Raw genomic sequence first — 288,358 nt, 5'->3', positions numbered from 1 at the left:
ATTGTCTCAGCGATAGCTTTTTATTGCTGTCGCAGGTAGACAGACTGATAGGGCAGCAGACTAGGCTGCTAGTACTACACTGAGAGATCATCGGGTATATTGAGTATACCGTATTTTGCATTTTGTATTGTAATGTATGTTCACTGTATGTATATAGTGTTCTTAGTTTTGAGCAGTTGTAAATTAAAATTGTATATTGAAGTTGTAAAATAAATTGTAAATTATTTTGGTTTGTAAATATTGTGTTATATTTTTTTTATCTCAGCCTTTGAAAACACTGAAAAATTATTGTGGATTTGAGTTGACAAATGTTGAGAAACATATTGTGTTGATTAAATGTTGGAGTTTGAGATTGAGAAATATATTTGAAGTGCTTTTTACAGGTTTTTTAAGAACTGTTTTATTCAAAATATAGATGACACTCTGTCAAAATTTTTACAGAAATTACTAATAATTCAAATGTGTTAGCTATTTCACTTCAATTCAAAAAAATTTTAAGCACCTGTAAATAGTGCTCACCACTGTAAAAAGAAGTAAGAAAAGTTTTAAAATCCCTTGTAGTGTATTTAATGGGTTATCAATAGACGAAGTTGATAATTCATTAGGTATACTAAGGGATCATGTTATGCCTTACAGAGGGGTAGGGTGTGACAAAACTTGTTCAAAGCAAACTCATTCAAATAAACTCATTCTAAACAATTTACAAGTTTAAAAACAAAGAAAAGGTTAGTTGTGCACAAATCTTCAATAATTCTCTTTCCTTGTTACCTACTTCTCCTTGTCTGTTCCAACTTCTTTTTCTACTGAAAATACACAAATAGAATACCTCAATACTAATCTCAATTGCTGGCAAGAACTCATTACATGAATGTCTAATACATCTCAAGTTAGCTTTGCAATTTTAGAAAGTTTTGGTTTTCTAGCAGCTTAGTATATTAAAATTTGAACCCAATTTCTACCTAGTTTCAATCATAATTTGGTGAGGTGTTCTTCACAAAAATTGTTCCTCTAGGTCTCATCTTTATTTCCCTTTTGAATCACCTCATTTGGAGTTGTGTAGACAAAGTTATATTCAAATGAATTTTACTGTTCACATGGGGCTGATTGTGACAGCTTTGGTGACTTAACTTTGGCTAATAATTTGATCGAGTTATGTTCATAATTTGGCTCTAAGTTCTTCATATGAAATGCTTTACTATGTTTTAAGTTTTTATCGGTTTAAGAATCACCTAAATCAGAGCTTTCTAAAGAGAGTTATGGCTATTGAAAGTTTACTGTTTATGTTACTATTTATTGCTCTGGCAGATTTATCAACTCAACTTTGCTCAGCAATTTGGTTGGGTTAAGTTCATAATTAGGCTTCAAGTTCTTCATACAAAATGTTCTACTATGTTCTAAGTTTTTATTGGTTTAAGAATCACCTAAATCAGAGTTTTCTAGAGAGAGTTATAGCCTTGCAAAATTTATTGTTTATATGATCAATTTGTAGATTTCTAGATTTTCTATAGATTTGGTGACTCAAATTTGCTTAGCAGTTTGATTGGGTCAAGTCTATAATTTGGCCTTAAGTTCTTCATACGAAATGTTCTACTATGTTTTAAGTTTCTATCGGTTTAAGAATTACCTAAATTGGAGTTTTCTAGAGAGAATTATAGCCTTGAAAAGTTTACTATTTACGTGCCTAATTCTGCAAGTTCTAGAATTTTATCTCTAAGTTCAAGCCAAGTTTTAGGCAATTTCTAGGCAGTTTCTAGGTTGGGTCTCTTCATAAAAATTCTAGCCCTATGTCTTAAGTTTCATTTCCAATTGATTTCATACCAATTAGAGTTGTGTAGCTCAATTTATGGGCTATCAAACACACTATGCTCAGTGTACAAAATTCTGCCCTAGGTTCAAATTTTCATTTCTTCAACTACTCCCACTAACCAACCTCATTTCATATTTAATTCACCCCAAATGATTATAATTTAGCATTGACACATCCATAGCACCTATAGCACAAAAACCCCAATTTTCCCATGAACCCTAATCTTCCATATTTCAATTTATGCAAATCTCATGCAATTTCTTTACCCCAATCAAGCACACTACTTTAACTTAGCTTGATTTCATCATCATTTTCATTAAAATACATCAAACTCTAATTTTATCCAAATTGGCCAAAGCCCTAGTTTAGGTTCCATGCATGTTTTTTTTCAATTTCTCATGAAATTTCATCATAAGTTCACTTCATTCAAAGTTTATACAACTAATCTAACATGAAAAGAAACTTACCTCAAGTGACCCCTTCTAATCTTCAATTTCTTCTAATTCTTTTATTCTCTTAGCTTTTAATCTGTCAATCCAAGATAAAGTTGATGTTTTTCTACCAATTAGATAGAAAACCCATGGAGAAAAAGTGGGGAAAATCAAGGGTTGAGAGGGGTTATAAGTGGAAGAAGGAAGAAAGAAGAAAGAAAAGAGAGGGAGAGGGAAAATGGGTGGCGGAATGGAAGAAGGAAAAGAAGAAAACTTGTCTTCTTTTATACTTATTTATTCCTTTTTAATTAATTAATTAAGTTTAATTGTCAAAAGCCCATAAGTCATAAATTTTAATTTTGTCATAATGAAAATAAAAATTTAAGTTTTCATTTCTTAAATTTCCCCTTACATATTGTTACTTGAATTTTTCCTCAAAAATTTATTCATAATTTAATTTATTATTTTCATTTACTTAAATTGACATTTTAGTAAAAAATGAACTCTTAAAGTGAATTGACAAAAATGCCCCTCATCGGGTCATAATCCTTTTTTTTTTAATACCCGTTAAATCCTTAGGTCTTTGGTTCACTTGAATTTTTATTGTGTCTATCTCAATAAATTTTCATTTTGTTTTTTTATCCTTAAGGTGTCTTTGAATAGTACTAGTCACAGACTAAAAATGGTACTATTCATAACTCGGTGGTTCGGGGTGTTACAATTCTGATATGAATGAGATTATGATTCTTGAAATTATGAGATTTGATATGACATTATTTAAACAGGTTACTGATTTTTAAACAAGTCAAATATTAATAAAATAGGAGAAACTTTGTCAGTTTCTTCATTTAAAATTTGTGTTTTAAAATATAATGGAATTAAAATTAATAATGAATAAATCAAGATAAGATAAGGTGCTCCGTCATAGAATGTAGCATTCCTTGCTCGGCTACATCGTAGATCAGGTAAGGGGCGTTACAATGCTAGAGGCTTTGCAATCTTATTGTAAACTAAAAACAAAATATTAATTTAATTAATTAATTAAACCATTTAATTAATTAATCAAATTAACTAAGCTTTGATCATGTTATTCTTATTGTGTGTGACTTTTTAGGTTCATTATTAATTGGCAATGAGAATAATATTTACTATTTAATATTATTGGAACTATTTTATACTTAGAGTGAAATTTCCTTATCACTCTTGGTTCTCATAAGTCATGAATGACACCCACCATAGTGTATCATGACTGCCCAACTAGTGATGAATTAATTTTTACTTAACTCATGAACCTTGATCATACATTCCATGCACTAAAATCTCTTCATTATAAAATCCTAATTCTAGCTAGGGTCATGGTTTATGTCAAACCCTAGTTGCTTAGAATCATATGTCCTCATCTTAATTCTAATTTATGATTAATAAGACTCTTCAATCAAAAACTCTTTTTTGAATAAGCCTATCTGTCCTAGCTAAAAAATTTATTCATCAAGAACAATTAAAATAGACATAGGATTTTATCTCTATTTACTTAGGGCAACGGATTCCATTTTAACTAAATAGCTATTTCCATATATAACTAGTTGGAGTCAACACACGTTCGTATACTCATACCTAGTACAAATATGCAAACGGTATCAAAGTCAAACCACCAATATGCAAGATAACCGTGCTATCTCAGGTCAAGAGATTATATGCTCTATTATGATCTAGATGATTATGTATTGGCAAGAGTAAACTCCATGTACACATCATCTTTATGTCATTGGTTCAACCTACTTATCTCATAAGTGCCCACCATATCTGTTATATGGTATGAGACTCACTATTTCATCTTATTAATATCTCATACTAATTCATGGAAACAAACATAGGTGATATTCTATATAGATATAGTATACCCAATGAGATATTTTTGACTGTGAACCAAAATTTATAACACTTGTACTCAATTGTTCCGTTACTTATATTCTTAACTCCTTAAGAATGGAACATCTAACAAGCTATTAAATGATATTTTTTAATTAAATTTAAACAATTTAAATTAAAAAAAAGGATATATGCCATTAAAGAGGAATTAATATTTATAAGATACAAATTACAAGTTATGCTCTAGGGCATACTACTAATAATCTCCCAATTGCACTTGAGCCAATTACAATAAAATCTAAGACCCATCTTCTCAAGATGTCAATCTAACTGGTTTTTTGTCATGACTTTGGTAAGTGGATCACCTGGATAATCAACTAAAGCTATTTTCTTCATGGCTACATTGCCTCTCCCAACTATCTCTCTAATAATATGATAGTGCCTTTCATGTCACACCCTACTCCTCCTGTAACACCCTCCCTATACCAACTCCGTACATTCTACTGTTCCGGTGACCGGTGTCGGTCCGAACAGCTAGAACGTCCGGAAAAATATTTAAACTAAAGTCGGGAATCATAATTAACTCAAATATTAATAAGAAAAATTTAGTAAAAATTTTTGAAATAAAATACAACCAAGTTAAACGAGCCGGTGCCCTAGTGATGGGTAACCAGAGGGAAGTTACGGTTCTCGCAACGAGGAGCCCTAGACCCGGGGGAAAAATTATAAAATAATTTTTGGGACTCCAGATAAGGGTTATTGAGGTTCCCATGGCATTAGAATTCCAAGAAAATACCTAGAAAAATTTTTCAATCGGTACAGACAATTTTGACCCGTTAAGCCAAACGGAGGGCATTTTGGTCATTTCGCCTTCAGAGGTGATTTTTGGCCGACTTGTCCAGTTGAGTAAATAATTAATATGACATAAAATATGAATAAACATTACTAGAAATTAAATTGAAATTGAGTAGTAATGAAAAGAAAAGAAAAATCAAAGAAAAGCTTATTTATGACATCATTGTGATGTCATTTAAAACTCACCAACCAATCACAAGCTAATAAACTTTCTTAAATACTTAAAAGAGACAAAATGAAGACCAAAATAATTAAATTGCAGCTGCCTTCTTCTTCTCCAATTTCAGCCGAAATCTCTCTCTCTCTCAACCTCCATTAAACCTCACTTCCCAAGCTCCCTTTCTCCTTTGTTTCCACCACTAAACCCTAAACCCCTTCATTAAAACTTAATCACACCTCTTGGGGAAGTGTTTGGCAGCCTAGAAAGTGAAGGAAAGTGAAGTTTTAAGTGGGGAAAAATCTGCCCTATTCAAGGTTAGTGCATATATATACTTAAATATCCTTTATTCCATGTTAAAGCCTTAAAGTGAGCAAGAATTTGTAACTTAAATGAATGAAATTTATGTTTATGCATGCCTTGAATTTCGGCAGCCCTAATGAGGGAACAATAATGGAGTGTCTTGATGATTTTAATGGACTTAGAATGAATTGGAGATTATGTTTAAGCTATATATCTACATAGATAATGATTTAGTGTGCTTAACCAAGGTGCATGGGTAAATTGGAATGGAAACTAGGGTTTTGAGGGTGAAAAATTGACTTGGCTTAGGAAATTGTTAGAGCACATTTTAATGGTCAATTAGTAACCATTTTATGTAAGTTGACCATCAAATGGACTGAAAAATAGGATTGCAAAGTGAAGTTGCAGGCTGCCCTAGGACAGCAGCAGAAGGACTGAAAATTCAGTCCACTTGCACTGCCATAACTTTGGCTGTGTTGGTCCAATTGGTGTTTGGCCAATTGGACATGAAACTAGGCTTATAATGGCACATTTTTTCTGAAGAAACCATGCCCAAAAGACCAAAGCAAGAGGACCAAAACTTGGCCCCAATCCGGACACTCTGCAACAGCCCCTGCAGAATTGACCAAATGAACAGTAACTGTTCATTTGGCCATAACTCACTGTAGATTTGGTCAATTGACCTGAAATTTTTAAAGCAACAAGTTAAGACATAGAAAAACAACTTTCATGAAGGAACCTACCCCAAATTATGGCCATAACCTAACCCAAATGGAAGTGGCAGTCACTGTTCATGTTACTGTAGATATAGTAATTTCTGCAGATTGGCAATCCGGCCAGCTGTGGTTTTTGAGCTATATCTGGAGCTACAAAACTCCAAATGGAGTGATTCAAAAAAGGAAATTCAACTAGACAAAATAAGGAACAACTTTCATGTTTGTCATTTCCTCAAATTTCCACTGTAACAGCTCCTAATAGAACAGTGAAGTTATGGTACAAAATCTGAAAAATCTGCTCCTTTGGTTTAATGCTTAGAAATGGTATTAACGCTCAATGCCAACAAGTTTTAAATACAAAATGTGGTATGTTGGGAGTGCCAAAGTCAATGTACATATTTTCTATCCAAAAGTCAACATTTTTGTTGACCAATGAGGTGAATAGTAACACCAAAACACGAAATTCACAAATTGAAGAATTTAAAAGTTTCAAATGCCCTAGTATACCTAACAAGATTGGTTTGGATAGTTTGGCATGCCAATAGGGTTCAGTTAGCAGTACTGCACATGGCGATATGCCATTCTATGATTTCATGGCTTTTAGCCATTCTGACTTTGTATTGAGACTTGGCCTTGTGCCTGATATTATTCTGACTTGTTGTTATTATTTGCACACCCGGAGATGCATATGTGACCGATGGTGTGACGGCCCGAGGTACTAGGTACCCAGTGCCAGTTTACCCTTTATCCAGTCCAGTCGTCTAGTGTAGGTTACTTGGGGCAACCAAATGAATAAAAGTGAATAAAGTTAATGAAATAATGAATATACCAACACCAAACAAAGTAAGCATACACATTCTATACACATTTATTTTCTTGCTATTTTCTTTTATTATATTATTGCACCACTAAGCATTATTGCTTGGCGCGTTGCTTTTGCCACGCGTAGGTACTGGACATCCCGATCGTGAGCCCAATAAACCACAGACTGGGTGAGTCCATCCTGCAGTTTTGCATAATGTCCTTGTCACCTCAACTTCTGCAGTGCATTGGTAGGACACTAGGTGTCATTTTGGCATTCTGTAAATAAATTTTGATTTTCATATATGTAATTAAACTTGTGTAATGTATATTGATGTTCATGTAAATTATGAAAATTGTATTTGTAAATGGAAAAGTAAATGCTTATTTGTGATATATATGTGAGCATCACATGTGATGGATGACTGAGAATTGAAATTGAAATGTTGAGATTTTGGATATTGGAGTTTGAGATGATGGAATACAAATATTGGAAGTGTTTTTAACAGGTTCTGAAGAACTGTTTTCTCCATTTTTAGCCGGTGCTCCGCCAGATTTTTTTTAAAATCTTCGGAACCTCAAATAAATAATACTTTTGATAAATGGCTAAAATAAATTATATTTCATAAATTATATTCACAAGCATGGTATCAATTAATTAAGGTATATTAGAATGTGCCGGTACACCGTGTGGCATTACTTACTCGTATCTGTACGCAGGTAAGGGTGTCACATTTGGTGGTATCGAGCACGCAGTTTAGGCGTTCAGGCCTAGATTGAGTCCATACCATGCATTGCATTTGTAAGAGTCGAGGTGACACTAACGCAGATCTGTTTATCTTTCTTATTTTGAATAGGATATGGATCCTTCATCTCAGAGAGCCGTTGAGGAGGAAGTGGAGAGTCATGCTCCACTGCGGCGGTGAGGCCCAGGGGCATGAGAGAATGCGCTCGCCCGGCTCAAGCGAGCACTGCTCGGCCTCCACAGTCATGTTCCAACAAATGGTCGACTTCTTGGACAAATGGCGGGGTAATGCCCGGCCACCACCGCCACCACCACCACCACAGCTCCACGGTAAATCACACCTGGAAAGGCTAAGGAAGTTTGGAGCTGTGGACTTCTATGGCAAGAGAGAAGATGACTCTGTTGTAGCCGAGAATTGGTTGAACAGAACAGGCAGAGTACTAAAACAACTCCACTGCACTCCAAAGCAAAACCTGGAAGCTGCCATCTCTTTACTGCAAGATGATGCATATGAGTGGTGGGACACCGTGTCCAGTGAAGTGCAGATATAAGCTGTAACTTGGGACTTCTTTCTTTCAGAATTTAAGAAGAAATATGTGGGTACTATATATCTGGAAGAGAGAAGAAGAGAGTTTATTAACCTGAGGCAGAGACAGCTGTCAGTGGCCGAATATGAAAAGGAGTTTGTTCGATTAAGCCGTTATGGAAGGGAGATAGTCCCTAATGAAGCTGAAAGGTGCAAGAGATTTGAAGAGGGACTAAATGACAACATTAAGATCCAGCTCACTGCCTTGGGAATCACAAAATTTACCAAGTTAGTGGAAGCTACAATAAAGGTGGAAAAAGTAAGAATCAGTGAGCAGACTAGAAGAGAGAGACAGCAGAAGAGGGGACCGGGTCAGTCTAGTTCAGCCCCTGCATTTGGGAAGAAGTTCAAGGGTCCTCCTGCACAGAGTTCGGGTCAACCACAGGGTCAGGATCAGTCTCAGGGGCCCAGGCCATAGTTCACCCCTAGGAGAGGTCAGTCCACACCATCAGTAGACAGCTCTCCAGGGATGGGGTTCAGGGGACCAGCCCCAGCATCTTCTGCATGTCCGCATTGCCTGAAATGGCACAAGGGGGAATGTTGGAGAGTAACTGGTGCCTACTTTAGGTATGGGTCAATAGAGCATCAGTTGAAGAACTGTCCACGCAGAACTACTACAGCTGCTCCAACACAAGCAGATAGACCTGCTCCTGCACCACCAAGGGGTAGAAGGTCTGGTAAATCCGAAGCTGTGGGACCATCTCAGAGGCCTGCATCTGAGCCAGCAGAGAGGCCAGATAACAGACCACCTGCCAGAAATTATGCCTTGAGAGCTCAGGAGGAGCAAGATGCCCCGGACGTCATCAGGGGTATGTTCTCCCTCTACACTACACCTGTGCATGCATTGGTGGATCCAGGATCCACTCATTCCTACATTTGCATCAACCTACCTGTAGAAAGGGGGATATTGGTAGGGGAGAGTGACCAAGACATTCTGGTCACTAATCCATTGGGCCACAGTGTGGTAGTGAACAAAGTATACAAGGGTTGCCCGTTGAGGATTCAGGGGTATGAATTCTTGGCAGACCTGATTGAGTTGCCTTTCCATGAGTTTGACGTGATTTTGGGAATGGACTGGTTGTCACGTCATCAGGCAATAGTTGATTGCAAATTGAAGAGAATTTCTCTAAAAACTTCAGAGGGTAATGAGATCACAGTTGTGGGGGAAAGGAAAGATTTCTTGTCCAATATCATCTCAGCCACAGTTGCAAGAAGAATGATGAGAAAATTCTATGAAGCCTACCTAGCACATGTGGTGGATACTAGGCAGGCTAAGCCAAACCTGAGTGATATACCCACAGTGAGAGACTTCCCAGAGGTATTTCCTGAAGAGTTGCCTGGTTTGCCACCAGAAAGGAAAGTGGAATTTGCTATTGAGACAACTGCACAAAGACCCATTTCCATTGCTCCTTATAGGATGGCACCCACTGAATTGAGGGAGTTGAAAACTCAGTTGCAAGAGTTGCTTGATAAGGGGTTCATACGCCCCAGTGTGTCACCATGGGGAGCTCCAGTGCTGTTTGTGAAAAAGAAGGATGGGACTTTGAGACTATGCATCGATTACCGGCAGTTGAATAAAGTGACTGTGAAGAACAAATATCCGTTGCCTAGAATTGATGATCTGTTTGATCAGTTGAAGGGAGCAGGAGTGATTTCCAAGATTGATCTCAGATCAAGATATCATCAGTTGAGGGTGAAGGATGCAGATGTGCCAAAGACTGCATTCAGGACCCGATATGGGCATTATGAGTTCCTAGTGATGCCCTTTCGCTTAACAAATGCACCAGCGGCATTCATGGACCTTATGAACCGTATCTTCCATCCACACTTAGATCGGTTCGTAGTGGTCTTTATTGATGATATTTTGGTGTATTCCAAGACTAGGGAAGAACATGATGAGCATTTGAGGATTGTTCTGCAAACCCTGAGAGAAAAGAAGTTGTATGCTAAGTTGTCCAAGTGTGACTTTTGGCTGAATGAGATTGCATTCCTTGGACACATAGTGTCAGCTGATGGGATTAGGGTGGATCCCAAGAAAATAGAAGCAGTGATGGAATGGAAGCCTCCCAGGAATACAACCGAGGTCGAGCTTCTTGGGGCTAGCTGGGTATTATAGGAGATTTGTGAAGGGATTTTCCCTAATAGCTGCTCCAATGACCAAGTTGTTACACAAGAATGTCCGATTTGACAGGAATGACAAGTGTCAGACCAGTTTTGAGAAGTTAAAGGCTATGTTGACAGAGGCACCAGTGTTAACACAGCCAGTTCAGGAAAGGACTTCGTGGTCTACAGTGATGCCTCTCATAATGGGTTAGGGTGTGTATTAATGTAAGAGGGGAAGGTGGTCGCCTATGCTTCCAGGCAGCTAAGGCCACATGAACAGAATTACCCTACCCATGATTTAGAGCTTGCAGCAATTATCTTCGCACTGAAGATATGGAGGCATTACTTGTATGGTGAAAAGTGCTATATTTACACAGACCACAAAAGCTTGAAATACTTGCCAACCCAGAAGGAGCTCAACCTTAGACAGAGGCGATGGATTGAATTCTTGAAGGACTATGATTGTGTAATTGACTACCATCCTGGGAAGGCAAATGTAGTTGCTGATGCTTTGAGCAGAAAGTCCATCACAGCTTTGAGATCATTGAATGCCCGTCTCACTTTGATTCGAGATGGAGCTATTTTGGCTGAGTTGCAAGTGAGGCCAAACTCACACTACAGATTTTAGATGGGCGTAAGGTAGATGAGAAGCTAATGGCTATTATGAGCAAAATCCCGGAGGGAAAAGCGGTGACTATGAGGTGAAAGCAGATGGGTGTCTGCACTATAAAGGAAGACTGTGTACGGATAATGGGGAATTGAAAGCCGTATTCTAAAAGAGGCACACACCGGTGTATATGCTATGCACCTGTGAAGTACAAAGATGTATCATGATCCAAGCTTCAGATTGGTGGCCTGATATGAAGAGGGACATAGTGACTATGTGACTAAATGCTTGACATGTCGGCAAGTCAAGGCGAACATCAAGTTCCATCAGTTTGCTACACCATACGCATACCGAATGGAAATGGGATCGGGTCACCATGGATTTTGTAAGTGGTCCGCTCTCACCGGAAGAAACATGATGCAAGATGGGTGATAGTTGATAGATTGACAAAGTCAAGACACTTTCTCGCTAGTTAGACCGACTACTCACCGGAGAAGTTAGCGATTGTATATCGCTGAGATAGTTAGATCGCATGGAATTCCACTTTCCATCATATCCGATCGAGACCCAAGGTTTACATCAAGATTTTGGAAGAAGTTGCATGAGTCCTTGGGTACACAACTCCATTTCAAAGATGACTTTCCATCCTCGCACGGATGGGCAATCGTAAAGAGTAATCCAGTAAACAATTGAAACCAATGAAATTGATACAAATATTGAATAGAAATGATAACAATAACATGAAATATATGTCGTGTCCTTGAGGATATCTTGACGAGTTGTGTCATTGAGTTTGAGGAAGTTGGGATAGATACCTCCCATCGCGAGTTTGCATACAACAATAGCTACCAAGCTAGCATTCAAATGGCCCCATATGAAGTAATCGTATGGGAGAAAATGTAGAACTCCAGCAGGCCGGATGAATTGGGCGAAGACAAACCGGTAGGGCTGCACTGTGAAACAAACCGAGGAGAAGGTAAAATCAATCAAAGCCAACTTAAAGGTTTCCTCGCATGCATGTAAATCTTATGCCGACCTGAAGAGAAAAGAAATAGAATATGTGGTTGGCGACAAAGTGTTCCTCAAGGTGTCACCATGGAAGAAAGTGTTGAGGTTTGGAAGAAAAGGTAAGTTGAGCCCTAGGTTCATTGGCCCATATGAAGTCATTGAACGTGTGGGTCCAGTGGCCTATAGGCTAGCTTTACCACCGTAGTGGACAAGATCCACAATGTGTTCCACGTGTCCATGCTCAGAAGATACCGCTCAGATCCTTCACATGTCATCTCCAGAGAAGAAATTGAAATACAACAGGATTTGACATATGAAGAAGAACCTCTACAGATCTTGGCTCGGGAAGTGAAAGAGTTGAGAAACAAGCAAATTCCATTGGTGAAAGTGCTTTGGAGGCACCACAACACCGAGGAGGCAACTTGGGAAAGTGAAGAGATGATGAGGCAACAGCCTCAACTGATTGCATCAGGTAAATTTCGAGGAAGAAATTTACATTAGAGGGGAAGAGTAGTAACACCCTCCCTGTACCAACTCCGTACATTCTCTACTGCTCCTGATCGGTGTCGGTCCGGACAGCTAGAACGTCCGGAAAAATATTTAAACTAAAGTCGGGAATCATGATTAACTCAAATATTAATAAGAAAAATTTAGTAAAAATTTTTGAAATAAAATACAACCAAGTTAAACGAGCCGGTGCCCTAGCGATGGGTAACCAGAGGGAAGTTGCGGTTCTCGCAACGAGGAGCCCTAGACCCGGGGGAAAAATTATAAAATAATTTTTGGGACTCCAGAGAAAGGTTATTGAGGTTCCCATGGCATTAGAATGCCAAGAAAATACCTAGAAAAATTTTTCAATCGGTACAGACAATTTTGACCCGTTAAGCCAAACGGAGGGCATTTTGGTCATTTCGCCTTCAGAGGTGATTTTTGGCCGACTTGTCCAGTTGAGTAAATAATTAATATGACATAAAATATGACATAAAATATGAATAAACATTACTAGAAATTAAATTGAAATTGAGTAGTGATGAAAAGAAAAGAAAAATCAAAGAAAAGCTTATTTATGACATCATTGTGATGTTATTTAAAACTCACCAACCAATCACAAGCTAATAAACTTTCTTAAATACTTAAAAAGACAAAATGAAGACCAAAATAATTAAATTGCAGCTGCCTTCTTCTTCTCCAATTCCAGCCGAAATCTCTCTCTCTCCAACCTCCATTAAACCTCACTTCCCAAGCTCCCTTTCTCCTTTGTTTCCACCACTAAACCCTAAACCCCTTCATTAAAACTTAATCACACCTCTTGGGGAAGTGTTTGGCAGCCTAGAAAGTGAAGGAAAGTGAAGTTTTAAGTGGGGAAAAATCTGCCCTATTCAAGGTTAGTGCATATATATACTTAAATCTCCTTTATTCCATGTTAAAGCCTTAAAGTGAGCAAGAATTTGTAACTTAAATGAATGAAATTTATGTTTATGCATGCCTTGAATTTCGGCAGCCCTAATGAGGGAACAATAATGGAGTGTCTTGATGATTTTAATGGACTTAGAATGAATTGGAGATTATGTTTAAGCTATATATCTACATAGATAATGATTTAGTGTGCTTAACCAAGGTGCATGGGTAAATTGGAATGGAAACTAGGGTTTTGAGGGTGAAAAATTGACTTGGCTTAGGAAATTGTTAGATCACATTTTAATGGTCAATTAGTGACCATTTTAGGTAAGTTGACCATCAAATGGACCGAAAAATAGGATTGCAAAGTGAAGTTGCAGGCTGCCCTAGGACAGCAGCAGAAGGACTGAAAATTCAGTCCACTTGCACTGCCATAACTTTGGCTGTGTTGGTCCAATTGGTGTTTGGCCAATTGGACATGAAACTAGGCTTATAATGGCACATTTTTGCTGAAGAAACCATGCCCAAAAGACCAAAGAAAGAGGACCAAAATCTGGCCCCAATCCGGACACTCTGCAACAGCCCCTGCAGAATTGACCAAATGAACAGTAACTGTTCATTTGGCCATAACTCACTGTAGATTTGGTCAATTGACCTGAAATATTTACAGTAACAAGCTAAGACATAGAAAAACAACTTTCATGAAGGAACCTACCCCAAATTATGGCCAGAACCTAACCCAAATGGCAGTGGCAGTCACTGTTCATGTTACTGTAGATATGGTAATTTCTGCAGATTGGCAATCCGGCCAGCTGTAGTTTTTGAGCCATATCTGGAGCTACAAAACTCCAAATGGAGTAATTCAAAAAAGGAAATTCAACTAGACAAAATAAGGAACAACTTTCATGTTTGTCATTTCCTCAAATTTCCACTGTAATAGCTCCTAATGGAACAGTGAAGTTATGGTACAAAATCTGAAAAATCTGCTCCTTTGGTTTAATGCTTAGAAATGGTATTAACGCTCAATGCCAACAAGTTTTAAATACAAAATGTGGTATGTTGGGAGTGCCAAAGTCAATGTACATATTTTCTATCCAAAAGTCAACATTTTTGTTGACCAATGAGGTGAATGGTAACACCAAAACACGAAATTCACAAATTGAAGAATTTAAAAGTTTCAAATGCCCTAGTATACCTAACAAGATTGGTTTGGATAGTTTGGCATGCCAATAGGGTTCAGTTAGCAGTACTGCACATGGCGATATGCCATTCTGTGATTTCATGGCTTTTAGCCATTCTGACTTTTTATTGAGACTTGGCCTTGTGCCTGATATTATTTACAGCTTGTTAGCTGTTCTGTTGCACACCGGGAGATGCATATGTGATCGATGGTGTGACGGCTCGAGGTACTAGGTACCCAGTGCCAGTTTACCCGTTATCCAGTCCAGTCGTCTAGTGTAGGTTACTTGGGGCAACCAAATGAATAAAAGTGAATAAAGTTAATGAAATAATGAATATACCAACACCAAACAAAGTAAGCATACACATTCTATACACATTTATTTTCTTGCTATTTTCTTTTATTATATTATTGCACCACTAAGCATTATTGCTTAGTTCGTTGCTTTTGCCATGCGTAGGTACTGGAGATCCCGATCGTGAGCCCAGTAGACCATAGACTGGGTGAGTCCATCCTGCAGTTCTGCACAATGTCCTTGTCACCTCAACTTCTGTAGTGCATTGGTAGGACACTAGGTGTCATTTTGGCATTCTGTAAATAAATTTTGATTTTCATATATGTAATTAAACTTGTGTAATGTATATTGATGTTCATGTAAATTATGAAAATTGTATTTGTAAATGGAAAAGTAAATGTTTATTTATGATATATATGTGAGCATCACATGTGATGGATGACTGAGAATTGAAATTGAAATGTTGAGATTTTGGATATTGGAGTTTGAGATGATGGAATACAAATATTGGAAGTGTTTTTAACAGGTTCCGAAGAACTGTTTTCTCCATTTTTAGCCGGTACTCCATCGGATTTTCTTTAAAATCTTCAGAACCTCAAATAAATAATACTTTTGATAAATGGCTAAAATAAATTATATTTCATAAATTATATTCACAAGCATGGTATCAATTAATTAAGGTATATTAGAATGTGCTGGTACACCGTGTGGCATTACTTACTCTGGTATACTGTACACGGGTAAGGGGTGTCACACCTCCGTAAGATGTAACATGATCCCATAGTACACCTAATAAATTACCGTACTTCGCCTACCAATAACACATTAGATATACTACAAGGGATTTTAAAATAATTTTCGTGAAATTTAAATCATCGCTTAAAATCTGATGTTATAAAAATTTTTTCAAAATTTCGGCAAGGTGCCGGCTGTGTTTTAAGAAAACAGTTCTTCAAACCTGAAAAGGAAAACACTCTCAATATATTTTCTCAAATACAACTCCAATAACTTCATTTCAACTCACAATTCAAATCTCAATAATCAAATTAATTCATTTTCAAACCAATCTCATCATAAAGAATATTTCATTGATTACAAGACTCAACATTTATATCACGATAATTTACATTTAATTACATACCAAAATATTTTACAAGAGTTTTATACAACTGCTGAAATAATTTACATACATATTATCACATACATACATCAAAACCTATGTACATGGGTATACCTATGATATACCTGAAGCTGATCTGAATGTGTCTTCAAAAAAGCTTACTCAACTACTTTATGCTCTTTTCACCTGCGACAGCATACAAAGCTATAGTTGAGTGGTGAACTCAGTGGTGCACAACTATAAATTAAAACATAGTACAATATACATTGACAAAATTTACAGTAAATAATATGAAAATCTGAATACTCATCAAATTTCAAAACTTAAAATATTCATTGTCAATAATATAAATCATTTGTATGAAATGAATTTGATCATGAAATTCAATTTATCAAATCACAATCAAACATTTAAGGTAATTCCAACAAAATCAATTATACATAAATCATAATTGAAATCACAGTTCTTCACTATTCAAAAACCATTCTTTATCTTGAAAACCATTATTTATCTCAAAAATCATTCTTTATCTCAAAAGCCATTCTTTATCTCAAAAATCATTCTTTTTCTCACTAACTATGCAAAACTAATCCGAAAGGGCCATCTTCGGGGTGATTCTAACTCCCTATGGTCGGGGAGGTCAAATCAGATTCTAACTACCTATAGTCGGGGAGGTCGAATTATCGTGCACAGTACACATCACAATAATGAATCTTCTGAAAGGGCCACAACATAAAAAACTTAAATCTAACCTCTAATAAGAGGAGAATCTAAGCCTGTGCACGTACCATGATAATCAAAACACAACTAACTCCATTGTCTTCTCAACAAATGAGAGAGATGGGTAATAACCTAGTCAAGCATCTATAGTGAGATATAAAACAATATCACAATCCTTTTAATGAGCATAAATCACAATATAATTCAATTCAAAGCCAATCCCAATATCCAATAATTTTTATGCTCATCACAATTTAAATCATACATTTGCATTTTGCCATGCAAATTGCCCATCACAATTCAAAACATGTTCTATCACAATTTTTCAAAACATAATTTATTCAATTCATAACAATACTTAATACTTGTGGAAATACCATTTCACAAAGCTAAATTCATACATACTATAACAATTTCAATAATCATTGAATTAAATCCAAAGCTTGTTAAACATAATACGTAAGAAAAATATGTCATTTAATCATATAAAATATTCAAAACAAAATCAGTTAAAAACTAGTTGTGCACAAACCTGATTTGAGTCGCTCCTAGGCCTTGACTCAATGTTCTTTATGCTTCTCAATATCCTTATCAACTGAAACACACAAATTAAAGTGTTTCAGTACTCAATGAATTTGTTTCCAACCATAAAATCTAATATCTAAATTTTCTTGGTACTATTCCCTTCAATTCATTTCATTAGTCATGTCGTAAGGTGTTTTGCGATCACCTGGACGAACACTCACCAAAGTGGGAAAGAGTGAGGAGTCGCCACTTTAATTTTGAGGGAAATTAAAGAAAACCATTTGCACAAAAAAGGGTAAATTAAAAGAAACCACTTTGAAACAGAGATTCTAGGTTCGGCGTCCATATATGGGCAGGGCAGGTGTTAGGCACCCCACCTCGTCCCTCTATGAGGGTAAACAGATTTAACATTATGCTCTTTACAAATTAAAATCGGAACTTAGGGGGGTTAGAATGATGGTGTTAATCCCTTTGATAAAAGGGAATATTTAATTTTTCACTATTTCGGGTTACCCATACACATAAGTACATGGGATGACCCTTAGTGAATTGATATTGCGTAGTGGTTTTAGTTTAGGGGATCACTTTGCGTATTGTATTATTTTAGTTTGAATTCGAGGGAACCTGGGTAAAAGCCTCTCCCGATCTCTAGGAATAATTTGCTTAAAGTTTGAGTGGGGAATCTCGGATAAGAACTCTCCTCCGATCTCTTTAAGCGTTTATTAGAATTTTGATTGAGAATCGGATAAGAACTCTCCTCCGACCTCTTAAATATTTATGAAAATTTTTTATTGAGAACAGGATAAGAACTCTCCTCCGATCTCTTTTAATATTTATGAAAAATTTTGATTGAGAATCGGATAAGAACTCTTCTCCGATCTCTTTTGATATTTATGAAAAATTTTGATTGAGAATCGGATAAGAACTCTCCTCCGATCTCTTTTGATATTTATGAAAAATTTCGATTGAGAATCGGATAAGAACTCTCCTTCGATCTCTTTTAATATTTATGAAAAATTTTGATTGAGAATCGGATAAGAACTCTCCTCCGATCTCTTTTTCATTTAAATGAGGAGCGGGTAAGCACTCTCCCCCGACCTTTTGAGATTTAATTGCGATCGTATGTCATAAAGACCTTAGACTAAGGGTTCTGACATCCGAAAAAGCTGAGAGCCCGAACAAGGCTTCTCTTAATCCATTGGTACCTTCTAACTAGGTAGGGGATACAAATAAAAATTTATTTACCGATCTCCTATGTGATTGCCTTACCAATACCTTTAGGCAGGCAATATCCGATCCCTTCCGCTTACTAGTCTGGGATCCGATCTTACTTCGATCCCTCACTATACCAAGTTATCTCCTGAGCTAGTCTAGTGGTTCGACTCCATAATTTCTTCTGATTTATTATCCAAACTTTTATTATTTTAAAGAAATTCTCGTGTTAAAATACAGCTACCAACATTTTATCAAACTACCTATGCGCTACTCGGGATCAGAACACCTACGTTTGAAGGTAATAAAGGCTAAAAAAAAAGTAAATAACATGAATGGATGAACAAAAGGTAAACTCAGGATAATAACCACCTTCGTGGGGTCTTTAACATAACATAAACTTGACGAAAATTACAAGCATGAATATATATAAAAAAAAAAAGAGCACTTGGTAAAACAATGGTCTAAACACTCACCTGTGAGGAGTTGAATCTATTGAACTAACTATGGAGTCACAAAATAGTTGAGCTGCGTGCTAATAGTCTGGGGACTAATGCTTGCCTTAAAATAAAGAGTACCAAGTTAAAATGCAGTCGAGCCGAAATGACAATAACCGGGTTTGAATGAGATTGAGCTTGGAAAATAAGAGTGGATATAAAGATGGTGAAAACAGAACTGAAACTAAGAGAGGGTATCACGGGGTAATAAACAAACTAAAAATAAAGAGTTTCAGTGTCCAACACTCCTTGAAAGAAAATACTTTAGAAAACTGGTTTCTGAAGTTTTCTATTTTGAAAGATTAAAAATAGCAGAGTAGCAAAACTGAATCAATTTTCAGAACCTTTCCACTATAATCACCACCCTTTTTGTTCTTCCTCCCCTTTTGATAGTTTTCATGCAGGTATTTATAGGGATCGGGGGCTCTCGATGAAGGGTCAGGATTTCCTTTGAGGGAGATGGAAGGTTTGATTTTAAAGGACACGATCTGACGCCTGAAAATTGAAGAGAATCAAAATGGACGGTCGAGATCTTATTCAGAATATTGGTCCTTTCTCTTTTCTAATCCAACGGCTCAAAATCTTCTTGTCAAGGGAGATCCGAGGGCTGGGAAAAAAAGGCGTCGGTCTTGTCGTCTTCTCTTTGATCCAATGGCTCCGGACTTGTCCTTGCAAGTAAGATCAATGATGGAGATCGAGATGTACAGGACTGTCATGACACATTCTGGCAAACTGTCAGTAATGTGGGCGATTCTGCAAATGAGGCGTGCGGTGGAGATTTGATCTCTTCTGCAACGCTTTAACTACCTCAGCTCTAATTATGATGACAGTTATTGGAAGTTGTCTTATTCTTTCTTTGCTTTCCGATCTCCCATCCCTTCCGATCTTCCTAATACGATCTTATTCTGATCTCTCATGCCGAGCCCCTCTCTCGATCTCTCCCATTCCAGAATCTTCTCTTCTGTCCGAGCTGGTTCAGTCAAAGTATTTATTCCTTTGGTTACCGAGGCATCCGCTAGCAATATGTAACACCCCTAAGTTCGGTAGTGCATTCTACTATTTCGGTGACCAGTGTTGTCCGGACAGTTAGGATGCCTAGAACTACACTTCAATATGAGTGAGGAGACATAAAATAATGAAATACAAGAAAAGAAAATACAAGAAAAACAAAGGAAAAATAATAGTAAAGAAATGCAATCAAGTTAAGCGAGCCGAGAACTCTAGCGATGGGTGACCGCACCAGGAAGTCACGGCGTGGACCGTTGACTAGCCCTGGATTGCGGGGAACCCTGAAAAATATTTTTAGGACTTAAAGAGACATTAATTGAAGTATAAATATCATTAGAAATATCAAAGAAAAATTAATTAATTAGTACAAAGAAAAGTGAGAAATCGAAAAACGGACAAAACCCAGTGTTATCGAAAAATCGAGAATACAACCCGAACAGGGGCATTGTGGTCATTTGACATCCCGAGTTATCTTTTGACCTAAATGTCCATTAAAAATACATGATATTATATTTGTAAAATTTCATGAAAAATTAAATTAGTGGTACCTAATTCAATTAGCAAAAATTAGGGACTTAATGTGGGAATATGGAAAGTTTAACATTATTTATTATTAACCTATTTTAGTGGAGCACTAAGTAAATTATTATATACCATATAATACCCTAAGTGGATAGAAATGTCCACTAACATTCTGCAATTCATCTTCTCCATTTGAAAAATTCATTTGGAAGAATAAAAGCTCTCAAACCTCTCCCATGGCCACACCATGCATGGAGCTCAAGTTCTCCATGATCAAGCCTTGATTTCTTGCAAGTGTCTTCATGAAAAATGATCCTCACACCATGGGCAATAGATAGGCAGCAAGAAATGAAAGTTTTTGTGGAGTTTTGAAGAATTCCCAAAGTGTTAAGTTTGAGTTTTTGATTATTGTTTAATTAAAGTTTGTAAGGATGTTATGGGTGTTTGATTTATGGAGAAATTTTTGAGGTTTGATGTTAAATGGAGAAGTATACTTTTGGCAGCCATGGAAACACTTTGAAGACAGTTTATTTTTGCTTGTAAATGGTGAATTAAATGATTGATTAAATGTATATTGTGTAGGAAATTGTTTGGGTGATGTATACTTAGTATATGTAAATGTCAAATGAAATTTAAAGCTTGAAAATTAATGGAATGTAAATGTACCATTGTGGCAGTTTGTTAGCTCTTGAAGAATGCTGGAATTCATGCTTGGTTTATGGAATAATGATGTTAATTTGTGATAAGGTTATGGCAGTTTGAGTGCATGTATGATGGTGTGAAGTTGAACATGTAAATGAGCATGAATTGGTGATTGAATTGTTGTAAATTGAGTTGGACAAATTCTGCACTTGTTGGTGCACATTGAATGTAATTGTAAGCTGCCAAAATGACCTATAATATGTTGTAAATTATCTTTAGGTTGTGGTACAACCAGAATTGGTTTGAATGTTGAGTTTGGTAAGTGTTAAAAGTGATCCTTGATGTGTATGCAAAAAATACAATAAGGCAGTTTGTATTTTAGGCCTATAACTTTAAGTGTGTGGCTCCAATTGGCATGAGACCAATTGGGGGTGAAACTAGGCACAAAATGTGCCAACTTTCATGAAGGAAGCTGGCCAAAATTCTGCTTGCAAGGTAGCTTGAAAAATGACCAAATCCGGATTAAGTGCAAATAAGGCCTGAAAATTGACCAATTCGGCAGCAGTTAGTGTTTAGGCCATAAATCACTCAAAACAGGTCCAATTGACCTGAAATTTTGACCATGAATAGTTAAGACCCATATCTACAAGTCTTATAAAGACACAAAAGCCCAAAAATGATCATAAGCAAGTCAAACAGCTTGCACAAGTTCGGGTCCAAAAACTGGTCGAACCAAAATTGACCTAAAATGACCTAAAGTGACCAATTTTGATGCAATTTGACCAGCAATAGTAAAATGACCATAACTTAGTCTACAAAACTCAGAATGACCTGAAATTTTGCCCCGCATGCAATAAGACATAGATCTACAAGTTTGTAGTTTTGACCAAAACCCGAAAACCGAGGGAACTAGGTCGTCCGGCTAGGTCAAACTAGTATCCCGGAATCCAACAAATTGCAAGAAAATGCAAGATACATGGAAATGAATTTGGTAACATGTGCCAACCCTAAAAGACTATCGAATGTGACATATTAGTAACAGTAAAACCTAATTTACCTAGAATGTATCGAGGGTCGACATATTAGGTTGACTAAGCAAATAATAGAATTCAGTGAATTAATTATCAAGCATTATCGTTAGAGACAGTTTAAATAAATACTGAAACACTTCAAATTGTGTTTCTTAGTTAGCAAAGACTCAGGGAAGGGAAGGAAACACTGAGTCAGAGCCAAGAGACAGTTATCAGAGGTTTGTCAAGAACAGTTATTTCTTTTGAATTTTTCAATTGAAATAAATTATGACTATTTGTATATTATTATTTTTAATTATGGAAATGTGTTTGAATGGATACTTATTGCTTGTAAAGCATTGTAAATGGTTTGAAACTGTGGAAAAAATTATTTAGTGTGATTTGTGAAAATTGAAGTTACTTATGAATTGTGTTGCCATTTTGTGAATGAAATTATGACTTTCGAAATTTATTGGATTCTCACGAATCATTTGAATAAAATGTTTGGAATTGATTTTGTGTTCACACTTAGCATGACAGTATCATATCATTCCTTCTCTATTTATGGAGTTGTGATCGTTTATTTTCCTTCTCCATTTATGGAGTCGTGATCGTTTATTTTTCTCCCTCTCTGGCTTACCAGTTGAGGTGATCGGATGAGTACTCATTATATAGCTAGCTCCCTTCCTCATTGATTTCGATTAATGGGGTTGTGATTGCTTTGTCGTGGTGTACAATGCGGCATTGATCGGAAATTTTGTGTCATGGCTTAAGTTGTGAATGAATTGGCAGCACTGTATTCTTAAATTATTCGACTAAATTGTGTTATTATGCGATTTGATAATTTGTGAAATGGAGTTTAAATTCTTATTGACATTCACTGTCTTTTGAATTTAACCATGTTTTGACTATTGAGATTTATTGTGATATTGTGAAATGGAGTTTAAATCCTTATTGACATTCACTGTCTTATGAATTTAACTATATTTTGATTACTGAGATTTAATGTGATATTGTGTTAAATTCTTTATGACATTCATTGTCTTTAATTTAACTATGGTTTTACGTATCCATCATTTATATGATTTATGAATTGTGATTTAAAGTTGTATTTGGTTAATGTTGTGCACCACTGAGACATTGTCTCAGCGATAGCTTTCCATTGCTGTCACAGGTAGACAGATTGACAGGGCAGCAGACTAGGCTGCTAGTGCATTCAGCAAGAGATCATCGAGTATATTGAGTATACCACATTTTGCATTTTGTATTGTAATGTATGTTCACTGTATGTATATATTGTTCTTTGTTTTGAGCAGTTGTAAATTAAAATTGTACATTGAAGTTGTAAAATAAATTATGAGTTATTTTGACTTGTAAAATTTGTACTGTATTTCTTTTATCTCAGCTTTTGAAAAATTATTATGGATTTGAGTTGAGAAATATGTTGTGTTGAGAAATATGTTGGAGTTGAGATTTGGAAATATATTGAAGTGCTTTTTACAGGTTTTTTGAAGAACTGTTTTATCCAAAATACAGATGGCACTCTGCCAAAATTTTTATAGATATTCCAAATAATTTAAATGTGTTAGTTCTATCAATTCAGTTCAAAAAGGTTTTTAACACCTGTAAATAGTGTTCACCACTGTAAAAGAAGTAAGAAAAGTTTTAAAATCCCTTGTAGTGTATTTAATGAGTTATCAGTAGACGAAGTTGGTAATTCATTAGGTATACTACAGGATCATGTTATGCCTTACAGAGGGGTAGGGTGTGACACAATAAATGCTCAGACCTTCTCTATATATATACCTTCAACGGGACATCCTTTTTGCATTTCATTTTCTCCTCTTTCTGCTTCTCGCTTTTCCTGTTCTAATCGCTCCGGCAACAATCCCGGCCATGGCAGCTGCTTTTGATCTTTTTTCGACTGTTCACTTTGTTTATCGACTGAAAATTTATGACCCCGGTGATAAAAAAATCATGATGGCTACCTCTGAGGACAGTGAGAGAACCGGACTAATTTACCGATCCAGAACGAGAATATCGATCGCGTTCATCTCGAGTCGGTCGATCGATATAATCGACAAACCGATTTCGGGCGAGAAGACTGCTAATTTCCCTCTTATCATTGGTGACTGCACTTCAAAGTTCACTTGGCTCCTCACCACATTGGGTGTCCTGACAGCGGCTCGGTTCCAAGCGATAACATTGACGATGACCTCTCCTATCCTCACGAGAGTCATAGTTACCCCATCTGAGCTGTACATCTATCCGATGTCTATGGCTAGTTTCCTGATCAAATATATCTTTTGATTCAGCCACAAGACTAGGCTTTGACATAGGTCTTTATTAGGTAGGATGTCATTTTTAGCATCTTGCGAGCGATTCCAAAATTCTCTCATTTTTTTAAGTTCTTCTGACACCGATCACACTTCAGTAAGGGTTTTGATCTTTCTTTTAGTTAAATTTTCTCTTTTCTTTGAAAATGAGCGGTGCCGAGGGTCAGAGAGCGACAAGCCCCCCTTCTGTTTATGTCTCGTGGTCGTCAGATGAGGTTGAGGTGATCGGACCAAGCTGGCGATCTGAACCTCCTACCACCTCCGTTTCAGCCTCTGGTCAAGCGGCACCCTCAAGACGAACACATTCCTCAGGGAGAGAGAGCCTCCCCGTGGATGAGCTGCCGTCCATCCTTCAAGAAACTGATCTGGAGACAATTAGCCAAGAATACAATCTTCGGATCGACTCATACGAGCTTATCAAATGCCATGGCAATCTCTGAGCTGATCATTTCTTCGAAGAAATTGATATGATCATGATATACAAAGAGCAATTAAAAGTCGGGCTGTGGTTTCCTCTTGATGACTTCTTCAAGGACGTTCTGAAATTCCACCAAGTATGTATAGCCCAAGTACTTTCGAACTCATGGCAGATCCTGGTAGCCTTCAGAGGCCTCTGTCGAGCTAAGGGACTTAGTCCTACAGCGAAGGTATTCGCCGAGCTACATAGGTTAACTCGTCGAAAGGACAACGAGTACTGGTTCTTTCAGGCGAAACCGCATTGTGGGCTCTTTACTGATCTGCCCTCCTCACTGAGGAATTGGAAGAATCGCTTTTTTATTCTGAGGAGAAAGATCCCGAATAGTTTTAAGGGTTTCGCACGTAGCTGGTTGCATCTAGGTGAAGGAACGGAAGCGTGAAAAACACAAGTTTATACCATTGAATTCAAAAATTTTCACCTAGGGTCACATGCATCATGCAAGATTTATTTTTATCTATTTGATTTCAATGATAAACAACATATTAAAACTCTTTTAATATGTTTTTGGATCTGTATTTGCCATTTAAGATTTTAAAATTAATCAGATTAATTTTAGAACCCTATATTAAATCAAGAACGATTACACTAACCTCTTGATGCACTGCAGCGTGTCTGCGCCTTTGAGATTCGTCTTCAGGACACCAGATGTTGTCCCTCTAGCTTGTCCACACCAAGAACACCTATGGCAGCCCTTGAACAGCTTCTAAAGGCTTTTCTATTAATTAGAAATTCAAGTTCTGCCTTTTAAGAGATTAGAGATGTAAACAGGACACTAGAAACAATTTCTAGTGTTCTTAATTCAAGAGATTGATGGCTAATCTCTTTGAATTGATAAGAGATGAAGAAGAAGAGATAAAAACCCTCAAAATGGCATGACAAAGGAGTGTGGCTGCTGGTTATATTTTATTTTCTCATAACAACACTTAAATAGCTAGGTTAACACATTAAACCCTTGCCACATGTCACCCTTTGATTAGCTCTAGGTTTAAGTGACCCAATCACATTGTGCCAAGTGTCAAACCTATATTTAATCTTGATTTTAATCATCTTACCTGATTAAAAAAAAAAAACATTTGGCAAGCTTATGTGTTATGCCATGTGTCACCATCTCATGGTGCCACGTGTCACACTGCAAAATGACCAAAATGCCCCTGTGTCTTAATTTTGAGTTCTTAACCCAAAATAATTATTTTCTTCTTCTAATTAATTTATATCAAATATAAATTAATTAATTAATCTCTATTAATTAATTTCTCATTAATTAAATTCATATTTAAACACTTTAAATATAAATTTAACTTATATTATACATCCAATAATCTAGATTTGGTTTCAAGTCATGCTAGGACTTTGCAATTTAATTGCAAACCAAACCTATTTAATTAATCAATTAAACTCTTTAATTAATTAATTAAATCATATTTAAATAGGTGATTACTTGTGTATGTGTGTGACTTACTAGGCTCATCACTAATTGGCAATGAGACATGATATCAACTCTTAATATCATTAGAACTCTTTCTTACCATAAATGATTTCTCTAAATCATTTTATGAACCTCATAGACCATGGTTAACACCTAGCATAGCATGCCATGGCCACCCAATTAGTAATAAGGTTTATCTTAAATGAACCTATAATCATATGTTACCATGCACTAAAATCTCTCACATAAAAATCCCAACTCAAGCTGGAGTCATGGTTTATGTCAAACTCCATTTGCTATGAATATTATATTCTCTTTTAATTCCAGTTCTTGATTAAAAAGATTTTCTCATCAGAAACTCTTTTCTGAATAAATCTATTTGTCCTGGCCAGGAACTTGAAACATTAAGAATAATTAAATGAACATAGGATTTTATCTCTATTTAATTAGAGGAACAGATTCCATCTTGATCAACACCTACCTCCATATATAACTAGTAGGAGCCAACACATGCCCATATACCCATACACAGTACAAGTATGAAAGCAGTATCAAACTCAAACTACCTATATACAAGATAACTGTATATCTCGTGTCTAAAGATTATATGCACTGATATGATTTATGACAAAACATTGACAAGAGTAAACTCCATGTGCTTGTCATAAGTGTCACTGGTTCGGCCTACTTATCATTTATAAGTGCCTATCATGTTTGTTATATGGCATGAGACTCACCATTCCATCTTATTTATATCTCATATAAATAACTTGGGAAGAAACATGAATACAATCTTTCTGGATAAGTCATGTCCTTATTATGAAGTATCCTCGATTGTGAACCTATTTATGATACTTTGTGCTAGAAATATTGTCACTCATATTCTTAACAACTTAAGAATAATATTTCTAACAAAATATCAATGGACCTTTTCTATTACACATAAATATATTATATAAATAGAAAAGTGGAAATGCCTTTTATTAATAAAAATATGTACAAGATACATACTAAATGATATGCTCTAGGGCATACTACTAACAATCTCCCACTAGCACTAGAGCCATTCATTACAATATCTTAGACCTATCTTCTCAAGATGTCGGTCTAACTGATTCTGTGACATAGGCTTAGTGAATGGATCAGCTGGATTTTCAGCTGATGCTATTTTTCTGCATGGCTATATCGCCTTTGCCCAACTATATATCTGATAATGTGGTAGTGCCTTTCTATGTGTTTGGATTTTGGGTGAGACCTTAGTTCCTTAGCCTGTATGACTACTCCATTGTTGTCACAGTGTAATGGAACTGCTGACTCAATGGAAGGAACTACTGTAAGTTCTGTCACGAACTTCTTTATCCAAATAGCTTCCTTTGCGATCTCGATGCAGAATATACTCACTTCAGTAGTGGAATCTGCAAATGTGCTCGCTTGGAACTCTTCCAACCGATCGCACCTCCATTACAAATGAACACATATCCAGAGGTAGACTTTCTATCATCGATATCCGATTGGAAATCGAATCGGATAACCATCCAATTGCAAGTCTCCACCTCCATAAATCAAGAATAAATCCTTAGTTCTTCTCAAGTACTTAAGAATATTCTTGTGACTATCCGATGTTCCAAACCTGGATTGGATTGATACCTGCTAGTCAAACTAACAGCATATGCGATATCCGGCCTAGTCCATAACATTGCATACATTAAACTTCCAATAGCCGAAGCAAATGGAATCCTGGCCATTTTATCTCTTTCTTCAGGTGTCTTTGGAGACATCTCTTTAGAAAGATGGATACCATGTCTCACTGGTAACAATCCTCTCTTGGAATCAAGCATGTTAAACCTCTTTAACACCTTTTCCAAGTATAGACTTTGGGATAAACCAATTATTCTTTTCGCTCTATCTCTATAGATGCGAATCCCAAGAATATAGGTTGCCTCCCCTAAGTCTTTCATGGAGAATGTATTTGACAACCATACCTTTATAGTTGTCAACATACCTGTGTCATTACCCATCAATAGTATGTCATTCACATATAAGACAAGGAAAGTGATAGCACTGTCACTAACCTTCTTATATACACATGGCTCATCCTCATTTTTTATAAAACCAAAGGATTTAATGGCTTCATCAAAACGGATGTTCCAACTCCTCGAAGCTTGTTTCAACCCATAAATGGATCGCTTTAGCTTGCATACCTTGGAACCATCTTAGGATTCAAATCCCCTAGGTTGTTCCATGAAAATGTTTTCTTCAATGTATCAATTGAGAAAAGCTGTTTTGACATCCATCTGCCAAATCTCATAATCATAGTACGCAGCTATTGCTAATAAAATCCTAATTGATTTAAGCATGGCAACAGGTGAGAAAGTCTCCTCATAGTCGATTCCTTGCCTTTGGCGAAACCCTTTCGCTACTAGCCTTGCCTTATAGGTCTCTACCTTTCCATCAGAACCAATTTTCTTCTTGAAAACCCATTTGTTCCCTATAGGTACAATACCTTCAGGTGGGTCAACAAGATCCCAAACTTGATTCTTATACATGGAATCAATCTCGGATTTCATAGCATCAATCCATTTTGAAGAGTCTATATCTGATATAGCTTCTTCATAGGTAAGTGGATCATCTCTATGATCCACTTCTTCATGAGTAGACAACTCTTGTTCTTCTTCTTGAAGAAAACCATATCTCACTGGTGGGTGAGATACCCTGGTTGTTCTACGAGGAATAGCTGTAGATGTTTCATCAACGGGTATTGGTTGACTAGATGGATCTATATCCATCTGATCTGTTGGTTGGTCAGAATTCTCCAATTCTAACTCTATTTGTCTTCCTTTGCCTCCTTCTTGAACAAACTGTTGTTCAAGAAATGTGGCATCTCTACTTATCACAACCTTTGTGAAGTAGGCAAATAAAATAATATCCAAAACTATCTTTTGGATATCCAACAAATCGACCTTTTTCTGATCTGGTCTCCAATTTATCAGTGTTCAGCTTTTTGATATAAGCTGGACAACCCCAAATCTTAACATGCTTAAGACTTGGTTTTCTTCCATCTCATAAGGTGTGGAAGAAACTGATTTTGATGGAATCCTATTCAGAATATACAAAGCTGATTCTAATGCAAATCCCCAAAAGGAGATTGGCATATCAGTATAGCTCATCATACTACGTACCATATCCAATAGGGTACGATTTCTCCTTTCAGATACACCATTCAGTTGTGGTGTTCCTGGAGGAGTCAGCTGAGAAACAATGCCATGCTCTCTCAAGTATTCATCAAATTCAGTACTCAAATATTCACCTCCACGATCTGATCGAAGAGCTTTAATACTCTTTCCTGTTTGATTTTCTACTTCAGATTTAAATTCTTTGAACTTTTCAAAAGATTCATGTTTGTATTTCATCAAATACAAATACCCAAACCTTGATTTATCATCAGTAAAGGTAATAAAATAATGAAAGCCCCCTATAGCCATTTCTTTAAATGGACCACATACATCACTATGTATTAGCTCCAAAATATTTTCAGCTCTTAGCCCCTGTCCAACAAAGGGTGATCTAGTCATTTTGCCCTGAAGGCAAGATTCACAAGTTGGAGTAGGCTCAGAGTCCAATAAGGATAGAATCCCCATTTTCTCCAATTTTGTAATCCTATCTTCTGCAACATGACATAACCTTAAGTGCCAAATATATTTTGAACTTGAGTTGGTTTTCACCACGGCATTGCATTCATTTAGATTGTTATACTCTGGCCAGTGGAAACACTTTCTTACTGGCAATGGAAACACTTTCCTATTGGCAATGGAAACACTTTCCTTTTCCTTCATCAGCTTTAGTCTTCCTTTTCTATTTAGCTATTTTCTTAGAAGGACCAGGAATCTGAGGTTTCTTTCTCTTATTGCCCTTCTTCTTGTTGGACTTTCCAGTAGAAGAAGATGCAACCAAAGCTACCTCTTTTCCTTTATTGCCTGGCATATTCTTTTGGGCAATAACCAGCATGTTGAGTAAACCAGCTAAGGTGCATTCCTATCTAGTCATATGGAAATTTGTCACAAAATTCCCAAAAGACTCAGGAAGGGACTGAAGGATCAAATCCGTCTGTAGTTGGAAATCCATGTTAAAGTCAAGATGTTCCAACTGCTCAATCATCCGAATCATCTTGTGGACATGATCCCCAACATTCTGTCCCTCAGACTTCCTCATACGGAATAGCTGTCTAGATATCTCATACCTAGCATTCCTGCTGTGCTCACCATACAACTCTTGTAGGTGAAGGAGGATCTCACTCTCACTCTGCACTTTCTCATGTTGCTTCTGTAACTCATTACTCATGGAAGCAAGCATGTAACACTTAGCTCTCATATCATGCTCCTTCCACTTGTCCAAAGTTTCATGTTCCTCTTGTGTGGCCTCTGGAGGTAAGGGGCCAGGAACATTTGAATCTAGAACATATCCTATATGTTCAAGGTTCAGGACAAGTTTCAAATTTCTTAGCCAAACAGACAGATTAGGTCCTGTCAACCTATTGTGATCAAGTATGCTTGCAAGGATATTGGATGGTGGTGGTTATTTTGTGCTCATTTTTATCAGAAAATTAACTGCAGAAAATAACCAGATTAATTAGTAAATGTATCATGTAATTAACCAAAATGATTATGGTCTTTTAATCAAATTGGTCCTCCCACTAACTTAGCGAATCCTACACTTCCAAAGTAGAAAACGGAAATCCTAGTTGGATGGATTTCTAGTGGGTGATTGAATTCTTATAATTCTATTGATCATCCTCAGGTACATCCATTATTGGAATTACAATAAACTATAAGTGAGCAACTCTTTGCCCATCACATCTCATGTGAGATTCAATCCTTTACCTAGCCCCTAATGCTCAAAATCTCAGGTACATCCATTATTGACTTATCTTGCATTAGTTAAGTTGATCCCATTGAGCCAATAATTATGCAAATAATTTTAATGTCCTCAGGTACATCCAATATTGGCCACTAAACCATTTACATATTTACAACATCTCATGCTTAACAATTATTCTTAAGAAAATCTCTTAAATAAATTGTATCTTATGCAACTATTTAAAATTTCTTAAAATAATTGCCCCAATGGAGGGCCTATGTTATAATTACTTTAATTATAGCATTTCCAACTTAATCATTTGTTTGGAAGATTTTATGGTCATTCTATTTACTATTAAGGTCTCACTTTGCACATTATCCATTTAGCATGCATATATCATATAATTGCATACATTCCCATACATCTCATGCATTCATGGATAAGCAGTAAATATGGTATGATCATGGACTTTCTAAGGGATTCAATTCTGAGCCACCAAGAATTGAATCAGGGCATTCCTAGGTGCATTTCATTCATTCATTTTACAAGAGTTGCTGAAGGAGTACATAATCAACACTTGATCTTGAATTCCTCCCACTGGTCCCACCAATGCTCTTGACCTCCTTGAACTTCTTGCAATCCAATATTACATAGTAATCCTTGGCATACCAAGGCGAATTTACAAGAACTTAAATAAATGAAATTATAACCCAAAAATTATTACAAACTTAATAATACATGCCCAAAATAAATTAAAATAAATTAATTAATTTACAATCCCAAAGAAACATAAAAGAAATAAATCCAATCACATTGGTCTTTTATAGTCCATGATCATCCATCATGCATATCACTATTTAACAATTAAATAAAACATACATACTTAAATTAAATTGAATATCTCATATTCAACTTAAAAATTCAGATTTGAATATGATTTAAATAAATTTAAAAATTCAGATTTGAATCTCATTCAAACAAATTTAAAAATTCAGATTTGAATCACATTCAAACAACTTTAAAAATTCATATTTGAATCACATTCAAACAATTTTTAAAAAATCAGATTTGAATCACATTCAAATATTTTTTTAAAAAATCATATCTGAATTTTATTCAATCAATTTTAAAAAATCAGATTTAAATATGATTCAAACAACTTTAAAAATTCAGATTTGAATCACATTCAAACAACTTTTAAAATTCAGATTTGAATCACATTCAAACAATTTTTAAAATTCTGATTTGAATCATAATTTAATTGTGTGATAAAAACTACTAATTAAACACTTTAATTAGTCAAAGAATAGGCCTTAGATCATACAACAATTGCAGAATTAAAAGCCAAACCTTAAACCACCCATGGAAGCCAAACCATGCGCACCATTGATGGTATTTTTTCAAGTATGCCGCCAACTTGCTTTGCAACCAGCAATGAACTTTTGATCTCATGATCAAACACACAATTAAATCATATAATCAACAATCTAAATGGCAAATATAGTGGCTCTGATACCAATTGAAGGAACGAAAGCGTGAAAAACACAAGTTTATATCATTGAATTCAAAAATTTTCACCTAGGGTCACATGCATCATGCAAGATTTATTTTTATCTATTTGATTTCAATGATAAACAACATATTAAAACTCTTTTAATATGTTTTTGGATCTGTATTTGCCATTTAAGATTTTAAAATTAATCAGATTAATTTTAGAACCCTATATTAAATCAAGAACGATTACACTAACCTCTTGATGCAATCGCAATGGTTCGCGCTTTGAGATTCGTCTTCAGGACACCAGATGTTGTCCCTCTAGCTTGTCCACACCAAGAACACCTATGGCAGCCCTTGAACAGCTTCTAAAGGCTTTTCTATTAATTAGAAATTCAAGTTCTGCCTTTTAAGAGATTAGAGATGTAAACAGGACACTAGAAACAATTTCTAGTGTTCTTAATTCAAGAGATTGATGGCTAATCTCTTTGAATTGATAAGAGATGAAGAAGAAGAGATCAAAACCCTCAAAGTGGCGTGACAAAGGAGTGTGGCTGCTGGTTATATTTTATTTTCTCATAACAACACTTAAATAGCTAGGTTAACACATTAAACCCTTGCCACATGTCACCCTTTGATTAGCTCTAGGTTTAAGTGACCCAATCACATTGTGCCAAGTGTCAAACCTATATTTAATCTTGATTTTAATCATCTTACATGATTAAAAAAAAAAAACATTTGGCAAGCTTATGTGTTATGCCACGTGTCACCATCTCATGGTGCCACGTGTCACACTGCAAAATGACCAAAATGCCCCTGTGTCTTAATTTTGAGTTCTTAACCCAAAATAATTATTTTCTTCTTCTAATTAATTTATATCAAATATAAATTAATTAATTAATCTCTATTAATTAATTTCTCATTAATTAAATTCATATTTAAACACTTTAAATATAAATTTAACTTATATTATACATCCAATAATCTAGATTTGGTTTCAAGTAATGCTAAGGACTTTGCAATTTAATTGCAAACCAAACCTATTTAATTAATCAATTAAACTCTTTAATTAATTAATTAAATCATATTTAAATAGATGATTACTTGTGTATGTGTGTGACTTACTAGGCTCATCACTAATTGGCAATGAGACATGATATCAACTCTTAATATCATTAGAACTCTTTCTTACCATAAATGATTTCTCTAAATCATTTTATGAACCTCATAGATCATGGTTAACACCTACCATAGCATGCCATGGCCACCCAATTAGTAATAAGGTTTATCTTAAATGAACCTATAATCATATGTTACCATGCACTAGAATCTCTCTGTTACAAAATCCCAACTCAAGCTGGAGTCATGGTTTATGTCAAACTCCATTTGCTATGAATATTATGTTCTCTTTTAATTCCAGTTCTTGATTAAAAGATTTTCTCATCAAACTCTTTTACGAATAAATCTATCTGTCTGGCAGAACTTGAAACATCAAGAACAATTAAATGAACATAGGATTTTATCTCTATTTACTTAGAGGAACAGATTCCATCTTGATCAACACCTACCTCCATATATAACTAGTAGGAGCCAACACATGCCCATATACCCATACACAGTACAAGTATGAAAGCAGTATCAAACTCAAACTACCTATATACAAGATAACTGTGCTATCTCATTTCTAAAGATTATATGCACTGATATGATTTATGACAAAACATTAACAAGAGTAAACTCCATGTGCTTGTCATAAGTGTCACTGGTTCGGCCTACTTATCATTTATAAGTGCCTATCATGTTTGTTATATGGCATGAGACTCACCATTCCATCTTATTTATATCTCATATAAATAACTTGGGAAGAAACATGAATACAATCTTTCTGGATAAGTCATGTCCTTATTATGAAGTATCCTCGATTGTGAACCTATTTATGATACTTTGTGCTAGAAATATTGTCACTCATATTCTTAACAACTTAAGAATAATATTTCTAACAAAATATTAATGGACCTTTTCTATTACACATAAATATATTATATAAATAGAAAAGTGGAAATGCCTTTTATTAATAAAAATATGTACAAGATACATACTAAATGATATGCTCTAGGGCATACTACTAACACTAGGCTCATCACTCCCGAAGCACATTGCCCTGAGTAGGGAAGAGGGCGCATTGGTAATGGAGCTAAAGGATCAGGCGGCCAATCAGAAGTTTTCCTGTTTAGATGCGGTGATGGCCGAGTTGCATCATTGGATGATGCGGCTGGCTACCGGCAAAGAGCGCGGGCTTCAGCTCTCTAACCTCGGCCCTGGTATTTTCTACATCTCTGATCTCTGGGCCTTAGCGAACTCACTGACTTTTTCTTTGTGCAGGTATGGCGAGCGGCAAGGCTTTCAAAGAGAGCCGCAAGAAGAAAAGAGAGGTCTCTACGAAAGTGCACGCCGAAGCCTCACAGACGCTAAGGCGCGATCCAGGGGAGATGCAGGGAGGCTTGTCCTGACCTTCGGGACCATCGATCCCTGAAGTAGAAGTGGTTCAGTCTCCTCCTCGACAAGAAGAGCCGCCACCACCTCCACCAGTTGCTTCGAGTGCAGAAGGGGGTCCTTCCTAACCCACTTCGAGGACCCTCTCCCATGGCGCTCAGGTTCTGATTCACTCTCTGGAGAAGAACTAATCTGTTCAGGGGAATCCGGGTTTAGCAAAGGTTCTGGGAGCTTCCATATGCCTCCAGGAGGATCGGGACAAGCTGACCCTGGGCAACATTGATGATATCCTGACCCAGACGATGAGCTTGAGCGTGGAGAGCTTAGTGAACCAGCACATCATCAGGGAAAAGGCTCATCATTTGAGGCAGGAGATCCAGAAGGTGTGTCAGGAAGCAGCTTCCTCCCGAGCCCAACTTTCATCCGCCTGGGAATATATAGCTAAAATTGAGGGGCAGATGAAATTCTATGAGGGTAAATTGGCCGAGCTCAAGAAGCGTTATCCCGAGGAGGACTTTTCTTGGATGGTGGACCTGGCTCCCCAAGACGAAGAGGTGAGCGAGGAGGAAGCTGAGGGAGATAGAGAGGGTGAGCAAAATGTAGAACAAGCTGGGGGTGATCCTCCAGCCGAATGACTTGTATTTTATTTTGAAATGAAATGAAATTGTCTCTTTTGTTCAATGACTAGATGTGATCGGAAAGTATCTAACTTGTATAAGCACCTGACTGTCTGAACTAATTAGAACATCAAACTTAAAAGTGATTATTAATCTAAGTATAAGAGGTCGGAAAAACATTATAAGCATGAGATCGGCTGAGAACAAACACCGCACGGGACTTAAGATTATTAAAATTGGAAACCTGATTTGAACACTTAAGATCGGAAGCAACATCAAGCTGAATTAAAGCCTTAATTTTATTAAACAATTATCCACAACGGAGATCAGACCGGATTGAAACCTTAACTTCATTTAACAATTATCCACCATATTTATAAAATGGAGATCGGAAATGTGATCGACTAGTTAGGTGACTCGATAATTGGTTTGAGAGATCGGTAATGAATTAAGCGACCTGGAGACTTGGTGTTGGTTTGGTCTTTTTGAAGAGAGATCGGTAATGAAGTGAGCATCCTAGAGACTTGGTGCTGGGGATTGATTTCAAAGTCTGTTGATTTCAGAGATCGACCAAAATATAGTGTCGACAGCTGCCCCTCTTTATATAATTTCTATTTAAGGGAAAAATTTTTCCATGTAGGAATTATGTAAAGATTCAGACCCATATTTTGGGTGATTGGGTATTAAAACTTTGGAACTCAAAATTAAGTTTAGGAAACTAAAACTAACTTAGGTCAAAAACCCAGAGGTTCGTAATAGGAATTTAAATGCTGAAAAATTAAAATCAACTTAGATTAAGGAACTAGAGGTTGATAACATAAATCAACTTAGATCAAGGAACCAGAGGTTGATGACAGAAATTTAAATGCTGGAAATTAAAATCAACTTAGATCAAGGAACCAGAGGTTGATGATAGAAATTTAAATGCGAGAAATTAAAATCAACTTAGATCAAGGAACCAGAGGTTGATGACAGAAATTTAAAAGTGGGAAATTAAAATCAACGTAGATCAAGGAACCAGAGGTTGATGACAGAAATTTAAATGTGGAAAATTAAAAATCAACTTAGATCAAGGAATTAGAGGTGGATGACAGAAATTTAAATGCGGGAAATTAAAAATCAACTTAAATCAACTTAGATCAAGGAACCAGAGGTTGATGATAGAAATTTAAATGCGGGAAATTAAAAAATCAACTTAGATCAAGGAACCAGAGGTTGATAACAGAAATTTAAATGCTGGAAATTAAAATCAACTTACAAAGCAAGCCTAACCTGACACGAGAAGTTCTTTCGCGACGAAGTGTACTTAACAGGATCCTGAAGATGAACGATTAATGGAAGACTAGTTGCAAGGCTTAACCCATCATTTTCCATTCACTTCCCAGGACTTCTTTTTATGTTCTTGACTTTCTTATTTGCGAAAAGCGCCCTTGCGGGTTTTCACTTTCCCTTTTGGCCATCTGACTAGAAGCGCCCTTCTAGGTTTCCACCTCTAGTTTTTTTTTTTTTTTTTCTGCCATTCCCTGCAAATCTCACAGCAAAGTACATAAGGTTATCAATATCCAAATCCTAAACTTATGACAAAATTCTAATAGATTAATAGCACATAAAATAAAGAGGAAGAAAAAGACAATGTTAGAGCATGAGTATTTGGGAAAGATAAAGCAAAAAGATAAATTAATACACAAATGTGCAAAGAAGATAGATCAAAGTGAAAGGAGGACTTTATTATGATTTAAGGGATAAATGTACAGTTTCAAAGAAAAAGGGTACAAGGATAGATCTCACAGATTCCTTGTAGTTGACTCTGAAGTCTCTTAACTGCCATTATTTCAAGTATTCTATTGATGAAGATTCATGCCGTGATGGTTCATTTCTGTTCCTGGTCCCTTGTTGCCTCCCTTATTTCTCCATTTTCTGGTCCTAAGGACGCCCTTTCTGGTTTTCGCCCTTAGATTTGATTTTTCTTTCCTTTTCTTTTTCAGGGTTCCTTTTTGGGTTTTCACCCTTCACTCATTTTACAGAAAGCGCCCTTTCGGGTTTTCGCCTTCTTTCCCACATTTTGTTAGGGTGTCCTTTTGGATTTTCACCTTTTTTTTTTTTTAGGCATAATACTTTTTGACAGTGTCGGCATTCATGGGTCTTGGAAATTCTTCACCATCCATGTGGGTCAAGATTAAGGCCTCACCAGAAAATGCCTTTTTAACCACATAGGGTCCTTCATAGGTTGGCGACCATTTGCCCCGAACATCATTTTGATTTGGGAGCAACTTTTTTAGGACGAGATCTCCTGGTTGAAATTCGCATGGGCAGACGCTTTTATTAAATGCCCTAGCCATTCTTCTTTGGTACAACTGCCCATGACATGCTGCCGCTAACCTTTTCTCATCTAGCAAATTCAATTGGTCCAACCTTGACTGGATCCATTCTGACTCATCAATCCCTGATTCCTTCAGAATCCTTAGGGAAGGGATTTCTACTTTGATAGGTAGAACAACTTCCATCCCATATACCAGTGAGTATGGAGTTGCCCCAGTTGATGTTCTCACAGAGGTCCGGTATGCATGAAGGGCGTAGGGAAGCATATCATGCCAGTCTCTATAGGTGACCATCATTTTCTGGATTATTCTCTTGAGATTTTTGTTTGTAGCTTCTACCGCTCCATTCATCTGGGGACGGTATGGTGAGGAATTGAGATGTCGAATCTTGTATTGATCACATAATCTCTGGATCTTTGGACCATTCAAATTCTTGGCGTTATCAGTGACGATTTCGCTGGGGAGGCTGTGTCGACAGATAATATTTTTTCTGAGGAATTTGAGAAATGTATTCTATGTGATGTGAGCATATGATGTCGCTTCGACCCATTTAGAAAAATAGTCAATAGCTACCAGGATAAATCTATGCCCATTGGATGCCTTGGGTTTGATGAGACCAATCACGTCGATTTCCCACATTGCGAAAGGCCATAGCGGGATGAGGCAACAGTTGATGAGGCGGGACATTTATCGGATCTGCATAGATTTGACATTTATGACACTTTCGAAAGTACTCAATGCAATCCTTCTCCATAGTAGTCTAGAAGTATCCTCGTCTCATGATTTGCTTAGCCATCATATGCCCATTAGCATGAGTTGCACAATTCCCCTCATGAGTCTCGAAAAGGATCCTCCTTGCTTCTTTTGCGTCTACGCATCTCAACAATTCACCATTGGAGCTCCTTTTGTATAGAATTTCGCCACTGGGGAAGTATCCCAAAGCTAGTCTCTGGATCATCCTCCTTTCGTTTCTACTTGCCCCAGGGGGGAATTCTCTGGTTTTGATATAGACCTGGATGTCATGATACCAAGGTTTACCATCAGCTTCTTCCTCGATCATGAAGCAGTATGCCGGCTTACTCCTTGCTTTGATTCGCAATACCTGAGTCGCCTGCCCTTCTTCCATTTGAGCCATTACAGCCAGGGTGGCTAAGGCATCTGCAAATTGATTCTTGTCTTGACTGAGGTGAGTGAAAGAGATTTCTTCAAATTTCTTAATCAACTCCAATAGGTACTTCTGATATGGGATTAATTTCGGATCCTTAGTTTGCCATTCTCCCTTGACTTGATAGATGATCAGGGCTGAATCACCATATACGTCCAACTTCCTGACTTTCATCTCGATGGCACCTTGTAAACCCATTACACAGGCTTCGTATTCCGCGACATTGTTGGTGCATTCAAACCTTAATTTGATAGCTATCGGGAAGTGTTTCCCGTCAGGGGATACCAGCACTGCTCCAATTCCATTACCAGACAAATTAACAGCTTCGTCAAAATACATTTCCCATACATCAGTTGGTTCTTTTTCCTCACCGTCGACTTCATCAACATGCTCATCGGGGAACTCGAAATCCAAGGCTTCATAATCTTGGATAGGGTTCTCTACTAGAAGATCGGTGATTACGCTGCCTTTCACTACTTTCCGGGTCATATAGACAATGTCATATTCAGAGAGTATGACCTGCCATTTCGCTATCCTTCCCGGCACAAATGGGCTTTTGAATACGTACTTGATAGGATCCATCCTGGAGATGAGCCATGTCTTATGATTTAACATATAGTGTTTAAGTCGATTTGCCACCCAAGCTAACGCTCAACAAGTCTTCTTTAGGAAAGAGTACCTTGACTCGCAATCATTGAACTTCTTGCTCAGGTAATAAATAGCCCTCTCTCTTTGACCGGTATCATCATGTTGCCCCAAAACACATCCCATTGAATTCTGTTGGACAGCCATGTATAGAATCAATGGTCTTCCTGCCACCGGAGGAACCAGTATCGGCGGATTTGACAGGTACTGCTTAATTTTCTCGAAAGCCTCTTGACAAACTAAATCCCATTGAGTAGTGTTATTCTTTCGGAGTAGTCTAAAGATAGGCTCAGCTTTAGCAGTGAGGTTGGAAATAAATCTCGAGATGTAGTTCAGCTTCCCCAGGAAACTACGCACCTCCCTTTCTATTTTTGGAGATGGCATCTCTTGAATGGCTCAAACTTTGTCTGGATCTACTTCTATTCCCTTCTCACTCACTATAAATCCCAACAACTTCCTAGATCTAGCTCCGAACACGCATTTGGCAGGGTTCAACTTCAGCTTATACTTTCTGAGCCTTTCGAACACTTTCCTTAGCACCTGTACATGGCTTTCTCCTTCTATGGATTTGATTATCATATCATCCACGTACACCTCCACTTCTTTATGCATCATATCGTGGAATAATGTGACCATAGCGCGTTGGTAGGTAGCGCCTGCATTCTTTAAGCCAAATGGCATGAGCCGATAACAGAATTGCCCCCACTGAGTGATAAAAGCAGTTTTCTCCTTATCTTGTTCATCCATGGGGATTTGATTGTACCCGGATGCCGCATCTATACAGGAACATCTACCCAATCCTGCAGCATTGTCTACTAGCATGTCTATGTGTGGGAGAGGGAAATCATCTTTCAAGCTTGCTTTATTGAGATCCCGATAATCAACGCACACTCTGACTCTCCCGTCCTTCTTAATTACCGGGACAACGTTAGCTATCCATTGAGGATATTTGACTACTTCCAGAAACCCAGCATCATACTGCTTTTTGACTTCATCCCTAACTTTGAGTAGCGTGCCAGGGTTCATTCTTCTTAGTTTCTGCTTTACTGGGATCATCCCGGGAATTAAGGGAATTTTGTGCGTCACAATCTGGGGGTCTAAGCCAGTCATATCATCATAGCTCCATGAAAATACATCCAAGAATTCTTTGAGCAAACTGACCATATCTTCTAATTCTCCACTCCCCACAACCTTAAGTTCCCTTTTTATTTCTTCCGTGCCTAGATTATGGTGTACGTTTTGTCCCCACAAGGCACTAGGGAAGGTTAATCTCTCTCATCCCTTTCTTCTGCGAGTTCCTCCTCAGAATCGCTTGAAGTAATGGCAGTTATGGGGATTTCAAAATTAACCAGAGGAATTTCTGAGTCTATTGAATTATTAGATGTTAATTGATGGATAGTCCTGAAGATACGAAAGTGGAATATATTATGAAAATGGCAAAAGAAATAAGGAAAAGAGAATTGAATGTACAATGCGTTATTAATCCATTAATATTTGCATCATAAGAAAAGGGTCCATTTATAATATTACACTTGTCACCATGGACGAAATGATCAAGTGTAGATAACTAAAAGTACTTTACTCGAAATTGAGTATAGGGATGTCCTCTGCTGTCCAGTTGTCTAGTTCTTGCCCTTCAGCTATTGGCTAGATCAGGGCTTCATGCAAGGAGTCGAGATGGATGACATCAATGGATGGTTCATCGGGTGATTCTTCAGCTTCCACTGGATTTTCAATGACCAGATTGGTGAAGACCTTCGTGATTTTTGGGAGTACCTTCATTTTCCCGATTTTCTGATCAAATCTCTGATCCCAAAGCATACTTCTCATCCAGAATCATCCATCCATGAGGGAGTCTTCCTCATAACCCAAATAACAACGGCCAACTTTTTGGATAGCTGGTATAGGTTCGATAATCCCCTATAATGTAGTGCCTAACCCTTTGCCTATCTCATATCCGTTCTTCAGCATCACCTTCGCTACCATAGCCGTAGCCCCTTCATTTTTTGAGGTGGTTTCTTGTAATTCAAGAGCCTGCAAAGAGCTTTCCAAAGATTCATCAGCTGCTTCCACATAAGGAAGTGATTGCGGCTTGGTGACCAGCATGGCCTCCTCCCCCTTTACAGTGATGATCCTGCTGTCCATGATGTACTTAATTTTCTGATATAGGGTTAAAGGTACGGCATTTTCTGAATGGATCCAAGGCCTCCCTAGCAACATAGTGTATGCAGGTTCAATGTTCATCACTTGGAACGTGACATTGAAAGTGCATGCGCCGATTCGGAGTGGCAAGTCAATGTCTCCCAGTACCTCTCTCCTTGTGCCGTCAAAAGCTCTTACCACCATAGCACTTTGACGTATGTTTGACCGGTCGACTGGTAGCCTAGCCAAGGTGGCATTAGGCAAGACGTTGAGCGCAGATCCATTGTCAATGAGGACCTTAGCAACTATGCAACCTTTACATTTTACTGTCACATGTAGAGCTTTAGTGTGCTTTAAGCCTACAGGGTCTATCTCTTCTTCTGAAAAAGTGACAAAACTGGATGCCTAAATTTGTTCCACTATCTTCTCGAATTACCCTGGTGTGATATCGGGGTTAATGAAGGCCTGACCCAGAATCTTCTGCAAAGCTTGGCGATGCACTTCTTAGCTCAAAATCAGTGACAGCAGTGAAATTTGAGCAGGTGTCTTCCTTAACTGCTCAACAACGTCATACTCACTTTGCTTCATTATTTGAAACAAAAGCTCCTCCTCTTCTTTTGGTTCCATAGGTTCTTTTTTCTCTACGTCTTCAACCTCCTCTTCCGTATTCTCTCGTGGCTCTCCCATTTTTACTTTCCCTCTCTTCTTTTCCTTCTCTTCACTCCCGTAACATCTCCCACTTCGGGTTATAAACTCAACCTCTTGCACAAGTGGGGAGGATTTTGTGGTAGTGACAGGCTGGGGTTTTGATTGGGGAGTAGCATTACCAGAAGGTCTGGCATAAGTCATTTTGAAGTGTTCACGAGGAGCGAAGCATGGTTTAGGAGGTGCTAAGGGTGAGGCAAGGCTAGGAGCTGGTGTACTGCTCGATGCTCCTTGAGTGAAGACTTAAAAATCATAGTTCCAGGGCATAGCACAAGTGTTTGTGACTGGGAGCTGGGGTGGGGTTCGGATGATTATTACTGGTGGTGATGATGCTGGTGCAGAGAAGGTGATTCTGTGATTAGAGGTGGAGGCATTTTGGCCAAACCGGGCTGTATTTACTCCGCCCTCCATTTTCGACCTTGCTTGGCATCTTAAGACTTTAAGGGACAGTAAGTTCTGGACCTCTTATTTGAACTCCCCATAATTTTGCAGCTCATGGTTTGCTGCTCCTCTGTGATAGGGGCATCCCGCATTATTTTCAGGCTTTGGTGTTTGATGGTAGAGGTAACCTTGCCTCACTGCCATGGTAAAAATCTCCTCAAAGTGAGGAATCAGTTGATCTACCTTCAAGGTTGACCCTTCTTCTCCTGAGTCTATGATATTCACGCCATTGCTCGTACGTGATTGGGCAATGGGTTTGAGGTGACATTGGGAAGGGAGCCATTCCCTTCGATTTTTAACCACCCATTTCTGATTAGAGCGTGCACCCTTCCCCTAAGTGCCCCGCAATTATTGGTTGAGTGCCCTTGTGCCCCTCCATGATACTCTCATCGGGCACTGGCATCATACCACCTGGGATATGGTGGCTGAATTGGGTTAAGGGGGATCGGCACTATCTGATTTATACCGACAAGGTATCGGTATATTTCACTGAGTGGGAGGGGAAGGGATGGATAAGGATTTCTCTATGGTCTTGGGTTATTTTGGGGAGGCTTTGTTTGAGTAAGTTGAGGAGGTGGTCTAGGCTGGTAAGTTATTGGTGGTGGATACTGTGGGCATGGATGAGGACAATTTGGGAAAGGGGGTGGAATGTTGGCAATCATTGGGCCATGAGGGGGAGGATATTGCCAGTAATTATTCTGGGGAAATGGGGAGTGGTTGTTCTGTTGGGTGATGGAATGCACATCACCCTCTTTCTTTTTGCCAAAACTGGTAGTCTTCTTTGCAAGATTCTCAATCATTTCCTACAACTGTCCTAACCTGAGGTTAGCTTCGATTCTCTCACCAGCTTGGATGATGTCCGAGAAGCTGTTGGAGGTATTTTCAATCATTAGATTGAAATAAGGAGCCTTCAACATTTCAATGAACAAGGAGCAAAGCTCATTGTCAGTCACTGGATGTCACACCCTACCCCTCTGTAAGGCATAACATGATCCCGTAGTATACCTAATGAATTACCAACTTCGTCTACTGATAACTCATTAAATACACTACAAGGGATTTTAAAACTTTTCTTACTTCTTTTTATAATGGTGAGCACTATTTACAGGTGTTAAAAAAAAAATTTGAACTGAAGTAAAACAACTAACACATTTTAAGAATTAATAATTTCTGTAAAAATTTTGGCGGAGTACCATCTGTATTTTGAACAAAACAGTTCTTCAGAAAACCTGTAAAAAGCACTTCAAATAGATTTCTTAATCTCGACTCCAATAGTTAAACAACACAATATATTTCTCAAGTCAAATCCACAATAATTTTTCAAAGAATGAGATAAAAGAAATATAATTCAAATTTTACAAGTCAAAATAACTCATAATTTATTTTACAACTTCAATGTACAATTTTATTTTACAACTGCTCAAAACCAAGAACACTATATACATACAGTGAACATACATTACAATATAAAATGCAGAATATGGTATACTCAATATACCCGATGATCTCTCAGTGTAGTACTAGCAGCCTAGTCTGCTCACATCGATCTGTCTACCTGCGACAGTAATGAAAAGCTATCGCTGAGTAAAATTTACTCAGTGGTGCACAATAACAATTTGAAATGAGATATATAAATCTTTTATCGACAGTTCACAAATCAAATGATTCACAATTCCATTTCACAATTTACAAAATTCATATAACACAAATTTGATCAAATAACTGAGTAACACAGTTTTGCAAATCAATAACACAATTTGGGCCATGACACAATTTTTACACACATGCCGTGTTGTACACCACGACAAGACACACTCACCCCAATAATCGAAATCAATGAGGGAGGAAGTTAGCTATGTAATGAGCACTCATCCACACTCACCTCAGACTGGGAAGTCAAAGAGGGAGGAACATAATTACACTCACCCCAGACTGATAAGTCAAAGAGGGAGGAATATATCACACTCACCCCATAAATGGAGGAGGAATATAGTAACAGTGTTATGCTAAGTGTGAATCAAAACAATTTCAAATCACAATATTTCATACAAACCATAAATCACATTTTATCTCAAAATTTCCATTTGCAAAGTTGGCAATACAATAAGTTCCAGATAATATTCCCAAAACCAAAGCAATAAAAAATTATTCATAACTCATTTCTCCAAATAAATTTGCTAGTAAAAACAGTGAATATAAAAGTATTGTGCACGGACACAATTTAAAACTATAATGTTCAATTAAATTTTTAAGTAGAAAATGAGAAGTCAAAATTATTGTGCACAAACACAATTTAAAACAATAATGTACAAATAATCATAATTTATTTCAATTAAAAAATTCAAAAGAAATAAATATTGTGCACAAACCTTTGATATATGCCTCTTGGCTCTGACTCAGTGTTTCCTTCCCTTTCCCTGAGTCGTTGCTAACTAAGAAACACAATTTGAAGTGTTTCAGTACTCATTTAAGCAGTCTCTAAGAATAAAGTTTAATAATTAATTTATCGAATTTTATTATTTCCTTAGTCAACCTAATATGTTGACCCTTGATGCATTCTAGGTAAATTAGGTTTTAATGTTACTAATATGTCACATTCGATAGTCTCTTAGGGATTTCTATGTATCTTGCATTTTCTTGCAATTTGCTGGATTCCGGGATACTAGTTTGACCTAGCCGGACGACCTAGTTCCCTCGGTTTTCGGTCAAAACTACAAACTTGTATATCTATATCTTATTGCACGCGGGGCAAAATTTCAGGTCATTCTGAGTTATATAGACCAAGTTATGGTCATTTTACTATTGCTGGTCAAATTGCATCAAAATTGGTCACTTTAGGTCATTTTAGGTCAATTTTGGTTCGGCCAGTTTTTGGGCCCGAACTTATGCAAGCTGTTTGACTTGCTTATGGTCATTTCTGGGCTTTAGTGTCTTCATAAGACTTGTAGATATGGGTCTTAACTATTCATGTTCAAAATTTCAGGTCAATTGGACCTGTTTTGAGTGAGTTATGGCCTAAAAACTAACTGCTGCTCAAATGGTAAATTTTCAGGCCTTATTTGCACTTAATCCGGATTTGGTCATTTTTCAAGCTACCTTGCAAGCAGAATTTTGGCAAGCTTCCTTCATGAAAGTTGGCACATTTTGTGCCTAGTTTCACCTCCAATTGGTCTCATACCAATTGGAGCCACACACTTAATATTCTAGGCCCAAAACACAAACTGCCTTATTGCATTTCCTTCATACACATCAAGGATCACTTTTAACACTTACCAAACTTAACATTCAAGCCAATTATGGATGTACCATGACCTAAACATAATTCACAACATATTATTGGTCATTTTGGCAGCTTACAATCACATTCAACATACACCATAAAGTGCAGAATTTGTCAAACTCATTTACAACAACTTAATCACCTAACTATAATACATAACTTCTCCGCTATCCTAACATACAACTTCACCACTAACTTACATACACATTTGGCAAATTTTAGGACCATAATTCATCAAACATCTTCATGAATTCCAGCATCCTTCAAGGAGTTAACAAGTTGCCGCATTGTAAAGTCTCCATAATTGTTTTCAAGCTCAATTCTCCATTTGGTTCAACATCACATATACATGAAGTTAACTTACCAAAACTTTAACTCACATTAGTCCATCATTAATTCTTCACAATACATATAATAATATTTTATTTAGTGTACAATTTCATGGTTGTCCATTTAATCATTTATGCATAGAATTCAAACTTAATATAATTTCCAATTCAAGTGCACAACTTTAACATACACTAACAATTAACCTACTAAACTTCTATTCACTTTAATCAATATCAATACCCATAAATTTCATGTGAAAATAATTCAAATTCTTTAATTACCATGGCTGCCTAAACTAGTACATAATAACAATTCACCAAAACCTCAAAATTTCTTCATCAATTCATTCAACTCAAGCTTCCCACAAACTTTACATAAGAACTAAATCAATTTAAACACTTACCTATTGTTGGGACTTGTTAAATCTTCACTAAACTCTCTTGATTTTGGTATCTACTTCTTCCTTGTGAGGTGGGGATCAAAATTAATGAAGACAAGTAAACAAAGTTTAGCTTGAAAATGGGTATAATGAGCCATGCATTTAGGCGGCCATGGGAGGGTTCTCAAGCTTTTGATTTCGGCATGGTGAGTGAATTGTAGAAGATGAAGATGTTAGTGGAGATACACCTGCCCAATTAATGGTTATTCAATCCCATAGTGCTCCACTCATGCTAGGATAATAATTTAATAAGTTTTAAGTGATAATTACTCCATTTACACTCCATTTTTGCTATTTACATTAGGTACCACTAAATTAATTTTTCATTATATTTTCCAAGTGTAACATTATTTATTTTTAATGGAAATTTTGGTTAAAAGACAACTCGGGGTGCCAAATGACCACAATGCCCCTGTTCGGGTTGCATTCCCGATTTTTCGGTAACACCGGTTTTGTCCGTTTTTCGATTTCTCACTTTTATTTGTACTAATTAATTAATTTTTCTTTGATATTTCTAATGGTATTTATACTTCAATAGGTGTTTATTTAAGTCATAAAAATATTTTCCAGGGTTCCCCGCAGTCCAGGGCTAATCAACGGTCCACACCGTGACTTCCCGGTGCGGTCACCCATCGCTAGGGTTCTCGGCTCGCTTCACTTGGTTACATTTCTTTGCTATTATTTTTCCTTTGTTTTTCTTGTATTTTCTTTTCTTTTATTTCATTATTTTATGTCTTCTCACTCATATCGAAGTGTAGTTCTAGGCATCCTAGCTGTCCGGACAACACTGGTCACCGGAACAGTAGAACGCACTACCGAACTTAGGGTGTTACACTGGAGGATATACTTCTGCCGCTTTCTCTCTCCACCTCTGGGCATATTCTTTGAAACTTTCCCTGTCTCTCTGCACCAGGTTTTGGAGGTCTCTCCTTGTGGGGGCAACATCGCAGTTGAACTTATATTGTTTCAGGAAAGCGTCAGCCAAATTTTTCTAAGAGCGCAATTTGCTCTTGTCCAACTGAATACACCATCTCAGGGCTGCCCTGGAGAGACTCTCGTGGAAGAAGTGGACTAGGAGTCGATCGTCCTCTATCAGGGCAGACATTTTGGCAATATAAGTGGCCAGGTGAATGCGAGGGTCTGAATTCCCGGTGTATTTGTCGAAGTCCGGGACTTTGAACTTGGGTGGCACCATAACATCCGGTACTAGTCTCAGTGACGATACATCTACTGAACCATACATATTTAATCCCTCTACTGCTCTTAATCTCTCTTCTAGAGCAGATAACTTCTCATTTTCTCTTGTCTTATTTTCCCCTCCTACTATATGAAATACTCCCCCAGTTGGAAAATGAGGGGCAGAATGAACCGGAGGGATCAAGATTTAAGGGTATGGTTCGGCATTTAGGACAGCCGGGTAATAGGAGAAGGGTGGGTCATTATTTAGGGGAGCTAGATTAACAGTGATTGTTGGATCCAGGATAGGTGGCTAAAAGGTGAAAGTGGTTGAAGCATGATGAGAATCAACCGTTGTAGGAGGTGGGGGAGGTAATGGTAAGTTGGGATCTGATGCAGGCTTATTTTGGGACATCTCTCTCATTAGCCTCATGAGCTCTGAGACCTGGTCTTTCAACTTGGATACTTGTCCTTGTAGGTTCTGGACTTGTTCCTGGTCTTCCATTAGCCTTCTTATTCATGACCTTGTTAAGTACACTCGTCTGGGTTGAACTATGTGTCTGGTCAGGCTTGCTTTGCTTGAAGCAATGTTGATTTTCTGTAAAGAGTAAAAAAAAGTCTTTTAGTGAATTTTGAATTTTGTTAAAAATATAAAGGGTCCTGGTTTGGATAAAGGATACGGTGGCATCTGAGAGCCGGGAATGAAATCTGCAGAAGAATAATTGCATCAATTTTATCATGGCATCATTCGATAGTCTGACGGTGAATGACTGGATTGAATGCGTATCTATGATACTTGTCCATATGGCGCATCCAACTTTTTGCATAACCCTAGCGAGGGTGGTTCCTACGGGAGTCATACTATTCATTCACAATTTTGCTAAATAATGGCCCAAAGTTATTTCATTAATCGAATAGTTCATACATAGCACTCTTTACATTGGCCTGGGCTCAAGGAGACTCTTTATAATGTAATGACACTTTTTGAGATACTCATAAAGCCTTTCTTCTTATCTGGCGGGGTTGAATGTCTTCAGGGCATACTCAGATTCCAGCAAGAGTTCTTGTTTCCCTTGTGCTATCTTTCTCTTCAGCTGGTCAACATTTTCTCTTAACTCTTGATAGAGAATAGCTTGTCTTTCTTTTTCCTTTCTTTCCTTAGCACATTCTTTTAAAATATCATTGATAAGCCGTGCTTGCTCCTTTAGTTTAAGCTTCGTCTTTTTCCCCTCTTGTTTGTATTCTTCCATGAGTATCTCTTGGTATTCTACTTTCTCTTGGAGCCTGCTATTCCGGACTTCTGCCTTTCTCATTGTAGCTTGGAGAGAGCTCTTTTCCCTTTCCCATCGTGTTTCTTGCTCTTCAAACCCTATCTTTTCGATCATTGCCTCTTTCCTGAGCCTTCTTACTTTTCTTTTGAGGATCTGCCGTTGGTCCTCTAACTGTTTTATTCGTTCTTATAATTGCGAATTTTTGGTATTTTCCTTTTGTAGAGAGTCGGCCAAACGAGCGCTAGCTTCTTTTGAAAGGATGTTTTGACGGGGGCCACTGCCTTCGGGTTTGGTTGAATCGGCAGTTAGGTGACCTTGATCCCTGCTGGCTCTCCATTTAAGATAGTCGCCCGTGGTGCTCAGACCTTTAGACGACCTTTCCGTCATAGTGATATTTTCCCAGGATTTGCGAGCTATTTTCAATTCTTCTTCATTATCGAGCTCATGATAGTAGTGACCCTGATGGTATTCTTCAATACTGATTGCGGGCTGGGTTGAATCGAACTGCCTCATCACCAATGCTGGGACGTAACTTGTGTACCCAGTCACTCCGATTAGAGAAACTGATTGATTACCCCCTGTGCTAAACAAAAAAGGTTAACCTGATGTCCACAATTTCTTCCAACAGTAATCATGGCTGTTGAAGCTCAGAATCCGTTCTTGCCACTGCATCTCGTCCTTTGGGCTGATTACTAATTTGGTCATTTTCTCAATAAGAGGCTGGTCAAGATACTAAGTTAAGCCCTTTGTCTCCATAGGACACATGTGACTGATGATCCAGAGGTGCAACAATTGAGAATAGCACTTAAGGGATCCCTTGCCTTGTTGTCTGTAGTAAGTAAGAGTCAATAAAGTCTCTGCAAGGATTGCCGGTATTGGGTTAATCTTCTGTTTTTCTACAGCCCAAAACATTTCCATTACACTGCAGGTTATAATTTCTGAAGGCCCAGGGAACAAGATCAGGCCATAGATCCCCAAAGCTAGCGCCAATGAAGCTTGCTCCATTATTTATCCAGGATGTATTGATCCAACCACTTCTTGAGGTAAGTCCAATACCATCCATGTGTGTTTCCTTTGACAGTTTCTCTTGCTTTTGCTTCTTCCGGGGAATCCCCAACATATGTGCGAACCGTTTCCATGTCTGCCTATGTTCGAGGTGTAGGTAGATCCGATTCTGCACCACATAGGGAATTTCTAGCAGTGCCTGATATTCTTCCATAGTGGGGGTTGTATCAATGTCATTGAAGGAGAATACTCCATACTTGGGGTTCCAAACTGACAGCATGGCTTTTAATGCCGAAACTTGGACTTTGACTCGTATTAGGGTCGCAATCCTCTCTTATTTTTCCTCAAACTTTGCCTTGATGTGATCGGGAAGCGATCTCCAACTACTAGATAGACCCTCGAGACCGGTCATTCTAACCTCAACCTTGCTTAGGTCCAATGGAGGTAGCGGGCTAGTATCTGCCTTGGTGACATCACTTTGCGGGGGCACTGAACTATGAGGCGGTCTGGACCATGGTTTAGCATTTTGTTCTTGTTTAAGAACTTATTCCGCCGACTGACTCGAGGATGCCATGTTAAAAATGATGCTTATTCTTTTACAGACCCTAACTCAGTGATGTCTGTGGAGGAAACTTGTTAGCAGGATAAATTCGGGTAATTTTGAATTATACTATTGGGGGGGAACACTTTACACATTTGTCAAGGTAGGAAAATGTGTAGATCCTCCTAACAGTATGACCCAAGATTACCCACAAAAATAAGAACATAAGAAAGCATAAATAGGGTAGGGTAAGGGCAAGTATGTCCCTTTTATCCTAAAATAGGGAGAGTCCTGATACCGGATAGGTGCTACCTAATTGGATAGTTCTATCTTATGAGGTAATTTGCTACGGCTTCTAGCTATTGTGATAGTTTAGCCCAAGGTCTAATTTTCTAAAAGCCACAGATTCCCAGACTGCCCCTACTGCAAACAGTAGAGCCCATTCTATCCCCATGATACTAACAGGAGAGTTCCACGAGTATCACACTAAATAAAATGAGTTTCAATCTGAGCAAAAGCCTTCACGGATACTAACGGGGTAAAACCCATAGGTACCACTACATGACTCCCTCCTATTTCTTAAAAGGGTAAGAAAACCCGGGTATAGGGCTGGAGTGTGTGAGGACATTGTGTGAGTATTCAGTGTGTGAAGGGACACCTTTACCTCTTCCCATTATGGGGGAATTTTTCCTTTTTCCTTTTTTAGACAAAGAGTGCTGTGGGGATAAGACAATCAAGACAAGCAAAACGGTTAGCAAAAATAACAATAATTAACATATGGAATTTTGTAAACTAAGCCCACCTAACTACGGTTTGATCGTAAAATTAAATATGCTTTTGGACCTCTGGACCGGGGTTTAAAAAAAAAAAAAACCCAGTGGAGTTGCCAAGCTATCGCAAGGTGTTTTGCGGTCACCTAGACGAACACTCACTGAAGTGGGAAAGAGTGAGGAGTCGCCACTTTAATTTTGAGGGAAATTAAAGAAAACCATTTGCATAAAAAAGGGTAAATTAAAAGAAACCACTTCGAAACAGAGATTCTAGGTTTGGGGTCCATATACGGGTGGGGCAGGTGTTAGGCACCCTGCCTCGTCCCTCTATGAGGGTAAACAGATTTAACATTATGCTCTTTACAAATTAAAATCGGAAGTTAGGGGGGTTAGAATGATGGTGTTAATCCCTTTGATAAAAGGGAATATTTAATTTTTCACTATTTCGGGTTACCCATATACATGAGTACATGGGACGACCCTTAGTGAATTGATATTGCGTAGTGGTTTTAGTTTAGGGGATCACTTTGCGTATTGTGTTATTTTAGTTTGAATTCGAGGGAACCTGGGTAAAAGCCTCTCCTGATCTCTAGGAATAATTTGCTTTAAGTTTGAGTGGGGAATCTCGGATAAGAACTCTCCTCCGATCTTCGCATACTTATTAAAATTTGATTTGAGAATCGGATAAGAACTCTCCTCCGACCTCTTAAATATTTATGTAAATTTTTGATTGAGAACTGGATAAGAACTCTCCTCCGATCTCTTTTAATATTTATGAAAAATTTTGATTGAGAATCGGATAAGAACTCTCCTCCGATCTCTTTGATATTTATGAAAAATTTTGATTGAGAATCGAATAAGAACTCTCCTCCGATCTCTTTTGATATTTATGAAAAATTTCGATTGAGAATCGGATAAGAACTCTCCTCCGATCTCTTTTGATATTTATGAAAAATTTCGATTGAGAATCGGATAAGAACTCTCCTCCGATCTCTTTTGATATTTATGAAAAATTTCGATTGAGAATCGGATAAGAACTCTCCTCCGATCTCTTTTGATATTTATGAAAAATTTCGATTGAGAATCGGATAAGAACTCTCCTCCGATCTCTTTTGATATTTATGAAAAATTTCGATTGAGAATCGGATAAGAACTCTCCTCCGATCTCTTTTGATATTTATGAAAAATTTCGATTGAGAATCGGATAAGAACTCTCCTCCGATCTCTTTTAATATTTATGAAAAATTTTGATTGAGAATCGGATAAGAACTCTCCTCTGATCTCTTTTTCGTTTAAATGAGGATCGGGTAAGAACTCTCCCCCAACCTTTTGAGATTTAATTGCGATCGTATGTCATAAAGACCTTAGACTAAGGGTTCTGACATCCGAAGACGCTGAGAGCCTGAACAAGGCTTCTCTTAATCCATTGGTACCTTCTAACTAGGTAGGGGATACAAATAAAATTTTTTTTACTGATCTCCTATGTGATTGCCTTACCAATACCTTTAGACAGGCAATATCCGATCTCTTCCGCTTACTTGTCTGGGATCCGATCTTACTTCGATCCCCCACTATACCAAGTTCTCTCCTGAGCTAGTCTAGTGGTTCGCCTCCATAATTTCTTCTGATTTATTATCCAAACTTTTATTATTTTAAAGAAAATCTTATGTTAAAATACAGCTACCAATATTTTATCAAACTACCTATGCGTTACTCGGGATCAGAACACCTACGTTTGAAGGTAATAAAGGCTAAAAAAAAAGTAAATAACATGAACGGATGAACAAAAGGTAAACTCAAGATAATAACCACCTTCGTGGGGTCTTTAACATAACATAAACTTGACGAAAATTACGACCATGAATGTATAAAAAAAAAAATGAGCACTTGGTAAAACAACGGTCTAAACACTCACCTGTAAGGAGTTGAATCTATTGAACTAACTATGGAGCCACAAATATAGCAGAGCTGCGTGCTAATAGTCTGGGGACTAATGCTTGCCTTGAAATAAAGAGTACCAAGTTAAAATACAGTCGAGCCGAAATGACAATAACCGGGTTTGAATGAGATTGAGCTTGGAAAATAAGAGTGGATATAAAGATGGTGAAAACAGAACTGAAACTAAGAGAGGGTATCGCGGAGTAATAAACAAACTTAAAATAAAGAGTTTCTGTAACACCCTCCCAGTAGCAACTCCGTACATTCTACTGTTTCGGTGATCAGTGTCGGTCCGGACAGCTAGAACATCCCGAAAAATATTTAAACTAAAGTCAGGAACCATAATTAACTCAAATATTAATAAGAAAAATTTAGTAAAAATTTTAGAAATAAAATACAATTAAGTCAAATGAGCCGGTGCCCAAGCGATGGGTAACCCAGAGGGAAGTTGCGGTTCTCGCAACTAGGAGCCCTAGACCCGGGGGAAAAATTATAAAATAATTTTTGGGACTCCAGAGAAGGGTCATTGAGGTTCCTATGGCATTAGAATGCCAAGAAAATATTTAGAAAAATTTTTCAATCGGTACAGACAATTTTGACCCGTTAAGCCAAACGGAGGGCATTTTGGTCATTTCGCCTTCAGAGGTGATTTTTGGCCGACTTGTCCAGTTAAATAAATAATTATTATGATCTAAAATATGAATAAATATTGCTAAAAATTAAATTGAAAATGAGTAGAGAAAAGAAGAAAAGAAAATGAAAGAAATACCTAAATATGACATCACATGATGTCATTTGGAAGGCTTCCACCAATCACAACTCAACAAGCCAAATTAAAAAGAGATAAAATGACAAAAAACATGAAAAAAATTTCTGCATTCCTCATCTTCTTCAGCCGTTTCTCTCTTTCCTCTCCCTTCACCATTGTTATTCCAAACTTCTCACTAGAAATTCTCTTGAAAAATCACCATAAAACCTTTAGTCTTCTTCACAAAAACTTGATTTTACCTCTTGGGAAAGTGTTTGGCTGCCAAGAAAATTAAAGAAAGTGAAGGAAATTGAAGGGAAAATTCTGCCCTCCTAAGGTTAGTGCCCAATTTATTCTCTCTCACTCAATTCATGTTTAAGAACATGATTTAAGTTGAAATTGTAAGTTTAATGTATAAATTGAACTTTGAGAACTTGGAGACTTAAACAAAAATTAGGGTTTGCTCATAAAATGGTATATGAACATTCTACTGGTCAATTAGTGACCATTTTAGGTAAGTTGGCCATAATTTGGAGTGAACTATAGCATTACAAACTGATTTGATGTGGCTGCCTAGTGAGAGCAGTAGGGTGGCTGTGATTCTAGCCCACTTAGATAGCCATAACTTTGGCTGTGTAGGTCCAATTGGTGTTTGGCCAATTGGACATGAAACTTGACTTATAATGGCACAATTTTTCTGAAGAAACCATGTCCAAAAGACCAAAGCAAGTGGACCAAAAATTGGCCCCAATCCGGATACCCTGCAATTAAATTATGCAGAATGACCAAATGAATAGTAATTCATTTGGCCATAACTCACTGTAGAATGGTCCATTTGACCTGAAATTTTTACAGCAACAAGATAAGATATAGACAAACGACTCTCATGAAGAAACCTATCCCAAATTATGACCAGAACCTATCCAACAAGGCACTCACAGTCACTATTCATTGTACTATAGATTTGGTAAATTCAGCAGTTTTCCAATCCGGCCAGCTGTGGTTTTTGGACCATATGTGGAGCTAAAAAACTCCAAATGGAGTGATTCAAAAATATAAATTCAACTAGAAAAAATAAGGAACAACTTTCATGTTTACCATTTCGTCAAATTCCCACTGCAACAGTGCTTAATGGAACAGTAAAGTTAGGGTTCAAAAACTGCAAATTCTGGTCTCTTGGATTTAAGCTTAGAAATGGATTTGGTGATTAATTCCAACAAATTTTAAATGCAAAATGTGGTACATTGGGAGTGTTAAAACCAATACACCTATTTTCTATCCAAAAGTCAACATTTTTGTTGACTAATGAAGTGAATAGTGACACCAAAATTTGAAATTCACAAATTGAAGAATTTTAAAGTATCAAATGCCCTAGTATACCTAACAAGATTGGTTTGGATAGTTTGGCATGCCAATAGGGTTCGATTAGCGATCGCATATGGCAATATGCCATTCTCAGTGATTTTATGGCTTTTAGCCATTTTGATATTGTGTTGGGACTTGGCCTTGTGCCTATTGTTATTCTGACTTGTTAGTCGCTACGATGCACACCGGAGATACATATGTGACCGATGGTGTGACGGCCCAAGTACTTGATACCCGATGCGGTTTACCGTTTATCCATCGATCGTCCAAGATAGGTTACTTGGGCAACTAAATAAATGAAAATGGACAAAGTTAAAGAAATAAATAAATATAACAAATACAAAACAAATAAGACATATACATTCAATACATATTTATTTTCTGTTATTTTCTTTTATTTTATTATTGCACCACTAAGCATCATTGCTTAGCACATTGCTTTTGCCACGCGTAGGTTCTGGAGATACTGATCGTGAGCCCAGTAGACCGCAGACTGGGTGAGTCCATCCTGCAGCTCTGCATAGTGTCCGTGTCACCTCACCACCTACAGTGCATTGGTAGGACACTAGGCTTCATTTTGGTATTTTGCAATTGATTTTTATTTTCTTTTGTGTAAATGAAACTTATGTAATGTATTTTGATTTTCATGTAAATAATGAAAATTGTGTTTGTGAATGGAAAAGAGAATGTTTATCTGTGATTATACATGATATCACATTGGATGAATGATTGAGAAATGAAATTGAAAAATGTTGAGATTTTGATATTGGAGTTTGAGAGTGATGAGATATGAATATTGGAAGTGTTTTTCACAGGTTCCGAAGAACTGTTTTCTCCATTTTTAGCCGGTACTCCGCCGGATTTTCTTTAAAATTTTCAGAACCTCAAATAAATAATAATTTCGATAAATGGCTTAAATAAATTATATTTCATAAACTATATTCACAACTATGATGAAAATTAATTAAGATAAAATAAAGTGTTCCGGTACACCGTGTGACATAACTTACTCGGATATACTGTAGACGGGTAAGGGGTGTCACAGTTTCACTGTCCAACACTCATTGAAAGAAAATACTTTAGAAAACTGGTTTATGAAGTTTTTCTATTTTGAAAGATTAAAAATAGCAGAGTAGCAAAACTGAATCAATTTTCAGAGCCTTTCCACTATAATCACCACCCTTTTTGTTCTTCCTCCCCTTTTAATAGTTTTCATGCAGGTATTTATAAGGATCGGGGGCTCTCGATGAAGGGTCAGGGTTTCCTTTAAGGGAGATGGAAGGTTTGGATTTTAAAGGACACGATCTGACGCCTGAAAATTAAAGAGAATCAAAATGGACGATCGAGATCTTATTCAGAATATTGGTCCTTTCTCTTTTCTAATCCAACGGCTCAAAATCTTCTTGTCAAGGGAGATCCGAGGGCTGGGAAAAAAAGGTGCCGGTCTTGTCGTCTTCTCTTTGATCCAATGGCTCTGGACTTGTCCTTGCAAGTAAGATCAACGATGGAGATCGAGATGTACAGGACTGTCATGACACGTTTTGGCAACCTGTCATTAATGTGGGCGATTTTGCAAATGAGGCGTGCAGTGGAGATTTGATCTCGTCTGCAACGCTTTAACTACCTCGGCTCTGATTATGATGACAGTTATTGGAAGTTATCTTATTCTCTCTTTGTTTTCCGATCTCCCATCCCTTCCGATCTTCCTAATATGATCTTTTTCCGATCTCTCCCATTCCAGAATCTTCTCTTCTATCCGAGTTGGTTCAGTCAAAGCATTTATTTCTTCAGTTACCGAGGCATCCGCTTTATTTTCTGCTAGCAATAAATGCTCAGACCTTCTCTATATATATACCTTCAACGGGACATCCTTTTTGCATTTCATTTTCTCCTCTTTCTGCTTCTCGCTTTTCCTGTTCTAACCGCTCTGGCAACAATCCCGGCCATGGCAGTTGCTTTTGATCTTTTTTTGACTGTTCACTTTGTTTATTGACTAAAAATTTATGACCCCGGTGATCAGAGAATCATGATGGCTACCTCTGATGACAGTGAGAGAATCGGACTAATTTACCGATCCAGATCGAGAATATCAATTGTGTTCATCTCGAGTCGGTCGACCGATATAATAGGTGAACCGATTTCGGGCGAGAAGACTGCTAATTTCTCTCTTATCATTGGTGACTGCCCTTTGAAGTTCACTTGGCTCTTCACGACATCGAGTGTCTCGACAGCGGCTCGGTTCTGAGCGATAACATTGACGATGACCTCTCCTATCCTCACGAGAGTCATAGTCACCCTATCTGAGCTGTACATCTATCCGATGTCGATGGCTAGTTTCCTGATCAAATATGTCTTTTGATTCAGCCATGAGACTAGGCTTTGACATAGGTCTTTATTAGGTGGGATGTACCGCCGATCTCTAGAGATCACCCAAATGATGTAATCTGACCTTTAATGTAATCCGATCTCTAGAGATCGCCCACATGATGTAATCTGATTTTTAATGTAATCCGATATCTAGAGATCGCCCACATGATGTAATCTGACCTTTTGGAAATGAAATTTTATTTTGACAATCATCATTTTATTATTATTGCTTTGATTACTTTCTGATCTCTAAATGTGTTTATCCGATCCGATTCCTAACTGAATAGCCCTTAGCCGATCTATGATTCTGAACATCTACCTTAATTCGCCGATCTTTAACTAGCCGATCTCCCCTTATTTATTTATGGAGTTTCTGGAATGTTCTTGCGACGTGTCAGAAAAACTGGCGAATCCCGCTAACCGATGCGCCGCTTGGGATACTGTGAGCATTAAATGCTCAGACGGGTATAAATAGGGGATGGATCAGCCAATTGCTCCCTTATGTCATTTTCAGCATCTCGCGAGCGATTCCAAAATTCTCTCATTTTTTTAAGTTCTTTCGACACCGATCACACTCCGATAAGGGTTTTGATCTTTCTTTTAGATAAATTTTCTCTTTTCTTTGAAAATGAGCGGCGCCGAGGGTCAGAGAGCAACGAGCCCCCCTTCCATTCATGTCTCATGGTCATCAGATAAGGTTGATATGGTCAGACCAAGCGGGCGATCTGAACCTCCTACCACCTCCGTTTCAACCCATGGTCAAGCGACACCCTCAAGACAAATGCATTCCTCAGGGAGAGAGAGCCTCCCCGTGGATGAGCTGCCGTCCATCCTTCAAGAAACCGATCTGCAGACAATTAGCCAATAATACAATCTTTGGACCGACTCATACGAGCTTATCAAATGCCATGGCGATCTCCGAGCCGATCATATCTTTGAAGAAATTGATATGATCATGATATATGAAGAGCAATTAAAAGCCGGGCTGTGGTTTTCTCTTGATGACTTCTTTAAGGACGTTTTGAAATTCCGCCAAGTATGTATAGCCCAAGTACATCCAAACTCATGGCGGATCCTGGTAGCCTTCAGAGGCCTCTGCCGAGCTAAGGGACTTAGTCTTACAGCGAAGGTATTCGCCGAGCTACATAGGTTAACTCGTCGAAAGGACAACGAGTACTGGTTCTTTCAGGCGAAACCGCATTGTGGGCTCTTTACCGATCTGCCTTCCTCGCTGAAGAATTGGAAGAATCACTTTTTTATTCTGAGGAGCAAGATCCTGAATGGTTTTGAGGGTTTCCCACGTAGCTAGTTGCATCTAGGCCCATCACTCCCAAAGCACATCGCCCTGAGTAGGGAAGAGGGCACAATGGTAATGGAGCTAAAGGATCAGGCGGCCAATCAGAAGTTTTCCTGTTTAGATGTGGTGATGGCCGAGCTGCATCATTGGATGATGTGGCTGGTTATCGGTGAAGAGCGTGAGCTTCAGCTCTCTGACCTCGGCCCTGGTATTTTCTACATCTCTGATCTCTGGGCCTTAGCGAACTCACTGACTTTTTCTTTGTGCAGGTATTGCGAGCAGCGAGGCTTCCAAAGAGAGTCGGAAGCAGAAGAGAGAGGTTTCTAGGAAAGTGCGGGAGATGAAGCGTGCCGAGGCCTCACAGACGCTAAGGCGCAATCCAGGGGAGATGCAGGGAGGCTCGTCCAGACCTTTGGGACCGCCGATCCCTGAAGTAGAAGTGGTTCGGTCTCCTCCTCGACAAGAAGAGCCACCACCACCTCCACCAGTTGCTTCGAGTGCGGAAGGGGGTCCTTCCCAACCCACTTCAAGGACCCTCTCCCGCGGTGCTTAGGTTCTGATTCACTCCCTGGAGAAGAACCGATCTGTTCGGGGGAATCCGGGTTTAGCAAAGGTTCTGGGAGCTTCCATATGCCTCCAGGAGGATCAGGACAGGCTGATTCTGGGCAACATTGATGATATCCTAACCCAGACGATGAGCTTGAGTGTGGAGAGCTTAGTGAACCAGCACATCATCAGGGAAAAGGCTCATCATTTGAGGCAGGAGATCCAGAAGGTGGGTTAGGAAGCATCTTTCGCCTAAGCCCAACTTTCATCTGCCCGGGAATATATAGCTGAAATTAAGGGGCGGATGAAATTTTATGAGGATAAATTGGCAGAGCAGGCTCATGTTCTTGAAGAAGCTCGGATGCTCCGAGCTGCTGATGTCGCTCGCCTCACTGAAGAACTTAGAACGAAAGAAGAAGAGGCAGTGACGAGGGAGGCCGGTGCTTATGTGAACGCCCACGGGGACCTTTTGGCTGAGCTCAAGAAGCGTTATCCCGAGGAGGACTTTTCTTGGATGGTGGACCTGGCTCCCCAAGACGAAGAGGAGAGCGAGGAGGAAGCTGAGGGAGATAGAGAGGGTGAGCGAAATGTAGAACAAGCTGGGGGTGATCCTCCAGCTGAATGACTTGTATTTTATTTTGAAATGAAATGAAATTCTCTCTTTTGTTCAATGACTGGATATGATCAGAAACTATCTAACTTGTACAAGCACCTGACTGTCTGAACCAATTAAAACATCAAACTTAAAAGTGATTATTAATCTAAGTATAAGAGGTCGGAAAAACATTGTAAACATGAGATCGGCTGAGAACAAACACCGCACGGTACTTAAGATTATTAAAATTTGAAACCTGATTTGAACACTTAAGATAGGAAGCAACATCAAGCCGGATTAAAACAAATTTTATTAAACAATTATCCACAATGGAGATCGGACCGGATTGAAACCTTAACTTCATTTAACGATTATCCACTATATTTATAAAATGGAGGTCGGAAATGTGATCGGCTAGCGAGGTGACTCGATAATTGGTTTGAGAGATCGGCAATGAATTAAGCAACCTAGAGACTTGGTGTTGGTTTGGTCTCTTTGAAGAGAGATCGGTAATGAAGTGAGCGTCCTGGAGACTTGGTGCTGGGGATCGATTTCAAAGTCTGTTGATTTCGGGGATCGGCCAAAATATGGTGTCGACAAGTCAACTTACAATGTTGACCCTTGATGCACTCTAAGTGAGTCAATTCCAATGTTACCAATATTTCACATTTTATAGCCCTTTAGTGTTGGTATATGTTACCAATTTCATTTTCAAGTGTATTGTATTTTATTGCAATTTATCAAATTTCGGTATACTATTTTGACCTAGCCTAACGACCTAGTTCCCTTGGTTTTCAGGTTTCGGTCTAAACTACAAACTTGTAGGTCTATGATTTATTGCACGAGGGGCAAAATTTTAGATCATTATGAGTTATGTAGGCCAAGATATGGTCAATTTACCAATGCTAGACAAAATGCACTAAAATGGTAGGCTTAGGTCATTTTTATGTCACTATTGGTTCGGCCAGTTTTAGTACTTGAACTTGTGCAATCTATTTGGCTTAGTTCTGGCCATTTCTGGGCTTTGGTGTCTTCATAAGAATTGTAGATCTATGTCTAAAATATTCATGGTAAAAATTTTAGGTCAATTGGACCTGTTTTGTGTAAGTTATTGTTAAAACACTAACTGCTGCCTAAATGATCAATTTTCAGGCTTTCAAGTTACTAATCCGGATTTGGTCATTTTTCAAGTCATCTTTTAGACAGAATTTAGGTAAGTTTCCTTCATGAAAGTTGGCAAATTTTGTGCCTAGTTTCACCTCCAATTGATCTCATACCAATTAGAGTCACACACTTAAAGTTCTAAGCTAAAATATGCACTGCCCTGCTACATATTCTTCATCACATACCAATTACACATTCTATACTTACCAAGCTAACCCTTTCATGCCAATTCTGGTTTGTACCATACCATTAACATACTTAACAACACATTTTGGTCATTTTGGACAGCTTATAACCATTCTCAATATACACATTATAACTCAGAATTTTCCACATACTTAACAACACATTTTGGTCATTTTGGACAGCTTGTAACCATTCTCAACATACACATTATAACTCAGAATTTTCTAAAGTCCATTTACACAATTTAACCACATGAACATACCCCATTTACATATCCAATTCCAATCTATTATACACATATACATGCTGCCACCATAAACAACATAATTCAATAAACCAAACCATGAAACAACACATTTCAACTACACTTTAAAAGTTGCCAAATTACACATCTCTTTCAAATAGCTTCCAAGCTTCCAAAACAAAGTGCACTATCACACATACACTTAGTATACATTATCTAAATTATTTCTATACACATAAACACTTACATCAACATCTTAAACAACCATTTACAAGTGAAAACAAGCTAAATATACTGAATTCCCATGGCTGCCGAAATGGTGTATCACCATTAAATTATCAAACTTATAAGCTTCTTCCACAAAACAACTCACTACAACATCCACTCAAAGTTTAATGAAACAAGAATTGAAAATACACACTTACCACTTTTAAAGCTTGACCAAAACTTCACTAAACTTCTTAAAATTGCTATCTAACTCTTTCTTGTGATGTGGGGAGCAAAGTTAGTGAAGCAAGCTTTGGGTTTTAAGTTGAAAATGGTGGAGTTTGGGGAAGTTACATGAAATGGCATGGATGGAAAGCTTGAGAGAATCATTCGGCTATGTTGAAAATGAAGGTTGAAGATGATGGTTAGTGCTACCTTCCATGTCCACTAACATTTAAATAATCCAGTTAGTGCTCCACTTACCTTAATTAACATTTAAATAACCCTAAGTTTCCTAATTTGCAATTAACACCCAAATTTCTCACTATTTACATTATGTCAAGTTTCTCATTTTCATGGCATTTTTAAAATTTAATACTACTTATTTTTAATGGAAATTTAGGTCAAAAGGCAACTTGGGTTGTCAATTGACCACAATGCCCCTATTCGGGTTGCATTCCCCGATTTTTCAGTAACACCGAGTTTTGTCGTTTTCTCGATTTCTCATTTTTCTTTGTACTAATTAATTAATTTTTCTTTGATATTTCTAATGAAATTTATACTTTAATAAGTCTTTAATTATGTCTCGAAACTAAATTTTGAGGGTTCCCTACAGTCCTGGGGTCGGCTATTGCCTGCACCGTAACTTTCCCGTGCAGTCATCCATCGCTGCGGTGCTGGCTTGTTTAACTTAGTTTCATTTCATTGCTATTATTTTTCCTTTGTTTTTCTTGTATTTTCTTTTCTTATATTTCATTATTTTATATCTCCTCACTAACATTTAAATGTAATTCTAGGCATCCTAGCTGTTCGGACAGACATTAGTCTCCAGAACAGTAGAACGCACTACCGAACATAGGGGTATTACATTTCATGTGTTTGGATTTCTAGTGAGACCTGGATTTCTTTGTTTGAGCAATAGCACCATTATTGTCACAGTAGAGAGGAACTGGAGACATAATCAAAGGAACCACTTTAAGTTCTGTAATGAACTTCTTTATCTAAACGACTTCTTTTGCAGCATCAGATGTAGCAATATACTCGACCTCTGTAGTGGAATCTGTAGTCGTTGTCTGCTTGGAACTTTTCTAACTGACTACACCTCCATTATAAATAAACAAAAAACCTAGGATAAACTTTCTATCATCCACATTTGATTAGAAATTAGAGTCTGTAAATCCATCAAGTTGTAAATCACTTTCTCCATAAATTAAGATTAAATCCTTAGTTCTTCTTAAGTACTTAAGGATACTCTTAACTGTAGTCTAGTGTCTTAAACTTGGATTGGATTGAAATTTGCTTGTCAAACTAACAGCATAAGTGATATCTGACGTTGTAAACAACATAGTATACATTAGACTTTTAATTGCTAAAGCATATGGAATTCTTACCATCTTTTCTCTTTCCTCAGGTGTCTTTGGAGATGTTTCTTTGGAGAGATGGATACCGTGCCTTATAGGCAACAATCCTTTCTTGGAATCAAGCATGTTGAACCTTTTTAACACATTTTCTAAGTATAGACTTTGAGATAAACCTCTCATTCTTTTCGATCTATCTTTATAGATTTGAATTCCTAGAATATAGGTTGTTTCTCCTAAATCTTTCATGAAAAAAGTACTAGATAACTAGATTTTTACAGTTGTTAGCATACCAACATTATTTCCTATTAACAATATGTCATTTACATACAAGACTAGAAATGTCACACCTTACACTTCCATAAGACATGACATAATCTCATAATATGCCTGATGAATTACCACACTCCGTCTACCGATAATCCATTAAACATACTACAAGGGATTTTAAAATGAATTCAAATTCATGTTCCAATTTAAAATTTTCAATAAAAAGGTTATTAGTGGTTTTAAGATTAAGATAATACCATTAAATTTATTTAAGAGAAGAAATAAGAAATTTTAGAAGTTTAAGAAATTTGGTGGAAAACTGGCGCGGTGACGGCTAAAAACATGATTAACCAAAAATTTAAAACCTGTAAAAAATCTATACAACATATATAATTCAAAATCACTCATCAAATTAATAATTTCTCAAATCAACATTCAAGTAAGGGCTTTTCTTCATTCAATACTAAAAGAATAAAATTTTTCCATTTACAATACAAAAAAACATTTCTTATCAAATTTACAATCATTAGAGGTTACAAAAAAATAATATTACAATATCTTTGTACAACTGCTCAAATGATTCTTACATACATATAATTATCATTACATCAAAAATAAACATCAAAAAGGGTATAACTAAGATATACTCAAGTGCCAAAATAACACAGTTTCAACTGCTCTCACTCTATCATCTTTTCCTCTCCCTTACCTGTGACACATAAAAACAGCTATTGCTAAGTATTTCACTCAATGGTGCACAACTTAATAATTTATAAGATCATCATAAACCATGAAATCATTTCACAACAAAATATTTCCTTATTCACAATTCCATGAAACACAAATAATATCAAAATCTTTAACAAGACATTTCTCAAATCAAAAGAACTAATGTTATTCACTCAAAAGAACATTTTGTTGTGTAATGATTTCATAATATATTTCCTTATTTCATAACATATTTCCTTATTTACATTACTATTCACTCAAATTCTTGACTTTTTCATACATAATATTTACACAAATATTTGATACATATTTATACCACATTTTGGGTTCTAAGTTTGTTGGCATTGATTGCCAATTGAAATTTTAAGCCTCCTAAAAGTATTTTAAAAAATTTAGTTTTTGTGTCCTAAGTTTACTGTTTCATTGGTCTAAGCCACAGTCAGAATTTGGCAAACTTTTCTTCATCAAAGTTGTTCCTTTATGTGTCTTCTTTAATTTCCTTTTTGAATCACTCCATTTGGAGTTTTGTAGCTTAAGTTATGGACAATTTACCATAACTAGTCGGATTGGTCCTTACCCAGATTTTCTGGGCAAATTTGGTTCTGCTAGATTTGGTGTCTTAACTTGGACTAGCAATTTGAATTGGTTAGATTCAGAATTTGACTTTGTATTCTTCATGAAAGTTGTTCTAAATTGTCTAGTCTTTCCATTGATATAAAATTCAGGTCATTTAGATATTTCTACACTGAGTTATGGACTGTTCATTTGGTCAATTGTCCAGGGCAGTATGTGTGTTACCTGGATTAGGTCAATTTTTAGGGCAACTTAGGTGGGATTTCTGGACATGGTTTCTCCAAAAAAAATGTGGCTTAAGGTCTTAAATTTTATCTCCAATTGGCCTCATACCAATTGGAGCTGTCTAGCTCTACTTATGTTCATTTAAACAAACTAGACTCACAGGACCAGAATTCCCTGCACAAAAATAACACTTCTAATACCACCTTCCCACACTACTACCATCCACAAATCACATTCCATACACTTCAACTAGTCCATAATTGGTCTCAACGTCAACAATTTATTAACATATCATTAAATTCCTAATTTTTATATCAAACCCTAGCTCCAATTCAAGATTTACACAACACATATCACATTAGACACACTAATCAATTCCTAATTGATGTTTACACATCAAATACCATTTCTAAACCATTTAAATCCATCAAAACCCTCAAACTATCGCACTTATAAGGCTGGCCAAAATTCCATGAAACCTAAGCATGCATATTTACTTCATTTTTCATCAATTTCTAACCTAACTTAACTTGAATTCATGCTTAAAAGGGAATAAAGGCAAGAAATATGACACTAACCTCTTTGTGAGCAATTCACAACTTCCAAAACTTCTTGATTTCCAATTCTTTTTGTTTTCCAAGTCTTGCTCTAGTGGTAAGAGTCAATTTTAGTGAAGACAAGATGAGGTTTTATGGTGGTTTTAGGTGGAAATCAAGCTTGGAAAAAGTATTTCAATGGAGGATGACAAGAGAGGCTCTCGGTTGGCTGAAGATAAGGGAGGAAGACAATAGATTTTTATTCAATTTTATCCTCTTTTAATTGTTTTAATGTGTGCTTGTTGAGTTCTAATTAGCTAACCACTTTTTATTGCATCATCATGATGTAATAATTGAGTTTTTAATTTCATTTTATTTTGTCTTTCTTTCTTTTCTCTTTTGCATATTTTTAATAAATTTTTCTTCAATATTTATTCACATTTTATGTTATATAATATATTTACTTAGTTGGACAAGTTGGTCAAAAATTGTCTCTAAAGATGAAATGACCAAAATGCCCTCTGTTTGGCTTAAGGAGCCAAAACTGTCTGTACCGATCTTAAAAATTCTCCTAACCTTTTCTTGGAATTCTAATGCTACCTAGGGCACCATAACTCTTCTTTGGCATCCTAGAAATTATTTCACAGGGTTTCCCTATAGGTATAGAGTCGGCAACTATCTTTACAGTCGCTTCCCATTGGGTCACCCATCGCCGGGGCACCAGCTCATTTGATTTTGTTGTATTTCATTTCTACAATTTTTCCTTAATTTTTCTTACACTTATTTGAATTATTTATGAATCCTCACTCTAGTTTACATATAATTCCAATCATTCTAGCTGTCTAGACAGACATTGGTCACCGAAACAGTAGAATGCATGGACTAGCTAAAGTGAGGGTGTTACAATTCTTCCCCTCTAACAAAAATTTTGTCCTCGAAATTTACCTAATGTAGTCGAAGATCTGCATTAGTGTCACCTCAACTCATATGAATGCAATGCATGTTATGCACACTATCTTATTCTATCTATCGATGCCTAGGAACACCTAAACCGTGCTTTGATACCAATAAATGTGACACCCCTTACCTGTCTACAATGTAGCCGAGCAAGGCATGTCACATGATAAGTGCATAATTTATTAATTTTACTTCCATCACATTTAATGTTTCTAGGGTATCTTTATGCCTAATTCAGTTGATTAAAGTATAATTATCTATTAGGCATATGTTTAGAGAGTTATTGAAATAATAGTGTTAAATGGAGAAATTTTCAGCATTTGCATTAATTTGACTCTTGCTGTATTTTTCAGGGTTTTGGTGAAGTGCCAGAACATAGAAGTGTGGAAGGAAACTTGGAAAGGTCGATGGATTGAGAAGCATTGTTGATACAAAATACACGGGTCGTGTAAGCACAACCACAGACCCATGTAACATTCTGCCAGAAGAAATCCAGAGAATTGAGGAAGAGACAAAGTACACGGGCTATGTAACTTGACCCGTGTAAATTCTAAAGACCCGTGTAACTTTCTGTGCCAATGCAAGACATACCCATTTAGCTCCGGTAAGTTACACGGCCCTAGGCCATGTAGTGATACATGGGCCGTGTATCCGTCGATAATCAGTTTCATGATTTTGGTCCAGTTGCAGTTTTTGACAAAGACTCTAAAAACCTAACCCTAGACCATTTATTATAAATAAAATAGGCAGCAGCCGACACAAAACCATTCAGTAGCCTCTTGAAGAGAGAATCAGACTTTCATTCTCCATTCACATTCTAGATTTCTTTAATTTTCTGTAAGCCATGAACATGAGTGGCTAAGTTTTTAATTCAGTTCTAGGGATTTAAGTTCTTATGTGTGATTTGTAAGACCAGGTTCTTAATTTAATTTATTTCTTTTTAAATATATATTGTTTTCTGATTTAATTATTTTTGATCTATTGAATGATTTGCTAAAAAGGCCTATTAGTTAATTGTTTGATTTGATAAATTGCTAGTTCATCTTCATAATCTGTAATTGTTGTGTAAGATTGAATATGAGTAGTAATTAGGTTTTATTGATTACGATCCCAGTTTTCGATAATAACCTAAGGAAACAATATGGTGAATTAAAAGATTTATGCTTTATAAATTATTGTTCAATTTAACTACTTCCTATTCTTAAAGCAGTTATTAATTTGATGATGATTTCTTAATACCAATCCAGGTAATAATTAGAGTCAATAAGATTGCTGGGCTTGAATTGATGAGTATAGAGAAGTTAGGGGTTTACCTCGCTGTTTGGTAACTCTACGTTAAGTAATTCAATAAGAGATGATTGTATTTCTTTTGTCTATGATCGAATCAATGCATTGGAATGCGAATTACCTTGGACTGAAGTTTGTTTAATTTGAGAGTTTATTACTTAATTTTAGATCTTAATTTTTGATTTCTTCTTTGGATTGCGAATCACCCCTCCCCCCCCCCAACAACCATTGTTTCTTTTTTTTTTCCATTACAGAAGTGCACGGAATTTTAGTAATTCAGTCTCTAGGGTTCGACTTGGATTTACCACTTGATGCAGAAAATATTTTATAGCTGGTAATTTCAGTTAATGTAACACCCTCCAGGTAGCAACTCCGTACATTCTACTGTTCCGGTGACCGGTGTCGGTCCGGACAGCTAGAACGTCCGAAAAAATATTTAAACTAAAGTCAGGAACCATAATTAACTCAAATATTAATAAGAAAAATTTAGGAAAAATTTTAGAAATAAAGTACAACCAAGTTAAACGAGCCGGTGCCCAAGCGATGGGTAACCAGAGGGAAGTTGCGGTTCTCGCAACGAGGAGCCCTAGACCTGGGGAAAAATTCATAAAATAATTTTTGGGACTCCAGAGAAGGGTCATTGAGGTTCATATGGCATTAGAATGCCAAGAAAATATTTAGAAAAAATTTTCAATCGGTACAGACAATTTTGACCCGTTAAGCCAAACGGAGGGCATTTTGGTCATTTCGCCTTCAGAGACGATTTTTGGCCGACTTGTCCAGTTGAGTAAATAATTATTATGACATAAAATATGAATTAATTTTGATGAAAAATTAATTTGAAGTTAGTAGAAAAGAAAAGAAAATAAAATAAAGAAAATTAAAGATAATGACATCACATGATGTCACTCACTTACTCCCAACCAATCACAAGTTAACAAGCATTCTTAAAACACTTAAAAGAGTCAAAAATAGACCAAAAATTTCTGGTCTCCTTCTTCATCTTCAACCAGCCGAAAATCCATTGCTCTTCCTCCATAGCTTTTATTTTTTTTATACCTTCCAATCTTTGATTTCTTACCCTAAAACCCTTAGGTCTCTTCATTAAAACTTGTCCACTCATCTTCGGAAAGTGATTGGCAGCCTAGAAAAGGAAAGAAAGTGAAGAATTTGAGCTCTTGAAAAGCTCTCAAGTGAGGTTAGTGCTTATTTATATAAATATTTCTTTTATTTCATGTTAGGAACTTGAAATTGTTATGAAATGGTAGATTAAATGAACTAAACTCATGTACATGTACTCTATGAATTTCGGTTGCCCTAAGGAAGGAATAGGATTGAGTGTTTTTGATGGACTTGGAGTGAACTAGAAATCATGTTTAAAGTATATAAACATAAGGATATTGATTTAGTTAGTTAACTAGGGTAGTTTGTACAAAACCATGAATTTGAGCTAGGGTTTGGGAGTGAAAATTTGACTTTGCTTATGAAATTATTAAAGAACATTCTAATGGTCTATTAGTGACCATTTGAGGTAAGTTGACCATAATTAGGAGTGAACTATTGCATGGCAAAGTGAAATGGGCAGGCTGCCTAGTGACAGCAGCAGGGAGGCTGTGAGTCCAGCCTGTTTGGACTACCATATCTTTGGCTGTGTAGGTTCAATTGGTTTTTGGAAAATTGGACATGAAATTAGACTTATAATGGCACATTTTTTCTGAAGAAACCATGCCCAAAAGACCAAAGCAAGTTGACCAAAAGTTGGCCCCAATCCGGATACCCTGCAACAGCACCTGCAGAAATAAATAGTAACTGTTCATTTGACCATAACTCACTGTAGAAATGGTCAATTGACCTGAAATTTTTACAGCAACAAGATAAGACATAGAAAAACAACTTTCATGAAGAAACCTACCCCAAAATATGACCAGAACCTATTCAACAAGGCAGTGGCAGTCACTGTTCATGGTACTATAGATTTGGTAAATTCTGCAGTTCTCTAATCCGGCCAGCTGTGGTTTTTGGACCATATCTGGAGCTAAAAAACTCCAAATGGAGTAATTCAAAAAACGAAATTCAACTAGACAAAATAAGGAACAACTTTCATGTTTACCATTTCCTCAAATTCTTAATTTAACAGTCCCTAATGGAACAGTGAAGTTAGGGCACAAAATCTGAAATTTCTGCCCCCTTAGTGCTAAGCTTGGAAATGGATTTGGAGATTAATTCCAACAAATTTTGAATGCAAAATGTGGTATCTTTGAGAACTTAGGTTCAGTAAATTTATTATGTATGAAAAAGTCAACATTTTGGTTGACTAGTAAGGTGAATAGTAATCAAAATAATTAGCAAATTAAGATGAAGACCTAGAACCAATTCTAAGCTTAAATGCTTAGAATGGTATGACAAATGTGGACTATACATCTTAGTCAAAATTGTTAAAAGGAAATTAAGAGCATAAATTTGAAGTCCATGAAATTTTCATGGATTACTGGAAACATGAAAAATAAGTCATCTAATTGATGTAAATAGATAGTTAGGGCTTATATGCCCATTACAAATGGAATTCATAAAATATTAGTAACTCAACTTGAAATATAAAAATTTGTAATTACATAAGTAGATTTTTGAATGTATAAATGAGAAAGGAATGTATGAATCATAATTGAAATTTATCATGAAATAATGAAGTCATAAAACACAACATATTAATATTTAATGATATTATGTGCCCTTGTATTGCCTAGACATGTGTGTCAGATTGGATTGTTTGGCATGCCAATAAGGTATTGTTTTAGCAGTACTGCGAAAGGCTTTATGCCTGTATTCATGGCTTTATGCCTGCATTCATGGCTTTATGCCAACATTCATGGCTTTTATGCCTGATTATGTGTTATCATGGCTTTTTAGCCATACTGACTGCATACGTGGTTGACGTTCTGCGTCCCATGGTATGACGGCCCGAGGCATCATGCGGTGTCGGTGCCAACGACCGCTATCCAGATTTAGTCACCGTCAGAGGTTACTTGGGCAGTGTAATTTATTGAACTAAATTAAGACTATTAGTAATTAAAAATATTAGAAATCAAATAAATGAGTTAATAAGACTTTAAAAGAATTAGTTACAATTATGAAATGATCCAAACCACATAAAAATTGTTAAGTAAAATGACAAAAGAGTTGCAAAAATAGGTATAACTTAACTAAATATTTTAAATGTACCTTCTCTTGCCATATGAATATAAATTGAGTATTTTTATTAATTCTGTATATCGTACGTTATTACTGTGAATTTCGGAATTAAACGCTTCCAAAGCGAAACAAATGAGAACAAAAGATAATTAATGTTAGACACATTGTATTAAATTAAATTGATTCTTAAATATTCAAATTATGCTTCGTTCTTTCTTTATTTGTATATTTTATTTTCTTGTTCTATTATTGCACCACTAAGCAGCAATGCTTAGCGCAATGGATTTGTTTCCTTGCGCAGGTACTTTGACTAAGATTTTTGGAGTCCAGACCTGTAGAAGTGCCTGAAGTATTCAAGGTTGTCACCTCCTCAGTAATGCATGTAGATAGGGCCCATATAGATCATATTTTGTATTTAGTATAAAATGCTAGATATTGTATTATAATGTAGATTATGAGCAGGTAATTAATAGAAATGTAATGTAATTTAATAAATTAGCTTTTTCATATGTAATTAATTTATACATCATGTAAATTATGAAATTATGTAAATTAAAGAAATTTGAAAATTTTACTTATGTGATTTGAGCATGAATGAGATTGTATGGATTTGAAGACAGATTTGAAATATATAAATAATGCATGGAAATGAATATGAAATTGAGATATATGAATGAGATGGTTATGAAAATAATTGATGAGATTTTTTTTTGTAAAATATTATTGAAATTTTCAAACAGGTAAATAGTAAAATACGTCAACTGGTAATAAAATAGGGGAAACTCCGCTGGTTTCTCCGTCGAAAAATAATTAATATTAAAATATAATGAGATCAAATTATGAAAGGAATAAAGTAAGATAAGATAGGGTGCTCCGGCACCGAATGTAACACACTTTGCTCGGCTATATTGTAGTCGGGTGAGGGGTGTTACATTTATTGGTATCAGAGCGCGGTTTAGGCGTTCCTAGGCATAGATAGATAGAATAAGATTGTGTGCATAACATGCATTGCATTTATATGAGTTGAGGTGACACTAAAGCAGATCTGTTTTCTTGGTTATTTTAGGTTAAGGTATGGACTCAGAATCGCAGAGGGCAGTAGAAGAAGAAGTAATAAGTCGTATCCCGACTGGGAGTGATATTGGAAATCAGGGAGATCCTGCTCCACCAGTGCAAGATGTGCCTGTATAACCCCAACAGGTCTTGTTTGAGCAGATGACTGAATTCTTCGGACAGATGACTGGGGTTATTCCACCACTGCTTCAGCGGAAATCACCTCTAGGAAAAATTAGGAAATATGGAGCTGTACATTTCAATGGTAGAAAGGAAGACGATTCTGTAGCGGCTGAGTATTGGGTAGAAAGGATTGAAAGAGTCTTGCAGCAGCTCCATTGCACACCAGAACAGAGTTTGGAGTGTGCAGTTTCATTGTTACAAGAAGCTGCATATCGATGGTGGGATGTCGTAACCAAGTGTTAGTAGTATGCCCTAGAGCATATCATTTTGTATGTATCTTGTACATAATTTTATTAATAAAAGGCATTTCCACTTTTCCGTTTACATAATATATTTATGTGTAATAGAAAAGGTCCATTGATATTTTGTTAGAAATATTATTCTTAAGTTGTTAAGAATATGAGTGACAATATTTCTAGTACAAAGTATCATAAATAGGTTCACAATCGAGGATACTTCATAATAAGGACATGACTTATCCAGAAAGATTGTATTCATATTTGTTCCCAAGTTATTTATATGAGATATAAATAAGATGGAATGGTGAGTCTCATGCCATATAACAAATATGATCGGCACTTATAAATGATAAGTAGGCCGAACCAGTGACACTTATGACAAGCACATGGAGTTTACTCTTGTCAATGTTTTGTCATAAATCATATCAGTGCATATAATCTTTAGACCTGAGATAGCACAGTTATCTTATATATAGGTAGTTTGAGTTTGATACTGCTTTCATACTTGTACTATGTATGGGTATATGGGCATCTGTTGGCTCCTACTAGTTATATATGGAGGTAGGTGTTGATCAAGATGGAATCTGTTCCTCTAAGTAAATAGAGATAAAATCCTATGTTCATTTAATTGTTCTTGATGTTTTAAGTTCCTGGCCAGGACAGATAGATTTATTCAGAATAGAGTTTCTGATGAGAAAAATCTTTTAATCAAGAACTGGAATTAAAAGAGAACATAATATTCATAGTAAATGGAGTTTGACATAAACCATGACTCCAGCTTGAGTTGGGATTTTGTAACAGAGAGATTCTAGTGCATGGTAACATATGATTATAGGTTCATTTAAGGTAAATCTTATTACTAATTGGGTGGCCATGGCATGCTATGCTAGGTGTTAACCATGGTCTATGAGGTTCATAAAATGATTTAGAGAAATCATTTATGGTAAGAAAGAGTTCTGATGATATTAAGAGTTGATATCATGTCTCATTGCCAATTAGTGATGAGCCTAGTAAGTCACATACATACACAAGTTATCACCTATTTAAATATGATTTAATTAATTAATTAAAGAGTTTAATTGATTAGTTAAATAGATTTGGTTTGCAATTAAATTGCAAAGTCCCTAGCATGACTTGAAACCAAATCTAGATTATTGGATGTGTAGTATAAATTAAATTTATATTTAAAGTGTTTAAATATGAATTTAATTGATGAGAAATTAATTAATAGAGATTAATTAATTAATTTATATTTGATATAAATTAATTAGAAGAAGAAAATAATTATTTTGGGTTAAGATCTCAAAATTAAGACACGAGGGCATTTTGGTCATTTCACGATTGTGACACGTGGCACCATGAGATGGTGACACATGGCATAACACATAAGCTTGCCAAATGTTTTTTAATCATGTAAGATGATTAAAATCAAGATTAAATATAGGTTTGACACTTGGCACAATGTGATTGGGTCACTTAAACCTAGAGCTAATCAAAAGGTGACATGTGGCTAGGGTTTAATGTGTTAACCTAGCTATTTAAGTGTGGTTATGAAAAGAAAACATAACCAGCAGCCTCTCCTCTCATATGTCACGCCACTTTGAGCCTCTCCAGCTATTTCTCTTCATCTCTCATCAATTCAAAGAGATTAGCCATCAATCTCTTGAATTAAGAACACTAGAAATTGTTTCTAGTGTCCTGTTTACATCTCTAATCTCTTAAAAGGCAGAACTTGAATTTCTAATTAATAGAAAAGGCTTTAGATGCTGTTCAAGGGCTGCCATAGGTGTTCTTGGTGTGGACAAGCTAGAGGGATAACATCTGGTGTCCTGAAGACGAATCTCAAAGGCGCAGACACGCTGCAGCACATCAAGAGGTTAGTGTAATCGTTCTTGATTTAATCTAGGGTTCTAAAATTAATCTGATTAATTTTAAAATCTTAAATGGCAAATACAGATCCAAAAACATATTAAAATAGTTTTAATATGTTGTTTATCATTGAAATCAAATAGATAAAAATAAATCTTGCATGGTGCATGTGACCCTAGGTGAAAATTTTTGAATTCAATGGTATAATCTTGTGTTTTTCACGCTTCCGTTCTTTCAATTGGTATCAGAGCCACTATATTTGCCATTTAGATTGTTGATTATATAATTTAATTGTGTGTTTGATCATGAGATCAAGAGATTCATTGCTGGTTGGATCATGAGATGTGGCGTCACACATGGTGAAGCCACCAATGGTGGTGGCAACAATGGTTCCATGGGTGGTTCAAGGTTTGGCTTTTAATTCTGTAATTGTTGTATGATCTAAGGCCTATTCTTTGACTAATTAAAGTGTTTAATTAGTAGTTTTAATCACACAATTAAATTATGATTCAAATCAGAATTTTAAAAAATTGTTTGAATGTGATTCAAATCTGAATTTTAAAAGTTGTTTGAATGTGATTCAAATCTGAATTTTTAAAGTTGTTTGAATCATATTTAAATCTGATTTTTTAAAATTGATTCAATAAAATTCAGATCTGATTTTTTTAAAAAATATTTGAATGTGATTCAAATCTGATTTTTTAAAAAATGTTTGAATGTGATTCAAATATGAATTTTTGAAGTTGTTTGAATGTGATTCAAATCTGAATTTTTAAATTTGTTTGAATGAGATTCAAATCTGAATTTTTAAATTTATTTGAATCATATTCAAATCTGGATTTTTAAGTTGAATATGAGATATTCAATTTAATTTAAGTATGTATGTTTTATTTAATTGTTAAATAGTGATATGCATGATGGATGATCATGGACTATAAAAGACCAATGTGATTGGATTTATTTCTTTTATGTTTCTTTGGGATTGTAAATTAATTAATTTATTTTAATTTATTTTGGGCATGTATTATTAAGTTTATAATATTTTTGGGTTGTAATTTCATTTATTTAAGTTCTTGTAAATTCGCCTTGGTATGCCAAGGATTACTATGTAATATTGGATTGCAAGAAGTTCAAGGAGGTCAAGAGCATTGGTGGGACCAGTGGGAGGAATTCAATATCAAGTGTTGATTATGTACTCCTTCAGCAACTCTTGTAAAATGAATGAATGAAATGCACCTAGGAATGCCCAGATTCAATTCTTGGTGGCTCAGAATTGAATCCCTTAGAAAGTCCATGATCATACCATATTTACTGCTTATCCATGAATGCATGAGATGTATGGGAATGTATGCAATTATATGATATATGCATGCTAAATGGATAATGTGCAAAGTGAGACCTTAATAGTAATTAGGATAGCTATAAAATCTTCCAAACAAATGATTAAGTTGGAAATGCTATAATTAAAGTAATTATAACATAAGCCCTCCATTGGGGCAATTATTTTAAGAAATTTTAAATAGTTGCATGAGATGCAATTAATTTAAGAGATTTTCTTAAGAATAATTATTAAGCATGAGATGTTGTAAATATGTAAATGGTTTGGTGGCCAATATTGGATGTACCTGAGGACATTAAAATTATTTGCATAATTACTGGCTCAATGGGATCAACTTAACTAATGCAAGATAAGTCAATAATGGATGTACCTGAGATTTTGAGCATTAGGGGCTAGGTAAAGGATTGAACCTCACATGAGATGTGATGGGCAAGGAGTTGCTCACTTATAGTTTATTGTAATTCCAATAATGGATGTACCTGAGGATGATCAATAGAATTATAAGAATTCAATGACCCACTAGAAATCCATCCAACTAGGATTTCCGTTTTCTACTTTGGAAGTGTAGGATTCGCTAAGTTAGTGGGAGGACCAATTTGATTAAAAGACCATAATCATTTTGGTTAATTACATGATACATTTACTAATTAATCTGGTTATTTTCTGCGATTAATTTTACGATAAAAATGAGCACAAAACAACCACCACCATCCAATATCCTTGCAAGCATACTTGATCACAACAGTTGACAGGGCCTAATCATGCGATTGGCTAAGAAATTTGAAACTTGTCCTAAACCTTGAATATATAGTATATGTTCTAGATTCAAAAGTTACTGGTCCATTACCTCCATAGGCCACAAAAGAGGAACATGAAACTTTGGACAAGTGGAAGGAGCATGATATGAGAGCTAAGTGTTACATGCTTGCTTCTATGAGTAATGAGTTACAGAAGCAACATGAGAACATGCAGAGTGCGAGTGAGATTCTCCTTCACCTACAAGAGTTGTATGGTGAGCACAGCAGGAATGCTAGGTATGAGATATCTAGACAGTTATTCCGTATGAGGATGTCTGAGGGACAGAATGTTAGGGATCATGTCCACAAGATGATTCGGCTGATTGAGCAATTGGAACATCTTGACTTCAACATGGATTTCCAACTACAAACGGATTTGATCCTTCAGTCCCTTCCTGAGTCTTTTGGGAATTTTGTGACAAATTTCCATATGACTAAACAGGAATGCACCTTAGCTGAATTACTCAACATGCTGGTTATTGCCCAAAAGAATATACCAGGCAATAAAGGAAAAGAGGTAGCTTTGGTTGCATCTTCTTCTGCTGGAAAGTCCAACAAGAAGAAGGGCAATAAGAAAAAGAAATCTCAGATTCCTGGTCCTTCCAAGAAAATAGCTAAACAGAAAAGGAAAACTAAAGCTGATGGAGGCAAAGGAAAGTGTTTCCACTGCCAACAGGAAAGTGTTTCCATTGCCAATAGGAAAGTGTTTCCACTGGCCTGAGTATAGCAATCTAATTGAATACAATGCCATGGTGAAAACCAACTCAAGTTCAAAATATATTTGGCACTTAAGGTTATGTCATGTTGCAGAAGATAGGATTGCAAAATTGGAGAAAATGGGGATTCTATCCTCATTGGGCTCTGAGCCTACTCCAACTTGTAAATCTTGCCTTCAAGGCAAAATGACTAGATCACCCTTTGTTGGACAAGGGCTAAGAGCTGAAAATATTTTGGAGCTAATACATAGTGATGTATGTGGTCCATTTAAAGAAATGGCTAGAAGGGGCTTTCATTATTTTATTACCTTTACTGATGATAAATCAAGATTTGGGTATTTGTATTTGATGAAATACAAACATGAATCCTTTGAAAAGTTCAAAGAATTTAAATCTGAAGTAGAAAATCAAGCAGGAAAGAGTATTAAAGCTCTTCGATCAGATCATGGAGGTGAATATTTGAGTACTGAATTTGATGAATACTTGAGAGAGCATGGCATTGTTTCTCAGCTGACTCCTCCAGGAACGCCACAGCTGAATGGTGTATCTGAAAGGAGAAATCGTACCCTATTGGATATGGTACGTAGTATGATGAGCTATACTGATATGCCAATCTCCTTTTAGGGATTTGCATTAGAATCAGCTTTATATATTCTGAATAGGATTCCATCAAAATCAGTTTCTTCCACAACTTATGAGATATGGCATGGAAGAAAACCAAGTCTTAAGCATGTTAAGATTTGGGGTTGTCCAGCTTATATCAAAAGTCAACACCGATAAATTGGAGACCGGATCGAGTAAAGAGGTCGATTTGTTGGATATCCAAAAGATAGTTTTGGATATTATTTTTATTTGCCTACTTCACAAAAGGTTGTGATAAGTAGAGATGCCACATTTCTTGAACAACAGTTTGTTCAAGAAGGAGGCAAAGGAAGGCAAATAGAGTTAGAATTGGAGAATTCTGACCAACCAGCATCGGATGGATATAGATCCATCTAGTCAACCTATACCCATTGATGAAACATCTACAGCTGTTCCTCGTAGAACAACCAGGGTATCTCACCCACCAGTGAGATATGGTTTCTTCAGAAAGAAGAACAAGAGTTGTCTACTCATGAAGAAGTAGATCATGGAGATGATCCACTTACCTATGAAGAAGCTATATCAGATATAGACTCTTCAAAATGGATTGATGCTATGAAATCTGAGATTGATTCCATGTATAAGAATCAAGTTTGGGATCTTGTTGACCCACCTGAAGGTATTGTACCTATAGGGAACAAATGGGTTTTCAAGAAGAAAATTGGTTCTAATGGAAAGGTAGAGACCTATAAGGCAAGGCTAGTAGCGAAAGGGTTTCGCCAAAGGCAAGGAATAGACTATGAGGAGACTTTCTCGCCTGTTGCCATGCTTAAATCAATTTGGATTTTATTAGCAATAGCTGCATACTATGATTATGAGATTTGGCAGATGGATGTCAAAACAGCTTTTCTCAATGGATACATTGAAGAAAACATTTTCATGGAACAACCTAAGGGATTTGAATCCCAAGATGGTTCCAAGGTATGCAAGCTAAAGCGATCCATTTATGGGTTGAAACAAGCTTCGAGGAGTTGGAACATCCGTTTTGATGAAGCCATTAAATCTTCGAGGAGTTGTCACGCCACTTTGAGCCTCTCCAGCTATTTCTCTTCATCTCTCATCAATTCAAAGAGATTAGCCATCAATCTCTTGAATTAAGAATACTAGAAATTGTATCTAATGTCCTGTTTACATCTCTAATCTCTTAAAAGGCAGAACTTGAATTTCTAATTAATAGAAAAGGCTTTAGATGCTGTTCAAGGGCTGCAATAGGTGTTCTTGGTGTGGACAAGCTAGAGGGACAACATCTGGTGTCCTGAAGACGAATCTCAAAGGCGCAAACAAGCTGCAGCACATCAAGAGGTTAGTGTAATCATTCTTGATTTAATCTAGGGTTCTAAAATTAATCTGATTAATTTTAAAATCTTAAATGGCAAATACAGATCCAAAAATATATTAAAAGAGTTTTAATATGTTGTTTATCATTGAAATCAAATAGATAAAAATAAATCTTGCATGGTGCATGTGACCCTAGGTGAAAATTTTTGAATTCAATGGTATAAACTTGTGTTTTTCACGCTTCCGTTCTTTCAATTGGTATCAGAGCCACTATATTTGCCATTTAGATTGATGTTTATATGATTTAATTGTGTGTTTGATCATGAGATCAAAAGTTTATTGCTGGTTGCAAAGTCAAGGTGGCGGCACACATGGTGAAGCCACCATTGGTGGCGGCATCAATGGTTCCTTGGGTGGTTCAAGGTTTGGCTTTTAATTCTGCAATTGTTGTATGATCTAAGGCCTATTCTTTGACTAATTAAAGTGTTTAATTAGTTGTTTTAATCACACAATTAAATTATGATTCAAATCAGAATTTTAAAAATTGTTTGAATGTGATTCAAATCTGAATTTTAAAAGTTGTTTGAATGTGATTCAAATATGAATTTTTAAAGTTGTTTGAATCATATTTAAATCTGATTTTTTAAAATTGATTCAATAAAATTCAGATCTGATTTTTTAAAAAATATTTGAATGTGATTCAAATCTGATTTTTTAAAAAATGTTTGAATGTGATTCAAATCTGAATTTTTGAAGTTGTTTGAATGTGATTCAAATATGAATTTTTAAATTTGTTTGAATGAGATTCAAATCTGAATTTTTAAATTTATTTGAATCATATTCAAATCTGGATTTTTAAGTTGAATATGAGATATTCAATTTAATTTAAGTATGTATATTTTATTTAATTGTTAAATAGTGATATGCATGATGGATGATCATGGACTATAAAAGACCAATGTGATTGGATTTATTTCTTTTATGTTTCTTTGGGATTGTAAATTAATTAATTTATTTTAATTTATTTTGGGCATGTATTATTAAGTTTGTAATAATATTTTGGGTTGTAATTTCATTTATTTAAGTTCTTGTAAATTCACCTTGGTATGCCAAGGATTACTATGTAATATTGGATTGCAAGAAGTTCAAGGAGGTCAAGAGCATTGGTGGGACCAGTGGGAGGAATTCAATATCAAGTGTTGATTATGTACTCCTTCAGCAACTCTTATAAAATGAATGAATGAAATGCACCTAGGAATGCCCTGATTCAATTCGTGGTGGCTCAGAATTGAATCCCTTAGAAAGTCCATGATCATACCATATTTACTGCTTATCCATGAATGCATGAGATGTATGGGAATGTATGCAATTATATGATATATGCATGCTAAATGGATAATGTGCAAAGTGAGACCTTAATAGTAATTAGGATGGCTATAAAATCTTCCAAACAAATGATTAAGTTGGAAATGGTATAATTAAAGTAATTATAACATAAGCCCTCCATTGGGGCAATTATTTTAAGAAATTTTAAATAGTTGCATGAGATGCAATTAATTTAAGAGATTTTCTTAAGAATAATTGTTAAGCATGAAATGTTGTAAATATGTAAATGGTTTGGTGGCCAATATTGGATGTACCTGAGGACATTAAAATTATTTGCATAATTACTGGCTCAATGGGATCAACTTAACTAATGCAAGATAAGTCAATATTGGATGTACCTGAGATTTTGAGCATTAGGGGCTGGTAAAGGATTGAACCTCACATGAGATGTGATGGGCAAGGAGTTGCTCACTTATAGTTTATTGTAATTCCAATAATGGATGTACCTGAGGATGATCAATAGAATTATAAGAATTCAATCACCCACTAGAAATCCATCCAACTAGGATTTCCGTTTTCTACTTTGGAAGTGTAGGATTCGCTAAGTTAGTGGGAGGACCAATTTGATTAAAAGACCATAATCATTTTGGTTAATTACATGATACATTTACTAATTAATCTGGTTATTTTCTGCAGTTAATTTTCTGATAAAATTGAGCACAAAACAACCACCACCATCCAATATCCTTGCAAGCATACTTGATCACAACAGGTTGACAGGACATAATCTTTCTGATTGGATAAGTAATTTGAATCTTGTCCTGAACCTTGAACATATAGGTTATGTTCTAGATTCAAATGTTCTGGTCCCTTACCTCCGGAGGCCACACAAGAGGAACATGAAAATTTGGACAAGAGTAAGGAGCATGATATTAGAGATAAGTATTTCATGCTTTCTTCAATGAGTAATGAGTTACAGAAGCAACATGAGAACATGCAGAGTGCGAGTGAGATCCTCCTTCACCTACAAGAGTTGTATGGTGAGCACAACAGGAATGCTAGGTATGAGATATCTAAACAGTTATTCCGTATGAGGATGTCTGAGGGAAAGAATGTTGGGGATCATGTCCACAAGATGATTCGGCTGATTGAGCAGTTGGAACATCTTGACTTCAACATGGATTTCCAACTACTAACGGATTTGATCCTTCAGTCCCTTCCTGAGTCTTTTGGGAATTTTGTGACAAATTTCCATATGACTAAACAGGAATGCATCTTAGCTGGTTTACTCAACATGCTGGTTATTGCCCAAAAGAATATGCCAGGCAATAAAGGAAAAGAGGTAGCTTTGGTTGCATCTTCTTCTGCTGGAAAGTCCAACAAGAAGAAGGGCAATAGGAAAAAGAAACCTCAGATTCCTGGTCCTTCCAAGAAAATAGCTAAACAGAAAAGGAAGACTAAAGCTGATGAAGGCAAAGGAAAGTGTTTCCACTGCCAACAGGAAAGTGTTTCCATTGCCAACAAGAAAGTGTTTCCATTGCCAGTAAAAAAGTGTTTCCACTGGCCAGAGTAAAGCAATCTAAATGAATGCAATGCCATGGTGAAAACCAACTCAAGTTCAAAATATATTTGGCACTTAAGGTTATGTCATGTTGCAGAAGATAGGATTACAAAATTGGAGAAAATGGGAATTTTATCCTCATTGGGCTCTGAGCCTACTCCAACTTGTGAATCTTGCCTTCAAGGCAAAATGACTAGATCACCCTTTGTTGGACAAGGGCTAAGAGCTGAAAATATTTTGGAGCTAATACATAGTGATGTATGTGGTCCATTTAAAGAAATGGCTAGAGGGGGCTTTCATTATTTTATTACCTTTACTGATGATAAATCAAGGTTTGGGTATTTGTATTTGATGAAATACAAACATGAATCCTTTGAAAAGTTTAAGGAATTTAAATCTGAAGTAGAAAATCAAACAGGAAAAAGTATTAAAGCTCTTCGATCAGATCGTGGAGGTGAATATTTGAGTACTGAATTTGATGAATACTTGAGAGAGCATGGTATTGTTTCTCAGCTGACTCCTCCAGGAACGCCACAGCTGAATGGTGTATCTGAAAGGAGAAATCGTACCCTATTGGATATGGTACATAGTATGATGAGCTATACTGATATGCCAATCTCCTTTTGGGGATTTGCATTAGAATCAGCTTTATATATTCTGAATAGGATTCCATTAAAATCAGTTTCTTCCACACCTTATGAGATATGGCATGGAAGAAAACCAAGTCTTAGGCATGTTAAGATTTGGGGTTGTCCAGCTTATATCAAAAAGCTGAACACTGATAAATTGGAGACCAGATCAGAAAAAGGTCGATTTGTTGGATATCCAAAAGATAGTTTTGGATATTATTTTTATTTGCCTACTTCACAAAAGGTTGTGATAAGTAGAGATGCCACATTTCTTGAACAACAGTTTGTTTAAGAAGGAGGCAAAGGAAGGCAAATAGAGTTAGAATTGGAGAATTCTGACCAACCAACAGATCAGATGGATATAGTGATGAAACATCTACAGCTGTTCCTCGTAGAACAACCAGGGTATCTCACCCACCAGTGAGATATGGTTTTCTTCATGAAGAATAACAAGAGTTGTCTACTCATGAAGAAGTAGATCATGGAGATGATCCACTTACTTATGAAGAAGCTATATCAGATATAGACTCTTCAAAATGGATTGATGCTATGAAATCCGAGATTGATTCCATGTATAAGAATCAAGTTTGGGATCTTGTTGACCCACCTGAAGGTATTGTACCTATAGGGAACAAATGGGTTTTCAAGAAGAAAATTGGTTCTGATGGAAAGGTAGAGACCTATAAGGCAAGGCTAGTAGCGAAAGGGTTTCGCCAAAGGCAAGGAATAGACTATGAGGAGACTTTCTACTTTGTTGCCATGCTTAAATCAATTAGGATTTTATTAGCAATAGCGCATACTATGATTATGAGATTTGGCGGATGGATGTCAAAGCGACTTTTCTCAATGGATACATTGAAGAAAACATTTTCATGGAACAACCTAAGGGATTTGAATCCCAAGATGGTTCCAAGGTATGCAAGCTAAAGCGATCCATTTATGGGTTGAAACAAGCTTCGAGGAGTTGGAACATCCGTTTTGATGAAGCCATTAAATCTTTTGGTTTTATCAAAAATGAGGATGAGCCATGTGAATATAAGAAGGTTAGTGAGTGCTATCACTTTCCTTGTCTTATATGTGGATAACATAACTGTTGATGGGTAATGATACGGTATGTTGATGACTATAAAGGTATGGTTGTCAAATACATTCTCCATGAAAGACTTAGGGAGGCAACCTATATTCTTGGGATTCACATCTATAGAGATAGAGCGAAAGAATAATTGGTTTATCCCAAAGTCTATACTTGGAAAAGGTTTTAAAGAGGTTTAACATGCTTGATTCCAAGAGAGGATTGTTACCTGTGAGACATGGTATACACCTTTCTAAAGTGATGTCTCCAAAGACACCTGAAGAAAGAGATAAGATGGCAGGATTCCATATGCTTCGGCTATTGGAAGTTTAATGTATGCAATGTTGTGTACTAGGCGGATATCGCATATCTTTGTTAGTTTGACTAGCGGTATCAATCCAATCCGAGTTTGGAACATCGATAGTCACAAGAATATCCTTAAGTACTTGAGAAGAACTAAGGATTTATTCTTGATATATGGAGGTGGAGACTTGCAATTGGATGGTTATACTGATTACGATTTCCAATCAGATATCGATGATAGAAAGTCTACCTCTGGGTATATGTTCATTTGTAATGGAGGTGCAGTCAGTTGGAAGAGTTCCAAACAGCACGCATTGCAGATTCCACTACTGGGCCGAGTATATTGTTGCATCGATGTCGCAAAGGAAGTCGCTTGGATAAAGAAGTTCGTGATGTAACTTACAGAGTTCCTTCCATTGAGTCGCCAGTTCCATTACATCGTGACAACAATGGAGCGATCATTACAGCTAAGGAACTAAGGTCTCACCAAAATCCAAACACATAGAAAGGCACTACTACATTATCGGAGATATAGTTGGGCAAGGCGATATAGCCAGCAGAAATAACATCACCAAAAATCCGGTGATCCATTCACTAAGCCTTTGTCACAAGTTCGCTTAGACCGGCATCTTGAGAAGATGGGTCTAAGGTATTGTAATGAATGGCTCTAGTGCTAGTGGGAGATTGTTAGTAGTATGCCCTAGAGCATATCATTTAGTATGTATCTTGTACATAATTTTATTAATAAAAGGCATTTCCACTTTTCCGTTTACATAATATATTTATGTGTAATAGAAAAGGTCCATTGATATTTTGTTAGAAATATTATTCTTAAGTTGTTAAGAATATGAGTGACAATATTTCTAGCACAAAGTATCATAAATAGGTTCACAATCGAGGATACTTCATAATAAGGACATGACTTATCCGTAAAGATTGTATTCATGTTTGTTCCCAAGTTATTTATATGAGATATAAATAAGATGGAATGGTGAGTCTCATGCCATATAACAAACTTGATAGGCACTTATAAATGATAAGTAGGTCAACAGTGACACTTATGACAAGCACATGGAGTTTACTCTTGTCAATGTTTTGTCATAAATCATATCTGCATATAATCTTTAGACCTGAGATAGCACAGATTATCTTGTATATAGGTAGTTTGAGTTTGATAACGCTTTCATACTTGTACTATGTATGGGTATATGGGCATCTGTTGGCTCTGCTAGTTATATATGGAGGTAGGTGTTGATCAAGATGGAATCTGCCTCTAAGTAAATAGAGATAAAATCCTATGTTCATTTAATTGTTCTTGATGTTTCAAGTTCTGGCCAGACAGATAGATTTATTCGTAAAAGAGTTTCGATGAGAAAAATCTTTTAATCAAGAACTGGAATTAAAAGAGAACATAATATTCATAGCAAATGGAGTTTGACATAAACCATGACTCGGCTTGAGTTGGGATTTTGTAACAGAGAGATTCTAGTGCATGGTAACATATGATTATAGGTTCATTTAAGGTAAATCTTATTACTAATTGGGTGGCCATGGCATGCTATGCTAGGTGTTAACCATGGTCTATGAGGTTCATAAAATGATTTAGAGAAATCATTTACGGTAAGAAAGAGTTCTGATGATAATAAGAGTTGATATCATGTCTCATTGCCAATTAGTGATGAGCCTAGTAAGTCACACACATACACAAGTTATCACCTATTTAAATATGATTTAATTAATTAATTAAAGAGTTTAATTGATTAATTAAATAGATTTGGTTTGCAATTAAATTGCAAAGTCCCTAGCATGACTTGAAACCAAATCTAGATTATTGGATGTGTAGTATACATTAAATTTATATTTAAAGTGTTTAAATATGAATTTAATTGATGAGAAATTAATTAATAGAGATTAATTAATTAATTTATATTTGATATAAATTAATTAGAAGAAGAAAATAATTATTTTGGGTTAAGAACTCAAAATTAAGACACAGGGGCATTTTGGTCATTTTGCAGTGTGACACGTGGCACCATGAGATGGTGACACATGGCATAACACATAAGCTTGCCAAATATTTTTAATCATGTAAGATGATTAAAGTCAAGATTAAATATAGGTTTGACACTTGGCACAATGTGATTGGGTCACTTAAACCTAGAGCTAATCAAAAGGTGACATCTGGCTAGGGTTTAATGTGTTAACCTAGCTATTTAAGTGTGGTTATGAAAAGAAAAATAACCAACAGCCTCTCCTCTCATATGTCACGCCACTTTGAGCCTCTCCAGCTATTTCTCTTCATCTCTCATCAATTCAAAGAGATTAGCCATCAATCTCTTGAATTAAGAACACTATAAATTGTTTCTAGTGTCCTGTTTACATTTTTAATCTCTTAAAAGGCAGAACTTGAATTTCTAATTGATAGAAAAAGCTTTAAAAGCTATTCAAGGGCTGTAATAGGTGTTCTTGGTGTGGACAAGCTAGAGGGACAACATCTGGTGTCCTGAAGACGAATCTCAAAGGCGCAGACACGCTGCAGCACATCAAGAGGTTAGTGTAATCGTTCTTGATTTAATCTAGGGTTCTAAAATTAATCTGATTAATTTTAAAATCTTAAATGGCAAATACAGATCCAAAAACATATTAAAAGAGTTTTAATATGTTGTTTATCATTGAAATCAAATAGATAAAAATAAATCTTGCATGGTGCATGTGACCCTAGGTGAAAATTTTTGAATTCAATGGTATAATCTTGTGTTTTTCACGCTTCCGTTCTTTCACTAAATTAAGACTATTAGTAATTAAAAATATTAGAAATCAAATAAATGAGTTAATAAGACTTTAAAAGAATTAGTTACAATTATGAAATGATCCAAACCGCATAAAAATTGTTAAGTAAAATGACAAAAGAGTTGCAAAAATAGGTATAACTTAACTAAATATTTTAAATGTACCTTCTCTTGCCATATGAATATAAATTGGGTATTTTTATTAATTATGTATATCGTACGTTATTACTGTGAATTTCGGAATTAAACGCTTCCAAAGCGAAACAAATGAGAACAAAAGATAATTAATATTAGACACATTGTATTAAATTAAATTGATTCTTAAATATTCAAATTATGCTTCGTTCTTTCTTTATTTGTATATTTTATTTTTTTGTTCTATTATTACACCACTAAGCAGCAATGCTTAGCGCGATGGATTTGTTTCCTCGCGCAGGTACTTTGACTAAGATTTTTGGAGTCCAGATCTGCAGAAGTGCCTGAAGTATTCAAGGTTGTCACCTCCTCAGTAATGCATATAGATAGGGCCCATATAGATCATATTTTGTATTTAGTATAAAATGCTAGATATTGTATTATAATGTAGATTATGAGCAGGTAATTAATAGAAATGTAATGTAATTTAATAAATTAGCTTTTTCATATGTAATTAATTTATACATCATGTAAATTATGAAATTATGTAAATTAAAGAAATTTGAAAATTTTACTTATGTGATTTGAGCATGAATGAGATTGTATGGATTCGAAGACAGATTTGAAATATATAGATAATGCATGGAAATGAATATGAAATTGAGATATATGAATGAGATGGTTATGAAAATAATTGATGAGATTTTATTTGTAAAATATTATTGAAATTTTCAAACAGGTAAATAATAAAATACGTCAACTGGTAATAAAATAGGGGAAACTCCGCTGGTTTCTCCGTCGAAAAATAATTAATATTAAAATATAATGAGATCAAATTATGAAAGGAATAAAGTAAGATAAGATAGGGTGCTCCGGCACCGAATGTAGCACACGTTGCTCGGCTATACTGTAGTCGGGTGAGGGGTGTTACAGTTAATTTAATTTTTGGTGGATTCGACACCCATCAATAAGCGAACAGAAGCTAGTTTAGCAATAGGTGAAAAAGTGTCAGAGTAGTCAGTCCCATAAATCTAAGCATATCCTTTAGCTACAAGGCGAGCCTTGAGATGAACCACAGTACCGTCGAGGTTCATTTTCACTGTAAAGACCCATTTATATCCAATAGCTTTCTTATCTAGAGGCAGATGCATCAATTCCCATGTACCATTAGTATCTAAAGCCACCATTTCCTCTTCCATTGTGGCAAGCTAGCTAGAATGGGACAATGCCTCAACAACTGTTTTAGGAATGGAAATAGTGTCTAGAGAACTAACAAAACAATGAGATGAAGGAGATAATTGATCATAACATACAAAGGAAGAGATAGGATAAGTACATTGACACTTACCTTTATGAAGAGCAATGGGAAGATCTAAGTAAAATTGAGAGACAGTGGATGAAACTGGATCTTCTGACGAAGAAGCTGGTGGAGGATCTGAGTCAAGAATCTCCAATCTCCTAGAATAAACATGAAAAATAGGTGGGCGATAAAGTCGAGCAGGTGCTGGTGCAGGAGGATTCTGAGGACTTGGCTGAGGACTTGACACTGGATGGACAGAATAGACTAAGACATCATCTTCCTCCCCCTGACTCTCCTAACTAGGAGAGGGAGGAAAGAATGGAGTAGATTCAAAAAAGGTAACATCAACAGACATAATATAACAATTAAGGGTTCGAGAAAAACATTTGTACCCTTTTTAAAGTCGAGAATAGCCAAGGAAGAGACACTTTGTAACACCCCTATTTGTATAGCCTAGTATATTTCGCTGTTCCGGTGACCGGAGTCGGTCCGAAAAATTATGGGGATTAGAACCACACATAAGGCAACTAGATAAGCCATAAACACAAATAATTAGTCATTGTCAATTAGTTAAGTATAAATAAGAAAAATAGAACATAAGAAGTAAAACGAGCCGAGAGTCACAGCGTTGGGTGACTTTCTCGGGAAGGATTGTGAAGTCGATTTAAACTCAAATTTCGAACCATAAAATGTGATGCCGCAGTCCTTAAGACCATTACAAACACAGTGGAAAAGAGAAAATCACGAAAAAGAACTATTAAGCCATTCAAATAATTAGGTCAGAAAGCCGGAAGAAATATTGGTTTATTTGCAAATCGGGTCGAACCGGCGAGGGACAATTTGGTCAATTGACCCCGAGAGCTGACTCCTGACCTAACTGTCAAATAAAATCAGAGAAAAGAAAATTTCAGAGTCGGGAATTAAATTAAAGAACTAATAGAAAAAAAAAATGAAAAAGTGAAGGGAGATGACATCATGCATGACATCATGCATGATGCCATAAAGATTATAATTAATAAATTTAATTAAATTGATTTATGGTCTTCTTAAGACATAAAAGAAAAGAAAAAAAAAAAGATAAAAGTCTTCTTCTTCCCTAAGTTGCCGTCTCCCATCTCTCTCTCCCCCTCCTTTTCTAAACTCCATTAAAGCTTGCACTCAAGCTTTTGAATCCACTAATTAAACCCTAATTTCCCTAAATTATCAACTTAAACCTCATCCTTGCATCTTGAAGAGTGTAGAGGAGCAAGAAATAGAAAGCAAATTGGAGGAAAGGGGAGTTAGAAATTGCTACCTAAAGGTTAGTAATAAACTCTAAATTATTTCTTTAAATTTCATGCATAAATGCTTAAAGTAATTTAGAAACTAAAGAAATCAAAAGAAAACATTTGTGGAGGACCAAACCTAAATTTCGGTCAACTAGGGTTTGATATAGGTGTCACACCTTACCCCTCTGTAAGGCATAACATGATCCCATAGAATACCTAATGAACTACCGCACTTCACCTACCGATAACTCATTAAGTACCCTACAAGGGATTTTAAAACAATTTTCTTACTTTTGTTAAGTGGTGAGCATTTTCTAACAGGTATTTAAAACATTTAATTAAAATTAAAACTAGTTAATATTTTTGGTCCATTTTATTTCTCTGCAAATTTTATAAAAATTTTGCCAGAGTTCTATCTGTATTTTGAGAAAACAGTTCTTCAAATACCTGAAAAAATGGCACTTCCAATAATTTTTCAACCACTGCTTCAAAATCATACTCAATCTCAACCAATTTCTCAACACATTTATCAACTTTAAAATTTCAGATCCATTATCCAATAATCGTCAAAATACTAGCAATCCATTTCATTCAAATTAAATGAAATAGTTCCATTCATAATTCCTTAAGGACAAAACAATTTATATACATCCATACAAAATTTACATTAAGAGAAATTCAACTAAAATTCATTAGAAACTTTACTCAAGCTTTGTACAAGCTGCTCAAGACCAAATTTACATGTCCATACATTTATGTGCAATACATACATCAAAAGAAATATTTACAGTCAGGGCATAAATTATACCCGATAACTTCAAGCTGATAGATCCTCACACCTCAGCAGCTCAGTCTGCTGCTCCTCTAGTCTCTATATCTGCGACAGCAATAAAAGCTATCGCTGAGTACTAGGACTCAGTGGTGCACAACATACTAAAATAATCTTTATGCAGAACTTAAAACACACTTATTCAAAAATTTGACTGAACATGAGAATTAAATACAAATCATGCATTATGAGATTTTAATCCCATACAATTTCATTTTGAAGTATCAAATCACATTTCATAAAACCCACAGTTAGATCATGCCATTCGAAACAAATAGAATCTCAATAGCCAGAGGCTAAAGAGAAATCACATCACAAGGCTAGCTAGCTCAAATATATGGATATCCATTCACATCCTCTTCTGCTGGCACACCTCAACACTTCTCCAGAGAAGGAATCAAAATTCGAAACTAATTACCCCCACTAATCATGCTAGTGAGGTGTTCAAATATATGGTCATGACACTGTGGTTTCAAAACTTATCTTAACAATTTACTAAACATTGTCATTTCAAATATACACAATAACTTTCAACAATTTAAATCAAAACATCATAAATAATGTCACAAATAAACTTTCACAATTCAAAGCAAAAGTAAAATACATATTTCATTCACTTTATCAATGAATTTTAAAGCATAATGATGTTGTGCACAAACCTCAAGCGAGTCGCCTCTTAGCCTTAACTCGGTTCCTCGGGTTCTTTCCCGGTATTCTTTTTAACTGAAATACACAATTTACAGTGTTTCAGTACCATAGCTTAAATCCAAAAATAAATTTAACTTCACTTTTACCTGGCTCTAATATGCTAAACTCGACGTTCTTGAAATTTTGTTTTTCGGGGTTACTATTCACTACACTATTCAAGTCAAATTGTTGACTTTCTAAGGCTTAATAGGTATGGGAATTCCAACTTCACTCACATACCACATTTTGGTCACTAAATTTGTTGGTTTTGGTTGTTTATTCCAATTCTAAGTCTTTTAGGTAAATTTGATAATTTTCAGTTTTGGTTGTTCTTGAAATTTTACCAGTGGACAGATGAGATATAGACCTAAAACTTTCATGGAGAACATAAACCCAAATTATGCAATTAACCAAGTCATTTGGCCACCCAAAATTGGTGACCTAAAACTGCCAAAACCAAAATTTGCCTAGAAAATCTAGGTTAAGTCCAATCCGGCAGCCATGGTTCAAATGGCTATAACTTGAGCTACAAAACTCTAATTGGAGTGATTCAAAAAGGAGAATAAACTTAAGACAATAGGAAACATTTTCTATGAAGGAAGTTGATAATGTGTTGAAATTGATTGAGATGATTGTGAATTTGAAGAAGTTGTTGAGAAAAATTATTGGAAGTGCTTTTTTTTTTTTCCAGGTATTTGAAGAACTATTTTCTCAAAATATAGACGGAACTCTACCAAAATTTTTATAAAATTTGCAGAAAAATAAAATGAGCCAAAAATTTTAACTAGTTTCCAACTTTACTTAAATGTTTTAATATCTATTTAGAAATGCTCACCACTTATAGAAAGTAAGAAAAATGTTTTAAAATCCCTTGTAGGGTACTTAATGAGTTATCGGTAGGTGAAGTGTGGTAGTTCATTAGGTATTCTACGGGATTATGTTATGCCTTACAGAGGGGTAAGGTGTGACATGTTTTAGTGGTATCAAAGCAAAATTTTTGAAGTATGTTTTAACTTGTGAATTTGTGTCTTTCCTTGTAAAGTACAATTGCTCAATGTCCATATTTGTTACATACAGTGCATTACATCATAAAAATGAACTAATGGAGGGAATCTCCATGTGTTATTTCTTCAGGAGATATCCTACTCCATACTGAAATGGAAGAAGGAGATCACTCAGTCGAGCAATCTGTTGAAGCTGAGGCACAAGGGGACGCCTCAGCTCTACAAAATGTCAGTGGATCAGTAGCACCAGCCCCGTAAATGCCGTAGTTTCCTACACAATTTGCACAGCAGATGGCGATAATGTTTCAATAAATGGCTGAGGGTATGCCTGCTCAAGCTCTACCCCAGACACCTGTGGCACAACCACTGCCTCCAGCCAGACAGTATGATGAGTTATTAAAGTATGGAGCTACTGAATTCAAGGGTACAGTGGACCCTTTAGAGGCAGAGCAATGGCTTGAAAGGATGGATAGAGTATTTAAGAAGCTGCACTGCCAAGATGAACTGAAGTTTGAATATTCTGTGTCGCTACTGCAAGGAGATGCGTATGATTGGTGGAAGACCATCTCCCACAGCTTAGCTGAATCACCAGTACTGACCTGGGATGACTTCATCAGAGAATTCAAACAGAAATACATCCTAGATGCATATGTTGATCATAAATTGCAAGAATTTTTGAGTTTGAAACAAGGGAACCGATCAGTGGCAGAGTATGAGAGGGAGTTCTCCCACTTAAGTCATTATGCTGGGAGTTTGCTTTCTACCAGCAAGGCAAGATGTAAGAGATTTGAGACTGGTTTGAAGCCCAGTTTGAGAATGCAAGTAGTGGGATTCAGACACAGCAATTTTTCAGAACTCATGTCTCAAGCACTTAAGTTGGAGAGAATTGAATCAGAAGCAACCCCAATAAAAGAAAAATCAGAGAAAGCTGAGAAATCAAAAAAAGACAAAGGGGAAAAATCAGTTGAATAGAGTTCTAGTGGTACCTCTGGAAAGAAGAAGAAATTTAGTGGACCCAGCAGGGGTCGAGGTGGAAGGTTTGGAAGAGGCAGATTTTCTAGACAGAGACCCCCTAGGTCTAGTCAGCAGTCAAGTAGGGGTTCATATCCTGCTCGGCCCTATGAGACTTATGGCAAGATTCATGGGGGAGAGTGTTATTGGGCCACTGGAGCCTGCTTTAACTGTGGAGGCAAGGGCCATCTTGGTAAAGACTGCACTAGTGCTTCTAAATATGGTCGAGCTCCTACTACTGCCGAAGGATCTATTCAGAGCCCTGCTCCCAAAGGTTCACAATTGGTTGGCAGAGGAAGTGGCAGAGGTAGAGGCACTGCTTCTAGCAGTCAGGGCACTATTGGTCAGTCAGCACAAGCAAGTGCGTCAGCCAGAGTTTACACGATGAGACAGCGAGAAGAGGCTGAGACTTCTGATGTTGTAGCTAGTACATTTTCTATCTCTGATCAAGAAGTATTTATGTTGTTTGATCCAGGTTCAACCCATTCATATGTTAGTGCTAGCATAGTCAGTTCACTTGCTGTTCCATGTGTCCAAATGGGTTTTGAAGTGCAAGTAACTAGTCCGTTAGGACAAGAGGTCCGGGTCAACATAATTTATAGAGACTATCCTTTAGTGATCCAAGGACATGTTTTTCTATCAGATTTGATTGAAATGCCCTTCAGAGAGTATGATATTATCTTGGGTATGGATTGGTTAGACAGGCATCATGCCATGATTGACTGTAGATTGAAGACAATCACTTTTGGTCTCCCTTTGTATGGTGATGTGGTAATACATGGGGAGAGGCATTTACTGCCATCAAACATTATTTCGGCTACACTATCTAGAAGAATGATCAAAAAGGGGTGTGAAGCATACTTGGCACATGTGATAGACACCCAAGTGGGGAGTACAGCACTAAGGGACATCCCCACTGTATGTGACTTTCCGGATGTGTTTCCTAATGAATTGTCAGGATTACCTCCAGAAAGAGAGGTGCAATTTGAGATTGATGTTATGCCTGGTGTGGACCCAATCTCTATAACGCCATATAGAATGGCACCTGCAGAATTGAAAGAGTTGAAAGTGCAGTTGCAAGAGCTGCTTGACAAGGGCTTTATCCCCCCTAATGTGTCACCTTGGGGAGCGCCGGTGTTGTTTGTAAAGAAGAAAGATGGCACTCTCCACTTATGTATTGATTATCGGCAGTTGAATAAGGTGACAATAAAGAATAAATATCCATTACCCCGGATTGATGACTTGTTTGATCAGTTGAGGGGTGCAGCTGTGTTCTCCAAAATTGACCTGAGATCAGGTTATTATCAGCTGAAAGTGCAAGAGCAGAGTATTCCTAAAACTGCCTTCAGAACCCACTATGGCCATTATGAGTTCTTGGTTATGCCATTCAGGTTTACTAATGCTCCGGCTGCTTTTATAGATCTGATGAACACTATCTTCGGACCATACCTCGACCAGTTTGTTGTGGTATTCATAGATGATATATTGGTCTATTCGAGGAATGCAGAAGAGCATGATAGACATCTGTGGATTGTACTGCAAACTTTAAGGGAGAAACAACTATATGCCAAATTGTCGAAATGTGAATTTTGGCTGAAAGAAATATCTTTCTTGGGACATGTAGTATCAGAAGAGGGCATTAAGGTAGATCCAAGTAAGATTGAAGTTGTCCTTAATTGGAGGCCACCCAGAAATATCATGGAGATTAACAGTTTCCTGAGTTTAGCTTGATACTACGGTAGATTTGTGAAGGGATTCTCCATGTTGGCATCTCCATTGACCAAGCTGCCTAGAAAAGATGTGAAATTTCAGTGGACGGATAAATGCCAGCAGAGTTTTGATGAATTGAAGAATTGTTTGACTGAAGCTCCGATCCTGACTTTACCTACTCTAAGTAAAGAATACACAATTTATAATGATGCTTCTCATAATGGGTTAGGCTGTGTATTGATGCAAGATCAAAATGTCATTGCCTGTGCATCATGCCAGCTGAAACCGCATGAGAGGAATTATCCAACACATGACTTAGAGCTTGCAGTATCGTGTTTGCTCTTAAGATCTGGAAACACTATTTATATGGGGAAAAGTGTTGCATCTACACAGATCATAAGAGTTTGAAGTATTTGGGCACTCAGAAAGAGTTGAATTTGAGATAGAGGAGATGGTAAGAGTTGATAAAAGACTATGATTGTCTGATAGACTATCAACCAAGGAAAGCTAATGTTGTGGCTGACGCCTTAAGTCGCAAGACTATGGCAAGTCTACGGGTTACTCCTTTGTGTATGGTACATGAGTTAAGATTATTACATGCCAGCTTAGAGATTAATGATGATGGGCAGACAGCAGTTGCATGTACAGCCAGTGTTGATTGATCAGATCAGAATGGCTGCTCAGAATGATGAAAAGTATCAGAAGCTGTTGGAAGAAGTCAAACAAGGCAAGAAACCAGAATTCTCTATAAGAGATGATGGTCTACTGCTACACCAGGGCAGAATGTGTGTTACTAATGATGTTGATTTGAGACAGATCATTTTGAAGGAAGCACATGAGTCTCCTTTTTCCATGCACCCTGGTGGCACAAAAATGTATAGAGGGCTAAAGGAGCATTACTGGTGGATGGGTATGAAAGAGATGTGGTAGAGTTTGTTTCTAAATGCCTAACTTGTCAGCAAGTGAAGGCAGAGCATCAAGTACCCACTGGGTTGTTACATCCACTACCAGTACCAGAATGGAAATGGGAGAGAATAACGATGGATTTTGTGATGGGACTTCCGAGGACATAGAAGAGTCATGATGCAGTATGGGTCATTGTTGATAGATTGACCAAGTCTACTCATTTTCTGCCAGTTCGGATGGACTACAGTTTAGAAAGTTTGCCCAAGTTGTATATTGATGAGATTGTGAGACTGCATGGAGTGCCAGTATCCATCGTATTAGACAGAGATCCTAGGTTCACTTCTAGATTCTGGGGTAGTCTTCAGAGAGCCCTAGGAACTAGATTGAACTTCAGTACTGCATTCCACCCACAGACAGATGGCCAATCTGAGAGGGTAATTCAGATCTTGGAGGACATGCTACGGGCTTGTGTGATTGAGTTTGAGGGCAATTGGGACACACACTTGCCTTTGATTGAGTTTGCTTACAACAATAGCTACCAATCAAGCATTGAGATGCCTCCATATGAAGCTTTGAATGGCAAAAAATGTAGAACCCCGTTGTGTTAGGATGATGTGGGTGAAAGAAAGATGATTGAACTCGAAATTGTTCAGCAAACTGAGGAGAAGATCAGGGTAATCAGAGATCGACTTAAGACTGCATCAGACCGTTAGAAGTCCTACATTGATCTAAAGAGGAGGGATATTGAATATGTAGTGGGTGAGAAAGTATTCCTCAAGATTTCCCCTTGGAAGAGAATTATGAGATTCGGCAGAAAGTGGAAACTAAGTCCTCGTTTCATTGGGCCATATGAGGTTCTAGAAAGAGTGGGTCCTTTGGCATATCGTTTAGCACTACCTCCAGAGTTGGAGAAGATACATAATGTCTTCCATGTGTCTATGTTGAAGAGGTATCAATCAAGCACATCTCATGTACTACCAGTAGAGGAAATTGAAGTGAATCCAGACCTCACATATGAAGAAGAACCCATAGAGATTCTAGCTTATGAAGTGAAGCAGCTATAGAACAAGCAGATACCGTTGGTAAAAGTACTGTGGAACCATCATTCGGGCCAAGAAGCTACTTGGGAACGAGAGGAGTGAAGGAACGGAAGCGTGAAAAACACAAGTTTATACCATTGAATTCAAAAATTTTCACCTAGGGTCACATGCATCATGCAAGATTTATTTTTATCTATTTGATTTCAATGATAAACAACATATTAAAACTCTTTTAATATGTTTTTGAATCTGTATTTGCCATTTAAGATTTTAAAATTAATCAGATTAATTTTAGAACCCTAAATGAAATCAAGAACGATTACACTAACCTCTTGATGCACTGCAGCGTGTCTGCGCCTTTGAGATTCATCTTCAGGACACCAGATGTTGTCCCTCTAGCTTGTCCACACCAAGAACACCTATGGCAGCCCTTGAACAGCTTCTAAAGCCTTTTCTATTAATTAGAAATTCAAGTTCTGCCTTTTAAGAGATTAGAGATGTAAACAGGACACTAGAAACAATTCCTAGTGTTCTTAATTCAAGAGATTGATGGCTAATCTCTTTGAATTGATAAGAGATGAAGAAGAAGAGATAAAAACCCTCAAAGTGGCGTGGCAAAGGAGTGTGGCTGCTGGTTATGTTTTATTTTCTCATAACAACACTTAAATAGCTAGGTTAACACATTAAACCCTTGCCACATGTCACCCTTTGATTAGCTCTAGGTTTAAGTGACCCAATCACATTGTGCCAAGTGTCAAACCTATATTTAATCTTGATTTTAATCATCTTACATGATTAAAAAAACATTTGGCAAGCTTATGTGTTATGCCATGTGTCACCATCTCATGGTGCCATGTGTCACACTGCAAAATGACCAAAATGCCCCTGTGTTTTAATTTTGAGTTCTTAACCCAAAATAATTATTTTCTTCTTCTAATTAATTTATATCAAATATAAATTAATTAATTAATCTCTATTAATTAATTTTTCATTAATTAAATTCATATTTAAACACTTTAAATATAAATTTAACTTATATTATACATCCAATAATCTAGATTTGGTTTCAAGTCATGATAGGGACTTTGCAATCTAATTGCAAATCAAACCTATTTAATTAATCAATTTAAACTCTTTAATTAATTAATTAAATCATATTTAATTAGGTGATAACTTGTGTATGTGTGTGACTTACTAGGCTCATCACTAATTGGCAATGAGACATGATATCAACTCTTAATATCATCAGAACTCTTTCTTACCATAAATGATTTCTCTAAATAATTTTACGAACCTCATAGACCATGGTTAACACCTAGCATAGCATGCCATAGCCACCCAATTAGTAATAAGGTTTACCTTAAATGAACCTATAATCATATGTTACCATGCACTAGAATCTCTCTGTTACAAAATCCCAACTCAAGATGGAGTCATGGTTTATGTCAAACTCCATTTGCTATGAATATTATGTTCTCTTTTAATTCCAGTTCTTGATTAAAAAGATTTTCTCATCAGAAACTCTTTTCTGAATAAATCTATCTGTCCTGGCCAGGAACTTGAAACATCAAGAACAATTAAATGAACATAGGATTTTATCTCTATTTACTTTGAGGAACAGATTCCATCTTGATCAACACCTACCTCCATATATAACTAGTAGGAGCCAACACATGCCCATATACCCATACACAGTACAAGTATGAAAGCAGTATCAAACTCAAACTACCTATAACTGTGCTATCTCAGGTCTAAAGATTATATGCACTGATATGATTTATGACAAAACATTGACAAGAATAAACTCCATGTGCTTGTCATAAGTGTCACTGGTTCGGCCTACTTATCATTTATAAGTGCCTATCATGTTTGTTATATGGCATGAGACTCACCATTCCATCTTATTTATATCTCATATAAATAACTTGGGAACAAACATGAATATAATCTTTCTGGATAAGTCATGTCCTTATTATGAAGTATCCTCGATTGTGAACCTATTTATGATACTTCGTGCTAGAAATATTGTCACTCATATTCTTAACAACTTAAGAATAATATTTTTAACAAAATATCAATGGACCTTTTCTATTACACATAAATATATTATGTAAACGGAAAAGTGGAAATGCCTTTTATTAATAAAAATATATACAAGATACATACTAAATGATATGCTCTAGGGCATACTACTAACAATCTCCCACTAGCACTAGAGCCATTCATTACAATATCTTAGACCTATCTTCTCAAGATGTCGGTCTAACTGAGTCTGTGACATAGGCTTAGTGAATGGATCAGCTGGATTTTTTCAGCTGATGTTATTTTTTCTGCATGACTATATCGCCTTGCCCAACTATATCTCTGATAATGTGGCAATGCCTTTCTATGTATTTGGATTTTGGGTGAGACCTTAGTTCCTTAGCCTGTATGACTGCTCCATTGTTGTCACAGTGTAGTGGAACTGCTGAATCAACGGAAGGAATTACTGTAAGTTCTGTCACGAACTTCTTTATCCAAATAGCTTCCTTTACAGCATCTGATGCAGCAATATACTCAGCCTCTGTAGTGGAATCTGCAGTCGTGCTCTGTTTGGAAGTCTTCCAACTTACTGCACCTCCATTACAAATGAACACATATCCAGAGGTAGACTTTCTATCATCGATATCTGATTGGAAATCAGAATCAGTATAACCATCCAATTGCAAGTCTCCATCTCCATAAATCAAGAATAAATCCTTAGTTCTTCTTAAGTACTTAAGGATATTCTTGACAGCTATCCAGTGTTCCAAACCTGGATTGGATTGATACCTGCTAGCCAAACTAACAGCATATGCGATATCCGGCCTAGTACACAACATTAAACTTCCAATAGCCGAAGCATATGGAATCCTGGCCATCTTATCTCTTTCTTCAGGTGTCTTTGGAGACATCTCTTTAGAAAGATGGATACCATGTCTCACTGGTAACAATCCTCTCTTGGAATCAAGCATGTTAAACCTCTTTAACACCTTTTCCAAGTATAGACTTTGGGATAAACCAATTATTCTTTTCGCTCTATCTCTATAGATGCGAATCCCAAGAATATAGGTTGCCTCCCCTAAGTCTTTCATGGAGAATGTATTTGACAACCATACCTTTATAGTCGTCAACATACTGTGTCATTACCCATCAACGAGATGTCATCCACATATAAGACAAGGAAAGTGATAGCACTATCACTAACCTTCTTATATACACATGGCTCATCCTCATTTTTATATAACCAAAGGATTTAATGGCTTCATCAAAGCAGAATGTTCCAACTCCTCGAAGCTTGTTTCAACCCATAAATGGATCGCTTTAGCTTGCATACCTTGGAACCATCTTGGGATTCAAATCCCTTAGGTTGTTTCATGAAAATGTTTTCTTCAATGTATCCATTGAGAAAAGGCTTTGACATCCATCCGCCAAATCTCATAATCATAGTACACACTATTGCTAATAAAATCCTAATTGATTTAAGAATGGCAACAGTCGAGAAAGTCTCCTCATAGACGAATCGTAGCATTTGTCGAAAACCTTAAGCTACTAGCCTTGCCTTATAGGACTCTACCTTTCCATCATAACCAATTTTCTTCTTAAAAACCCATTTGTTCCCTATAGGTATAATACCTTCAGGTGGGTCAACAAGATCCCAAACTTGATTCTTATACATGGAATCAATCTCGGATTTCATAGCATCAATCCATTTTGAAGAGTCTATATCTGATATAGCTTCTTCATAGGTAAGTGGATCATCTCCATGATCTACTTCTTCATGAGTAGACAACTCTTGTTCTTCTTCATGAAGAAAACCATATCTCACTGGTGGGTGAGATACCCTGGTTGTTCTACGAGGAACATCTGTAGATGTTTCATCAACGGGTATTGGTTGACTAGATGGATCTATATCCATTTGATCAGTTGGTTGGTCAGAATTCTCCAATTCTAACTCTATTTGCCTTCCTTTGCCTCCTTCTTGAACAAACTGTTGTTCAAGAAATGTGGCATCTCTACTTATCACAACCTTTTGTGAAGTAGGCAAATAAAAATAATATCCAAAACTATCTTTTGGATATCCAACAAATCGACCTTTTTCTGATCTGGTCTCCAATTTATCAGTGTTCAGCTTTTTGATATAAGCTGGACAACCCCAAATCTTAACATGCTTAAGACTTGGTTTTCTTCCATGCCATATCTCATAAGGTGTGGAAGAAAGCGATTTTGATGGAATCCTATTCAGAATATACAAAGTGATTCTAATGCAAATCCCCAAAGGAGATTGGCATATCGGTATAGCTCATCATACTACGTACCATATCCAATAAGTACGATTTCTCCTTTCAAATACACCATTCACCGTGGCGTTCTGGAGGAGTCGGTGAGAAACAATGCCATGCTCTCTCAAGTATTCATCAAATTCAGTACTCAAATATTCACCTCCACGATCTGATCGAAGAGCTTTAATATTCTTTCCTGTTTGATTTTCTACTTCAGATTTAAATTCTTTGAACTTTTCAAAAGATTCATGTTTGTATTTCATCAAATACAAATACCCAAACCTTGATTTATCATCAGTAAAGGTAATAAAATAATGAAAACCCCCTCTAGCCATTTCTTTAAATGGACCACATACATCACTATGTATTAGCTCCAAAATATTTTCAGCTCTTAGCCCCTGTCCAACAAAGGGTGATCTAGTCATTTTGCCCTGAAGGCAAGATTCACAAGTTGGAGTAGGCTTAGAGCCCAATGAGGATAGAATCCCCATTTTCTCCATTTTTGCAATCCTATCTTCTGCAACATGACATAACCTTAAGTGCCAAATATATTTTGAACTTGAGTTGGTTTTCACCATGGCATTGCATTCTTTTAGATTACTTGCATTCAATTTGTGTTTGTCATTATTATCCAAATAATAAAGACCATCATTCATATAACCCGAACCAATATATTTATTTCTAAAATAAATATTGCAAACATCATCAGTGAACTGAAATTCATAGCCATTTCTAGTCAAACTAGATATAGAAATGTTGTTCTTAAAAGCATCAGGTACATATAAAATATTATCCAAACACAAAACATGCCCAAACATGTAAAAAGATTTAGATCCTATGGCTAAAGCTTCAACAGTTGAGCCATTGCCAATCCGGACTCTAACATCTTGAGAACGCAAGCTACTACTATTTGCTAGTTCCTGCATATCATTAGAAATGTGAAGCGGCACGATATCTAAAACCCAAGCTGTAGATGAACTATGAGTATCATCAGAATAACAAGATATGGACATACCTTCCGAAGGTGTATCCTTCTTGTCCTTCAGAGAAGCAAGATACTCTGGGCAGTTCCTTTTCCAGTGCCCATCCTTTTGGCAGTGGAAACACTTTCCTTTGCCACCATCAGCTTTAGTCTTCCTTTTCTGTTTAGCTATTTTCTTGGAAGGACCAGGAATCTGAGGTTTCTTTTCCTTATTGCCCTTCTTCTTGTTGGACTTTCCAGCAGAAGAAGATGCAACCAAAGCTACCTCTTTTCCTTTATTGCCTGGCATATTCTTTTGGGCAATAACCAGCATGTTGAGTAAACCAGCTAAGGTGCATTCCTGTTTAGTCATATGGAAATTTGTCACAAAATTCCCAAAAGACTCAGGAAGGGACTGAAGGATCAAATCCGTCTGTAGTTGGAAATCCATGTTAAAGTCAAGATGTTCCAACTGCTCAATCATCCGAATTATCTTGTGGACATGATCCCCAACATTCTGTCCCTCAGACATCCTCATACGAAATAGCTGTCTAGATATCTCATACCTAGCATTCCTGCTGTGCTCACCATACAACTATCTCACTCGCACTCTGCATGTTCTCATGTTGCTTCTGTAACTCATTACTCATGGAAGCAAGCATGTAACACTTAGCTCTCATATCATGCTCCTTCCACTTGTCCAAAGTATCATGTTCCTCTTGTGTGGCCTCTGGAGGTAAGGGACCAGGAACATTTGAATCTAAAACATATCCTATATGTTCAAGGTTCAGGACAAGTTTTAAATTTCTTAGCCAATCAGACAGATTAGGTCCAGTCAACCTATTGTGATCAAGTATGCTTGCAAGGATATTGGATGGTAGTGGTTGTTCTATGCTCATTATTATCAGAAAATTAACTGCAGAAAATAACCAGACTAATTAGTAAATGTATCATGTAATTAACCAAAATGATTATGGTCTTTTAATCAAATTGGTCCTCCCACTAACTTAGCGGATCCTACACTTCCAAAGTAGAAAACGGAAATCCTAGTTGGATGGATTTCTAGTGGGTGATTGAATTCTTATAATTTTATTGATCATCCTCAGGTACATCCATTATTGGAATTACAATAAACTATAAGTGAGCAACTCCTTGCCCATCACATCTCATGTGAGGTTCAATCCTTTACCTAGCCCCAAATGGTCAAAATCTCAGGTACATCCATTATTGACTTATCTTGCATTAGTTAAGTTGATCCCATTGAGCCAGTAATTATGCAAATAATTTCAATGTCCTCAGGTACATCCAATATTGGCCACCAAACCATTTACATATTTACAACATCTCATGCTTAACAATTATTCTTAAGAAAATCTCTTAAATTAATTGCATCTCATGCAACTATTTAAAATTTCTTAAAATAATTGCCCCAATGGAGGGCCTATGTTATAATTACTTTAATTATAGCATTTCCAACTTAATCATTTGTTTGGAAGATTTTATGGTCATTCTAATTACTATTAAGGTCTCACTTTGCACATTATCCATTTAGCATGCATACATCATATAATTGCATACATTCCCATACATCTCATGCATTCATGGATAAGCAGTAAATATGGTATGATCATGGACTTTCTAAGGGATTCAATTCTGAGCCACCAAGAATTGAATCAGGGCATTCCTAGGTGCATTTCATTCATTCATTTTACAAGAGTTGCTGAAGGAGTACATAATCAACACTTGATCTTGAATTCCTCCCACTGGTCCCACCAATGCTCTTGACCTCCTTGAACTTCTTGCAATCCAATATTACATAGTAATCCTTGGCATACCAAGGCGAATTTAAAAGAACTTAAATAAATGAAATTACAACCCAAAAATTATTACAAACTTAATAATACATGCCCAAAATAAATTAAAATAAATTAATTAATTTACAATCCCAAAGAAATATAAAAGAAATAAATCCAATCACATTGGTCTTTTATAGTCCATGATCATCCATCATGCATATCACTATTTAACAATTAAATAAAACATACATACTTGAATTAAATTGAATATCTCATATTCAACTTAAAAATCCAGATTTGAATATGATTCAAATAAATTTAAAAATTCAGATTTGAATCTCATTCAAACAAATTTAAAAATTCATATTTGAATCACATTCAAACAACTTCAAAAATTCATATTTGAATCACATTCAAACATTTTTTAAAAAATCAGATTTGAATCACATTCAAACATTTTTTAAAAAATCAGATCTGAATTTTATTCAATCAATTTTAAAAAATCAGATTTAAATATGATTCAAACAACTTTAAAAATTTAGATTTGAATCACATTCAAACAACTTTTAAAATTCAGATTTGAATCACATCCAAACAATTTTTAAAATTCTGATTTGAATCATAATTTAATTATGTGATTAAAAATCCTAATTAAACCTTTTAATTAGTCATATGATGAACCTTTCATCATGCAACAATTGCAGAATTTAATAACAACCATGCGCACCATGATCTTCCAAAGCCATGCGCACCATGTTGGAGTTCATCAAGCATGGCTCCACACCTCTTGATCCAACCAGCAATGGATCAATCATCTCATGATGAAATCACACAATTAAATCATATAATCAACAATCTAAATGGCAAATATAGGGGCTCTGATACCAATTGAAGGAACGGAAGCGTGAAAAACACAAGTTTATACCATTGAATTCAAAAATTTTCACCTAGGGTCACATGCATCATGCAAGATTTATTTTTATCTATTTGATTTCAATGATAAACAACATATTAAAACTCTTTTAATATGTTTTTGGATCTGTATTTGCCATTTAAGATTTTAAAATTAATCAGATAAATTTTAGAACCCTAGATGAAATCAAGAACGATTACACTAACCTCTTGATGCACTGCAGCGTGTCTGTGCCTTTGAGATTCGTCTTCAGGACACCAGATGTTGTCCCTCTAGCTTGTCCACACCAAGAACACCTATGGCAGCCCTTGAACAGCTTCTAAAGCCTTTTCTATTAATTAGAAATTCAAGTTCTGCCTTTTAAGAGATTAGAGATGTAAACAGGACACTAGAAACAATTCCTAGTGTTCTTAATTCAAGAGATTGATGGCTAATCTCTTTGAATTGATAAGAGATGAAGAAGAAGAGATAAAAACCCTCAAAGTGGCGTGACAAAGGAGTGTGGCTGCTGGTTATGTTTTATTTTCTCATAACAACACTTAAATAGCTAGGTTAACACATTAAACCCTTGCCACATGTCACCCTTTGATTAGCTCTAGGTTTAAGTGACCCAATCACATTGTGCCAAGTGACAAACCTATATTTAATCTTGATTTTAATCATCTTACATGATTAAAAAAACATTTGGCAAGCTTATGTGTTATGCCATGTGTCACCATCTCATGGTGCCACGTGTCACACTGTAAAATGACCAAAATGCCCCTGTGTCTTAATTTTGAGTTCTTAACCCAAAATAATTATTTTCTTCTTCTAATTAATTTATATCAAATATAAATTAATTAATTAATCTCTATTAATTAATTTCTCATTAATTAAATTCATATTTAAACACTTTAAATATAAATTTAACTTATATTATACATCCAATAATCTAGATTTGGTTTCAAGTCATGCTAGGGATTTTGCAATCTAATTGCAAACCAAACCTATTTAATTAATCAATTTAAACTCTTTAGTTAATTAATTAAATCATATTTAATTAGGTGATAACTTGTGTATGTGTTTGACTTACTAGGCTCATCACTAATTGGCAATGAGACATGATATCAACTCTTAATATCATCAGAACTCTTTCTTTCCATAAATGATTTCTCTAAATCATTTTAAGAACCTCATAGACCATGGTTAACACCTAGCATAGCATGCCATAGCCACCCAATTAGTAATAAGGTTTACCTTAAATGAACCTATAATCATATGTTACCATGCACTAGAATCTCTCTGTTACAAAATCCCAAGTCAAGCTGGAGTCATGGTTTATGTGAAACTCCATTTGCTATGAATATTATGTTCTCTTTTAATTCCAGTTCTTGATTAAAAAGATTTTCTCATCAGAAACTCTTTACTGAATAAATCTATCTGTCCTGGCCGGGAATTTGAAACATCAAGAACAATTAAATGAACATAGGATTTTATCTCTATTTACTTAGAGGAACAGATTCCATCTTGATCAACACCTACCTCCATATATAACTAGTAGGAGCCAACACATGCCCATATACCCATACACAGTACAAGTATGAAAGCAGTATCAAACTCAAACTACCTATATACAAGATAACTGTGCTATCTTAGGTCTAAAGATTATATGCACTGATATGATTTATGACAAAACATTGACAAGAATAAACTCCATGTGCTTGTCATAAGTGTCACTGGTTCGGCCTACTTATCATTTATAAGTGCCTATCATGTTTGTTATATGGCATGAGACTCACCATTCCATCTTATTTAAATCTCATATAAATAAATTGGGAACAAACATGAATACAATCTTTCTGGATAAGTCATGTCCTTATTATGAAGTATCCTCAATTGTGAACCTATTTATGATACTTCGTGCTAGAAATATTGTCACTCATATTCTTAACAACTTAAGAATAATATTTCTAACAAAATATCAATGGACCTTTTCTATTACACATAAATATATTATGTAAACGGAAAAGTGGAAATGCCTTTTATTAATAAAAATATGTACAAGATACATACTAAATGATATGCTCTAGGACATACTACTAACAAGGAGGACATGAAGAGACAGCACCCACAGCTGTTCAGAGATTGATACCAGGTAAAATTTCGAGACAAAATTTATTTTATGGAGGGGAGAATTATGACACCCCTATTTGTATAGCCTGGTATATTTCGTAGTTCCGATGACCGGAGTCGGTTCGGAAAATTAAGGGGATTAGAACCACACTTAAGACAACTAGATAAGCCATAAATACAAATAATTAATAATTGTCAATTAGTTAAGTATAAATAAGAAAAACAGAACATAAGAAGTTAAACGAGTTGAGAGTCACAGCGATGGGTGACCTTCTCGGGAAGGATTGCGAAGTCGATTTAAACTCAAATTTCGAGCTGTAAAATGTGACACTGCAGTCCTTAAGACCATTACAAACATAGTGGAAAAGAGAAAATCATGAAAAAGAACTATTAAGCCAGTCAAAAAATTAGGTCAGGGAACCGGAAGAAATATTGGTTTATTTACAAATCGGGTCAAACCGACGAGGGGCAATTTGGTCAATTGACCCCGAGAGCTGACTCCTGACCTAATTGTCGAATAAAATTGGAGAAAAGAAAAATTTCGGAGTCGGGAATTAAATTAAAGAACTAATAAAAACAAAATGAAAATGAAAAAGTGAAGGGAGATGACATCATGTATCACATCATGCATGATGCCATAAAGATTATAATTAATAGATTTAATTAAATTGATTTATGGTCTTCCTAAGACATAAAGAAAAAAAAAGATAAAAGTCTTCTTCTTCCCTAAGTTGCCGTCTCCCATCTCTCTCTCCCTCTCCATTTCTAAACTCCATTAAAGCTTGCACTCAAGCTTTTGAATCCACTAATTAAACCCTAATTTCCCTAAATTATCAACTTAAACCTCATCCTTGCATCTTAAAGAGTGTAGAGGAGCAAGAAATAGGAAGCAAATTGGAGGAAAGGGGAGTTAGAAATGTAACACCCCTATGTTCAGTAGTGCGTTCTACAGTTCTAATGACCAGTGTCTACCCGGACAACTAGAATGCCTAGAACTACACTTAGATATAGATGAGGAGATATAAAATAATGAAATACAAGAAAAGAAAATACAAGAAAAACAAAGAAACAATAATAGCAATGAAATGTAACAAAGTTAAATGAGCCAAGAACCCTAGCAGTGGGTGACCGCACCGGTAAGTTGCGGCGTGGACCGTTGACTAGCCCTGGACCGTGGGGAACCCTGGAAAACATTTTTAAGACTTAAATAAATGTCTATTGAAGTATAAATACCATTAGAAGTATCAAAGAAAAAATTAATTAATTAGTATAAAGAAAAGTGAGAAATCGAAAAAACGACAAAACTCGGTGTTACAGAAAAATCAGGAATGCAACCTGAACAGGGGCACTGTGGTCATTTGACACCCTAAGTTGTCTTTTGACCTAAATTTCCATTAAAAATACATGATATTACACTTGGAAAATGTCATGAAAAATTAAATTGGTGGTACATAGTTTAAATAGCAAAAATTGGGAGCTTAATGTGAGAAATTGGGAATTTAAGATTTAACTAATATTAAATCTCATTTAGTGCTCCACTCACCTCACCTAAGTGGACCACTACACCTTCATTTGGGCAGAAACTCATCTTCTTCAACCCTCCAAAAAAACCAGCCGAAAGTTGTCTTGAGAAATCCTCCATGGCCGAAGTTGAAGAAGCTTCATGCATGCATGATCCAAGCCATTTTTCCACTAGCTCCCTTCACTAAAATTATTCTACACCACTTGGGCAATAGATAGGCAGCAAGAAGATCAAGTTTAGTCAAGGTTTTGAAGATTTTCCAAAGTGGTAAGTAGGTATTTTTGATGCTTGCTTCATTAAAGTTTGTGTGGATGTTATGGGTAGTTGAATTGTGGAAAGATTTTTAGAGTTTGATATTTTAAGGGAGATGTATATTTTTGGCAGCCATGGAAACTCTATAAGAACAGTTTATCCTTGTATGTAAATGGTAGATTAAAGTGTTGATGAAGTGTTTATATGTGTAGGAATAAATTGGGTGATGTATACTAAGTATATGTGAATGTACACTTGATTTTGGAAGCTTGGAAGTTAACTCAAAGAGAGGTACAATTCGGCAAACTTGAAGTGTATATCAAGATATGTTATTTTATGGGTTGGTTTATAAAATTATATTATTGAATTATGGTACTTATTATGGCAGTATGTACATATGTATGAAGGTGTGAGTTTGGACATGTAAATGAGCTAGGTTATGTGATTAAATTGTTTGTAATTTGAACTTGGAAAATTATGTACTATAATGTGCATATTGAGTATGGTTACAAGCTGCCAAAATGACCAAAAAAGTGTTGTGAAATGTGTTAATGGTAAGGTACAAAACAGAAATGACATGTAAGAGTTAACTTGGTAGGCATAGGATGTGTATTTGATGAGTGATGAACAATGAATAGCAGGGCAGTGTGTATTTTGGCTTAGAACCTTAAGTGTGTGGCTCCAATTGGTATGAGACCAATTGGAGGTGAAACTAGGCACAAAAAGTGCCAACTTTCATGAAGGAAGCTTAGCAAAATTCTGCCTAAAAGGTGACTTGAAAAATGACCAAATCCGGATTAGTGCATTTAAGGCCTGAAAATTGACCATTTGGGCAACAGTTAGTGTTTTGTTCATAACTCACTCAAAACAGGTCCAATCAACCTGAAATTTTCACCATGAATAGTTGAGACATATATCTACAAGTCTTATGAAGACACCAAAGCTCAAAAATGACCATAAGCAAGTCAAATAGCTTGCATAAGTTCGGATCCAAAAACTGGCCAAACCAAAAGTGACCTAAAAGTGTCCTAAAGTGACCATTTTGATACATTTTGACCAGCAATAGTTAAATGACCATAACTTGGTCTACATAATTCAGAATGACCTGAAATTTTTCCCCACATGCAATAAGATATAGTCCTACAAGTTTGTAGTTTAGACCGAAACCCAAAAACCGAGGAAACTAGGTCATCCGGCTAGGTCAAATTAGTATACCGGAATCCGATAAATTACAATAAAATGCAATATACATGGAAATGAATTTAGTAACATGTACCAATACTAAAACATTGCAAATGTGACATATTGGTAGCATTAAAACCTAATTCACCTAAAATGCATTGAGGGTCAACATCATAGGTTGACGAAGGAAATAATAGAATTCAATAAATTAAGTATTAAGCCTTATTGTTAGAGACGGTCTAAATGAGTACTGAAACACTTCAAATTGTGTGTTTCAGTTAGCAAAGACTCAAGGAAGGGGAAGGAAACACTGAGTCAGAGCTAAGAGACAGTTATCAGAGGTTTGTGCATAATAGTTATTTCTTTTGAATTTTTCAATTGAAATAAATTATGATTATTTGTATGTTATTGTTTTAAATTGTGTTTGTGCACAATATTTATTTCTTTTAAAATTTTCAATTGAAATAAATTATGATTATTTGTATGTTATTGTTTTAAATTGTGTTTGTGCACAATAATTTTGATTTCTTATTTTCTACTTAAAAATTTAATTGAACATTATAGTTTTAAATTGTGGCCGTGCACAATACTTTTATAATCCCTGCTTTTACTAGCAAATTTATTTGGAGAAATGAGTTATGAATAATTTTTTATTGTTTTGGTTTTGGAAATCTTATTTGGAAATTATTGTGTTGCCTACTTTACAAATGGAAATTTTGAGATAAAATGTGATTTGGGAATTGTATGAAATATTGTGATTTGGAATTGTTTTGATTCACAATTGGCATGATAATGTTATTATATTCCTCCCTCTTTGACTTGTCAGTCTGGGGTGAGTGTGATTATGTTCCTCCCTCTTTGACTTGCCAGCCTGAGGTGAGTGTGGATGAGTACTCATTATTTAGCTAGCTTCCTCCCTTATTGATTTCGATTATTAGGGTGAGTGTGTCTTGTCCTGGTGTACAACACCGGCATGTGCGGAAAAATTGTATCATGGCCTAAATTGTATTATTAATTGGCAACACTGTATTATTCAATTATTTGATCAAATTGTGTTATTTATTGGCAAAACTGTATTATTCAGTTATTTGATGAAATTGTGTTATTGATTGGCAAAACTGTATTATTCAGCTATTTGATCAAATTGTGTTATTGATGGGCAAAACTGTGTTATTCAGTTATTTGATCAAATTGTGTTATTGATTGGCAAAACTATGTTACTCAGTTATTTGATCAAATTTGTATTATATGAACTTTGCAAATTGTGAATTATTTGATTTGTGAATTTTCAATAAAAGATTTATATATCACATTTCAAATTGTTATTGTGCACCACTGAGTAAATTTTACTCAGCGATAGCTTTTCATTGCTGTCGCAGGAAGATAGACTGACAGGGCAGCAGACTAGGCTGCTAATGCTATATTGAGAGTTCATCGGGTATATTGAGTATACCATATTTTGCATTTTGTATTGTAATGTATGTTTACTGTATGTATATAGTGTTCTTGGTTTTGAGCAGTTGTAAATTTAAAATTGTACATTAAAGTTGTAAAATAAGTTGTAAATTATTTTGGCTTGTAAAATTTGTGATATATTTCTTTTATCTCAGCCTTTGAAAATACTGAAAAAAAAAATTATTATTGTGGATTTGAGTTGAGAAACATATTAAGTTGATTAAATGTTGGAGTTGAGATTGAGAAATATATTTAAAGTGCTTTTTACAGGTTTTTGAAGAACTGTTTTATTCCAAAATACAGATGGTACTCTACCAAAATTTTTACAGAAATAACCAATAGTCCAAATGTGTTAGCTGTTTCACTTCAGTTCAAAAAAAGAAAAAAAATTTTAACGCATGTAAATAGCACTCACCATTGTAAAAAGAAGTAAGAAAAGTTTTAAAATCTCTTGTAGTGTATTTAATGGGTTATCAGTAGATGAAGTTGGTAATTCATTAGGTATACTACGGGATCATGTTATGCCTTACAGAGGGGTAGGGTGTGACATGTTTTAGTGGTATCAGAGCAAAGTTTTTAAATTCTATTTTCACCTGTAATTTGAATATTCTTTCTTCATAGTACAACTGCTCAATATCATTGTTTGATACATACAGTACATTACATTATAAATATGCACTAACAGGAGGAAATCTCCTTGTGTTATTTGTTCAGGAGGTCTAAGATCCTCAAATTGACTATGGAAGAGGGGGATCGTTCAGTCGATCAATCGATAGAGGCTGAGGTACAAGTTAAGGCCCCAGTACCATAAAATGTCAAAGGCCCAACTGTACCAGTTTTACAGGTACAAATTACTACACAAATGGGCCAGGAAATGGCCACTTTCTTTCAACAAATGGCTAATGATCTGTCAGCCCAAGCCTAAGTACAAACCCAACCCCCATAAGAGCAGTATGAAATAGAGAAGAGGGAGAAACCTATGTGTCAGAGCTCGAGCAGTAATTTCGGGAAGAGAAAAGAATTTGAGTAGCCCCGAGCTCAGGGATATAACAGAGGTGGATCATCAAGGCAGAGACCACCAAGGTCCAGTCATCGAACAACTAGAAGTTACTACTGTTAGTAGTATGCCCTAGAACATATCATTTAGTATGTATCTTGTACATATTTTTATTAATAAAAGGCATTTCCACTTTTCCGTTTACATAATATATTTATGTGTAATAGAAAAGGTCCATTGATATTTTGTTAGAAATATTATTCTTAAGTTGTTAAGAATATGAGTGACAATATTTCTAGCACAAAGTATCATAAATAGGTTCACAATCGAGGATACTTCATAATAAGGACATGACTTATCCAGAAAGATTGTATTCATGTTTGTTCCCAAGTTATTTATATGAGATATAAATAAGATGGAATGGTGAGTCTCGTGCCATATAACAAACATGATAGGCACTTATAAATGATAAGTAGGCCGAACCAGTGACGCTTATGACAAGCACATGGAGTTTACTCTTGTCAATGTTTTGTCATAAATCATATCAGTGCATATAATCTTTAGACCTGAGATAGCACAGTTATCTTGTATATAGGTAGTTTGAGTTTGACACTGCTTTCATACTTGTACTGTGTATGGGTATATGGGCATGTGTTGGCTCCTATTAGTTATATATGGAGGTAGGTGTTGATCAAGATGGAATCTGTTCCTCTAAGTAAATAGAGATAAAATCCTATGTTCATTTAATTGTTCTTGATGTTTCAAGTTCCTGGCCAGGACAGATAGATTTATTCAGAAAAGAGTTTCTGTTGAGAAAATCTTTTTAATCAAGAACTGGAATTAAAAGAGAACATAATATTCATAGCACATGGAGTTTGACATAAACCATGACTCCAGCTTGAGTTGGGATTTTGTAACAGAGAGATTCTAGTGCATGGTAACATATGATTATAGGTTCATTTAAGGTAAACCTTATTACTAATTGGGTGGCCATGGCATGCTATGCTAGGTGTTAACCATGGTCTATGAGGTTCATAAAATGATTTAGAGAAATCATTTATGGTAAGAAAGAGTTCTGATGATATTAAGAGTTGATATCATGTCTCATTGCCAATTAGTGATGAGCCTAGTAAGTCACACACATACACAAGTTATCACCTAATTAAATATGATTTAATTAATTAATTAAAGAGTTTAAATTGATTAATTAAATAGGTTTGGTTTACAATTAGATTGCAAAGTCCCTAGCATGACTTGAAACCAAATCTAGATTATTGGATGTATAATATAAGTTAAATTTATATTTAAAGTGTTTAAATATGAATTTAATTAATGAGAAATTAATTAATAGAGATTAATTAATTAATTTATATTTGATATAAATTAATTAGAAGAAGAAAATAATTATTTTGGGTTAAGAACTCAAGATTAAGACACAGGGGCATTTTGGTCATTTTGCACTATGACACGTGGCACCATGAGATGGTGACACATGGCATAACACATAAGCTTGCCAAATGTTTTTTTAATGATGTAAGATGATTAAAATCAAGATTAAATATAGGTTTGACACTTGGCACAATGTGGTTGGGTCACTTAAACCTAGAGCTAATCAAAGGGTGACATGTGGCAAGGGTTTAATGTGTTAACCTAGCTATTTAAGTGTTGTTATGAGAATATAAAACACAACCAGCAGCCACACTCCTTTGTCACGCCACTTTGAGGGTTTTTATCTCTTCTTCTTCATCTCTTATCAATTCAAAGAGATTAGCCATCAATCTCTTGAATTAAGAACACTAGAAATTGTTTCTAGTGTCCTGTTTACATCTCTAATCTCTTAAAAGGCAGAACTTAAATTTCTAATTAATAGAAAAGGCTTTAGAAGCTGTTCAAGGGCTGCCATAGGTGTTCTTGGTGTGGACAAGCTAGAGGGACAACATCTGGTGTCCTGAAGACGAATCTCAAAGGCGCAAACACGCTACAGTGCATCAAGAGGTTAGTGTAATCGTTCTTGATTTAATCTAGGGTTCTAAAATTAATCTGATTAATTTTAAAATCTTAAATGGCAAATATAGATCCAAAAACATATTAAAAGAGTTTTAATATGTTGTTTATCATTGAAATCAAATAGATAAAAATAAATCTTGCATGATGCATGTGACCCTAGGTGAAAATTTTTGAATTCAATGGTATAAACTTGTATTTTTCACGCTTCCGTTCCTTCAATTGGTATCAGAGCCACTATATTTGCCATTTAGATTGTTGATTATATGATTTAATTGTGTGTTTGATCATGAGATCAAAAGTTCATTGCTAGTTGAAAAGCAAGTTGGCGGCATACTTGAAAAAACACCATCAATGGTGCGCATGGTTTGGCTTCCGTGGGTGGTTTAAGGTTTGGCTTTTAATTCTGCAATTGTTGTATGATCTAAGGTCTATTCTTTGACTAATTAAAGTGTTTAATTAGTAGTTTTTATCACACAATTAAATTATGATTCAAATCAGAATTTTAAAAATTGTTTGAATGTGATTCAAATCTGAATTTTAAAAGTTGTTTGAATGTGATTCAAATCTGAATTTTTAAAGTTGTTTGAATCATATTTAAATATGATTTTTAAAATTGATTGAATAAAATTCAGATCTGATTTTTTAAAAAATGTTTGAATGTGATTCAAATCTGATTTTTTAAAAAATGTTTGAATGTGATTCAAATATGAATTTTTGAAGTTGTTTGAATGTGATTCAAATCTGAATTTTTAAATTTATTTGAATCATATTCAAATCTGGATATTTAAGTTGAATATGAGATATTCAATTTAATTTAAGTATGTATGTTTTATTTAATTGTTAAATAGTGATATGCATGATGGATGATCATGGACTATAAAAGACCAATATGATTGGATTTATTTCTTTTTTGTTTCTTTGGGATTGTAAATTAATTAATTTATTTTAATTTATTTTGGGCATGTATTATTAAGTTTGTAATAATTTTTGGGTTGTAATTTCATTTATTTAAGTTCTTGTAAATTCGCCTTGGTATGCCAAGGATTACTATGTAATATTGGATTGCAAGAAGTTCAAGGAGGTCAAGAGCATTGGTGGGACCAGTGGGAGGAATTCAAGATCAAGTGTTGATTATGTACTCCTTCAGCAACTCTTGTAAAATGAATGAATGAAATGCACCTAGGAATGCCCTGATTCAATTCTTGGTGGCTCAAAATTGAATCCCTTAGAAAGTCCATGATCATACCATATTTACTGCTTATCCATGAATACATGAGATGTATGGGAATGTATGCAATTATATGATATAGGCATGCTAAATGGATAATGTGCAAAGTGAGACCTTAATAGTAAATAGAATGACCATAAAATCTTCCAAACAAATGATTAAGTTGGAAATGCTATAATTAAAGTAATTATAACATAGGCCCTCCATTGGGGCAATTATTTTAAGAAATTTTAAATAGTTGCATAAGATGCAATTTATTTAAGAGATTTTCTTAAGAATAATTGTTAAGCATGAGATGTTGTAAATATGTAAATGGTTTAGTGGCCAATATTGGATGTACCTGAGGACATTAAAATTATTTGCATAATTACTGGCTCAATGGGATCAACTTAACTAATGCAAGATAAGTCAATAATGGATGTACCTGAGATTTTGAGCATTAGGGGCTAGGTAAAAGATTGAACCTCACATGAGATGTGATGGGCAAAGAGTTGCTCACTTATAATTTATTGTAATTCCAATAATGGATGTACCTGAGGATGATCAATAGAATTATAAGAATTCAATCACCCACTAGAAATCCATCCAACTAGGATTTCCGTTTTCTACTTTGGAAGTGTAGGATTCGCTAAGTTAGTGGGAGGACCAATTTGATTAAAAGACCATAATCATTTTGGTTAATTACATGATACATTTACTAATTAATCTGGTTATTTTCTGCAATTAATTTTTACGATAAAAATGAGCACAAAACAACCACCACCATCCAATATCCTTGCAAGCATACTTGATCACAATAGGTTGACAGACCTAATCATGCGATTGGCTAAGAAATTTGAAACTTGTCCTGAACCTTGAACATATAGGATATGTTCTAGATTCAAATGTTCCTGGTCCCTTGCCTCCAGAGGCCACACAAGAGGAACATGAAACTTTGGACAAGTGGAAGGAGCATGATATGAGAGCTAAGTGTTACATGCTTGCTTCCATGAGTAATGAGTTACAGAAGCAACATGAGAACATGCAGAGTGCGAGTGAGATCCTCCTTCACCTACAAGAGTTGTATGGTGAGCACAGCAGGAATGCTAGGTATGAGATATCTAGACAGCTATTCCGTATGAGGATGTCTGAGGGACAGAATGTTGGGCATCATGTCCACAAGATGATTCGGATGATTGAGCAGTTGGAACATCTTGACTTCAACATGGATTTCCAACTACAGACGGATTTGATCCTTCAGTCCCTTCTTGAGTCTTTTGGGAATTTTGTGACAAATTTCCATATGACTCAACAGGAATGCACCTTAGCTGGTTTACTCAACATGCTGATTATTGCCCAAAAGAATATGCCGGGCAATAAAGGAAAAGAGGTTGCTTTGATTGCATCTTCTTCTGCTGGAAAGTCCAATAAGAGGAAGGGCAATAAGAAAAAGAAACCTCAGATTCCTGGTCCTTCTAAGAAAATAGCTAAACAGAAAAGGAAGACTAAAGCTGATAAAGGCAAAGGAAAGTGTCTCCACTGCCAACAGGAAAGTGTTTCCATTACCAACAGAAAGTGTTTCCATTGCCGAAGAAAGTGTTTCCAGCGGCGAGTATAGCAATCTAAATGAATGCAATGCCATGGTGAAAACCAACTCAAGTTCAAAATATATTTGGCACTTAAGGTTATGTCATGTTGCGTAAGATAGGATTGCAAAGCTGAGAAAATGGGGATTTTATCCTCATTGGGCTCTGAGCCTACTCCAACTTGTGACTCTTGCCTTGAGGCAAAATGACTAGATCACCCTTTGTTGGACAAGGGCTAAGAGCTGTCAAAATATTTTGGAGCTAATACATAGTGATGTATGTGGTCCATTTAAAGAAATGGCTAGAGGGCTTTCATTATTTTATTACCTTTCTTGATGATAAATCAAGGTTTGGGTATTTGTATTTGATGAAATACAAACATGAATTTTTGAAAAATTTAAAGAATTTAAATCAAGTAGAAAATCAAACCGAAAGAGTATTAAAGCTCTTGATCGGATCATGGAGGTGAATATTTGAGTCTTGAATTTGATGAATACTTGAGAGAGCATGGCATTGTTTCTCGGTGACTCCTCCGAGAACGCATACAGCTAAATGGTGTATCTGAAAGGAGAAATCATGCTCTATTGGATATGGTACGTAGTATGATGAGCTATACTGATATGCCAATCTCCTTTTGGGGATTTGCATTAGAATCAGCTTTGTATATTCTGAATAAGATTCCATCAAAATCAGTTTCTTCCACACCTTATGAGATATGGCATGGAAGAAAACCAAGTCTTAAGCATGTTAAGAGTTGGGGTTGTCCAAACTTATATCAAAAAGTCAACAACGATAAATTGGAGACCAGATCAGAAAAAGGTTGATTTGTTGGATATCCAAAAGATAGTTTTGGATATTATTTTTATTTGCCTACTTCACAAAAGGTTGTGATAAGTAGAGATGCCACATTTCTTGAACAACAGTTTGTTCAAGAAGGAGGCAAAGGAAGGCAAATAGAGTTAGAATTGGAGAATTCTAACCAACCAACAGATCAGATGGATATAGATCCATCTAGTCAACCAATACCCGTTGATGAAACATTTACAGCTGTTCCTCATAGAACAACCAGGGTATCTCACCCACCAGTGAGATATGATTTTCTTCATGAAGAAGAACAAGAGTTGTCTACTCATGAAGAAATAGATCATGGAGATGATCCACTTACCTATGAAGAAGCTATATCAGATATAGACTCTTCAAAATGGATTGATGCTATGAAATCCGAGATTGATTCCATGTATAAGAATCAAGTTTGGGATCTTGTTGACCCACCTGAAGGTATTATACCTATAGGGAACAAATGGGTTTTCAAGAAGAAAATTGGTTCTGATGGAAAGGTAGAGACCTATAAGGCAAGGCTAGTAGCGAAAGGGTTTCGCCAAAGGCAAGGAATCGACTATGAGGAGACTTTCTGCTTTGTTGCCATGCTTAAATCAATTAGGATTTTATTAGCAATAGGCGCATACTATGATTATGAGATTTGGCGGATGGATGTCAAAAGCGACTTTTCTCAATGGATACATTGAAGAAAACATTTTCATGGAACAACCTAAGGGATTTGAATCCCAAGATGGTTCCAAGGTATGCAAGCTAAAGCGATCCATTTATGGGTTGAAACAAGCTTCGAGGAGTTGGAACATTCGTTTTGATGAAGCCATTAAATCCTTTGGTTTTATAAAAAATGAGGATGAGCCATGTGTATATAAGAAGGTTAGTGACAGTGCTATCACTTTCCTTGTCTTATATGTGGATGACATACAGTTGATGGGTAATGACACAGGTATGTTGACGACTATAAAGGTATGGTTGTCAAATACATTCTCCATGAAAGACTTAGGGGAGGCAACCTATATTCTTGGGATTCGCATCAATAGAGATAGAGCGAAAAGAATAATTGGTTTATCCCAAAGTCTATACTTGGAAAAGGTGTTAAAGAGGTTTAACATGCTTGATTCCAAGAGAGGATTGTTACCAGTGTAACACCCCTAAGTTCGGTAGAGCGTTCTGCTGTTCCGGTGACCAGTGTTGTCCGGACAGCTAGGATGCCTAGAACTACACTTCAATATGAGTGAGGAGACATAAAATAATGAAATACAAGAAAAGAAAATACAAGAAAAACAAAGGAAAAATAATAGCAAAGAAATGTGATCAAGTTAAGTGAGCCGGGAAACCTAGCGATGGGTGACCTCACCGGGAAGTCACGGCGTGGACCGTTGACTAGCTACAGTGCGGGAACCCTGGAAAACATTTTAGGACTTAAATAGAACCTTGTTGAAGAATAAATCTCATTAGAAAGATCAAAGAAAAATTAAATAATTAGTACAAAGAAAAGTGAGAAATCGAAAAACAGACAAAACCCGGTATTACCGAAAAATCGGGAACGTAACCCGAACAGGGGCATTATGGTCATTTGACACCCCGAATTGTCTTTTGACCTAAATGTCCATTAAAAATAAATAATATTACACTTAGAAAATAAAATGAAAAATTAAATTATTGGTACCTAATACAAATAGCCAAAAATGGAGTGAAAAATGTGTAAATAACACATTTAAGCTTATTATATTGTTAAATGGGTGAGTGGTCCACTAATGAATAAATTAAACATGTAATGGGGCAGGTTTAAGTCAAAAATGCCATCTGAATTCTTCATCTTCTCCAACTCTCCCAACATTGCCGAATTGAGAAAAGGATAAGTCCACCATTAACGTTTCCTTAAAGCTTCATCTAACCCTTCCATTTCACCTTCAATTACTTAGGTCCCTTCATGAAACTTTGTCTACTCATAACAAGGAAGAGTTTGATACTAAATTTGAGAAGTTTAAGCAAGGTTTAACAAGCTCCAAGCATAAGGTAAGTTCATAATTTTGAAGATAGCTTTGTTAAGTTTTGTGTGCATGTTATGGGTGTTGGTTTTGTGAAGGAAAATTTTGAGTTTGAAGAGTTATTGTTGTTTTCATTTTGGACAGCCATGGAGTCACGTTTTTGATGAGATAATTGTGCATATAATTGATGAGAAATGGTGTGGATCATGATGATTTAATAACCTAGTGAATTCCTTCATGTATATATGGTGATTTATGCACTTGGATGGGAATTGGTAAATTGTAGGGCACTTTGATGTTGAAGGACAATTTTCGACAGCTTGGGAACACTTGAGTAAATGTATGTATTCATGGAAGTGTAGGCAGAATATTGACCTAGAAGGATTGATGGATATGTATGGAGATTGATATTGTAAAGTGTATGTAAGATTTGTAATGGTTAGGTGTGTATGTAATGGTACTTAGAACTTGTAAATGTGAATTATATTTGGTGTGTTGAGGGTAATTGTAATCTGCCCAAAGTAATGTTAGTGTAAAGTAGAATATGCTTTTGATAATGTACCAAAACAGATTGGTAGAGAAGTAAACAAATTGCAAAGTAAATGTGTGTAATTGATGTGTGTTAAGCAAAGTAACCAAGGGCAGTGTACATTTTAGCCAATAAGTTTAAATGTGTAACCTCAATTGGTATGAGACCAATTGGAGGTGGAACTAGGCACAAAATGTGCCAACTTTCATTGAGAGAACATACCAAAATTCTGCTTGCAAGGTGATGTGAAAAAATGACCAATTCGGATTAGGTACACTTGAGACCTAAAAACTGACCATTCGGGCAGCAGTGAGTGTTTAGGCCATAACTCACTCAAAACAGGTCCAATTGACCTGAAATTTTAACCATGAATAGTTAAGACCCATACCTACAAGTCTTATGAAGACACCAAAACCCAGAAATGACCAGAAGCAAGTCAAAAAGCTTGCACAAGTTCGGGTCCAAAAACTGGCCGAACCAGAGTTGACCAAATTGACCTAAAATTGACCTAAATTGATACCATTTGACCAGCAATAGTGTAATGACCATAACTTGGTCTACTTAACTCGGATTGACCTAAAATTTTGCCCCGCGTGCAATAAGACCTAGATCTACAAGTTTGTAGTTTCGACTGAGACCCGAAAACCGAGGGAACTAGATCGTCCGGCTAGGTCAAAGCAGTGTCCCGGAATCCAGCAATTTGCATTAAAATGCACTAAACAAGAAAATGACTTTGGTAAAACGTACCAAACCTAAAACCCTATCGAATGTGACATATTAACGACACTAAAACCTAATTTACCTAAAACGCAACGAGGGTCGGTATATTAGGTGATTAAGTGAATAATTGAGTTCAGTGCATTATTTACCAAAAACCATCGATAGAGACAGTTTAATTTAGTACTGAAACACTTCAAATTGTGTTTCTCAGTTAACAAGGACTCAGCAAAAGGGAAGGAAACACTGAGTCCAGACCAGGGGGACAGTCATCAGAGGTTTGTGCACAACGGCTATTTCTTTTGAATTTTTCAATTGAAATAAATTATGACTATTTGTATATTATTGTTTTAAATTGTGGAAATGTGTTTGGTGAACACTTATTGATTGAAAAACATTGTGAATGGTTTGAAACTGTGAAAAATTGTTTGAATGATATTGATGGATACTTATTGATTGAAAAGCATCAGAAATGGTTTTGTGGAAATTGAAGTGAATTACGAATTGTGTTGCCATTTTGTGAATGAAATTATAACTTTGGAAATTTATTGGATTCTTACGGATCATTTGAATAAAATGTTTGGAATTGTTTTGACTCACAATTGGCATGACACGGATATTATGTTCCTCCTCCATTAATGGGGTGAGTGTGATTATTCCTCCCTCTTTGACTTATCAGTCTGGGGTGAGTATGATTATGTTCCTCCCTCTTTGACTTCCCAGTCTGAGGTGAGTATGGATGAGTACTCATTAGATAGCTAGCTTCCTCCCTCATTGATTTCGATTATTGGGGTGAGTATGTCTTGTCGTGGTGTACAACACGGCATATATGAAAAATTTTGTGTCATGACCTAAATTGTGTCTTTGATTGGCAACATTGTATTGTTCAATTATTTGATCGAATGGTGTTATTGATTTGCAAAACGATATTATTTAGTTATTTGATTGAATTGTGTTATTGATTTGCAAAACGATATTATTCAGTTATTTGATCGAATTGTGTTATTGATTTGCAAAAAAAAGTATTATTTAGTTATTTGATCAAATTGTGCATGAATTGGCAATACGGTATTCTTAAACTATTTGACTAAATTGTATTATTATGAATTTTGATAATTTGTGAATTGGAGTTTAAATTCCTTATGACATTCATTGTCTTGAATTTAGCTATGGTTTTAAGTATCCACTATTGATATGATTTATGAATTGTGAATTAAAATTGTATTTGGTTAATGTTGTGCACCACTGAGACATTGTCTCAGCGATAGCTTTTTATTGCCGCCGCAGTAGAGACAGACAGGCGCAGACTAGGCTGCTAATACATCCAGTGGTATAATGAGTATACCAATATTTTGCATTTTGTACTGTAATGTATGACACTGTATGTACATTTTGTTTTTGGTTTTGAGCAGTTGTAAATTCAAATTGTACCTTGAAGTTGTAAATTAATTATGAGTTACTTGACTTGTAAAAATTGTATTATATTTCCTTATCTCAGACTTTGAAAAATTTCTATGGAATTGAGTTGATAAATTGTTGTGTTGAGAAATGTATTGGAGTTGAGATTTGGAAAATTATTGAAGTGCTTTTTACAGGTTTTCTGAAGAACTGTTTTGTCCAAAATACAGATGGCACTTTGCCAAAATTTTTACAGGAATTCCAAATAAACCAAATGAGTTAGTTGTTTCACTTCAGTTCACAAAAGTTTTTAATACCTGTAAATAGTGCTCACCACTGTAAAAGAAGTAAGAAAAGTTTTTAAAATCCCTTGTAGTGTATTTAATGGGTTATCAGTAGACGGAGTTGGTAATTCATTAGGTATACTACGGGATCATGTTATGCCTTACAGAGGGGTAGGGTGTGACATATTTTAGTGGTATCAGAGCAAAGTTTTTTAAATTCTGTTTTCACTTTTTACTTGAATATTCTTTCTTCACAGTACAACTGCTCAATATCATTGTTTGATACGTACAGTACATTACATTATAAATATGCACTAACGGGAGGAAATCTCCTTGTATTATTGTACAGGAGGTCTAAAATCCTCGAATTGACTATGGAAGAGGGTGATCGTTCAGTCGATCAATCGATAGAGGCTGAGGTGCAAGGGGATGCCCCATGCCTACATAATGTCAGTGGTTCAGTAGCACCAGCCCCTGCAGTACCGCAGTTCTCTGCTCAGTTCGCTCAGCAGACGGCTGCAATGTTCCAACAAATGGATGGTAATGTGCCTACTCAAGCCCCAATACAGACTCCAGTGGTACAACCACAGTCTTCTGCTAGACAATATGACAAATTGATGAAGTATGGGGCTACAGAGTTTAAGGGGACAGTAGATCCTCTAGAAGCTGAACAATGGTTAGAGAAGATGGATAGGGTATTCAAGAAGCTGCATTGTACAGAAGAGCTCAGATTTGAGTACTCAGTATCCTTACTACACGGAGATGCTTATGATGGTGGAAAACCATTCCCACGATGCAGTAGAACTGCAGTGCTAACATGGAATGACTTCCTCGGGAATTCAGTAAATATGTCCACGATGCTTATGTAGACCGTGTCGCAAGAGTTCCTAAGTCTGAAACAGGGGGGCCGATCAGTGGCTGAGTATGAAAGAGAATTTTTTCGCCTAAGCCATTATGCAGTAAGTCTACTTTCTACCAGTAGGGAGAGATGTAAGAGGTTTGAAACCGGCTTGAAGCCTAGTATCAGATTACAAGTGGTCGGATTCAAACATAACAACTTCTCTGAACTTATTTCTCAAGCACTAGAATTAGAAAGAATTGAATCTGAAGCGGCTCTTGAGAAAAAGAAATCAGAAAAGGCAGAAAAAGAGGGAAAGTCAGCAGAACAGAGTTCTAGTGGTCCTAATGGAAAGAGGAAAAACTTTGGGGGATACGACAGAGATAGTAAGAAGTCCGATAGAGATAGATCTTTTGGACAGAAACCACCTCGATCCGATCAACAAACTCAACAGAAACCCAGAAATGCGCTGTCAGATCAACTTTGTGAAACTTGTGGTAAACCACATAGTGGGGTATGCTATAGAGCTGTAGGAACATGTTTTAACTGTGGAGAGACTGGCCATTTTGCTAGGGATTGTGTAAATCCAGGTCGTTCTGGATCATTTACTACACCAAAGGGATCAACCCAAGTTTCTACCCCAAAGAGTTCACCATCAGTTAGTAGAGGCAAAGGTAGAGGTAGGGGTAGTAGACCTAGAAGTCAGACTACTGTGAATCAGCCAAAACAGGGTGATGCTCCAGCTGGAGTATACGCTGTACAACAGAGAGAAGAGGCTTAGACTTTTGACATTATTGCTGGTACCTTCTCAATTAGCAACTAAGATATATATATGTATTGTTTGACCTGGAGTTTGCATACTTTTATGTTAGTGTTAAAACTACATGTTTTATTGTTATTCCTTTACAGGGGAATAAATTTTGATGCATTAGTGATTAGTCCTTAAGATAAGGATTGTGATAATAAGTGAAATTAGTTTTGAAAGAGTTTATCGGCGAAAAGTATTTTCTAACACACCATAAATTATAAAGCTAATTAGTGAGCCTACTTAATGTAAGGCAAGAGGACGTAAAAGTAAGATGCAGTAATGGAATTGCTCTAGATGAGGGCAAGGAGGTTACTGTTAGAAATTGCTAATGGATATTGTAATCAAAATAAGATTCGAATATCAGTGAATTCGAAATGGATAAAAGATAGGAAAGTTTGATCTATTGGGATGTATCGTAGTAACTATGCAATGTTCTTGATGTTTATAATCGTAAGTCGCAGACACAAGACTAACTTGAGATTATTGTGTAGAGCTACGTACTACCCGATAGTACATCTAGATGAGAATAGTTGCCAACGGCATCTGTTTTGGTATAGTTATGCCAGGACAGAATTTAATTGTTAGAAATAAGTTTGAAAATCCTACTTAGGGATCTAAAACTTAAAAGTTAGAATATCGAAAGGTTATAGTTCAGTACAAAAAGAAGTAAGTTATAGAATATTGACAGATAAAAAGAGTTATGAAAGTAGAGATTTGAACAGTTGATTCATGTATAACAAAGAAATATTACGAATGTGAGGAAGACTATGGACTAGAATGGTCAGAGGACTAATGACTGATGAATGATTCTAACATGACCTCAAGGGTCATTCAAGAAGGAAAGTGAACCGAAATATTAGACAACACAATAGTAAGAGGAGATTAGTATTATACAAACAAATTAAACGTTGTATTAGATTGTTAAAAGTCTTATACAAATTTGAGGAAAAGAAGATTATACGATCATATAGAAAGGAGAAAATAAACGTATGACTATTGTAAGATAGCTATTGGGTAAAATTTCGAGACGAAATTTATTTAAGGGGGGGAGAATTTTAACACCCCTAAGTTCGGTAGAGCGTTCTGCTGTTCCGGTGACCAGTGTTGTCCGGACAGCTAGGATGCCTAGAACTACACTTCAATATGAGTGAGGAGACATAAAATAATGAAATACAAGAAAAGAAAATACAAGAAAAACAAAGGAAAAATAATAGCAAAGAAATGTGATCAAGTTAAGTGAGCCGGGAAACCTAGCGATGGTGATCAGAGGGAAGTCACGGCGTGGACCGTTGACTAGCTCTCGATCATGGGAACCCTTGAAAACATTTTTAGGACTTAAATAGAACCTTGTTGAAGAATAAATCTCATTAGAAAGATCAAAGAAAAATTAAATAATTAGTACAAAGAAAAGTGAGAAATCGAAAAACAGAAAACCCAGATACAGAAAAATCGAACGTAATCTAACAGGGTCATTATGGTCATTTGACACCCCGAATTGTCTTTTGACCTAAATGTCCATTAAAAATAAATAATATTACACTTAGAAAATAAAATGAAAAATTAAATTATTGGTACCTAATACAAATAGCCAAAAATGGAGTGAAAAATGTGTAAATAACACATTTAAGCTTATTATATTGTTAAATGGGTGAGTGGTCCACTAATGAATAAATTAAACATGTAATGGGGCAGTTTTAAGTCAAAATGCCATCTGAATTCTTCATCTTCTCCAACTCTCCCAACATTGCCGAATTGAGAGAAGGATAAGTCCACCATTAACGTTTCCTTAAAGCTTCATCTAACCCTTCCATTTCACCTTCAATTACTTAGGTCCCTTCATGAAACTTTGTCTACTCATAACAAGGAAGAGTTTGATACTAAATTTGAGAAGTTTAAGCAAGGTTTAACAAGCTCCAAGCATAAGGTAAGTTCATAATTTTGAAGATAGCTTTGTTAAGTTTTGTGTGCATGTTATGGGTGTTGGTTTTGTGAAGGAAAATTTTGAGTTTGAAGAGTTATTGTTGTTTTCATTTTGGACAGCCATGGAGTCACGTTTTTGATGAGATAATTGTGCATATAATTGATGAGAAATGGTGTGGATCATGATGATTTAATAACCTAGTGAATTCCTTCATGTATATATGGTGATTTATGCACTTGGATGGGAATTGGTAAATTGTAGGGCACTTTGATGTTGAAGGACAATTTTCGACAGCTTGGGAACACTTGAGTAAATGTATGTATTCATGGAAGTGTAGGCAGAATATTGACCTAGAAGGATTGATGGATATGTATGGAGATTGATATTGTAAAGTGTATGTAAGATTTGTAATGGTTAGGTGTGTATGTAATGGTACTTAGAACTTGTAAATGTGAATTATATTTGGTGTGTTGAGGGTAATTGTAATCTGCCCAAAGTAATGTTAGTGTAAAGTAGAATATGCTTTTGATAATGTACCAAAACAGATTGGTAGAGAAGTAAACAAATTGCAAAGTAAATGTGTGTAATTGATGTGTGTTAAGCAAAGTAACCAAGGGCAGTGTACATTTTAGCCAATAAGTTTAAATGTGTAACCTCAATTGGTATGAGACCAATTGGAGGTGGAACTAGGCACAAAATGTGCCAACTTTCATTGAGAGAACATACCAAAATTCTGCTTGCAAGGTGATGTGAAAAAATGACCAATTCGGATTAGGTACACTTGAGACCTAAAAACTGACCATTCGGGCAGCAGTGAGTGTTTAGGCCATAACTCACTCAAAACAGGTCCAATTGACCTGAAATTTTAACCATGAATAGTTAAGACCCATACCTACAAGTCTTATGAAGACACCAAAACCCAGAAATGACCAGAAGCAAGTCAAAAAGCTTGCACAAGTTCGGGTCCAAAAACTGGCCGAACCAGAGTTGACCAAATTGACCTAAAATTGACCTAAATTGATATCATTTGACCAGCAATAGTGTAATGACCATAACTTGGTCTACTTAACTCGGATTGACCTAAAATTTTGCCCCGCGTGCAATAAGACCTAGATCTACAAGTTTGTAGTTTCGACTGAGACCCGAAAACCGAGGGAACTAGATCGTCCGGCTAGGTCAAAGCAGTGTCCCGGAATCCAGCAATTTGCATTAAAATGCACTAAACAAGAAAATGACTTTGGTAAAACGTACCAAACCTAAAACCCTATCGAATGTGACATATTAACGACACTAAAACCTAATTTACCTAAAACGCAACGAGGGTCGGTATATTAGGTGATTAAGTGAATAATTGAGTTCAGTGCATTATTTACCAAAACCATCGATAGAGACGATTTAATTTAGTAATCAAACACTTCAAATTGTGTTTCTCGCTAACAAGGACTCAAAGAAAAGGGAAGGAAACACTGAGTCCAGACCAGGGGGACAGTCATCAGAGGTTTGTGCACAACGGCTATTTCTTTTGAATTTTTCAATTGAAATAAATTATGACTATTTGTATATTATTGTTTTAAATTGTGGAAATGTGTTTGGTGAACACTTATTGATTGAAAAACATTGTGAATGGTTTGAAACTGTGAAAAATTGTTTGAATGATATTGATGGATACTTATTGATTGAAAAGCACTGTAAATGGTTTTTGTGGAAATTGAAGTGAATTACGAATTGTGTTGCCATTTTGTGAATGAAATTATAACTTTGGAAATTTATTGGATTCTTACGGATCATTTGAATAAAATGTTTGGAATTGTTTTGACTCACAATTGGCATGACACGGATATTATGTTCCTCCTCCATTAATGGGGTGAGTGTGATTATTCCTCCCTCTTTGACTTATCGACCAGGGTGAGTATGATTATGTTCCTCCTCTTTGACTTCCCACCGAGGTGAGTATGGATGAGTACTCATTAGATAGCTAGCTTCCTCCCTCATTGATTTCGATTATTGGGGTGAGTATGTCTTGTCGTGGTGTACAACACGGCATATATGGAAAATTTTGTGTCATGACCTAAATTGTGTCATTGATTGGCAACATTGTATTGTTCAATTATTTGATCGAATGGTGTTATTGATTTGCAAAACGATATTATTTAGTTATTTGATTGAATTGTGTTATTGATTTGCAAAACGATATTATTCAGTTATTTGATCGAATTGTGTTATTGATTTGCAAAAAAAAGTATTATTCAGTTATTTGATCAAATTGTGCATGAATTGGCAATACGGTATTCTTAAACTATTTGACTAAATTGTATTATTATGAATTTTGATAATTTGTGAATTGGAGTTTAAATTCCTTATGACATTCATTGTCTTGAATTTAGCTATGGTTTTAAGTATCCACTATTGATATGATTTATGAATTGTGAATTAAAATTGTATTTGGTTAATGTTGTGCACCACTGAGACATTGTCTCAGCGATAGCTTTTTATTGCTGTCGCAGGTAGAGAGACAGACAGGGCAGCAGACTAGGCTGCTAATACATCCAAAGGAGGGATTACCAGTATAATGAGTATACCAATATTTTGCATTTTGTATCAGTAATGTATGACATCGTATGTACATTTTGTTTTTGGTTTTGAGCAGTTGTAAATTCAAATTGTACCTTGAAGTTGTAAATTAATTATGAGTTACTTGACTTGTAAAAATTGTATTATATTTCCTTATCTCAGACTTTGAAAAATTTCTATGGAATTGAGTTGATAAATTGTTGTGTTGAGAAATGTATTGGAGTTGAGATTTGGAAAATTATTGAAGTGCTTTTTACAGGTTTTCTGAAGAACTGTTTTGTCCAAAATACAGATGGCACTTTGCCAAAATTTTTACAGGAATTCCAAATAAACCAAATAAGTTAGTTGTTTCACTTCAGTTCACAAAAGTTTTTAATACCTGTAAATAGTGCTCACCACTGTAAAAGAAGTAAGAAAAGTTTTTAAAATCCCTTGTAGTGTATCTAATGGGTTATCAGTAGACGGAGTTGGTAATTCATTAGGTATACTACGTGATCATGTTATGCCTTACAGAGGGGTAGGGTGTGACAACCAGTGAGACATGGTATCCATCTTTCTAAAGAGATGTCTCCAAAGACACCTGAAGAAAGAGATAAGATGGCCAGGATTCCATATGCTTCGGCTATTGGAAGTTTAATGTATGCAATGTTGTGTACTAGGTCGGATATCGCATATGCTGTTAGTTTGACTAGCAGGTATCAATCCAATCCAGGTTTGGAACACTGGATAGCTGTCAAGAATATCCTTAAGTACTTGAGAAGAACTAAGGATTTATTCTTGATTTATGGAGGTGGAGACTTACAATTGGATGGTTATACTGATTCTGATTTCCAATCAGATATCGATGATAGAAAGTCTACCTCTGGATATGTGTTCATTTGTAATAGAGGTGCAGTCAGTTGGAAGAGTTCCAAACAGAGCACGAATGCAGATTTCACTACAGAGGCTGAGTATATTGCTGCTTCAGATGCTGCAAAGGAAGCTGTTTGGATAAAGAAGTTCATGACAGAACTTACAGTAGTTCCTTCCATTGAGTCAGCAGTTCCACTACACTGTGACAATAATGGAGCAGTCATACAGGCTAAGGAACCAAGGTCTCACCAGAAATCCAAACACATTGAAAGGCGCTACCATATTATCAGAGAAATAGTTGGGCAAGGCGATATAGCCATGCAGAAAAAATAACATCAGCTGAAAAATCCAGCTGATCCATTCACTAAGCCTATGTCACAGACTCAGTTAGACCGACATCTTGAGAAGATAGGTCTAAGATATTGTAATGAATGGCTCTAGTGCTAGTGGGAGATTGTTAGTAGTATGCCCTAGAGCACATCATTTAGTATGTATCTTGTACATATTTTTATTAATAAAAGGCATTTCCACTTTTCCGTTTACATAATATATTTATGTGTAATAGAAAAGGTCCATTGATATTTTGTTAGAAATATTATTCTTAAGTTGTTAAGAATATGAGTGACAATATTTCTAGCACAAAGTATCATAAATAGGTTCACAATCGAGGATACTTCATAATAAGGACATGACTTATCCAGAAAGATTGTATTCATGTTCCCAAGTTATTTATATGAGATATAAATAAGATGGAATGGTGAGTCTCATGCCATATAACAAACATGATAGGCACTTATAAATGATAAGTAGGCCGAACCAGTGACATTTATGACAAGCATATGGAGTTTACTCTTGTCAATGTTTTGTCATAAATCATATCAGTGCATATAATCTTTAGACCTGAGATAGCACAGTTATCTTGTATATAGGTAGTTTGAGTTTGATACTGCTTTCATACTTGTACTGTGTATGGGTATATGGGCATGTGTTGGCTCCTACTAGTTATATATGGAGGTAGGTGTTGATCAAGATGGAATCTATTCCTCTAAGTAAATAGAGATAAAATCCTATGTTCATTTAATTGTTCTTGATGTTTCAAGTTTCTGGCCAGGACAGATAGATTTATTCAGAAAAGAGTTTCTGATGAGAAAATCTTTTTAATCAAGAACTGGAATTAAAAGAGAACATAATATTTATAGCAAATGGAGTTTGACATAAATCATGACTCCAGCTTGAGTTGGGATTTTGTAACAGAGAGATTCTAGTGCATGGTAACATATGATTATAGGTTCATTTAAGGTAAACCTTATTACTAATTGGGTGGCCATGGCATGCTATGCTAGTTGTTAACCATGGTCTATGAGGTTCATAAAATGATTTAGAGAAATCATTTATGGTAAGAAAGAGTTCCGATGATAATTAAGAGTTGATATCATGTCTCATTGCCAATTAGTGATGAGCCTAGTAAGTCACACACATACACAAGTTATCACCTAATTAAATATGATTTAATTAATTAATTAAAGAGTTTAAATTGATTAATTAAATAGGTTTGGTTTGCAATTAGATTGCAAAGTCCCTAGCATTACTTGAAACCAAATCTAGATTATTGGATGTATAATATAAGTTAAATTTATATTTAAAGTGTTTAAATATGAATTTAATTAATGAGAAATTAATTAATAGAGATTAATTAATTAATTTATATTTGATATAAATTAATTAGAAGAAGAAAATAATTATTTTGGGTTAAGAACTCAAAATTAAGACACAGGGGCATTTTGGTCATTTTGCAATGTGACACGTGGCACCATGAGATGGTGACACATGGCATAACACATAAGCTTTCCAAATGTTTTTTTAATGATGTAAGATGATTAAAATCAAGATTAAATATAGGTTTGACACTTGGCACAATGTGATTGGGTCACTTAAACCTAGAGCTAATCAAAGGGTGACATGTGGCAAGGGTTTAATGTGTTAACCTAGCTATTTAAGTGTTGTTATGAGAAAATAAAACACAACCAGCAGCCACACTCCTTTGTCATGCCACTTTGAGGGTTTTTATCTCTTCCTCTTCATCTCTTATCAATTCAAAGAGATTAGCCATCAATCTCTTGAATTAAGAACACTAGAAATTGTTTCTAGTGTCCTGTTTACATCTCTAATCTCTTAAAAGGCAGAACTTGAATTTCTAATTAATAGAAAAGGCTTTAGAAGCTGTTCAAGGGCTGCCATAGGTGTTCCTGGTGTGGACAAGCTAGAGGGACAACATCTGGTGTCCTGAAGACGAATCTCAAAGGCGCAGACACGCTGCAGTGCATCAAGAGGTTAGTGTAATCGTTCTTGATTTAATCTAGGGTTCTAAAATTAATCTGATTAATTTTAAAATCTTAAATGGCAAATATAGATCCAAAAACATATTAAAAGAGTTTTAATATGTTGTTTATCATTGAAATCAAATAGATAAAAATAAATCTTGCATGATGCATGTGACCCTAGGTGAAAATTTTTGAATTCAATGGTATAAACTTGTGTTTTTCACGCTTCCGTTCCTTCACCTACCCTCCCCACCAATGTGAAACTTGTGGTAAAAATCATGGTGGGTTTGCTACGAGGCCATAGGAGCTTGTTATAACTGTGGAGGCATAAGACACTTTGCCAAGGACTGCACCAGTGCCCGTAGAATTGGGCCACCTCCTACTACTGCTGGAAGATCAGTTCAGAATCCTATCACTAGAGGTTCACAACCGCACAGCAGAGGTAGAGGCAGGGGTTGAGGTAACCCAGTAGGGGTAGAGGTAACCCAGCAGGCAGTTAAGGCACAGTGAATCAATCAGAGCAAGGTAGTGCTCCAGTCAAAGTCTATGCAATAAGACAGAGAGAAGAGGCCGAGACATCTGATGTTGTGGCTGGTACCTTCTCAACTTTTAATCAAGATGTATTTGTGTTGTTTGATTTGGGTTCCACCTATTCTTATGTGAGTGCTAGCATCATTGATTGCATTGCTATTCCATATATAAAAATGGACTTTGAGGTGCTAGTAACAAGTCCGTTAGGACAAGAGGTCAGGGTTAATAGAATGTATAGGGATTGTCCTTTGGTGATCCAAAGACATACTTTTCTGTCTGATCTCATTGAAATGCCCTTTAGAGATTATGATATCATCTTGGGCATGGATTGGTTAGCCAGGCATCACGCCATGATTGATCAGAGATCAAGATCACTTTTGGTCTCCTCGATGCTGATGTGGTAATACATGGGGAGAGGCAGCTATTGCCATCAAACATCATTTCGGCTGCACTAGCCAGAAAAATTATCAGAAAGGGGTGTGAAGCATACTTGGCACATGTGGTAGACACCCAAGTGGGGAGTCCAGCATTGAGGGACATCCCTACAGTATATGACTTTCCAGATGTGTTTCCTGATGAATTGCCAGGATTACCTCCAGAAAGAGAGGTGCAGTTTGAAATTAATGTTATGCCTGGTGTGGATCCAATCTCCATAACACCATACAGAATGGCACCAGCAGAGTTGAAGGAGTTGAAGGTACAGTTGCAAGAACTACTTGAAAAGGGCTTCATCTGCCCTAGTGTGTCATCATGGGGAGCGCCAGTATTGTTTGTTAAGAAGAAGGATGGCACTCTTTGTTTATGTATTGTTTGACCTGGAGTCTGCATACTTTTATGTTAGTGTTAGAACTATATGTTCTGTTGTTATTCCTTTACAGGGGAATAAATTTTGATGCATTAGTGATTAGTCCTTTAAGATAAGGATTGTGATACTAAGTGAAATTAGTTTTGAAAGAGTTTATCGGCGAAAAGTATTTTCTAACACACCATAAATTATAAAGCTAAATGGCAAGCCTACTTAATGTAAAAGTAAGTTACAATAATAGAATTGCTCTAGATGAGGGCAAGGATGTTACATTTAGTAATTGTTAATGGATATTGTAATCAGAATAAGATTCGAATATCAGTAAATTAGAAAAGGATAAAATATCAGAAAATTTGATCTATTGGGATGTATCGTAGTAACTATGCAATGTTCTTGATATTTATACTGTAAGCTACAGATTACAGTACTGACTTGAGATTATTGTGTAGAGCTACGTACTACTCAATAGTACACCAAGATGAGAATAGTTGCCAACGGCATCTGTTTTGGTATAGTTATGCCAGGACAAAATTTAATTGTTAGAAATAAGTTTAAAAATCCTACTTAGTGATTTAAAACTCAAAAGTTAGAAAATCGAAAGATTATAGTTTAGTACAAAAGGAAGTAAGTTATAGAATATTAATAGATAAAAAGAGTTGTGGAAGTAGAAATTTGAACAGTTAGTTCAAATATAACAAAGAAATGTTACGAATGTGAGGAAGACTATTGACTAGAATGGTCAAAGGACCAATGACTAGATAAATCATTCTAACATGACCTTAAGGGTCATTCAAGAAGGAACATGAACCAAAATATTAGACAGCACAATAGTAAGAGAAGATTGGTGTTATACAAACAAATTAAATGTTGTATTAGATTATTAAAAGTCTTATACAAATTCGAGGGAAAGAAGATTATACGATCATATAGAAAGGAGAAAATAAACGTATGACTATTATAAGATGGCTATTGGGTAAAATTTCATGGACAAAATTTATTTTAAGGTGGGGAGAATTATAACACCCCTATGTTCGGTAGTGCGTTCTACTATTCCGGTGACCAGTGTCTGCCCGGACAGCTAGAATGCCTAAAACTACACTTAGATATAGATGAGGAGACATAAAATAATGAAATACAAGAAAAGAAAATATGAGAAAAATAAAGAAAAAATAATAGCAATGAAATGCTACCAAGTTAAACGAGCCGAGAACCCTGGCGATGGGTGACCGCACCAGGAAGTTGCGGCGTGGATCGTTGACTAGCCCTAGACAACGGGGAACCCTGAAAAATATTTTTAGAACTTCAATAAATGTCTATTGAAGTATAAATACCATTAGAAATATTAAAGAATAATTAATTAATTAGTACAAAGAAAAGTAAGAAATTGAGAAAACGATAAAACTCAGTGTTACCAAAAAATCAGGTATGCAACCCAAATAGGGGCGTTGTGGTCATTTGACACCTCGAGTTGTCTTTTTACCTAAATTTCAATTAAAAAAGCAAGATATTACACTTGAAAAATGTCATGAAAAATTAAATTGGTGGTACATAGTATAAATAGCAAAAATTGAGAGCTTAATGTGAGAAATTGGGAATTTAAGATTTAACTAATATTAAATCTCATTTATTGCTCCACTCACCTCTCCTTAGTGGACCACTACACCTTCATTTGGGTAGAAACTCATCTTCTTCAACCTTCCAAAAAAACCAGCCGAAAGTTGTCTTGAGAAATCTTCCATGGCCGAAGTTGAAGAAACTTCATGCAAGCATGATCCAAGCCATTTTTCCACTAGCTCCCTTCACTAAAATTATTCTACACCACTTGGGCAGTAGATAGGCAGCAAGAAGATCAAGTTTAGTCAAGGTTTTGAAGAGTTTCCAAAGTGGTAAGTAGGTATTTTTTATGCTTACTTCATTAAAGTTTGTGTGGATGTTATTGGTAGTTGAATTGTGGAAAGATTTTTGGAGTTTGATGTTTTAAGGGAGATGTATATTTTTTGCAGCCATGGAAACTCCATAAGAACAGTTTATCCTTGTATGCAAATGGTTGATTAAAGTGTTGATGAAGTGTTTATATGTGTAGGAATAAATTGGGTGATGTATACTAAGTATATGTGAATGTACATTTGATTTTGGAAGCTTGGAAGTTAACTCAAAGAGAGGTACAATTCGGCAGACTTGAAGTGTATATCAGGATATGTTATTTTATGGGTTGGTTTATAAAATTATATTGTTGAATTATGGTTCTTGTTATGGCAGCATGTACATATATATGAAGGTGTGAGTTTGGACATGTAAATGAGCTAGGTTATGTGATTAAATTGTTTGTAATTTGAACTTGGAAAATTCTGTACTATAATGTGCATATTGAGTGTGGTTACAAGCTGCCAAAATGACCAAAAAAGTGTTGTGAAATGTGTTAATGGTAAGGTACAAAACAGAAATGACATGTAAGAGTTAACTTGGCAGGCATAGGATGTGTATTTGATGAGTGATGAACAATCAATAGCAGGGCAGTGTGTGTTTTGGCTTAGAACCTTAAGTGTGTGGCTCCAATTTGTATGAGACCAGTTGGAGGTGAAACTAGGCACAAAAAGTGCCAACTTTCATGGAGGAAGCTTACCAAAATTCTGCCTAAAAGGTGACTTGAAAAATGACTAAATCCGGATTAGTGCATTTAAGGCTTGAAAATTGACTATTTGAGCAGTAGTTAGTATTTTTTGCCATAACTCACTCAAAACAGGTCCAATTGAACTGAAATTTTCACAATGAATAGTTGAGGCATATATCTACAAGTCTTATGAAGATAGCAAAGCCCATAAATGACCATAAGCAAGTCAAATAGCTTGCACAAATTCGGGTCCGAAAACTGGCCGAACCAAAAGTGACCTAAAAGTGACCTAAAGTGACCATTTTGATACATTTTGACCAGCAATAGTAAAATGACCATAACTTAGTGTATATAACTCAGAATGATCTTAAATTTTGCCCCGATGCAATAAGATATAGACCTACAAGTTTGTAGCTTTGACAGAAACCCAAAAACTTAGGGAACTAGGTCATCCGGCCAGGTCAAATTAGTATACCGGAATTCGACAAATTGCAATAAAATGCAATATACATGGAAATAAATTTGGTAACATGTACCAATACTAAAAGGCTACAAATGTGACATATTGGTAACATTAAAATCTAATTCACCTAGAATGCGTCAAGGGTCAACATCTTAGGTTGACTAAGGAAATAATAGAATTCAATGAATTAAGTATTAAGCCTTATTGTTAGAGACAGTTTAAATGAGTACTGAAACACTTCAAATTGTGTGTTTCAGTTAGCAAAGACTCAGGGAAGGGGAAGTAAACACTGAGTCAAAGCCAAGAGACAGTTATCAGAGGTTTATGCACAATAGTTATTTCTTTTGAATTTTTCAATTGAAATAAATTATGATTATTTGTATGTTATTATTTTAAATTGTATTTGTGCACAATAGTTATTTCTTTTGCATTTTTCAATTGAAATAAATTATAATTATTTGTATGTTATTGTTTTAAATTGTGTTTGTGTACAATAATTTTTATTTCTTATTTTCTATTTAAAAATTTAATTGAACATTATAGTTTTAAATTGTGTCCATGCACAATACTTTTATATTCGCTACTTTTACTAGCAAATTTATTTGGAGAAATGAGTTATGAATAATTTTTTATTGTTTTGGTTTTGGAAATCTTATTTGGAAATTATTGTGTTGCGTACTTTGCAAATGGAAATTTTGAGATAAAATGTGATTTGGGAATTGTATGAAATATTGTGATTTGGAATTGTTTTGATTCACAATTGGCATGGCACGTGTTATTTGTTCAGGAGATATCCTACTCTAGACTGAAATGGAAGAAGGGGATCACTCAATCGAGCAATCTGTTGAAGCTGAGGCACAAGGGGAAGCCCTAGCTCTACAAAATGTCAGTGGATCAGCAGCACCAGCCTCACAAATGCCGCAGTTTCCTGCACAATTTGCACAGCAGATGGCAGCAATGTTTCAACAAATGGCTGGGGGTATGCCTGCTCAAGCTCTACCCCAGACACCTGTGGCACAACCACTGCCTCCAGCTAGACAGTATGATAAGTTATTGAAGTATGAAGCTACTGAATTCAAGGGTACAGTGGACCCTTTAGAGGCAGAGCAATGGCTTGAAAGGATGGATAGAGTATTTAAGAAGCTGCACTACCAAGATGACTGAAGTTTGAATATTCTATGTCGCTACTACAAGGAGATGCGTATGATTGGTGGAAGACCATCTCCCATAGCTTAGCTGAGCCACCAGTACTGACCTGGGATGACTTCATCAGAGAATTTAGACAGAAATACATCCCAGATGCATATGTTGATCAGAAATTGCAAGAATTTTTGAGTTTGAAACAAGGGAACCGATCAGTGGCAGAGTATGAGAGGGAGTTCTCCCGCTTAAGTCATTATGCTAGGAGGCTCCTTTGTACCAGCAAGGCAAGATGCAAGAGATTTGAGACTGGTTTGAAGCTCAGTTTGAGAATGCAAGTAGTGGGATTCAAACACAGCAATTTTTTAGAACTCATATCTCAAGCACTTGAGTTGGAGAGAATTAAATCAAAAGCAACCCCAGTAAAAGAAAAATCAGAGAAAGTTGAGAAATCAGAAAAAGAAAAAGGGGAAAAATCAGTTGAACAGAGTTCTGGTGGTACCTCTGGAAAGAAGAAGAAATTTAGTGGGCCCAGCAGGGGTCGAGGTGGAAGGTTTGAAAGAGGCAGATTTTCTAAACAGAGACCCCCTAGGACTGGTCAGCAGTCGAGCAGGGGTTCATATCCTACCCGCCCCTATGAGACTTGTGGCAAGATTCATGAGGGAGAGTGCTATTGGGCCACTAGAGCCTGCTTTAACTACGGAGGCAAGGGCCATCTTGCTAAAGACTGCACTAGTTCTTCTAAATATTGTCCAGCTCCTACTACTGCCGAAGGATCTATTCAGAGTCCTGCTCCCAGAGGTTCATAATCAGTTGGTAGAGGAAGAGACAGAGGTAGAGGCACTGCTTCTGACAGTCAGGGCACTGTTGGTCAGTCAGCACAAAGAAGTGCGTTAGCCAGAGTTTACACGATGAGACAGCGAAAAGAGGCTGAGACTTCTGATATTTTAGCTGGTACATTTTCTATCTCTGCTCAAGAAGTATTTGTGTTGTTTGATCCGGGTTCAACCCATTCATATGTTTGGCCTAGCATAGTCAGTTCACTTGCTGTTCCATGTGTCCAAATGGGTTTTGAAGTTTTAGTAACTAGTCCGTTAGGACAAGAGGTCCAGGTCAATAGAATTTATAGAGACTGTCCTTTGGTGATCCAAGGACATGTTTTTCTGTCAGATTTGATTCAAATGCCCTTCAGAGAGTATGATATTATCTTGGGCATGGATTGGTTAGCCAGGCATCACGCCATGATTGACTGTAGATTGAAGACAGTCACTTTTGCTCTCCCTTTGTACGGTGATGTGGTAATACATGGGGAGAGGCATTTACTACCATCAAACATTATTTTGGCTGCACTAGCCAGAAGAATGATCAGAAAGGGGTGTAAGGCATGCTTGCCACATGTGATAGACACCCAAGTGGGGAGTCCAGCATTAAGGGACATCCCTACTGTATGCGACTTTCCGGATGTGTTTCTTGATGAATTGCCAGGATTACCTCCAGAAAGAGAGGTGCAATTTGAGATTGATGTTATGCCTGGTGTGGACCCAATCTCCATAATGCCATATAGAATGACACCGACAGAATTGAAAGAGTTGAAAGTGTAGTTGCAAGAGCTGCTTGACAAGGGCTTTATCCGCCCTAGAGTGTCACCTTGGGGAGCGCCGGTGTTGTTTGTAAAGAAGAAAGATGGCACTCTCCGCTTATGTATTGATTATCAGCACTTGAATAAGGTGACAATAAAGAATAGATATCCATTGCCTTGCATTGATGACTTGTTTGATCAGTTGAGGGGTGCAGCTGTGTTCTCCAAAATTGACCTGAGGTCAGGTTATTATTAGCTGAAAGTGCAAGAGCAGAGTATTCCTAAAACTGCCTTCAGAACCCGCTATGGCCATTATGAGTTCTTGGTTATGCCATTCGGGTTGACTAATGCTTCGGCTACTTTTATGGATTTGATGAACACTATCTTCAGACCACACCTCGACCAGTTTGTTGTGGTATTCATAGATGATATATTGGTCTATTTGAGGAATGCAGAAGAGCATGATAGACATCTGCGGATTGTACTACAAACTTTGAGAGAGAAACAGCTATATGCCATATTGTCAAAATGTGAATTTTGGCTGAAAAAAATATCTTTCTTGGGACATGTAGTATCAGAAGAGGGCATTAAGGTAGATCCAAGTAAGATTGAAGCTGTCCTTAATTGGAGGCCACCCAGAAATATCACAAAGATTCGCAGTTTTCTGGGTTTAGCTGGATACTACCGTAGATTTTTGAAGGGATTCTCCATGTTGGCATCTCCATTGACCAAGCTGCTTAGAAAAGATGTGAAATTTTAGTGGACGGATAAATGCCAGCAAAGTTTTGATGAATTGAATAAATGTTTGACTGAAGCTCCAGACCTAACTTTACCTACTCCGGGTAAAGAATACACAGTTTATAGTGATGCTTCTCACAATGGGTTAGGCTGTGTATTGATGCAAGATCGAAATGTCATTCCCTATGCATCACGCCAGCTAAAATCGCATGAGAGGAATTATCCAACACATGACTTGGAGCTTGCAGCTATCGTGTTTGCTCTTAAGATCTGGAGACACTATTTTTATGGGGAAAAGTGTTACATCTACACAGATCATAAGAGTTTAAAGTATTTGGGCACTCAGAAAGAGTTGAATTTGAGACAGAGGAGATGGTTAGAGTTGATAAAAGACTATGATTGTCTAACAGACTATCAGCCAAGGAAAGCTAATGTTGTGGCTGACGCCTTAAGTCGCAAGACTATGGCAAGTCTACGGGTTACTCCTTTATCTATGGTACATGATAGACTATCAGCCAGGGAAAGCTAATGTTGTGGCTGACGCCTTAAGTCGCAAGACTATGGCAAGTCTACGGGTTACTCCTTTGTTTATGGTACATAAGTTAAGATCATTACACGCTAGCTTAGAGATTAATGATGATGGGCAGACAGTAGTTTCATGGCATGTACAGCCAGTGTTGATTGATCAGATCAGAATGGCTGCTCAGAATCATGAAAAGTATCAGAAGCTGTTGGAAGAAGTCAGACAAGGCAAGAAACCAGAATTCTCTATAAGAGATGATGGTCTACTGCTGCACCAGGGCAGAATGTGTGTTCCTAACGATGTTGATTTGAGACAGATCATTTTGAAGGAAGCACATGAGCCTTCTTTTGCCATGCACCCTGGTGGCACAAAAATGTATAGAGGGCTAAAAGAGCATTACTGGTGGATGGGTATGAAAAGAGATGTGGCAGAGTTTGTTTCTAAATGCCTAACTTGTCAGCAAGTGAAGGCAGAGCATCAAGTACCCGCTAGGTTGTTACATCCACTACCAGTTCCAAAATGGAAATGGGAGAGAATAACGATGGATTTTGTGATGGGACTTTCGAGGACACAGAAGAGTCATGATGCAGTATGGGTCATTGTTGATAGATTGACCAAGTCTACTCATTTTCTGCCAGTTCGGATGGACTACAGTTTAGAAAGATTGGCCAAGTTGTACATTGATGAGATTGTGAGACTGCATGGAGTGCTAGTATCCATCGTATCAGATAGAGATCCTAGGTTCACTTCTAGATTCTGGGGTAGTCTTCAGAGAGCCCTAGGAACTAGATTGAACTTCAGTACTACATTCCACCCACAGACAGATGGCCAATCTGAAAGGGTAATTCAGATCTTGGAGGACATGCTACGAGCTTGTGTGATTGAGTTTGAGGGCAGTTAGGACACACACTTGCCTTTGATTGAGTTTGCTTACAACAATAGCTACCAATCAAGCATCAGCAAACTAAGGAAAAGATCAGGGTAATCAGAGATTGACTTAAGACTGCATCAGACCGTCAGAAGTCCTACATTGATCTAAAGAGAAGGGATATTGAATAAGCAGTGGGTGAGAAAGTATTCCTCAAGGTTTCCCCTTGGAAGAGAATTATGAGATTCGGCAGAAAGGGGAAACTGAGTCCTCGTTTCGTTGGGCCATATGAGGTTCTAGAAAGAGTGGGTCCTTTGGCATATCGTTTGGCACTACCTCTAGAGTTAGAGAAGATACATAATGTCTTCCATGTGTCTATGTTGAGGAGGTATCGATCAGACCCATCTCATGTACTACCAGTAGAGGAAATTGAAGTGAATCCAGATCTCAAATATGAAGAAGAACCCATAGAGATTCTAGCTTATGAGGTGAAGCAGCTACGGAACAAGCAGATACCATTGGAAAAAGTGTTGTGGAACCATCATTAGAGCCAAGAAGCTACTTAGGAACGAGAGGAGGACATGAGGAGACAGCACCCACAGCTGTTCAGAGATTGATACCAGGTAAAATTTCGAGACGAAATTTATTTTAAGGGGGAGAGAATTATAACAACCCTATTTGTATAGCCTGGTATATTTCGCTGTTCCGGTGACCAGAGTCGGTTCGAAAAATTAAGAGGATTAGAACCACACTTAAGACAACTAGATAAGCCATAAACACAAATAATTAGTAATTGTCAATTAGTTAAGTATAAATAAGAAAAACAGAACATAAGAAGTTAAACGAGCCGAGAGTCACAGTGATGGGTGACCTTCTCAGGAAGGATTGCGAAGTCGATTTAAACTCAAATTTTGAATCGTAAAATGTGACGCCGCGGTCCTTAAGACCATTACAAACACAGTGGAAAAGAGAAAATCACGAAAAAGAACTGTTAAGCCAGTCAAATAATTAGGTCAAGGAGCTGGAAGAAATATTGGATTATTTACAAACCGGGTCGAACCGGCGAGGGGCAATTTGGTCAATTGACCCCGAGAGCTGACTCCTGACCTAACTATCAAATAAAATCGGAGAAAAGAAAATTTTGGAGTCGGGAATTAAATTAAAGAACTAATAGAAAAATAAAAAAAAATGAAAAAGTGAAGGGAGATGACACCATGCATGATGCCATAAAGATTATAATTAATAAATTTAATTAAATTGATTTATAGTCTTCCTAAGACATAAAAAAAAAGAAAAGAAAAGAAAAAAAAAGATAAAATTCTTCTTCTTCCCTAAGTTGCCATCTCCCATCTCTCTCCCTCTCCATTTCTAAACTCTATTAAAGCTTGCACCCAAGCTTTTGAATCCACTAATTAAACCCTAATTTCCCTAAATTATCAACTTAAACCTCATCCTTGCATCTTGAAGAGTGTAGAGGAGCAAGAAATAGAAAGCAAATTGGATGAAAGGGGAGTTAGAAATGTAACACCCCTATGTTCGATAGTGCGTTCTACTGTTCTGGTCACCAGTGTCTGCCCGGACAGCTAGAATGCCTAGAACTACACTTAGATATAGATGAGGAGGCATAAAATAATGAAATACAAGAAAAGAAAATACAAGAAAAACAAAGAAAAAATAATAGCAATGAAATGTAACAAAGTTAAACGAGCCGAGAACCCTAGCGATGGGTGACCGCACCGGGAAGTTACGGCGTTGACCATTGACTAGCCCTGGACCGCAGGGAATCCTGAAAAATATTTTAGGACTTAAATAAATGTCTATTGATGTATAAATACCATTAGAAATATAAAAAAGAAAATTTAATTAATTAGTACAAAGAAAAGTGAGAAATCGAAAAAATGACAAAACTCGGTGTTACCGAAAAATCGAGAATGCAACCCAAACAGGGGCATTGTGGTCATTTGACACCCTGAGTTGTCTTTTGACCTAAATGACCATTAAAAAAAATGATATTACACTTGGAAAATATCGTGAAAAATTAAATTGGTGGTACATAATTTAAATAGTAAAAATTGGGAGCTTAATGTGAGAAATTGGGAATTTAAGATTTAGCTAATATTAAATCTCATTTAGTGCTCCACTCACCTCACCTAAGTGGACCACTACACCTTCATTTGGGTAGAAACTCATCTTCTTCAACCCTCCAAAAAAACCAGCCGAAAGTTGTCTTGAGAAATCCTCCATGGCCGAAGTTGAAGAAGCTTCATGCAAGTATGATCCAAGCCATTTTTCTACTAGCTTCCTTCACTAAAATTATTCTACACCACTTGGCCAATAGATAGGCAGCAAGAAGATCAAGTTTAGTCAAGGTTTTGAAGAGTTTCCAAAGTGGTAAGTAGGTATTTTTGATGCTTGCTTCATTAAGGTTTGTGTGGATATTATAGGTAGTTGAATTGTGGAAAGATTTTTGGAGTTTGATGTTTTAAGGGAGATGTATATTTTCGGCAGCCATGGAAACTCCATAAGAACAGTTTATCCTTGTACGTAAATAGTAGATTAAAGTATTGATGAAGTGTTTATATGTGTAGGAATAAATTAGGTGATGTATACTAAGTATATGTGAATGTAAACTTGATTTTGGAAGCTTGGAAGTTAACTCAAAGAGGTGTACAATTCGGCAAACTTGAAGTGTATATCAAGATATGTTATTTTGTGGGTTGGTTTATGAAATTATATTGTTGAATTATGATACTTGTTATAACAGAATGTACATATGTATGAAGGTGTGAGTTTGGACATGTAAATGAGCTAGGTTATGTGATTAAATTTTTTGTAATTTGAACTTGGAAAATTTTGTACTATAATATGCATATTGTAACACCCTCCCGGTAGCAACTCCATACATTCTACTGTTCCGGTGACCGGTGTCAGTCCGGACAGCTAGAACGTCCGGAAAAATATTTAAATTAAAGTCAGGAACCATAATTAACTCAAATATTAATAAGAAAAATTTAGAAAAAAATTTTAGAAATAAAATACAACCAAGTTAAACGAGCCGGTGCCCTAGCGATGGGTAACCCAGAGGGAAGTTGCAGTTCTCGCAACTAGGAGCCCTAGACCCGAGAGAAAATTTATAAAATAATTTTTGGGACTCCAGAGAAGGGTCATTGAGGTCCCTATGGCATTAGAATGCCAAGAAAATATTTAGAAAAATTTTTCAATCAGTACAGACAATTTTGACCCGTTAAGCCAAACGGAGGGCATTTTGGTCATCTCGCCTTCAGAGGTGATTTTTGGCTGACTTGTCCAGTTGAGTAAATAATTATTATAACATAAAATATGAATAAACATTACTAAAAATTAAATTGAAAATGAGTAGAGATGAAAAGAAAAGAAAAATCAAAATAAAGCAAATTATGACATCTTTATGATGTCATTTAAAAGCCCCCTCCAATCACAATTAAACAAACACTCAACTAACTAATAAAAGAGATAATTGAGACCAAAAAAATTAAAAAGCAACAGCAGCCATCCTCTTCCTCCCTAATCAGCCGAAATCCAAGCTTGCCCAAACCTCCATTAACACCTTCAAAAAAACTTCATTTCTCTCTTTGTTTCACTACTAAACCCTAAACACCTTTCATTAAAATTTGTCCATACCTCTTGGGGAAGTGTTTGGCAGCCAAGAAAAGGAAAGAAAGTGAAGTTAAGCTTGGGAAAATTCTGCCCTACAAGAGGTTAGTGCACATATGTATCTAAAACTCATTAATTCCATGTTAGAGACTTAAAATAGGTAAGAATTTGTAACTTAAATGAATGAAATTTATGTTTATGTTTACCATGAATTTCGGCAGCCCTAAGGAAGGGATAAGAGTGATTGTTTTGATGGATTTAAAGTGGACTAAAGATCATGATTAAAGAATATATACATGTGGATAATGAGTTAGTGAGTCAAACTAAGGTACCTTATGTAAATTCTTAAAGGAAATTAGGGTTTAGGAAGTGAAAATTTGACTTGGCTTATGAAGTGATTAGTGAACATTCTAATGGTCAATTAGTGACCATTTGAGGCAAGTTAATCATAATTTGAAGTGAACTAAAGTGTTACAAACCCAATTGGTAGGCTGCCTAGTGACAGCAGCAATGAGGCTGTGAGTCCAGCCTGTTTGGACTGCCATATCTTTGGCTGTGTAGGTCCAATTAGTGTTTGACCAATTGAACATGAAACTAAGCTTATAATGGCACAATTTTGCTGAAGAAACCATGTCCAAAAGACCAAAGCAAGTGGACCAAAAATTGGCCCCAATCCGGATACCCTGCAACCAGAATCTGCAGAATGACACTGTTCATTTGGCCATAACTCACTGTAAAAATGGTCAATTGGCCTGAAATTTTTACAGCAACAAGTTAAGACATATAAAAACAACTTTCATGAAGAAACCTACCCCATAATATGGCCAGAACCCATCCAACAAGGCAGTGGAAGTCACTGTTCACTGCACTGTAGATATGGTCAATTCTGCAGTTTTGCCATCCGGCCAGCTGTGGTTTTTGGACCATATCTGGAGCTACAAAACTCCAAATGGAGTGATACAAAAAAGGAAATTAAACTAGACAAAATAAGGAACAATTTTCATGTTTACCATTTCCTCAAATTCCCACTGCAACAGTGCCTAATGGAACAGTAAAATTGGGTTACAAAAACTGAAAATTTTGCTTCCCTTGGTTTAAGCTTAGAAATGGTATTAATGCTTAATGCCAACAAGTTTTCAATGCAAAATGTGGTATGTTGGGAGTGTCAAAACCAATGTACCTATTTTCTATCCAAAATTCAACATTTTTGTTGACCAATGAGGTGAATAGTGACACCAAAACTTGAAATTCAAAAATTAAAGAATTTAAAAGTATCAAATGCCCTAGTATACCTAACAAGATTGGTTTGGATAGTTTGGCATGCCAATAGGGTTCAGTTAGTAGTACTGCACATGGCATTATGCCATTCTGTGATTTTATGGCTTTTAGCCATTTTGATATTGTGTTGAGACTTGGCCTTGTGCCTAATATTATTTACAGCTTGTTAGCTATTCTGTTGCACACCGGGAGATGCATATGCGACCGATGGTGTGACGGCCCGAGGTACTAGATACCCAGTGCTAGTTTACCCATTTATCCAGTCCAGTCGTTCATTATAGGTTACTTGGGCAACTAAATGAATGAAAATGGACAAAGTTAAAGAAATAAATGAATAAAACAGATACAAAACAAATAAGACATATACATTAAATACATATTTATTTTCTGCTATTTTCTTTTATTTTATTACTGCACCACTAAGCATCATTGCTTAGCGTGTTGCTTTTGCCACGCGTAGGTTCTGGAGATACTGATCGTGAGCCCAGTAGACCGCAGACTGGGTGAGTCCATCCTACAGCTCTGCACAGTGTCTGTGTCACCTCACCTTCCACAGTGCATTGGTAGGACACTAGGCTTCATTTTGGTATTTTGTAACCAATTTTTATTTTCCTTTGTGTAAATGAAACTTATGTAATGTATTTTGATGTTCATGTAAATAATAAAGATTTGTGGTTATGTATGGAAAAATCTGAGTATTTATTCATTGCTTATATATGAGTACCCTGAGAAATGATTGATTGAGAAATGTTGATGAAAAATATTGAGTTTGTGATGACATTGGAGTTTGAGAATGATTGAATACGATTATTGGAAGTGTTTTTCACAGGTTCCGAAGAGCTGTTTTCTCTATTTATAGCCGGTACTCTGCCAGATTTTCTTTAAAATTTTCGGAACCTCAAATAAATTATAATTTCAATAAATGACTTAAATGAATTATATTTCACAAGTTATATTCAAAACTATGATAAAAATTAATTAAGATAAAATAGATTGTTCCGGTACACCGTGTGACATATCTTACTCAGATACACTGTAGACGGGTAAGGGGTGTCACATTTAGTGGTATCAGAGCACGGTTTAGGCGTTTCTGGGCCTAGATTGAGTCCATACCATGCATTGTATTTGTAAGAGTCGAGGTGACACTAATGCAAATCTGTTTGTCTTTCTTATTTTGAATAGGATATGGACCCTACATCTCAGAGGGCAGTCGAGGAGGAAGTGGAGAGTCATGCTCCACCTGCAGCAGCTGAGACTGGGGGTTTGGGAGAACCTGCTCCGCCAGCTCAAGCAGAGCCTGCTCAGCCTCCACAAGCCATGTTCCAACAAATGGCCGAATTCTTCAGACAAATGGCTGGGGTAATGCCAGCAGCAGCAGCACCACCACCACCTCCACAACCAAAATCACACCTGGAAAAATTGAGAAAGTATGGAGCAGTGGACTCCTTTGGCAAGAGAGAAGATGATTTTGTTGCAGCCGAGAATTGGTTGAACAGAACAGGCAGAGTTTTAAAACAACTCCACTGCACTCCAGAGCAAAACTTGGAATCTGCTGTATCTCTGCTGCAAGACGATGCATATGAATGGTGGGATACTGTGTCCAATGAAGTACAGCCAAAAATAGTAACTTGGGACTTCTTTCTCTCCGAATTCAAGAAGAAATATGTGGGTAGTGTATACCTGGAAGAGAGAAGAAGAGAGTTCATTAACCTGAGGCAGAGGCAATGGTCAGTGGTCGAGTATGAGAAGGAATTCGTAAGATTGAGCCGCTATGGAAGGGAGATAGTCCCTAATGAGGCTGAAAGGTGTAAGAGATTTGAAGAGGGACTAAATGACAACATAAAGATCCAGATCACCGCCTTGGGGATCACTGACTTCACCAAGTTAGTGGAAGCTGCATTAAAAGTGGAGAAAGTAAGAATCAGTGAGCAAACTAAAAGGGAAAGATAGCAGAAGAGGGGCCCAGGTCAGTCTAGTTCAGCTCCTGCATCTGGGAAGAGGTTCAAGGGTCCATCTGCACAGAGTTCAAGTCAGCCACACGGTCAGGGTCAGTCTCAGGGGCCCAGGCCACAGTTTACCCCTAGGAGAGTTCAGTCCACACTATCAGTGGGCAGCTCTCTAGGGATGGGGTTCAGGGGACCAGCCCCAGCATCTTCTGCATGTCCACACTGTTTGAAATGGCATAAGGGGGAGTGTTGGAGAGTGATTGGTGCCTGCTTAAGGTGTGGGTCAACAGAGCACCAGTTGAAGAAGCGTCACCTTGAGAACTACTACAGCTGCTCCAACACAAGCAGACAGACCTACTCCTGCACCACAAAGGGGTAGGAAATCTGGCAAATCTGAGGCAGTAGGACCATCACAGAGGCCTGCATCTGAGCCACCAGAGAGGCCAGATAACAGACCACCTGCCAGAGCTTATGCCTTGAGAGCTCAGGAGGAGCAAGATGCCCTGGACATCATCAGGGGTACGTTTTCCCTCTAAAATACATCTATGCATGCATTGGTGGATCCAGGATCCACTCATTCATACATCTGCATCAACTTACCCGTAGAAAGGGGGATACTAGTAGGGGAGAGTGACCAAGACATTCTGGTCACTAATGTCACACCCTACCCCTCTGTAAGGCATAACATGATCCCGTAGTATACCTAATGAATTACCAACTCCGTCTACTGATAACCCATTAAATACACTACAAGGGATTTTAAAAACTTTTATTAGTTCTTTTACAGTGGTGGGCATTATTTACAGGTGTTAAAAACCTTTTTGAACTAAAGTGATAGAACTAACACATTTGAATTATTTGGAATTTCTATAAAAATTTTGGCAGAGTGCCATCTATATTTTGGATAAAACAGTTCTTCAGAAAAACCTATAAAAGCACTTCAATATATATTTCCAAATCTCAACTCCAACATGTTTCTCAACACAACATATTTCTCAACTCAAATCCATAGTAATTTTTCAAAGACTGAGATACAAGAAATATAATACAAATTTTTTTTACAAGTCAAAATAACTCATAATTTATTTTACAACTTTAATGTACAATTTTATTTTACAACTGCTCAAAACTAAGAACAATATATACATACAGTGAACATACATTCTGAAGATAAAATGCAAAATGTGGTATACTCAATATACCCGATGATCTCTCAATGTAGTACTAGCAGCCTAGTCTGCTGCCCTGTCAGTCTGTCTACCTGCGACAGCAATGAAAAGCTATCGCTGAGTAAAATTTACTCAGTGGTGCACAATAACAATTTGAAATGCGATATATAAATCTTTTATTGACAGTTCACAAATCAAATGATTCACAATTCCATTTCACAATTTCCAAAATTCACCTAACACAAATTTGATCAAGTAATTGAATAATACCGTTTTGCAAATCAATAACACAATTCGATCAAATAACTGAATAATACAATGTTGCCAATCGATAACATAATTTAGGCCATGACACAATTTTTCCACACATGCCGTGTTGTACACCACGACAAGACACACTCACCCCAATAATCGAAATCAATGAGGGAGGAAGCTAGCTGAATAATGAGTACTCATCCACACTCACCTCAGACTGGCAAGTCAAAAAGGGAGGAACATTATCACACTCACCCCAGACTGATAAGTCAAAGAGGGAGGAATATATCACACTCACCCCATAAATGGAGGAGGAACATAGTAACAGTGTCATGCCAAGTGTGAATCAAAACAATTTCAAATCATAATATTTCATACAAACCATAAATCACATTTTATCTCAAAATTTCTATTTGCAAAGTTGGCAACACAATAATTTCCAAATAATATTCCCAAAACCAAAGCAATAAAAAATTATTCATAACTCATTTCTCCAAATAAATTTGCTAGTAAAAGCAGTGAATATCAAAATTATTGTGCACAAACACAATTTAAAACAATAACATATAAATAATCGTAATTTATTTCAATTGAAAAATTCAAAAGAAATACTTATTGTACACAAACATAATTTAAAACAATAATGTACAATAGTCATAATTAATTTTAATTGAAAAATTCAAAAGATATAGCCGTTGTGCACAAACCTCTGATAACTGTCTCTTGGCTCTGACTCAGTGTTTCCTTCCCCTTCCTGACTCTTTGCTAACTGAGAAACACAATTTGAAGTGTTTCAGTACTCATTTAAAATGTCTCTAACGATAATGCTTGATAATTAATTCACTGAATTCATTTATTCGCTTAGTCAACCTACTATGTCGACCCTTGGTACATTCTAGGTAATTTAGGTTTTAATTTCATTAATATGTCACATTCGATAGTCTTTTAGGGTTGGTACATGTTACCAAATTCATTTCCGTGTATACTGCATTTTCTTGCGATTTGCTGGATTCCGGGGTACTAGTTTGACCTAGCCGGACAACCTAGTTCCCTCAATTTTTGGGTTTCGGTCAAAACTACAAACTTGTAGATCTATGTCTTATTGCACGCAGGGCAAAATTTCAGATCATTCTGAGTTATGTAGACCAAGTTATGGTTATTTTACTATTGCTGGTCAAATTGCACCAAAATTGGTCATTTTAGGTCACTTTAGGTCATTTTAGGTTCGGCCGGTTTTTGGACCCGAACTTGTGCAAGCGGTTTGACTTTCTTATAGTCATTTCTGGGCTTTGGTGTCTTCACAAGACTTGTATATATGGGTCTTAACTATTCATGGTTAAAATTTCAGGTCAATTGGACCTGTTTTGAGTGAGTTATAGCCTAAACACTAACTGCTGCCCAAATGGTCAGTTTTCAGGCCTCAATTGCACTTAATCCGGATTTGGTCATTTTTCAAGCTACCTTGCAAGCAGAATTTTGGCAAGCTTCCTTCATGAAAGTTGGCAAATTTTGTGCCTAGTTTCACCTCCAATTGGTCTCATACCAATTGGAGCCACACACTAAAAGTTATAGGCCTAAAATGCATACTGCCCTATTGCACTTTCTTTATTACTCATCAAAGCTCACTTTTAGCATTTACCAATTCACACATTCTTACCCAATCTGGTTTGTACCATAACCTAAACATATTTTACCACATATTGTTGATCATTTTGGCAGCTTACAATCACATTCAACATACACCATAAAGTACAGAATTTACCAAGTCCAAGTTACACACAATTTAACTACATAACAAGCTCATTTACATGCCTAAACTCATATACAATCTGCCATAGCAAGAACCATAATTCAACCATGTAATTTCATAAACCAACCCATGAAATAACATTTTTCTGGTTCACAATGCAAGCTGCCAATTCATACATCACACTCCATTAATTTCCAAGCTTCAAATTTCAAATACACATCCACATATACTAAGTATACATCATCCAAATAATTTTCTACACACCTATACATTTAATCAATCTTTTAATCTACCATTTAGAAGCAAGAATAAGCTGTTCTCAAAGTGTTTCCATGGCTTCCAAAAATACAGCTCTCCCTTTAAATATCAAACCTCAAAATTCTTTCCACAATTCAAGTACCCATAACATCCACACAAACTTTAATGAAGCAAGCATAAAAAATACATACTTACCACTTTTGAAATTCTTCAAAACCTCACCAAAACTTAAATTTCTTGCTGCCTATCTACTGCCTAAGTTGTATAAAACAACTTTAGTGAAGGACTCTTGAAGAAACTAGGGCTTGATCATGGAGGTTGGAGCTTCATGCATGAATGGCCATGGAGTTTTCTTTGGGATGCATTCGGCTGGTTCATTTGCTGGAGGTTGAAGATGATGTTCAGCTGTCCAAAGTGTCTTTTATAGGTGGTCCAAGCTGCCTTAGTGGAGCACTTAATTTATTTTAATGTTTAATTATTCAAACTTTCTCAATTTTCATTTTTATGCCCCAAACTTCCATCATTTATACTATGTACCACAATTTCAATTTTCATGACATTTTACAAATATAATATCATGTATTTTTAATGGACATTTAGGTCAAAAGATAACTCGGGGTGTCAAATGACCACAATACCCCTGTTCGGGTTGCATTCCCAATTTTTCGGTAACACCGGGTTTTGTCCGTTTTTCGATTTCTCACTTTTGTTTGTACTAATTAATTAATTTTTCTTTGAAATTTCTAATGGTATTTGTACTTCAATAGGTGTCTATTTAAGTCCTAAAAATATTTTCCATGGTTCCCCGTGGTCTAGGGCTAGTCAACGGTCCACGCCGTGACTTCCCGGTGCGGTCACCAATCGCTAGGGTTCTCGGCTCGCTTAACTTAGTTGCATTTCTTTAATATTATTTTTCCTTTATTTTTCTTGTATTTTCTTTTCTTGTATTTCATTATTTAATGTCTCCTCACTCATATCGAAGTGTAGTTCTAGGCATTCTAGCTGTCCGGACAACACTGGTCACCGGAACAGTAGAACGCACTACCGAACTTAGGGGTGTTACAATTCTCCCCCCCTTAAAATAAATTTCGTCCACGAAATTTTACCCAATAGGCATCTTACAATAGTCATACGTTTATTTTCTCCTTTCTATACGATCGTATAATCTTCTTTTCCTCAAAGTTGTATAAGACTTTTAACAATCTAATACAACATTTAATTTATTTGTATAACACCATTCTCCTCTTACTATTGTGCTACCTAATATTTCAGTTCATGTTCTTTCTTGAATGACCCTTGAGGTCATGTTAGAATCATTCATCTAGTCATTGGTCCTCTGACCATTCTAGTCCATAGTCTTCCTCACATTCGTAACATTTCTTTGTTATATCTGAACCAACTATTCGAATTTTTACATCTATAACTCTTTTTATCTTTCAATATTCTATAACTTACTTCCTTTTGTACTGAGCTATAACCTTTCGATAATCTAACTTTTGAGTTTTAGATCCCTAAGTAGGATTTTCAAACTTATTTCTAACAATTAAATACTGTCATGGTATAACTATACCAAAACAGATGCCGTTGGCAACTATTCTTATCTAGGTGTACTATCGGGTAGTACGTAGCTCTACACAATAATCTCAAGTTAGTACTGTAATCTGCAGCTTACATTATAAACATCAAGAACATTGCATAGTTACTATGATACATCCCAATAGATCAAAATTTTCTATCTTTTATCCTTTCTGAATTCACTAATATCCCGAACTTATTATGATTACAATATCCATTAATAATTACTAACAGTGACATCCTTGCCCTCATCTAGAGCAATTCCATTACTACATCTTACTTTTACGTCCTCTTGCCTTACATTAAGTAGGCTCGCCAATTAGCTTTATAATTTATGGTGTGTTAGAAAATACTTTTCGCCAATAAACTCTTTCAAAACTAATTTCACTTATTATCACAATCCTTATTTTAAAGGGCTAATCACTAATGCATCAAAAATTATTCCCCTGTAAAGGAATAACAATAGAATATATAGTTCTAACACTAACATAAAAGTATACAAACTCCAGGTCAAACAATACATATATATATCTTAGTTATTATTTGAGAAATTACCAGCAATGATATCAAAAGTCTAAGTCTCTTCTCTCTACCGTATAGCGTATACTCTAGCTGGAGCATCACCCTGTTCTGGCTGATTCACAGTACTCTGACTTCTAGGTGTACTACCCCTACCTTTACCTCTGCCTTTACTAACTGATGGTGAACTCTTTGGGGTGGAAACTTGGGTTGATCCCTTTGGTGTAGTAAATGATCCAGAACGACCTGGATTTACACAATCCCTAGCAAAATGACCAGTCTCTCCACAGTTAAAACATGCTCCTATGGCTCTATAACATACCCCACTATGTGGTTTACCACAAGTTTCACAAAGTCGATCTGACAGCGCATTCCTGGGTTTCTGTTGAGTTTATTGATCGGATCGAGGTGGTTTCTGTCCAAAAGATCTATCTCTACCGGACTTCTTACTATCTCTGTTGTATCCCCCAAAGTTTTTCCTCTTTCCAGTAAGACCACTAGAACTCTGTTCTACTGACTTTCCCTCTTTTTCTGTCTTCTCTGATTTCTTTTTCTCAGGAGCAGCTTCAGATTCAATTCTTTCTAATTCTAGTGCTTGAGAAATAAGTTCAGAGAAGCTGTTATGTTTGAATCCGACCACTTGTAATCTGATACTAGGCTTCAAGCCAGTTTCAAACCTCTTACATCTCTCCCTACTGGTAGAAAGTAGACTTACTGCATAATGGCTCAGGCGGCAAAATTCCCTTTCATATTCAGCCACCGATCTACTCCCCTATTTCAGACTTAGGAATTCTTGCAGTTTTTGATCTACATAAGCATCAGGGACATATTTTTGTCTGAATTCCCCGAGAAAGTCACTCCAGGTTAGCACTGCAGGTTCTACCAGACTGTGGGGAATGGTTTTCCACCAGTCATAAGCATCCCCCTGTAGCAAAGATACTGAGTATTCAAATCTGAGCTCCTCTGTGCAGTGCAGTTTCTTGAATACCCTATCCATCCTTTCTAACCACTGTTCTGCCTCTAGAGGATCTACTATCCCCTTGGACTCTATAGCCCCATATTTCATCAATTTGTCATACTGCCTTGCAGAAGACCGTGGTTGTACCACTGGTGTCTGTATTGGGGCTTGAGTAGGCACATTACCAGCCATTTATTGGAACATTGCAGCCATCTCTTTGAGGCGAAGCGAGCTGCAGATGCTGCGAGCTGGTCTTCTTTGAACCACTGACATTATGTAGGGCTGGGGCATCCCCTTGCACCTCAGCCTCTATAGATTGATCAACTGAACGATCACCCTCTTCCATAGTCAATGCGAGGATCTTGGACCTCCTGAACAATTAATACAAGGAGATTTCCTCCCGTTAGTGCATATTTATAATGTAATGTACTGTATGTATCAAACAATGATATTGAGCAGTTGTACTATGAAGAAAGAATATTCAAATAACATGTGAAAATAGAATTTAAAAACTTTGCTCTGATACCACTAAAACATGTCACACCCTACCCCTCTGTAAGGCATAACATGATCCCGTAGTACACCTAATGAATTACCAACTCCGTCTACTGATAACCCATTAAATACACTACAAGGGATTTTAAAAACTTTTATTACTTCTTTTACAGTGGTGGGCACTATTTACAGGTGTTAAAAACCTTTTTGAACTGAAGTGATAGAACTAACACATTTGAATTATTTGGAATTTCTATAAAAATTTTGGCAGAGTGCCATCTATATTTTGGATAAAACAGTTCTTCAGAAAAACCTGTAAAAAGCACTTCAATATATATTTCCAAATCTCAACTCCAACATGTTTCTCAACACAACATATTTCTCAACTCAAATCCATAGTAATTTTTCAAAGACTGAGATACAAGAAATATAATACAAATTTTTTTTACAAGTTAAAATAACTCATAATTTATTTTACAACTTTAATGTACAATTTTATTTTACAACTGCTCAAAACTAAGAACAATATATACATACAGTGAACATACATTACAGTATAAAATGCAAAATGTGGTATACTCAATATACCCGATGATCTCTCAATGTAGTACTAGCAGCCTAGTCTGCTGCCCTGTCAGTCTGTCTACCTGCGACAGCAATGAAAAGCTATCGCTGAGTAAAATTTACTCAGTGGTGCACAATAACAATTTGAAATGCGATATATAAATCTTTTATTGACAGTTCACAAATCAAATGATTCACAATTCCTTTTCACAATTTCCAAAATTCACCTAACACAAATTTGATCAAGTAATTGAATAATACAGTTTTGCAAATCAATAACACAATTCGATCAAATAACTGAATAATACAATGTTGCCAATCGATAACATAATTTAGGCCATGACACAATTTTTCCACACATGCCGTGTTGTACACCACGACAAGACACACTCACCCCAATAATCGAAATCATTGAGGGAAGAAGCTAGCTGAATAATGAGTACTCATCCACACTCACCTCAGACTGGCAAGTCAAAGAGGGAGGAACATAATCACACTCACCCCAGACTGATAAGTCAAAGAGGGAGGAATATATCACACTCACCCCATAAATGGAGGAGGAACATAATGTGATGTCATGCCAAGTGTGAATCAAAACAATTTCAAATCATAATATTTCATACAAACCATAAATCACATTTTATCTCAAAATTTCTATTTGCAAAGTTGGCAACACAATAATTTCCAAATAATATTCCCAAAACCAAAGAAATAAAAAATTATTCATAACTCATTTCTCCAAATAAATTTGCTAGTAAAAGCAGTGAATATCAATATTGTGCACAAACACAATTTAAAACAACAACATATAAATAATCGTAATTTATTTCAATTGAAAAATTCAAAAGAAATACTTATTGTGCACAAACATAATTTAAAACAATAATGTACAATAGTCATAATTCATTTCAATTGAAAAATTCAAAAGAAATAGCCGTTGTGCACAAACCTCTGATAACTGTCTCTTGGCTCTGACTCAGTATTTCCTTCCCCTCCCTGAGTCTTTGCTAACTGAGAAACACAATTTGAAGTGTTTCAGTACTCATTTAAACTGTCTCTAACGATAATGCTTGATAATTAATTCACTGAATTCATTTATTCGCTTAGTCAACCTGCTATGTCGACCCTTGGTACATTCTAGGTAATTTAGGTTTTAATGTCATTAATATGTCACATTCGATAGTCTTTTAGGGTTGGTACATGTTACCAAATTCATTTCCGTGTATACTGCATTTTCTTGCGATTTGCTGGATTCCGGGATACTAGTTTGACCTAGCCGGATGACCTAGTTCCCTCGATTTTTGGGTTTCGGTCAAAACTACAAACTTGTAGATATATGTCTTATTGCACGCGGGGAAAAATTTCAGGTCATTCCGAGTTATGTAGACCAAGTTATGGTCATTTTACTATTGCTGGTCAAATTGCACCAAAATTGGTCATTTTAGGTCACTTTAGGTCATTTTAGGTTCGGCCAGTTTTTGGACCCGAACTTGTGCAAGCTGTTTGACTTTCTTATGGTCATTTCTGGGCTTTGGTGTCTTCACAAGACTTGTAGATATGGGTCTTAACTATTCATGGTTAAAAGTTCAGGTCAATTGGACCTGTTTTGAGTGAGTTATGGCCTAAACACTAACTGCTGCCCAAATGGTCAGTTTTCAGGCCTCAATTGCACTTAATCCAGATTTGGTCATTTTTCAAGCCACCTTGCAAGCAGAATTTTGGCAAGCTTCCTTCATGAAAGTTGGCACATTTTGTGCCTAGTTTCACCTCCAATTGGTCTCATACCAATTGGAGCCACACACTTAAAGTTATAGGCCTAAAATGCATACTGCCCTATTGCACTTTCTTTATTACTCATCAAAGCTCACTTTTAGCATTTACCAATTCACACATTCTTACCCAATCTGGTTTGTACCATAACCTAAACATATTTTACCACATATTGTTGATCATTTTGGTAGCTTACAATCACATTCAACATACGCCATAAAGTACAGAATTTACCAAGTCCAAGTTACACACAATTTAACTACATAACAAGCTCATTTACATGCCTAAACTCATATACAATCTGCCATAGCAAGCACCATAATTCAACCATGTAATTTCATAAACCAACCCATGAAATAACATTTTTCTGGTTCACAATGCAAGCTGCCAATTCATACATCACACTCCATTAATTTCCAAGCTTCAAATTTCAAATACACATCCACATATACTAAGTATACATCATCCAAATAATTTTCTACACACCTATACATTTAATCAATCTTTTAATCTACCATTTAGAAGCAAGAATAAGCTGTTCTCAAAGTGTTTCCATGGCTTCCAAAAATACAGCTCTCCCTTTAAATATCAAACCTCAAAATTCTTTCCACAATTCAAGTACCCATAACATCCACACAAACTTTAATGAAGCAAGCATAAAAAATACATACTTACCACTTTTGAAATTCTTCAAAACCTCACCAAAACTTAAATTTCTTGCTGCCTATCTACTGCCTAAGTTGTATAAAACAACTTTAGTGAAGGACTCTTGAAGAAACTAGGGCTTGATCATGGAGGATTGGAGCTTCATGCATGAATGGCCATGGAGTTTTCTTTGGGATGCATTCGGGTGGTTCATTTGCTGGAGGTTGAAGATGATGTTCAGCTGTCCAAAGTGTCTTTTATAGGTGGTCCAAGCTGCCTTAGTGGAGCACTTAATTTATTTTAATGTTTAATTATTCAAACTTTCTCAATTTTCATTTTTATGCCCCAAACTTCCATCATTTATACTATGTACCACAATTTTAATTTTCATGACATTTTACAAATATAATATCATGTATTTTTAATGGAAATTTAGGTCAAAAGACAACTCGGGGTGTCAAATGACCACAATGCCCCTGTTCGGGTTGTCCATTTTTCGGTAACACCGGATTTTGTCCGTTTTTCGATTTCTCACTTTTGTTTGTACTAATTAATTAATTTTTCTTTGATATTTCTAATGGTATTTGTACTTCAATAGGTTTCTATTTAATTCCTAAAAATATTTTCCATAGTTCCCCGCGGTCTAGGGCTAGTCAACGGTCTACGCCATGACTTCCCGGTGCGTTCATCCATCGCTAGGGTTCTCGGCTCGCTTAACTTAGTTGCATTTTTTAATATTATTTTTCTTTTATTTTTCTTGTATTTTCTTTTCTTGTATTTCATTATTTAATGTCTCCTCACTCATATCGAAGTGTAGTTCTAGGCATTCTAGCTGTCCGGACAACACTGGTCATTGGAACAGTAGAACGCACTACCGAACTTAGGGGTATTACAACTAATCCATTGGGCCACAGTGTAGTGGTGAACAAAGTATACAAGGGCTGCCCGTTAAGGATTCAGGGGTATGAATTCTTCGCAGACCTGATTGAGTTGCCTTTCCACGAGTTTGACGTGATTTTGGGAATGGACTGGTTGTCACATCATCAGGCAATAGTTGATTGCAAATTGAAGAGAATTTCTTTGAAAACCCCTGGGGATGATGAGATCACAATTGTGGGGGAAAGGACAGATTTCTTGTCCAATGTCATCTCAGCCACAGTTGCAAGAAGAATGATGAGAAAAGGCTGTGAAGCCTACCTAGCACATATGGTGGATACTAGGCAGGCTAAGCCAAACCTGAGTGATATACCCACAGTAAGAGACTTCCCATAAGTATTTCCTGAAGAATTGCCTGGTTTGCCACCAGAAAGGGAAGTCGAATTTGCTATTGAGACACTGCCGGGTACAACACCCATTTCTATTGCTCCTTATAGGATGGCACCCACTGAATTGAGGGAGTTGAAAACTCAGTTGCAAGAGGTTCTTGATAAGGGGTTCATACGCCCCAGTCTGTCACCGTGGGGAGCTCTAGTGCTGTTTGTAAAGAAAAAGGATGGGACTTTGAGGCTATGCATTGATTACCGACAGTTGAATAAAGTGACTATGAAGAACAAATATCCATTGCCTAGAATTGATGATCTGTTTGATCAGTTGAAGGGAGCAGGAGTATTTTCTAAGATTGATCTCAGATCAGGGTATCATCAGTTAAGGGTGAAGGATGTAGATGTGCCCAAGACTGCATTCAGAACCCGATATGGGCATTATGAGTTTCTGGTGATGCCCTTTGTCCTAACAAATGCACCAGCGGCATTCATGGACCTTATGAACCGTATCTTCCATCCACACTTAGATCGGTTCGTAGTGGTCTTTATTGATGATATTTTGGTGTATTCTAAGACCAGGGAAGAACATGATGAGCATTTGAGGATTGTTCTGCAAACCCTGAGAGAAAAGAAGCTGTATGCTAAGTTGTCCAAGTGTGACTTTTGGTTGAATGAGATTGCATTCCTTGTACACATAGTGTCAGCTAATGGGATTAGGGTGGATCCTAAGAAAATAGAAGCAGTGATGGAATGGAAGCCTCCCAGAAATACAACTGAGGTCAGAAGCTTCTTGGGGCTAGCTGGGTATTACAGAAGATTTGTGAAGGGATTTTCCTTAATAGCTGCTCCAATGACCAAGTTGTTACACAAGAATGTCGATTTGTTGGAATAACAAGTGTCGCACCAGTTTGAGAAGTTGAAGGCTATGTTGTGAGGCACCAGTGTTAACTGACCGGTTTGAGAAAGGACTTTGTGGTCTACAATGATGCCTCTCATAATGGGTTAGGGTGTGTATTGATGCAAGAGGAAGGTGGTCGCTTATGCTTCCAGCGGCTAAGACCACATGAGCAATTACCCTACCCATGATCTAGAGCTTGCGATAATTATCTTATGCCCGAAGATATGGAGGCATTACTTGTATGGTGAAAAGTGCTACATTTACACAGACCATAAAAGTCTAAAATATTTGCCAACCCAGAAGGAGCTCAACCTTAGACAGAGACGATGGATTGAGTTCCTGAAGGACTATGATTGTGAAATTGACTACCATCCTGGGAAGGCAAATGTAGTTGCTGATGCTTTGAGCAGAAAGTCCATCACAGCTTTGAGATCATTGAATGCCCGTCTATCTTTGGTTCGACATGGAGTTATTTTGGCTGAGTTACAAGTGAGGGCAAACCTGTTACAGCAGATTTTAGATGGGCAGAAGGTAGATGAGAAGCTAATGGCTATTATGAGCAAAATCTCAGAAGGAAAAGCAACTGACTATGGGGTGAAAGCAGATGGGTGTCTGTATTACAAAGGAAGACTGTGTGTACCAGATGATGGGGAATTGAAGGCCAGTATTCTAAAAAAGGCACACACCAGTGTATATGCTATGCACCCAGGAAGTACAAAGATGTATCATGATCTGAAGCTTCAGTATTGGTGGCCTGGTATGAAGAAGGACATAGCTGACTATGTGACTAAATGCTTGACATGTCAACAAGTCAAAGCTGTGATGGATTGAGTTCCTGAAGGACTATGATTGTGAAATTGACTACCATCCTGGGAAGGCAAATGTAGTTGCTGATGCTTTGAGCAGAAAGTCCATCACAGCTTTGAGATCATTGAATGCCCGTCTATCTTTGGTTCGACATGGAGCTATTTTGGCTGAGTTGCAAGTGAGGCCAAACCTGTTACAGCAAATTTTAGATGGGCAGAAGGAAGATGAGAAGCTAATGGCTATTATGAGCAAAATCTCAGAAGGAAAAGCAACTGACTATGGGGTGAAAGCAGATGGGTGTCTGTATTACAAAGGAAGACTGTGTGTACCAGATGATGGGGAATTGAAGGCCAGTATTCTAAAAAATGCACACACCAGTGTATATGCTATGCACCCAGGAAGTACAAAGATGTATCATGATCTGAAGCTTCAGTATTGGTGGCCTGGTATGAAGAAGGACATAGCTGACTATGTGACTAAATGCTTGACATGTCAACAAGTCAAGGCAGAACATCAAGTTCCATCAGGATTGCTACAACCTATACGCATACCTGAATGGAAATGGGATCGGGTCACCATGGATTTTGTAAGTGGTTTACCTCTCACCCAGAAGAAACATGATGCAGTATGGGTGATAGTTGATAGATTGACAAAGTCAGCACACTTTCTGCCAGTTAGGACTGACTACTCACTGGAGAAGTTAGCAGAATTGTATATCAGTGAGATAGTTAGACTGCATGGAATTCCACTTTCCATCATATCTGATCGAGACCCAAGGTTTACATCGAGATTTTGGAAGAAGTTGCATGAGTCCTTGGGTACACAACTCCACTTCAGCACAGCTTTCCATCCTCAGACGGATGGGCAATCAGAAAGAGTAATCCAGGTAAATAATTGAATCAATTGAATTAATACAACTATTGAATTAAAATGATAATAATAACATGAAATATATGTCAGGTCCTTGAGGATATGCTGAGGAGTTGTGTCATTGAATTTGAGGGAAGTTGGGATAAATACCTCCCACTGGCAGAATTTGCATACAACAATAGCTACCAAGCTAGCATCCAAATGGCCCAATATGAAGCATTATATGGGAGGAAATGTAGAACTCCAGTGTGCTGGACTGAATTGGGCGAAGACAAACTGGTGGGCCAGACCTGGTGAAATAGGCTGAGGAGAAAGTAAAACTAATCAAAGCCAATCTGAAGGTTGCCTCAGATAGACAGAAATCTTATGCCGACCTGAAGAGAAAAGAAATAGAATATGTGGTTGGCAACAAAGTGTTCCTCAAGGTGTCACGTGGAAGAAGGTATTGAGGTTTGGAAGAAAAGGTAAGTTGATGTTAGTAGTATGCCCTAGAGCATATCATTTAGTATGTATCTTGTACATATTTTATTAATAAATGGCATTTCCACTTTTCCGTTTACATAATATATTTATGTGTAATAGAAAAGGTCCATTGATATTTTGTTAGAAATATTATTCTTAAGTTGTTAAGAATATGAGTGACAATATTTCTAGCACAAAGTATCATAAATAGGTTCACAATCGAGGATACTTCATAATAAGGACATGACTTATCCAGAAAGATTGTATTCATGTTTGTTCCCAAGTTATTTATATGAGATATAAATAAGATAGAATGGTGAGTCTCATGCCATATAACAAACATGATAGGCACTTATAAATGATAAGTAGGCCGAACCAGTGACACTTATGACAAGCACATGGAGTTTACTCTTGTCATTGTTTTGTCATAAATCATATTAGTGCATATAATCTTTAGACCTGAGATAGCACAGTTATCTTGTATATAGGTAGTTTGAGTTTGATACTGCTTTCATACTTATACTATGTATGGGTATATGGGCATGTGTTGGCTCCTGCTAGTTATATATGGAGGTAGGTGTTGATCAAGATGGAATCTGTTCCTCTAAGTAAATAGAGTTAAAATCCTATGTTCATTTAATTGTTCTTGATGTTTCAAGTTCCTGGCCAGGACAGATAGATTTATTCAGAAAAGAGTTTCTGATGAGAAAAATCCTTTTAATCAAGAACTGGAATTAAAAGAGAACATAATATTCATAGCAAATGGAGTTTGACATAAACCATGACTCGGCTTGAGTTGGGATTTTATGTGAGAGAGATTCTAGTGCATGGTAACATATGATTATAGGTTCATTTAAGGTAAATCTTATTACTAATTGGGTGGCCATGGCATGCTATGCTAGGTGTTAACCATGGTCTATGAGGTTCATAAAATGATTTAGAGAAATCATTTATGGTAAGAAAGAGTTCTGATGATATTAAGAGTTGATATCATGTCTCATTGCCAATTAGTGATGAGCCTAGTAAGTCACACACATACACAAGTTATCACCTATTTAAATATGATTTAATTAATTAATTAAAGAGTTTAATTGATTAATTAAATAGATTTGGTTTGCAATTAGATTGCAAAGTCCCTAGCATGACTTGAAACCAAATCTAGATTATTGGATGTGTAGTATAAATTAAATTTATATTTAAAGTGTTTAAATATGAATTTAATTGATGAGAAATTAATTAATAGAGATTAATTAATTAATTTATATTTGATATAAATTAATTAGAAGAAGAAAATAATTATTTTGGGTTAAGAACTCAAAATTAAGAAACAGGGGCATTTTGGTAATTACACAGTGTGACAACGTGGCACCATGAGATGGTGACACATGGCATAACACATAAGCTTGCCAAATGTTTTTAAATCATGTAAGATGATTAAAATCAAGATTAAATATAGGTTTGACACTTGGCACAATGTGATTGGGTCACTTAAACCTAGAGCTAATCAAAAGGTGACATGTGGCTAGGGTTTAATGTGTTAACCTAGCTATTTAAGTGTGGTTATGAAAAGAAAACATAACCAGCAGCCTCTCCTCTCATATGTCACGCCACTTTGAGCCTCTCCAGCCATTTCTCTTCATCTCTCATCAATTCAAAGAGATTAGCCATCAATCTCTTGAATTAAGAACGCTAGAAATTGTTTCTAGTGTCCTGTTTACATCTTTAATCTCTTAAAAGGCAGAACTTGATTTTCTAATTAATAGAAAAGGCTTTAGAAGCTGTTCAAGGGCTGCCATAGGTGTTCTTGGTGTGGACAAGCTAGAGGGACAACATTTGGTGTCCTGAAGACGAATCTCAAAGGCGCAGAACATTGCGGTGCATCAAGAGGTTAGTGTAATCGTTCTTGATTTAATCTAGGGTTCTAAAATTAATCTGATTAATTTTAAAATCTTAAATGGCAAATACAGATCCAAAAACATATTAAAAGAGTTTTAATATGTTGTTTATCATTGAAATCAAATAGATAAAAATAAATCTTGCATGGTGCATGTGACCCTAGGTGAAAATTTTTGAATTCAATGGTATAATCTTGTGTTTTTCACGCTTCCGTTCCTTCAATTGGTATCAGAGCCACTATATTTGCCATTTAGATTGTTGATTATATAATTTAATTGTGTGTTTGATCATGAGATCAAGAGATTCATTGCTGGTTGGATCAAGAGGTGTGGCGTCACACATAGTGAAGCCACCATTGGTGGCGGCAACAATGGTTCCTTGGGTGGTTCAAGGTTTGGCTTTTAATTCTGCAATTGTTGTATGATCTAAGGCCTATTCTTTGACTAATTAAAGTGTTTAATTAGTTGTTTTAATCACACAATTAAATTATGATTCAAATCAGAATTTTAAAAATTGTTTGAATGTGATTCAAATCTGAATTTTAAAAGTTGTTTGAATGTGATTCAAATCTGAATTTTTAAAGTTGTTTGAATCATATTTAAATCTAATTTTTTAAAATTGATTCAATAAAATTCAGATCTGATTTTTTAAAAAATATTTGAATGTGATTCAAATCTGATTTTTTAAAAAATGTTTGAATGTGATTCAAATCTGAATTTTTGAAGTTGTTTGAATGTGATTCAAATCTGAATTTTTAAATTTGTTTGAATGAGATTCAAATCTGAATTTTTAAATTTATTTGAATCATATTCAAATCTGGATTTTTAAGTTGAATATGAGATATTCAATTTAATTTAAGTATGTATGTTTTATTTAATTGTTAAATAGTGATATGCATGATGGATGATCATGGACTATAAAAGACCAATGTGATTGGATTTATTTCTTTTATGTTTCTTTGGGATTGTAAATTAATTAATTTATTTTAATTTATTTTGGGCATGTATTATTAAGTTTGTAATAATTTTTGGGTTGTAATTTCATTTATTTAAGTTCTTGTAAATTCGCCTTGGTATGCCAAGGATTACTATGTAATATTGGATTGCAAGAAGTTCAAGGAGGTCAAGAGCATTGGTGGGACCAGTGGGAGGAATTCAATATCAAGTGTTGATTATGTAGTCCTTCAGCAACTCTTGTAAAATGAATGAATGAAATGCACCTAGGAATGCCCGATTCAATTCTTGGTGGCTCGAATTGAATCCCTTAGAAAGTCCATGATCATACCATATTTATCGCTTATCCATGAATGCATGAGATGTATGGGAATGTATGCAATTATATGATATATGCATGCTAAATGGATAATGTGCAAAGTGAGACCTTAATAGTAAATAGAATGACCATAAAATCTTCCAAACAAATGATTAAGTTAGAAATGCTATAATTAAAGTAATTATAACATAGGCCCTCCATTGGGGCAATTATTTTAAGAAATTTTAAATAGTTGCATAAGATGCAATTTATTTAAGAGATTTTCTTAAGAATAATTGTTAAGCATGAGATGTTGTAAATATGTAAATGGTTTAGTGGCCAATATTGGATGTACCTGAGGACATTAAAATTATTTGCATAATTACTGGCTCAATGGGATCAACTTAACTAATGCAAGATAAGTCAATAATGGATGTACCTGAGATTTTGAGCATTAGGGGCTAGGTAAAGGATTGAACCTCACATGAGATGTGATGGGCAAAGAGTTGCTCACTTATAGTTTATTGTAATTCCAATAATGGATGTACCTGAGGATGATCAATAGAATTATAAGAATTCAATCACCCACTAGAAATCCATCCAACTAGGATTTCCATTTTCTACTTTGGAAGTGTAGGATTCGCTAAGTTAGTGGGAGGACCAATTTGATTAAAAGACCATAATCATTTTGGTTAATTACATGATACATTTACTAATTAATCTGGTTATTTTCTGCGATTAATTTTCTGATAAAAATGAGCACAAAACAACCACCACCATCCAATATCCTTGCAAGCATACTTGATCACAATAGGTTGACAGGACATAATCTGTCTGATTGGCTAAGAAATTTGAAACTTGTCCTGAACCTTGAACATATAGGATATGTTCTAGATTCAAATGTTCTGGTCCCTTACCTCCGGAGGCCACACAAGAGGAACATGAAACTTTGGACAAGTGGAAGGAGCATGATATAAGAGCTAAGTGTTACATGCTTGCTTCTATGAGTAATGAGTTCTGAAGCAACATGAGAACATGCAGAGTCGAGTGAGATCCTCCTTCACCTACAAGAGTTGTATGGTGAGCACAGCGAGAATGCTAGGTATGAGATATCTAGACAAGCTATTCCGTATGAGGATGTCGAGGGACAGAATGTTGGGGATCATGTCCACAAGATGATTCGGTGATTGAGCGGTTGGAACATCTTGACTTCAACATGGATTTCCAACTACAAACGGATTTGATCCTTGATCCCTTCACGAGTCTTTTGGGAATTTTGTGACAAATTTCCATATGACTAAACAGAATGCACCTTAGCTGAATTACTCAACATGCTGGTTATTGCCCAAAAGAATATGCCGTGCAATAAAGGAAAAGAGGTAGCTTTGGTTGCATCTTCTTCACTGGAAAGTCCAACAAGAAGAAGGGCAATAAGAAAAAGAAACCTCGATTCTGGTCCTTCAAGAAAATAGCTAAGCAGAAAAGGAAGACTAAAGGCGATAAAGGCAAAGGAAAGTGTTTCCACTTAGCAGAAAGTGTTTCCATTACCAACAGAAAGTGTTTCCATTGCCGAAGAAAGTGTTTCCACCGGCGAGTATAGCAATCTAAATGACTGTAATGCAATGTTGAAAACAAACTCAAGTTCAATATATATGTGGGAATTTAGGTTAGGTCATGTTGCATAAGTTATGATTGCAAAAACTGGAGAAAATGGGGATTCTATCCTCATTGGGCTCTGAGCCTACTCCAATTTATGAATCTTGCCTTCAGGGCAAAATGACTAGATCACCCTTTGTTGGACAGGGGCTAAGAGCTGAAAATATTTTGGAGCTAATACATAGTGATGTATGTGGTCCATTTAAAGAAATGGCTAGAGGGGGTTTTTATTATTTTATTACCTTTACTGATGATAGATCAAGGTTTGTGTATTTGTATTTGATGAAATACAAACATGAATCTTTGAAAAGTTCAAAGAATTTAAATCAAGTAGAAAATCAAGCAGAAAGAATATTAAAGCTCTTCGATCAGTTGTGGAGGTGAATATTTGAGTCTTGAATTTGATGAATACTTGAGAGGGCATGGCATTGTTTCTCGGTGACTCCTCCAGAACGCCATACGGTGAATGGTGTATCTGAAAGGAGAAATCGTACCCTATTGGATATGGTACGTAGTATGATGAGCTATACTGATATGCCAATCTCCTTTTGGGGATTTGCATTAGAATCAGCTTTGTATATTCTGAATAGGATTCCATCAAAATCAGTTTCTTCCACACCTTATGAGATATGGCATAGAAGAAAACCAAGTCTTAAGGATGTTAAGATTTGGGGTTGTCCAGCTTATATCAAAAAGCGAACAACGATAAATTGGAGACCGGATCGAGAAAAGGGTCGATTTGTTGGATATCCAAAAGATAGTTTTGGATATTATTTTTATTTGCCTACTTCACAAAAGGTTGTGATAAGTAGAGATGCCACATTTCTTGAACAACAGTTTGTTCAAGAAGGAGGCAAAGGAAGGCAAATAGAGTTAGAATTGGAGAATTCTGACCAACCAACAGATCAGATGGATATAGATCCATCTAGTCAACCTATACCCATTGATGAAACATCTACAGCTGTTCCTCATAGAACAACCAGGGTATCTCACCCACTAGTGAGATATGGTTTTCTTCATGAAGAAGAACAAGAGTTGTCTACTCATGAAGAAGTAGATCATGGAGATGATCCACTTACCTATGAAGAAGCTATATCAGATATAGACTCTTCAAAATGGATTGATGCTATGAAATCAGATTGATTCCATGTATAAAAATCAAGTTTGGGATCTTGTTGATCCACACAAGGTATTGTACCTATAGGGAACAAATGGGTTTTCAAGAAGAAAATTGGTTACGATGGAAAGGTAGAGACCTATAAGGCAAGGCTAGTAGCGAAAGGGTTTCGCCAAAGGCAAGGAATAGACTATGAGGAGACTTTCTACTTTGTTGCCAAGCTTAAATCAATTAGGATTTTATTAGCAATAGCTGCATACTATGATTATGAGATTTGGCAGATGGATGTCAAAACAGCTTTTCTCAATGGATACATTGAAGAAAACATTTTCATGGAACAACCTAGGGGATTTGAATCCCAAGATGGTTCCAAGGTATGCAAGCTAAAGCGATCCATTTATGGGTTGAAACAAGCTTCGAGGAGTTGGAACATCTGTTTTGATGAAGCCATTAAATCCTTTGGTTTTATCAAAAATGAGGATGAGCCATGTGTATATAAGAAGGTTAGTGACAGAGCTATCACTTTCCTTGTCTTATATGTGGATGACATACTGTTGATAGGTAATGACACAGGTATGTTGACGACTATAAAGGTATGGTTGTCAAATACATTCTCCATGAAAGACTTAGGGGAGGCAACCTATATTCTTGGGATTCGCATCTATAGAGATAGAGCGAAAAGAATAATTGGTTTATCCAAAAGTCTATACTTGGAAAAGGTGTTAAAGATGTTTAACATGCTTGATTCCAAGAGAGGATTGTTACCAGTGAGACATGGTATCCATCTTTCTAAAGAGATGTCTCTAAAGACACCTGAAGAAAGAGATAAGATGGCCAGGATTCCATATGCTTTGGCTATTGGAAGTTTAATGTATGCAATGTTGTGTACTAAGCCGGATATCGCATATGCTGTTAGTTTGACTAGCAGGTATCAATCCAATCCAGGTTTGGAACACTGGATAACTGTCAAGAATATTCTTAAGTACTTAAGAAGAACTAAGGATTTATTCTTGATTTATGGAGGTGGAGACTTGCAATTGGATGGTTATACTGATTCTGATTTCCAATCAGATATCGATGATAGAAAGTCTACCTCTGGATATGTGTTCATTTGTAATGGAGGTGCAGTCAGTTGGAAGAGTTCCAAGCGAGCACATTGCAGATTCCACTCGAGGTGAGTATATTCTTTGCATCGAATCTTTGCAAAAGAAAGTTTTGGATAAAGAAGTTTGTGTGAGAACTTACGAGAGTTCCTTCCATTGAGTCAGCGGTTCCACTACTGCTGTGACAATAATGGAGCGATCATCTGAGCTAAGGAACTAAGGTCTCACCCAAAATCCAAACACATAGAAAGGCACTACCACATTATCAGAGATATAGTTGGGCAAGGCGATATAGCCATGCAGAAAATAGCATCAGCTGAAAATCCAGCTGATCCATTCACTAAGCTTATGTCACAGACTCAGTTAGACCGACATCTTGAGAAGATAGGTCTAAGATATTGTAATGAATGGCTCTAGTGCTAGTGGGAGATTGTTAGTAGTATGCCCTAGAGCATATCATTTAGTATGTATCTTGTACATATTTTATTAATAAATGGCATTTCCACTTTTCCGTTTACATAATATATTTATGTGTAATAGAAAAGGTCCATTGATATTTTGTTAGAAATATTATTCTTAAGTTGTTAAGAATATGAGTGACAATATTTCCAGCACAAAGTATCATAAATAGGTTCACAATCGAGGATACTTCATAATAAGGACATGACTTATCCAGAAAGATTGTATTCATGTTTGTTCCCAAGTTATTTATATGAGATATAAATAAGATGGAATGGTGAGTCTCATGCCATATAACAAACATGATAGGCACTTATAAATGATAAGTAGGCCGAACCAGTGACACTTATGACAAGCACATGGAGTTTACTCTTGTCAATGTTTTGTCATAAATCATATCAGTGCATATAATGTTTAGACGTGAGATAGCACTGTTATGTTGTATATAGGTAGTTTGATTTTGATACTGCTTTCATACTTGTACTATGTATGGGTATATGGGCATGTGTTGGCTCCTGCTAGTTATATATGGAGGTAGGTGTTGATCAAGATGGAATCTGTTCCTCTAATTAAATAGAGTTAAAATCCTATGTTCATTTAATTGTTCTTGATGTTTCAAGTTCCTGGCCAGGACAGATAGATTTATTCAGAAAAGAGTTTCTGATGAGAAAAATCTTTTTAATCAATAACTGTAATTAAAAGAGAACATAATATTCATAGCAAATGGAGTTTGACATAAACCATGACTCCAGCTTGAGTTGGGATTTTGTAACAGAGAGATTCTAGTGCATGGTAACATATGATTATAGGTTCATTTAAGTTAAATCTTATTACTAATTGGGTGGCCATGGCATGCTATGCTAGGTGTTAACCATGGTCTATGAGGTTCATAAAATGATTTAGAGAAATCATTTATGGTAAGAAAGAGTTCTGATGATATTAAGAGTTGATATCATGTCTCATTGCCAATTAGTGATGAGCCTAGTAAGTCACACACATACACAAGTTATCACCTATTTAAATATGATTTAATTAATTAATTAAAGAGTTTAATTGATTAATTAAATAGATTTGGTTTGCAATTAGATTGCAAAGTCCCTAGCATGACTTGAAACCAAATCTAGATTATTGGATGTGTAGTATAAATTAAATTTATATTTAAAGTGTTTAAATATGAATTTAATTGATGAGAAATTAATTAATAGAGATTAATTAATTAATTTATATTTGATATAAATTAATTAGAAGAAGAAAATAATTATTTTGGGTTAAGAACTCAAAATTAAGAAACAGGGGCATTTTGGTCATTTCACAGTGTGACACGTGGCACCATGAGATGGTGACACATGGCATAACACATAAGCTTGCCAAATGTTTTTTAAATCATGTAAGATGATTAAAATCAAGATTAAATATAGGTTTGACACTTGGCACAATGTGATTGGGTCACTTAAACCTAGAGCTAATCAAAAGGTGACATGTGGCTAGGGTTTAATGTGTTAACCTAGCTATTTAAGTGTGGTTATGAAAAGAAAACATAACCAGCAGCCTCTCCTCTCATATGTCACGCCACTTTGAGCCTCTCCAGCCATTTCTCTTCATCTCTCATCAATTCAAAGAGATTAGCCATCAATCTCTTGAATTAAGAACGCTAGAAATTGTTTCTAGTGTCCTGTTTACATCTTTAATCTCTTAAAAGGCAGAACTTGATTTTCTAATTAATAGAAAAGGCTTTAGAAGCTGTTCAAGGGCTGCCATAGGTGTTCTTGGTGTGGACAAGCTAGAGGGACAACATTTGGTGTCCTGAAGACGAATCTCAAAGGCGCAGACACGCTGCAGTGCATCAAGAGGTTAGTGTAATCGTTCTTGATTTAATCTAGGGTTCTAAAATTAATCTGATTAATTTTAAAATCTTAAATGGCAAATACAGATCCAAAAACATATTAAAAGAGTTTTAATATGTTGTTTATCATTGAAATCAAATAGATAAAAATAAATCTTGCATGGTGCATGTGACCCTAGGTGAAAATTTTTGAATTCAATGGTATAATCTTGTGTTTTTCACGCTTCCGTTCCTTCAGTTGAGCCCTAGGTTCATTGGCCCATATGAAGTCATTGAACGTGTGGGTCCAGTGGCCTATAGGCTAGCTTTACCACTAGAGCTGGACAAGATCCACAATGTGTTCCACGTGTCCATGCTTAGAAGATACCGCTCAGATCCTTCACATGTCATATCCAGGGAAGAAATTGAAATACAACCGGATTTGACATATGAAGAAGAACCTCTACGAATCCTGGCTTGGGAAGTAAAAGAATTGAGGAACAAGCAGATTCCACTGGTGAAAGTGCTTTGGAGGCACCACAACACTGAGGAGGCAACTTGGGAAAGTGAAGAGACGATGAGGCAACAGTTCCCTCAACTGTTTGCATCAGGTAAATTTCAAGGACGAAATTTAAATTAGAGGGGAAGAGTTGTAACACCCTCCCGGTAGCAACTCCGTACATTCTACTGTTTCGGTGACCGGTGTCGGTCCAGACAGCTAGAACGTTCGGAAAAATATTTAAACTAAAGTCAGGAACCATAATTAACTCAAATATTAATAAGAAAAATTTAGAAAAAAAATTTAGAAATAAAATACAACCAAGTTAAACGAGCCGGTGCCCTAGCGATGGGTAACCCAGAGGGAAGTTGCGGTTTTCGCAACTAGGAGCCCTAGACTCGAGAGAAAATTCATAAAATAATTTTTGGGACTCCAGAGAAGGGCCATTGAGGTCCCTATGGCATTAGAATGCCAAGAAAATATTTAGAAAAATTTTTCAATCGGTCAGACAATTTTGACCCGTTAAGCCAAACGGAGGGCATTTTAGTCATTTCGCCTTCAGAGGTGATTTTTGGCCGACTTGTCCAGTTGAGTAAATAATTATTATAACATAAAATATGAATAAACATTACTAAAAATTAAATTGAAAATGAGTAGAGATGAAAAGAAAAGAAAAATCAAAATAAAGCAAATTATGACATCTTTATGATGTCATTTAAAAGCCCCCTCCAATCACAATTAAACAAACACTCAACTAACTAGTAAAAGAGATAATTGAGACCAAAAAAATTAAAAAGCAACAGCAGCCATCCTCTTCCTCCCTAACCAGCCGAAATCCAAGCTTGCCCAAACCTCCATTAACACCTTCAAAAAAACTTCATTTCTCTCTTTGTTTCACTACTAAACCCTAAACACCTTTCATTAAAATTTGTCCATACCTCTTGGGGAAGTGTTTGGCAGCCAAGAAAAGGAAAGAAAGTGAAGTTAAGCTTGGGAAAATTCTGCCCTACAAGAGGTTAGTGCACATATGTATCTAAAACTCATTAATTCCATGTTAGAGACTTAAAATAGGTAAGAATTTGTAACTTAAATGAATGAAATTTATGTTTATGTTTACCATAAATTTCGGCAGCCCTAAGGAAGGGATAAGAGTGATTGTTTTGATGGATTTAAAGTGGACTAAAGATCATGATTAAAGAATATATACATGTGGATAATGAGTTAGTGAGTCAAACTAAGGTACCTTGTGTAAATTCTTAAAGGAAATTAGGGTTTAGGAAGTGAAAATTTGACTTGGCTTATGAAGTGATTAGTGAACATTCTAATGGTCAATTAGTGACCATTTGAGGCAAGTTAATCATAATTTGAAGTGAACTAAAGTGTTACAAACCCAATTGGTAGGCTGCCTAGTGACAGCAGCAATGAGGCTGTGAGTCCAGCCTGTTTGGATTGCCATATCTTTGGCTGTGTAGGTCCAATTACTGTTTGACCAATTGAACATGAAACTAGGCTTATAATGACACAATTTTTCTGAAGAAACCATGTCCAAAAGACCAAAGCAAGTGGACCAAAAATTGGCCCCAATCCGGATACCCTGCAACCAGAATCTGCAGAATGACCAAATGAACAGTAACTGTTCATTTGGCCATAACTCATTGTAAAAATGGTCAATTGACCTGAAATTTTTACAGCAACAAGTTAAGACATAGAAAAACAAATTTCATGAAGAAACCTACCCCATAATATGTCCAGAACCCATCCAACAAGGCAGTGGCAGTCACTGTTCACTGTACTGTAGATATGGTCAATTCTGCAGTTTTGCCATCCGGCCAACTGTGGTTTTTGGACCATATCTGGAGCTACAAAACTCCAAATGGAGTGATACAAAAAAGGAAATTCAACTAGACAAAATAAGGAACAATTTTCATGTTTACCATTTCCTCAAATTCCCACTGCAACAGTGCCTAATGAAACAGTAAAGTTGGGTTACAAAAACTAAAAATTTTGCTTCCCTTGGTTTAAGCTTAGAAATGGTATTAATGCTTAATGCCAACAAGTTTTCAATGCAAAATGTGATATGTTGGGAGTGTCAAAACCAATGCACCTATTTTCTATCCAAAAGTCAACATTTTTATTGACTAAGGAGGTGAATAGTGACACCAAAACTTGAAATTCAAAAATTGAAGAATTTAAAAGTATCAAATGCCCTAGTATACCTAACAAGATTGGTTTGGATAGTTTGGCATGCCAATAGGGTTCAGTTAGCAGTACTGCACATGGCATTATGCCATTCTGTGATTTTATGGCTTTTAGCCATTTTGATATTGTGTTGAGACTTGGCCTCGTGCCTAATATTATTCTGACTTGTTAGCCGCATTGCACACCGGGAGATGCATATGCGACCGATGGTGTGACGGCCCGAGGCACTAGATACCCAGTGCCAGTTTACCCGTTTATCCAGTCCAGTCGTTCAGTATAGGTTACTTGGGCAACCAAATGAATGAAAATGGACAAAGTTAAAGAAATAAACGAATATAACAGATACAAAACAAATAAGACATATACATTAACTACATATTTATTTTCTGCTATTTTCTTTTATTTTATTATTGCACCACTAAGCATCATTGCTTAGCACGTTGCTTTTGCCACGCGTAGGTTCTGGAGATACTGATCGTGAGCCCGAGAGACCAGATGGGTGAGTCCATCCTGCACTCTGCCGCGATGTCCGTGTCACCTCACCTTCCACAGTGCATTGGTAGGACACTAGGCTTCATTTTGGTATTTTGTAACCAATTTTTATTTTCCTTTGTGTAAATGAAACTTATGTAATGTATTTTGATGTTCATGTAAATAATAAAGATTTGTGGTTATGTATGGAAAAATCTGAGTATTTATTCATTGCTTATATATGAGTACCCTGAGAAATGATTGATTGAGAAATGTTGATGAAAAATATTGAGTTTATGATGACATTGGAGTTTGAGAATGATTGAATACGATTATTGGAAGTGTTTTTCACAGGTTCCGAAGAGCTGTTTTCTCCATTTATAGCCGGTACTCTGCCGGATTTTCTTTAAAATTTTCGAAACCTCAAATAAATTATAATTTCAATAAATGACTTAAATGAATTATATTTCACAAGTTATATTCAAAACTATGATAAAAATTAATTAAGATAAAATAGATTGTTTCGGTACGCCGTGTGACATATCTTACTCGGATACACTGTAGACGGGTAAGGGGTGTCACACAAATTGAGTGTGGTTACAAGCTGCCAAAATGACCGAAAAAGTATTGTGAAATGTGTTAATGGTCAGGTACAAAACAGAAATGACATGTAAGAGTTAACTTGGTAGGCATTGGATGTGTATTTGATGAGTGATGAATAATGAATAGCAGGACAGTGTCTGTTTTGGCTTAGAACCGTAAGTGTGTGGCTCCAATTGGTATGAGACCAATTTGAGGTGAAACTAGGCACAAAAAGTGCCAACTTTCATGAAGGAAGCTCACCAAAATTCTGCCTAAAAGGTGACTTGAAAAATGACCAAATCCGGATTAGTGCATTTAAGGACTGAAAATTGACCATTTGGGCAGCAGTTAGTTTTTTGGCCATAACTCACTCAAAACAGGTCCAATTGACCTGAAATTTTCACCATGAATAGTTGAGACATATATCTACAAGTCTTATGCAGACACCAAAGCCCAAAAATGACCATAAGCAAGTCAAATAGCTTGCACAAGTTCGGGTCCAAAAACTGGCCGAACCAAAAGTGACCTAAAAGTGACCTAAAGTGACCATTTTGATACATTTTGACCAGTAATAATAAAATGACCATAACTTGGTCTACATAACTCAGAATGACTTGAAATTTTGCCCCGCGTGCAATAAGATATAGACCTACAAGTTTGTAGTTTTGACCGAAACTCGAAAACCGAGGTAACTAGGTCATCCGACTAGGTCAAATTAGTATACCAGAATCTGACAAATTGCAATAAAATACAATATACATGGAAATGAATTTGGTAACATGTACCAATACTAAAAGGCTAAAAATGTGACATATTGGTAACATTAAAACCTAATTCACCTAGAATGCATCGAGGGTCAATATCTTAGGTTGACTAAGGAAATAATAGAATTCAATGAATTAAGTATTAAGCCTTATTGTTAGAGACAGTTTAAATGAGTACTGAAACACTTCAAATTGTGTGTTTCAGTTAGCAAAGACTCAGGGAAGGGGAAGGAAACACTAAGTCAGAGCCAAGAGACAGTTATCAGAGGTTTGTGCACAATAATTATTTCTTTTGAATTTTTCAATTGAAATAAATTATGATTATTTGTATGTTATTGTTTTAAATTGTGTTTGTGTACAGTAGTTATTTCTTTTAAATTTTTCAATTGAAATAAATTATGATTATTTGTATGTTATTGTTTTAAATTGTGTTTGTGCACAATAATTTTGATTTCTTATTTTCTACTTAAAAATTTAATTGAACATTGCAGTTTTAAATTGTGTCCGTGCACAATACTTTTATATTCACTGCTTTTACTAGCAAATTTATTTGGAGAAATGAGTTATGAATAATTTTTGATTGTTTTGGTTTTGGGAATCTTATTTGGAAATTATTGTGTTGCCTACTTTGCAAATGGGAATTTTGAGATAAAATGTGATTTGGAAATTGTATGAAATATTGTGATTTGGAATTGTTTTGATTCACAATTGGCATGACACTGTTATTATATTCCTCCCTCTTTGACTTATCAGTCTGGGGTGAGTGTGATTATGTTCCTCCCTCTTTGACTTGCCAGTCTGAGGTGAGTGTGGATGAGTACTCATTATTTAGTTGGCTTCCTCCCTCATTAATTTCGATTATTGGGGTGAGTGTGTCTTGTCGTGGGGTACAACACGGCATATGTGGAAAAATTGTGTTATGGCCTAAATTGTGTTATTGATTGGCAACACTGTATTATTCAATTATTTGATCAAATTGTGTTATTGATTAGCAAAACTGTATTATTCAGTTATTTGATCAAATTGTGTTATTGATTGGCAAAACTGTATTATTTAGTTATTTGATCAAATTGTGTTATTGAGGTGCAAAACTGTGTTATTCAGTTATTTGATCAAATTGTATTATTGATTGACAAAACTGTGTTGCTCAGTTATTTGATCAAATTTGTGTTATATGAACTTTGCAAATTGTGAATTATTTTGACTTGTGAATTTTCAAGAAAAGATTTATATATCGCATTTCAAATTGTTATTATGCATGCCCAGAGTAAATTTTACTCGTGATAGCTTTCATTCTTTGTCGCGGAAGAAGACAGAGCGTGACTACGCTGCTAATGCTATATTTAGAGTTCATTGAGTATATTGAGTATACCATATTTGCATTTTTTATTGTAATGTATGTTTACTGTATGTATATAGTATTCTTGGTTTTGAGCAGTTGTAAATTTAAAATTGTACATTGAAGTTGTAAAATAAGTTGTAAATTATTTTTGCTTGTAAAATTTGTGATATATTTCTTTCATCTCAGCCTTTGAAAATCCTAAAAAAAAAAATTATTACTGTGGATTTGAGTTGAGAAACATGTTGAGTTGATTAAATGTTGGAGTTGAGATTGAGCAATATATTTAAAGTGCTTTTTATAGGTTTTTGAAGAACTGTTTTATTCCGAAACACAGATGGCACTCTGCCAAAATTTTTACAGAAATAACCAATAATCCAAATGTGTTAGCTGTTTCACTTCAGTTCAAAAAAATAAAAAAATTTTTAACACCTGTAAATAGTGCTCACCACTGTAAAAAGAAGTAAGAAAAGTTTTAAAATCCCTTGTAGTGTATTTAATAGGTTATCAGTAGACGAAGTTGGTAATTCATTACGTATACTACGGGATCATGTTATGCCTGACAGAGGGGTAGGGTGTGACATGTTTTAGTGGTATCAGAGCAAAGTTTTTAAATTTTGTTTTTACCTGTAATTTGAATATTCTTTCTTCATAGTACAACTGCTCAATATCATTATTTGATACATACAGTATATTACATTATAAATATACACTAACAGGAGGAAATCTCCTTGTGTTATTTATTTAGGAGGTCTAAGATCCTCGAATTGACTATGGAAGAGGGTGATTGTTCAGTCAATCAATCGATAGAGGTTGATGTACAAGTTGAGGTCCCAGTTCCACAAAATGCCGAAGGCCCAACTGTACCAGTTTTGCCGGTACAAATTACTGCACAAATGGCCACTTTCTTTCAACAAATGGCTGATAATCTGTCAGCCCAAGCCCAAGTACAAACCCAACCCCCATAAGAGCAGTGTGAAATAGAGAAGAGGGAGAAACCTATGGGTTAGAGCTCGAGCAGTAATTTGGGGAAGAGAAAAGAATTTAAGGAGCCCCGAGCTTAGGGATATAATAGAGGTGGATCATTAAGGTAGAGACCACCAAGGTCCAGTTGTCAAACAACTAGAAGTTCCTACCCTCCCCGCCAATGTGAAACTTGCGGTAAAAATCATAGTGGGGTATGCTACATGGCTATAAGAGCCTGTTATAACTGTGGAGGCATAGGACACTTTGCCAAGGTCTGCACCAGTGCCCGTAGAATTAGGCCACCTCCTACTATTGCTGAAAGGTCAGTTTAGAATCCTGTCACTAGAGGTTCACAACCACCCAGTGTTAGTAGTATGCCCTAGAGCATATCATTTAGTATGTATCTTGTATATATTTTTATTAATAAAAGGCATTTCCACTTTTCCATTTACATAATATATTTATGTGTAATAGAAAACGTCCATTGATATTTTGTTAGAAATATTATTCTTAAGTTGTTAAGAATATGAGTGACAATATTTCTAGCACAAAGTATCATAAATAGGTTCACAATCAAGGATACTTCATAATAAGGACATGACTTATCCAGAAAGATTGTATTCTTGTTTGTTCCCAAGTTATTTATATGAGATATAAATAAGATGGAATGGTGAGTCTCATGCCATATGACAAACATGATAGGCACTTATAAATGATAAGTAGGCCGAACCAGTGACACTTATGACAAGCACATGGAGTTTACTCTTGTCAATGTTTTGTCATAAATCATATCGATGCATATAATCTTTAGACACTGAGATAGCAGTTATCTTGTATATAGGTAGTTTGAGTTTGATCTTTGCTTTCTTACTTGTAATGTGTATGGGTATATGGGCATGTGTTGGCTCCTACTAGTTATATATGGAGGTAGGTGTTGATCAAGATGGAATCTGTTCCTCTAAGTAAATAGAGATAAAATCCTATGTTCATTTAATTGTTCTTGATGTTTCAAGTTCCTGGCCAGGACAGATAGATTTATTAAGAAAAGAGTTTCTGATGAGAAAATCTTTTTAATCAAGAACTGGAATTAAAAGAGAACATAAAATTCATAGCAAATGGAGTTTGACATAAACCATGACTCCAGCTTGAGTTGGGATTTTGTAACAGAGAGATTCTAGTGCATGGTAACATATGATTATAGGTTCATTTAAGGTAAACCTTATTACTAATTAGGTGGCCATGGCATGCTATGCTAGGTGTTAACCATAGTCTATGAGGTTCATAAAATGATTTAGAGAAATCATTTATGGTAAGAAAGAGTTCTGATGATATTAAGAGTTTATATCATGTCTCATTGCCAATTAGTGATGAGCCTAGTAAGTCACACACATACACAAGTTATCACCTATTTAAATATGATTTAATTAATTAATTAATTAAAGAGTTTAATTGATTAATTAAATAGGTTTGGTTTGCGATTAAATTGCAAAGTCCCTAGCATGACTTGAAACCAAATCTAGATTATTGGATGTGTAGTATAAATTAAATTTATATTTAAAGTGTTTAAATATGAATTTAATTAATGAGAAATTAATTAATAGAGATTAATTAATTAATTTATATTTGATATAAATTAATTAGAAGAAGAAAAATAATTATTTTGGGTTGAGAACTCAAAATTAAGAAACAGGGGCATTTTGGTCATTTTGCAGTGTGACACGTGGCACCATGAGATGGTGACACATGGGATTACACATAAGCTTGCCAAATGTTTTTTTTTAATCATGTAAGATGATTAAAATCAAGATTAAATATAGGTTTGACACTTGGCACAATGTGATTGGGTCACTTAAACCTAGAGCTAATCAAATGGTGACATGTGGCAAGGGTTTAATGTGTTAACCTAGCTATTTAAGTGTTGTTATGAGAAAATAAAACACAACCAGCAGCCACACTCCTTTGTCACGCCACTTTGAGGGTTTTCATCTCTTCTTCTTCATCTCTTATCAATTTAAAGAGATTAGCCATCAATCTCTTAAATTAAGAACACTAGAAATTGTTTCTAGTGTCCTGTTTACATCTTTAATCTCTTAAAAGGCAGAACTTGATTTTCTAATTAATAGAAAAAGCTTTAGAAGCTATTCAAGGGCTGCCATAGGTGTTCTTGGTGTGGAAAAGCTAGAGGGACAACATCTGGTGTCCTGAAGACAAATCTCAAAGGCGGACATTTGCGATTGCATCAAGAGTTTAGTGTAATCGTTCTTGATTTAATCTAGGGTTCTAAAATTAATCTGATTAATTTTAAAATCTTAAATGGCAAATACAGATCCAAAAACATATTAAAAGAGTTTTAATATGTTGTTTATCATTGAAATCAAATATATAAAAATAAATCTTGCATGATGCATGTGACCCTATATTAAAATTTTTGAATTCAATGGTATAAACTTGTGTTTTTCACGCTTCCGTTCCTTCAATTGGTATCAGAGCCACTATATTTGCCATTTAGATTGATGTTTATATGATTTAATTGTGTGTTTGATCATGAGATCAAGAGTTTATTGCTGGTTGCAAAGTCAAAGTGGCAGCACAAATGATGAACACCATGGTGCGCATGGTTGATGCATCACAATGGTGTGCAAAGGTAAATGGATGGTGAATGTGCAATTGTTGTATGATTTAAGATCCATTTTATGTCTAATTAAATTTTTTAATTAGAATTTTTATCACACAATTAAATTATGATTCAAATTAGAATTTTAAAAATTGTTTGAATGTGATTCAAATCTGAATTTTAAAAGTTGTTTGAATGTGATTCAAATCTGAATTTTTAAAGTTGTTTGAATCATATTTAAATCTGATTTTTTAAAATTGATTGAATAAAATTCAGATCTGATTTTTAAAAAAATATTTGAATGTGATTCAAATCTGATTTTTTAAAAAATGTTTGAATGATATTCAAATCTGAATTTTTGAAGTTGTTTGAATGTGATTCAAATCTGAATTTTTAAATTTGTTTGAATGAGATTCAAATCTGAATTTTTAAATTTATTTGAATCATATTCAAATCTGGATTTTTAAGTTGAATATGAGATATTCAATTTAATTTAAGTATGTATGTTTTATTTAATTGTTAAATAGTGATATGCATGATGGATGATCATGGACTATAAGAAACCAATGTGATTGGATTTATTTCTTTTATGTTTCTTTGGGATTGTAAATTAATTAATTTATTTTAATTTATTTTGGGCATGTATTATTAAGTTTGTAATAATTTTTGGGTTGTAATTTCATTTATTTAAGTTCTTGTAAATTCGCCTTGGTATGCCAAGGATTACTATGTAATATTGGATTGCAAGAAGTTCAAGGAGGTCAAGAGCATTGGTGGGACCAGTGGGAGGAATTCAAGATCAAGTGTTGATTATGTACTCCTTCAGCAACTCTTGTAAAATGAATGAATGAAATGCACCTAGGAATGCCCTGATTCAATTCTTGGTGGCTCAGAATTGAATCCCTTAGAAAGTCCATGATCATACCATATTTACTGCTTATCCATGAATGCATGAGATGTATGGGAATGTATGCAATTATATGATATATGCATGCTAAATGGATAATGTGCAAAGTGAGACCTTAATAGTAAATAGAATGACCATAAAATCTTCCAAACAAATGATTAAGTTGGAAATGCTATAATTAAAGTAATTATAACATAGGCCCTCCATTGGGGCAATTATTTTAAGAAATTTTAAATAGTTGCATAAGATGCAATTTATTTAAGAGATTTTCTTAAGAATAATTGTTAAGCATGAGATGTTGTAAATATGTAAATGGTTTAGTGGCCAATATTGGATGTACCTGAGGACATTAAAATTATTTGCATAATTACTGGCTCAATGGGATCAACTTAACTAATGCAAGATAAGTCAATAATGGATGTACCTGAGATTTTGAGCATTAGGGGCTAGGTAAAGGATTGAACCTCACATGAGATGTGATGGGCAAGGAGTTGCTCACTTATAGTTTATTGTAATTCCAATAATGGATGTACCTGAGGATGATCAATATAATTATAAGAATTCAATCACCCACTAGAAATCCATCCAACTAGGATTTCCGTTTTCTACTTTGGAAGTGTAGGATTCGCTAAGTTAGTGGGAGGACCAATTTGATTAAAAGACCATAATCATTTTGGTTAATTACATGATACATTTACTAATTAATCTGGTTATTTTCTGCAATTAATTTTCTAATAAAAATGAGCACAAAACAACCACCACCATCCAATATCCTTGCAAGGATACTTGATCACAATAGGTTGACAGGACCTAATCTGTCTGATTGGCTAAGAAATTTCAAAGTTGTCCTGAACCTTGAACATATAGGATATGTTCTAGATTCAAATGTCCCTGGTCCCTTACCTCCAGAGGCCACACAAGAGGAACATAAAACTTTGGACAAGTGGAAGGAGCATGATATGAGAGCGAAGTGTTACATGCTTGCTTCCATGAGTAATGAGTTACAGAAGCAACATGAGAACATGCAGAGTGCGAGTGAGATCCTCCTTCACCTACAAGAGTTGTATGGTGAGCACAGCAGGAATGCTAGGTATGAGATATCTAGACAGCTATTCCGTATGAGGATGTCTGAGGAACAGAATGTTGGGGATCATGTCCACAAGATGATTCGGCTGATTGAGCAGTTGGAACATCTTGACTTCAGCATGGATTTCCAACTACAGCCGGATTTGATCCTTCAGTCCCTTCCTGAGTCTTTTGGGAATTTTGTAACAAATTTCCATATGACTAAACAGGAATGCACCTTAGCTGGTTTACTCAACATGCTGGTTATTGCCCAAAAGAATATGCCAGGCAATAAAGGAAAAGAGGTAGCTTTGGTTGCATCTTCTTTTGCTGGAAAGTCCAATAAGAAGAAGGGCAATAAGAAAAAGAAACCTCAGATTCCTGGTCCTTCAAAGAAAATAGCTAAACAGAAAGGGAAGACCAAAGCTGACAAAGGCAAAGAAAAGTGTTTCACTGCCAACAGGAAAGTGTTTCCATTGCCAGTAAGAAAGTGTTTCCAGCGGCGAGTATAGCAATCTAAAAGAATGCAATGCCATGGTGAAAACCAACTCAAGTTCAAAATATATTTGGCACTTAAGGTTATGTCATGTTGTAGAAGATAGGATTGCAAAACTGGAGAAAATGGGGATTCTATCCTCATTGGGCTCTGAGCCTGCTCCAACTTGTGAATCTTGCCTTCAGGGCAAAATGACTAGATCACCTTTTGTTGGACAAGGGCTAAGAGCTGAAAATATTTTGGAGCTAATACATAGTGATGTATGTGGTCCATTTAAAGAAATGGCTAGAGGGGGTTTTCATTATTTTATTACCTTTACTGATGATAAATCAAGGTTTGGGTATTTGTATTTGATGAAATACAAACATGAATCTTTTGAAAAGTTCAAAGAATTTAAATCAAGTAGAAAATCAAACAGAAAGAATATTAAAGCTCTTGATCGGATCGTGGAGGTGAATATTTGAGTCTTGAATTTGATGAATACTTGAGAGAGCATGGCATTGTTTCTCGGTGACTCCTCCAGAACGCCATACGGTGAATGGTGTATCTAAAGGAGAAATCGTACCCTATTGGATATGGTACGTTGTATGATGAGCTATCTTGATATGCCAATCTCCTTTTGGGGATTTGCATTAGAATCGACTTTGTATATTCTGAATAGGATTCCATCAAAATCGTTTCTTCCACACCTTATGAGATATGGCATGGAAGAAAACCAAGTCTTAAGCATGTTAAGATTTGGGGTTGTCCACTTATATCAAAAAGGTGAACAACGATAAATTGGAGACCGGATCGAGAAAAGGTCGATTTGTTGGATATCCAAAAGATAGTTTTGGATATTATTTTTATTTGCCTACTTCACAAAAGGTTGTGATAAGTAGAGATGCCACATTTCTTGAACAACAGTTTGTTCAAGAAGGAGGCAAAGGAAGGCAAATAGAGTTAGAATTGGAGAATTCTGACCAACCAACAGATCAGATGGATATAGATCCATCTAGTCAACCAATACCCGTTGATGAAACATCTACAGCTGTTCCTCGTAGAACAACCAGGGTATCTCACCCACCAGTGAGATATGGTTTTTTTCATGAAGAAGAACAAGAGTTGTCTACACATGAAGAAGTAGATCATGGAGATGATCCACTTACCTATGAAGAAGCTATATCAGATATAGACTCTTCAGAATGGATTGAAGCTATGAAATCCGAGATTCATTCCATGTATAAGAATCAAGTTTGGGATCTTGTTGACCCACCTGAAGGTATTATACCTATAGGGAACAAATGGGTTTTCAAGAAGAAAATTGGTTCTGATGGAAAGGTAGAGACCTATAAGGCAAGGCTAGTAGCGAAAGGGTTTCGCCAAAGGCAAGGAATCGACTATGAGGAGACTTTTTCGCCTGTTGCCATACTTAAATCAATTAGGATTTTATTAGCAATAGCTGCGTACTATGATTATGAGATTTGTGGATGGATGTCAAAGCGACTTTTCTCAATGGATACATTGAAGAAAACATTTTCATGGAACAACCTAAGGGATTTGAATCCCAAGATGGTTCCAAGGTATGCAAGCTAAAGCGATCCATTTATGGGTTGAAACAAGCTTCGAGGAGTTGGAACATCCGTTTTGATGAAGCCATTAAATCCTTTGGTTTTATCAAAAATGAGGATGAGCCATGTGTATATAAGAAGGTTAGTGACGGTGCTATCACTTTCCTTGTCTTATATGTGGATGACATACTTTTGATGGGTAATGACATAGGTATGTTGACAACTATAAAGGTATGGTTGTCAAATACATTCTCCATGAAAGACTTAGGGGAGGCAACCTATATTCTTGGGATTCGCATCTATAGAGATAAAGCGAAAAGAATAATTGGTTTATCCCAAAGTCTATACTTGGAAAAGGTGTTAAAGAGATTTAACATGCTTAATTCCAAGAGAGGATTGTTACCAGTGAGACATGGTATCCATCTTTCTAAAGAGATGTCTCCAAAGACACCTGAAGAAAGAGATAAGATGGCCAGGATTCCATATGCTTTGGCTATTGGAAGTATAATGTATGCAATGTTGTGTACAAGGCCGGATATCGCATATGCTGTTAGTTTGACTAGCAGGTATCAATCCAATCCAGGTTTAGAACACTGGATAGCTGTCAAGAATATCCTTAAGTACTTGAGAAGAACTAAGGATTTATTCTTGATTTATGGAGGTGGAGACTTGCAATTGGATGGTTATCGATTACGATTTCCAATCGGATATTGATGATAGAAAGTCTACCTCTAGATATGTGTTCATTTGTAATGGAGGTGCGATCGGTTGGAAGAGTTCCAAGCAGAGCACATTGCAGATTCCACTATAGAGGTGAGTATATTCTTTGCATCGAGATCTTTGCAAAGGAAGTCTGTTTGGATAAAGAAGTTCGTGAGAACTAACATGAGTTCCTTCCATTGAGTCAGCGGTTCCACTACCTTTGTGACAACAATGGAGCGATCATCTGAGCTAAGGAACTAAGGTCTCACACAAAATCCAAACACATAGAAAGGCACTACCACATTATCAGACATATAGTTGGGCAAAGGCGATATAGTCATGCAGAAAAATAACATCAGCTGAAAAAATTCAGCTGATCCATGCACTAAGCCTTTGTCACAAGCTCAGTTAGACTGACATCTTGAGAAGATGGGTCTAAGGTATTGTAATGAATGGCTCTAGTGCTAGTGGGAGATTGTTAGTAGTATGCCCTAGAGCATATCATTTAATATGTATCTTGTATATATTTTTATTAATAAAAGGCATTTCCACTTTTCCGTTTACATAATATATTTATGTGTAATAGAAAAGGTCCATTGATATTTTGTTAGAAATATTATTCTTAAGTTGTTAAGAATATGAGTGACAATATTTCTAGCACAAAGTATCATAAATAGGTTCACAATCGAGGATACTTCATAATAAGGACATGACTTATCCAGAAAGATTGTATTCTTATTTGTTCCCAAGTTATTTATATGAGATATAAATAAGATGGAATGGTGAGTCTCATGCCATATGACAAACATGATAGGCACTTATAAATGATAAGTAGGCCGAACCAGTGACACTTATGACAAGCACATGGAGTTTACTCTTGTCAATGTTTTGTCATAAATCATATCGATGCATATAATCTTTAGACACGAGATAGCACGATTATCTTGTATATAGGTAGTTTGAGTTTGATCTGCTTTCATACTTGTCTTGTGTATGGGTATATGGGCATGTGTTGGCTCTACTAGTTATATATGGAGGTAGGTGTTGATCAAGATGGAATCTGTTCCTCTAAGTAAATAGAGATAAAATCCTATGTTCATTTAATTGTTCTTGATGTTTCAAGTTCTGGCCAGACAGATAGATTTATTCGAAAAGAGTTTACGATGAGAAAATCTTTTTAATCAAGAACTGGAATTAAAAGAGAACATAAAATTCATAGCAAATGGAGTTTGACATAAACCATGACTCGGCTTGAGTTGGGATTTTGTATGAGAGAGATTCTAGTGCATGGTAACATATGATTATAGGTTCATTTAAGGTAAACCTTATTACTAATTGGGTGGCCATGGCATGCTATGCTAGGTGTTAACCATGGTCTATGAGGTTCATAAAATGATTTAGAGAAATCATTTATGGTAAGAAAGAGTTCTGATGATATTAAGAGTTGATATCATGTCTCATTACCAATTAGTGAAGAGCCTAGTAAGTCACACACATACACAAGTTATCACCTATTTAAATATGATTTAATTAATTAATTAAAGAGTTTAATTGATTAATTAAATAGGTTTGGTTTGCAATTAAATTGCAAAGTCCCTAGCATGACTTGAAACCAAATCTAGATTATTGGATCTGTAGTATAAATTAAATTTATATTTAAAGTGTTTAAATATGAATTTAATTAATGAGAAATTAATTAATAGAGATTAATTAATTAATTTATATTTGATATAAATTAATTAGAAGAAGAAAAATAATTATTTTGGGTTGAGAACTCAAAATTAAGACACAGGGGCATTTTGGTCATTTTGCAGTGTGACACGTGGCACCATGAGATGGTGACACATGGGATTACACATAAGCTTGCCAAATGTTTTTTTTAATCATGTAAGATGATTAAAATCAAGATTAAATATAGGTTTGACACTTGGCCCAATGTGATTGGGTCACTTAAACCTAGAGCTAATCAAAGGGTGACATGTGGCAAGGGTTTAATGTGTTAACCTAGCTATTTAAGTGTTGTTATGAGAAAATAAAACACAACCAGCAGCCACACTCCTTTGTCACGCCACTTTGAGGGTTTTCATCTCTTCTTCTTCATCTCTTATCAATTCAAAGAGATTAGCCATCAATCTCTTGAATTAAGAACACTAGAAATTGTTTCTAGTGTCCTGTTTACATCTTTAATCTCTTAAAAGGTAGAACTTGATTTTCTAATTAATAGAAAAAGCTTTAGAAGCTATTCAAGGGCTGCCATAGGTGTTCTTGGAGTGGAAAAGCTAGAGGGACAACATCTGGTGTCCTGAAGACAAATCTCAAAGGCGCAGACACGCTGCAGTGCATCAAGAGGTTAGTGTAATCGTTCTTGATTTAATCTAGGGTTCTAAAATTAATCTGATTAAATTTATAATCTTAAATGGCAAATACAGATCCAAAAACATATTAAAAGAGTTTTAATATGTTGTTTATCATTGAAATCAAATATATAAAAATAAATCTTGCATGATGCATGTGACCCTAGGCGAAAATTTTTGAATTCAATGGTATAAACTTGTGTTTTTCACGCTTCCGTTCCTTCACCCAATAGAGGTAGAGGCAGGGGTAGAGGTAACCCAGCAGGCAGCCAAGGCACAGTGAATCAATTAGAGCAAGGTAGTGCTCTAGTCAGAGTCTATACAATGAGACAGAGAGAAGAGGCTGAGACATCTGATGTTGTGGCTGGTACCTTCTCAACTTTTAATCAAGATGTATTTGTGTTATTTGATCCGGGTTCTACCCATTCTTATATGAGTGCTAGTATTATTGATTGCATTGCTATTCCATGTATAAAAATGGACTTTGAGGTGCTAGTAACAAGTCCGTTAGGACAAGAGGTTAGGGTTAATAGAATGTATAGGGATTGTCCTTTGGTGATCCGAGGACATACTTTTCTGTCTGATCTCATTGAAATGCCCTTCAGAGATTATGATATCATCTTGGGCATGGATTGGTTAGCCAGGCATCACGCCATGATTGACTGTAGACTAAAGACAGTCACTTTTGGTCTCCTCGATGCTGATGATGTGGTAATACATGGGGAGGCAGCTATTGCCATCAAACATCATTTTCGCTACACTAGCGGAAAAATGATCGAAAGAAGTGCAAGCATACTTGGCACATGTGGTAGACACCCAAGTGGGGAGTCCAGCATTGAGGGACATCCCTATAGTATATGACTTTCCAAATGTGTTTCCTGATGAATTGCCAGGATTACCTCCAGAAAGAGAGGTGCAGTTTGAAATTAATGTTATGCCTGGTGTGGATCCAATCTCCATAACACCATACAGAATAGCACCAGCAGAGTTGAAGGAGTTGAAGGTACAGTTGCAAGAACTACTTGAAAAGGGCTTCATCCGCCCTAGTGTGTCACCATGGGGAGTGCCAATATTATTTGTTAAGAAGAAGGATGTCACTCTTCGTTTATGTATTGTTTGACCTGGAGTCTGCATACTTTTATGTTAGTGTTAGAACTATATGTTTTGTTGTTATTCCTTTATAGTGGAATAAATTTTGATCCATTAGTGATTAGTCCTTTAAGATAAGGATTGTGATAATAAGTGAAATTAGTTTTGAAAGAGTTTATCGGCGAAAAGTATTTTCTAACACACCATAAATTATAAAGCTAAATGGCAAGCCTGCTTAATGTAAGGCAAGAGGACGTAAAAGTAAGTTACAAAAATAGAATTGCTCTAGATGAGGGCAAGGATATTACTTTTAGTAATTGTTAATGGATATTGTAATCAGAATAAGATTCGAATATCAGTAAATTTGAAAAGGATAAAATATCGAAAAATTTGATTTATTGGGATGTATCGTAGTAACTATGCAATGTTCTTGATGTTTATACTGTAAGCTGCAGATTGCAGTACTGACTTGAGATTATTGTGTAGAGCTACGTACTACTCGATAGTACACCAAGATGAGAATAGTTGCTAACGACATCTGTTTTGGTATAGTTATGCCAGGACAGAATTTAATTGTTAGAAATAAGTTTGAAAATCCTACTTAGGGATTTAAAACTCAAAAGTTAGAAAATCAAAAGGTTATAGTTTAGTACAAAAGAAAGTAAGTTATAGAATATTAATAGATAAAAAGAGTTGTGGAAGTAGAAATTTGAACAGTTGGTTCAGATATAACAAAGAAATATTATGAATGTGAGGAAGACTATTCACTAGAATGGTCAGAGGACCAATAACTAGATAAATCATTCTAACATGACCTTAAGGGTCATTCAAGAAGGAACATGAACTAAAATATTAGACAGCACAATAGTAAGAGAAGATTGGTGTTATATAAACAAATTAAATATTGTATTAGATTATTAAAAGTCTTATATAAATTCGAGGGAAAGAAGATTATACGATCTATAGAAAGGAGAAAATAAACGTATGACTATTGGGTAAAATTTCGTGGAAGAAATTTATTTTAAGGGGGGGAGAATTGTAACACCCCTATGTTCGGTAGTGCATTCTACTGTTCCGATGACCAGTGTCTGCCCAAACAGCTAGAATGCCTAGAACTACACTTAGATATAGATGAGGAGATATAAAATAATGAAATACAAGAAAAGAAAATACAATAAAAACAAAGGAAAAATAATAGCAATGAAATGTAACCAAGTTAAAGGAGCCGAGAACCCTAGCGATGGGTGACCGAACTAGGAAGTTGCGGCGTGGACCGTTGACTAGCCCTGGACCGCGGAGAACCCTGGAAAATATTTTTAGGACTTAAATAAATGTCTATTGAAGTATAAATACCATTAGAAATATCAATAAAAATTAATTAATTAGTACAAAGAAAAGTGAGAAATCGAGAAAACAACAAAACTCGGTGTTACCGAAAAATCGGGAATGCAATCCGAACAGGGGTATTGTGGTCATTTGACATCCCGAGTTGTCTTTTAATCTAAATGTCCATTAAAAATACATGATATTACACTTGGAAAATGTCATGAAAAATTAAATTGGTGGTACATAGTTTAAATAGCAAAAATTGGGAGCTTAATGTGAAAAATTGGGAATTTAAGATTTAACTAATATTAAATCTCATTTAGTGCTCCACTCACCTCACCTAAGTGGACCACTACACCTTCATTTGGGCAGAAACTCATCTTCTTCAACCCTCCAAAGAAACTAGCCGAAAGTTGTCTTGAGAAATCCTCCATGGCCGAAGTTGAAGAAGTTTCATGCAAGCATGATCCAAGCCATTTTTCCACTAGCTCCCTTCACTAAAATTATTCTACACCACTTGGGCAGTAGATAGGCAGCAAGAACATCAAGTTTAGTTAAGGTTTTGAAGAGTTTCCAAAGTGATAAGTAGGTATTTTTGATGCTTGCTGCATTAAGGTTTGTGTGGATGTTATGGGTAGTTGAATTGTGGAAAGATTTTTGGAGTTTGATGTTTTAAGGGAGATGTATATTTTTGGCAGCCATGGAAACTCCATAAGAACAGTTTATCCTCATATGTAAATGGTAGATTAAAGTGTTGATGAAGTGTTTATATGTGTAGGAATAAATTGGGTGATGTATACTAAGTATATGTGAATGTACACTTGATTTTGGAAGCTTGGAAGTTAACTAAAAGAGAGGTACAATTCAACAAACTTGAAGTGCATATCAAGATATGTTATTTTGTGGGTTGGTTTATGAAATTATATTTTTGAATTATGGTACTTGTTATGGCAGCATGTACATATGTATGAAGGTGTGAGTTTGGACATGTAAATGAGCTAGGTTATGTGATTAAATTGCTTGTAATTTGAACTTGGAAAATTCTGTACTATAATGTGCATATTGAGTGTGGTTACAAGCTACCAAAATGACCAAAAAAGTGTTGTGAAATGTGCTAATGATATGGTACAAAACAGAAATGACGTGTAAGAGTTAACTTGGTAGGCATAGGATGTGTATTTGATGAGTGATGAACAATGAATAGCAGGGCAGTGTGTGTTTTAACTTAGAACCTTAAGTATGTGGCTCCAATTGGTATGAGACAAATTGGAGGTGAAACTAGGCACAAAAAGTGCCAACTTTCATGAAGAAACCTGACCAAAATTCTGCCTAAAAGGTGACTTGAAAAATGACCAAATCCGGATTAGTGGATTTAAGGCCTGAAAATTGACCATTTGGTCAGCAGTTAGTGTTTTGGCCATAACTCACTCAAAACAGGTGCAATTGACCAGAAATTTTCACCATGAATAGTTGAGACATATATCTACAAGTCTTATGCAGACACCAAAGCCCAGAAATGACCATAAGCAAGTCAAATAGCTTGCACAAATTCGGGTCCAAAAATTGGCAGAACCAAAAGTGACCTAAAAGTGACCTAAAGTGACCATTTTGATACATTTTGACCAGCAATAGTAAAATGACCATAACTTGGTCTACATAACTCAGAATGACCTAAAATTTTGACCCGCGTGCAATAAGATATAGACCTACAAGTTTGTAGTTTTGACCAAAACCCGAAAACCGAGGGAACTAGGTCATCCGGCTAGGTCAAATTAGTATACCGGAATCTGACAAATTGCAATAAAATGCAATATACATGGAAATGAATTTGGTAACATGTACCAATACTAAAAGGCTACAAATGTGACATTTTGGTAACATTAAAACCTAATTCACCTAGAATGCATCTAGGGTCAATATCTTAGGTTGACTAAGGAAATAATAGAATTCAATGAATTAAGTATTAAGCCTTATTATTAGAGACGGTTTAAATGAGTGCTGAAACACTTCAAATTGTGTGTTTCAGTTAGCAAAGACTCAAGGAAGGGGAAGGAAACACTGAGTCAGAGCCAAGACATAGTTATCAGAGGTTTGTCCACAATAGTTATTTCTTTTGAATTTTTCAATTGAAATAAGTTATGATTATTTGTATGTTATTTTTTTAAATTGTGTTTTTGCACAATAGTTATTTCTTTTGAATTTTTCAATTGAAATAAATTATGATTATTTGTATGTTATTGTTTTAAATTGTGTTTGTGCACAATAATTTTGATTTCTTATTTTCCACTTAAAAATTTAATTGAACATTATAGTTTTAAACTGTGTCCGTGCTCAGTACTTTTATATTCACTGCTTTTACTAGCAAATTTATTTGGAGAAATGAGTTTTGAATAATTTTTTATTGTTTTGGTTTTGGGAATCTTATTTGGAAATTATTGTGTTGCCAACTTTGCAAATGGAAATTTTGAGATAAAATGTGATTTGGGAATTGTATGAAATATTGTGATTTGGAATTGTTTTGATTCACAATTGGCATCACACTGTTATTATATTCCTCCCTCTTTGATTTATCAGTCTGGGGTGAGTGTTATTATGTTCCTCCCTCTTTGACTTGCCAGTCTAAGGTGAGTGTAGATGAGTACTCATTATTTAGCTAGCTTCCTCCCTCATTGATTTCGATTATTGGGGTGAGTGTGTCTTGTCGTGGTGTACAACACGGCATGTGCAGAAAAATTGTGTCATGACCTAAATTGTGTTATTGATTGGCAACACTATATTATTCAATTATTTGATCAAATTGTGTTATTGATTAGCAAAACTATATTATTCAGTTATTTGATCAAACTGTGTTATTGATCGGCAAAACTGTATTATTCAGTTATTTGATCAAATTGTGTTATCGATGTGCAAAACTGTGTTATTCAGTTATTTGATCAAATTGTGTTATTGATTGGCAAAACTGTGTTACTTAGTTATTTGATCAAATTTGTGTTATATGAACTTTGCAAATTGTGAATTATTTGATTTGTGAATTTTCAATAAAAGATTTATATATCGCATTTCAAATTGTTATTGTGCGCCACTGAGTAAATTTTACTCAGCGATAGCTTTTCATTGCTATCGCAGGTAGACAGACTGACAGAGCAACAGACTAGGCTGCTCATGCTATATTGAGATTTCATCGGGTATATTGAGTATACCATATTTTATATTTTGTATTGTAATGTATGTTTACTGTATGTATATAGTATTCTTGATTTTGAGCAGTTGTAAATTTAAAATTGTACATTGAAGTTGTAAAATAAGTTGTAAATTATTTTGGCTTGTAAAATTTGTGATATATTTCTTTTATCTCAGCCTTTGAAAATACTAAACAAAAAAATTATTACTGTGGATTTGAGTTGAGAAACATATTGAGCTGATTAAATGTTAGAGTTGAGATTGAGAAATATATTTGAAGTGCTTTTTACAGGTTTTTGAAGAACTGTATTATTTCAAAATACAGATGGCACTCTGCCAAAATTTTTACAGAAATAACCAATAATCCAAATGTGTTAGCTGTTTCACTTCAGTTCAAAAAAAGAAAAAAAAAATTAACACCTGTAAATAGCGCTCACCACTGTAAAAAGAAGTAAGAAAAGTTTTAAAATCCCTTGTAGTGTATTTAATGGGTTATCAGTAGACGAAGTTGGTAATTCATTATGTATACTATGGAATCATATTATGCCTTACAGAGGGGTAGGGTGTGACAAGAAATTGCTACCCAGAGGTTAGTAATAAACTCTAAATTATTTCTTTAAATTTCATGCATATATGCTTAAAGTAACTTAGAAACTAAAAAAAATCAAAAGAAGACATTTGTGGAGGACCAAAACAAAATTTCGGTCAACTAGGGTTTGATATAGGTATGCATGAACTTGGTGAATTTAAAGGTGTATTTGAGCTTATTGGTGTTGCATGATTATGATTAAATGTCTTGAATTAGTTAAATGCAATGAATTAGTGTGGTTAGGCTTTGGACACTTAGGGTTTAGAGAAAAAAATGAGAGAAATTGGTAAATGATGTCTTTGACCTAGTTTGAAGTGAGAAATGGTCATTTGTGACCAAATGAAGTGTGTTGGAAGTGTTTGAATTGAGTTTAGATCCGGATTCAATGTAGTCATGCTGCTGGCAACAGGACCAAGGTCCCTTTGAGGGACCAAAACTGAAAATTTACAAGTCCAATTGGTATGAGACCAATTGGGAATGAAAATAGACACTAAATAACACAATTTTCATTTAGGAACCATGCCCAAAAAGTGACCAAAACCTAGTGAATAAATTGACCAAATTCGGAAAATCTCAGTCTGCCCTGTACAAATTGACCAAATGAACAGTATTGGCCATAACTTGAGCTAGATAGGTCTAAATGACCTGAAATTTTACCAGCGGACAGATGAGATATAGACCTAAAACTTTCATGATGAACATAAACCCAAATTATGCCATTAACCAAGTTATTTGGCCACCCAAAATTGGTGACCTAAAACTGCCAGAACCAAAATTTGCCCAGAAAATCTAGGTTAAGTCCAATCCGGCTGCCATGGTTCAAATGGCTATAACTTGAGCTACAAAACTCCAATTGGAGTGATTCAAAAAGGAGAATAAACTTAAGACATTTTCTATGAAGGAAGTTGATAATGTGTTGAAATTGATTGAGATGATTGTGAATTTAAAGAAGTTGTTGAGAAAAATTATTGGAAGTGTTTTTTTTTTTTTTTCAGGTATTTAAAGAACTATTTTCTCAAAATACAGACGGAACTTTGCAAAAATTTTTATAAAATTTGTGCAAAAATAAAATGGGCCAAAAATTTTAACTAGTTTCCAACTTTACTAAAATTTTTTAATATCTATTTAGAAATGCTTACCACTTATAGAAAGTAAGAAAATTGTTTTAAAATCCCTTGTAGGGTACTTAATGAGTTATCGGTAGGTGAAGTGCGGTAGTTCATTAGGTATTCTATGGGATCATGTTATGCCTTACAGAGGGGTAAGGTGTGACATGTTTTAGTGGTATCAGAGCAAAATTTTTGAAGTATGTTTTAACTTGTGAATTTGTGTCTTTCCTTGTTAAGTACAACTGGTCAATGTCCATATTTGTTACATACAGTGCATTACATCATAAATATGAACTAATGGAGGGAATCTCCATGTGTTATTTGTTCAGGAGATATCCTACTCCATACTGAAATGGAAGAAAGCTGAGGCACAAGGGGAAGCCCCACAAATGCCTCAGTTTCCTACACAATTTGCACAGCAGATGGGGACAATGTTTCAACAAATGGATGTGGGTATACCTGCTCAAGCTATACCCTAGACACCTGTGGCATAGCCACTGCCTCTAGCCAGACAGTATGATAAGTTATTAAAGTATGGAGCTACTGAATTCGAGGGTACAGTGGACCCCTTAGAGGCAGAGCAATGGCTTGAAAGGATGGATAGAGTATTTAAGAAGCTGCACTGCCAAGATGAACTGAAGTTTGAATATTCTGTGTCGCTACTACAAGGGGATGCATATGATTGGTGGAAGACCATCTCCCATAGCTTAGCTGAACCACCAGTACAGACCTGGGATGACTTCAACAGAGAATTCAGACAGAAATACATCCCATATGCATATGTTGATCATAAATTGCAAGAATTTTTTATTTTGAAACAAGGGAACCGATCAGTGGCAGAGTATGAGAGGGAGTTCTCCCGCTTAAGTCATTATGCTGGGAGTCTCCTTTCTTCCAGCAAGGCAAGATGTAAGAGATTTGAGACTGGTTTGAAGCCCAGTTTGAGAATGCAAGTAGTGGGATTCAGACACAGCAATTTTTCAGAACTCATGTCTCAACCACTTGAGTTGGAGAGAATTGAATCAGAAGCAACCCCAGTAAAAGAAAAATCAAAGAAAGCTGAGAAATCAGAAAAAGACAAAGGGGAAAAATCAGTTGAACAGAGTTCTAGTGGTACCTCTGGAAAGAAGAAGAAATTTAGTGGACCCAGCAGAGGTCGAGGTGGAAGGTTTGGAAGAGATAGATTTTCTGGACAGAGACCCCCTAGGTCTGGTCAACAGTCGAGCAGGGGTTCATATCCTGCCCGCCCCTGTGAGACTTGTGGCAAGATTCATGAGGGAGAGTGCTATTGGGCCACTGGAGCCTGCTTTAACTGTGGAGGCAAGGGCCATCTTGCTAAAGACTGCACTAGTGCTTCTAGATATGGTCCAGCTCCTACTACTGCCGAAGGATCTATTCAGCGTCCTCCCCCCAGAGGTTCACAATCAGTTGGCAGAGGAAGAGGTAGAGGTAGAGGCACTGCTTCTGGCAGTCAGGGCATTATTGGTTAGTCAGCACAAAGAAGTGCGTCAGCTAGAGTTTACACAATGAGACAACGAGAAGAAGCTGAGACTTCTGATATTGTAGCTAGTACATTTTCTATCTCTGATCAAGAAGTATTTGTGTTGTTTGATTCGAGTTCAACCCATTCATATGTTAGTGCTAGCATAGTCAGTTCACTTGCTGCTCCATGTGTCCAAATAGGTTTTGAAGTGCTAGTAACTAATCCGTTATGACAAGAGGTCTGGGTCAATAGAATTTATAGAGACTATCCTTTGGTGATCCAAGGACATGTTTTTCTGTCAGATTTGATTGAAATGCCCTTCAGAGAGTGATATTATCTTGGGCATGGATTGGTTAGCCAGGCATCACGCCATGATTGACTGTAGATTGAAGATAGTCACTTTTGGTCTCCCTTTTACGTTGATGTGGTAATACATAGGGAGAGGCATTTATTGCCATCAAACATTATTTCGGCTGCACTAGCCAGAAGAATGATCAGAAAAGGGTGTGAAGCATACTTGGCACATGTGATAGGCACTCAAGTGGGGAGTCTAGCACTAAGGGACATCCCTACTGTATGTGACTTTTCGGATGTGTTTCCTGATGAATTGCCAGGATTACCTCCAGAAAGAGAGGTGCAGTTTGAGATTGATGTTATGCCTGGTGTGGACCCAATCTCCATAACGCCATATAGAATGGCACCTACAGAATTGAAAGAGCTGAAAGTGCAGTTGTAAGAGCTGCTTGACAAGGGCTTTATCCGCCCTAGTGTGTCACCTTGGGGAGCGCCGGTGTTGTTTGTAAAGAAGAAAAATGGCACACTCCGCTTATGTATTGATTATCGGCAGTTGAATAAGGTGACAATAAAGAATAGATATTCATTGCCCACATTGATGACTTGTTTGATCAGTTGAGGGGTGCAGCTGTGTTTTCCAAAATTGACCTAAGATCAGGTTATTATCAGTTAAAAGTGCAAGAGCAGAGTATTCCTAAAACTGCCTTTAGAACTCGCTATGGCCATTATGACTTCTTGGTTATGCCATTCGGGTTGACTAATGCTCCTGCTGCTTTTATGGATCTGATGAACACTATCTTCAGAACACACCTCGACCAGTTTGTTGTGGTATTCATAGATGATATATTGGTCTATTCGAGGAACGCAGAAGAGCATGATAGACATTCGTGGATTGTACTGCAAACTTTGAGGGAGAAACAGCTATATGCCAAATTGTCGAAATGTGAATTTTGGCTGAAAGAAATATCTTTCTTGGGACATGTAATATCAGAAGAGGGCATTAAGGTAGATCTAAGTAAGATTGAAGCTATCCTTAATTGGAGTCCACCCAGAAATATCACAGAGATTCACAGTTTTCTGGGTTTAGCTGGATACTACTGTAGATTTGTGAAGGGATTCTCCATGTTGGCATCTCCATTGACCAAGCTGCTTAGAAAAGATGTGAAATTTCAGTGGACGGATAAATGCCAGCAGAGTTTTGATGAATTGAAGAAATATTTAACTGAAGCTCCAGTCCTGACTTTACCTACTCCGGGTAAAGAATACACAGTTTATAGTGATGCTTCTCACAATGGGTTAGGCTGTGTATTGATGCAAGATCGAAATGTCATTGCCTATGCATCACGCCAGCTGAAAACCACATGAGAGGAATTATCCAACACATAACTTGGAGCTTGGAGCTTGTAGCTATCGTGTTTGCTCTTAAGATCTGGAGACACTATTTGTATGGGGAAAAGTGTTACATCTACACAGATCATAAGAGTTTGAAGTATTTGGGCACTCAGAAAGAGTTGAATTTGAGACAAAGGAGATGGTTAGAGTTGATAAAAGACTATGATTGTCTGATAAACTATCAGCCAGGGAAAGCTAAAGTTGTGGCTGACGCCTTAAGTCACAAGACTATGGCAAGTCTATGGGTTACTCCTTTGTCTATGGTACATGAGTTAAGATCATTACATGCCAGCTTAGAGATTAATGATGATGGGAAGACAGCAGTTGCATGGCATGTACAGTCAGTGTTGATTGATCAAATCATAATGGCTGCTCAGAATGATGAAAAGTATCAGAAGCTGTTGAAAGAAGTCAGACAAGGCAAGAAACCAGATTTCTCTATAAGAGATGATGGTCTACTACTACACTAGGGCAGAATGTGTGTTCCTAATGATGTTGATTTGAGATAGATCATTTTGAAGGAAGCACATGAGTCGCCTTTTGCCATGCACCCTGGTGGCACAAAAATGTATAGAGGGCTAAAGGAGCATTATCGGTGGATGGGTATGAAAAGAGATGTGATAGAGTTTTTTCTAAATGCCTAACTTATCAGCAAGTGAAGGTAGAGCGTCAAGTACCTGCTGGGTTGTTACATCACTACCAGTTCCAGAATGGAAATAGGAGAGAATAACGATGGATTTTGTGATGGGACTTCTGAGGACACAGAAGAGTCATGATGCAGTATGGGTCATTATTGATAGATTGACCAAGTCTGCTCATTTTCTGCCAGTTCAGATGGACTACAGTTTAGAAAGATTGGCCAAGTTGTACGTTGATGAGATTGTGAGACTGCATGGAGTGCCAGTATCCATCGTATCAGACAGAGATCCTAGGTTCACTTTTAGATTCTGGGGTAATCTTCAGAGAGCCCTAGGAACTAGATTGAACTTCAGTACTGCATTCCATCCACAGATAGATAGCCAATCTAATAGGGTAATTCAAATCTTGGAGGACATGCTACGGGCTTGTGTGATTGAGTTTGAGGGCAGTTGGGACACACACTTGCCTTTGATTGAGTTTGCTTACAACAATAGCTACCAATCAAGCATTGGGATGCCTCCATATGAAGCTTTGTATGGCAGAAAATGTAGAACCCCGTTGTGTTGGGATGACATGGGTGAAAGAAAGATGATTGGACCCGAAATTGTTCAGCAAACTAAGGAGAAGATCAGGGTAATCAGATATCGACTTAAGATTACATTAGACCGTCAGAAGTCCTACATTGATATGAAGAGAAGGGATATTGAATATGCAGTGGGTGAGAAAGTATTCCTCAAGGTTTCCTCTTGGAAGAGAATTATGAGATTCGGCAGAAAGGAGAAACTGAGTCCTCGTTTCATTGGGCCATATGTGAAAAGAATGGGTCCTTTGGCATAATCTTTGGCGCTAACTCAAGAGTTGGAGAAGATTCATAATGTCTTCCATGTGTCTATATTGACGAGGTATCGATCAGACCCATCTCATGTACTACCAGTAGAGGAAATTGAAGTGAATCCATACCTCACATATGAAGAAGAACCCATAGAGATTCTGGTTTATGAAGTGAAGTAGCTACAGAACAAGCAGATACCATTGGTAAAAGTGTTGTGGAACCATCATTCGGTCCAAGAAGCTACATGGGAACGAGAGGAGGACATGAGGAGACAGCACCCACAGCTGTTCAGAGATTTATACCAGGTAAAATTTCGAGATGAAATTTATTTTAAGGGGGAGAAAATTGTAACACCCCTATTTGTATAGCCTGGTATATTTCACTGTTCCGGTGACCGGAGTCGGTCCAGAAAATTTAGGGGATTAGAACCACACTTAAGACAACTAGATAAGCTATAAACACAAATAATTAGTAATTGTCAATTAGTTAACTATAAATAAGAAAAACAAAACATAAGAAGTTAAACGAGTCTAGAGTCACAGCGATGAGTGACATTCTCGGGAAGGATTGCGAAGTTGATTTAAACTAAAATTTCGAACTGTAAAATGTGACACCGTGGTCCTTAAGACCATTACAAACATAGTGGAAAAGAGAAAATCATGAAAAAGAAATGTTAAGCTAGTCAAATAATTAGGTCAGGGAGCCAAAAGAAATATTGGATTATTTGCAAACCGGGTCGAATCGGCGAGGGGCAATTTGGTCAATTGACCCCAAGAACTGACTTCTGACCTAACTGTCAAATAAAATTGGAGAAAAAAAAATTTCGTAGTCGGGAATTAAATTAAAGAACTAATAGAAAAATAAAATAAAATAAAAAGAAAATAAAAAAGTGAAGGGAGATGACATCATGCATGACATCATGCATGACATCATGCATGATGCCATAAAGATTATAATTAATAAATTTAATTAAATTGATTTATGGTCTTCCTAAGACATAAAAAAAAGAAAAGAAAAGAAAAAAAAAAAAAGATAAAAGTCTTCTTCTTCCCTAAGTTGTCGTCTCCCATCTCTCTCTCCCTCTCCATTTCTAAACTCCATTAAAGCTTGCACTCAAGCTTTTGAATCCACTAATTAAACCCTAATTTCCCTAAATTATCAACTTAAACCTCATCCTTGCATCTTGAAGAGTGTAGAGGAGCAAGAAATAGAAAGCAAATTGGAGGAAAGGGGAGTTAGAAATTGCTACCCAAAGGTTAGTAATAAACTCTAAATTATTTCTTTAAATTTCATGCATATATGCTTAAAGTAACTTAGAAACTAAAGAAATCAAAAGAAAACATTTGTGGAGGACCAAACCTAAATTTTGTCAACTAGGGTTTGATATAGGTATGCATGAACATGGTGAATTTAAAGGTGTATGTGAGCTTATTGGTGTTGCATGATTATGATTAAATGTCTTGAATTAGTTAAATGCAATGAATTAGTGTGGTTAGGCTTTGGACACTTAGGGTTTAGATGCAAAAATGTGAGAAATTGGTAAATGATGTCTTTGACCTAGTTTGAAGTGAGAAATGGTCATTTGTGATCAAATGAAGTGTGTTGGAAGTGTTTGAATTGAGTTTAGATTCGGATTCAATGTGGTCATGCTGCTTGCCCAAAAAGTGACCAAAACCTAGTGAATAAATTGACCAAATCTGGAAAATCTCAGTTTGCCCTGTACAAACTGACTAAATGAACAGTGTTTGTTCATTTGGCCATAACTTGAGCTAGATAGGTCTAAATGACCTGAAATTTTACTACTGGACATATGAGATATAGACCTAAAACTTTCATGAACATAAACCCAAATTATGCTATTAACCCAGTCATTTGGCCACCCAAAGTTAGTGACTTAAAACTGCCAGAACCAAAATTTGCCCAGAAAATCTGGGTTAAGTCCAATCCGGCAGCCATGGTTCAAATGGCTATAACTTGAGCTACAAAATTCCAATTGGAGTGATTCAAAAAGGAGAATAAACTTAAGATAATAGAGAACATTTTCTATGAAGGATGTTGATAATGTGTTGAAATTGATTAAGATGATTGTGAATTTGAAGAAGTTGTTGAGAAAAATTATTGGAAGTGCTTTTTTTTTTTCAGGTATTTGAAGAACTGTTTTTTCAAAATACAGACAGAACTCTGCCAAAATTTTTATAAAATTTGTGCAAAAATAAAATGGGCCAAAAATTTTAACTAGTTTCCAACTTTACTTAAATGTTTTAATATCTATTTAGAAATGCTCACCACTTATAGAAAGTAAGAAAATTTTTTTAAAATCCCTTGTAGGATACTTAATGAGTTATCGGTAGGTGAAGTGCGGTAGTTCATTAGGTATTCTGCGGGATCATGTTATGCCTTACAGAGGGGTAAGATGTGACACACTTAAGAGACTTGGGATCCAGTTTAGTAACCTGTGGACGAACATCTCTCACAAAACAAGTACTACCAAATATACGAGGTTCAATAGATTTAGAAGGAAACAAAATGGTATATCGAATGTCACCATTAAGCACAGATGATGGCATACAATTAATTAGGAAACAAGCTGTAGAAACTACATCATCCCAAAATTGTTTGGAGACCTTCATTTGAAAAAGGAGTGCCCATGCTACCTCAAGAAGATGTCTATTTTTTCTTTCAGCAACCCCATTCTGGGATGGAGTATCAACACAAGATGTTTGATGAAGAATACCCTTTTGTGACATATAAGCTTAAAAATTGCTAGAAATATATTCCTTAGCATTATCACTTCTCAATATACGCATAGAAGTATTAAATTGAGTTTGAATCTCAACACAAAAGGCACAAAAAATGGAAAATAATTTTGAATGATTCTTCATTAAAAATAACAAAGTAACACGGGAATAATCATCAATAAATATAATAAAATACTTGAAACCAGTTTTAGAAGTAATAGAACAAGGACCCCAAATATCATAAAGAACAAACTCAAAAGGGGACGAAGCCCGTTTATTGACTCTAGGTGTAGAAGGTAAACGATGGTGCTTAGCAAATGGACATGATTTACACTCTAAGACGGACAAAGACTGAAATTAAGGATATAATTTGTTACACCCTACCCCTCTGTAAGGCATAACATGATCCCGTAGTATACTTAATGAATTACCAACTTTGTCTATTGATAACCCATTAAATACACTACAAGGGATTTTAAACCTTTTCTTTCTTCTTTTATAGTGGTGAGCCCTATTTACAGGTGTTAAAAATTTTTTTTTAACTGAAATGAAACTAGATAACACATTTGAAGTATTAATAATTTCTGTAAAAATTTTGGTAGAGTGCCATTTGTATTTTGAATAAAACAGTTCTTCAAAAACCTGTAAAAAGCACTTCCAATATTTTGTTCAATCACCAAACTCCAATATCTAATCAACACAACAAGTTTCTCAACATTTGTCAACTCAAATCCACAATAATTTTCCTGTGTTTTCAAAAGCTGAGATAAAAGAAATATATCACAATATTTTTATAAGGCAAAACAATTTACAATTTTAGTTTACAACTTTTAATGTACAATTTTAATTTACAACTGCTCAAAACTAAGAACAATATATACATACAGTGAACATACATTATAATACAAAATGCAAAATATGGTATACTCAATATACCCGATAAATTCTCAATGTAGCACTAGCAGCCTAGTCTGCTGCCCTGTCAGTCTGTCTACCTGCGATAGCAATAAAAAGCTATTGCTGAGTAAAATTTACTCAGTGGTGCACAATAACAATTTAAAATGTGGTATGTAAAACTTTTATTGACAATTTACAATCTAAACAATTCACAATTTTTCAAAGCTCATATAACACAAATTTGATCAAACAATTGAATAACACAGTGTTGCCAATTAATAATACAATTTGATCAAATAACTAAGTAACACAGTTTTGCCAATCAATAACACAATTTGATCAAATAACTGAGTAACATAGTTTTGCCAATCAATAACACAATTTAGGCCATGACACAAATTTTTTCGAACATGCCGTGTTTACATCACGACAAGGCACACTCACCCCAATAATCGAAAACAATGAGGGAGGAAGCTAGCTAGATAATGAGTACTCGTCCACACTCACCTCAGACTGGCAAGTCAAAGAGGGAGGAATATAATCACACCCACCCCATAAATGGAGGAGGAACATAGTAATATTGTCATGCTAAGTGTGAATCAAAACAATTCCAAATCATAATATTTAAATACTTCATACAAACCACAAATCATATTTTATCTCAAATTTTCCATTTGCAAAGTAGGCAACATAATAATTTCTAAATAATATTCCCAAAGCCAAAATAATAAAAAATTATTCATAACTCATTTCTCTAAATAAATTTTATGGTAAAAGCAGTGAATATAAAATGTATCATGCATAGACCTCTGATAAATGCCTCTTGGCCCTGACTCAGTGTTCCTTATGTTTCTCAATATTCTTTTCAACTGAAGCACACAATTTAAAGTGTTTCAGTACTCAATGAATTTGTTTCTAACAATAAAATCCAATATTTAAATTTTCTTGGTACTTTTCCCTTCAATTCATTTCATTAGTCAACCTATAATGTTGACCCTTTATGCACTCTAAGTGAGTTAATTCTAATGTTACCAATATGTTACATTTTATAGCCCTTTAGTGTTGGTATATGTTACCAATTTTATTTCCAAGTGTATTGCATTTTATTGCAATTTATCGGATTTCGGTGTACTATTTTGACCTAGCCGAACGACCTAGTTCCCTCAGTTTTCGAGTTTCAGTCCAAACTAAAAACATGTAGGTCTATGTCTTATTTCACGCGGGGCAAAATTTCAGGTCATTCTGAGCTATGTAGGCCAAGATATTGTCAATTTACCAATGCTGGATAGAATGCACTAAAATGGTAGGCTTAGGTCACTTTTGGTTCGACCAGTTTTGGTACCTGAAATTTTGCAAGCTATTTGGCTTGGTTTTGGCCATTTTTGGGCTTTGGTGTCTTCATAAGAATTGTAGATCTATAATTGAACTATTCATGGTAAAACTTTCAGGTCAATTGGACCTGTTTTGAGTAAGTTATGGTCAAAACACTAACTACTGCTCAAATGGTCAATTTTCAGGCTCTTAAGTCACTAATATGGATTTGGTCATTTTTCAAGTCACCTTCTAGGCAGAATTTAGGAAACATTTCTACATGAAAGTTGGCCTATTTGGTGTCTAGTTTCACCTTCCATTGGCCTTATACCAATTGGGTTCACAGTTTGGCACTTATGACCTAATTTAGCTATTGCCATCAATACACAACCTGCACAAAACAATTACACTTCCAATTTGATATTCCTTCTCCTCCTCATTACTTCAATATTCAATCAATGGCACTTCCATATATATATTATACACAATTCCAGTAAGCATATTGGGCAGAAAACTCAAGTGCTCAATGCACACAATTCACCATTCAAGCTCAACATTCACTTCCACCAAAATTCAACATATCTCAATATCAATATTACATATACACTTCAATATACTCATACTTCAATATCACTTACACATGCTGCCCATAATTTAACACTATCATATTTCATTAATAAACTTCATATTCACACACAAATTCATGATATTATAGGTTGCAAAATATGGCAGTTTGCCAAAGCATCAAAGTCCATTTTCAAACCCTTAATTCAAGCATTAACATGCACATACTTGAACAACCTACTTCAACTTCCATTTGAGTAAATCCACCTTAAATCCTATCAAATACATATAAGAATAAGTCACTAACCATGCATTTTCATGGATGTCAAAACTAAGGTTCACCAATATTCATCATTTCCTTAATTTTTCTTAGCAATTCAACTTATCCAAAGCTCAACACAAGGATTTATGAAGGAAAATGGAAAGATTAAGCACTAACCTCAACTTGAGCTTGACAAATCCTTAAAATTTCCTCTCCTTTTTGCTGCCTATAGGTTGCCCATGGTGTAAAGATCATTTTTTATGAAGGAAGCTTGAAGAAATAATGGCTTGATCATGGAGAACTTGAGCTCATGCATGAAACGGCCATGGTAAATTTAGGAGGATTTCATTTTGCCCATGGATGAAAGCTTGAAGAAAATGAGATGATTTAGTGGAACAATCTGTCCCAATTACTTATATAGGTGGCTCAAGATGAGAGTTAGTGGAACACTTAGGAATAATTTAATGGTTATTTATTTAAAGTTTTCAATTTTTGCAATTTGGCCACCACACTTTCACTATTTACATAACGTATCTCATTTTAAGTTTTCATGATATTTTAAAAGTGTTATATCATTTATTTTTAATGGAAATTTAGGTTAAAAGGCAACTAGGGATGTCAAATGACTACAATGCCCCTATTTGGGTTGCATTCTCGATTTTTCAGTAATACCGAGTTTTGTCGTTTCCTCGATTTCTCGTTTTTCTTTGTGCTAATTAATTAATTTTTATTTGATATTTCTAATGAAATTTATACTTCAATAGATATTTATTTAAGTCTTAAAAATATTTTCCAGGGTTCCCCGTGGTCCAAGGCTAGTCAACGGTCTATGCTGCAACTTCCCGGTGCGGTCACCCATCGCTAAGGTTTTTGACTCGTTTAACTTGGTTACATTTCATTGCTATTATTTTTCCTTTATTTTTCTTGTATTTTCCTTTCTTGTATTTTATTATTTTATGTCTCCTCACTAACTTTTAAATGTAGCTCTAGGCATCCTAGCTATCCGGACAGACACTAGTCACCGGAACAGTAGAACGCACTACCGAACATAGGGGTGTTACAGTTCTCCCCCCCTAAAATAAATTTCGTCCGTGAAATTTTACCCAATAGCCGTCTTACAATATTCACACGTTTATTTTCTCCTTTCTATATGATCGTATAATCTTCTTTTCTTTGAATTTATATAAGACTTTTAACAATCTAATATAACATTTAATTTATTTGTATAACACCAATCTTCTGTTACTATTGTTCTGTCTAATATTTTGGTTCATGTTTCCTTATTGAATGACCCTTGAGGTCATGTTAGAATTATTTATCTAGTCATTAGTCCTGTGACCATTCTAGTTAATAATCTTACTCACATTCATAACATTTCTTTGTTATATCTGAACCAACTGTTCAAATTTTTACATCCACTACTCTTCTTATCGATTAATATTCTAAAATCTACTTCCTTTTGTACTAAACTATAACCTTTCAATATTCTAACTTTTGAGTTTTAAATCCCTAAGTAGGATTTCCAAACTCATTTAAAATAATAAAATTCTGTCATAGCATAACTATACCAAAACAGATGCCGTTGGCAACTATTCTCATCTTGGTGTACTATCGAGTAGTACGTAGCTCTACACAATAATCTCGAGTCAGTACTGTAATCTGTAGCTTGCAGTATAAACATCAAGAACATTGCATAGTTACTACGATACATCCCAATAGATCAAATTTTCCTATATTTTATCCTTTTCGAATTTACTGATATTCGAATCTTATTCTGATTACAATATACATTAACAATTACTAACAATAATATCTTTGCCCTCATCTAGAGCAATTCTATTACTGTAACTTACTTTTATGTCCTCTTGCCTTACATTAAGTAGGCTTGCCATTTAGCTTTATAATTTATGGTTTTTTTTAGAAAATACTTTTCGCTGATAAACTCTTCCAAAATTAATTTCACTTATTATCACATTCCTTATCTTAAAGGACTAATCACTAATGCATCAAAATTTATTCCCATGTAAAGGAATAACAACAGAACATATAGTTCTAACACTAACATACAACTAAGTAGTGCTGGGATCAAACAATAATTTTTTTTTTTTATTAAGAACTTACCAGTAGCTACATTTGAAGTTTCTATTCTTTCTTCTTGGTGTATAGTGGATGCTCTAACTAATGAGCTACTATGTTATGGTTGTGAGGAGTACCAACTCTATTTCTATCTCGACCTCTACTGACTGTCTGTGAACTTTGAAGAGCAGATCGAGGTGCTCTAGTACAATCTCTAACAAAGTGTCCATGTTCACCAAAATTGTAGCAGATTCTAATGGCCTTATAACAATTACCTCCATGTAGCTTACCACAAACATGGTAGATACGGGCAAAATAGGCACTTCTGGTTGTTCGATGACTAGATCTTAGTGTTCTTTGCCCTGATGATCCGCCTTTGTCATATCCCTGAGCTCGGGGTTCCTCAAATTCTTCTCTTCCCCAAATTACTGTTCGAGCTCTGACCCATAGGTTTGTCCCTCTTCTCTGTTTCACACTGCTCTTGTGGGGGTTGGGTTTGTACTTGATCTTGAGCTGACAGAGTATCAGCTATTTCTTTAAAGAAAATGGCCATTTGCTGGGCCATTTGTGTAGTAATTTGTACTGGTAAAACTGGTATAGTCAGGCCTTCGACACTTTGTGGAGCTGGGGCCTCAACTTGTACTTTTGCTATCATAGACTGTTCTATTGTCTCATTTTTCCCTTCCATATCTTTTCACAGGATTTTCTATTTCCTATACAACCAAGACAAGGAGATTTCCTCCTGTTATTGCATATTTATAATGTAATGTACTGTATGTATCAAACAATGACATTGAGCAGTTGTACTATGAAGAAAGAATATTCAAATTACAAGTCAAAACAGATTTTTAAAAACTTGCTCTGATATCACTTAAACATGTCTCACCCTACCCCTCCGTAAGGCATAACATGATCTCGTAGTATACTTAATGAATTACCAACTTCGTCTACTGATAACCCATTAAATACACTACAAAGGATTTTAAACCTTTTGTTACTTCTTTTTACAGTGGTGAGCACTATTTACAAGTGTTAAAATTGTTTTTTTAACTGAACTGAAACCAGATAACGCATTTGAAGTATTAATAATTTCTGTAAAAATTTTGGTAGAGTGCCATCTGTATTTTGAATAAAACAGTTCTTCAAAAACCTGTAAAAAGCACTTCCAATATTTTGTTCAATTCCCAAACTCCAATATTTAATCAACACAACAAGTTTCTCAACATTTGTCAACTCAAATCCACAATAATTTTCCTGTGTTTTCAAAAGCTGAGATAAAAGAAATATATCACAATATTTTTACAAGTCAAAACAATTTAGAATTTTAGTTTACAACTTTAATATACAATTTTAATGTATAATTTTAATTTACAATTTTAATTTACAATTGCTCAAAATCAAGAACAATATATACATACAGTGAACATACATTACAATACAAAATGCAAAATACGGTATACTCAATATACTCGATGAATTCTCAATGTAGCACTAGCAGCCTAGTCTGCTGCCCTGTCAGTCTGTTTACCTGCGACAGCAATAAAAAGCTATCGCTTAGTAAAATTTACTCAGTTGTGCACAATAACAATTTAAAATGCAATATACAAACTTTTATTAACAATTTACAATCCAAACAATTCACAATTTTTCAAAGCTCATATAAGACAAATTTGATTAAACAATTGAATAACACAGTGTTGCTAATCAATAACACAATTTGATCAAATAACTGAGTAACATAGTTTTGCCAATCAATAACACAATTTGATCAAATAACTGAGTAACACAGTTTTGCTAATCAATAACACAATTTGATCAAATAACTGAGTAACACAGTTTTGCCAATCAATAACACAATTTAGGTCATGACTGTAACACCCCTATGTTCAGTAGTGCGTTCTGCTGTTCCGGTGACCAGTGTTGTCCGAACAGGTAGGATGCCTAGAACTACACTTAGATATGGATGAGGAGACATAAAATAATGAAATACAAGAAAAGAAAATATAAGAAAAATGAAGGAAAAATAATAGCAATGAAATGTAGCCAAGTTAAGCAAGCCGAAAACCATAGCGATGGGTGACCACACTGGGAAGTTGCGGTGTGGACCGTTGACTAGCCCTGGACCGCGGAGAACCCTGGAAAATATTTTTAAGACTTAAATAAACATCTATTGAAGTATAAATATCATTAGAAATATAAAAGAAAAATTAATTAATTAGTACAAAGAAAAACGAGATATCGAGAAAACGATAAAACTCGGTGTTACCGAAAAATCAGGAATACAACCCAAATAGGGGCATTTTGGTAAATTGACACCCCGAGTTTTCTTTTGACCTAAATTTCTATTAAAAATAAATGATATTAAACTTTGAAAATATCATAAAAAAATTAAATTGTGGTACCTAATATAATTAGTGAAAGTGTGGTGGCCAAATTACAAATTTTGGAAACCTTGTATAATTAAACATTTGATTATTGTTTAGTGCTCCACTAAGGCAGATTTGGGACACCTAGTTAAGCTAAATGGGATAGCAAAAACTCATCTTCAACCTTGAATCACCACATTGCCGAATTATATTCTCTCTCAAAGGAAAACTCCATGGATGTCCCAACCAAGCTTTCTCTCTCCATGATCCAAGCTTCCCTTTGTTAAAGTTCCTTCACTAAAGTTATTCTACACACCTTGGGCAGCATACTTGGAGCAAGAAAGATAAGTTTTGGTGAGGTTTTGAAGAACTTCAAAAGTGGGAAGCAAGTGTTTTCAATTCTTGTTTCATTAAAAGTGTAACCAAGGTTGTGGGTAGTAGATTTATGAAAGAATTTTTAAAGTTTGATGTTTTAATGGAGATGTACATTTTGGCAGCCATGGAAATTCAGTATATGTAGCTTCTTTTTACTTGTTTATGGTTGTTTAAGATGTTGTTATTGATGGCAGCATGGATATGCGTATAATGGTTTAGAATTGGCTATGTAAATGGGGTATGTTCATGTGGTTAAATGATGTAAATGGACCTCGGAAAATTATGTATTATAGTTGCATATTGAGAATGGTTACAAGCTATCCAAAATGACCAAAAATGTGTTGTTAAAGGTGTTAATGGTAAGGTACAAACTAGAATTGGCATGAAGAAAGTAATTTGATAAGTGTTGAATATGTAATTGGTAAGTGATGAGAAGTGTGTAGTAGGGCAGTGCATGTTTTGGCTTAGAACCTTAAGTGTGTGACTCCAATTGGTATGAGACCAATTGCAGGTAAAACTAGGTACAAAATGTGCCAACTTTCATGAAGGAAGCTTACCAAAATTCTGCCTAGAAGGTGACTTGAAAAATGACCAAATCCGGATTAGTGACTTGAAAGCCTGAAAATTGACCATTTGGGCAGCAGTTAGTGTTTTAGCCATAACTCATTCAAAAAAGGTCCAATTCGCCTAAAATTTTTACCATGAATATTTTAGACATATATCTACAATTCTTATAAAGACACCAACACCCAGAAATGACTATAAGCAAGTCAAATAGCTTGCACAAGTTCGGGTATAAAAACTGGCCGAACCAAAAGTGACCTAAAAATGACCTAAGCCTACCATTTTAGTGCATTCTGTCCAGCATTGCTAATTGACTCTATCTTGGTCTACACAACTCAGAATGACCTGAAATGTTGCCTCGCGTGCAATAAGACATAGACCTACAAGTTTGTAGTTTGGACCAAAACTCGAAAACCGAGGGAACTAGGTCGTCCGGCTAGGTTAAAATAGTACATCGAAATCCAGTAAATTGCAATAAAATGCAATACACTTGAAAATGAATTTGGTAACATATACCAATACTAAAGGGCTATAAAATGTGACATATTGGTAACATTGAAATTGACTCACTTAGAGTGCATCAAGGGTCAACATTATAAGTTGACTAATGAAATGAATTGAAGGGAACAGTACCAAGAAAATTTAGATATTGGATTTTATGGTTGAAAACAAATTCATTGAGTACTGAAACACTTTAAATTGTGTATTTCAGTTGATAAGGATATTGAGAAGCATAAAGAACATTGAGTCAAGGCCTAGAGCGACTCAAATGAGGTTTGTGCACAACTAGTTTTTAACTGATTTTGTTCTGAATATTTCATATGATTAAATGACATATTTTTCTTATGTGTTATGTTTAACAAGCATTCGATTTAATTCAATGATTATTGAAATTATTATAGTATGTATGAATTTGGCTTTGTGAAATGGTATTTCCACAAGTATTAAGCATTGTTGTGGATTGAATAAATTATGTTTTGGAAAATTGTGATAGAACATGTTTTGAATTGTGATGGGCAATTTGTATGGAAAAATGCAAATTTATGATTTGAATTGTGATGAGCATAAAAATTATTGGATATTGGAATTGACTTTGAATCGAATTGTATTGTGATTTATGCTCACTAAAAGGATTGTGATATTATTTTATGTCTCACTATAGATGCTTGACTAGGTTATTACCCATCTCTCTTATTTGTTGAGAAGACAATGAAGTTAGTTGTGCTTTGATTACCATGGTATGTGCACAGACTTAGATTCTCCTCTTATTAGAGGTTAGATCTAAGTTTTATGTTATGGCCCTTTCGAAAGATTCATTATTGTGATGTGTACTGTGCATGATGATTCGACCTCCCCGACCACAGGGAGTTAAAATCACCCCGAAGATGGCCCTTTCGGATTAGTCTTACACAGTTAGTGAGATAAAGAATGGTTTTTTGAGGTAAAGAATAGTTTTTGAGATAAAGAATGGCTTTTGAGATAAAGAATGGCTTTTGAGATAAAAAAATGGTTTTTGAGATAAAGAATGATTTTTGAATAGTAAAGAATTGTGATTTCAATTATGATTTATGTATAATTGATTTTGTTGGAATTACCTTAAATGGTTAGTTATGATTTGATAAATTGAATTTCGTGATCAAAATCATTTTATACAAATGATTTATATTATTGGCAATGAATATTTTGAGTTTTGAAATTTGATGAGTATCCAGATTTCCAAATTATTTGCTGTAATTTTTGTTAAGGTATATTGTACTATGTTTTAAATTATAGTTGTGCACCACTGAGTTCACCACTCAGCGATAGCTTTATATGCTATCGCAGGTGAAAAGAGCATAGAGCAATTGAGTAAGCTTCTTTGAAGAGACATTCAGATCAGTTTTAGGTATTCCCATGTACACAGGTTTTGATGTATGCATGTTATAATATGTTGGTAAATTATTTGAGCAGTTGTATAAAAACTCTTGTAAAATATTTTGGTATGTAATTAAATGCAAATCAAAGTAATATAAATTTAAGATTTCATTTACCTGTATAGTTTTGTAATATTAATTTTTGAGTTTTATAATTAATGAAATGTTCTTTATGACGAGATTGGTTTGAAAATGAATTGATTTGATTATTGAGATTTGAATTGTGAGTTGAAATGAAGTTATTGGGAGTATTTTCCTTTTCAGGTTTGAAGAACTATTTTCTCAAAACACAGCCGGCACTTTACCGAAATTTTGAAAAAATTTTATAACACCAGATTTTAATCGATGATTTAAATTTCACGAAAATTGTTTTAAAATCCCTTGTAGTATATCTAATGGGTTATCGGTAGGCGAAGTACGATAATTCATTAGGTGTACTATGAAATCATGTTACATCTTACGAGGGAGTAGGGTATGACAATGACACAAATTTTTCCGAACATGCCATGTGTACATCACGACAAGGCACACTCACCCCAATAATCGAAATCAATGAGGGAGGAAGCTAGCTAGATAATGAGTACTCATCCACACTCACCTCAGACTGGCAAGTCAAAGAGGGAGGAATATAATCACACTCACCCCATAAATGGAGGAGGAACATAGTAATATTATCATGCCAAGGGAGAATCAAAATAATTCCAAATCACAATATTTAAGTACTTCATACAAACCACAAATTATATTTTATCTCAAAATTTCCATTTGCAAAGTAGGCAACACAATAATTTTCAAATAATATTCCCAAAGCCAAAACAATAAAAAATTATTCATAACTCATTTCTCCAAATAAATTTTCTAGTAAAAGCAGTGAATATAAAAAGTACTGTGCACAGACCTCTGATAAATGCCTCTTGGCCGTGACTCAGTGTTCCTTATGCTTCTCAATATTCTTTTCAACTGAAACATACAATTTAAAGTGTTTCAGTACTCAATGAATTTGTTTCTAACAATAAAATCTAATATTTAAATTTTCTTGGTACTATTCCCTTCAATTCATTTCATTAGTCAACTATAATGTTGACCCTTGATGCACTCTAAGGGAGTCAATTATAATGTTACCAATATGTTACATTTTATAGCCCTTCAGTGTTGGTATATGTTACCAATTTCATTTCCAAGTGTATTACATTTTATTGCAATTTACCGGATTTCGGTGTACTATCTTGACCTAGTCGGATGACCTAGTTCCCTCAGTTTTTGTGCTTCAGTCCAAACTATAAACTTGTAGGTCTATGTCTTATTGCATGCGGGGCAAAATTTTAGGTCATTCTGAGTTGTGTAGACCAAGATATGGTCAATTTACCAATGCTGGACAGAATGCACTAAAATGGTAGGCTTAGGTCACTTTTGGTTCGGCCAGTTTTGGTACCTTAACTTGTGCAAGCTATTTGTCTTGGTTCTGGCCATTTTTGGGCTTTGATATCTTCATAAGAATTGTAGATATATGTCTAAACTATTCATGACAAAAATTTCAGGTCAATTGGACCTGTTTTGAGTAAGTTATGGTCAAAATACTAACTGCTGCTCAAATGGTCAATTTTCAGGCTTTCAAGTCACTAATCCAGATTTGGTCATTTTTTAAGTCACCTTCTAGGCAAAATTTAGGTAATATTTCTACATGAAAGTTGGGCTATTTGGTGTCTAGTTTCACCCCTCACTGGCCTTATACCAATTGGGTTCACAGTTTGACACTTATGACCTAATTTATCTACTGCCATCAATACACAACCTGCACAAAACACTTACACTTCCAATTTGATATTCCTTCTCCTCCTCATTACTTCAATATTCAATCAATGGCACTTCCATATATATATATTGTACACAATTCCAGCAAGCATATTGGGCAGAAAACTCAAGTGTTCAATGCACATAATTCACCATTCAAGCTCAACATTCACTTCCACCAAAATTCAACATATCTCAATATCAATATTACACATACACTTCAATATACTCATACTTCAATATCACTTACATATTCTGCTCACAATTTAACACTATCATATTTCATTAACAAACATCATATTCACACACACATTCATGATATTATAGGCTACCAAACATGGCAGTTTGCCAAAGCATCAAAGTCCATTTTCAAACCCTTAATTCAAGCATTAACATGCACATACTTGAACATTAACCTCCTTCAACTTCCATTTGAGTTAATCCACCTTAAATCCCATCAAATACATATAAGAATAAGTCACTAACCATACATTTACATGGCTTCCAAAACTAAGGTTCACCAATACTCATCATTTCCTTAATTTTTCTTAGCAATTCAACTGACCCAAAGCTAAACAAAAGGATCAATGAAGGAAAATGAAAAGATTAAGCATTAACCTCAATTTGAGCTTAACAAATCCTTGAAATTTCCTCTCCTTTTTGCTGCCTATAGGTTGCCCATGGTGTAAGGATCATTTTTCATGAAGGAAGCTTGAAGAAATAATGGCTTGATCATGGAGAACTTGAGCTCATGCATGAAACGCCCATGGTGAATTTGGGAGGATTTCATTTTGGCCATGGATGAAAGCTTGAACAAAATGATATGGTTTAGTGGAACAATCTATCCCAATTACTTATATAGGTGGCTCAAGATGAGAGTTAGTGGAGCACTTAGGAATAATTTAATGGTTATTTATTTAAAGTTTTCAATTTTTGCAATTTGGCCACCACACTTTCACTATTTACATAATGTGTCTCATTTTAATTTTTCATGATATTTTCAAAGTGTAATATCATTTATTTTTAATGGAAATTTAATTTAAAAGGCAACTCGAGATGTCAAATGACCACAATGCCCCTATTCGGGTTGCATTCCTAATTTTTCGGTAATACCGAGTTTTGTCGTTTTCTCGATTTCTCGTTTTTCTTTGTACTAATTAATTAATTTTTCTTTGATATTTCTAATGAAATTTATACTTCGATAGATGTTTATTTAAGTCTTAAAAATATTTTCTAGGATTCCCCACGGTCCAAGGCTAGTCAACGGTCCACGCCGCAACTTCTCGGTGCGGGTAACCATCCCTAAGGTTTTTGACTTGTTTAACTTGGTTACATTTCATTGCTATTTTTTTTTTCTTTATTTTTCTTGTATTTTCCTTTCTTGTATTTCATTATTTTATGTCTTCTCACTAACTTTTAAATGTAGTTCTAGGCATCCTAGCTGTCCGGACAGACACTGGTCACCGGAAGAGTAGAACGCACTACCGAACATAGGGGTGTTACATAGTTTCTTCAAGGTAGCCAAGGAGGGATGGCCCAAACGGCAATGAATTTCGAGCGGAGTTAAGATGCTGGAGCAAGTAAGAGATCTCAGTACATATTTATTCAGGATGTAAAGACCATTGGACTCATATCCTCTACCAATAATCTGATTCGTCGTAAGATCCTGAAATAAACAATAATCAGAAAAAAAGGAAACCGAACAATGTAAGGCATGAGTAAGTTTACTAACTGAAAGCAAATTAAATGAAAATTTAGGTAGACATAAAACAGATGATAAAGAAATAGATAATGTTGAGTTTGCAGTACCAGAATGTCACACCCTACCCCTCTGTAAGGCATAACATGATCCCGTAGTATACCTAATGAATTACCAACTTCGCCTACTGATAACCCATTAAATACACTACAAGGGATTTTCAAAAACTTTTCTTACTTCTTTTACAGTGGTGAGCACTATTTACAGGTGTTAAAAACCTTTTTGAACTGAGGTGAATTAACTAACACATTTAGACTATTAGTAATTTCTGTAAAAAAATTTTGGCAGAGTGCCCTCCGTAATTTGGATAAAACAGTTCTTCAAAAACATGTAAAAAGCACTTCAATATTTTTCTCAATCTCAAACTCTAGCACAATTCAACACAAATCCACAATAATTTTTCAAAGACTGAGATACAAGAAATATAATACAATTTTTACAAGTCCAAATAACTCATAATTTATTTTACAACTTTAATTTACAATTTTAATTTACAACTGCTCAAAACCAAGAACACTATATACATACAGTGAACATACATTACAATATAAAATGCAGAATATGGTATACTCAATATACCCGATGATTTCTCACTGAATGTACAAGCAGCCTAGTCTGCTGCCCTGTCAGTCTGTCTACCTGCGACAGCAATGAAAAGCTATCGCTGAGTAAAATTTACTCAGTGGTGCACAATAACAATTTGAAATGCAATATATAAATCTTTTATTGACAGTTCACAAATCAAATGATTCACAATTCCATTTCACAATTTACAAAATTCACCTAACACAAATTTGATCAAGTAACTGAATAATACCGTTTTGCAAATCAATAACACAATTCGAGATATGATCAAGTTTGATCAAGAAAAGAAAATACAAGAAAAACAAAAGAAAAATAATAGCAAAGAAATGTGATCAAGTTAAGCGAGCCGGGAAACCTAACGATGGGTGACCGCACCGGGAAGTCACGGCGTGGACCGTTGACTAGCTCCAATTTGCGGGGAACCCTGGAAAACATTTTTAGGACTTAAATAGACCCTTATAGAAGAATAAATATCATTAGAAAGATCAAAGAAAAATTAAATAATTAGTACAAAGAAAAGTGAGAAATCGAAAAACAGACAAAATCCGGTGTTACCGAAAAATCGGGAATGCAACCCGAACAGGGGCATTATGGTCATTTGACATCCCGAATTGTCTTTTGACCTAAATGTCCATTAAAAATAAATAGTATTACACTTAGAAAATAAAATGAAAAATTAATTTGGTGGTACCTAAAGTAAATAGTGAGAATTAAGGGTTTAATGTGGGATTAAGTGAAAGTTTAACATATTATATGATTAAGTGAGTAAGTGGACCACTAAGGGAATAAAATACACATATATTGGGGCAGGTGTAAGTCCACTAACCAGCTGAAACTTCATCTTCCCCAAGTTCTCCCAACATTGCCGAATTGAAGAAAATGGAAACCACCATGGCCGTTTTTCATGCAAGCTCATCTAACCACTCATTTCACTTCTAATCACTTAGGTTCCTTCATGAAAAATTGTCTACACATCACAAGGAAGAGTTTGATACCAAATTTAAGAAGTTTAATCAAGGTTTAACAAGTTCCAACTATAAGGTAAGTTAGCATTTTTGAAGATAGCTTTGTTAAACTTTGTGTGCATGTTATGGGTGTTGGATTTATGAAGAAAATTTTTAAGTTTGAAGAGTTATTGAGATGTTCATTTTGGACAGCCATGGAGTCATGTAATTGATGAAATAATTGTGCATATATTTGATGAGAAATGATGCTAGTTATGGTGATTTAATATCCTAATAAATTACTTCATATGTATATAGTGATTTTTGCACTTGGATGGAAATGGATGAATTGTGGGATACTTTGGTGTTGAGGAAATTTTCGGCAGCCTTGAGATTCTTGGATAAATGTATATGTTCATGAAGGTATTGGCATAATATTGACCTTGAGAATTGATGGATATGTGTAAAGATTTATTGTGTAAAGTGTATGTAAAAACTAGTAATGTTTATGTGTATGTGTAATTGTATTTGGACTTTGGAAATTAGAATTATATTTTGTGTGTTGAGGATAATTGTAATCTACCCAAAGTGATGTTAATGTAAAGTGGAATATATTTTTGGTAATGTACCAAAACAGATCTGGTAGGGAAGTAAACATATTTGCAAGGTAAGTGTGTGATTAATGTGTGTTTAAGCAAGGTAACTAAGGGCAGTGTACATTTTAGCCAATAAGTTTAAATGTGTAACCTCAATTGGTATGAGACCAATTGGAGGTGGAACTAGGCACAAAATGTGCCAACTTTCATTGAGAAAGCATACCAAAATTCTGCTTGCAAGGTGACCTAAGAAAATGACCAATTCGGATTAGGTATAATTAGGACCTGAAAAATGACCAATTGGGCAGCAGTGAGTGTTTAGGCCATAACTCACTCAAAACAGGTCCAATTGACCTGAAATTTTACCCATGAATAGCTAAGACCCATACCTACAAGTCGTATGAAGACATCAAAGCCCAGAAATGACCATAAGCAAGTCAAACAACTTGCACAAGTTCGGGTCCAAAAACTGGCCGAACCAAAGTTGACCAAATTGACCTAAAATTGACCTAATTTGATACCATTTGACCAGCAATAGTATAATGACCATAACTTGGTCTACTTAACTTGGATTGACCTAAAATTTTTCCCCGCGTTCCATAAGACATAGATCTACAAGTTTGTAGTTTTGACCGAAACCCGAAAACTGAGGGAACTAGGTCGTCCGGCTAGGTCAAACTAGTATCCCGGAATCCAGCAAGTTGCATTAAAATGCACTAAACAAGGAAATGAGTTTGGTAAAACGTACTAACCCTAAAACCCTATCGAATGTGACATATTAATGACACTACAACCTAATTTACCTAAAACGCATCGAGGGTCGATATATTAGGTGATTAAGCAAATAAAGGTATTCAGTGAATAATTGAGTTCAGTGAATTACTTATCGAACATTATCGTTAGAGACAGTTTAATTTAGTACTGAAACACTTCAAATTGTGTTTCTCAGTTACCAAAGACTCAGGAAAAGGGAAGGAAACACTGAGTCCAGACCAGGAGATAATTATCAGAGGTTTGTGCACAACTAGTTTTCAACTGATTTTACTCTGAATAAGATTTCATATGATTAATTGTATGTTATTGATTTAAATTGTGCTTGTGCACAACAGTTATATCTTTTGAATTTTTCAATTAAAATAAATTATGACTATTTGTATATTATTGTTTTCAATTATGGAAATGGGTTTGAAAGGATACTTATTGCTTGAAAAGCATTGTAAATGGTTTAAAACTGTGGAAAAATTGATTTAATGTGATTTGTGAAAATTTGAAGTTAATTATGAATTGTGTTGCCATTTTGTGAATGAATTTATGACTTTAGAAATTTATTGGATTCTCAAGAATCATTTGAATAAAATGTTTGGAATTGATTTTGTGTTCACACTTAGCATGACAGCATCATATCATTCCTTCTCCATTTATGGGGTTGTGATCGTTTATTTTCCTTCTCCATTTATAGAGTTGTGATCGTTTATTTTTCTCCCTCTCTGGTTTACCAGTTGAGGTGATCGGATGAGTACTCATTATATAGCTAGCTCACTTCCTCATTGATTTCGATTAGTGGGGTTGTGATTGCTTTGTCGTGGTGTACAACGCGGCATTGATCGGAAATTTGTGTCATGGCTTAAGTTGTGAATGAATTGGCAACACTGTATTCTTAACTTATTCGACTAAATTGTGTTGTTATGCGATTTGATAATTTGTGAAATGGAGTTTAAATTCTTATTGACATTCACTGTCTTCTGAATTTAACTATGTTTTGATTATTGAGATTTATTGTGATATTGTGTTAAATTCCTTATGACAGTATTGTCTTGAATTTAACTATGGTTTTTAAGTATCCACTATTTATTTGAATTATGAATTGTGATTTAAATTTGTATTTAGTTAATGTTGTGCACCACTGAGACATTGTCTCGTGATAGCTTTATTCTTTATGTCGCAGTAGACAGGCACCAGGCGACAAATTAGGCTGCTAGTACCTCCAGTGAGAGACTACCGGGTATAATGAGTATACCAATATTTTGTATTTTGTAATGTAATGTATGTTCACTGTATGTACATATTATTGTTGGTTTTGAGCAGTTGTAAATAAAAATTGTACATTGAAGTTGCAAAATAATTATGAGTTATTTTGGCTTGTAAAAATTGTATTATATTTCTTTTATCTCAGTCTTTGAAAAATCACTGTGGATTTGAGTTGAGAAATGTGTTGTGTTGAGAAAAACGTTGGAGCTGAGATTTGGAAAAATTATTGAAGTGTTTTTTTTTTTACAGGTTTTCTGAAGAACTGTTTTATCCAAAATACAGATGGCACTCTGCCAAAATTTTTACAGAAATTCCAAATAAGTCAAATGTGTTAGTTCTATCACTTCAGTTCACAAAAGTTTTTAACACCTGTAAATAGTGTTCACCACTGTGAAAGAAGTAAGAAAAGCTTTTAAAATCCCTTGTAGTGTATTTAGTGGATTATCAGTAGACGGAGTTGATAATTCATTAGGTATACTACGGGATCATGTTATGCCTTACAGAGGGGTAGTGTGTGACATGTTTTAGTGGTATCAGAGCAAAGTTTTTAAATTCTGTTTTCACCTGTTACTTGAATATTCTTTCTTCATAATACAACTGCTCAATATCATTGTTTGATACATACAGTACATTACATTATAAATATGCACTAACGGGAGGAAATCTCCTTGTGTTATTGGTTCAGGAGATCTTAAATCCTCGCATTGAATATGGAAGAGGGTGATCGTTCAGTCGATCAATCTATTGAGGTTGAGGTGCAAGGGGATGCCCCAGGCCTACATAATGTTAGTGGTTCAAAGAAGACCACCTGTAGTACGCAGTTTCTGCTCGATTCGCTCAATGAGATGGTCGCAATGTTCCAACAAATGGCTGGTAATGTACCTACTCAAGTCCCAATACAGACACCAGTGGTACAACCACAGTCTCCTACCAGGCAGTATGTTAAATTGATGAAATATGGGGCTATAGAGTTCAAAGGGACAGTAGATCCTTTAGAAGCTGAACTGTGGTTAGAGAGGATGGATAGGGTATTCAAGAAACTGCATTGCACAGAGGAGCTCAGATTTGAATACTCAGTGTCTTTGTTACTGAGGATGCTTATGGTGGTGGAAAACCATTCCCCACGATGCAGTAGAACTGCGATCTTGACACGGAATGACTTTCTCGAGAATTGAGGCAAATATGTCCACGATGCTTATGTAGACCGGAAGTGCAAGAGTTCCTAAGTCCAAAGCAGGGGGTCGGTGGTGAGTATGAAAGGGAATTTTCCGCCTTAGCCATTATGCGGTGAGTCTACTCTCTACCAAGCAGGAGAGATGCAAGAGGTTTGAAAGCGGCTTGAAGCCCAGATGTCAGTACAAGTAATCGGCTTCAAACACATTAACTTCTCTGAACTTATTTCTCAAGCCCTAGAGTTGGAAAGAATTGAGTTTGAAGCCGCTCCTGAGAAAAAGAGATCAGAGAAGATAGAGAAAGAGGGAAAATCTGTAGAACAGAGTTCCAGTGGTCCCACTAGAAGGAAGAAGAACTATGAGGAATACAACAGAGGTGGCAAGAAGTTTGGTAGGGGAAGACATTCAGGACAGAAACCTCCTCTATCTAGTCAGCAGAGTACCGGAGGTTCCTACCATTACCGCCAATGTGAAAATTGTGGAAGATATCATAGTGGGATATGCTATAAGGCTATTGGAGCCTGTTATAACTGTGGAGGCATAGGATATTTTGCCAAGGACTGCACCAGTAGTCACAGAGTTGGACCACCTCCTACTACTGCAGAAGGGTCAGTTCAGAGCCCTGTCACTAGAAGTTCACAACCACCTAGCAGAGGTAGAGGCAAGGGTAGAGGTAGCCCAGCAGGCAGCCAAGGCACGGTAAAACATTCAGAGCAAGACAGTGCTCTGGTCAGAGTCTATGCAATGAGACAGAGGGAAGAGGCCGAGACATCTGATGTTGTGGCTGGTACCTTCTCAACTTTTAACCAAGATGTGTTTGTGTTATTTGATCCGGGTTCTACCCATTCTTATGTGAGTGCTAGCATCATTGATTGCATTGCTGTTCCATGTAAAAAAATGGACTTTGAGGTGCTAGTAACAAGTCCGCTAGGACAGGAGGTCAGGGAAATAAATTTTGATACATTAGTGATTAGTCCTTTAGGATAGGGATTGTGAAAATAAGTGAAATTAGTTTTGGAAGAGTTTATCGGCGAAAAGTATTTCCTGACACACCATAAGTTATAAAGCTAATTGGCGAGCCTATTTAATGTAAAGCAAGAGGACGTAAAAGTAAGTTCTGATAATAGAATTGCTCTAGATGAAGCGAGAGATGTCACTTTAGTAATTGTTAATGGATATTGTAATCGAATAAGTTCGGATATCGTTGAATTCGAAAGGACAAAGGATAGGAAAGTTTGATGTTTTGGGATGTATGTTAGTAACTATGCAATGTTCTTGATTGTTTATCTTGTAGCTGGATTACTGATACTAACTTGAGATTATTGTGTAGAGCTACGTACTACCTGATAGTACACCTAGATGAGGATAGTTGCCAACGGCATCTGTTTTTGTATAGTTATGCCAGGACATAATTTAATTGTTAGAAATAAGTTTGAAAATCCTACTTAGGGATTTAAAACTCAAAAGTTAGAATATCGAAAGGTTATAGTTCGGTACAAATGAAAGTAAGTTATAAAATATTGACAGATAAAAAGAGTTATGGAAGTAGAGATTTGAACAGTTGATTCATATATAACAAAGAAATATTACTAATGTGAAGAAGACTATGGACCAGAATGGTCAGAGGACCAATGACTAGATGAATGATTCTAACATAACCTCAAGGGTCATTCAAGAAGCAATGTGAACCGAAATATTAGACAGCATAATAGTAAGAGGAGATTGGTGTTATCCAAACAAATTAAACGTTGTATTAGATTGTTAAAAGTCTTATACAAATTTGAGGAAAAGAAGATTATACGATCGTATAGAAAGGAGAAAATAAACGTATGACTATTGTAAGATGGCTATTGGGTAAAATTTCGAGACGAAATTTATTTAAGGGGGGGAGAATTGTAACACCCCTAAGTTCGGTAGTGCGTTCTACTGCTCCGGTGACCAGTGTTGTCCGGACAGCTAGGATGCCTAGAACTACACTTCAATATGAGTGAGGAGACATAAAATAATGAAATACAAGAAAATAAAATACAAGAAAAACAAAGGAAAAATAATAGCATAGAAATGTGATCAAGTTAAGCGAGCCGGGAAACCTAACGATGGGTGACCGCATCGGGAAGTCACGGCGTGGACCGTTGACTAGCTCGGATCATGGAACCCTGGAAAACATTTTTAGGACTTAAATAGACCCTTATAGAAGAATAAATATCATTAGAAAGATCAAAGAAAAATTAAATAATTAGTACAAAGAAAAGTGAGAAATCGAAAAACAGACAAAATACAGATTAGGCTGCTAGTACCTCCAGCGAGAGACTACCGGGTATAATGAGTATACCAATATTTTGTATTTTATAATGTAATGTATATTCACTTTATGTACATATTATTGTTGGTTTTGAGCAGTTGTAAATAAAAATTGTACATTGAAGTTGCAAAATAATTATGAGTTATTTTGGCTTGTAAAAATTGTATTATATTTCTTTTATCTCAGTCTTTGAAAAATCACTGTGGATTTGAGTTGAGAAATGTGTTGTGTTGAGAAAAATGTTGGAGCTGAGATTTGGAAAAATTATTAAAGTGTTTTTTTTTTTACAGGTTTTCTGAAGAACTGTTTTATCCAAAATACAGATGGCACTCTGCCAAAATTTTTACAGAAATTCCAAATAAGTCAAATGTGTTAGTTCTATCACTTCAGTTCACAAAAGTTTTTAACACCTGTAAATAGTGCTCACCACTGTGAAAGAAGTAAGAAAAGTTTTAAAATCCCTTGTAGTGTATTTAGTGGATTATCAGTAGACGGAGTTGATAATTCATTAGGTATACTACGGGATCATGTTTTGCCTTACAGAGGGGTAGGGTGTGACAGGAAGCTAGCTGAATAATGAGTACTTATCTACACTCACCTCAAACTAGGAAGTCAATGAGGGAGGAACATAATCACACTCACGCCAGACTGATAAGTCAAAGAGGGAGGAATATATCAACAGTGTCATGCCAAATGTGAATCAAAACAATTTCAATTCACAATATTTCATACAAACCATAAATCACATTTTATCTCAAAATTTCCATTTGCAAAGTTGGCAATACAATAAGTTCCAAATAATATTCCCAAAACCAAAGTAATCAAAACTTATTCATAACTCATTTCTCTACATAAATTTGCTAGTAAAAGCAGTGAATATAAAAGTATTGTACACGGACACAATTTAAAACTATAATGTTGAATTAAAAATTTTTAAGTAGAAAATGAGAAGTCAAAATTATTGTGCACAAACACAATTTAAAACAATAATATATAAATAATCATAATTTATTTCAATTGAAAAATTCAAAAGAAATACTTATTGTGCACAAACACAATTTAAAACAATAACGTACAAATAATCATAATTTATTTCAATTGAAAAATTCAAAAGAAATAAATATTGTGCACAAACCTCTGATAACTGTCTCTTGGCTCTGACTCAGTGTTTCCTTCCCCTTCCCTGAGTCTTTGCTAACTGAGAAACACAATTTGAAGTGTTTCAGTACTTAATTAAACTGTCTCTAACGATAATGTTTGATAAATAATTCACTGAATGCTATTATTTTCTTAATCAACCTAATAAGTCGACCCTCGATGCATTCTAGGTAAATTAGGTTTTAATGTTACTAACATGTCACATTCGATAGTCTTTTAGGGTTGGTACATGTTACTAAATTCTTTTTCCGTGTATACTGCATTTTCTTACGATTTGCTGGATTCCAGGATACTAGTTTGACCTAGCCGGACGACCTAGTTCCCTCGGTTTTCGGGTTTCGGTCAAAACTACAAACTTATAGATCTATGTCTTATTGCACGCAGGCCAAAATTTCAGGTCATTCTGAGTTATGTAGACCAAGTTATGGTCATTTTACTATTGCTGGTCAAATTGCACCAAAATTGGTCACTTTAGGTCACTTTAGGTCATTTTAGGTTCGACCAGTTTTTGGACCCAAACTTGTGCAAGCTGTTTGACTTAGTTATGGTCATTCTGGGCTTTGGTGTCTTCATAAGACTTGTAGATATGGGTCTTAACTATTCATGGCTAAAATTTCAGGTCAATTGGACCTGTTTTGAGTGAGTTATGGCCTAAACACTAATCACGCCCAAATGGTCGGCCAGCCTCAATTGCACTTAATCCGGATTTGGTTATTTTTCAAGCTACCTTGCAAGAAGAATTTTGGCAAGCTTCCTTCATGAAAGTTGGCACATTTTGTGCCTAGTTTCACCTCCAATTGGTCTCATACCAATTAGAGCCACACACTTAAAGTTATAGGCCTAAAACAAAAACTGCCTTATTGCAATTCTTGCATACATCACCAAACTTAACATTCAAACTAATTCTGGTTGTACCATGACCTAAACATAATTCAAAACACATTATAGGTCATTTTGGCAGCTTACAATTACATTCAATGTGCACCAATAAGTGCAGAATTTGCCCAACTCAATTTACAACAATTTAACTCCATAACCAAGCTCATTCACATGTCCAACCTTCACACCACTATACATACATTCAAACTGCCATAACAACCAACACATTTTAACATCATTATTCCATAAACCAAGCATGAATTCCAGCATTCTTCAAGAGTTAACAAACTGCCACAATGGTACACTTACATTCCATTACTTTCCAAGCTTTAAATCTCATTTTACATTTACATATAGTAAGTCTACATTACCCAAACAATTTCCTACACAATATACATTTAATCAATCATTTAATTCACCATTTACAAGCAAAAATAAACTGCCCTTAAAGAGTTTTCATGGCTGCCAAAAATAAACATCACCATTAGAACATCAAGCTCCAAAATTCTTCTCACAATTCAAGTACCCATAATCTCCTTACTAACTTTAATGAAGCACAAACCAAAAACTCAAACTTACCACTTTGGAAACTCTTCAAAACCTCTCCAAAACTTGGTCTTCTTGCTGCCTATCTACTGCCCATGGTGTGGTGGTCAAGTTTAATGAAGAAACCTTAACCATTGGGAGCTTGGATCATGGACGCATGGAGGTTGGAGCTTGGACGGCCATGGGAGAATTTGGGAGCTTTTTGGCTTGGCCATGGGAAAGTTTGAGGAAGAAGATGTTTGTGCAGAAGTTAGTGGAAGATGACAGGTTTTTAATTGATTTACAAGGTGTTAGTGGTCCACTAATGTAGAAATAACATTAGTTTAATCAAAGATTTTATTTTCCCACATTAAACTCATAATTTTTGCTATTTACTTTATATACAACCAATTTAATTTTTCATTATATTTTCCAAGTGTAATATTATGTATTTTTAATGGACATTTAAGTCAAAAGACAACTCGGGGTGTCAAATGACCACAATGCCCCTGTTCGGATTGCATTCCCGATTTTTCGGTAATACCAGGTTTTGTCCGTTTTTCGATTTCTCACTTTTCTTTGTACTAATGATTTAATTTTTCTTTAATATTTCTTATGATATTTATACTTCAATAGGTGTCTCTTTAAGTCTTAAAAATATTTTTCAGGGTTCCTCGCAGTCCAGGGCTAGTCAACGGTCCACACCGTGACTTCCCCGTGCGGTCACCCATCGCTAGGGTTCTCGGCTCGCTTAACTTGGTTGCATTTCTTTACTATTATTTTTCCTTTGTTTTTCTTGTATTTTCTTTTCTTGTATTTCATTATTTAATATCTCCTCACTCATATCGAAGTGTAGTTCTAGGCATTCTAGCTGTCCGGACAACACTGGTCACCGGAACATTAGAACGCACTACCGAACTTAGGGGTGTTACACAGAACCCATGACACAAGAAGTAGAACCATCAGCTAAAGTAACTGTAGAGGAGGTAGGATGAGACTGAAAAGATGATAGAAAACTAGAATTACCTATCATATGATCTGTAGCACTAGAATCAATGACCCATTTGGATGAGGAAGATACAAGACATGCAGTGGATTTACCTGACTCAGCGATAGCAGTGACAGGGAAATTAGAGGCTTTTAGAGATGCCTGATATTGGGAAAATTGTGCATATATTAAGACAGTTTTCTCAGATGAGGGTGTAACTGTAGACTCATCTATTGCCATGTTTGCCATCTGAGACCACTGATTCTTCCTCTGAAGCTTTAGAAAATTATATTTTGTATGACCATGCTCGTGACAATAATAACAAATAACTCTTTTTGAGTCCAGATTAGAATTGGTTTACCCATTACGCTGAATACTTCTATTGCTTGAATTTCCTCCTTTATTTCTCTATTATCCATTCATATTTTGACTAACAAAAGCACCACTAGTAGTTTGTGGAAGTTAGATACTTTCTGTATGAAGGACACATGTGAATGTATCATGTAGAGAGGAAATTTCAGAGCTAGATATTATTTGAGATTTGGTAGTATCTTATTCTGAAGGAAAACCTGCAAGAAAACTCATAACAGTCATCTGCTCTCGTTGAGCCTACTGGACTTTTACATCTGGGTTAAAAGGCAACAAGACATTAAGTTCTTCATATATTATCTTCAATTCTATAAAATAAGCCGTGAGAGACTTATCCTACTTCTCAACACGATAGAATGCTTTGCACACATCATAAATGCGAGAAATATTTCCTTTACCAGAATACAGGAAATCTTAGTAATCCATCAATTCCTTAACAAATTCACAGTGATTAATTAAACTAATTACCTCACTATGAATCGAATTCCTAAGTTGCAAAAACAACCGAGCATCTTTCCTAAGCCAAGCTTGCTTTGTATCATCAGTGGGTGGATCTTTAGTCAGATGATCATCCTTGTCAATACTTTGTAAATAGATCCTAACAGTCTTACTCCACTCCAGTTAATTCGAACCATTAAGTTTGTGTTCCATGATTTTAGTCATCATTGGAATCACATCAGAAATAATAGACTTATTGTCCACCGTTAGATGAAATTAAAAAAATTCTAACACAGATTAATAACCAACTCTATCCCAACCTTCAAGCAAACTCAATAAAACTTAGAAACAAAAGAATTCTATGAAAACAGAACCTGAAATTGCTCAACAGTGAACTGCTCGAAGGAGAGAAATATTTGAGATCCAAAAGAAATGCCCCAAACTGAACAATGAACCACGAAACTAGAATCACAAAGTCGAGGTGACCCTGGGACAAGAGGTGCAACTGTCGGACGTCACCGTTGAGTAAGTAGATGTTAAGTAGATGTTAGTGGTATATTTTGATTTCATGAATTGATGCAATTGCATAATTAGGGTTCTTGACAATGGGAAATTTGGGGAAAATATTAGGGACTTGGTGAATTGATGCCAACTGACATAAGTGATGCTTAAATTGGTCAATTGATATGTTGATGAGTGTGATTGAATGCATGGAATTGAAATTGGGATTGAATGTGTAATGGTCCAATTCTGGATAGCTTGACCTTTGCCCATTCAAATGAGTATAACTGAAATTCTGTTGCTTCAATTGGTGTGAGGCCAATTGGAGATGAAAATCAAGACCCAAAGCAACAATTTTCATGTGGAAACCTTACCCTAAAACTAGCCACAAGTTGGTGTAAAATTTGGTTGAATCCGGATTAGGTACCCTGCTACTGTACAGAATTGACCATATGAACAGTACTTCTTCAAATAGCCATAACTTGGTGTAGAAAGGTGAAAATGACCTAATTTTTAAACCATTCGAAAGATATAACATAGTAGAACAACTTTTATGAAGACCTCAGAACCCAGTTTGGCCTCTAAGCAAATCAAATTGTTAGCATAAATTTGGTCACCAAAACTGCTAGAACCTAAAATTGCCCAGAATTCTGGAATTGACCAATCCTACCAGTTATGGTTAAATAGCCATAACTTGAGCTAAAAAAACTCCAAATGGAGTGAATGAAAAAGTGAATTAAAGCTAAGACATTGAGGAACAACTTTGATTAAGGAAAGTTGGCCAAATTCCTACTGTAGAAGGTCCAATGGAACAGTAGAACCAAGTGACCCAAAACTAATGTCACACCCTACCCCTCTGTAAAGCATAACATGATCCCATAGTATACCTAATGAATTACCAACTCCGTCTACTGATAACCCATTAAATACACTACAAGGGATTTTAAAAACTTTTCTTACTTCTTTTACAATGGTGAGCACTATTTACAGGTGTTAAAAAAAACCTTTTTGAACTGAAGTGATAGAACTAACACATTTGAATTATTTGGAATTTCTGTAAAAATTTTGGCAGAGTGCTATCTGTATTTTGGATAAAACAGTTCCTCAAAAACCTGTAAAAAGTACTTCAATATTTTTCTCAATCTCAAACTCCAACATAATTCAACAAAATATGTTTTTCAACTCAAATCCACAATAATTTTTCAAAGACTGAGATAAAAGAAATACAGTACAAATTTTTCAAGCCAAAATACTCATAATTTACTTTACAACTTCAATGTACAATTTTAATTTACAAATGCTCAAAACCAAGAACAATATATACATACAGTGAACATACATTACAGTACAAAGTACAAAATGTGGTATACTCAATATACCCAATGATCTCTCAATGTAGTACTAGCAGCCTAGTCTGCTGCCCTGTTAGTCTGTCTACCTGCGACAGCAATGAAAAGCTATCGCTGAGTAAAATTTACTCAGTGGTGCACAATAACAATTTGAACTGCGATACATAAATCTTTTATTAACAAATCACAAATCAAATAGTTCACAATTCCATTCACAATTTACAAAGTTCATATAACATAAATTTGATCAAATAACTGAATAATACAGTTTTCCAATTAATAATACCATTTGATCAAATAACTGAATAATACAGTTTTGCTAATCAATAACACCATTTGATCAAATAACTGAAGAATACAGTGTTGCCGATCAATATCACAATTTAAGCCATGACACAATTTTTCCGCACATGCCGTGTTGTACACCACGACAAGACACACTCACCCCAATAATTGAAATCAATGAGGGAGGAAGCTAGCTGAATAATGAGTACTCATCCACACTCACCTCAGACTGACAAGTCAAAGAGGGAGGAACATAACCACACTCACCCCAGAATGATAAGCCAAAGAGGGAGGAATATATCACACTAACCCCATAAATGGAGGAGGAACATAGTAACAGTGTCATGCCAAGTGTGAATCAAAACAATTTCAAATCACAATATTTCATACAAATCATAAATCACATTTTATCTCAAAATTTCCATTTGCAAAGTTGGCAACACAATAATTTCCAAATAATATTCCCAAAACCAAAGCAATTAAAAATTATTCATAACTCATTTCTCCAAATAAATTTGCTAGTAAAAGCAGTGAATATAAAAGTATTGTGCACGGACATAATTTAAAACAATAACATATAAATAACCGTAATTTATTTCAATTGAAAAATTCAAAAGAAATACTTATTGTGCACAAACACAATTTAAAACAATACAAATAATCATAATTTATTCCAATTGAAAAATTCAAAAGAATTAATTATTGTGCACAAACCTCTGATATATGCGTCTCGGCTCTGACTCAGTGTTTCCTTCCCTTTCCCTGAGTCGTTGCTAACTGAAAACACAATTTGAAGTGTTTCAGTACTCATTTAAACTGTCTCTAACGATAATGCTTGATAATTAATTCACTGAATTCATTTATTCGCTTAGTCAACTTACTATGTCGACCCTTGGTACATTCTAGGTAATTTAGGTTTTAATGTCATTAATATGTCACATTCGATAGTCTTTTAGGGTTGGTACATGTTACCAAATTCATTTCCGTGTATACTGCATTTTCTTGCAATTTGCTGGATTCCGAGATACTAGTTTGACCTAGCTGGACGACCTAGTTCTCTTGGTTTTCGGGTTTTGGTCAAAACTAAAAACTTGTAGATCTATGTCTTATTGCACGCGGGGCAAAATTTCAGGTCATTCTGAGTTATGTAGACCAAGTTATGGTCATCTTACTATTGCTGGTCAAATTGCATCAAAATTGGTCACTTTAGGTCATTTTAGGTTCGGCCAGTTTTTGGACCCGAACTTGTGCAAGCTGTTTGACTTACTTATGTTCATTTCTGGGCTTTGGTGCTTTCATAAGACTTGTAGATATGGGTCTTAACTATTCATGGTTAAAATTTCAGGTCAATTGGACCTGTTTTGAGTGAGTTATGGCCTAAACACTAACTGCTGCCCAAATGGTCAATTTTCAGGCCTCAATTGCACTTAATCCGGATTTGGTCATTTTTCAAGCTACCTTGCAAGCAGAATTTTGGCAAGCTACCTTCATGAAAGTTGGCACATTTTGTGCCTAGTTTCACCTCCAATTGGTCTCATACCAATTGGAGCCACACAATTAAAGTTCTAGGCCTAAAACTCAAACTGCCTTATTGCATTTCTTGCATACACATCAAGCATCACTTTTAACACTCACCAAACTTAACATTCAAACCAATTCTGGTTGTACCACAACCTAAACATAATTCACAACACATTATAGGTCATTTTGGCAGCTTACAATTACATTCAACATACACCAACAAGTGCAGAATTTTTCAATCCAATTTACAACAATTTAATCACCTTTTTATGCTCATTTACATGTCCCACTTCACACCACCTTACACTCACTCAAACTGCCATAACAACCAACACATTTTAACATCATTATTCCATAAACCAAGCATGAATTCCAGCATTCCTTAAGGGTTAGCAAACTGCCACAATGGTACACTTACATTCCATTACTTTCCAAGCTTTAAACTTCATTTTACATTTACATATACTAAGTATACATTACCCAAACAATTTCCTACACAATATACATTTAATCAATCAATTAATTCACCATTTACAAGCAAAACTAAACTGCCTTCAAGGTGCTTCCATGGCTGCCAAAAGTGCACATTCCCATTCAACATCAAAACTCAAAAATTTCTCCATAAATCAAACACCCATAATATCCTTACACACTTTAACAAAGCAATAATAAAAAAACTCAAACTTATCTATTGTTGGGACTTGCTAAATCTTGAAATTTCTTCTTTTTCTTACTGCCCAAAGCTTTCCCATGGTGTGGAAACAAAGTTTGATAAGGGGAACCTTGAGTTTTAAGTTGAAAATGGGGGAGGATTGAAGCTTGCATGATGAGTTCTCATGGAGGAAAATGGAGACCCATATTCGGCCATGGAAGTGGAATTGAAGAAAATGAATGGTTTTCCTCATAAAATCTGTCCACTTAGTGCTTTTACACATCCATAATGCTCCACTAATTAAGATTTATGAATATAATATATGCCACTCACTTTAGGTTAATATTAGTATAATTAAACTTTTAATTATTCCCATATTTTTCCACTTAGTTTCTCTTAATTATTCTACACATGGAATTTCATTTTTCATGGCATTTTCAAAATTTAATACCACTTATTTTTAATGGACATTGAGGTCAAAAGTCAACTCGGGGTGTCAAATGACCACAATGCCCCTGTTCGGGTTGCATTCCCGATTTTTCGGTAACATCGGATTTTGTCCGTTTTTCGATTTCCCACTTTTCTTTGTACTAATTATTAATTTTTATTTAATATTTCTAATGATATTTATACTTCAATAGGGGTCTATTTACGTCCTAAAAATATTTTCCAGGATTCCCCGCGGTCCAGGACTAGTCAACGGTCCACGTCGTGACTTCCCGGTGCAGTCACCCATCGCTAGGGTTCTCGGCTCGCTTAACTTAGTTGCATTTCTTTACTATTATTTTTTCTTTGTTTTTCTTGTATTTTCTTTTCTTGTATTTCATTATTTAATGTCTCCTCACTCATATCGAGGTGTAGTTCTAGGCATTCTAGCTGTTCGGACAACACTGGTCACCGGAACAGTAGAACGCACTACCGAGCTTAGGGGTGTTACAATTCTCCCCCCCTTAAAATAAATTTCGTCCACGAAATTTTACCCAATAGTCATCTTACAATAGTCATACATTTATTTTGTTTTTCCTTTTTATACGATCGTATAATCTTCTTTTCCTCTAATTTGTATAAGACTTTTAACAATCTAATACAACGTTTAATTTGTTTGTATATCACCAATCTTTTCTTACTATTGTCCTGTCTAATATTTCGATTCATGTTCCTTCTTGAATGACCCTTGAGGTCATGTTAGAATCATTTATCTAGTCATTGGTCCTCTGACCATTCTAGTCCATAGTCTTCCTCACATTTGTAACATTTCTTTGTTATATTTGAACCAACTGTTCGAATTTTTACTTCCATAACTCTGTTTATCTATTAATATTCTATAACTTACTTCCTTTTGTACTAAACTATAACCTTTTAATATTCTAACTTTTGAGTTTTAAATCCCTAAGTAGGATTTTCAAACTTATTTCCAATAATAAAATTCTGTCCTGGCATAACTATACCAAAACAGATACTGTTGGCAACTATCCTCATCTTGGTGTATTATCGAGTAGTACGTAGCTCTATACAATAATCTCTGGTCAGTACTGTAATCTGCAGCTTACAGTACAAACATCAAAAACATTGCATAGTTACTACGATACATCCTAATAGATCAAACTTTCCTATCTTTTATCCTTTTCGAATTCACTAATATCCCGAACTTATTATGATTACAATATCCATTAACAATTATTAACAGTGACATCCTTGCCCTCATCTAGAGCAATTCCATTACTGCATCTTACTTTTACGTCCTATTGCCTTACATTAAGTAGGCTCGCCAATTAGCTTTATAATTTATGGTGTGTTAGAAAATACTTTTCGCCAATAAACTCTTTCAAAACTAATTTCACTTATTATCACAATCCTTATCTTAAAGGACTAATCACTAATGCATCAAAATTTATTCCCCCGTAAAGGGATAACAATAGAACATATAGTTCTAACACTAACATAAAAGTATGCAGACTCCAGGTCAAACAATACATATATATATCTTAGTTACTATTTGAGAAAGTACCAGCAATAATATCAAAAGTCTAAGTCTCTTCTCTCTGCCGTATAGCGTATACTCCAGCTGGAGCATCACCACCTGTTGCAGGTGATTCACGATCTCGACTTCTAGGTGTACTACCCCTACCTCTACCTTTGCCTCTACTAACTGATGGTGAACTCTTTGGGGTAGAAACTTGGGTTGATCCCTTTGGTGTAGTAAATGATCCAGAACGACCTAGATTTACACAATCCCTAGCAAAATGGCCAGTCTCTCCACAGTTAAAACATGCTCCTACGGCTCTATAACATACCCCACTATGTGGTTTACCACAAGTTTCACAAAGTCGATCTGACAGCGCATTCCTGGTTTTCTGTTGAGTTTCCTGATCGGATAGAGGTGGTTTCTGTCTAGAAGATCTATCTCTACTGGACTTCTTTCTATCTCTGTTGTATCCCCCAAAGTTTTTCCTCTTTCCAGTAAGACCACTAGAACTCTGTTCTACTGACTCTCCCTCTTTTTCTGTCTTCTCTGATTTCTTTTCTCGTCGCTTGATTCAATTCTTTCTAATTCTAGTGCTTGAGAAATAAGTTCAGAGAAGTTGTTATGTTTGAATCCGACCACTTGTAATCTGATACTAGGCTTCAAGATGGTTTCAAACCTCTTACATCTCTCCCTACTGGTAGAAAGTAGACTTACTGCATAATGGCTCAGGCGGAAAAATTCCCTTTCATATTCAGCCACCGATCTACTCCCCTGTTTCAGACTTAGGAACTCTTGCAGTTTCTGATCTACATAAGCATCAGGGACATATTTTTGTCTGAATTCCCTGAGAAAGTCACTCCAGGTTAGCACTGCAGGTTCTACCAAACTGTGGGGAATGGTTTGCCACCAGTCATAAGCATCCCCCTGTAGCAAAGATACTGAGTATTCAAATCTGAGCTCCTGCATGCGGTCTGATTTCTTGAATACCCTATCCATCCTCTCTAACCAGCATTACGCCTCTAGAGGATCTCATCCCCTTGAACTCTGTAGCCACATATTTCATCAATTTGTCATACTGCCTTGCAGAAGACCGTGGTTGTACCACTGGTGTCTGTATTGGGACTTGAGTAGACATGTTACCAGCCATCTGTTGGAATATTGCAGCCATCTGCTGAGCGAACTGAGCAGGGAACTGTGGTACTGCGGGGGCTGGTGCTACTGAACCACTGACATTATGTAAGGCTGGGGCATCCCCTTGCACCTCAGCCTCTATAGATTGATCGACTGAACGATCACCCTCTTCCATAGTCAATGCGAGGATCTTAGACCTCCTGAACAATTAATACAAGGAGATTTTCTCCCGTTAGTGCATATTTATAATGTAATGTACTGTATGTATCAAACAATGATATTGAGCAGTTGTACTATGAAGAAAGAATATTCAAATAACATGTGAAAACAGAATTTAAAAACTTTTCTCTGATACCACTAAAACATGTCACACCCTACCCCTCTGTAAGGCATAACATGATCCCGTAATATACCTAATGAATTACCAACTCCGTCTACTGATAACCCATTAAATACACTACAAGGGATTTTAAAAATTTTTCTTACTTCTTTTACAGTGGTGAGCACTATTTACAGGTGTTAAAAAAAACCTTTTTGAACTGAAGTGATAGAACTAACACATTTGAATTATTTGGAATTTCTGTAAAAATTTTGGCAGATTGCTATCTGTATTTTGGATAAAATAGTTCTTCAAAAACCTGTAAAAAGCACTTCAGTATTTTTCTCAATCTCAAACTCCAACATAATTCAACAAAATATGTTTTCCAACTCAAATCCACAATAATTTTTCAAAGACTGAGATAAAAGAAATACAGTATAAATTTTTCAAGCCAAAATACTCATAATTTACTTTACAACTTCAATGTACAATTTTAATTTACAACTGCTCAAAACCAAGAACAATATATACATACAGTGAACATACATTACAGTACAAAGTTCAAAATGTGGTATACTCAATATACCCAATGATCTCTCAATGTAGTACTAGCAGCCTAGTCTGCTGCCCTGTCAGTCTGTCTACCTGCGACAGCAATGAAAAGCTATCGCTGAGTAAAATTTACTCAGTGGTGCACAATAACAATTTGAATTGCGATACATAAATCTTTTATTAACAAATCACAAATCAAATAGTTCACAATTCCATTCACAATTTACAAAGTTCATATAACATAAATTTGATCAAATAACTGAATAATACAGTTTGCCAATTAATAATACCATTTGATCAAATAACTGAATAATACAGTTTTGCCAATCAATAACACCATTTGATCAAATAACTGAAGAATACAGTGTTACTGATCAATATCACAATTTAAGCCATGACACAATTTTTCCACACATGCCGTGTTGTACACCACGACAAGACACACTCACCCCAATAATTGAAATCAATGAGGGAGGAAGCTAGCTGAATAATGAGTACTCATCCACACTCACCTCAGACTGACTAGTCAAAGAGGGAGGAACATAATCACACTCACCCCAGACTGATAAGCCAAAGAGGGAGGAATATATCACACTCACCCCATAAATGGAGGAGGAACATAGTAACGTGTCATGCCAAGTGTGAATCAAAACAATTTCAAATCACAATATTTCATACAAATCATAAATCACATTTTATCTCAAAATTTCCATTTGCAAAGTTGGCAACACAATAATTTCCAAATAATATTCCCAAAACCAAAGCAATTAAAAATTATTCATAACTCATTTCTCCAAATAAATTTGCTAGTAAAAGCAGTGAATATAAAAGTATTGTGCACGGACATAGTTTAAAACAATAACATATAAATAACCGTAATTTATTTCAATTGAAAAATTCAAAAGAAATACTTATTGTGCACAAACACAATTTAAAACAATACAAATAATCATAATTTATTCCAATTGAAAAATTCAAAAGAATTAATTATTGTGCACAAACCTCTGATATATGCGTCTCGGCTCTGACTCAGTGTTTCCTTCCCTTTCCCTGAGTCGTTGCTAACTGAAAACACAATTTGAAGTGTTTCAGTACTCATTTAAACTGTCTCTAACGATAATGCTTGATAATTAATTCACTGAATTCATTTATTCGCTTAGTCAACCTACTATGTCGACCCTTGGTACATTCTAGGTAATTTAGGTTTTAATGTCATTAATATGTCACATTCGATAGTCTTTTAGGGTTGGTACATGTTACCAAATTCATTTCCGTGTATACTGCATTTTCTTGCAATTTGCTGGATTCCAGGATACTAGTTTGACCTAGCTGGATGACCTAGTTCTCTTGGTTTTCGGGTTTCGGTCAAAACTACAAACTTGTAGATCTATGTCTTATTGCACGCGGGGCAAAATTTCAGGTCATTATGAGTTATGTATGTAACACCCCTAAGTTCGGTAGTGCGTTCTGCTGCTCCGGTGACCAGTGTTGTCCGGACAGATAGGATGCCTAGAACTACACTTCGTTATGAGGGAGGAGACATAAAATAATGAAATACAAGAAAAGAAAATACAAGAAAAATAGAGGAAAAATAATAGCAAAGAAAGGTAATCAAGTTAAGCGAGCCAGGAAACCTAACGATGGGTGACCGCACCGGGAAGTCACGGCGTGGACCGTTGACTAGCCCTGGACTGCGGGGAACCCTAGAAAACATTTTTAGGACTTAAATAGACCCTTATTGAAGAATAAATATCATTAGAAAGATCAAAGAAAAATTAAATAATTAATACAAAGAAAAGTGAGAAATCGAAAAACAGACAAAACCCGGTGTTACCGAAAAATCGGGAATGCAACCCGAACAGGGGCATTATAGTCATTTGACATCCCGAATTGTCTTTTGACCTAAATTTCCATTAAAACTAAATAGTATTACACTTAGAAAATAAAATGAAAAATTAATTTGGTGGTACCTAAAGTAAATAGTGAGAATTAAGGGTTTAATGTGGGATTAAGTGAAAGTTTAACATATTATATGATTAAGTGAGTAAGTGGACCACTAAGGGAATAAAATACACACATATTGGGGCAGGTGTAAGTCCACTAACCAGCTGAAACTTCATCTTCCCCAAGTTCTCCCAACATTGCCGAATTGAAGAAAATGAAAACCACCATGGCCGTTTTTCATGCAAGCTCATCTAACCACTCATTTCACTTCTAATCACTTAGGTTCCTTCATGAAAAATTGTCTACACATCACAAGGAAGAGTTTGATACCAAATTTGAGAAGTTTAATCAAGGTTTAACAAGTTCCAACTATAAGGTAAGTTTACATTTTTGAAGAATTCTTTGTTAAACTTTGTGTACATGTTATGGGTGTTGGTTTTGTGAAGGAAATTTTTAAGTTTGAAGAGTTATTGAGATATCCATTTTTGGGCAGCCATGTAGTCATGTATTTGATGAAATAATTGTGCATATATTTGATGAGAAATGATGTTGGTTATGGTGATTTAATATCCTAGTAAAATATTTCATATGTATAAGGTGATTTTTGCACTTGGATGAAAATTGATGATTGTAGGACACTTGGGTATTGAGGAAGATTTTCGGAAGCTTGGGGATTCTTGAATAAATGTGTGTCTTCATGAAGGTGTTGGCAGAATATTGACCTTGAGAGTTGATGGATATGTGTATAGATTGATTGTGTAAGTATATGTAAAAATTTGTAATGGTTAGGTGTGTATGTGATTGTATTTAGACTTTGTAAATGTGAGCTTTAATTGGTGTATTAAGGATGTTTGTAATCTGCCCAAAGTGATGTTAATGTAAAGTGGAATATGGTTTTGGTAATGAACCAAAACAGAAATGGTAAGGGGAAATGCACATATTAATTGATGTATGTTAAGTAAGGTAGTTAAGGGCAGTGTACATTTTAGCCAATAAGTTTAAATGTGTAACCTCAATTGGTATGAGACCAATTGGAGGTGAAACTAGGCACAAAATGTGCCAACTTTCATTGAGAAAACATACCAAAATTCTGCTTGCAAGGTGACCTAAGAAAATGACCAATTCGGATTAGGTGCAATTAGGACCTGAAAAATGACCAATTGGGCAGCAGTTAGTGTTTAGGACATAACTCACTCAAAACAGGTCCAATTGACCTGAAATTTTAACCATGAATAGTTAAGACCCACACCTACAAGTATTATGAGACACCAAAGCCCAGAAATGACCAGAAGTAAGTCAAAAAGCTTGCACAAGTTCGGGTCCAAAAACTGGCCGAACCAAAGTTGACCAAATTGACCTAAAATTGACCTAATTTGATACCATTTGACCAGCAATAGTATAATGACCATAACTTGGCCTGCTTAACTCGGATTGACCTAAAATTTTTCCCCGCGTGCAATAAGACATAGATCTACAAGTTTGTAGTTTTGACCGAAACCCGAAAACCGAGGGAACTAGGTCGTCCGGCTAGGTTAAACTAGTATCCCGAAATCCAGCAATTTGCAATGAAATGCAAGAAAACGCAATATACATAGAATTGAGTTTGGTTACACGTACCAAACCTAAAACCCTATCGAATGTTACATATTAATGACACTAAAACCTAATTTACCTAAAACGCATCGAGGGTCGGTATATTAGGTGATTAAGCAAATAAAGGTATTCAGTGAATTGTTTATCGAACATTATCGTTAGAGGCAAATTAATTTAGCACTGAAACACTTCAAATTGTGTTTCTCAGTTAACAAGGACTCAGCAAAAGGGAAAGAAATACTGAGTCAAGACCAGGAGACAAATATCAGGGGTTTGTGCACAACAACTATTTCTTTTGAATTATTTTCAATTGAAATGAATTATGACTATTTGTACATTATTGTTTTAAATTGTGGAAATGTGTTTGAATGGATATTTATTGCTTGAAAAGCATTGTAAATGATTTGATGGATACTATTGATTGAAAAGCACTGTAAATGGTTTTTGTGGAAATTAAAGATAATTATGAATTGTGTTGCCATTTTGTGAATGAAATTATAACTTTGGAAATTTATTGGATTCTCACGAATCATTTGAAAAAAATGTTTGGAATTGATTTTGTGTTCACACTTAGCATGACAGTATCATATCATTCCTTCTCCTTTTATGGGGTTGTGATCGTTTGTTTTCCTTCTCCATTTATGGAGTCGTGATCGTTTATTTTTCTCCCTCTCTGGTTTTACGGTTGAGGTGATCGGATGAGTACTCATTATATAGCTAGCTCCCTTCCTCATTGATTTCGATTAGTAGGGTTGTGATTGCTTTGTCGTGGTGTACAACGCGGCATTGATCGGAAATTTGTGTCATGGCTTAAGTTGTGAATGAATTGGCAACACTGTATTCTTAACTTATTCGACTAAATTGTGTTGTTATGCAATTTGATAATTTGTGAAATGAAGTTTAAATTCTTATTGACATTTACTGTCTTTCGAATTTAACTGTGTTTTGATTATTGAGATTTATTGTGAGATTGCGAAATGAATTTAAACTCTTATGGACATATACTGTCTTTTGAATTCAACCATGATCTGACTTACTGAAATTTATTGTGATATTGAGAAATGGAGTTTAAATTCTGGTTGACAATTATTGTCTTGAAATTAACTATGGTTTTAAGTATCCACTATTTATATGATTTATGAATTGTGATTTAAATTGTATTTGGTTAATGTTGTGCACCACTGAGACATTGTCTCAAATGATAGCTTTATTCTTTGTCGCAGTAGAGAGACAGAGCAGAGCGGCGGACTAGGTCGCTAGTATCTCCAGCGAGAGACTACCGGGTATAATGAGTATACCAATATTTTGTATTTTGTAATGTAATGTATGTTCACTGTCTGTACATATTGTTGTTGGTTTTGAGCAGTTGTAAATTAAAATTGTACATTGGAGTTGTAAAGCAAATTATGAGATATTTTGACTTGTAAAAATTGTATTATATTTTCTCTATCTCAGTCCTTGAAAAATTACTGTGAATTTGACTTGACAACTGTGTTGGGTTGAGAAAAATGTCGAAGTTGAAATTTGGAAATCTATTGAAGTGCTTTTTACAGGTTTTCTGAAGAACTGTTTTATCCAAAATACAGATGGCACTCTGCCAAAATTTTTACAGAAACTCCAAATCATTCAAATGTGTTAGTTCTATCACTTCAGTTCACAAAAGTTTTTAACACCTGTAAATAGTGCTCACCACTGTAAAAGAAGTAAGAAAAGTTTTTAAAATCCCTTATAGTGTATTTAATGGATTATCAGTAGACGGAGTTGGTAATTCATTAGGTATACTACGGGATCTTGTTATGCCTTACAGAGGGATAGGGTGTGACAATGTAGACCAAGTTATGGTCATTTTACTATTGCTGGTCAAATTGCATCAAAATTGGTCACTTTAGGTCACTTTAGGTCATTTTAGGTTCGGCCAGTTTTTGGACCCGAACTTGTGCAAGCTGTTTGACTTACTTATGTTAATTTCTGGGCTTTGGTGTTTTCATAAGACTTGTAGATATGGGTCTTAACTATTCATGGTTAAAATTTCAGGTCAATTGGACCTGTTTTGAGTGAGTTATGGCCTAAACACTAACTGCTGCCCAAATGGTCAATTTTCAGGCCTCAATTGCACTTAATCCGGATTTGGTCATTTTTCAAGCTACCTTGCAAGCAGAATTTTGGCAAGCTACCTTCATGAAAGTTGGCACATTTTGTGCCTAGTTTCACCTCCAATTGGTCTCATACCAATTGGAGCCACACAATTAAAGTTCTAGGCCTAAAACTCAAACTGCCTTATTGCATTTCTTGCATACACATCAAGCATCACTTTTAACACTCACCAAACTTAACATTCAAACCAATTCTGGTTGTACCACAACCTAAACATAATTCACAACACATTATAGGTCATTTTGGAAGCTTACAATTACATTCAACATACACCAACAAGTGCAGAATTTTTCAATCCAATTTACAACAATTTAATCACCTTTTTATGCTCATTTACATGTCCCACTTCACACCACCTTACACTCACTCAAACTGCCATAACAACCAACACATTTTAACATCATTATTCCATAAACCAAGCATGAATTCCAGCATTCCTTAAGGGTTAGCAAACTGCCACAATGGTACACTTACATTCCATTACTTTCCAAGCTTTAAACTTCATTTTACATTTACATATACTAAGTATACATTACCCAAATAATTTCCTACACAATATACATTTAATCAATCAATTAATTCACCATTTACAAGCAAAACTAAACTGCCTTCAAGGTGCTTCCATGGCTGCCAAAAGTGCACATTCCCATTCAACATCAAAACTCAAAAATTTCTCCATAAATCAAACACCCATAATATCCTTACACACTTTAACAAAGCAATAATCAAAAACTCAAACTTATCTATTGTTGGGACTTGCTAAACCTTGAAATTTCTTCTTTTTCTTGCTGCCCAAAGCTTTCCCATGGTGTGGAGACAAAGTTTGATAAAGGGAACCTTGAGTTTTAAGTTGAAAATGGGGGAGGATTGAAGCTTGCATGATGAGTTCTCATGGAGGAAAATGGAGACCCATATTCGGCCATGGAAGTGGAATTGAAGAAAATGAATGGTTTTCCTCATAAAATCTGTCCACTTAGTGCTTTTACACGTCCATAATGCTCCACTAATTAAGATTTATGAATATAATATATGCCACTCACTTTAGGTTAATATTAGTATAATTAAACTTTTAATTATTCCCATATTTTTCCACTTAGTTTCTCTTAATTATTCTACACATGGAATTTCATTTTTCATGGCATTTTCAAAATTTAATACCACTTATTTTTAATGGACATAGAGGTCAAAAGTCAACTCGGGGTGTCAAATGACCACAATGCCCCTGTTCGGGTTGCATTCCCGATTTTTTGGTAACATCGGGTTTTGTCCGTTTTTCGATTTCCCACTTTTCTTTGTACTAATTATTAATTTTTATTTAATATTTCTAATGATATTTATACTTCAATAGGGGTCTATTTACGTCCTAAAAATATTTTCGTGGTTCCGCGGTCGAGGAGCTAGTCAACGGTCACGCCGTGACTTCGGTCATGATCACCCATCGCTAGGGTTCTCGGCTCGCTTAACTTAGTTGCATTTCTTTACTATTATTTTTCCTTTGTTTTTCTTGTATTTTCTTTTCTTGTATTTCATTATTTAATGTCTCCTCACTCATATCGAAGTGTAGTTCTAGGCATTCTAGCTGTCCGGACAACACTGGTCACCGAACGATGAGAGCACTACCGAACTTAGGGGTGTTACAATTCTCCCCCCCTTAAAATAAATTTCGTCCACGAAATTTTACCCAATAGTCATCTTACAATAGTCATACGTTTATTTTTTTTTCCTTTTTATACGATCGTATAATCTTCTTTTCCTCTAATTTGTATAAGACTTTTAACAATCTAATACAACGTTTAATTTGTTTGTATATCACCAATCTTTTCTTACTATTGTCCTGTCTAATATTTCGATTCATGTTCCTTCTTGAATTGTCACACCCTACCCCTCTGTAGGGCATAACATGATCCCATAGTATACCTAATGAATTACCAACTCCGTCTACTGATAACCCATTAAATACACTACAAGGGATTTTAAAAACTTTTCTTACTTCTTTTATAAGTGTGAGCACTATTTACAGGTGTTAAAAACTTTTGTGAACTGAAGTGAAATTGCCAACTCGTTTGGATTATTTGGAATTTCTGTAAAAATTTTGGCAGAGTGCCATCTGTAATTTGGATAAAACAGTTCTTCAGAAAACCTGTAAAAAGCACTTCAATATATTTTCCAAATCTCAAATCCAACATTTTTCTCAACACAACATATTTCTCAACTCAAATCTGCAGTGATTTTTCAAAGACTGAGATAAAAGAAATATAATACAATTCTTACAAGCCAAAATAACTCATAATTTACTTCACAATGTCAATGTACAATTTTAATTTACAACTGCTCAAAACCAAAACAATATGTACATACAGTGATCATACATTACCGCACAAAATACAAAATGTGGTATACTCGTTATACCCGAAAATCTCTCGCTGGAGGTAATAGCAGCCTAGTCTGCTGCCCTGTCTGTCTGTATACCTGCGACAGCAATAAAAAGCTATCGCTGAGACAATGTCTCAGTGGTGCACAACATTAACCAAATACAAATTTAAATCACAATTCATAATTTAAATAAATAGTGGATATTTAAAAACCATAGTTAAATTCAAGACAATACTGTCATAAGGAATTTAACACAATATCACAATAAATCTCAGTAGTCAAAACATAGTTAAATTCAAAAGACAGTAAATGTCAATAAGAATTTAAACTTCATTTCACAAATTATCAAATCGCATAACAACACAATTTAGTCGAATAATTTAAGAATACAGTGTTGCCAATTCATTCACAACTTAAGCCATGACACAAATTTCCGATCAATGCCGCGTTGTACACCACGACAAAGCAATCACAACCCCACTAATCGAAATCAATGAGGAAGGGAGCTAGCTATATAATGAGTACTCATCCGATCACCTCAACTGGTAAACCAGAGAGGGAGAAAAATAAAAGATCACGACTCCATAAATGGAGAAGGAAAATAAACGATCACAACCCCATAAAAGGAGAAGGAATGATATGATACTGTCATGCTAAGTGTGAACACAAAATCAATTCCAAACATTTTATTCAAATGATTCGTGAGAATCCAATAAATTTCCAAAGTTATAATTTCATTCACAAAATGGCAACACAATTCATAATTATCTTTAATTTCCACAAAAACCATTTACAGTGCTTTTCAATCAATAGTATCCATCAAATATCATTCAAACAATTTTTCACAGTTTCACAATTTAAAACAATAATATGCAACTAGTCAAAATTTATTTCAATTGAAAATAATTCAAAGAAATAGCTGTTGTGCACAAACACAATTTAAATCAATAACATACAATTAATCATATGAAATCTTATTCAGAGTAAAATCAGTTGAAAATTAGTTGTGCACAAACCTCTGATAATTATCTCCTGGTCTGGACTCAATGTTTCCTTCCCTTTTCCTGAGTCTTTGGTAACTGAGAAACATAATTTGAAGTGTTTCAGTACTAAATTAAACTGTCTCTAACGATAATGTTCGATAATTAATTCACTGAAGGCTATTATTTGCTCAATCACCTAATATACCGACCCTTGATATGTTTTAGGTAAATTAGGTTTTAGTGTCATTAATATGTCACATTCGATAGGGTTTTAGGGTTGGTACGTTTTACCAAACTCATTTCTATGTATACTGCGTTTCCTTGCATTTTATTGCAAATTGCTGGATTCCGGGATACTAGTTTGACCTAACCGGACGACCTAGTTCCCTCTGTTTTTGGGTTTCGGTCAAAACTACAAACTTGTAGATCTATGTCTTGTTGCATGCGGGGCAAAATTTTAGGTTAATCCGAGTTAAGTAGACCAAGTTATGGTCATTATACTATTGCTGGTCAAATGGTATCAAATTAGGTCAATTTTAGGTCAATTTGGTCAACTCTGGTTCGGCCAGTTTTTGGACCCGAACTTGTGCAAGCTTTTTGACTTACTTCTGGTCATTTCTAGGCTTTGGTGTCTTCATAAGACTTGTAGGTATGGGTCTTAACTATTCATGGTTAAACTTTCAGGTCAATTGGACCTGTTTTGAGTGAGTTATGGCCTAAACACTAACTGCTGCCCAAATGGTCAGTTTTTAGGTCTCAATTGCACTTAATCCGAATTGGTCATTTTTCATATCACCTTGCAAGCAGAATTTTGGTATGCTTTCTCAATGAAAGTTGGCACATTTTGTGCCTAGTTTCACCTCCAATTGGTCTCATACCAATTGAGGTTACACATCTAAAGTTATTGACTAAAATGCATACTGCCCTTAACTACCATGCTTAAACACACATCAATTACACATGTACCTTACTATATGTTCACTTCCCTTACCATTTCTGTTTTGGTTCATTACCAAAACCAAATCCCACTTTACATTAACATCACTTTGGGCAGATTACAAACATCCTTAATACACCAATTAAAGCTCACATTTACAAAGTCTAAATACAATCACATACACACCTAAACATCACTAATTCTTACATACACTTTACACAATCAATCTTTACACATATCCATCAATTCTCAAGGTCAATATTCTGCCAATACCTTCATGAACATATACATTTATCCAAGAATCTCAAGGCTGCCGAAAATTTCCTCAACACCAAAGTATCCCACAATTCATCAATTTCCATCCAAGTGCAAAAATCACTATATACATATGAAGTAATTTATTAGGATATTAAATCACCATAACCAACAACATTTCTCATCAAATATATGCACAATTATTTCATCAATTACATGACTCCATGGCTGTCCAAAATGAACATCTCAATAACTCTTCAAACTTAAAAATTTTCTTCACAAATTCAACACCCATAACATGCACACAAAGTTTAACAAAGCTATATTCAATAATGCTAACTTACCTTATAGTTGGAACTTGTTAAACCTTGATCAAACTTCTCAAATTTGGTATCAAACTCTTCCTTGTGATGTGTAGACAATTTTTCATGAAGGAACCTAAGTGAATGGAGTTGAAATGGAGGAGTTAGGAGAGCTCATGCAAAACGGCAATGGTGGTTTCCTCTCATCCTTCAATTCGGCAACTTTGAATCCAAATGAGGAAGATGAATTGCAGATGGTAAGATGAGTGTACACCTACCCCATTATCTTTAATTTATTCCTTTAGTGGTCCACTTACTTAGATTAAATCATATAATATGTTTACATGTGTTATTTACACATTTTTCACTCCATTTTGGCTATTTGTATTAGGTACCCTCAATTTAATTTTTCATTTTATTTTCTAAGTGTAATATTATTTATTTTTAGTAGACATTTAGGTCAAAAGACAATTCGGGATGTCAAATGACCATAATAGCCCTGTTCGGGTTGCGTTCTCGATTTTTCGGTAACACCGGGTTTTGTCTGTTTTTCGATTTCTCACTTTTCTTTGTACCAATTATTTAATTTTTCTTTGATCTTTCTAATGATATTTATTCTTCAATAAGGGTCTATTTAGGTCCTAAAAATGTTTTCTAGGGTTCCCGAAGTCCAAGGCTAGTCAACGGTCCACGCCGTGACTTCCCGGTGCGGTCACCCATCGTTAGGTTTCCCGGCTCCTTAACTTGATTACCTTTCTTTGCTATTATTTTTCCTTTGTTTTTCTTGTATTTTCTTTTCTTGTAGTTCATTATTTTATGTCTCCTCCCTCATGTCAAAGTGTAGTTCTAGGCATCCTAGCTGTCCGGACAACACTGGTCACCGGAGCAGCAGAACGCACTACCGAACTTAGGGGTGTTACATGAATGACCCTTGAGGTCATGTTAGAATCATTTATCTAGTCATTGGTCCTCTGACCATTCTAGTCCATAGTCTTCCTCACATTCGTAACATTTCTTTGTTATATTTGAACCAACTGTTCGAATTTTTACTTCCATAACTCTTTTTATCTATTAATATTCTATAATTTACTTCCTTTGTACTAAACTATAACCTTTCAATATTCTAACTTTTGAGTTTTAAATCCCTAAGTAGGATTTTCAAACTTATTTCCAACAATAAAATTCTGCCCTGGCATAACTATACCAAAACAGATGCTGTTGGCAACTATCCTCATATTGGTGTATTATCGAGTAGTACGTAGCTCTATACAATAATCTCAGGTCAGTACTGTAATCTGCAGCTTACAGTACAAACATCAAGAACATTGCATAGTTACTACGATACATCCCAATAGATCAAACTTTCCTATCTTTTATCCTTTTCGAATTCACTAATATCCCGAACTTATTATGATTACAATATCCATTCACAATTATTAACAGTGACATCCTTGCCCTCATCTAGAGCAATTCCATTACTGCATCTTACTTTTACGTCCTCTAGCCTTACATTAAGTAGGCCCGCCAATTAGCTTTATAATTTATGGTGTGTTAGAAAATACTTTTCGCCAATAAACTCTTTCAAAACTAATTTCACTTATTATCACAATCCTTATCTTAAAGGACTAATCATTAATGCATCAAAATTTATTCCCCCGTAAAGGGATAACAATAGAACATATAGTTCTAACACTAACATAAAAGTATGCAGACCCCAGGTCAAACAATACATATATATATCTTAGTTACTATTTGAGAAAGTACCAGCAATAATATCAAAAGTCTAAGTCTCTTCTCTCTGCCGTATAGTGTATACTCCAGCTGGAGCATCACCTGCTCAGGTGATTCACGATCTCTGACTTCTAGGTGTACTACCCCTACCTCTACCTTTGCCTCTACTAACTGATGGTGAACTCTTTGGGGTAGAAACTTGGGTTGATCCCTTTGGTGTAGTAAATGATCCAGAATGACCTAGATTTACACAATCCCTAGCAAAATGGCCAGTCTCTCCACAGTTAAAACATGCTCCTACGGCTCTATAACATACCCCACTATGTGGTTTACCACAAGTTTCACAAAGTCGATCTGACAGCGCATTCCTGGTTTTCTGTTGAGTTTGTTGATCGGATCGAGGTGGTTTTACATCCGGAAGATCTATCTCTCTGACTTCTTTCTATCTCTGTTGTATCCCCCAAAGTTTTTCCTCTTTCCAGTAAGACCACTAGAACTCTGTTCTACTGACTTTCCCTCTTTTTCTGTCTTCTCTGATTTCTTTTTCTCAGAAGCTGCTTCAGATTCAATTCTTTCTAATTCTAGTGCTTGAGAAATAAGTTCAGAGAAGTTGTTATGTTTGAATCCGACCACTTGTAATCTGATACTAGGCTTCAAGCTGGTTTCAAACCTCTTACATCTCTCCCTACTGGTAGAAAGTAGACTTACTGCATAATGGCTCAGGCGGAAAAATTCCCTTTCATATTCAGCCACCGATCTACTCCCCTGTTTCAGACTTAGGAACTCTTGCAGTTTCTGATCTACATAAGCATCAGGGACATATTTTTGTCTGAATTCCCTGAGAAAGTCACTCCAGGTTAGCACTGCAGGTTCTACCAAACTGTGGGGAATGGTTTTCCACCAGTCATAAGCATCCCCCTGTAGCAAAGATACTGAGTATTCAAATCTGAGCTCCTCTGTGTAGTGCAGTTTCTTGAATACCCTATCCATCCTCTCTAACCACTGTTCTGCCTCTAGAGGATCTACTGTCCCCTTGAACTCTGTAGCCCCATATTTCATCAATTTGTCATACTGCCTTGCAGAAGACCGTGGTTGTACCACTGGTGTCTGTATTGGGACTTGAGTAGGCATGTTACCAGCCATCTGTTGGAACATTGTAGCCATCTGCTGAGCGAACTTAGCGAGGAGGCTGCGATGCTGCGGGTGGTCTTCTTGAACCATTGACATTATGTAGGGCTGGGGCATCCCCTTGCACCTCAGCCTCTATAGATTGATCGACTGAACGATCACCCTCTTCCATAGTCAATGCGAGGATCTTAGACCTCCTGAACAATTAATACAAGGAGATTTCCTCCCGTTAGTGCATATTTACAATGTAATGTACTGTATGTTGTTAGTAGTATGCCCTAGAGCATATCATTTAGTATGTATCTTGTACATATTTTTATTAATAAAAGGCATTTCCACTTTTCCGTTTACATAATATATTTATGTGTAATAGAAAAGGTCCATTGATATTTTGTTAGAAATATTATTCTTAAGTTGTTAAGAATATGAGTGACAATATTTCTAGCACGAAGTATCATAAATAGGTTCACAATCGAGGATACTTCATAATAAGGACATGACTTATCCAGAAAGATTGTATTCATGTTTGTTCCCAAGTTATTTATATGAGATATAGATAAGATGGAATGGTGAGTCTCATGCCACATAATAAACATGATAGGCACTTTTAATTGATAAGTAGGCCGAACCAGTGACACTTATGACAAGCACATGGAGTTTACTCTTGTCAATGTTTTGTCATAAATCATATCAGTGCATATAATCTTTAGACTTGAGATAGCACAGTTATCTTGTATATAGGTAGTTTGAGTTTGATACTGCATTTATACTTGTACTGTGTATGGGTATATGGGCATCTGTTGGCTCCTACTAGTTATATATGGAGGTAGGTGTTGATCAAGATGGAATCTGTTCCTCTAAGTAAATAGAGATAAAATCCTATGTTCATTTAATTGTTCTTGATGTTTCAAGTTCTGGCAGACAAATAGATTTATTCGAAAAGAGTTTACGATGATAAAATCTTTTAATCAAGAACTGGAATTAAAAGAGAACATAATATTCATAGCAAATGGAGTTTGACATAAACCATGACTCCAGCTTGAGTTGGGATTTTGTAACAGAGAGATTCTAGTGCATGGTAGCATATGATTATAGGTTCATTTAAGGTAAACCTTATTACTAATTGGGTGGCCATGGCATGCTAAGCTAGGTGTTAACCATGGTCTATGAGGTTCATAAAATGATTTAGAGAAATCATTTATTGTAAGAAAGAGTTCTGATGATATTAAGAGTTGATATCATGTCTCATTGCCAATTAGTGATGAGCCTAGTAAGTCACACACATACACAAGTTATCACCTAATTAAATATGATTTAATTAATTAATTAAAGAGTTTAAATTGATTAATTAAATAGGTTTGGTTTGCAATTAGATTGCAAAGTCCCTAGCATGACTTGAAACCAAATCTAGATTATTTGATGTATAATATAAGTTAAATTTATATTTAAAGTGTTTAAATATGAATTTAATTAATGAGAAATTAATTAATAGAGATTAATTAAATAATTTATATTTGATATAAATTAATTAGAAGAAGAAAATAATTATTTTGGGTTAAGAACTCAAAATTAAGACACAGGGGCATTTTGGTCATTTTACAGTGTGACACGTGGCACCATGAGATGGTGACACGTGGCACCATGAGATGGTGACACGTGGCATAACACATAAGCTTGCCAAATGTTTTTTAATCATGTAAGATGATTAAAATCAAGATTAAATATAGGTTTGACACTTGGCACAATGTGATTGGGTCACTTAAACCTAGAGCTAATCAAAGGGTGACATGTGGCAAGGGTTTAATGTGTTAACCTAGCTATTTAAGTGTTGTTATGAGAAAATAAAATACAACCAGCAGCCACACTCCTTTGTCACGCCACTTTGAGGGTTTTTATCTCTTCTTCTTCATCTCTTATCAATTCAAAGAGATTAGCCATCAATCTCTTGAATTAAGAACACTAGGAATTGTTTCTAGTGTCCTGTTTACATCTCTAATCTCTTAAAAGGCAGAACTTGAATTTCTAATTAATAGAAAAGGCTTTAGAAGCTGTTCAAGGGCTGCCATAGGTGTTCTTGGTGTGGACAAGCTAGAGGGACAACATCTGGTGTCCTGAAGACGAATCTCAAAGCGCGGACATTGCAGTGCATCAAGAGGTTAGTGTAATCGTTCTTGATTTAATCTAGGTTTCTAAAATTAATCTGATTAATTTTAAAATCTTAAATGGAAAATACAGATCCAAAAACATATTAAAAGAGTTTTAATATGTTTTTCATCATTGAAATCAAATAGATAAAAATAAATCTTGCATGATGCATGTGACCCTAGGTGAAAATTTTTGAATTCAATGGTATAAACTTGTGTTTTTCACGCTTCTGTTCCTTCAATTGGTATCAGAGCCACTATATTTGCCATTTAGATTGTTGATTATATGATTTAATTGTGTGTTTGATCATGAGATCAAAAGTTCATTGCTGGTTGCAAAGCAAGTTGGCGGCATACTTGAAAAAACACCATCAATGGTGCGCATGGTTTGGCTTCCATGGGTGGTTTAAGGTTTGGCTTTTAATTATGCAATTGTTGTATGATCTAAGGCCTATTCTTTGACTAATTAAAGTGTTTAATTAGTAGTTTTTATCACAAAATTAAATTATGATTCAAATCAGAATTTTAAAAATTGTTTGAATGTGATTCAAATCTGAATTTTAAAAGTTGTTTGAATGTGATTCAAATCTGAATTTTTAAAGTTGTTTGAGTCATATTTAAATCTAATTTTTTAAAATTGATTGAATAAAATTCAGATCTGATTTTTAAAAAAATGTTTGAATGTGATTCAAATCTGATTTTTTAAAAAATGTTTGAATGTGATTCAAATCTGAATTTTTAAAGTTGTTTCAATGTGATTCAAATCTGAATTTTTAAATTTGTTTGAATGAGATTCAAATCTGAATTTTTAAATTTATTTGAATCATATTCAAATCTGGATTTTTAAGTTGAATATGAGATATTCAATTTAATTTAAATATGTATGTTTTATTTAATTGTTAAATAGTGATATGCATGATGGATGATCATGGAGTATAAAAGACCAATGTGATTGGATTTATTTCTTTTATGTTTCTTTGGGATTGTAAATTAATTAATTTATTTTAATTTATTTTGGGCATGTATTATTAAGTTTGTAATAATTTTTGGGTTGTAATTTCATTTATTTAAGTTCTTGTAAATTCGCCTTGGTATGCCAAGGATTACTATGTAATATTGGATTGTAAGAAGTTTAAGGAGTTCAAGAGCATCGGTGGGACCAGTGGGAGGAATTCAAGATCAAGTGTTGATTATGTACTCCTTCAGCAACTCTTGTAAAATGAATGAATGAAATGCACCTAGGAATGCCCTGATTCAATTCTTGGTGGCTCAGAATTGAATCCCTTAGAAAGTCCATGATCATACCATATTTTCTGCTTATCCATGAATGCATGAGATGTATGGGAATGTATGCAATTATATGATATATGCATGCTAAATGGATAATGTGCAAAGTGAGACCTTAATAGTAAATAGAATGACCATAAAATCTTCCAAACAAATGATTAAGTTGGAAATGTTATAATTAAAGTAATTATAACATAGGCCCTCCATTGGGGCAATTATTTTAAGAAATTTTAAATAGTTGCATAAGATGCAATTTTTTTAAGAGATTTTCTTAAGAATAATTGTTAAGCATGAGATGTTGTAAATATGTAAATGGTTTAGTGGCCAATATTGGATGTACCTGAGGACATTAAAATTATTTGCATAATTACTGGCTCAATGGGATCAACTTAACTAATGCAAGATAAGTCAATAATGGATGTACCTGAGATTTTGAGCATTAGGGGCTAGGTAAAGGATTGAACCTCACATGAGATGTGATGGGCAAGGAGTTGCTCACTTATAGTTTATTGTAATTCCAATAATGGATGTACCTGAGGATGATCAATAGAATTATAAGAATTCAATCACCCACTAGAAATCCATCCAACTACGATTTCCGTTTTCTACTTTGGAATGTAGGATTCGCTAAGTTAGTGGGAGGACCAATTTGATTAAAAGACCATAATCATTTTGGTTAATTACATGATACATTTACTAATTAATCTGGTTATTTTCTGCGATTAATTTTACGATAAAAATGAGCACAAAACAACCACCACCATCAATATCCTTGCAAGCTTACTTGATCACAATAGGTTGTGAGGACCTAATCTGTCATCGATTTGCTAAGAAATTTGAAACTTGTCCTGAACCTTGAACATATAGGATATGTTCTAGATTCAAATGTTCTGGTCCCTTACCTCCGGAGGCCACACAAGAGGAACATGAAACTTTTGACAAGTGGAAGGAGCATGATATGAGAGCTAAGTGTTACATGCTTGCTTCCATGAGTAATGAGTTCTGAAGCAACATGAGAGCATGCAGTGCGAGTGAGATCCTCCTTCACCTACAAGAGTTGTATGGTGAGCACAAAGAGAATGCTAGGTATGAGATATCTAGACAGCTATTCCGTATGAGGATGTTTGAGGGACAGAATGTTGGGGATCATGTCCACAAGATGATTCGGTGATGGCGGTTGGAACATCTTGACTTCAACATGGATTTCCAACTACTGATTTGATCCTTCAATCCCTTCACGAGTCTTTTGGGAATTTTGTAACAAATTTCCATATGACTAAACAGAATGCACCTTAATTTAGTTTACTCAACATGCTGGTTATTGCCCAAAAGAATATGCCAGGCAATAAAGGAAAAGAGGTAGCTTTGGTTGCATCTTCTTCTACTGGAAAGTCCAACAAGAAGAAGGGCAATAAGAAAAAGAAACCTCAGATTCCTGGTCCTTCCAAGAAAATAGCTAAACAGAAAAGGAAGACTAAAGCTGATGGTGGCAAAGGAAAGTGTTTCCACTGCCAAAAGGATGGGCACTAGAAAAGGAACTGCCCAGAGCATCTTGCTTCTCTAAAGGACAAGAAGGATACACCTTCGGAAGGTATGTCCATATCTTGTTATTTAGATTCTGATGATACTCATAGTTCATCTACAGCTTGGGTTTTAGATACTGGTGCCGGTTCTCACATTTCTAATGATATGCAGGAACTAGCAAATAGTAGCAGCTTGCGTTCTCAAGATGTTAGAGTCCGGATTGGCAATGGCTCAACTGTTGAAGCTTTTGCCATAGGATCTAAATCTTTTTACATGTTTGGACATGTTTTGTATTTGGATAATATTTTATATGTACCTGATGCTTTTAAGAACATCATTTCTATATCTAGTTTGACTAGAAATGGCTATGAATTTCAGTTCACTGATGATGTTTGCAATATTTATTTTGGAAATAAATATATTGGTTCGGGTTATATGAATGATGGTCTTTATTATTTGGATAATAATGACAAACACAAATTGAATGCAAGTGATCTAAAAGAATGCAATGCCATGGTGAAAACCAACTCAAGTTCAAAATATATTTGGCACTTAAGGTTATGTCATGTTGCAGAAGATAGGATTGCAAAACTGGAGAAAATGGGGATTCTATCCTCATTGGGCTCTGAGCCTACTCCAACTTGTGAATCTTGCCTTGAGGCAAAATGACTAGATCATCCTTTGTTGGACGGGGCTAAGAGTGAAAATATTTTGGAGCTAATACATAGTGATTATGTGGTCCATTTAAAGAAATGGCTAGAGGGGTTTTCATTATTTTATTACCTTTCTTGATGATAAATCAAGGTTTGGGTATTTGTATTTGATGAAATACAAATATGAATCTTTGAAAAGTTCAAAGAATTTAAATCTAAAGTAGAAAATCAAGCAGGAAAGAATATTAAAGCTCTTGATCGGATCGTGGAGGTGAATATTTGAGTCTTGAATTTGATGAATACTTGAGAGAGCATGGCATTGTTTCTCGGTGACTCCTCCAGAGCATACGGTGAATGGTGTATCTGAAAGGAGAAATCGTACCCTATTGGATATGGTGCGTAGTATGATGAGCTATCTTGATATGCCAATCTCCTTTTGGGGATTTGCATTAGAATCGACTTTGTATATTCGAATAGGATTCCATCAAAATCGTTTCTTCCACACCTTATGAGATATGGCATGGAAGAAAACCAAGTCTTAAGCATGTTAATATTTGGGGTTGTCGACTTATATCAAAAATGAACACCGATAAATTGGAGACCAGTTAGAAAAGGTCGATTTGTTGGATATCCAAAAGATAGTTTTGGATATTATTTTTATTTGCCTACTTCACAAAGGTTGTGATAAGTAGAGATGCCACATTTCTTGAACAACGGTTTGTTCAAGAAGGAGGCAAAGGAAGGCAAATAGAGTTAGAATTGGAGAATTCGACCAACCAACGGTCGGATGGATATAGATCCATCTAGTCAACCAATACCCATTGATGAAACATCTACTGTTTGTTCCTCGTAGAACAACCAGGGTATCTCACCCACCAGTGAGATATGATTTTCTTCATGAAGAAGAACAAGAGTTGTCTACTCATGAAGAAGTAGATCATGGAGATGATCCACTTACCTATGAAGAAGCTATATTAGATATAGACTCTTCAAAATGGATTAATGCTATGAAATCTGAGATTGATTCCATGTATAAGAATCAAGTTTGGGATCTTGTTGACCCACCTGAAGGTATTATACCTATAGGGAACAAATGGGTTTCAAGAAGAAAATTGGTTCTGATGGAAAGGTAGAGACCTATAAGGCAAGGCTAGTAGCGAAAGGGTTTCGCCAAAGGCAAGGAATCGACTATGAGGAGACTTTCTCCCCTGTTGCCATGCTTAAATCAATTAGGATTTTATTAGCAATAGCTGCGTACTATGATTATGAGATTTGGCAGATGGATGTCAAAATAGCTTTTCTCAATGGATACATTGAAAAAAACATTTTCATGGAACAACCTAAGGGATTTCAATCCCAAGATGGTTCCAAGGTATGCAAGCTAAAGCGATCCATTTATGGGTTGAAACAAGCTTCGAGGAGTTGGAACATCCGTTTTGATGAAGCCATTAAATCCTTTGGTTTTAACAAAAATGAGGATGAGCCATGTGTATATAAGAAGGTTAGTGACAGTGCTATCACTTTCCTTGTCTTATATGTGGATGAAATATTGTTGATGGGTAATGACACAGGTATGTTGATGACTATAAAGGTATGCTTGTCAAATACATTCTCCATGAAAGACTTAGGGGAGGCAACCTATATTCTTGGGATTCGCATCTATAGAGATAGAGCGAAAAGAATAATTGGTTTATCCCAAAGTCTATACTTGGAAAAGGTGTTAAAGAGGTTTAACATGCTTGATTCCAAGAGAGGATCATTGCAGTGAGACATGGTATCCATCTTTCTAAAGAGGTGTCTCCAAAGACACACGAAGAAAGAGATAAGATGGCCAGATTCCATATGCTTGGCTATTGGAAGTTTAATGTATGCAATGTTGTGTACTAGGCGGATATCGCATATCTTTGTTAGTTTGACTAGCGGTATCAATCCAATCGAGTTTGGAACATCGATAGCTGTCAAGAATATCCTTAAGTACTTGAGAAGAACTAAGGATTTATTCTTGATTTATGGAGGTGGAGACTTGCAATTGGATGGTTATACTGATTCTGATTTCCAATCAGATATCGATGATAGAAAGTCTACCTCTGGATATGTGTTCATTTGTAATGGAGTGCGATCGGTTGGAAGAGTTCCAAGCGAGCACGTGCAGATTCCACTACAGGTGAGTATATTCTTTGCATCGAATCTTTGCAAAGGAAGCTGTTTGGATAAAGAAGTTCGTGACAGAACTTACAGTAGTTCCTTCCATTGAGTCAGCAGTTCCACTACACTGTGACAATAATGGAGCAGTCATACAGGCTAAGGAACCAAGGTCTCACTAGAAATCCAAACACATAGAAAGGCGCTACCACATTATCAGAGAAATAGTTGGGCGAGGCGATGTAGCCATGCAGAAAATAGCATCAGCTGAAAATCCAGCTGATCCATTCACTAAGCCTATGTCACAGACTCAGTTAGATCGACATCTTGAGAAGATAGGTCTAAGATATTGTAATGAATGGCTCTAGTGCTAGTGGGAGATTATTAGTAGTATGCCCTAGAGCATATCATTTAGCATGTATCTTGTACATATTTTTATTAATAAAAGGCATTTCCACTTTTCCGTTTACATAATATATTTATGTGTAATAGAAAAGGTCCATTGATATTTTGTTAGAAATATTATTCTTAAGTTGTTAAGAATATGAGTGACAATATTTCTAGCACGAAGTATCATAAATAGGTTCACAATCGAGGATACTTCATAATAAGGACATGACTTATCCAGAAAGATTGTATTCATGTTTGTTCCCAAGTTATTTATATGAGATATAAATAAGATGGAATGGTGAGTTGAAGGAACGGAAGCGTGAAAAACACAAGTTTATACCATTGAATTCAAAAATTTTCACTTATGGTCACATGCATCATGCAAGATTTATTTTTTATCTATTTGATTTTTATGATAAACAACATATTAAAACTCTTTTAATATGTTTTTGGATCTGTATTTGCCATTTAAGATTTTAAAATTAATCAGATTAATTTTAGAACCCTAGATTAAATCAAGAACGATTACACTAACCTCTTGATGCACTGCAGCGTGTCTGCGCCTTTGAGATTCGTCTTCAGGACACCAGACGTTGTCCCTCTAGCTTGTCCACACCAAGAACACCTATGACAGCCCTTGAATAGCTTCTAAAGCTTTTTCTATTAATTAGAAAATCAAGTTATGCCTTTTAAGAGATTAAAGATGTAAACAGGACACTAGAAACAATTCCTAGTGTTCTTAATTCAAGAGATTGATGGCTAATCTCTTTGAATTGATAAGAGATGAAGAAGAAGAGATAAAAACCCTCAAAGTGGCGTGACAAAGGAGTGTGGCTGCTGGTTGTGTTTTATTTTTCTCATAACAACACTTATATAGCTAGGTTAACACATTAAACCCTTGCCACATGTCACCCTTTGATTAGCTCTAGGTTTAAGTGACCCAATCACATTGTGCCAAGTGTCAAACCTATATTTAATCTTGATTTTAATCATCTTACATGATTAAAAAACATTTGGCAAGCTTATGTGTAATCCCATGTGTCACCATCTCATGGTGCCACGTGTCACACTGCAAAATGACCAAAATGCCCCTGTGTCTTAATTTTGAGTTCTTAACCCAAAATAATTATTTTCTTCTTCTAATTAATTTATATCAAATATAAATTAATTAATTAATCTCTATTAATTAATTTCTCATTAATTAAATTCATATTTAAACACTTTAAATATAAATTTAACTTATATTATACATCCAATAATCTAGATTTGGTTTCAAGTCATGCTAGGGACTTTGCAATTTAATTGCAAACCAAACCTATTTAATTAATCAATTAAACTCTTTAATTAGGTGATAACTTGTGTATGTGTGTGACTTACTAGGCTCATCACTAATTGGCAATGAGACATGATATCAACTCTTAATATCATCAGAACTCTTTCTTACCATAAATGATTTCTCTAAATCATTTTATGAACCTCATAGACCATGGTTAACACCTAGCATAGTATGCCATGGCCACCCAATTAGTAATAAGGTTTACCTTAAATGAACCTATAATCATATGTTACCATGCACTAGAATCTCTCTATTACAAAATCCCAACTCAAGCTGGAGTCATGGTTTATGTCAAACTCCATTTGCTATGAATATTATGTTATCTTTTAATTCCAGTTCTTGATTAAAAAGATTTTCTCATCTGAAACTCTTTTCTGAATAAATCTATCTGTCTTGGCCAGGAACTTGAAACATCAAGAACAATTAAATGAACATAGGATTTTATCTCTATTTACTTAGAGGAACAGATTCCATCTTGATCAACACCTACCTCCATATATAACTAGTAGGAGCCAACACATGCCCATATACCCATAGACAGTACAAGTATGAAAGCAGTATCAAACTCAAACTACCTATATACAAGATAACTATGCTATCTCAGGTCTAAAGATTATATGCACTGATATGATTTATGACAAAACATTGACAAGAATAAACTCCATGTACTTGTCATAAGTGTCACTGGTTCGGCCTACTTATCATTTATAAGTGCCTATCATGTTTGTTATATGGCATGAGACTCACCATTCCATCTTATTTATATCTCATATAAATAACTTGGGAACAAACATGAATACAATCTTTCTGGATAAGTCATGTCCTTATTATGAATTATCCTCGATTGTGAACCTATTTATGATACTTCGTGCTAGAAATATTGTCGCTCATATTCTTAACAACTTAAGAATAATATTTCTAACAAAATATCAATGGACCTTTTCTATTACACATAAATATATTATGTAAACGAAAAGTGGAAATGCTTTTTATTAATAAAAATATGTACAAGATACATACTAAATGATATGCTCTAGGGCATACTACTAACAATCTCCCACTAGCACTAGAGCCATTCATTACAATATCTTAGACCTATCTTCTCAAGATGTCGGTCTAACTGAGTCTGTGACATAGGCTTAGTGAATGGATCAGCTGGATTTTCAGCTGATGCTATTTTCTGCATGGCTACATCGCCTCGCCCAACTATTTCTCTGATAATGTGGTAGCGCCTTTCTATGTGTATGGATTTCTGGTGAGACCTTGGTTCCTTAGCCTGTATGACTGCTCCATTATTTTCACAGTGTAGTGGAACTGCTGACTCAATGGAAGGAACTACTGTAAGTTCTGTCACGAACTTCTTTATCCAAACAGCTTCCTTTGCAGATCTCGATGCGAGAATATACTCGACCTCAGAGTGGAATCTGCAATCGTGCTCTGCTTGGAACTCTTCCAACCGATCGCACCTCCATTACAAATGAACACATATCCATAGGTAGACTTTCTATCATCGATATCTGATTGGAAATCAGAATCAGTATAACCATCCAATTGCAAGTCTCCACCTCCATAAATCAAGAATAAATCCTTAGTTCTTCTCAAGTACTTAAGGATATTCTTGACAACTATCCAGTGTTCCAAACCTGGATTGGATTGATACCTGCTAGTCAAACTAACAGCATATGCGATATCCGGCCTAGTACACAACATTGCATACATTAAACTTCCAATAGCCGAAGCATATGGAATCCTGGCCATCTTATCTCTTTCTTCAGGTGTCTTTGGAGACATCTCTTTAGAAAGATGGATACCATGTCTCACTGGAAGCAATCCTCTCTTGGAATCAAGCATGTTAAACCTCTTTAACACCTTTTCCAAGTATAGACTTTGGGATAAACCAATTATTCTTTTCGCTCTATCTCTATAGATGCGAATCCCAAGAATATAGGTTGCCTCCCCTAAGTCTTTCATGGAGAATGTATTTGACAACCATACCTTTATAGTCGTCAACATACCTGTGTCATTACCCATCAACAGTATGTCATTCACATATAAGACAAGGAAAGTGATAGCACTGTCACTAACCTTCTTATATAAACATGGCTCATCCTCATTTTTGATAAAACCAAAGGATTTAATGGCTTCATCAAAACGGATGTTCCAACTCCTTGAAGCTTTTTTCAACCCATAAATAGATCGCTTTAGCTTGCATACCTTGGAACCATCTTGGGATTCAAATCCCTTAGGTTGTTCCATGAAAATGTTTTCTTCAATGTATCCATTGAGAAAAGCTATTTTGACATCCATCTGCCAAATCTCATAATCATAGTACGCAGCTATTGCTAATAAAATCCTAATTGATTTAAGCATGGCAACAAAGCAGAAAGTCTCCTCATAGTCGATTCCTTGCCTTTGGCGAAACCCTTTCGCTACTAGCCTTGCCTTATAGGTCTCTACCTTTCCATCAGAACCAATTTTCTTCTTGAAAACCCATTTGTTCCCTATAGGTACAATACCTTCAGGTGGGTCAACAAGATCCCAAACTTGATTCTTATACATGGAATCAATCTCGGATTTCATAGCATCAATCCATTTTGAAGAGTCTATATCTGATATAGCTTCTTCATAGGTAAGTGGATCATCTCCATGATCTACTTCTTCATGAGTAGACAACTCTTGTTCTTCTTCATGAAGAAAACCATATCTCACTAGTGGGTGAGATACCCTGGTTGTTTTACGAGGAACAGCTGTAGATGTTTCATCAACGGGTATTGGTTGACTAGATGGATCTATATCCATCTGATCTGTTGGTTGGTCAGAATTCTCCAATTCTAACTCTATTTGCCTTCCTTTGCCTCCTTCTTGAACAAACTGTTGTTCAAGAAATGTGGCATCTCTACTTATCACAACCTTTTGTGAAGTAGGCAAATAAAAGTAATATCCAAAACTATCTTTTGGATATCCAACAAATCGACCTTTTCTCGATCCGTCTCTAATTTATCGTTGTTCAACTTTTTGATATAAGTGGACAACCCCAAATCTTAACATGCTTAAGACTTGGTTTTCTTCCATGCCATATCTCATAAGGTGTGGAAGAAACCGATTTTGATGGAATCCTATTCGTAATATACAAAGTCGATTCTAATGCAAATCCCCAAAAGGAGATTGGCATATCAAGATAGCTCATCATACTACGTACCATATCCAATAGGGTACGATTTCTCCTTCAGATACACCATTCACCGTGGCGTTCTGGAGGAGTCACCGAGAAACAATGCCATGCTCTCTCAAGTATTCATCAAATTCAGTACTCAAATATTCACCTCCATGATCTGATCGAAGAGCTTTAATATTCTTTCCTGTTTGATTTTCTACTTCAGATTTAAATTCTTTGAACTTTTCAAAAGATTCATGTTTGTATTTCATCAAATACAAATACCCAAACCTTGATTTATCATCAGTGAAGGTAATAAAATAATGAAAACCCCCTCCAGCCATTTCTTTAAATGGACCACATACATCACTATGTATTAGCTCCAAAATATTTTCAGCTCTTAGCCCCTGTCCATCAAAGGGTGATCTAGTCATTTTGCCCTAAAGGCAAGATTAACAAGTTGGAGTAGACTCAGAGCCCAATGAGGATAGAATCCCCATTTTCTCAAGTTTTGCAATCCTATCTTCTGCAACATGACATAACCTTAAGTGCCAAATTTATTTTGAACTTGAGTTGGTTTTCACCATGGCATTGCATTCTTTTAGATCACTTGCATTCAATTTGTGTTTGTCATTATTATCCAAATAATAAAGACCATCATTCATATAACCCGAACCAATATATTTATTTCCAAAATAAATATTGCAAACATCATCAGTGAACTGAAATTTATAGCCATTTCTAGTCAAACTAGATATAGAAATGATGTTCTTAAAAGCATCAGGTACATATAAAATATTATCCAAACACAAAACATGTCCAAACATGTAAAAAGATTTAGATCCTATGGCTAAAGCTTCAACAGTTGAGCCATTGCCAATCCGGACTCTAACATCTTGAGAACGCAAGCTGCTACTATTTGCTAGTTCCTGCATATCATTAGAAATGTGAGAACTGGCACTAGTATCTAAAACCCAAGCTGTAGATGAACTATGAGTATCATCAGAATCTAAATAACAAGATATGGACATACCTTCCGAAGGTGTATCCTTCTTGTCCTTCAGAGAAGCAAGATACTCAGGCGCGCCTTTTCCAGTGCCCATCCTTTTGGCAGTGGAAACACTTTCCTTTGCCTCCATCAGCTTTAGTCTTCCTTTTCTGTTTAACTATTTTCTTGGAAGGACCAGGAATCTGAGGTTTCTTTTTCCTATTGCCCTTCTTCTTGTTGGACTTTCCAGCAGAAGAAAATGCAACCAAAGCTACCTCTTTTTTTCTTTATTGCCTGGCATATTCTTTTGGGCAATAACCAGCATGTTGAGTAAACCAGCTAAGGTGCATTCCTGTTTAGTCATATGAAAATTTGTCACAAAATTCCCAAAAGACTCAGGAAGGATCAAGGATCAAATCCGTCAGAGTTGGAAATCCATGTTGAAGTCAAGATGTTCCAACCGCTCAATCACCAAATCATCTTGTGGACATGATCCCTAACATTCTGTCCCTCGGACATCCTCATACGGAATAGTGTCTAGATATCTCATACCTAGCATTCTCTTTGTGCTCACCATACAACTCTTGTAGGTGAAGGAGGATCTCACTCGCACTCTGCATGTTCTCATGTTGCTTCTGTAACTCATTATTCATGGAAGCAAGCATGTAACACTTAGCTCTCATATCATGCTCCTTCCACTTGTCCAAAGTTTCATGTTCCTCTTGTGTGGCCTCTGGAGGTAAGGGACCAGGAACATTTGAATCTAGAACATATCCTATATGTTCAAGGTTCAAGACAAGTTTCAAATTTCTTAGCCAATCATACAGATTAGGTCCTGTCAACCTATTGTGATCAAGTATGCTTGCAAGGATATTGGATGGTGGTGGTTTTGTACTCATTTTTATCGTAAAATTAATCAGAAAATAACCAGATTAATTAGTAAATGTATCATGTAATTAACCAAAATGATTATGGTCTTTTAATCAAATTGGTCCTCCCACTAACTTAGCGAATCCTACACTTCCAAAGTAGAAAACGGAAATCCTAGTTGGATGGATTTCTAGTGGGTGATTGAATTCTTATAATTCTATTGATCATCCTCAGGTACATCCATTATTGGAATTACAACAAACTATAAGTGAGCAACTCTTTGCCCATCACATCTCATGTGAGGTTCAATCCTTTACCTAGCCCCTAATGCTCAAAATCTCAGGTACATCCATTATTGACTTATCTTGCATTAGTTAAGTTGATCCCATTGAGCCAGTAATTATGCAAATAATTTTAATGTCCTATGGTACATCCAATATTGGCCACTAAACTATTTACATATTTACAACATCTCATGCTTAACAATTATTCTTAAGAAAATCTCTTAAATAAATTGCATCTTATGCAACTATTTAAAATTTCTTAAAATAATTGCCCCAATGGAGGGCCTATGTTATAATTACTTTAATTATAGCATTTCCAACTTAATCATTTGTTTGGAAGATTTTATGGTCATTCTATTTACTATTAAGGTCTCACTTTGCACATTATCCATTTAGCATGCATATATCATATAATTGCATACATTCCCATACATCTCATGCATTCATGGATAAGCAGTAAATATGGTATGATCATGGACTTTCTAAGGGATTCAATTCTGAGCCACCAAGAATTGAATCAGGGCATTCCTAGGTGCATTTCATTCATTCATTTTACAAGAGTTGCTGAAGGAGTACATAATCAACACTTGATCTTGAATTCCTCCCACTGGTCCCACCAATGCTCTTGACCTCCTTGAACTTCTTGCAATCCTATATTACATAGTAATCCTTGGCATACCAAGGCGAATTTACAAGAACTTAAATAAATGAAATTACAATCCAAAAATTATTACAAACTTAATAATACATGCCCAAAATAAATTAAAATAAATTAATTAATTTACAATCCCAAAGAAACATAAAAGAAATAAATCCAATCACATTGGTCTTTTATAGTCCATGATCATCCATCATGCATATCACTATTTAACAATTAAATAAAACATACATACTTAAATTAAATTGAATATCTCATATTCAACATAAAAATCCAGATTTGAATATGATTCAAATAAATTTAAAAATTCAGATTTGAATCTCATTCAAACAAATTTAAAAATTCAGATTTGAATCACATTGAAACAACTTCAAAAAATCAGATTTGAATCACATTCAAACATTTTTTAAAAAATCAGATTTGAATCACATTCAAACATTTTTTAAAAAATCAGATTTGAATTTTATTCAATCAATTTTAAAAAATCAGATATAAATATGATTTAAACAACTTTAAAAATTCAGATTTGAATCACATTCAAACAACTTTTAAAATTCAGATTTGAATCACATTCAAACAATTTTTAAAATTCTGATTTGAATTATAATTTAATTGTGTGATAAAAACTACTAATTAAACACTTTAATTAGTTAAAGAATAGGCCTTAGATCATACAACAATTGCAGAATTAAAAGCCAAACCTTAAACCACCCATGGAAGCCAAACCATGCGCAGCATTGATGGTATTTTTTTCAAGTATGCTGCCAACTTGCTTTGCAACAAGCAATGAACTTTTGATCTCATGGTCAAACACACAATTAAATCATATAATCAACAATCTAAATGGCAAATATAGTAGCTCTGATACCAATTGAAGGAACGGAAGCGTGAAAAACACAAGTTTATACCATTGAATTCAAAAATTTTCACCTAGGATCACATGCATCATGCAAGATTTATTTTTTATCTATTTGATTTCAATGATAAACAACATATTAAAACTCTTTTAATATGTTTTTGGATCTGTATTTGCCATTTAAGATTTTAAAATTAATCAGATTAATTATAGAACCCTAGATTAAATCAAGAACGATTACACTAACCTCTTGATGCACTGCAGCGTGTCTGCGCCTTTGAGATTCGTCTTCAGGACACCAGACGTTGTCCCTCTAGCTTGTCCACACCAAGAACACCTATGGCAGCCCTTGAATAGCTTCTAAAGCTTTTTATATTAATTAGAAAATCAAGTTATGCCTTTTAAGAGATTAAAGATGTAAACAGGACACTAGAAACAATTCCTAGTGTTCTTAATTCAAGAGATTGATGGCTAATCTCTTTGAATTGATAAGAGATGAAGAAGAAGAGATAAAAACCCTCAAAGTGGCATGACAAAGGTGTGTGGCTGCTGGTTGTGTTTTATTTTTCTCATAACAACACTTATATAGCTAGGTTAACACATTAAACCCTTGCCACATGTCACCCTTTGATTAGCTCTAGGTTTAAGTGACCCAATCACATTGTGCCAAGTGTCAAACCTATATTTAATCTTGATTTTAATCATCTTACATGATTAAAAAACATTTGGCAAGCTTATGTGTAATCCCATGTGTCACCATCTCATGGTGCCACGTGTCACACTACAAAATGACCAAAATGCCCCTATGTCTTAATTTTGAGTTCTTAACCCAAAATAATTATTTTCTTCTTCTAATTAATTTATATCAAATATAAATTAATTAATTAATCTCTATTAATTAATTTCTCATTAATTAAATTCATATTTAAACACTTTAAATATAAATTTAACTTATATTATACATCCAATAATCTAGATTTGGTTTCAAGTCATGCTAGGGACTTTGCAATTTAATTGCAAACCAAACCTATTTAATTAATCAATTAAACTCTTTAATTAATTAATTAAATCATATTTAAATAGGTGATTATTTGTGTATGTGTGTGACTTACTAGGCTCATCACTAATTGGCAATGAAACATGATATCAACTCTTAATATCATCAGAACTCTTTCTTACCATAAATGATTTCTCTAAATCATTTTATGAACCTCATAGACCATGGTTAACACCTAGCATAGCATGCCATGGCCACCCAATTAGTAATAAGGTTTACCTTAAATGAACCTATAATCATATGTTACCATGCACTGAATCTCTCATTACAAAATCCCAACTCAAGCCGAGTCATGGTTTATGTCAAACTCCATTTGCTATGAATATTATGTTCTCTTTTAATTCTAGTTCTTGATTAAAAAGATTTTCTCATCGTAAACTCTTTCTCGAATAAATCTATCTGTCCTGGCCAGGAACTTGAAACATCAAGAACAATTTAATGAACATAGGATTTTATCTCTATTTACTTAGAGGAACATATTCCATCTTGATCAACACCTACCTCCATATATAACTAGTAGGAGCCAACACATGCCCATATACCCATACACAGTACAAGTATGAAAGCAGTATCAAACTCAAACTACCTATATACAAGATAACTGTGCTATCTCAGGTCTAAAGATTATATGCACTGATATGATTTATGACAAAACATTGACAAGAATAAACTCCATGTGCTTATCATAAGTGTCACTGGTTCGGCCTACTTATCATTTATAAGTGCCTATCATGTTTGTTATATGGCATGAGACTCACCATTCCATCTTATTTATATCTCATAAAAATAACTTGGGAACAAACATGAATACAATCTTTCTGGATAAGTCATGTCCTTATTATGAAGTATCCTCGATTGTGAACCTATTTATGATACTTCGTGCTAGAAATATTGTCACTCATATTCTTAACAACTTGAGAATAATATTTCTAACAAAATATCAATGGACCTTTTCTATTACACATAAATATATTATGTAAACGAAAAGTGGAAATGCCTTTTATTAATAAAAATATGTACAAGATACATACTAAATGATATGCTCTAGGGCATACTACTAACATGAGTCTCATACCATATAATAAACATGATAGGCACTTATAATTGATAAGTAGGCCGAACCAGTGGCACTTATGACAAGCACATGGAGTTTATTACTCTTGTCATTGTTTTGTCATAAATCATATCAGTGCATATAATCTTTAGACCTGAGATAGCACAGTTATCTTGTATATAGGTAGTTTGAGTTTGATACTGCTTTCATACTTGTACTGTGTATGGGTATATGGGCATCTGTTGGCTCCTACTAGTTATATATGGAGGTAGATGTTGATCAAGATGGAATCTATTCCTCTAAGTAAATAGAGATAAAATCCTATGTTCATTTAATTGTTCTTGATGTTTCAAGTTCCTGTCCAGGACAGATAGATTTATTCAGAAAAGAGTTTCTGATGAGAAAATCTTTTTAATCAAGAACTGGAATTAAAAGAGAACATAATATTCATAGCAAATGGAGTTTGACATAAACCATGACTCCAGCTTGAGTTGGGATTTTGTAACAGAGAGATTCTAGTGCATGGTAGCATATGATTATAGGTTCATTTAAGGTAAACCTTATTACTAATTGGGTGGCCATGGCATGCTATGCTAGGTGTTAACCATGGTCTATGAGGTTCATAAAATGATTTAGAGAAATCATTTATGGTAAGAAAGAGTTCTGATGATATTAAGAGTTGATATCATGTCTCATTGCCAATTAGTGATGAGCCTAGTAAGTCACATGCATACACAAGTTATCACCTAATTAAATATGATTTAATAATTAATTAAAGAGTTTAAATTGATTAATTCAATAGGTTTGGTTTGCAATTAGATTGCAAAGTCCCTAGCATGACTTGAAACCAAATCTAGATTATTGGATGTATAATATAAGTTAAATTTATATTTAAAGTGTTTAAATATGAATTTAATTGATGAGAAATTAATTAATAGAGATTAATTAATTAATTTATATTTGATATAAATTAATTAGAAGAAGAAAATAATTATTTTGGGTTAAGAACTCGAAATTAAGACACAGGGGCATTTTGGTCATTTTGCAGTGTGACACGTGGCACCATGAGATGGTGACACATGGCACAACACCTAAGCTTGCCAAATGTTTTTTAATCATGTAAGATGATTAAAATCAAGATTAAATATAGGTTTGACACTTGGCACAATGTGATTGGGTCACTTAAACCTAGAGCTAATCAAAGGGTGACATGTGGCAAGGGTTTAATGTGTTAACCTAGCTATTTAAGTGTTGTTATGAGAAAATAAAATACAACCAGCAGCCACACTCCTTTGTCACACCACTTTGAGGGTTTTTGTCTCTTCTTCTTCATCTCTTATCAATTCAAAGAGATTAGCCATCAATCTCTTGAATTAAGAACACTAGGAATTGTTTCTAGTGTCCTGTTTACATCTCTAATCTCTTAAAAGACAGAACTTGAATTTCTAATTAATAGAAAAGGATTTAGAAGCTGTTCAAGGGCTGCCATAGGTGTTCTTGGTGTGGACAAGCTAGAGGGACAACATCTGGTGTCCTGAAGACGAATCTCAAAGGCGCAGACACGCTGGAGTGCATCAAGAGGTTAGTGTAATCGTTTTTGATTTAATCTAGGGTTCTAAAATTAATCTGATTAATTTTAAAATCTTAAATGGCAAATACAGATCCAAAAACATATTAAAAGAGTTTTAATATGTTGTTTATCATTGAAATCAAATAGATAAAAAATAAATCTTGCATGATGCATGTGACCCTAGGTGAAAATTTTTGAATTCAATGGTATAAACTTGTGTTTTTCACGCTTCCGTTCCTTCATATGTATCAAACAATGATATTGAGCAGTTGTACTATGAAGAAAGAATATTCAAATAACATGTGAAAACAGAATTTAAAAACTTTGCTCTGATACCACTAAAACATGTCACACCCTACCCCCCTGTAAGGCATAACATGATCCCGTAGTATACCTAATGAATTACCAACTCCGTCTACTGATAACCCATTAAATACACTACAAGGGATTTTAAAAACTTTTCTTACTTCTTTTACAGTGGTGAGGACTATTTACAGGTGTTAAAAAAAACCTTTTTGAAATGAAGTGATAGAACCAACACATTTGAATTATTTGGAATTTCTGTAAAAATTTTGGCAGAGTGCTATCTGTATTTTGGATAAAACAGTTCTTCAAAAACCTTTAAAAAGCACTTCAATATTTTTCTCAATCTCAAACTCCAACATAATTCAACAAAATATGTTTTTCAACTGAAATCTACAATAATTTTTCAAAGACTGAGATAAAAGAAATACAGTACAAATTTTTCAAGCCAAAATACTCATAATTTACTTTACAACTTCAATGTACAATTTTAATTTACAACTGCTAAAACCAAGAACAATATATACATACAGTGAACATACATGTAGCCCAAAATGTGGTATGTGGGTGGAATTAGAACTAGTATACCTATTAAGTATGAAAAAGTCAATATTTTACCCAATTGGTCAAATGAATAGCAACCTCCATAACCAAGAATATAAAAAGCTCTACTTATAAGACCTTATAAGTCACTTTAAAATGCAAAATGCAATCACTAGAATTATGGTTAGACATAATTTGGATAAATATTGAAATACCTTAATATTGTATTTCAGTGGGGAAAGGGCCTGCCGAGAAAGGAACTAGACAGGATTGAAGTAAGGAAAAGCTCATATACGAGGTTTGTGCACAATAATTTTTTATTTTTCATTTTCTATTAAAAAATTTATCTGAACATATAGTATGAGCAATTTATTTTTAGCAATTTATTTTTATTATAGCTTTGAGAAATGTGGTATTGCCTATTTTATAAATGGAAATTTGAAATGAAAATTTATTAATGCTTTGAATGAAATGTTTGAACACTATGATTTTGAATTTAGTTTTGGGTTCACACTTGGCATGGCAATATCACTATGTTCCTTCTCCATTTATGGGGTTGAGATTAGTTATATTCCTCCATCTCTAGCTTGCCAGTTGAGGTTAAGACTAGATGAGTACTCATATAACTAGCTAGCCACCTACCTTATTGATTTCGATTAGTGGGGTTGAGATTGCTTGTAACACCCCCGTTTGCATAGCCTGGTAGATTTCACTGTTCCGGTGACCGGTGTCGGTCTGGACAATTAAGGGGATTAGAACCACACTTAAGACAACTTGAGAAGCCATAAACACAAATAATTAGTAATGTTTAATTAGTTAACTATAAATAAGAAAAACAGAATAGAAGAAGTTAAACGAGCCGAGAGTCACAGCGATGAGTGACCTCTTCGGGAACAATTGCGAAGTCATTTTAAACTCAAATTTCGAACCGTAAAAAGTGACGCTGCTGTCCTTAGGACCCTTATGAACACAGTGGAAAAGAGAAAATCATGAAAAAGAACTGTTAAGTCAGTCAAATAATTAGGTCAGGGAGCCGGAAGAAATATTGGATTATTTGCAAACCGATGAATCAAGTAGGGGCAATTTGGTCAATTGACCCCGAGAGCTGACTCCTGACCTAACTGTCAAATAAAAACGGAGAAAAGAAAATTTCAGAATCGAGAATTAAATTAAAGAACTAATAGAAAAAAAAAAAGAAAGAAGTTAGAAAAGTCAAAGGTGATGATATCATGAATGATGTCATAAAAGATTAATTAAATTATTTTATTAAATTGGGAATTTTGGTCTTCAAAAAGGGATAAAGATAAAGAAAACAAAAGAAAAAAAAAATTTAGAAAAAGGTCTTCTTCTCCCTTAGTTGCCGCCCCATCCTTCCCCCATAAACCCTCAATGAAAATCCTTCATTTAAGCCTACATCTAAGCTTAAATTCCTTCACCCAAACTACATAACTCCCTTAAATACCTTACTAGACCTTGCAATCTCAACTTAAGCACAAGAAAGAAAGAAGAAAAGGAGAGGAAAATTGAAGATTTAGAATCCAAAGCAAAGGTTAGCGTGTCAACTTTCAATTTTCTACTTTAAATGCATGTTTAGGTATTTAAGTGAGCTTAGAACTTGATTAAATGAAACAAATATGGGGAAGGACCATTGCTAAAATTTTGGCCTGGTTGAAGAGAGTATGAATTGCATGAATTAAATGAGTTAAAATGAGTTTAAAAGACTTAATTAGTTGAATGATGATAGTTTGGAATTTTGAATTTCTTAATGGCAACAAATTAGTGAAATTAGGGTTTGAATGCTAGGGTTGTGAACCAAATTTTGGAGAAAGGCTTAAATGATGACTTTGGTCAATTATGAGATGAAAAACGGTCAATAATGACCAAAAGAGATGTGTGGGAATTGTTGGAATGAAAACCAAATTCGTAGGTCAAATGGTCATGCTGCTGGCAGCATGACCAAACCTACTTTGAAGGACCAAAATGGGAATTTTACAAGCCCAATTGATATGCCACCAATTAGAGATGAAAATAGACATAAAATGGCACAATTTTCATTAAGGAACCATGGCCAAAAACTGACTAAAACTTAGTGAACAAATTGACCTAAGTGAAATGAGAGCAGGCTGCCACTGCACCAAACTGACCAAATGAATAGTAACTGTTCATTTGGTCATAACTCGAGCTAGGAAGGTCCAATTGACCTGAAAGTTTACCAGCAATTAGATAAGATATAGACCTAAAACTTTCATGACGAACACCATCCCAAATTATGCCATTAACCTAGTCAAATTATTGAGCAAAGTTGAGTTACTGTACCTGCGATTCTGCAGAATTCCATTTGAGCAGTAATGTTTGAAGGGCTATAACTTTCTCTAGAAAACTCGGATTTAGGTGATTCTTGAACCGATGAAAACCTAAGACATATTAAAACATTTCATATGAAGAAAGTTAGACCAAATTATGAACTTAACTTGATCAAATTACTGAACAAAGTTGGACCAAAAATCTGCCAGAACCAAAATCTCAGCATGAATAGTGGACGTGAACAGTAATTGTATTTTGGCTATAACTTGAGCTACAAAACTCCGATTGGGGTGATCCAAAAATGAGAATACACTTAAGACAATAAGAAACATTTTATGTGAAGGAAGTTTTGCCAAATTTCAACAGTAGATTAATCAATAGAATAGTGCAATTTCGGAGCACCAAAACCGAAAATTGGCAATTTTGCCAAAATGACTTAAGCTTTGAGAAAATGACCAAAACCAACAAGTTTAATGGCCAAAATGTGGTATGTGGGTGAAGTTGAAGTTTCCATACCTATTAAGCCTTAAAAAGTCAACAATTTGACTTGAATAGTGTAGTGAATAGTAACATGAAACACAAAAATTTCAAGAACGTCGAAATTAGCACGTTAGAGCTAGGTATAAGTGAAGTTAAATTTATTTTTGGACTTGTGTTAAATTATGGTACTGAAACACTATAAAATTATGTTTTTCAGCGGAAAAGAATACCGGGACAGAACCCGAGGAGTTGAGTTAAGGCCAAAAGGCGACTCATTTAAGGTTTGTGCACAACATCACTATGCTTTAAAATGTGTTGATAAAGTGAATGAAATATGTATTTTACATTTGCTTTGAATTATTGAGAATTTATTTGTGACATTAGTTATGATGTTTTAACTTAAATTGTTGGAAGTTATTGTGTATATTTGAAATGACAATGTTTAACAAATTGTTAAGATAAGTTTTGAAACCACAGTATCATGACTATATATTTGAACACCTCACTAACACGATTACTGGGGGTAATTAGTTTCGAATTTTGATTCCTTCTCTGGAGAAGTATTGAGGTGTGCCAGTAGAAGAGGGTGTGAATGGATATCCATATATTTGAGCTAGCTAGCCTTATGATGTGATTTCTCTTTAGCCTCTGGCTATTGAGATTCTATTTGTTTTGAATGGCATGATCTAACTGTGGGATTTATGAAACGTGTTTTGATACTTCGAAATGAACTTGGTTTGCATTAAAACCTCATAATTCCTGTTTTGTGTTTAATGTTCATGTTTAGTCAAATTTTTGGAATAAACGTGATTTATATTTTGCAGAAAAATTATTTTAGTATGTTGTGTACCACTGAGTCCTAGTACTCAGCTATAGCTTCTATTGCTGTCGCAGATACAGAGACTAGAGGAGCAGCAGACTGAGCTGCTGAGGTGTGAGGAGTCATCAGCTTGAAGTCTTCGGGTATAATTTATACCCTAACTGTAAATATTTCTTTTGATGTATATATTGCACATAAATGTATGGACATGTAAATGGGTCTTGAGCAGCTGTACAAAAATTTGTATGAAGTTGGTAATAAAGTTTAGTTGTATTTCTTTTTATGTAAATTTTGTAAGAATGTATATAAATTATTTTGTCCCTAATGAAAAATGAGTACAACTATTTTATTTAATTTGAATGAAATGGATTGCTAATATTTTGATGATCATTGAATAGTGGATTTGAAATTTGAAAGTTGATAAATGTGTTGAGAAATTGATTGGGATTGAGTATGAAATTGGAGTAGTGGTTGAGAAAAATTTTTAGAAGTTCTTTTTACAGGTATTCGAAGAACGGTTTTCTCAAAATACAGAGGAAACTCTGTCAAAATTTTTATAGAAATTACGGAAAATTAAAATGGACAAAAATTTTTACTAGTATTTAAACTTGAATAAATGGTTTTTAATTCCTACCAAAATGCTCACCACTTCCAAAATGTAAGAAAATTGTTTTAAAATCCCTTGTAGGGTACTTAATGAGTTATCGGTAGGTGAAGTTCGGTAGTTCATTAAGTATTCTACGGGATCATGTTATGCCTTACGGAGGAGTAAGGTGTGACATGTTTTAGTGGTATCAGAGCAAATTTTTGACGTATGCTTTAACATATAAATTTGTGTCTTTCTTTGTTAAGTACAACTGCTCAATGTCCATATTTGTTACATATAGTGCATTACATCATGAATATGAACTAACGGAGGGAAATCTCCATGTGTTATTTGTTTAGGAGATACCCTAACTTCAGCCTGAAATGGAAGAAGGGGATCGCTCAGTTGAGAAGTCTGTTGAAGCTGAGGCACAAGGGGAAGCCCCAGCTTTATCGAATGTTAGTGGGTCAGCAGCACCAGCCCCACAAATGCCGCAGTTCCCTGCATAGTTTGCACAGCAGATGGCTGCGATGTTTCAACAAATGGCTGGGGGTATGCCTACTCAAGCTCCACCCCAACCACCTGTGGCACAACCACTGCCTCCAGCCAAACAATATGATAAATTACTGAAGTATGGGGCTGCAGAATTTAAGGGTACAGTGGACCCTTTAGAGGCAGAGCAATGGCTTAAAAGAATGGACAGAGTATTTAAGAAGCTACATTGCCAAGTTGAACTAAAGTTTGAGTACTCTGTGTCGCTACTACAAGGGGATACTTATGATTGGTGGAAGACCATCCCCCACAGCTTGGCTGAACCACCAGTGTTGACCTGGGATGACTTCATCAGAGAATTCAGACAGAAATACATCCCCGATGCATATATTGACCAGAAATTGCAATAATTTTTGAGTCTGAAACAAGGGAACCGATCGGTGGCAGAGTATGAGAGGGAGTTCTCCGGCCTGAGTCACTATGCGGGGAGTCTCCTTACTGCCAGTAAGGCAAGATGCAAGAGATTTGAGACGGGTTTGAAGCCCAGCATAAGGATGCAAGTTGTGGGATTTCGACACAGCAACTTTTCAGAGCTCATGTCTCAAGCACTTGAGTTGGAAAGAATAGAATCAGAAGCAACCCCAGTGAAAGAAAAATAAGAGAAAGCTGAGAAATCAGACAAAGACAAGGGGGAAAAGTCTGTAGAGCCGAGTTTTGGTGGGACTTCTGGGAAAAAGAAGAAGTTTAGTGGACCCAGCAGGGGTCGAGGTGGAAGATTTGGTAGGGGCCGATTCTCCGGACAGAGACCCCCTAGGTCTGGTCAGCAGTCGAGCAGGGGTTCACATTCTGCCCGCCCCTGTGAGACTTGTGACAAGATTCATGGGGGGGAGTGCTACTGGGCCACTGGAGCCTGCTTTAACTGTGGTGGCAAGGGCCATATAGCTAAAGACTGTACTAGTGCTCCGAGATATAGTCCAGCTCCTACTACTGCCGAGGGATCTATTCAGAGTCCTGCTCTTAGAGGTTCACAGTCAGTTGGCAGAGGAAGAGGTAGAGGTAGAGGCACTACTTGAGCGATTAGGGCACGATTGGTCGAGACAAGGAAGTGCTTCAACCAGAATCTACACAATGAGACAGCGAGAAGAGGCTGAGACTTTTGATGTGGTAGCTGGTACATTCTCTATCTCTGATCAAGAAGTATTTGTGTTGTTTGATTCGGGTTCAACCCATTCATATGTTAGTACTAGCATAGTTAGTTCACTTGCTGTTCCATGTGTGCAAATGGATTTTGAAGTGCTAGTAACTAGTCCATTAGGACAAGAGGTCCGGGTCAACAGAATTTATAGAGACTGTCCTTTGGTGATCCAAGGACATATTTTCCTGTCAGACTTGATTGAAATGCCCTTCAGAGAGTATGATATTATCTTGGGCATGGATTAGTTAGCCAGGCATCATGCTATGATTGATTGTAGACTGAAGACAGTCACTTTTGGTCTCCCTTTGTACGGTGATGTGGCAATACATGGGGATAGGCATTTACTACCATCAAACATCATTTCGACTGCACTAGCCAGAAGAATGATCAGAAAGGGGTGTGAAGCATACTTGGCACATGTGATAGACACCCAAGTGGGGAGTCCAGCACTAAGGGACATCCCTACTGTATGTGATTTTTCGGATGTATTTCCTGATGAATTGCCAGGATTACCTCCAGAAAGAGAGGTGCAGTTTGAGATTGATGTTATGCCTGGTGTGGACCCAATCTCCATAACACCATATAGAATGGCACCTGCAGAATTAAAAGAGTTGAAAGTGCAGTTGCAAGAATTACTTGACAAGGGCTTTATCTGCCCTAGTGTGTCACCTTGGGGAGCGCTAGTGTTATTTGTAAAGAAGAAAGATGGCACTCTCCGTTTGTGTATTGATTATCGGCAGTTGAATAAGGTGACAATGAAGAATAGATATCCATTGCCTCGCATTGATGACTTGTTTGATCAGTTGAGGGGTGCAGCTGTGTTCTCCAAAATTGACCTGAGATCATAGTATTCCTAAAACTGCCTTCAGAACCCGCTATGGCCATTATGAATTCCTAGTCATGCCATTCGGGTTAACTAATGCTCTGGCTGCTTTTATGGATCTGATGAACACTATCTTCATACCATACCTCGACCAGTTTGTTGTGGTATTCATAAATGATATATTGGTCTATTCGAGGAATGCAGAAGAGCATGATAGACATCTGCGGATTGTACTACAGGCTTTGAGAGAGAAATAGCTATATGCTAAATTGTCAAAGTGTGAATTTTGGCTGAAGGAGATATCCTTTTTGGGGCATGTAGTATCAGAAGAGGGCATTAAAGTAGATCCAAGTAAGAATGAAGCTGTCCTTAATTGGAGGCCACCCAGAAATGTCACAGAGATTCGTAGTTTTCTGGGTTTAGCTGGATACTACCGTAGATTTGTGAAGGGATTCTCCATGTTGGCATCTCCATTGACTAAGCTACTTAGAGAAGATATAAAATTTCAGTGGACGGATAAATGCCAACAGAGTTTTGATGAATTGAAGAGATGTTTGACAGAGGCTCCAGTCCTGGCTTTACCTACACCGGGTAAAGAATACACCATTTACAGTGATGCTTCTCACAATGGGTTAGGCTGTGTATTGATGCAAGATCGAAATGTCATTGCCTATGCATCACGCCAGCTAAAACCGCATGAGAGGAATTATCCAACACATGATTTGGAGCTTACAGCTATTGTGTTTGCTCTTAAAATCTGGAGACACTATTTGTATGGGGAAAAGCGTTACATCTATACAGATCATAAGAGTTTGAAGTATTTGGGCACCCAGAAAGAGTTGAATTTGAGACAGAGGAGATGGTTAGAGTTGATAAAAGACTATGATTGTCTGATAGACTATCAGCCAGGGAAAGCTAATGTTGTGGCTGACGCCTTAAGTCGCAAGACTATGGCAAGTCTATGGGTTACTCCTTTGTCTTTGGTACATGATTTGAGATCATTGCATGCCAGCTTAGAGATTAATGATGATGGGTAGACAGCAGTTGCATGGCATGTACAGCCAGTGTTGATTGATCAGATTAGAATGGTCGCCGTAATGATCGAAGTATCGAAGCAATTGGAAGAAGTTAGCGGGGCAAGAAACCGTAATTCTCAATCGGAGATGATGGTCTCATTGCTACACTAGGCGTAATATGTGTTCCTAATGATGTTGAATTGAGGAAGATCATTTTGAAGGAAGCACATGAGTCTCCTTTTGCCATGCACCCTGGTGGTACAAAAATGTATAGAGGGCTAAAGGATCATTACTGGTGGATGGGTATGAAAAAAGATGTGCCAGAGTTTATTTCTAAATGCCTAACTTGTCAGCAAGTAAAGGCAGAGCATAAAGTACCCACTGGGTTGTTACATCCACTACCAGTACCAGAGTGGAAATGGGAGAGAATAACGATAGATTTTGTGATGGGACTTCCGAGGACACAGAAGAGTCATCATGCAGTTTGGGTCATTGTCGATAGACTAACTAAGTCTGCTCATTTTCTGCCAGTCTGGATGGATTACAGTTTAGAAAGATTGGCCAAGTTATACATCGATGAGATTGTGAGACTGCATGGAGTACCAGTATCCATCGTGTCAGATAGAGATCCTAGGTTCACTTCTAGATTCTGGGGTAGTCTTCAGAGAGCCCTTGGAACTAGATTAAACTTCAGTATGACATTCCACCCACAGACAAATGGCCAGTCTGAGAGGGTAATTTAGATCTTGGAGGACATGCTACGGGCTTGTGTGATTAAGTTTGAGGGTAGTTGGGATACACACTTGCCTTTGATTGAGTTTGCTTATAACAACAGCTACCAATCAAGTATTGGGATGCCTCCATATGAAGCTTTGTATGGCAGGAAATGTAGAACCCCGTTGTGTTGGGATGACGTGGGTGAAAGAAAGATGATTGGACCTAAAATTGTTCAACAAACTGAAGAGAAAATCAAGGTGATTCGAGATCGACTTAAGGCTGCATCAGACCGTCAGAAGTCCTACATTGATCTGAAAAGAAGGGATATTGAGTATGCAGTGGGTGAGAAAGTTTTCCTCAAGGTTTCTCCTTGGAAGAGAATTATGAGATTCAGCAGAAAGGGGAAACTGAGTCCTCGTTTCATTGGGCCATATGAGGTATTGGAAAGAGTGGGTCCTTTGGCATATCGATTGGCACTACCTCCAGAGTTGGAGAAGATACATAATGTCTTCCATGTGTCTATGTTGAGGAGGTACCGATCAGACCCATCTCATGTACTACCAGTAGAAGAAATTGAAGTAAATCCAGACCTCACATATGAAGAAGAACCCATAAAGATTCTGGCTTATGAGGTGAAGCAGCTACGGAACAAGCAGATACCGTTGGTAAAAGTGCTGTGGAACCATCATTCGGGCTAGGAGGCTACTTGGGAACGAGAGGAGGACATGAGGAGACAGCACCCACAGCTGTTCAGAGATTGATACCAGGTAAAATTTTGAGATAAAATTTATTTAAGGGGGGGAGAATTGTAACACCCCCGTTTGCATAGCCTGGTAGATTTCACTGTTCCGGTGATCGGTGTTGGTCCGGACAATTAAGGGGATTAGAACCACACTTAAGACAACTTGAGAAGCCATAAACACAAATAATTAGTAATGTTTAATTAGTTAACTATAAATAAGAAAAACAGAATAGAAGAAGTTAAACGAGCCGAGAGTCACAGCGATGAGTGACCTCCTCGGGAACGATTGCGAAGTCGTTTTAAACTCAAATTTCGAACCGTAAAAAGTGACGCTGCGATCCTTAGGACCCTTATGAACATAGTGGAAAAGAGAAAATCACGAAAAAGAACTGTTAAGTCAGTCAAATAATTTGGTCAGGGAGCCGGAAGAAATATTGAATTATTTGCAAACCGGGATGAACCAGCGAGGGGCAATTTGGTCAATTGACCCCGAGAGCTGACTCCTGACCTAACTGTCAAATAAAAATGGAGAAAAGAAAATTTCGGAATCGAGAATTAAATTAAAAAACTAATAGAAAAAAAAAGAAGAAAGAAGTTAGAAAAGTCAAAGGTGATGACATCATGAATGATGTCATAAAAGATTAATTAAATTATTTTATTAAATTGGGAATTTTGGTCTTCAAAAAGGGATAAAGATAAAGAAAACAAAAGAAAAAAAATTTAGAAAAAGGTCTTCTTCTTTCTTGGTTGCCGCCCCATCCTTCCCCCATAAACCCTTCATGAAAATCCTTCATTTAAGCCTACATCTAAGCTTAAATTCCTTCACCCAAACTACATAACTCCCTTAAATACCTCACTAGACCTTGCAATCTCAACTTAAGCACAAGAAAGAAAGAAGAAAAGGAGAGGAAAATTGAAGATTTAGAATCCAAAGCAAAGGTTAGTGTGTCAACTTTCAATTTTCTACTTCAAATGCATGTTTAGGTATTTAAGTGAGCTTAGAACTTGATTAAATGAAACAAATATGGGGAAGGACCATTGCTGAAATTTTGGCCTGATTGATGGGAGTATGAATTGCATGAATTAAATGAGTTAAAATGAGTTTAAAAGACTTAATTAGTTGAATGATGATAGTTTGGAATTTTGAATTTGTTAATGGCAACAAAGTAGTGAAATTAGGGTTTGAATGCTAGGATTTGTGAACCGAATTTTGGAGAAAAGCTTAAATGATGACTTTGGTCAATTATGAGATGAAAATGGTCAATAATGACCAAAAGAGATGTGTGGGAATTGTTGGAATGAAAACCAAATTCGTAGGTCAAATGGTCATGCTGCTGGCAGCATGACCAAACCTACTTTGAAGGACCAAAACGGGAATTTTACAAGCCCAATTGATATGCCACCGATTGGAGATGAAAATAGACATAAAATAGCACAATTTTCATTAAGGAACCATGGCTAAAAACTGACTAAAACTTAGTGAACCAATTGACCAAAGTGAAATGAGAGCAGGCTGCCACTGCACCAAACTGACCAAATGAACAGTAACTGTTCATTTGGTCATAACTCGAGCTAGGAAGGTCAAATTAACCTGAAATTTTACCAGAAATTAGATAAGATATAGACCTAAAACTTTCATGAAGAACACCATCCCAAATTATGCCATTAACCTAGTCAAATTATTGAGCAAAGTTGAGTTACTGTACCTGCGATTCTGCAGAATTCTATTTGAGCAGTAATGTTTGAAAGGCTATAACTTTCTCTAGGAAACTCGGATTTAGGTGATTCTTGAACCGATGAAAACCTAAGACATAGTTGAACATTTCACATGAAGAAAGTTAGACCAAATTATGAACTTAACTTGATCAAATTACTGAACAAAGTTGGACAAAAAATCTGCCAGAACAAGAATCTCAGCATGAACAGTGCACGTGAACAGTAATTATATTTTGGCTATAACTTGAGCTACAAAACTCCGATTGGGGTGATCCAAAAATGAGAATACACTTAAGACAATAAGGAACATTTTCTGTGAAGGAAGTTTTGCCAAATTCCAACAGTAGATTGACCAATGGAACAGTGTAATTTCAGAGCACCAAAACTGAAAATTGGCAATTTTGCCAAAATGACTTAAGCTTTGAGAAAATGACCAAAACCAACAAGTTTAATGGCCAAAATGTGGTATGTGGGTGAATTTGGAGTTCCCATACCTATTAAGCCTTAAAAAGTCAACAATTTGACTTGAATAGTGTAGTGAATAGTAATCCGAAACACAAAAATTTCAAGAACGTCGAAATTAGCACGTTAGAGCTAGGTATAAGTGAAGTTAAATTTATTTTTAGACTTGTGTTAAAGTATGGTACTGAAACACTATAAAATTGTGTGTTTCAGCAGAAAAGAATACCGGGACAGAACCCGAGGAGTCAAGTTAAGGCCAAAAGGCGACTCATTTGAGGTTTGTGCACAACATCACTATGCTTTAAAATGTGTTGATAAAGTGAATGAAATATGTATTTTACATTTGCTTTGAATTATTGAGAATTTATTTGTGACATTAGTTATGATGTTTTGACTTAAATTGTTGGAAGTTATTGTGTATATTTGAAATGACAATGTTTAACAAATTGTTAAGATAAGTTTTGAAACCACAGTATCATGACCATATATTTGAACACCTCACTAACACGATTAGTGGGGGTAATTAGTTTCGAATTTTGATTCCTTCTCTGGAGAAGTGTTGAGGTGTGCCAGTAGAAGAGGATGTGAATGGATATCCATATATTTGAGCTAGCTAGCCTTGTGATGTGATTTCTCTTTAGCCTTTGGCTATTGAGATTCTATTTGTTTCGAATGGCATGATCTAACTGTGGGATTTATGAAACGTGTTTTGATACTTCGAAATGAACTTGGTTTGCATTAAAACCTCATAATTCCTGTTTTGTGTTTAATGTTCATGTTTAGTCAAATTTTTGGAATAAACGTGATTTATATTTTGCATAAAAATTATTTTAGTATATTGTGTACCACTGAGTCCTAGTACTCAGCGATAGCTTCTATTGCTGTCGCAAATACAGAGACTAGAGGAGCAGCAGACTGAGCTGCTGAGGTGTGAGGAGTCATCAGCTTGAAGTCTTCAGGTATAATTTATACCCTAACTGTAAATATTTCTTTTGATGTATATATTGCACATAAATGTATGGACATGTAAATGGGTCTTGAGCAGCTGTACAAAAATTTGTATGAAGTTGGTAATAAAGTTTAGTTGTATTTCTTTTGATGTAAATTTTGTAAGAATGGATATAAATTATTTTGTCCCTAATGAAAAATAAGTACAACTATTTTATTTAATTTGAATGAAATGGATTGCTAATATTTTGATGATCATTGAATAGTGGATTTGAAATTTGAAAGTTGATAAATGTGTTGAGAAATTGATTGGGATTGAGTATGAAATTGGAGTAGTGGTTGAGAAAAATTTTTAGAAGTTCTTTTTACAGGTATTTGAAGAACGGTTTTCTCAAAATACAGAGGAAACTCTATCAAAATTTTTATAGAAATTGCGGAAAATTAAAATGGACAAAAAATTTTACTAGTATTTAAACTTGAATAAATGGTTTTTAATTCCTACCAAAATGCTCACCACTTCCAAAATGTAAGAAAATTATTTTAAAATCCCTTCTAGGATACTTAATGAGTTATCGATAGGTGAAGTTTGGTAGTTCATTAAGTATTCTACGGGATCATGTTATGCCTTACGGAGGAGTAAGGTGTGACATTGCTTTGTCGTGGTGTACAACATGGCATTGATTGGAAATTTTATGTCATGACCTAAGTTGTGTATTGATTGGCAACACTGTGATTTATAAATTATTTTGATAAAATGGTGTTGTAAAAGTTGATATCAATTTCATGAAGTGTAATTGTGAAAGGATTTAAAAATGTGTTTATCGATGTATGCTTTTTATGTTCGGCTATTTTAAAATTTTATTCTGCACCACTGAGTGTTTGCTCAGCAATGGCTTTTTACTGCTGTCGTAGATAGGGGAAAAGACAAAGCAGCAGAGTGAGCTGCTCTGGTGACAGGAGAGCATCGTTTGAGAATTTTTGTACAAGTATATTATTTATACCCTTTGTAATTTAGTTTGATGTAAATTTTTTTATTCATATATATCTTTTGTACTAATTGAGCAGTTGTACAGTATAATTTATAATGATATTATTTTTGTTTTCTTTTCTATAAAATTTAGATTTTTGTGTTTATAGTAGATATATTAAATAAAATTGATGTTATTTTAAATTGTGTTGAATTGAGTATTGATGGATATTGAAAATGTATTGAGATTGTGTTGAATTGGGGAGTATTAAAGTCGAGATTGAAAAATTAGTATAGGAAGTGCTTTTTTTTTAGGTTTTGAAGAACTGTTTTCGTAAAATACAGTAGGTACTCTGCTGAAACTTTTATAAAATTTATGAAAAAATCAAATTACCAAAATATTTACTTATGACATAAACTCCAACTAAAGGCTTTTTAATAATGTTTTAACATCACTTTTCACTTTAAAATGAATTGAATTTGTTTAAAATCCCTTGTAGTGTATTTAATGAGTTATCGATAGGCGAAGTTCGGTAATTCATTAGGTATACTACGGGATCATATTGTGCCTTATGGAAGGGTAAGGTGTGACATGTTTTAATGGTATCAGAGCTATGTTTTGAATGAGTTTTGAACTATGTATTTGAATTATTTTCTTGATTAGTACAACTGCTCAATGTCACTTATTGATACATATAATGCATTGACATCATGAATGTGAACTAATGGAGATAATCCTCGTGTTTGTTGTCAGGGAGTAGATAATCTCTCTTTGAATTGAAATGGAAGAAGGGAATCATTCGGTTGAATAGTCTATTGAGGCTGAGGCACAGGGAGATGCCTCAGCTCTCCAGAATGTGAGTGGGTCAGCCACTCCAGCTCCTTCAATGCTGTAGTTTCCTACTCAGTTTGCTCAGCATATGGCTGCACTATTTCAACAATTGGCTGGAAACCTACCAACACAAGCCCAAACTCAAGCACCAACAGTGCAATCACAGCCTCTAGCCAGACAATATGATAAATTGATTAAATTTGGGTGTAACGCCCTTACCATAGCCACTCTAGCTCCTCCAATGCCGCAGTTTCTTGTTCAGTTTGCTCAGCAAATGGCTGCACTATTTCAACAAATGGCTAGAAACCTACCAACACAAGCCTAAACCCAAGCACCAGCAGTGCAATCACAGCCTCCAGCAAGATAATATGATAAATTGATGAAATTTGGGTATAACGCCCTTACTGTAGGTAGTCCATACGTTCTACTGTTCCGACGACTAATGTCTGTTCGGACAGCTAGAATGTCTGGAACTACACTCAGATGATAGTGAGGAGATATAAAATGATGGAATAAATGATAAGAAAATACAAAAAAATCAAGAAAAAATAAAAAGAGATGAAATGTAACTAGGTTAAATAAGCTGTGGTTCTAGCGATGAGTGACCGTACAGAAAGTCACTGCATAGGTAGTTAACGATCCTAGACCTGCGAGGAACCCTAGAAAATAATTTTCGAGATCTAATTAAGGGTTTACTGAGATATAATTGACATTAGAAATGACAAAGGAAATTTAGTTAATCAGTATAGATGAAAATGAAAATTAAAGGAACCATCGGATCAGAGATTTAATCAATATTACCGAAAAAGTTGGACTATAACTCGAAGTGGGGCATTTTGGTCATTTGACACCTAGATTTGACTTTTGACCTAAATATCCATTAAAATAAGTGGTATTAAATTTTGAAAACCCGTGAAAATATCAAATTACATGTAATGTAATTAAAGAAAATATGGGAGAACAATTACAAATATTGAAACTTTGATTATAAAAATAATTAATCAAACTTAGTGGAGAGTATAAAAGCCATAAGAAGACAAACTCCACCACTTCACTTTCATTTCTTCTTCAGTCTTCTAACCATGGCCGAAGTTGGGTTCTTCATTTTCTCCATGGATGTTTTAATGCAAGCTTAGAAATCCCTCCCTTCTCAACATAAAATCACAAGATCACTTCATTAAACTTTGTCTCCACACCTTGGGAAGGCTATAGGCAGCAACAAGAAGTGGAAATTTTGAAGTTTTACAAGCTTGGGAATTCCTTGATTAAAGGTTAGAACTTAATCTTCCCACCTTTTTTCTTTAATCCTTGATTTAAGGTTGAATTGAGTTAGTCTGATGAGAAATTCAAAGAAATTTATGAGTAATTGTGAGTCCTTCAATTCGACAGCCATGGGAACCATGAGAGTTTGGTTAATTCTTATATGTAAAAAATGTTTAGTGATATTGATTAAGGTAATTATATGCATTAGAATTAAATTGCCTGTGTATGTTTGAGGTTGACAATGCGAATTAGGGTTTGATGATAATTATGGATACTTTGTGTAATTGTTGAAATTGGCAAATTGAGATTATTTGATGAGACTTGTGTAATTGCTTCATTTTGGTAGTCTTAAGAAGCATGGGAGTGTGATTAATTCATACATGTAAATGGAGATTAGTGATGTTGATTGATAAGTAATTGAAGTTACATGTACTGGAAAATTTATGGAATGTGAATTGTTAACATTGACCATTTGAATTAGGGTTTTGAATTGATTATTGGAGACTTATGTAAATTGATGGAAATTTGACCAATTGAAATTTGATTGATGATATTAGAAGTTCCATGAATGCAAATATGTAGATTGGAAGTTGGAGGAATGAAATTGGAAGTGTAAAATTTTCTTGCAGGTTGAAAATTATTGAAAATAGTGTCTATTTTGAGCTCTAACTGAAATTGTGTGACCCTAATTCATATGAGGCCAAT

Source organism: Hevea brasiliensis, chromosome 8, assembly GCF_030052815.1.
Source record: "Hevea brasiliensis isolate MT/VB/25A 57/8 chromosome 8, ASM3005281v1, whole genome shotgun sequence".
NCBI classification, from domain to species: domain Eukaryota; kingdom Viridiplantae; phylum Streptophyta; class Magnoliopsida; order Malpighiales; family Euphorbiaceae; genus Hevea; species Hevea brasiliensis.
This window is presented reverse-complemented; position numbering follows the sequence as displayed.